Source organism: Salmo salar, chromosome 26, assembly GCF_965601325.2.
Source record: "Salmo salar chromosome 26, fSalSal1, whole genome shotgun sequence".
Taxonomy (NCBI): Eukaryota; Metazoa; Chordata; class Actinopteri; order Salmoniformes; family Salmonidae; genus Salmo; species Salmo salar.
The window spans coordinates 19,090,865-19,329,449 of NC_138316.1; the positions used below are offsets into that span (position 1 = coordinate 19,090,865).

The 238,585-nt window shown below is 41.8% G+C and overlaps 11 protein-coding genes and 2 non-coding genes across 26 annotated transcripts in view; 8 read left to right on the forward strand and 5 right to left on the reverse strand.

Moving 5' to 3' along the window:
• LOC106587190 (putative NADPH-dependent quinone oxidoreductase VAT1L) overlaps positions 1 to 2,649 on the reverse strand; it is a 33,502-nt gene extending 30,853 nt beyond the window's left edge. Inside the window, exons 1-2 of the mRNA XM_014175287.3 lie at positions 2,218 to 2,649; positions 1,102 to 1,231 (exon numbers count right to left, since the gene is read on the reverse strand). Of these exons, the coding sequence (XP_014030762.1) occupies positions 1,102 to 1,231; positions 2,218 to 2,447 (360 nt within the window). The 5' untranslated portion in view covers positions 2,448 to 2,649. The remainder of the gene's footprint in view (positions 1 to 1,101; positions 1,232 to 2,217) is intronic.
• Positions 2,650 to 5,886: 3,237 nt separating this feature from the next.
• LOC106587189 (bolA-like protein 3) lies at positions 5,887 to 10,082 on the reverse strand. The gene is made up of 4 exons (XM_014175285.3): positions 9,957 to 10,082; positions 9,613 to 9,739; positions 6,969 to 7,057; positions 5,887 to 6,701 (listed from the first exon to the last, which is right to left on the reverse strand). Exons 1-4 carry the CDS (start codon positions 9,990 to 9,992, stop codon positions 6,636 to 6,638), a joined length of 318 nt encoding a protein of 105 aa, XP_014030760.3. The 5' UTR covers positions 9,993 to 10,082; the 3' UTR covers positions 5,887 to 6,635.
• A 133-nt stretch (positions 10,083 to 10,215) lies between these two features.
• bco1 (beta-carotene oxygenase 1) lies at positions 10,216 to 17,685 on the reverse strand. 5 transcript variants are annotated; one of them, XM_014175230.3, is made up of 12 exons: positions 17,266 to 17,685; positions 17,049 to 17,113; positions 15,145 to 15,273; positions 14,795 to 14,924; positions 14,463 to 14,610; positions 14,205 to 14,373; positions 11,938 to 12,158; positions 11,587 to 11,838; positions 11,382 to 11,487; positions 11,147 to 11,241; positions 10,936 to 11,047; positions 10,216 to 10,782 (listed from the first exon to the last, which is right to left on the reverse strand). In XM_014175230.3, coding segments are annotated over exons 1-12 (1,584 nt in total). In that variant the 5' UTR covers positions 17,268 to 17,685; the 3' UTR covers positions 10,216 to 10,627. The 5 variants fall into 5 exon arrangements, with proteins under 5 accessions (XP_014030705.3, XP_014030709.3, XP_014030708.3 ...); XM_014175234.3 differs by having other exon boundaries at positions 11,938 to 12,137; positions 14,223 to 14,373; positions 17,266 to 17,683; XM_014175233.3 differs by having other exon boundaries at positions 14,223 to 14,373; positions 17,266 to 17,679.
• Positions 17,686 to 40,455: 22,770 nt separating this feature from the next.
• On the reverse strand, positions 40,456 to 44,895 carry bco1l (beta-carotene oxygenase 1, like). The gene is made up of 11 exons (NM_001279074.1): positions 44,794 to 44,895; positions 43,223 to 43,351; positions 43,003 to 43,132; positions 42,715 to 42,862; positions 42,465 to 42,612; positions 42,130 to 42,350; positions 41,743 to 42,012; positions 41,294 to 41,399; positions 41,002 to 41,096; positions 40,790 to 40,901; positions 40,456 to 40,694 (listed from the first exon to the last, which is right to left on the reverse strand). Exons 1-11 carry the CDS (start codon positions 44,858 to 44,860, stop codon positions 40,534 to 40,536), a joined length of 1,587 nt encoding a protein of 528 aa, NP_001266003.1. The 5' UTR covers positions 44,861 to 44,895; the 3' UTR covers positions 40,456 to 40,533.
• LOC106587188 (polycystin-1-like protein 2) lies at positions 43,530 to 57,393 on the forward strand. 3 transcript variants are annotated; one of them, XR_014382823.1, is made up of 7 exons: positions 43,530 to 44,661; positions 44,815 to 44,894; positions 53,038 to 53,196; positions 54,435 to 54,575; positions 54,672 to 55,080; positions 55,219 to 55,457; positions 55,693 to 57,393. XR_014382823.1 is itself a non-coding variant. In XM_014175284.3 (3 exons), exons 1-2 carry the CDS (start codon positions 54,485 to 54,487, stop codon positions 55,034 to 55,036), a joined length of 456 nt encoding a protein of 151 aa, XP_014030759.1. In that variant the 5' UTR covers positions 54,445 to 54,484; the 3' UTR covers positions 55,037 to 55,080; positions 55,219 to 57,393. The 3 variants fall into 3 exon arrangements, 1 of the variants encoding a protein (XP_014030759.1); XR_014382824.1 differs by having other exon boundaries at positions 55,219 to 55,399; XM_014175284.3 differs by lacking the exons at positions 43,530 to 44,661; positions 44,815 to 44,894; positions 53,038 to 53,196 and having other exon boundaries at positions 54,445 to 54,575; positions 55,219 to 57,393.
• Positions 57,394 to 72,312: 14,919 nt separating this feature from the next.
• pkd1l2a (polycystic kidney disease 1 like 2a) lies at positions 72,313 to 100,342 on the forward strand. Its single transcript, XM_014175282.3, has 40 exons — positions 72,313 to 72,717; positions 77,283 to 77,441; positions 77,570 to 77,758; positions 78,970 to 79,080; positions 79,200 to 79,347; positions 79,436 to 79,665; positions 79,762 to 80,169; positions 80,261 to 80,518; positions 80,843 to 81,035; positions 81,222 to 81,339; positions 81,686 to 81,827; positions 82,094 to 82,468; positions 82,631 to 82,773; positions 82,907 to 83,086; positions 83,749 to 83,886; positions 83,999 to 84,151; positions 85,816 to 85,940; positions 86,116 to 86,236; positions 86,446 to 86,577; positions 86,762 to 86,987; positions 87,117 to 87,304; positions 87,411 to 87,641; positions 87,835 to 87,936; positions 88,031 to 88,209; positions 88,327 to 88,473; positions 88,573 to 88,772; positions 88,856 to 89,088; positions 95,477 to 95,699; positions 96,422 to 96,891; positions 96,987 to 97,083; positions 97,242 to 97,382; positions 97,471 to 97,656; positions 97,783 to 98,113; positions 98,231 to 98,364; positions 98,458 to 98,585; positions 98,699 to 98,859; positions 98,977 to 99,187; positions 99,347 to 99,448; positions 99,547 to 99,678; positions 99,847 to 100,342. The coding sequence occupies exons 1-40, from the start codon at positions 72,390 to 72,392 to the stop codon at positions 99,997 to 99,999; spliced, it is 7,626 nt and encodes a 2,541-aa protein (XP_014030757.2). The 5' UTR covers positions 72,313 to 72,389; the 3' UTR covers positions 100,000 to 100,342.
• A 74-nt stretch (positions 100,343 to 100,416) lies between these two features.
• Positions 100,417 to 105,817, reverse strand: LOC106587187 (26S proteasome non-ATPase regulatory subunit 7). The gene is made up of 7 exons (XM_014175283.3): positions 105,658 to 105,817; positions 105,107 to 105,198; positions 104,919 to 105,011; positions 104,720 to 104,817; positions 104,505 to 104,585; positions 104,145 to 104,236; positions 100,417 to 100,989 (listed from the first exon to the last, which is right to left on the reverse strand). Exons 1-7 carry the CDS (start codon positions 105,729 to 105,731, stop codon positions 100,548 to 100,550), a joined length of 972 nt encoding a protein of 323 aa, XP_014030758.1. The 5' UTR covers positions 105,732 to 105,817; the 3' UTR covers positions 100,417 to 100,547.
• Positions 105,818 to 107,878: 2,061 nt separating this feature from the next.
• LOC106587185 (nuclear factor of activated T-cells 5) lies at positions 107,879 to 160,714 on the forward strand. 6 transcript variants are annotated; one of them, XM_045708948.2, is made up of 15 exons: positions 107,879 to 108,206; positions 134,335 to 136,195; positions 145,978 to 146,040; positions 146,630 to 147,305; positions 148,475 to 148,664; positions 149,568 to 149,758; positions 149,934 to 150,106; positions 151,282 to 151,416; positions 151,540 to 151,592; positions 152,230 to 152,362; positions 152,993 to 153,061; positions 153,209 to 153,312; positions 153,460 to 155,377; positions 155,525 to 155,781; positions 155,990 to 160,714. In XM_045708948.2, the coding sequence occupies exons 4-14, from the start codon at positions 146,653 to 146,655 to the stop codon at positions 155,761 to 155,763; spliced, it is 3,858 nt and encodes a 1,285-aa protein (XP_045564904.1). In that variant the 5' UTR covers positions 107,879 to 108,206; positions 134,335 to 136,195; positions 145,978 to 146,040; positions 146,630 to 146,652; the 3' UTR covers positions 155,764 to 155,781; positions 155,990 to 160,714. The 6 variants fall into 6 exon arrangements, with proteins under 6 accessions (XP_045564904.1, XP_082825607.1, XP_082825609.1 ...); XM_082969481.1 differs by having other exon boundaries at positions 134,335 to 146,040; XM_082969483.1 differs by having other exon boundaries at positions 134,335 to 134,796; positions 136,074 to 147,305.
• Positions 160,715 to 167,849: 7,135 nt separating this feature from the next.
• LOC106587184 (lysine--tRNA ligase) lies at positions 167,850 to 223,631 on the forward strand. 3 transcript variants are annotated; one of them, XM_014175273.3, is made up of 15 exons: positions 167,931 to 167,962; positions 205,688 to 205,876; positions 206,044 to 206,164; positions 207,952 to 208,117; positions 208,204 to 208,297; positions 208,396 to 208,582; positions 208,739 to 208,864; positions 209,075 to 209,194; positions 209,283 to 209,445; positions 209,585 to 209,758; positions 209,864 to 209,949; positions 210,043 to 210,128; positions 210,302 to 210,428; positions 222,089 to 222,232; positions 223,135 to 223,631. In XM_014175273.3, the coding sequence occupies exons 2-15, from the start codon at positions 205,734 to 205,736 to the stop codon at positions 223,207 to 223,209; spliced, it is 1,812 nt and encodes a 603-aa protein (XP_014030748.1). In that variant the 5' UTR covers positions 167,931 to 167,962; positions 205,688 to 205,733; the 3' UTR covers positions 223,210 to 223,631. The 3 variants fall into 3 exon arrangements, with proteins under 3 accessions (XP_014030749.1, XP_014030748.1, XP_045564989.1); XM_014175274.3 differs by lacking the exon at positions 205,688 to 205,876 and having other exon boundaries at positions 167,850 to 167,962; XM_045709033.2 differs by lacking the exons at positions 167,931 to 167,962; positions 205,688 to 205,876 and adding an exon at positions 202,609 to 202,746.
• Positions 223,632 to 224,757: 1,126 nt separating this feature from the next.
• LOC106587183 (glycine cleavage system H protein, mitochondrial) lies at positions 224,758 to 228,177 on the forward strand. Its single transcript, XM_014175272.3, has 5 exons — positions 224,758 to 225,006; positions 226,712 to 226,791; positions 227,185 to 227,248; positions 227,358 to 227,489; positions 227,842 to 228,177. Exons 1-5 carry the CDS (start codon positions 224,856 to 224,858, stop codon positions 227,937 to 227,939), a joined length of 525 nt encoding a protein of 174 aa, XP_014030747.1. The 5' UTR covers positions 224,758 to 224,855; the 3' UTR covers positions 227,940 to 228,177.
• A 1,909-nt stretch (positions 228,178 to 230,086) lies between these two features.
• On the forward strand, positions 230,087 to 235,038 carry LOC106587182 (large ribosomal subunit protein eL13). Its single transcript, XM_014175271.3, has 6 exons — positions 230,087 to 230,170; positions 230,679 to 230,796; positions 232,761 to 232,902; positions 233,372 to 233,545; positions 234,309 to 234,365; positions 234,831 to 235,038. Exons 2-6 carry the CDS (start codon positions 230,693 to 230,695, stop codon positions 234,987 to 234,989), a joined length of 636 nt encoding a protein of 211 aa, XP_014030746.1. The 5' UTR covers positions 230,087 to 230,170; positions 230,679 to 230,692; the 3' UTR covers positions 234,990 to 235,038.
• On the forward strand, positions 233,787 to 233,870 carry LOC123730860 (small nucleolar RNA MBII-202). Its single transcript, XR_006762312.1, has one exon. It is a non-coding gene; the product is annotated as a small nucleolar RNA MBII-202 (small nucleolar RNA).
• Positions 234,553 to 234,637, forward strand: LOC123730862 (small nucleolar RNA MBII-202). The gene has a single exon (XR_006762313.1). It is a non-coding gene; the product is annotated as a small nucleolar RNA MBII-202 (small nucleolar RNA).
• Positions 235,039 to 238,585: the final 3,547 nt, after the last annotated feature.

The window sequence follows — 238,585 nt, forward strand, 5'->3', positions numbered from 1 at the left end:
TGCAGGAAATCTTGCACAGAACGAGCAGTATGGCTGGTGGTATTGTCATGCTGGAGGGTCATGTCAGGATTAGCCTGCAGGAAGGGTACCACATGAGGGAGGAGGATGTCTTCCCTGTAACGCACAGCGTTGAGATTGCCTGCAATAACAACAAGTTCAGTCCGATGATGCTGTGACACACCACCCCAGACCATGACGGACCCTCCACCTCCAAATCGAGTCCACTCCAGAGTACAGGCCTCGGTGTAACGCTCATTCCTTCGACTATAAATGTGAATCCGACCATCACCCCTGGTGAGACAAAACCGCAACTCGTCAGTGAATAGCACTTTTTGCCAGTCCTGTCTGGTCCAGCGACGGTGGGTTTGTGCCATAGGCGACGTTGTTGCCGGTGATGTCTGGTGAGGACCTGCCTTACAACAGGCCTACAAGCCCTCAGTCCAGCCTCTCTCAGCCTATTGCGGACAGTCTGAGCACTGATGGAGGAATTGTGCATTCCTGGTGTAACTCGGGCAGCTGTTGTTGCCATCCTGTACCTGTCCCGCAGGTGTGATGTTCGGATGTACCGATCCTGTGCAGATGTTGTTGCACGTGGTCTGCCACTGCGAGGAAAATCAGCTGTCCGTCCTGTCTCCCTGTAGCACTGTCTTAGGCTTCTCACAGTACGTGCATTGCAATTTATTGCCGTGGCCACATCTGCAGTCCTCATGCCTCCTTGCAGCATGCCTAAGGCACGTTCACACAGATGAGCAGGGACCCTGGGCATCTTTCTTTTGGTGTTTATCAGAGTCAGTAGAAAGGCCTCTTTAGTGTCCTAAGTTGTCATAACTGTGACCTTAATTGCCTACCGTCTGTAAGCTGTTATTGTCTTAATGGCCGTTCCATTGGTGCATGTTCATTAACTGTTTATGGTTCATTGAAGTATGGGAAACAGTGTTTAAACCCTTTACAATGAAGATCTGTGAAGTTATTTGGATTTTTACTAATTATCTTTGAAAGACAGGGTCCTGAAAAAGGGACATTTCTTTTTTTGCTGAGTTTAGTTGTGCTACTAATCCACGACATAATATCTGTAACATACTGTGATCTAGATTCACTGACCTCAAATCCCTTTGTGTTTTCTCCCATCGCCTCCACTATTCCAGAACATTCAAATCCAGGGACAAGTGGAGTTTTCGGAGGACTGTCAATATTACCTTGACGCACCATAAGATCCAGGAAGTTCAAGCCACTGCAACAGTAAATGTCTCATTGATATTAACCTCACAATCAAGCAAAGTTATTTATTTTTAACTTAAGGGATTGGAGAAGACACAATATTGCATGATGGACATTTTCACTATTTGATAAATGTTACTTAGACTTAAAATATGTTAATAAATAAATGCCTGAGCAGTCATAAGCACAACACAAGCTGTTTGATATCTACAAACCCATGCTTGAATTCCAGACTATTAAAAAGGGCTACAGTTCCAAGGCCATGGTGATTCACATGTACTGAACAATAAATAGCCAATCTGTGATAGAGCATATCTGTAACAGGCTCTTCCTTTTATGGAAAAATTGCTTCTCACTTGTTGAAGGTATAGTTTGTGTATTTCAATATTATCAACAAAACAATATTGTTGGACTAAAGATAATTATCCAATCCCTCATCAGAATCTACTTACTAAATGCCAAGTAGGCGATCATAAAAGAATAGAGCACAAATACCACAAGTGTAGGACTTTGCATGAGCCAGTTGTAATGAGAAAATCCATTTCAACTGGCTTGAGGTATTTACAGTAACTATTCCCCCTTCTGCCATAGCCAATAAAAGCTCATTAAGATGATCAGTCAAAAACAAGCCAAGCAAACACCTTTATCAAGCCAAATTTTTATTAATTCCAACATTACAGGTGTTTTTGCTTTTCATTTGCATGACTGCTCCACAGACAGTCCTTATTCATCATCTACTACAGACAGTGAAACATCAAAGGACATGCGGCTTCATGAATGCAATGAGTCCTTTTCTCGTGTCACTTTTACAAACTACACAGGTCGAGTTTAACCTACTTTAATTCAAGGTCTATTCATGGCTCGCCCATACTGAATCAGAATCTGCAACATGTTGCAATACACTTATGAATGTGGTAACTTCGCATCATTTATATTTTAAGATTATATAGGCAGGCATCAATGTAACAATTAATCAACAGTTTAATATGCAACGTTTACCATGCTTTGACGCGAATTTTCACTTCTCCCTCCTGTGGCTCAGGCATCGCCTTCTTGGTTACCCGGAGTTTGTTGAGACCCCCGAAACCGGACAGTATTACGGCTCGCATTTCTTTGGCATCTCCTGCAGATACTACAGTTTCTGTTTCTTTTGCTCCATTTGTCTCTATCATGTGCTCAGTTTCCTCAGTCGTCTCCGTTCCTTCTTTAGCCATGTCGGTGGGCTTCATGGGGCTGGAAGGGGATGCTAGAGATTGTAACTGGTCCTTCCTTCCTCCTTCCAAGTTCAGAATGCGCAGTATGAGCCGAATCAGTTCTCTTTTGGAAGAGGGAGAGGCTATTCCGACAAAAGATGTTTATAAATCTTGGATTGCTGATGTTGTGTATTGGCAATAAGAGAATTTGAAGCCACCACTCGGCCATATTGCCACTCCTCAATTACATGTTTCAAGGACAACATTACATACATTTAAGTATTGTTGTGTTGTAGTGGAGACAGTAACATTATTAATCTCTAAAAAATAAACTTTAAGTATTTAAAAATATATATTTTATTCGTTTTTTTACGTTTAGCGCACATAGTATAATTTAAAGTTTGCATTAAGTTGTCTGTAATATAATAAATGTGGCAAAAACGAATGTAGCCATTAATACATGTATTTCTGTAGCTTCCAAAATACTTGTTTTACACCGGTGGGGAAGTGCCAAGATGGAGGTACAGAAACTTAAACTTAGCGCCCCCTTAATGTCATCTAGTGTATATATATAAATCATTAACATGGACACGCCTGGTGCCCAAATTGATCACGTATGTCGTGCAGTTGAGAGTCGAGTGGAGACGAAAGGCTTCGGTTCAGTCAGTCGTCCTGATGAGCCTAGTTTATGCTGACTCGGTGGCAAAACAGCAGCATTCAATTGGCACTAATTAAAACTTGTAAAATAAAGTGATGTTTATTTCAATGGACGAGTGGGAAAAAACTTATAGTATTGGTCACCATCTGGAAGTCAGCTAGCGTAACAAGGCCGTGTGAATGACCAGTACAACGGTTTTGTATCGAGGTGCTCCCCCACTGGGCAGTAGTTGCTTCACGGGCCAGTTGTATCACACGTCGCTAACGCGGTGAATTTGTTCCATCCCACGTGATTATATTTAGAGTAGGATAGCAGCCTACACGATAAAAAAACGTCAAATATTGGTAGTAACCATTTAGATGTCACCGTGCTACAGTCTACTGCCCAATGGGGAACTTTCTGCTGCAAAGCTGGCAACGCAACAACACGTCATTCAGTAAGGAGAGAAGTAGGTAGCTAGATAGTGTCGCAATATCAGGCCAGGCTGGCAGCTAAGGTACATTCATTGTAGTGATTTTCACCGAAAATGTGGCCTACAGCTACGGCATTAACGTCAACATTTTTGTAAACATTTATAAATAATACATTTGTAAAAATAACAATTATTCCTGTACACATATGATTCTGATAATGAAATGGTGTTCTGTGGGTGTCACTGAGTAGGCTGATACCCCGTTTCATGGGTGCACAATCCATAGGTAAGGCTGTACAATGAATATACAGTACCAGTCAAAAGTTTGGACATATCTACTCATTCAAGGGTTTTCTTTATTTTTACTATTTTCTACATTGTAGAATAATAGTGAAGACATCAAAACTATGAAATAACACATATGAAATCATGTAGTAACCAACCAAGTGTTAAACAAATCAAAATATATTTTATATTTGAGATTCTTCAAAGTTGTCACCCTTTGCCTTGATGACAGCTTTGCACACTCCTGGCACTTGTTGGCTACTTTTCTTTCACTCTTACGGTCCAACTCATTCCAAACCTTCTCAATTGGGTTGAGGTCAGGTGAATGTGGAGGCCAGGTCATCTGATGCAGCACCATCACTCTCCTTCTTGGTCAAATAATCCTTACACAGCCTGGAGGTGTGTTTTGGGTCATTGTCCTGTTGAAAAACAAATGATAGTCCCACTAATCGCAAACCAGATAGGATGGCGTATCACTGCAGAATGCTGTGGCAGCCATGTTGGTTAAGTGTGCCTTGAATGCTAAATAAATCACTGACAGTGTCACAAGCAAAGCACCACCACACCTCCTCCTCCATGCTTCACGGTGGGAACCACACATGCCGAGATTATCCGTTCACCTACTCTGCGTCTCACCAAGACATGGCAGTTGGAACCAAAAATCTCAAATTTGGACTCATCAGACCAAAGGACAGATTTCCACTGGTCTAATGTCCATTGCTCGTGTTTCTTGGCCCAAGCAAGTCACTTCTTATTATTGGTGTCCTTTGGTAGTGGTTTCTTTGCAGCAATTCAACCATGAATACCTGATTCACACATTCTCCTCTGAACAGTTAATGTTGAGATGTGTCTGGAACTCTGTGAAGCATTTATATGGGCTGCAATCTGAGGTGCAGTTAACTCTAATGAACTTAACCTCTGCAGCAGAAGTAACTCTGGGTCTTCCTTTCCTGTGGTGGTCCTCATGAGAGCCAGTTTCATCATAGCGCTTGATTGCTTTTGTAACGGCACTTGAATAACTTTCAAAGTTCTTGACATTTTCCGGATTGACAGACCATCATGTCTTAAAGTTATGATGGACTGTCGTTTCTCTTTGCTTATTTGAGCTGTTCTTAACATAATATGGACTTGGTACCACCCATACCTTGTCACAACACAACTGATTGGCTCAAAAACATTAAGGAAGGAAATACCACAAATTAACTTACAACAAGGCACACCTGTTAATTTAAATGCATTCCAGGTGACTACCCCATGAAGCTGCTTGAGAGAATGCCAAGAGTGTGCAAAGCTGTCATCAAGGCAAAGGGTGGCTAATTTGAAGAATCTCAAATGCATAATATATTTTCATTTGTTTAACACTTTTTTTTGCTTACTACAACAATGTAGAAAATAGTAAAAATAAAGAAAAACCCTTGAATGAGTAGGTGTGTCCAGTCTTTTGACTGGTACTGTATGTATTTCCCCCAGTGCAATTATGTAGTCTAATACATCCACAGTGGGATCATGGTCTTACGTCAGATGGCATCACTCCTATGCAAAGGTCGTCTCTCAACCGATCAGTGCAGGCAGAATTTACGCATTATCTAACGTAAGACAATGCAGTTGGATTTCAACAGATTTTTCTGTTTATTGTCAAAATTAATTAATTATTGTATTTCATTTTAAATTATGTAACAATATTCCAACATTGTTTAGGATTATTCTGTCCAGATATGGCAGGATTCCCCATTATTTTGAAGATGAACCGCAAATTCCACTATTGTGCCTACAAATCAGACAGGGTTATTCACAAACTTCTTCTTCCAGGCACGTAAATTCTAATATTTGTGAGTATCAAAACATGGACCTAACACTGATTGACTACTACAACAACATAGGCTACATGACACTGTATGTCAGTATTTGGGGAATATCAAAATTATTCATGTCCATTTCCTGGCAATAGTTTTCATGTCTATAATCCAATCATAACCTGTTTATGAATAAGCGAGCAACAAATGTACATCTCAAGTAGGCTACCATGTAGTAAAATGTATTCTCACTTGAAGTACTAACCCACAAAAATATTGGGGAAATAGCTAGGGGGTCCCACCTAATGGTGAATTTCACAGTAGAAGTTTTTGTCCTTTTAATCACATACTATTTATTGAAGTGCATCTACTTTGACAGCAACTGTTATTTCTACATTTATGGTTAACAAGGAGGAATAACAGAACATAAATACTGGAAACGGAATGAAAACCTGTCTCATGACTGTGTCTCATGACTTAAACAAACAACTACTACACTAAACAAAAACACAAAATATAGGAAGGATTTTCAATTACAGATTAAATGTACAAGAATAGTTGCATAGCTAGTCGTCTTATTATGAGGTTTTCTGACTGTTCACTACAATGTATTTGCATTCTATCTTTACAATGGTTAAAAACACTATAGGCCAACTCAATTGGTTAGGGGGGTAATTGACTTGGCAATATACAAATGAATCCTGACAGTGTTATTTTGTGCGTATCATAGCTTTTTAGGTCAATGTCTTCTGTAAAGGCAGCATTCGAATAATCTCATTATCAATCTCATCAATAATTTAACTGTGTTAAATAAAAATATGATGGTTTTAGAGTTACATTTATTACACAATTGACATTGTAAAATGTGTCCCTACCATAAATTCTACAGATTATTTCTGACAATACTGTCAGGAAATAACAGGACAAACTGTTTCCTTTGTTACTGTCATAGACACATCAGCAATTAATCTGAGATGTTGGGGTGTTCATCCTCAAATCAAAATGTAATCAGCATATGAGCATTCCGTTTGAGGGGTGTATGTTCAAAGACCTACAATTTGTGAAAGGGCTTGGTCCTACTCTCGAGGAACATCTGTGAATATTCGTAGTCCATGCATTCCTTGGATCTCCTCCTTGAGTGCCTGTGGATGACAACTTAGCAGTTTTCAGCTGTGCTGTTTTTGCAACAGTTTTGCATATGGAATAAAATGTAATACAGGTTAATAATTTCACCTGAAAGGTTTGATATAAGACTTGACTATTTGTTGTTGCTTTATCTCTCCCCCCACACATCCGATCGGTACAAAACAATATCAACCAAAGCAGCTATATACAGCTATATAGCCTATACGCTTCAATACAATGGTGCAAACTAATTGATCTCTCCAGAATGTATCTCAATAGGTTACCTGGTTGACTAGTTGGTGTTGTTGAACAGTTCTTTTCCCTTTAAATTCATTGGATTCTATGTGGACTTCATACATGGCACCACAGCCACCTGAGAACAGAAAACATAATGACACACAATTGTCATGAGCGCACCAAGGAATCAGAGGCGTCATGCCCATAGGGGGAACAAGGTCACGTGCCCCCTCAGATTTGTCCTATTTTTTATTTGATTTTAGCTGCTGGAGATGGGCAGGACTCGCAAGAGGTAAGTTTATAAATGCATTTGATTAAGCTATGCAGCCTATTGATTTATTTTTGATGAATAAATACAACTAAAATGTTTTGTTTCTTCTCTGTAATTCTAGCCACTTTATGAAGTTTGCTTTAGCTAGCCTGCTAGATAGGTTCCCAATCTCCCAACCTCATAACTAGCGTAACTTGTCTAACTATCTTAGCTGGCATGTCTGCTGGCAATTTGGTAAATTTTAGAAAAGCAAGTAATTACTAAATTACTAAATGTACTGAATAAGACTTGCATTCCTTTCAAGATTTTACCCAGATTTTACCAGAGATGCAGAGAAGCATAACAAAAATAACCACCAGGCAGGAGGATACAGACAGCTCAAGAGGTATGCTTCGATATGCAGAAAAATACTTGGTTTAAATGTAATCTGGCACCTTATGATATCATTATAGTTGTGAATTAATTATGATGCCATGATATGTGCCTGTACTGATGTGTGTTATGATCCCATGTACTGTGTTGTAATTTGTATGTCATATCCTAGGCATATTAGTGCAGTATATTGATATGTGATATACAATAGTCAGAATGACACCCTCATTAAAAGTGAACAGGTAAAAAGGTATGCTTAGATAACCTATCCAGAAAAATAAACGTTTTTTTAAAACATAGAATTAGGCATGATGTTTATGCCTCTAGATTTCAGAAAAAAAGCTGTTTCGGGTATTTGAAAAATTCTCCCACTTCCCCCTCCATCCTCTCGTACTTCATAACCCCTCTAAAATAATGGGTGCATGACACCCTGCCTAGGCCGAGCACTAGCCGAGCGTAGACTTACTAGCCCTCGCACAAATAAATGAAGAGATGAAGCTGAAAACCTTTTTTTCTCCGGTAATAGTGATCATGGAGGGAGAGATATGGAGTGAGGGAAGTGAAGAGAGTTAAGATGAGATAGATAAAAATGGAAGAGAGGAGTCAGAGAAGAAAGATCAGGTGACTGCTGTGCCTTTGAAGAATGGAAAGGAAGCAGATCTGGGGAATGGAAATAAGCGGATTGTCTATGAGGATTCTATGGTGATAGGAATTTGGTTCTTAGAAAAAGTCAATCATGGGGTTTTGGCAGACCCGTTTGAGGTCTCAAGGTGGGTGGAGAGTAGGATAGGGAAATATGTATGCAGTATGCTAAGATAGAGATTAGTTTATTCATTAGGATAGGATTCATATCCACCTCGCAGAGGGACTGAGCATTGTGCATGGCCCAACTGGGAGAACGATAAATAATATGCTTTAGTTTACGGAGCAGGGCTCCACTCAAAGGCGTAATAGCAGTGCCTCTAAGTGTAGAGGTTGAGCAGCTAAAGAGGAAGGTTCATGGTGTGTGAGGCCATGTGGCTTAGCTGTAATCAAGATGGATTGGAGGAGGAGCCTGTCAGTTTTGCTATGCATTGATTTGGAGGTACGTTTGATCTGGTTGAGATATATTGAGCTATCCGGTTAGAGCATTCATGCCAGCTGTTCTGCAGTGTTTCCACTGCCAGAAATGTGGTCATGTAGCATCAGTGTGTAGGATGGGGCAACCTAAATGTACAAGGTGTGGAGGTTTCCACGTAGTGGAGAAATGTTTGAAGGATGAGCCCGGAAAGTGTAGTAATTGTGGAGGCAGTCATGAGGCCAGGGCTACAGAGTGCCTGGTAAAGGTGAAACAGATACAGGTGGGACAGGGTGTTACATAAGCAGAAGCAGTGAGAAGGATGAATCAGGAGGTAGGGCTCAGGGCCATGTTGCCTGCTCAGAGGGAGGACAAATAGTAAATGTTCCCAGTGAAATGTGTGGATCAAAGTCCAGGTTTCTGACCTTCGTCGCTGTGGTTGTCAATTGTGCTGCACAAGTAGAAAGCTGGTCAGATAAAATTGGAATTGTTGTGTAGAGCAGCTGAACATTTTCTGGATATTCTAGATATTTCTGCAAAGGATCTACAGAAGATGTTGGAAGAGGTGGTGTTGCTGCCCAGATAGTGCTGGGTATGGTAGTACATGCAGTTTGGGCTGGGTTTTTGGTTGTTTTTCCATTTAGTATTTTCTTGAACTTATGAGTGCATCTATGCATCTGGAACTCCAACATGTGAGAGAGTAAATAAAGTACAGGTCGTTGCGGTAATGCACTATTATTACTGGATGCCAACCGCCAATAATCCACACAAGAAGAATGCACTATCCTAGGAACCCCAAACTTCTCGCATTTCGTTCCAATAGTCGAGTAAACGAGACCTAATATGGAAGGATGACCACGCGAGTGTGAGTCCACTGAATACCAGTAAGACACCAACAAATTCAGCGTCGTAGTAACATACATTTCATTATGCATAATGATGTAGCTAGATCAGGACCCCTTTCCACACCCATGTTTCGAGGTCTATTTACCTGATATGTCCACAACTTTTAGAGACGTGGCCGATGGAAACTTCTCTTTGAGAATATGTGCAATTCGGGTCTCTCCATCGGTCTGAGAAGACAGAGTCCTCTGCAACTGTCTAGAAACTAAAACAGCCTAAAACAAATGTTTTCAAAGACAGTTAGCGAACGTTTGCTAACTCACAATACATATGAAATGCCATGTGACGTTAGCTAGCTCACTTAACTAGCTCACGTCAAATCGTCAGTCACTTGCTGTCTGATTTGATTGAGCACAAAATATTCGCACTCAACCTTCAAATGTAGCTAGTCTAGTCTAACGTTATGCATTCAAATGGATGAAATTGATTTACTTGATTTTTTAGAAGATATTTTAAAATAGAGAGCATTGTGAACAAGTACTTTAATGGAGATAAAACAATAATGAACAGTAATCCACCACACGTTTATAAAAAGTCATGACCCTAGCAAAGAGGTTATAATAAGAACCGCCCCTCGATGTCAACAATGTTGATAGTCGTCTCCACAATATGACGTGTGGGGTAACTGGCGCCCTCTCATGGACCGGAGACAACCATCACTCTTTATTAGGCCTAATTAAATAACAACAAATGGTACAATCATTTTTATTATAAGGATTTTCCTTGACAATGCTATACAGGACAAAAATACATAAAAACATGAATAAAATACCTAATTATGTGATTGGTGTGTTTTAAATAGGTAGCAAAACGCTAAAATATTTTCTTAAAAATATTTAACGGTAGATGATTTTGAGGACATCCATAATGGGTTCCTTTGCGATGCAGACAAATTCAAGACTACACTGGAATTAGTCCATATATAACTGCTCACATGTGTTGTGCAAAATGTAGCAATATTAGCACTGGGACATTGTTTAGACAACATTTACAAGGCACTTTGGTATTTAAAGTATCTAATACTATCCCTATTGTTTCCCATAGTGTCTATTTCTTTGTGAAGGGTAGTAGGCTACTCTTGGAAAAATAATTGCTTTGTCAGACTAATTTTCCATTGGGATGAAGTATCCATGCATGTCCATGTGAAGCTCTGCATTCACATGTGCTCGAGCTACCTCCTTGAAAGACTTTGCATCCAGCACCAAGATGAAGCCAGATTCCCCTGGATTGGAGTTGATGACTGTTGTCAAGACCACACCTGGACATAGTAGACATTTTGTTTGAATATGATGGACAGACTTTCATTGAAATTATAACTTTATTCAGCATACATTGTGAATGTCTGGCCATTCTAATCAAAACATAAGCTTTCATATATTTAAGATTTGAGGACCATGTAAAGCAATCTCACCATCATCCTCTCCTTCTCCATTGGGTCTTGGAATGAACACGGGCTCTGATGGCCAGCAGTTCTCCTCTCTCCATTCAGTCCTCTCCTTTGTCTCAGTGTCCAACTTCATGATCTATTTATTAAAGCTTGGTATATAGTTAACAACATATTACATAAGCAACACATGCAGTTATGTTCACAAAGGCCTAAATTAAATCACAGGGACTTTTACCTTAGTTGCCACTGCTGACATTGCAACACAGGTCATGTAGACAAATCTGTACTTCTTGCCGTTGAAGTCATAATTGATCCTGGGTAGTTCCACACCTGTAGATACATTTTGGGATTGAACAACAAAATCAACACGAGTATATTGTGAAAGAAAATGTTGGGATGATATGTATTTTGAGTGTCTATAAGGCACAAGAATTGAACAGAACATTGAGCAATACAAGTTTTGGTCTTACCGTCACAAAGCACCTCTGGCTGGCAGAGTAGTTTACCCTCTTTCTCTTTCACAGCGCTGGCTGTTGTGTATTGGAGTTTCACCATATCATCTCCAACATCAATCCCCTTCAGAAACAGTTCACAACATTATAGAAAACAGTTGACTACTCATTAGTTGAGGGCAACGTTTAAAGGTTAAGATGGTAATCAGTTGCAAACCATTACCTTGTCATTCTGTACAGGAAGGGCAAATCTTTTGCACTTTGGTACAGACATTGCTGAGGCCTTTGATTGTTCTTTTAACACGTTTAGGTAGAACATGTTGTATAAGCTGGGATCTTCATAGGCGATAACATCAAAGATGACATGACCATCCTCTTCAAAGGCGTTCACGTGATGGTACACTATCATTGCCTCTGTGTAGTACTTTATGCCCACTTCTTTGCCTGTCTTTCTATCGATCAGGTGAATCAGGGTCTGTCAAAGTTGAAAACACAAAGTGTTAAACAATGTACTTGCACTTACATTGGACTCATTAAATTCATTGCCAAAGAAAATTAGTCTTATAACACTTACATTTTCCTCAGGGCAAAACTTCAGACAACTAGCCCAGTTGACCCCTCTCATGTATGCTGTGGCCATCTTGAGGATGTCCAGTTTGAATGGCTGCTCAATGAAGATTAAGTAGTTGTCAGTCATGCCGAAGCTGTGGTAGTAGCTGGGACTCAGGAGGGAGCGACAGGGCACTGTGCAGATCACCTCAAGGTTCTTCAAGGCTGGAGAAGCATTGGCCTTATCTGATTAAACATAAACTGAGAATTAACAACCATTTACAGCTATTTGTAATGTTTTGTGAAAACTATCTACTTCAGGGTCAGGATACTTCTCTCCATGGTGTAAAGTAATAAGACAAAACCCAGAAATGTGATGGGTAAATGGTTCTGCTAAATGTTTGAGATTATTGTAAAATACAAGGTTATTGCTCAAATGTGTTAAAACATGACTTCAACAATTTAAAAAAGGTCTTGACCACTGCTATGTAAGACGATGCATTTTCATCAGATACCAGTGAAGGTCAGAGTTTACAAGGTCAAAGGTCAGTGGTCTAAAGTTTAACTCCTGGGGGGCTGAAGTCTCTGCTGGCTTTCTCCATTTCCTTTTAATTGGTGTCTGTTTGAGACCTGACAACAGAGGTGTAGACAGTGATCAAGTCCAAGGCAGAAACAACCTCACAGGGACTGGCCCTGTAACTAGGAATTAACTAACTCGAACATGAAGACAGACAAGGTGATATTTTTGAAGATATACAGTACCAGTCAAAAGTTTGGACACACCTACTCATTCAAGGGTTTTTCTTTATTTTGACCATTTTCTACATTGTAGAATAATAGTGAAGACATCAAAACTATGAAATAACATATGGAATCATGTACTAACCAAAAAAAGAAGTGTTACACAAATCAAAATCTATTTTATATTTGAGATTCTTCAAAGTAGTCACCCTTTGCCTTGATGACAGCTTTGCACACTCTTGGCATTCTCTCATCCAGTTTCATGAGGTAGTCACCTGGAATGCATTTCAATAACAGGTGTGCCTTGTAAGTTAATTTGTGGGATTTCTTTCCTTCTTAATGTTTTTTGGGGTGGTATACAGAAGATAGCCCTATTTGGTAAAAGACCAAGTCCATATTATGGCAAGAAAAGATCAAATAAGCAAAGAAACGACAGTCCATCACTACTTGAAGACATGAAGGTCTGTCAATTAGGAACATTAAGAATTTTGTACGTTTCTTCAAGTGCAGTCGCAAAAACCATCAAGCGCTGTGATGAAACTGGCTCTCATGAGGACCGCCACAGGAAAGGAAGACCCAGAGTTACCTTGGTTGCAGAGGATAAGTTCATTAGAGAGTTACCAGCCTCAGAAATTGCAGCCCAAATAAATGCTTCACAGTGTTCAAGTAACGTAACAGACATCTCAACATCAACTGTTCAGGAAAGACTGCGTGAATCAGGCCTTCATGGTTGAATTGCTGCAAAGAAACCACTACTAAAGAACACCAATAAAACGAAGAGACTTGCTTGGGCCAAGAAACACGAGTAATGGACATTAGACCGGTGGAAATCTGTCCTTTGGTCTGATGAGTCTAAATTTGAGATTTTTGGTTCCAACCGCCATGTCTTTGCGAGACGCAGAGTAGGTGAACGGATGATCTCTGCATGTGTGGTTCCCACCGTGAAGCATGGAGGAGGAGGTGTGATGTTGTGCCGGTGCTTTGCTGATGACACGGTCAGTGATTTATTTAGAGTTCAAGGCACACTTAACCGGCATGGCTACCACAGCATTCTGCAGGGATACGCCATCCCATCTGGTTTGCGATTAGTGGGACTATCATTTGTTTTTCAACAGGACAATGACCCAAAACACACCTTCAGGCTGTGTAAGGACTATTTGACCAAGGAGAGTGATGGTGCTGCATCAGATGACCTGGCCTCTACAATCACCCACCCTCAACCCAATTGAAAAGGTTTGGAATGAGTTGGACCGCAGAGTGAAGGAAAAGCAGCCAACAAGTGCTCAGCATTTGTGGGAACTCCTTCAATATTATTGAAAAGCATTCCTCATGAAGCTGCTTGAGAGAATGCCAAAATTGCCTTGATGACATCTTTGCACAAAGGGTGGCTACTTTGAAGAATCTTAAATATGTTTTGATGTGTTCTACACTTTTTTGCTTACTACATGATTCCATATGTGTTATTTCAAAGTTTGATGTCTTCACTATTATTTTACAATGTAGAAAATAGTAAAAATAAAGAAAAACCCTTGAATGAGTAGGTGTCCAAACTTTTGACTGGAGGTGTACCTCCGGCAGTAGTGTCTGGAACCTTGAATAAGGTGTATTTGGTCTTTCCCTTCTCTGCTATTGAAGTCCCAATGTTGTAGGCTGTTCCGTCTTTATCGTAATGTGGATGGGATGTCACCAGGTTCACAGCAAGGTATTTCATGTAGTCAACCTAGTGAGAAAACAAGATAGGCTTATGAAACAGGTGTGTTCATGTGTATGGTCATCAAGATAGCAACGCCAGTATTAACTTTAAGTTACCTTGTCCTGAGTCTCCAGAGTCACAGGATCTACTTTGCGGATGTAGTTGGTTTCAGAGGTTGCATAATAATCCTTCCCATATCGAATGAAATTGTTGCCACAGTTGTCAGTGAAGTCTGGGACCGTGTGGTTAAGAAAGGTGATCACCCTGGAGACAAAGATAATTTGATCAGCAACAGGCAAATTCATAGGGATAAATAAAATAAAATCATCAACAGTCAGATCAGAGGCACTATCATGCCTGATCTTTTGCTACAGCATGCCAGAACATAATTGGTTTCCACATCTTGCCTTTTTAATTGTGCCAAAATGAACCATCTGTAATGTACTACCTAGATATGACGTTTTTGCCAGGGTCCGGGTAGGCCATTGTCCCCATTTCAGACACAACAATTCTTTTGGCTGCCATGTTGTCTTTGTATGTGTCGCCACGTAAATATCTGCTTCTGTAGATTACCTCACCTGAGGAAAATAATAAATATATACACATATATATACACACACCTGATGATTTACTTCTATTGTGAGTTTAATTGCTAAATGTGGGAATTGTTTTTACTTGCACAACCCATGGAGCCCATAGCACCAAAAAGCCCAAAAGCTTGCCAATTGGACTTATCATTAGATCATCTTGTTTGAGTTTCTATATCACTAAAAAGAGAAACACTTCCAGTCATTTTACCATCTTTGAATGTAAAGCTGTGCATCAGGGCCATCCCATCGAACCAGTGGTTGTATGTGGTATCCCCCACTGAGAATATGCCTGGCCCATTGCGCAACAATGTGCCTTGCAGCCAGCTTGGAAGGTTGCCTACATAAAACAATAGTTTAGTTTTACAAAACAGCATGGGAGGGGTCTATGACAGCGTGTCCATTCTGCCAGCAAGAATATGTAAGATACAGCAAGAATAAGGCCGTATCCTCTGCAATTTTCCTTCAAAATAAAAGTCGTGCAATTAAGATGGTGAAAAATAATACAAATGGTCAAAATTCATAACAGTATATGGGGAAATGTTAGCAGACTTACAATTTTGTTTAACAATATGAAGAAATGTATAAAGTTAATCACCTTTACAGCACAAGTAATATTATAGCATTGACATTATTGCATTCAAATAATTACTAGGTAGTTATGTAACAGTAATACAAATAACATTCATAATGATACTATTAATAATAACAATATTATTATAATAAACTTTAGAAAACACTTAAATCCCATAGTTAATTAGCCTATTCGTATTGCACGATGTTCAGTAAATTTTCATATTGGACATGCAGTACTGCACAACTTCCTGTACATTCTGTCGTAGTAAAAGGGGGGGGGGGCTTCTACTCAGGAGCACCACTAGTTTCGAAATCCACAGAGTTTACAACCAAGGAGCGTCACTGCTCATTCTGCACCCCTTAAAACCTTTTGCTGCAGTGGGCTAGGTCAAGGTCACACAGAGGTAGTCTTAAACAAATCTACTTTGAAACAGAAGTATACGCCTCACACACATGGTTATGGGCTTAATTCTTATTTATTTTTTGAAAAGACACCTGTACCATGCCAGATAGAGTTGAAATGTCAAAAAAAATGTGTTTGCATCCCAATATTACACTTTCACAGAAGACTGAAATATAACAAAATCATTTGACATGGAAAAACCGGATTTTCGGCGGCTTTTTTGAAATCATGTTTATTAATGATGAAAAATATTATTAACATTCAACCCATGAGGCCACTAGGTCATTTGACTGCAGGAATGTGCTACAGAGTGGCCTATCAGCTTAAATCCAATCAGATTTCATATTGGACATACTGCACCGTACATAATTCTCTGTACATTATGTCGCAGTAAAAGGGAGGCCCTTCTACTCAGGAGTGCCACTAGTTTCCAAATCCACAGAGCTTACACCCAGAGAGGAGTGTCGCTGCTCATTTTGCAGCCCTTACATTGTTTTTGGAATCTTTTAGTTGTCACTGTATTAGACTAAGCACAGGCGAGTTGATGATGTTGCCATTTTGAAGTTGAAATGGTGTTGGAATAGTGGAAGCAGCTCCTGTTTTCTTTGGGACTTGAGGTAACTCTCAGGTGTTCTAAATCAATAGTTGTTCAGTTGTCTGAAAATCTCAGAAACATTGGTTTAATTGACCATGCTGTAGGTCATGTAACTGTTTGTTACATGCAATATGCTTTGTGGACTCCACCACACAGATGTTTTCTCTGGTTTTGTGATGAAACAAAGTTATGGTTGAATTTATTCTGCCACTGCGTCTTCTTATTGTCTCGAGCTTAGGCATATATATATATATATATATATATATATATATATATATATATATATATATATATATATATATATATATATATATATATATATATATCACGGTGGCAAGGCATATGAACAGGATAAGAGAAAACAATGCAATTATCACAACCCCAAAATTGTAATATGCATTTTTTTCCCCCTGGCTTCCCTTGTGATTTTACCTACACACACTGCTACTGCCCTAGTTATACCTGTGAATATTGCTGCGCATGTTATGTTGATAATGAAAATTATCCAAAGTTTCCATAACCATCTCATCAGGTTACATACCTTTGAGGTCTGCCTTCACTGGATCAGGTCTTTCTTCTCTGTTTTTAGCGTAGTCGTAGGCCATCCTTATTGAGATGAAAGACAAATATTCATGCGTTACCTTCCTTAGAAGTTATGAGAGACGAAAAAGGTGGTCGTTTATATATTAGACAAAATAAACCACTCCCATTTCTGAGTGTCCAAGTAGTAGCCTAACATAAGCGCAAGACACACTTACATGTGACATTTGAGTCATTTAGCAGACGCTCTTATCCGGAGCGACTTAAAGTAGTGAGTGCATACATTTTCATACTTTTTTTTCGTACTGCCCCGCCGTGGTAATCGAACTCACAATGCTCTGCCAACTGAGATACACTAAACTATAGCATATCATCTTTCTCTTATCTTGTCTACTGACTGACTATATTGTGTATGTTCCTGATCGGTCATTAGGAGTTCACATATGGAGCGAGATACCCGCTAAAAAGGTTTAACGTACATACCATTAGGATCACAAGAAAAGTAAACGTGAACAAACACCATGTTACGATTACCAACTAACATTTTAATCTTAAACAAATCTTTGGTTGCAATTCTGACCTACAACAATAACTTTTAGAGTTTTGGCAGTTTCATCTCACGAACGCAAAAAAAAAAATGACACCAAAAGGCCACCCTAACAAGCATAACACCACACTAACAAGCATAACGCACTATAAAAAACTGAAGTCAGGGAAACCGGAAAGAGGTATGCTGCACGTTTTCAAGTTAAAAGTCTCCATTCTCTATTACTCCTCAGTTGAGTTAACTTCACATATAGGTAGTTAATGTAATAGATTTGTTTGCCAGGGCAAATCTAGATAGCACTAGCTCTATTATGCCAACAACAGTGAAGTTTCAGTCCGCTAGGTGTATCTCTACAGCATGGGGATATCTCTGGGTGACGTGGACATCCCCATGCTTGCACCTTATCAATGTATGACTAATTCAATATTGCACCATCCCATTCTCTGAGCTCTATTTGCAATCATAACCAGTTGTATCTACCAAGAATAAAGAAACATATAATAATAAATGTTTGGTGAGTCTATTAATTATGTATGACCACTGGAGTCAATGCTACTCAAAATATTTTTTTATTGAATATTTTGATATTTATTTCATCACTCAAAATCTTGCCAAAGCATATTCTGTAGGAGGGGTTAATATGAATTTAAAATAATTGTAGAACTCTATTTGTGTTTTATAACTGTTTTTATTATAGGGCTCCCCTTAACAGGAGACTCTAGCTCACAGGCCTTTAAATATAGCCTCTAAATACATTTTAACCAAAATAGTTGAAGAAGCATGTGCAGTGGCTGATAGGAAAAACCGATTTGGCAATAAGAATAGGCAATAGATAGTTATGACCATTCCGCTCAGGACAGGTTATAGCCCAGACTTAATCAATATTTTGTTTTGTCTCTTTTATTAATATGGATAAAACCTCTCTGTGATGGAGTTGTGAAATGTAAATTGCTATAACAAGCCTACATACAGAGTGGAATTCCTGCAAAAATAATTTCGGATGAGCCTAGCTATGACCACAGGGCTGGAGAAGGAGAGGTAAAATGTTTAAACGTAGGCTTATTTATGCAAAACACGCACGAATAGCCGTTGTTTGGTAAGCCAAGCTGACCACACACAGTGGCAGCTATGTGGAGTTGGTAAGCTAGCTGATGACACACAGTGGCAGCTAGGTTGAGTTAGTAAACTGGCTAGCTAGCTAGCTTATAGCATGGTAGTAATACCAGGGGAGAGGGATGCCTAAGGGAGGCAATCCGAATCTCACATCATATACCGTTAGCTGGGTAGGCTGACAATCTTCTGAGATGCTGTTATCTAGGGAAGTGACCCATTCGAGTTTAAATAGTCAAAGGAAGACTAGTGCCCGGTGGCCTCGATAACGAGCACAGCAGTGGAGGATATCTTGACAAGGTTAGCAACACACACACTAGCTGAAGAACGGTGGCCAACACCCACACTGGCTGGTGAGCTAAATCAGCACAAAACAAGAAACCCCAATATCCTCCGATAAAAGGGATAGGTAGGGGAGAGCTGTCACTCAGCCTTGGAGGGCGAATTTCACGCTCTGACCCACAGGTCACAGGCTGTTGGTGATAGACTGACAGTACAGTATATTATTTTATTTAACCTTTATTTAAGAGTCCACACAACTCATACAGAGTTTAGCTTACCCTACCACGACCTGGGAAGATGCAATCTGAAAAACGGGAGTAGTGGAGCAGTCAACTTGCGCGATGAAAAGTGGATCGATGATGGCTAGAAGACCGCCGAGCGCCAACCGAACAAGGAGAGGGACCAACTTCAGTTGAAGTCGTGACGGGCTCCTATTGGTAGATTGGTAAAAATAGAAAAGCAGATATTGAATATCTCTTTGAGCATGGGGAAGTTATTAATTACTCTTTGGATGGTGTAGCAATGCACTCAGTCACTACAGAGATACAGGAGTCCTTCCTAACTCAGTTGCAGGAGAGGAAGGATAACGCTCAGGGATTTCACCATGAGGCCAATTAAAACATTTACAGAGTTTAATGGCTGTGATAGGAGAAAACTGAGTATGGACCAACAACCTTGTAGTTACTCCACAATATTAACCTAAATCACAGAGTGAAAAGAAGGAAGCCTGTACATAATACAAATATTCCACAACTCGCATCCTGTTTGCAATAAGGCACTAAAGTAAAACTGCAAAAAACAGTGGGAAAGAAATTACGTTTTTGTCCTGAATACAAAGTGTTATGTTTGGGGGAAATTCAACACAACACTGAGTAGCACTCATATTTTCAAGCATGGTGGTGGCTGCATCATGTTATGGGTATGCTTGTCACCGGCAAGGACTAGGGACTTTTTTAGGATAAAAAGAATAGAGCTAAGCACAAGCAAAATTCTAGAGGAAAACCTGGTTCAGATTGCTTTCCATCAGACACTGGGAGACAAATTCACCTTTCAGCAGGACAATAACCTAAAACGCAAGGCAAAATATACACTGAAGTTGCTTACCTAGACGACATTGAATGTTCCTGAGTAGCCTAGTTATAGTTTTGACTTAAATCGGCTTGAAAATCTATGGCAAGTCATTAAAATGGCTGTCTCTCTGTCACGTCTACTCCCGCTCCTCCCCTCTGGCGTTCGATGTCGCCGGTATACTAACCATCCTGGGATCTATCATTACCTGAACCTGCACGTCATCATGAAGCACACCTGGACTCCATTACCTCACTTATTACCTCCCCTATATCTGGCACTCCCTTAGGTTTTTTTCTCCGGTCAGTATTGTTCCTGTATTTATGCGTAGACACTACTGTTATGTTGTCTCGTTCCATGTTTGTTGTTTTATTAAATGTTTCCCCTGCAGCTGCTTCTCAACTTTCAGCGTCTCCGTTATAGAATACTGACTCCAACAACGGAAGCAGCAGGAAAACAGAATATCTCCCAGACGGTCGACGAGCAGGGATACCTTCTACGTCAACACCATGACCAGCTGGCACAACTGGAGACGGCTATGGAAGAGGTTCTTCACAGTGTGCAACGTCTCAAACATACCCGGGAGGCGTTGCCATCAACTAGCGGGGGATACTCTACAACCAGTCGACCCAGCACAACAGCCCATTCAGCAATCCGCTCAGGTCAGCGATGCCCATTTGTCCCTCCCGGATAAATATGACGGCATCCTATCTAAATGCCGTGGCTTACAACTTCATAGCTCCCTCTACTTTACGCAATAGATGGGAGCCCCCACCACCGAGAGGTCCAAGGTTGCCACGGTTATTTCTCTGCTGACTGGGCGTGCGTTGGAATGGGCCACAGCAGTCTGGGAGAGATGAGAAGAGCAGCTAGATTCATATGAGGGGTTCATGGCTCTGTTCAAATGCATTTTCGATCATCCCCTAGAGGGCAGAGAGGAGGTGAGCGCTTACTCCAATTACGGCAGAGGGACCAGACTGCAGCTGAGTATGCGCTCACCTTCCGGACAGTAGCAGCATCCAGCGGATGGAATGAGCTGGCGCTTCGTACGCTATTCAGAAGAGGTCTGCAGGAGAAGGTCCAGACAGAACTAGCCTGTCAAGATGACAACCTCTCCTTGGATGCACTCATTGTGATGGCCACCCGTCTGGATAACCTACTTCGGGAGCGTCGGTACTCTCATCACTTCTCTCACTCCCTCAGTGAACACCTGGATCAGAGCCTGAACCCATGGAGGTAGGGGTCACACGCCTCCCCGCAGCAAAGCGTCGCAGACGGAGACAGCTGGGGCTCTGCCTGTATTGTGATCAAGGAGGGCACCAGTTCCAGGAGTGTCCGGCACTTGCTAATTCGGGATCCACAAGAGCACAGGGACAGTCACGTGATCTTCCACCTCCTGGGGCAGGAGTGAGTGTTCCATCTTCATCACTTTCAGCTCAACTCTTTTTGGTGTCCATCACACTAGTTGACTGTCCCTCATGTACTGTCTACAGCATTAGTGGATTCCGGTGCCGCGTGGAACTTTATTGACCAGACCCTTGCCTTCTCTCTTAACATCATCTCATACCCGCTCTCCTCTCCTTTCCCGGTTCAAGCCCTCGATAATTGGCCACTAGGATCCGAAACCATTACACACATCACCCAACCCCTCATCCTCGCCGTGGAGTCCATTCATCAGGAGAACATCCCCTTCTTCATCACCAGTGCACCAGTTCACAAGATCAGCCTCGGCCTCCCTTGGCTTCAACGCCATAACCCCACCATCTCATGGTCGAGGATGAGAATCACAGACTGAACACACGAATGCCGGAGGACCTGCTTCCCCATCCCCTGTGGTACCACATCGGTTGAGAGTCCTGTGGTTGTCCTTCAGCCCAACATCCCAAGGTATACCAGGACCTGCGGGAGGTATTCTCCAAGACCAGCGCCACCTGTCTTCCTCCTCATCATCCCTGGGACTGTGCCATTAACCTGCTGGCAATGTCTGTGCCTCCACGCAGACACATTTACACTCTGTCGGTGGCTGAGACACAGGCCATGGAGGATTACATCCAAGAGGTGCTCCAACAAGGTTTCACCCGCACGTTCACTTCTCCTGCGTCAGCTGGTTTCTTCTTCATGGCCAAGAATGATGGAGGGTAAGGTCCATTTATTGATTACAGAGGACTCAATGAAATCACCACGAAGTACCGTTACCGTTTCCCGTTGGTGTCGGCAGCCATCGATCAGCTCCGCGGAGCCTGGTTCTTTACAAAACTGTAGCTGCGGAGTGCATACAATCTCATCCGCATCTTGGAGGGAGATGAATGGAAGACTACGTTTAGCACGATGTCTGGCCACTACGAGTACTTGCTGTTGCCAGGCATTCGTTAACAAGGTGTTCAGGGACATGCTTGGATGCCAGATGGTCGTGGATATCGATGACATCCTGGTCTTACTTACGTTCGAGCAGTCCTGGAATGCCTCCTGGCTAACCACCTGTTCGTCAAGGCTGAGAAGTGCCAATTTCACCACAAGGCTGTCTCCCTCTTAGGCTACCAAATCAGCCCGCAGAGAGTGATGATGGTTGACAAGAAGGTAGATGCGGTCAGGTTATGGCCAGTCCCAACCACCCTAAAGGGGTTACAATGGTTTTTGGGGTTTGCCAACTTCTACCGCCGTTTCATCAGGAACTTCAGCTCCATCGCCGCCCCTCTCACCTCTCTCCTCAAGGATGGTCTCCGTAGGTTGGTGTGGAGCCCAGCAGCCGATGAGGTCTTCCGTCTACTCAAGGGATGTTTCACCTCCGCCGCATTGCTCAAACACCCAGATCCCACGATATCATCTGTTGTGGAGGTGGTCGCTTCAGAGGTGGGCGTGGGGGAAGTTCTGTCTCGACGACAGGGTAATCCACAGAAATTGTATCCGTGTGCATATTACTCTAAGAAACTGTCCCCTGCAGAGAGGAATTACGACGTCGGTGATCGAGAGCTCCTGGCGGTGTAGTTGGCATTAGAGGAGTGTAGACACTGTCTGGAGGGCGCCAAGGAACCATTCGTTATCCTCACCGACCATCGGAACCTGGAGTACATACGGACAGCGAGGAGGCTGAATGCGGGCCAAGCAAGGTGGGCCCTTTTCTTCACAAGGTTCGACTTCACGCTGACCTATCGCCCAGGTTAAAAATAAACTAAGGCCGATACCCTGTCCCATCTCTACGATTCGGGAGAGGGTCCTGTCCAGAATGCACCTATAATCCCATCCTCCCGAGTCGTAGCTCCTGTGGTCTGGGACGTAGATGTGGACATTCACCAGCCTCTGGAGAGGGAGCCCGCACCCACTAACTGTACTCCCGAGCGCATCTATGTTCCCACGGGGATAAGGGATCAGCTGCTGACCTGGACACACACATCTGTTGTCACTGGAAATTCCAGGTATTTCTCGCACTACCCAATCCATCTCTGAGAAGTACTGGTCACTCGCTACGTCAACTCCTGTTCCGTATGTGCCCAAACCAAATCCCCCCGGAACACTCCAGCAGAGGAACTCCTTCACCTTCCCGTGCCTCAGCGTCCCTGGTCCCATCTATCCATTGACTTTGTTAATGATCTCCCCTCCTTTGACGGTTTCATCACCATTTTGGTGGTTGTGGATAGATTTTTTAAATCCTGTCGTTTAATCCCTCTTTCTGGCTACGCGCACCTGCACGTCATCCTGAGGCACACCTGGACTCTATTACCTCACTTAATACCTCTCCTATATCTGGCACTCCCTTAGGTTCTTTCCCCAGTTAGTATTGTTCCTGTGTTTATGTGTAGACGCTTATGTTATGTTGTCTCATTCCAGGATTGTTGTTTTATTAAACGTTTCACCTGCACCTGCTTCTCGACTCTCAGTATCTCCGTTATGTTATCAATGATCTACAACCAACTTGACAGAGCTTGAAGGCTCCGCGGGATGGCCATTAACTTGTTATATGGATAGGGGGCAGTATTTTCACGGCCGGATAAAAAACGTACCCGATTTAATCTGGTTATTACTCCTGCCCAGAAACTAGAATATGCATATAATTATTAGCTTTGGATAGAAAACACTCCAAAGTTTCTAAAACTGTTTGAATGGTGTCTGTGAGTATAACAGAACTCAAATGGCAGGCCAAAACCTGAGAAGATTCTGTACAGGAAGTACCCTGTGTGACCATTTCTTGGCCTTCTTTGCCATCTCTATCCAAAACAAAGGATCTCTGCTGTAACGTGACACTTTCTACTGCTCCCATAGGCTCTCAGAAGGCGGCAGAACGTTGAATGATGACTTTGCAGTCTCTGGCTGAAAAACAGTAGCGCATTTGGTAAGTGGTCGATCTGAGAACAATGAGACGGGGGTGCGCGTGCACGAGACGACTCCATGTTTACATTTTCAGTCTTTGAACGAAAACAACGACTCCCGGTCGGAATATTATTGCTATTTTACGAGAAAAATCGCATAAAAATTGATTTTAAACAGCGTTTGACATGCTTCGAAGTACGGTAATGGAATATTTAGAATTTTTTTTTCACGATACGCACCGGGCGCGTCACCCTTCGTTACCCTTCGGATAGTGTCTTGAACGCACAACAAAACGCCGCTATTTGGATATAACTATGGATTATTTGGAACCAAAACAACATTGTGTGATGAAGTAGAAGTCCTGGGAGTGCATTCTGACGAAGAACAGCAAAGGTAATCCAATTTTTCTTATAGTACATCTGAGTTTGGTGAGTACCAAACTTGGTGGGTGTCAAAATAGCTAGCCATGATCTACTCAGAATATTGCAAAATGTGCTTTCACCGAAAAGCTATTTTAAAATCGGACACCGCGATTGCATAAAGGAGTTCTGTATCTATAATTCTTAAAATAATTGTTATGTTTTTTGTGAACGTTTATCGTGAGTAATTTAGTAAATTCACCGGAAGTGTTCGGTGGGAATGCTAGTTCTGAACGTCACATGCTAATGTAAAAAGCTGGTTTTTGATATAAATATGAACTTGATTGAACAAAACATGCATGTATTGTATAACATAATGTCCTAGGAGTGTCATCTGATGAAGATCATCAAAGGTTAGTGCTGCATTTAGCTCTGGTTTTGTTTTTTGTGACATTATATGCTAGCTTGAAAAATGGGTGTCTGATTATTTCTGGCTGAGTACTCTGCTGACATAATCTAATGTTTTGCTTTCGCTGTAAAGCCTTTTTGAAATCGGACAGTGTGGTTAGATAAAGGAGAGTATTGTCTTTAAAATGGTGTAAAATAGTCATATGTTTGAAAAATGGAAGTTTTCGGATTTTCGAGGAGTTTGTATTTCGCGCCACGCCCATCATTGGATATTGGAGCAGGTGTTCCGCTAGCGGAACGTCTAGATGTAAGAGGTGTTTAAGGCCAGATCGTTCTTCAAGATGTTCAAATGTTTTTAGATGACCATCTGGGTCAAATAATAATCATAATTATTATAGAGGATGCAACAGGTCAGCATCTCAGGAGTAAATGTCAGTTGGATTTTCATAGCCGAACATTCAGAGGTTGGGACTGCAGGTGCGGTAGATAAAGAGAGGGTCGAAACAGCAGATCCGGGACAAGGTAGCACATCTATGTGAACAGGTCAGGGCTCCATAGCCACAGGCAGAACAGCAGAAACTGGATCAGCACAAGACCAGGTGGACTGGGGACAGGGACAGTCAGGAATAGTCAGGCCAGGTAGCCCTGAGGCATGGTCCTAGGTCTCAGGTCCTCGAGAGGAGACAGAGAAAAAAAGAAAGAAAGAAAGAAAGAAAGAAAGAAAGAAAGAAAGAAAGAAAGAAAGAAAGAAAGAAAGAAAGAAAGAAAGAAAGAAAGAAGAGAGGAAAATTAGAGCGACCATGCCTAAGATTACACAGAAGATCAGATAAGACAGGAGAATTACACCAGATAGGACAAACTGACCCTAGCCCTCCAGCACATAGACTATTGCAACATAGATACTGAGGACTGAGATGGGGCGGCGGGAGACACTGTGGCGCCATGCAAAGTTACCCACAGACAGGGTCAACCAGTCAGGTAATGACCCCACCCACTTTACCAAAGCACAGCCCCAACAGTACCAAAGGGATATAAATAGACTACTAACTTACTACCCTGAGACCAGGCTGAGTATAGCCCACGCAGATCTCCCCCGCCGCACAAGCCCGAGGGAGCGCAAAACTGAACAGGAAATTCAGGTCTGTGACTTAACCCAATCAAGTCAAGTATAGCGAAAAAAGCCTGGCATGACATGATGCACCCTCCTAGGGACAGTATGGGAGACTGCAAGCAAGGCCATGACTCAGCCCCCTTAATAGTAAAAAAAATATTTGGGGGGGCTTGCTTGTTTTGCATGCTATTTTGGCGTTAATACGTGTCACGTCAGTTTGCAAACAACGTAAAAAATATATATACATGTAATTGAGTTAATAAAGCTGCATACAAACATGGTCTCATTTTTGTTTTCTTGAGTAAGGCAGCTCCAAAATGCAGGTGTTTCAGCCTAGCTCAGTGCTTTCTGTGGTGGGGCAAGAAAATGTGGAGTGTTGCGCCGTGATTGGCTCAGTGTTCTGTCCCACATGGGGACACTACTTCACCGCCAAGTTTACGGGTAGAGCTCTAAAATTCTAGTCCCTTGGGTGCTGCCATAGAGTTACATTAGAGTGCCCATCCAAGAAGGCTCAAGGTCATTGGCCACAGATAAAATGACATCAAATCACATTATATCTACAGTAGCTTTGATTGGTGTTACGTGTGCTCCCTCTAGGTCACCAAGCTGCTCATTATGGCGCACACCTGTCACCATCAGTACGCACACCTGCACGTCATCAGACTCACCTGGACTCCATCACTTCCCTGATTAACTTCCCTATATATGTCACTCCCTTGGGTTCCTTCCCCAAGCGTCATTGTTTCTGTTTCATGTCTGTGTTCTGTTAGTGTTTCTTGGGTTTTTATTGTGTTCCGTTTATTTTGTTAAAACACTCACTCCCCGAACTTGCTTCCCGACTCTCAGCGCACATCGTTACAATTGGACTGATCATGTCAACATCATACTCTCAATCTTAGCTAGCAGTCAACATCATGAAACAAGTCGACAATCTACTGGCTAATCCTTTTTAATCCTTGTCATATGAACAGAAATAATGCAGAGAAATTATAAATGTATCGGTGCTCATCAGCCATTGGACATAAATATTACACAACAAGTTGGAAATTGCAAATTCAACAATTAGTGGTTTGGAAGGAATCAGTGGCTAACTGCAAGCATTGCAAAGGAATCATTAGCCTGCTATTCAGTGGAGTGGCTGTGTGGTCCCAACTCTAAGATTAAGGATTTATTTTCCTAGTTTAAAATGATAAACATTCCACATTTGCCATTTTGTCAATGAAGCATGAATTGTGATGCATTCAAAACAACTTAACTCGGATGTCACGACTTCTGCCGAAGTCGATGCCCCTCCTTGTTCGGGTGGTGCTCGGCGGTCGACGTCATCATTGATCCATTTTCCATTGGTTTTGTCTTGTCTTCTTACACACCTGGTTCCAATCCCATTCATTACATGTTGTGTATTTAACCCTTTGTTTCCCCTCATGTCCTTGTCAGAGATTGTTTGTTGTTATGTGCTCGTGTTGTCGGATTGGTGCGCGATGGGTTATTGTACCCATGTTTATTTTATTATGTACTTTGGTTTTGGAGTTTGTTTTTAACTTTATTAATCTACTCCAGTTATACCAAGTTTGTTTCTCCTGCGCCTGACTTCCCTGCCACCTACACACACGACAATGACATCGGAAGTGCAAAATCTAACTTTAGTGAGTACTAGACAACTGGGACCTCGGGACAAATGAGCTTTGACTGGAAAAATACGTTTTGAATGTTCATCCAACTCGGAATTGTAAATCGGGATCTCGGGCCTCTTTCTAGAGCTATGACCTGAAGATCACTGACGACATCATGATTCAACCTTTTTTTTCTTCGAGTTCCCAGTTGTCTAGCACCGTAAATCCAGAGAATGCCAGACTTTGATGACAAAGTTTGATGACAAAATTTGCCCACGAAGGACCAACAGAGTCCAAACGTGTCTTGTATGCTTCTGCATAAATTATGTATTTTAGTTTATTAATTCGACCATTTAAAAAAACAAGCACACATAAAACTTGAAAAAGCCATACATGCACCTGAGTTAAATCATCGAGGATAACACACAATAAAGTCTAGAACTTACTTCCATTGTGGTCCTCTTGAGACAAGATCGAACACAGTTGAACACAGTATGGCATTGAGATAATAAACATAAAAACAAAGAAGAAGAACATCTATCTCATCATTGCAGTTACATCATAGTGGTTATTCATATGGGCACAGAAGACATCAAACATATTTTTACTTTATTTTTAAAGCTGCCCAGAGAGGATGTCGTTTTTATGGGCAGAGGTAACTCATTCCATTCTGAGGCTCCAGTATAAAAGTACCTTTCCCAGCTTTACTCCAGAGCCTGTATAAGCACACATCAGCAATGCCTGATCTGGTGCTGTGATTGTGTGCATCCCTAACACGGGTAAGGTAATCAGTTAGATATCTGTGTGCAGAACCATAAATATTCCTGTAAACCAAACCTAGTCTAATCTGGGACACCATAGCCTCAACAGGCAGCCAGTTTAGTTCCTGAAAGCAGCTCCTGCCTATATGAGTACGTGGACTCACCTTCAATACTACCCTGATCAGCTTATTCTAGGCTATCTGGAGCTTCCCTTACATAAACTTAGATAAGCCCCAAAGCAGGGTGTAGTCAAAATGGCATTGAATGAGGGCAGTGGCTAGCACTTTCATGGAGTCCTTAACAAGCAGCTTGAACTTTCTAGCCAAAAACCTAGTCCTGGCATTAATCTTCCCTAGCACTTTATTGGCTATGCTCACACCTCCCAAGCTTCCATCAAGGATACATCCTAGGTAGCTAACAGAGGTTTTAGTAGTCAGCACCTCACCCCCTAACTCTACTCTGATTTCAGAGGATCTACTCAATTTAGGTCTGGATCCAAAAATAATTGCCTTATTTTCCCTAAGTGCAGAGAGAGCTTATTATCTCCAAGCCATTTGCTAATGTTAGTAAGCTCTGTGCTAAGTATGCTCTCCAACATAGTTTTATTTTTGTGAGACACCAGAAGTGTAGAGTCATCCACATAAAAGAAAAGACTGCAAGAACAAGCATCTTTCATATCGTTAATATACAGTAAAAACAGTACAGGCCCAAGCACGCTCCCCTGCAGAACGCCATAACTCATTGGTTTTGCCTGAGACGGTGAACCATTAACCTCTACTACTTGCTTGTAATATGCCAGGAAGGTATGTATACTGTAGCTAAGAAAGTAATACTAAGTGTATGTTGTGTAGTAAGCTGTTAGTAGCCCATGTGCCTCACACTAATAAATTGGTCTATTTTCACCTCTTAATTTCGCCTACTGTTCTGACTTGGTGGTGCACATGTAGCCTATAACCTGTTTGTGAGAAATGTAATCATAGAATATTGTAAGAGCTTTCATTGTCTGCTTATACGCCCCCTTTATCTATCCTACACATTTCAAAAGTGCTGAACAAATAGTTATATTGACTACGTCTGGCCTAGCTCGCTCACTAATGTCTTAATCGAAATTACGGATTGCCTCTTATCCGCATGCCATAGTTTGTATATCTCAATTGTCAGTAGAAGCCACTTTTGTTTAAGCAAGTCAGCCATTTCAGCTATGTTTTTTTTAAAGCAGTAAATGAGGCTGAATGAATTGTTCCACTGCCAGACAAGGCTAAGCTGATAGCCAGGTGTAGCAGTGGTATAGTGCAGTTATTGTATTGTTTAGCGTTGTGTTTGCTGGCATGCATCCCACTTTCTTTTTTTTTTTTTGCCCCACCAAGATTTACATGCTGAAACCGCCACTGAACAGGTTAAAGAAGGATTTTAAGCCTTGAGACAATTAAGACATGCATTGTATATGTGTGCCATTCAGAGGGTGAATGGGCAAGACAAAACATTTAAGTGCCTTTGAATGGGGTCTGGTAGTAGGTGCCAGGTGCACCAGTTTGTGTCAAGAACTGCAACACTGCTAGGTTTTTCACACTCAACAGTTTCCCGTGTGTATCAAGAATGGTCCACCACCCATAGGACATCCAGCCAACTTGACACAACTGTGAGAAGCATTGGAGTTAACATGGACCAGCATCCCTGTGGAACGCTTTTGACACCTTGTACAGTCCATGCCCGATGTTTGGTATACTCAGTGCATAGTGAAAACAGTAGTGGTCCTCGAACTAAACCTTAAGGAACACCGAAACTTACCTTGATTTGTCGGAGGACAAACCCTCCACAGAGACAAACATATCTTTCAGACAAATTAGATCTATACCAGGCAAGAAATATTCTGCGTAGACCAATTAGGGTTTCCAATCCCTCCAAAATAATGTGGTGATCAATGGTGTGGAAAGCAGCACTAAGGTCTAGGAACACAAGAACAGATGCAGAGCCTTGATCTGACACTATTAAAATGTAATTTACTACCTTCACGATAGCAGTCTCAGTACTATGGTGGGGTCTGAAACCAGACGGGAGAGTTTCTTATACATTATTTGTCTTCAGGAAGGCAGTGAGTAGTTGAGCAACAGCTTTATCTGAAAATTATTTAGAGGAATGGGAGATTCGATAGGCCGATATTTTTTTACATTTTTTATTATTTCCGGGTCAAGGTTTGTCTCTTTCAGTATAGGCTGTATTACTGCCACTTTTAGTGAGTTTGGTACACATCTGGATGATAAGGAGCCATTTATTATGTTCAACATAGGAGGGCCAAGCACAGGAAGTTGCTCTTTCAGTAGTTTAGTCGGAATAGAGTCCAGTAGACAGCTGGAAGGTTTAGAGACAATGACTATTTTAGTGAATGTGTCGAGAGATACAGGATTGCAAATGTTTAGTGTCTCCATTGATCTAAGGTCCTGGCAGTTCTGTGCAGACTCGGGACAACTGAGTTTTGGAAAAATATGCATATTCAAAGAGGAGTCCGTAATTTGTTTTCTAATAATCATGATCTTTTTGTCAAAGAAGTACTTGAATTCATCACTGCTGAAGTGAAGGTCATCTTTACTTGGGGAATGCAGCTTTTTACTTAGATTTTGCACAGTACTGTCTTTCCAAGCTGGGTGGAAGACTTCCCATTTGGTGGAGCACCATTACCCACATGAATTCCAAAGTATAAAATTGGTGTGAGTACCAAAGATAAAGTCAAAACCGGAACAATTTAGATCCAGACCCAGACCAAAACTTTATAAGACCTAGACCAAGGATCAGTGGCTCGAGACCATGACCAGACCAAGACCAGTTTAAATGGATAAAAATAAGATCCCCGGGGCCTCAAAATATGGCCCAAAACATACATGCATCAGTTGTCACGCTAAAGTTGGCATTTAAAAAAACTGAACTTGACATGAGAATGTGCTTATCCTCACACAAACTTTAGAAAGTTTCTAGTGGTTAAGGTATTGCATTGCAATTAAGGCAAAAGTAGCCTAGTTACCTAGTAGTAGCCTATTGGGCACAGATGTCAGTTCAACGTCTAGTTTTGATTTAGATGTCAACTAATGGGAATTCAACTTGAAATACATTTAAAAAAAATACCATGCCATTGGATTTAGGTTAAAAGTTTGGTGAAAAAAATACGAAATTGCCTTACATTAATGACTTTTTGCAAATCCAATCAGTTTTCTACGTTGATTCAACATCATCACATTGGATTTTTTTGTTGAAATGATGGGAATACAATGTTGATTCAACCAGTTTTTGCGAAGTGGGAGCCTTGTGAAGGGATATATGATGACACTTATTCATAACAACAAAAACAGGTAGCTAAATATAATAGCAATGCAATCATTTGCCTTTAGTGAGAATATTTATTTTATCTTTGCATTCTAAACATTCTAAAATAATTAGAAATAGGCATCTACTTCCTATTCTTTATTTCATTTCCATGATCATTGCATAATACATTCCTCACCTTTTCTGACTGTGATGGTTTCATACTGGCGAAATAGCCAGCCTATAGGCCTACAACAAGTTAGGATAGGCTACATATGCCCCATCTCTCATTTAATTGGACCCACTTCACATTAGTAAATAGATAAGCTACAGTATTTCAACTATTTTGCTCTATGCGATCTGATCCGAAGCACAGTTTAAAGGTAGAACTCACAGTTAACGTCCATTGACGTTTTTAGGCTATGTCTGAATACTGTAATGTCAAATTTCTTGATTAGACAATATTTAATTTACAACATAATACATAACCATTGCAGAATAAATTCCTCACCTTTTCTGGCCATGATGAGTTCCTATTCCGATGTAGACATAGGTCTACAACAAATTACCTTGCGCATCTTCATTTAATTGGGCCTATTAGACAGGCTATTATAATAAAAACATTTTGCTCTGAGAGTATTGTTATTTCTGACCATTCACCATTAGTGCTTGAGCTAGAGTTTCCCCAGCAACCTCCTATGTGTTATCAATGGCGTTTTAACTCCATTTTACTCTCAGATAAGAAGTTAGTCAATTTAATTGCTTTGGAAATCACCTTATTCTTAGAAATGTATTCATCCCCAAGTATGTCCTGCTCTTCCATATGGGAGTCCCTCAAAGCATATCTACGTGGCCAAATTATTTCTTATACAGCCAACAAAAACAAAGTTTGCTCTCAGTGGCTTCGAGACCTGGCGAGCCGCACAGCCATAGCTACAGCCATAGCTACCAGATTGCATAGCGGAGAAGGTACGGTGGGATTCGAAATGGTCAGTAATCTGTTTGTTAACTTGGCTTTCGAAGACCTTAGAAAGACAGGGTAGGATAGATATAGATCTGTAGCAGTTTGGGTCTAGAGTGTCACCCCCTTTGAAGAGGGGGATGACCGCGGCAGCTTTCCAATCTTTGGGAATCTCAGACGATACGAAAGAGAGGTTGAACAGGCTAGGATAGGGGTTGCAACAATTTCAGCAGGTCATTTTAGAAAGAGAGGTTCCAGATTGTCTAGCCCGGCTGATTTGTAGGGATCCAGATTTTGCAGCTCTTTCAGAACATCAGTTATCTGGATTTGGGTGAAGGAGAAATGGTGGGGGCTTTGGCGGGTTGCTGTGGAGGGTGCCGGGCAGTTGACCGGGGTAGGGGTAGCCAGGTGGAAAGCATGGCCAGCCGTAGAGAAATGCTTATTGAAATTCTCAATTATAATGGATTAATCGGTGGTAACAGTGTTTCCTAGCCTCAGAGCAGTGGGCAGCTGGAAGGAGGTGCTCTTATTCTCCATGGACTTTACAGTGTACCAGAACTTTTGAGTTAGTACTACAGGATGCAAATTTCTGTTTGAAAAAGCTAGCCTTAGCTTTCCTAACTGCCTGTGTATATTTGTTCCTAACTTCCCTGAAAAGTTGCATATCACGGGGGCTATTCGATGCTAATGCAGAACACCACAGGATGTTTTTGTGCTGGTCAAGGGCAGACAGGTCTGGAGTGAACCAATGACTATATCTATTCCTAGTTCTACATTTTTTGAATGGGGCATGCTTATTTAAGATGGTGAGGAAGGCACTTTTAAAGAATAGCCAGGCATCATCTACTGACGGGATGAGGTCAATGTCATTCCAGGATACCCCGGCCAGGTCGATTAGAAAGGCCTGCTCACAGAAGTGTTTTAGGGAGCGTTTGACAGTGATGAGGGGTGGTCGTTTGGTCGCAGACCCATTAAGGATGCAGGCAATGAGGCAGTGATCGCTGAGATCTTCATTGAAAACAGCAGAGGTGTATTTGGAGGGCGAGTTAGTTAGGATGATATCTATGAGGGTGCCCGTGTTTACGGATTTGAGGTTGTACCTGGTAGGTTCATTGATAATTTGTGTGAGATTGAGGGCATCAAGCTTAGATTGTAGGACGGCCGGGGTGTTAAGCATGTCCCAGTTTAGGTCACCTAGTAGCACGAGCTCAGAAGATAGATGGGGGGCAATCAATTCACATATGGTATCGAGGGCACAGCTGGGGCAGAGGGAGGTCTATAGCAAGTGGCAACAGTGAGAGACTTGTTTCTGGAAAGGTGAATTTTTAGAAGTAGAAGCTCGAATTGTTTGGGTACAGACTTGGATAGTAATACAGAACTCTGCAGGCTATCTTTGCAGTATATTGCAACACCACCCCCTTTGGCAGTTCTATCTTGGCGGAAAGTGTTGTAGTTAGCGATGGAGATTTCAGGGTTTTTGGTGGTTTTCTTAAGCCAGGATTCAGACACGGCTAAGACATCCGGGTTGGCAGAGTGTGCTAAAGCAGTGAGTAAAACAAACTTAGTGAGTAGGCTTCTAATGTTAACATGCATGAAACCAAGGCTTTTACGGTTACAGAAGTCAACAAATGAGAGCACCTGGGGAGTGGGAGTGGAGCTAGGCACTGCAGGACCTGGATTAACCTCTACATTACCAGAGGAACAGAGGAGAAGTAGGATAAGGGAATGGCCAAAGGTTATACGAACTGGCTGTCTAGCACGTTCGGAACAGAGAGTAAAAGGAGCAGGTTTCTGGGCACGATAGCATAGATTTAAGGCATAGTGTACAGACAAAGGTAGGATGTGAGTATATAGGAGGTAAACCTAGGCATTGAGTAATGATGAGAGAGATATAGTCTCTATAGACGTTTAAACCAGGTGACGTCATCGCATATATAGGAGGTGGAACAACATGGTTGGTTAAGGCATATTGAGCAGGGCTAGAGGCTCTACAGTGAAATAAGACAGTAATCACTAACCAGGACAGTAATGGACGAGGCATATTGATATTAGAGAGAGGCATGCGTAGCCAAGTGAACATATGGGTCCAGTGAGTGGTTGGGCTGACTGGGTACATGGCGATTCAGACAGTTAGCAGGGTGAGTTAGCTCTACCAAATTTTTAGACATACTATTGGACTGCAAATTTCAGAGCCCTTTTATACTGGCTACAGGCTGATTCTACTGGCCCAAGTCCACTCTGGGTCCAGATGGAGTCTGAATCATGTAAACCTGCTGCACTTTCCTCTGTGTTGTGCTCCTCTCTCCCAATGTCCCTAGGAAAAAGGTGTGTCAACCCAATTGTAAAGCAGTCTTTTAAAATGTGGATTCAGTTCCGTTTAGCCTTTAGCTTTCGAGGCTTTTCTCTATCAGGCCCAATCAGAACATTTTATTTCCTCCATCTTTAAATGATGGGACTTTGGCATCTGGCACTCACTGGGCCTCTCCTCACTAGCCCAATTATTATTTGATGATACATTTGCCTCTTTTGCTCAGCTACGTGAAAAGTTCAACCTCCCCAATCCCACTTCTTCCACTATCTCCAGACTAGGAACTTTGTTAGAGCTACCACACCTGAATTCCCCAATATGCATCTTTGAGCTAAACAAGCTTCCTAAGTGTGCAATTTCCGATGTATATGCAATCATTAATGACTTACAGAACCCTTCTTTGGTGCCTTTAAAGACTCGATGGGAAAAGGATTTAGGGGAGGAACTTGGGGAAGACACCTGGGAATCTGTGCTGCACAGGGTGCATTTGTCCTCTTTTAGCACTAGACACAGCCTCATTACATTCAAGGTGGTTCACCATATCCACTGGTCCGTGGCCAAACTCTGAAGAATATTCTCTGATTTTGATCCTACTTGTGTTTGATGTAAAACAGAACCAGCCACACTGTTTCATATGTTTTGAGACTGTCATAAACTGTCATAAACTGTTTGGTTTCTGGGAATTAATATTTAAATGTTTTTCTGATATATATATATATATGACACTGTCATAGATCCGTCGCCCCTTACAGCCCTTTTTGTAGTACTGCCCATACGTACCCCCCTGTCAATAATTCAGTCGGACACTATTGCTCATAAAACTGTTTTAGCTAGACGACTAATACTCCAGAACTGGAAGATGGCGCTTCCCCATTATATAAATATTGGGTGGGAGATGTGTGGTGCTCTCTGAAATTAGAAAAATGTAATTCAATACACGTGGGAACTCCAAACTGTTTTATGAAGCTTGGGCTCCAAGCATTACTTTGAACAGTCCACCCTCTGATGGCATTCTTATCAAAACAAAAATAAGTCTGGTTGGAGGAGCATTTCTTTGTGGGTTTTTTGGGAGGTCATTGAGGTTGGTGATGTGCCTATTGATTCTTATTGAATGTGACTTGTGGATGCCTTATTCCTCTTGCTCTGTCAGAGCCTAATGTGAGCTTGTTTTGCCCTGTTTTTTTATTTGGTTTACACTTACATTGTAAAAAAATATAGAATAATAATAATGGGTGTCCATACTTTTGTATATATAGTGTAGCTTTGACCCTCTCAGCTATGTACCATATGATAAGGTAACTAGAACTGGAGATAAGCATATCAGTATTTGGTGCAATCATAAGCTCAGTCTTCCTAGAACGTTTCAAGACAGAATAAGGACTCTGCAACCTAAGATTAAGGTTTGTATACTCAGCTAAAGCATATATAGCCTTAGTATTGTTGACTGCAAAATGATGGAAGTTGTATGACCCCTGTTATCATACCCTAAATGATAATCCATTCTTTGATTGCATGTCCAATTTGTTTTGCAAGTGTGCTAATGCTAAGCAAACTCAGACCACTTTCCCACCATCCATAACATTAGCTACATTTGGTGATTTATTTAAGGTGAATTATTACTTTAAATTAAGTCATTACAAAACTTTTTGTAACAAATGTATTTATTTGAATGCAATGACCTCATGCACACTTGGATTAGATCTATTTTAATTAAATTAAACTCTGCTGTTATACAGTAGAAGCTAGATTGACAGTTTTGTTGAGTGATCATGCTGTCATACTTTGGCTTAGTGAAACTTATGCCAGCAATGATAGCAATATGTTTTGTAGAACAGAAAGACCAGGATTTTTTTCACAATACATAATATCTAAAACGTCCATTTCATAGAATTTGTATTTTAATAAATATTATTTTTCTCAAAACTATGACAAACTAAACTACTGAACCAGATTTTCTATGACACTTTAACCTACATGTTTCTATGCTAATGCATACATGTTATGCAACTAGACAAAGTATACTTAGAAATACAATAGAAGGGAATAAAATATACTACTGTATAATAAATATGTATCAGGGGCAATATAAAATGCATTATCAGAAGCAAATAAGCACAATACACCTCCACATCAGGAGGTAGCCACATATTCAACAGTATAGTTGACCATTTAAATACAACCACAAACCATGATTGTAGTATCAACTGAGATAATCAACCAGTGTCATAAGTATGTCTTTCATGAAATATTGTCATGATGCATACATACAAACAAGATCATATGTTGGGTTTTGATGGGGTATGACAGTTAAACTAGGCTCATGAGGAATTTGTAAGTCATATTCTTCAAGATCAATGAGAACATATTATTTTAAAAGTCCAGAAATGGACGTACCAATTGCAGATTGACCCTTTAAGTTAACTCACCATGTTGCCCATTTATGTAACTGTCATCTGATGTACTTGGCTATAAACTCTGTACCAGATAGTAGGCCTAATCTTTAGTCTCTCTTTGTTAAGTCTGTTGAACGTTCTTGGAATTACAGTTATGGTTGCATATTTGTGTTACACAGTTGGTTAAGACAGACCTGTGAAATTGATTTCAGTGAACTCTGTGACACTGCATGTAAGATTGAAAAGCCTCTCTTCTCCATTCATTCTGCTGTCTGAAAGGTAAGGACAAGACTAAGGTAAGAATTCTACTTACTGTAATTGCCATGTTGTGACAAGTTTTTTTGTGTAGAAAATAGTGTAATTATAGTAGTCTAGTAGTCACAAGACTTATTACTGTAAGTACTCCTCAGTTACAAGAAATAACTTGTTTGTCTTGGGTGATTTCATTTTTGCTGTGTGAAGCTGTCAAAATGGCTTCTCATGCACAGTAAATGTAAATAGCAAAATGTGATATAAAACTTGAACATTTTGCAGTGATCATCTGAAAAGTCAAATTATTTTAAAAGATAACTATGTCTAAATAAAAGCATCTCTGTATTGTGTCTATGCTGTGAGGTAAAGTCGGGGGTAAGAAATCATAATGGCAATTATTCGCACCGAGTTACCCAATATATTATACTTGTATTCCATGATTAGTCTTATCCCATCCTAGAGATTGCACCAGGTTACCTGTAACGCGGGTCGTCTAATGGGGACCAAGACGCGGTGTGTGACGTGCTCATATTTACTTTATTTTAACTCAAAATACAACAAAACGACCGTAAACAGTCCAGTCAGGTGCAACATAGACAAAACATGAAACAACCACCCACAAAACACAGGAAAAAAAACACCCCTACTAAATAGGACCTTCAATTAGAGGCAACGAGGAACAGCTGCCTTCAATTGAAGGTCAACTCAAGAAACTTAAACATAGAAATAGACACACTAGAACAAACATAGAAATAACTAACATAGAACATAAACCATAAAACCCCGAAACACATAAAACAAACCCCCCCTGCCACGCCCTGACCAAACTACAATAACAAATAACCCCCTTTACTGGTCAGGGCATGACATTACCTAATATATTATATTTGTAAGCCATTGGTACCATGCTAGCCTATGCCAATTTCTTGTTCATTGTGCATGCCTGGCGCTGAGGGATATCTAGTGTCTGTCTCTTATTAGTGCAGGTGAAGTCCCAGTGTCAAACCTCATTTCCCATGGGAGAAGGGGGAGCAACACTAACAATCATACCAACTGATCTTAACGTTTTTCTAGTTTTTCAGTAATATTCTTTAAACATTTTGGAATTTTTTTTTTTTTTGCTGGGAAAGATTGGTTCCTCTACAAACATCAAGAGTTGTGGATAAAGCAACAAAAAGGTTTGAATATGTTTTTTCCCTCTAGTTTTTATTTGTTAGCAAGCAAAAATGTACTTTACTGGCACAGCCATGTTGTTGGACTATATTACACATAAAGAAATAGCAATTTGTATTACTGTAGTTGTAAGCAATATGCTCATTTTAGAAGTTATTAATTAAAAGGTGATGACATAGTCAGACTTCAAGACAAATAGTTCAATTGCACATTTACACAGACATCAGGGGATCCATTTTAAGCGAAGTCACAGAATGATTTCAGAATCAAACACACTATTAAAACAAAACATTAACAAACAATACCTGCCATTTAATGCACAGCAAATTGTCAAATTTCATTCTAACTTTAGAGCATTAATGTCTTGTTTCAGTCTTCCTCTAGAATGTACTAAATAAAAGTAGACATGTTTTTCATGAGTGAATTAAATAAAAGTATCACATATTTAATAAACACAGTATTCTAATGGATATTCAAATATATATTTACAAACCTAATGCAAGTACATTGTAGTGACTCATGGTAATAATCATCATAATGTTGAATGAGGTAATTATGTGCGCAGAAAGTGCTGTAAGTTCTCACTTTTGAGAGAAGTAATGGTGATAGCAATGCCACAGCAATAATAATGCCATAACTGATTTGCAGCACACTATTGTTTTCCTTAATTACCTGTTGTACAGAAAAACAATATCATTTACAATAGGGTGACCAGGATAGATGGAATGAATACATTATTATTAATAATTCATTATTATAAACCCGTTTTACATACAAAACTATATTGTATACATCCTGATTTACAAAAATAGAGGTTACGTCGTTCTGTCTAAAAATAGGATTTAAAAGACACTTTGTGGTAGATGTTCTGTAAACATAAATTCTGCAACATTTGAGCAAATATGATTGGAGAGGTAATCGAAGGGCCCGGGGCTGGTTTTCTACTAAGCTATATGGAATTGTTTCAAGATGGTCATACCAAGGATCATTTAGCTATTTGATTTAGAATTTTAGGACCCCTGTAGGTATACAATTTTTTTTATAAAACAAATATTTGATAAAACATTGAATTGGTCTTACTGCTATTAGCCGTTAGAAACACATTGAATAACAGATTCATACATGGAAAAACAGATTTACTTTTCGTATCAGGTTTAGAGTAGGTTAGGATAATTAAAGTAGCAGGTTAGGAGAATTAGGTTAAGGTTAGGAGAGGGGTTAGTGTTAGCTAAAATGCAAAAATAATCACCTTAGATGTCAATTTGACAAAATCTGTATCCCATCTAGACATGATCTTGTAGCTCTGCCACCTACCGCAGATGCGGAAGGCCATCATCGGCTTATGTGGTGGATTGAGACGCAGCCCACGTAAAACACATATCTCTACTTTAAACAGAAGGATTTTGATGGGAATGTTTTTTTATTATGCTAATTATGCTCATTGAATTTCCATGGGGGCACGAACATCGACTTTACATGGTTGGGTACAATACTTTGCCCTCTACAATGTTAAGGTACAATCCTGCCCTATGCTGGTTATGTCAGTTGGTGCTCTGTGTGGGAATGAAGTGTCCATGCAGATCCAAGTGAATGCTGGCGTCGATTGAGGCACGAGCAATTTCCTCAAAGGTTTTGGCATTGAGGACAAGCATGAAGGGGGATTTCTTTGGATTGAGTGAGACGACTGAGGTCAAAATGACTCCTGAAAACAGAAAATAAATAAATGTACCGTTTTTATAGTGACATAGAGCTGATGAAATGCTTTTGTAGTGCAGGAGTAGGCCTACTGCCTCTCACCATCATCCTCCTCCACAGCTCCTGGTGAAGCAACAAACACAGGCTCAGAGGGGTAGCAGTCCTTCTCTGTCCACTCAATGTACTTTCTGGTCACGATGTCCACCTTCCCAATCTGTGTAAGTATTAATAACACAAACAGCAGCATGTTGTCAGTGAGAAATGAGGAGGACCCACTTCTCTACGTTAAGGAGAATACATTGGTAAGAGACTACCTTATTTGGATGTGGAGTCCACTCCACTCTTGAGCCATAGAAATAACGGTACTTCTTGCCATTGAATTTGTAGTTCATCCCTGGCAACTCCAAACCTGTTTGTGTACAAATGGAGATAAATACAATTGTATTGTAAAATGAATTTACAAAATTATGTTCCATAAAAAACGAACAACTATTTGACTAACAACTGCTTGACTCCACTTTTACTAATGTAGCATTTGACCTCTTGATGCAGTGGTATATAATTCAGAGCGATCACTGTGACGTTCAGTTGATATCAAAGTCTCACCTTGAAATATTGTTTCAGGCAGGCAATACAGCGAGCCATCGCTCTGCATCACTGCTTTGGCTGTTGTGTCTTTGAGCCTCACAAGATTTGTTCCATTTGAAGTATCCTATAACGTACACGTATCCAATCTTTATTTGTTGTATAAACATGTAATGGTAACATTTAATTTGAAGCGGCTTCGTATGAAGCTTATTTCGCCTTGAAAACATGAATTCATAGCTAGTAATTAAGCAAAATATCACAGCCCCTGATCAGTTCTAGATGTGATATATTCACAATATATCACGACCTCTCATGCTTTAATGCCTATTATGCTCCGTGTCTCCCTCTTTAAGGTGCCCGGAATGTTTTAACTGTTCATAAGGAGCTGCTTCATGTAAAGTGTAACAGAGTTTAATACCAGCGTATTCATGTATTTACAGGATAGTTGGAGTCTTATCTATATATACCTTGTCAACAGTGAGAGGCAAGACGAATCTCTGGCAGATTGGTGGGGAGATGTTGACCTTGTTGCTCTCAATGAATTCCTGGGTTTCCTTTCTCAGGTTCGCAAAGTAGAACATTTCATACAGATTGCCGTCTTTGTAGGTGATCATGTCAAACACTACATGGCCGTCGTCCTCGTAGGCGTTGATGTGGTGGAAAACCACCAGGGCATCGGTGTAGAACTTGGTGGACACAGCCTTCCCAGTCTTCTTGTCGATCAGGTGGATCAGCGTCTAAAGAATGGCCAAGGGGATCACCAGAGAGAATGTAAGAAGTTTGATTGTTGCCAAAGTTAGTTGAAGATAAAAATGAACTTTCCATGAGGTTGTGATCAGACAAGTGTAGCTTACAATGTCCTCTTTGTCGTATTTGAGGCAGCTGGCCCAGGTGACCCTTCTAAATATAGCTGTGGCCAGTCTGAGGATGTCCAGTTTGAATGGCTGCTCGACAAAGATTATGTAATTCTCTGTCATGCCGAAGCTGTGGAAGTAGCTGGGGAAGAGGGTAGAGCGAATCGGTATATTGCAGACCTGCTTCACCTTCCGCAGGGCAGGCTTCTTATGCTCCTTATCTGGAGAGGGAAAGAACATTGTCCTGTGAACACTTAAATGTGTAATCATTCATGGAGGTTTTTCCCCTAACATGTATGTGGCCAGAAACCCCCCAAATTAAAATGTTCTGATACCTGATGCATTTACTGGAACCTTGAAGATGACATAGTTGGGCATGCCAAACCTCATGAGGGCAGTTCCCATGTTATAGGTGTTTCCCTCATCGTCGTAGTGAGGGTGTGCAGTCGCCATGTTCAGAGCAATGTGATTCCTGTAGTTCATCTGAGGTTGAGTTTACAGGACAGGCAAAGGGAGAATATATTAAAGCAAGTGATAAGAAATAACAATGGACAGCAGTGATCATTTCAACAGATTTTAATTTACCTTTCCAATTACGTCCAGGGTCATTGGGTCAATTTGATTCATGTAGTTGACTTCTGATGAGGCGTAGTAGTCCTCCCCATATCTAATGATGTTTATCAGGTTGTTATCTGTGAAGTCAGGGATGGCAGCGAGAAGGTAGGAGAAGGCTCTGAAAAAGAGACAAGATACATCATGTATTATGCGTTTTTGGTTATGTTTGTCGAGATATATTTTGTGTGGACTTCCATGTAAGCGAAATGTAAAATCAGAAACAAATAAACTATAAATCATGTTTAAAAATCGATTTACTTTGAAAATATGTTTTTGCAGGGATCGGGATAGATCATGGTCCCAAATTCTGACACAACAATCTTGTTTGCCTGAGTGTTTTTCTTGAAGGTGTCACTCCTCAGGAATTTACTCCTGTAGTACACCTCACCTGTAAAACACAAAGATTCGCAGCCCTATTCAGCCAGTTGGAAAGTATTTACCATTTGTGGAAATGTATAATGTCTTGTTCCTGTCTCACCATCTTTGAAGGTGAAACTATGAATTAAGGCCATGCCGTCAAACCAGTGGTTGTATTCAGTGGCTCCCACATTAAAAAGACCAGGCCCATTGCGCAGCAATGTCCCTTGTAGCCACTCAGGGACACATCCTGCAAGCACAGAAGATGCATATAATAAATGTTTTCATTTTTACCATATTCTCATGTGATAAACCAGACAATGTAGAAATGGAGCTGATCCCTGATAAAGTTTGACCTTCAGCCTATATATTTTTTTGAATGGCAAATTTGATAATTGTTGAAAGTTTACAATAGAGGTTCATTATATCTCATATACTGTATATAGGTGTGGAGGGGAGGACCATCCGCCTCATTGATTTTGAGAAAAATGTAAATTGTAAAACATTTAAAAAGTTATCCTTTCTAGATATAACTAGTAAATATAATCACGTCACCAAATAATTGATTAAACCACTATTTGCAATGAAGGTTTACAGTAAAAATAGGCCTTCAACTTGTAAGCATTTCAATTTAGGCTATCATTGTGGGTACTGATGTCTTGCTGAATTATTTTTTTAAAACTCTATTTGTGTTTTATAACTTTGCATTATAGGGCTACACTTAAAAAGAGACCCTAGCTCACAGGCCTCTAAATAGAGCCTTTACATTATTCTTTTTTACAAAATAGTTGAAGCAGCACGTGCAGTGGCTGATAGGGAAAACAGATCTGGCAATAAGAATAGGCTATAGATGGTCAAGACTATTTGGGACCCCTTGGCCATACCACAGCAGCCCCACACAGATATAAAAAATGAAGATCTGTAACCAAGTAAAGGGAGACAAAGTAAGAATTGAAAGTGTAAATGTTCATTCATATTCGTAACTTAGGGTTTTTACATTTACAGATCTAATTTAACGTTTACGTTTCATGCATGGCTTTTTTTACGATCCTAACAATTTCTGTATGATTTTCTTAAGATCCTAACAATACGTATTGTAATGAAACAGCAGGCAGGGAGCAGGTCTCGAACCCTCGACCTTCAAGCCCGAAGTCCGGCGCGCTATCGACTGTGCCGCAAAAGCATGTTCGTCCGACAGAGTCGATTTCCGCGCTTATAAACCCAGGGTCGTTACACTATATTCAACTTTTTGGCAACAATCTCGCTCCATGTTTTCCCAATCAATTCTGCAGCACACGAGAGTGGGAGAAGCTGTCTGTAACTGAAGTCACAGCAACTGCGAACACACAGGCAGAAAAGCACAAAGAGAGGGAGGTGCGGCGAGAGAGCGGTCGAAAACGCAACTTCGGGGACTGCAGCAAGACAAATTGATGCTGTGACGTCGTCGCGGCAACGGCAAAACGTCATCTAGCGACTTCTAGCGGAGCCAATAGCGGATCTCACTGAAAATGTTTTGGAAACACTGCACGAGAGATTAATCAGAATGTGCCAACGTAAAAGGTAAAGCTGCTCAGAAGGTCATATTTTTTATTATGCAAATCATTAGAAAATAACTTACTGAAATAGCAATAACACTGAGCCACCTTGAAAGATCGGTTAGCTAGTACATAAAGGGATACGCTTACAGCCTACCTGTTACTTCTGCTTTGACAGGTTCGGGTGATTCAGTCCCGTTCTTGCCGATGAGGGACTGAGACATGGCATCAGCTATTAAGGCTATCGGCTGTTATGTGGTACAGTTGTCCCTTATCAACTATAATAGGTTATATCAGACTAGACTGACGGGTCCGTCTATATCATTGAGGACAATGGTCTAGGGGTAAAATTCCAAATGTATTACATAACTGTATCACGTAGGCTACTAGACGCCGTCTATTGGCTGGTTTATGTATAACCAAACTAACAATGGTGGTTATCTAACATCACGAAGAAACAGAGAAGTCGACTCATTTAATGCATTTATTACAACTTTGAATTGACACTAGACTTCTCCTTTACCCTCCATCTGTTAACAAATGTACTTCTTGAACTCGGGGCGGCACGTAGCCTAGTGGTTAGAGCGATGAACCAGTAACTGAAATGTAGCGAAATCGAATCCCCGAGGTGACAAGGTAAAAATCTGTCGTTCTGCCCCTAATCAAGGCAGTTAACCCACTGTTCCTAGGCCGTCCTTGTAAAATAAGAATTAGGTCAACTGACTTGCCTAGTTAAATAAAAGGTGATATAAAGAAATGGATAGATTAGAAATTAAATGTGCTTTTGTGCAGTCGTCATGATAATGGGCGGCTGCCCTATTGAGTTTAAGTGTAATGGGCGGGCAGGAAGTGTTATTACTGAAAACCAAAAGTCCTCGGTGTATACATCTCATCCCTCACCTGGTAAACAGCAGAGGGATGGGGCTGGAGAATGGTAAGCACTCATTCATAGACATGGATGCAAGGACTGCTCATCCATGAGATAACATTTTTAGTTAACCATGTTGTTTTGGAGCTATACAGTGTTTATTTACAGTTAAATTGTTTACAAACAATGGAGTAAACAAGTTTATATTTAGGGTTCTGATGGCATTAGACAAGTTGGTAAGGCATTACAAATGACAAATTACATTATTCAAGAATCAATGGCTATATACAGTGTCATTTTACAAGTAAAAACATGTACAGTGCATTTGGAAAGTATTCAGAACCATTTACTTTTTCCACCTTTTGTTACAGCCTTATTCTAAAATGTATTAAATTCCTCCCCCCATCAAACTACACACAATACCCCATAATGACAAAGCAAAAACAGGTTTAGAAATGTTTGCCAATTTATTTTAAATTCAACAGAAATAGCACGTCTCTCCAGAGACGTTAGATCAGGTTCAACTCAGGGCTCTCGCTGGGCCAATGAAAAACATCCCCACAGCATGATGCTCCCACCACCATGCCTCACCGTAGGGATGGTGCCAGGTATCCTCCAGACGTGACGCTTGGCATTCAGACCAAAGAGTTCCATCTTAGTTTCATCAGACCAGAGATGCTTGTTTCTCATGGTCTGAGAGTCTTTAGGTGCCTTTTGGCAAACTCCAAGCGGGCTGTTATGTGCCTCTTACTGAAGAGTGGCTTCCGTCTGGCCACTCTCCCAGATCTGTGCCTCGACACAATCCTGTCTCGGCACTCCACGGATGATTCCTTCGACCTCATTGCTTGGTTTTCGCTCTGACATGCACTGTCAACTGTGGGACCTTATATAGACAGGTATGTAGCTTTCCAAATCATGACCAATCAAGTGAATTTACCACAGGTGGACTCCAATCAAGTTGTAGAAACAGCTCAAGGATGATCAATGGAAACAACAGGATGCACCTGAGCTCAATTTCAAGCCTCATAGCAAAGGTATCTCTTTTTTATACATTTGCAAAAAACAAAACAATTTTCGCTTTGTCATTATGAGGTATTGTGTATAGATTGATGAGGAACGTTTTTTATTTAATCCATTTTAGAATAAGGCCGTAACATAACAAAATGTGGAAAAAGTGAAGGTGTCTGAGTACTTTCCGAATGCACTGTATGTGCCAATCCCAGATTGCCCCTTTAAGACCTTTTTACCTTTCATGATAAATTGGTCCCCTCTCAAACTTCCTCTCCGCCTCCCCAACAGAGATTTTGTCTCTGGCTGCCATGGCCTGGATAGTGGCCTGGGACGGTATTAAAAAACAATAATTAACCATTTTAACGTAATGAATGGATAAAGGGAAGTTAAAGGATTAGACAGGCATACAGATGTTAAAATCCATGAAAGTGTCAGTAGATGGTTAGACTTCATAGGAACCTCACCTCTGGCAACAAGACATCCAAGATGAAAATAGGGAAACACGAGCGGTATGACCCATGTACTATCAACCAGTCTGGCAGGCTGCTACATACACTGAAGTCTGAGGCACTACTGATCAGTCTGCCAGGCTCCTATCTACAGTGACCAGCCTGGGAAGCCCAAACACTATCTATTCTAGGCAGATAGCATATAAATTCTATGAACTAGTAAGCATATGTTCACCAAAAAGATTCACGTCGTGGGATTTGTAGCTGAACTGTATTTGCATGTTACACAGCTAAGAACCATACTAGCTAACTATAGATTGATATATTTATTTTACCCTTATTTACTACATGTCTGCACAAAAGTCATTCAAAAAAAAGAATTAGCATGTCAATTATTTGCAATCAGTGTATCAATAAATCAAACAATTAATTTTCTTGCACTGGTAATTGTGTCCTGAGCCGAGGAGTAGGCGTGAGGAGTAGGAGTAGGCGTGTCAGTAGGAGTGGCCAAGTTTAACTGAGGCCAATTTAGCCAGAGGCTCTTTTAGCGAGAGGCCAGACTCCCAGTCTCCAGCAGGATGCTACTACGGTGGCTACATTATGATATTAGTCTATGAGCTACACCCCCAAATTTGCTCCGTCAGGCTCACATGAGGTGACGATGTCTATGAGTGATTTTTTTGAAGGTCTACGTCCCTAGAGTTGGAAAATGTGTGATAGCAGTGCAGCAATCGGAGCTTTCTCCATTAATAACACTCATCCCTCAATCCCATACAATTTTCCCGTAGGGGTTTTACCCTATGACAGAATGCTATTGCTCACGTATAAGCTTTAATTATATATAATTGGAAAGATTGACAGCTATCCATTAGACACATTTTTGGAATTTTCAGGTCAACAGAAGTTTTGACCTATAGGGTATTTAACAGAATGACCTGTATACATTGCTTTAAGGAAACCCTGACACATTTTAAACTTTGTTTGACAAGTGGTTCTGAAAGGTCATGAAATTACCTTTCAAATTATATATAATATAACTTTGAAAGCACTAGCTACAACTATTGTTTAATAATCATCCATATTATGCCAGTGCAACTATTGTTTAATAATCACCCATATTATGCCATCGTGTGTGAAATTTGGTGCCTCTATCACCAAAGATACAATTCAAAAAACATAGTTGCCCCACTACATGGAATTCTATGGCTAAGCTTCCAACATTATAATGAATGTTGGAAGCTTAGCCATAGAATTCCATGTAGTGGAACTATGTTTTGAATTGTATCTTTGGTGAGAGAGGCACCAAACTTTACATACACAGCTAGAACAGGGTTTTAACCAGATTTGTAGATACAGGACCATCACAGGATTCAGGTGTGCGGGTGTGCGTAATGAGACAAGACAGTCCGGGGTTGATGGTAATGAATCCAGTTCAGTGACACCTAGAAAGCCGGTGACGTAGACCTCCGGAGCTGGTGAATGGAATGAGTGGCAGTACCGGTGGGATTCGTGACAGCTTCCAACATTCTTTTAATTTTTTTACCCCTTTTTGTCCCTAATTTCATGGTACCGAGAAGCCAGCTGCACCAATGTGTCGGAGGAAACACCGTACACCTGGCAACCATGTCAGCGTGCACTGCGCTCGGCCCGCCACAGGAGTCGCTAGTGCGCAATGGGACAAGGACATCTCTGCCGGCCAAATCCTCCCCTAACCCAGACGACACTGGGCCAATTGTGCGCCGCCCCATGGGTTTCCCGGTTGCAGCCGGCGACAGAGCCTGGACTTGAATCCAGAATCTCTAGTGGCATAGCTAGCACTGCAATGCAGTGCCTTAGATAACACTGCGCCACTCGGGATGCCAGCTTCCAACATTCTAATGTCAATGGCACAATATGGTCGAAGCTCTGTTGACCTGAACATACCGAAAATGTGTCTGATGGATAACTGTAAATCAGAGCTTTCCAATGATATATGATTAAAGGTTATACGTCACCAATAACTTGTTGTATACTGGCATGGTTTGTCATAGGGTAAAATCCCTATGGGAAAATTAATGGGGATGGAGGGATGAAAGAAAGAGTGATAACCGGAGAAAGCTCCAATTGCTGCAATGCTATCACACATTTTCCAAATCTAGGGACATAGACCTTTAAAGAAATCACTATGAGACATCGTCACCCCAAGTGAGCCCGACCGATCCCCCGCCCTGACTCATGGACTAGTATGCACACTCCACACAAGTGCACGCACGCACACACATGCCTTTTCAACTATGCTTGCATAAGATAAGTTTGTTTCACAACAATTTCTCATGTTATCTAAATGCCAATTCTGTGCAAAATGATCACGTAATTCTTTCAAACACAGATCATGTCTGTTATCTTTAAACACGATAAGGCCACACACATTCAGACGTCTGGGAATAACACATTTGATATGTTCTGTTATTATCTCAGTGCAATTATTGTAGCCTATTAAGATTCATGTTGACATGATGTAAGGCAACTTGAGTTTAATCCCACAAACTCCTTGGAGTTTATAAAATGTATCCAAATGGAAAATGCATTAATCCACCATGGCCTGGATTCTCTTTAGTCAATTGGAAAATGTAGAGCAGGCCTATACTTTGGACCTAAGTTTATTTACCTTTATCTGTGCACATAATTAGCTATATGTGGTTATGGTTTTATAGAGGTCAATTCTACTGTCACTGATTACCACATAGTACAGCTGGTCTAGAGCAGGGTTTCCAAAACTCGGTCCTGGGGCCCCTCATGGGTGCACGTTTTGTTTTTTGCTCTACCACTACACAGCTGAATCAAAGAACCAACTCATCATCAAGCTTTGATTATTTGAGTCAGCTGAGTATTGCTAGGGCAAAAACCAAAACGTGCACCCAGGGGGGCCCCAGGACCGAGTTTGGGAAACGCTGGTCTAGAGTCCCATATACGCCAACATTCTTTCATTAGATTACATTTTCATACACATGGGACCTAAAACTGAATAAACTCCAAATGACAAGATACAGTGGCTTGCGAAAATATTCACCCCCTTGACATTTTTCCTATTTTGTTGCCTTACAACCTGGAATTAAATCGATTTTTGGGGGGAGGGTTGTATCATTTGATTTACACAACATGCCTACCACTTTGAAGATGCAAAATATGTTTTATTGTGAAACAAACAAGAAATAAAACAAAAAACAGAACCTGAGCTTGCATAACTATTCACCCCCCATAAGTCAATACTTTGTAGAGCCACCTTTTGCAGCAATTTCAACTGCAAGTCTCTTGGGGTATGTCTCTATAAGCTTGGCACATCTCGCCACTGGGATTTTTTCCCATTCTTCAAGGCAAAACTACTCCAGCTCCATCATGTTGGATGGGTTCTGCTGGTGTACAGCAATCTTTAAGTCATACCACAGATTCTCAATTGGATTGAGGTCTGGGCTTTGACTAGGCCATTCCTATTTATAGTTGCTTTAAGGTGAACCTCCGTCCCAGTCTCAAATCTCTGGAAGATTGAAACAGATTTCCCTCAAGAATTTCCCTGTATTTAGCACCATCCATCATTCCTTCAATTCTGACCAGTTACCCAGTCCCTGCCAATGAAAAACATCTCTGCAGCATGATGTTGTCACCACGCTTCACTGTGAGGATGGTGTTCTTAGGGTGATGAGAGGTGTTGGGTTTGCACCAAACAAATCGTTTACCTTGATGGCCAAAAAGTGAAATTCTATCTGACCAGAGTGCCTTCTTCCATATGTTTGGAGAGTCTCCCACATGCCTTTTGGCGAATACCAAATGTGCTTGCTTAATTTTTCTTTAAGCAACAGCTTTTTTCTGTCCGCTCTTCCGTAAAGCCCAGCTCTGTGGAGTGTACGGCTTAAAGTGGTCCTATGGACAGATACTCCAATCTCCACTCTGGAGCTTTGCAGCTCCTTCAGGGTTATCTTTGGTCTCTTTGTTGCCTCTCTGATTAATGCCCTCCTTACCTGGTCCGTGAGTTTTGGTGGGCGGCCCTCTTTTGGCAGGTTTGTTGTAGTGCCATATTCTTTCAATTTTTTAATAATGGATTTAATGGTGCTTCGTGGGATGTTCAAAGTCTTGGATATTTTTTTATAACCCAACCCTGATCTGTACTTCTCCACAACTTTGTCCCTGACCTGTTTGGAGAGCTCCTTGGTCTTCATGATGCCACTTGGTGGTGCCCCTTGCTTAGTAGTGTTGCAGACTCTGGGGCCTTTCAGAACAGGTGTATATATACTGAGATCATGTGACAGATCATGTGACACTTAGATTGCACACAGGTGGACTTTATTTAACTAATTATGTGACTTCTGAAGGTAATTGGTTGCACCAGATCTTATTTAGGGGATTCAAAGAAAAGGGGGTGAATACATATGCAATCACCACTTTTCCGTTTTATTTTTTAGAATTTTTTAGAACAAGTTATTTATTTCATTTCACTTCACCAATTTGGACTATTTTGTGTATGTCCATTACATGCAATCCAAATAAAAAATCTATTTAAATTACAAAATAGGAATAACACCAAGTGGGATGAATACTTTTAAAAAGCACAGTACTGACTCACACACAGCTCCTAAAAGGAGACATGTTCTTATTAGTCATAACAGACAGAAGGCTTGTCGAATTCACCACACGAACACATGCATTTTCCTTTACAACTGAGGATGTCTAAAGTCCAGAAGAGTTGGGCATGACCGTCGGAAGACAAGGCCACTGTCTGGGTCAGTGGTTGATTGAAAAGTAATCTTACAGTTCACAACAGTGCCAATGTTGATCATGAAATTCTTGGCCCTATAAAGTTTAATATGTGGTATAAATATAAAGAGTCTCTGTATTTTGGACTGATAACTCTGATGGTCTTTATCTGGGTCATTGATTTGTTGCTGCCAAACCTGTATAAAGTTGATCTACACCTGCAAGCTGCAGTGTGTTACATCAATGGCAGCCTTCAGAGGCACCCATTATTACTGTTGACACAGGGTCCTTCCCTGAAGACCTTATTGTAGACCATTCACTATCTGCCTGTGGTCTGTTGGTTTGTGCACAAGGATTATGTCCATTTGAACATCACAAAGAAAGTGCAGTCAGACATAACAGGTCATTCTGTAATGTCAGTCCCCTTTAAAGACACCATGTCAGCAGGCTGCCTGTAACAGTGAAGATGGACAGCACTAATCTCTCTGTGTTGCTCTTGATGGCTCTCCTCTTAAGCCTGTTTTGTGCTGAGGTTGAGATAGCACCTCTATCCTGCCCAGAGTACCAAGAGGGCTTTAACGGCTCTGTTATGAGTTTGTGGGTGTAGCACATTCTATCCTCAGTGCACAGGTTTGGTGTGTGCGGGGTGGTGGCACCTGGCCTTCATTCTAAATATCGATACACAGCAGTTCCTACAGAAGCACCTGCAGCCGGAGCAGGACTGGTGGCTGGGTTTAGCACCTGCCTCCCCGAACCTAACACTGTTGCTGAAGGTAAGAGAGCAGCCCATTCAACTAAAGTGGGCATTATTTGATGACACTAATGCATTAGATCCTTTGATCATGCAAAGGATCTCCAAAGGGTGGGAGTAGAGTGCATTGTATTCAGTTGAGCAGAAATTGTACAGAAAACCGTTACATTTCCACTGCTGTCTTCCAACCTAAGACTAAGATGCTGGGTTTGTTGACTCCCACGTCAGCTGGCCTCTTGCTGGGAGATGTATAATGTATTAATCTCGAACCATTGCTAGGAGACCATGCCACATTTAGATATCTCCTTTTAGCAGCTAATGAGGAACACTTGTCATTCAATAGTGTCTTCAATAGGGTATGCTGTCCAGTCCTTTGATTTTGTTCTCATCCCTCATGAGAACACAAGCTATCATAGTATTTATCAAATTAACTAGATAGTACACAGTAAGCATGTCAGGTTAAACATCTAATATTGTGGGAAAATAATACTTTATTTCCTGTACTTTGAAGAGCAGGTGTTCCTAATGTTTGGTAACCTCAGTGTATATATAGAATGTAATATTTTCATTGGTGTTTGTGCTGTAAATCCTCAGGTCATCTCTCCTGGCTTGATGGCTCTGATGTCAGCTACTCTAACTGGGTGAACGACCCTGATCCAGGGGCTGGCTGTGGTCACATACTGAGGAGCTCAGGGTTTCAATGGGAGGCAACAAGCAACTGTAGCCAGGAGCTGCACTTCATCTGCCAATTTGGTTTGTATTTGATGTGTGTGTGTGTGTGTGTGTGTGTGTGTGTGTGGTGTGTGTGTGTGTGTGTGTGTGTGTGTGTGTGTGTGTGTGTGTGTGTGTGTGTGTGTGTGTGTGTGTGTGTGTGTGTGTGTGTGTGTGTGTGTGTGTGTGTGTGTTTGTGAGGCAGAGAGCGAGGAGTGCAGCTGGATAGAACTTTTAATATTGTAAAACAGACACCGCTGTAGCGAAGGAGGGAAATGCACTAAAACAAAATTCCACTTGAGGAAAGAGCTATTGTATAATCAACATAAAATATGTCTTTATCACACAGGAAACCACAGTACCTGAATAAAAGCAAAGCACACTAAGTATAGCCTTTCAATGTAAATGATGTGCTTTGGTTGTAAAAACAATACAAAGAAATAGAAATACAAGGTAGTAAATATTGACCTTCGCATTTAAAGTATTACACTGTTTGTGCTCCTGAGCTTGTGTTTCATGCATGAATGGCAGACATTTAGAATAGGCATTGTAATAATGATCCTCTATCTAAACCATGTGAACTGATACCCCTCCCATAAATGTAATGGCTTTTGTACAACTCAATTCTAAAAAGGAAGACGATCATGATAATCACATATAATTGACATTATTAGTAGCACTTTCTGTAGTGACAAAAACAGTCCTACAGTATATGCCCTTTATTATCTACACATTTTATACCGCTCTGTTACAGTATGTACTATGTAAAGTGATTTTCCTCTCCCTCAGTATATAGGAAGCAGTGGTTGCTGTATGGCTTTCAGACAGTACCTGTACTACGTGCTTCTCTGCTTGATTGTAATCTCTCTACCTCTTATCAGTTGGATTACACAACAACTAATCTTTATCAGCCTTATCAGTTGGATTACACAACAACTAATCTTTATCCGCCTTATCAGTTGGATTACACAACAACTAGTCTTTAGTCGACCACAATGTGAAAGAATGGCACAGCATCATCAGCCAATGAACTGTAGTTGTCCCTCAGACACATTCAAATAATACAGCAACACACATGAAAATACATTACATTCAAATACAGAATGCAATGTGATGCATTTCAAATTAAACTAAACAAAAATACCCAAGTAGGCCATTAACTTTGTTCTAGTTTGGTGAATTTCAGTTCTTGAATTTGAACACATTGGCAAGCTTGAGCGGAGACTAGCACCTAGCACACACAGTCATATTCATCACCCAGCTGTGTCTCTGGTCCACAGTCCAGAAAAACGTTATCCTTCAGGAGCCCATCGGGGAGTTTGGTGTCATCATGTGCTATAGCATGAACCAATCAATAGATGGTGCAAACTGCAAGACCCTGTACGGAAGCCCCCTTCAAATCCAAGTTGAAGTAGAAGCTGGTAAGTAAAACCAACATGAGCAGAAATAAAAGCATCTGGTCTTACATTTCCGAGAGTACAAATCTTGGTAGAATGAGACAACTTTTCTATCTATAGGTACGAATTTGACCTACAAAATCCACCGTGGTGAGATGTTGGTGGTCAATTCATTAGCAGTCAGAGGAATCGTCCCCCACAACATCACAGTGGGACCAGAGGTGGAGCAACAGCTGGGCTCTGGCTGCCACCAGCTGACCCTGCATGCCTCTAACGGGGTCTCGGTCTTGGGCGTGTCCACTGAGCTGCAGGTGTGTCTGCTGGAGCCTGTGGAGGGCCTGCTGGGATCAGTGATGGCTGAGGAGGGGGAGTGTCCAGACTCAGACCTCTACGTTAGAGTGTCCCTGGACCGGGGAGCCCCGGTGCAGCTTCTCTTCCAGGTGTCTGGAGCCAACGGCAGCATCTCTGAGACCAGAGACATTTGAAAACAGAAGCACACAGGTTTACAATATCTCAACCACTATCCAAGGTACCTAACCTATCTACTCAAACTGTCATCCAACAAACCTTACTCAGAGATTAAAACACTGACTGATGAAGATACTTTTTTTTTAGATTCTTTATAATATTATTGTTTATATTATTCATATCAACTGTGTTGTTACAGGATATTTGCAAGTGAAAGTCAGGGCCTGGATTGTCTTCTCACACATGGATGTGGATGTGGGAAACACAGCAGTTGTTTGTCACAACAGTTGTTTGTCACAAGAGTTCGCCGAGCTTATAACTTGAGAATTACTGCCAGTCCAGAAACTGCCCGTCAAGACACTGAAAGCGTCAAACTTGAGGTAACTGGCTTAGGAGGACTATCTAACGAAAAGCAGAGCAAATTTGAATGGGAATGCAGTAAGTACCAGCTAAGGCCTTTAAGCCACAGGGCTGTTGAAGAGAACCCTCTCACCTCACCCTATTACAGTATAAAATGAAAACAATGACTGTAAACTTTGTTTTATAACTTCCATTTTCTGTAACAATCTCTATTGTTTTTTTCTCTGTTTACTCAGTGTCGTGTCTGTCATCTTTTTACAGAATGGCCTTATTGTGGTGTTTTCTAACCATTTCCCCTTTCCAATTCCAATAGAAGAAGACTGTAAGGGTAAGGGAAAATGCAACGATAAAACAACGGACAAGACTCGTTTGATTGAAAAAGACTGTCTTCCAAACCCATTTGAGTTCTTTAAATACACTTTTTCTGTGAAGAGACAGATTGGCAATGGGAAATGGGTTGACTGGATTTAAACATTGCGATGCATCACGGTTACTTAAAATAGTGAAGTGAATATATATGTCATGCTATTTATTTCATGACATGATAACTCCTACCAGTATCATTTATAAAACAGGCAATGACAATATTATACAAATTGCTATTTAAATATCACTATAATTCTAGTATCATCATCATAATCATCCTCAGAGAAGTACAAATAACTTCCCAAATAAAGGAAACACCAACATAAAGTGTCTTAATATGGTGTTGAGCCACCAGAACTGTTTCAATGCACCTTGCATAGATTCTACAAGTGCCTGGATCTCTATTGGAGGGAGGTGACACCAATCTTCCTCTAGAAATTCCATCATTTTGTGTTTTGTTGATGCTGGTGGAAAACGCTGTCTCAGGCGCCACTCCAGAATCTCCAATAAGTGTTCAATTGGGTTGAGATCTGGTGACTGAGACAAACACACACACCTTAAGCCCCGTATGCTCCTTTGAGACCCCTCTTTCAAAGTCACTGACATCTCTTCATCCAGCCATGGTAGCCAAAATAATGGGCAACTGGGCATTTTTACACATGACCCTAAGTATGAAGGGATAATAATAATTGCATAATTAACTCAGGAACAACACCTGTGTGGAAGGACCTGCTTTCAATATACTTTGTATCCCTCATTTAATCAAGTGTTTCCTTTATTTTGGCAGTTACATGTGTTGGACATCATAATGCTTTTGGACTGGTCTAAGTGGCCATACAGAATGTTGCTAAATATCTGGGATGAATTGGGTTAGAAATTATTTAGCTAAAACTATTGACAGATTTGTAATCCTTAAGTGTACAACAGGGTAATGACATGAGCATGTTAATTGACTGATTTAATTAGAATTCAGAAGTAAATTGGTCACATTTAACATGAGTTGCTCTCATGCCTATGGAGCATGCTGTAATTACACTAATAATAATATGGCATTAAATGCCAAATAATTACATAATAATGTATGATTTGCTTTGTTATTAACAAAGGCAAACTGTTTCTGGTACAACTGTTACTATTTCCATTTGTATGATAAGAATAACTGCTGAATTCCATTGCTATGTATTTACGAAGCAATAATCAAGTTACTATGTTACAAAATGTGAATTCAATGTTTTTAAGATTATCTATTTTATGCAACAACAAAAAAGTACTTATATTCTTTCAGTTGCCAGGATAATTGTAATACAGTGGATGTAAAAAAATATGTACAATTATAATTGGACTGTAACTCCAGTTGCCCAAAGGTAATTTGGCATATTGAAGACCCAAAACCTTCAACAGTAAGTCTGAGATTCCTTTATTGTTGCATGCTGAATGCAATCGTATTTTTTATTGGGATCAAATCAAATTTTATTCGTCGCATACACTTGTTGAGCAGATGTTATTGCGGGTGTAGCGAAATGCTTATTTTCATGTGTGAATGAGTTTCGTTAGAGTGCATGAATCAATTTATTGACTAACCCATGTTGTCTAATTTGGAGTTGACATATTCTAGATAAATAAAACAAATTGATGCATAAACACATTATTTTTGGACTGCAGGTGATTGACTATACAATAGCCAGAGTTCAGTGTACATGAGGACAACATTTTGAATTCTGTGGTCTTCTAGGGTGCCCTGCAAAACTGTTACAACAACGCAGTAAAAAAGCTACTTAAGGAGAGAAAAGATCAAGATGGTCAGAAAGAGTACAAAGTGAGCAAAAACTATCTGAAATAAGCTTCAGATAGGTTTCAGAATCTCCATGTGATAGTTTATGGTGAGTATCTATTCCTTGTATTCATTGCCAAAAACACTTACTGCAAGTACAGGCTAAATGTTTGTGTAACAGTGTAGATTCCGTCCCTCTCTTCGCCCCAAACCTGGGCTCGAACCAGGGACCCTTGCACACATCAACAACTGACACCCCACGAAGCATCGTTACCCATCGCGCCACGAAAGCCGCGGCGCTTGCAACGCAAGGGGAACAACCACTTCAGGTCTCAGAGCTAGTGACGTCACCGATTGAAACGCTATTAGCGCGCACCAGGCGCTAACTAACTAGCCATTTCACATCGGTTACATTTGGTTAACACAGTCGATAACAGGATGTCCTTCAGATATGTTGAAATTTAGTGTATCGACAGAAAAAATATGTCAACAAATTGTCATATTTAGACATTTTCCGACTGATCAATTAGACATCCCTTTTTCTGTTTGAGATATTTATACAGGGGCGAAAATCTGATATCCACTTTGGAGGGGACAATTACATGAAATTTTCTCAAGAGCAATTCCTGAGGGGGACACCAAAAGTAGTGCTGTAACACATAGCCTACATTGTAATATGGTAAATGTATATTGAGGAACCAAAGAAATAAGGTGTTTGCCGTACTCCTAACTACCGGTACCCCAAACTACACAACTAATCACAACAGCAATACCATTGCCTTTTACAAATCTTAGTTCAGTCACCAGTTTAAGTTGAGAGTGGGGGTATCCATGGCATTTTCCAATTATGTTCCTATTTTACAAGTCCAAAAAATGGAGAACCTTTCATAATGTTGCCAAACAAAGACTCAACAAACTTACCTGAGACTCCCTGTCTCTGCCAGTCTGTCCCTGCATATCAGTCCCCAACTCTGCTGTCTGTGTGCCATCTGTTGCCTGCTCTGCCTAATGACATCATTGTGAAACATTTCCATTAGAATTTCATTTCTTTCTTATGAACATTTTATCAACTGTCACGTCCTGACCAGCAGATGGAGCTATTGTATTAGTTTTGGGGTCAGGACGTGGCAGTTTTTGTATGTGAATGATTGTGTTGTTGATTTGGACTTCCAATTGAAGGCAGGTGTGTTGAGTTGCCTTTGATTGGAAGTCCTATATAGGTGTGTGTGTTTTTCTTTGGGGTTGTGGGTGGTTGTTTTTGCACTGCGTTTAATAGCCTGCAGAACTGTTGCTGTTGTCACCTTTATTGTTTTGTCAAGTGGATGCTTTACTCCTTTTTTAAAAATTAAATATGAGTATTCACATACCTGCTGCGCCTTGGTCTTCTCTCCATGACAACTTCTGTTACAGAACCACCCACCACCAAAGGACCAAGCAGCAGAAGAGGAGGAAGCCACAGGAGAAAAAAAGGGAGGAATGGACATGGGAGGACGTCCTGGACGGCAAGGGAGCCTACACCTGGGAAGAGATCCTGGCCGGAAGGGATCGCCTCCCATGGGAACAGGTGGAGGCACTCAGGAGAGTGGAGGCAGCTGGACAGAGGAACCAACGGGAACGTTATTCTGGAACACGGTTGGGTAGGAAACCCGAGAGGCACCCCCAATAAAAAAAAAATTGGGGGGCACACGGGTAGCTTGGCCAGGCCAGGGAAGAGCCGTAAGCCAGCTACCCGTGACTACAGGGAGGTGCGTATGAGGTGGAGGGCGCCATGTTACGCTGAGGTACGCACCATCTCGCCTATACGGACGCACAGCCCAGTCCGCCCGGTACCAGCGCCCCGCAGGTGCCAGGGCAAGGTGAGCATCGAGCCGGAGGGATGAAGCCAACCCTGCACTCAAGACCGCCAGTGCGCCCTTTCGGTCCGGTGTTTCCCGCTAGACGCACTAGCATGGAGGTGTGTGTCTCCAGGCTGGCACCTCCAGTACCAGCCCCACGCATCAGGAGTCTAGTGCGTCAGCCCAGCCTCGCCAGTCAAGAGTCACCAGAGCTGCCCGCCAGTCGTAAGTCACCAGAGCTGCCCGCCAGTCGTAAGTCACCAGAGCTGCCCGCCAGTCGTAAGTCGCCAGAGCTGCCCGCCAGTCAACAGTCACCAGAGCTGCCCGCCAGTCAACAGTCACCAGAGCTGCCGCCAGTCGTAAGTCACCAGAGCTGCCCGCCAGTCGTAAGTCACCAGAGCTGCCCGCCAGTCGTAAGTCACCAGAGCTGCCCACCAGTCAACAGTCACCAGAGCTGCCCGCCAGTCGTAAGTCGCCAGAGCCGCCCGCCAGTCGTAAGTCACCAGAGCCGCCCGCCAGTCGTAAGTCGCCAGAGCCGCCCGCCAGTCGTAAGTCACCAGAGCCGCCCGCCAGTCGTAAGTCGCCAGAGCCGCCCGCCAGTCGTAAGTCGCCAGAGCCGCCCGCCAGTCGTAAGTCGCCAGAGCCGCCCGCCAGTCGTAAGTCGCCAGAGCCGCCCGCTAGTCAGGAGCCGCCAGAGCCGCCCGCTAGTCAGGAGCCGCCAGAGGGGCCCGGCTGCCCGGAGCTGCCAGAGTGGCCCGGCTGCCCGGAGCTGCCAGAGTGGCCCGGCTGCCCGGAGCTGCCAGAGTGGCCCGGCTGCCCGGAGCTGCCAGAGTGGCCCGGCTGCCCGGAGCTGCAAGAGTGGCCCGGCTGCCCGGAGCTGCCAGAGTGGCCAGAGCTGCCCGCCAGTCGTAAGTCGCCAGAGCCGCCCGCCAGTCGTAAGTCGCCAGAGCCGCCCGCCAGTCGTAAGTCGCCAGAGCCGCCCGCCAGTCGTAAGTCGCCAGAGCCGCCCGCTAGTCAGGAGCCGCCAGAGGGGCCCGGCTGCCCGGAGCCGCCAGAGTGGCCCGGCTGCCCGGAGCTGCCAGAGTGGCCCGACTGCCCGGAGCTGCCAGAGTGGCCCGACTGCCCGGAGCTGCCAGAGTGGCCCGACTGCCCGGAGCTGCCAGAGTGGCCAGACTGCCCGGAGCTGCCAGAGTGGCCAGACTGCCCGGAGCTGCCAGAGTGGCCAGACTGCCCGGAGCTGCCAGACTGCCCGGAGCTGCCAGAGTGGCCAGACTGCCCGGAGCTGCCAGAGTGGCCAGACTGCCCGGAACTGCCAGAGTGGCCAGACTGCCCACCGGCCCAGCCCGAGTGGCCAGACTGCCCTCCGGCCCAGCCCGAGTGGCCCTCCTGCCCTCCGGCCCAGCCCGAGTGGCCCCCCTGCCCTCCGGCCCAGCCCGAGTGGCCCCCCTGCCCTCCGGCCCAGCCCGAGTGGCCCTCCGGTCCTCCGGCCCAGCCCGAGTGGCCCTCCGGTCCTCCAGCCCAGCCCGAGTGGCCCGCCTGTCCTCCGGCCCAGCCCGAGTGGTCCGTCTGCCAGGGTCAGCCCGAGTGGCCCGTCTGCCCGGTGCAGCTATTGGCGCCACCAAAGTGGGCGACGCCGAGGTCCACGTCCTGCACCTGAGCCACCTCCAGGATAGGTGGGTTGGGGAGGGAGGGTGTAGCACAGTGCCGTCGGTGACGGCAGCCACCCTCCCTTCCCTCCCTTATTGTCTAGGGGTTAGTGTTTATGTTTTTTTTTGTGTTTTCTGTTGGTAGGTGCATTCCGGGGTCTGCACCTTGAGGGGGGGTACTGTCACGTCCTGACCAGCAGATGGAGCTATTGTATTAGTTTTGGGGTCAGGACATGGCAGTTTTTGTATGTGAATGATTGTGTTGTTGATTGGGACTTCCAATTGAAGGCAGGTGTGTTGAGTTGCCTTTGATTGGAAGTCCTATATAGGTGTGTGTGTTTTTCTTTGGGGTTGTGGGTGGTTGTTTTTGCACTGCGCTTAATAGCCTGCAGAACTGTTGCTGTTGTCACCTTTATTGTTTTGTCAAGTGGATGCTTTACTCCTTTTTAAAAATTAAATATGAGTATTCACATACCTGCTGCGCCTTGGTCTTCTCTCCATGACAACTTCTGTTACATCAACTAGTCTTTGAGATATTAGGCTACTAGGGTTCTTATTATGCGTTTGGTGTATTGAAAAATACTCTGATGTCCGTCTTTTATTTTTCTGCCATTTTTCTACCTGGCTGGCTACACACACACACAGTGTGTAGGTTATTTACAGTAGGAGATGGGCTTCTATCATCTTCAATCATTCTATATGGGCTTCGATCTAAAAGGTAGCTAGCAAATGTGAAACGGATTAAAATGACAAGAGTTGACAGCTGTATGAGTTCACCATTTACACAACATATGCTGCAACCTTTTGTAATTTTAATAGTTTGTTTCATATTGGCTGGCTTCCAACAATAGCTGAATTTGCAAAGCTAGCGAGCACCAATTCAGTTTCAGTGGTGTTTGCTATAATCTTTGCTACCCGGGTTAAATAAAAGGTGAAATTAAATAAATAAAAGTTCCCTTGCGACAATTTTGCTTTTGCAACGAGACCATTAAATATATTTAAGACAATGGTAGATGAGAGTGTAGTTCTGTTCAGTTTGGACTTCAGTTTATCGCTAACCTTATCACAGGGACTTTGAAGCACTAACTTACATCATCTGCATGCTGATTCCATCTTTGACGACGCCACATAAATGGAATAGGTACTAGCTAGCTTAATAGTTAATATTTGCGCGCTAGCTCTGCATATTCAGCTAGTGTGTGTGCGCGATTGACTGGATGAACCTCACGGCAGTTACGTAGCAAGCTAAGGAACTGGCAGTGGATCAAACCATTGTGAGGCAAAGGGCGGGGGGGTCGCAATCTTTTGAAACTTAAAAACGCGCTATTAAGTGTCTATAATCAGCACAATTGCTTTCATTGCGTATTATTAATATTATTTAAATTACATAGTTATGTTTCAGTGATATATTGGGGGGGACAAATCATATTTTTCCCAGGATGGGGGGGTCGTGTCCCCCGGGATTTCCGCCCCTGTATTTATAGGAGCTTATTTTGGACTGATTCATCCTCAGAAAGTAAAGACCTAATGTAACATGTTCACGAGTGGAAATAAGATATCAATATCCCTTTATATCACCGTTCTTTAGATAAGGAAACCTTTGAATATGCCAGGCACACCATACCGAGGTAAGGACAGTTTCAAGTTGGAGATTCGATGGATATTCGCGCTTTCAAATCTCAACAGCTTTCAAACCACTTGAGCCACAGACTCCAAATAGGTGTCATGCTGTTGGAAACATTGCGCACAACAATTTCTTATTTTCACGATTTGAACATTAAGTCGCTTTCCAAAGCTAATAAACATGTGGAAATGTGAGCAGCATTTTGTATTCCAAGTTGAATTAGTTAGGGAGCGTAAACAAAGTACAAACTTTTTTTACATTCAAATTTCAATAGCTCCTTGGACATGTGACCTACTGACTTCAAACAAGGTTCAGAATGTCCACTCACTACCCTTCTATATTGCACACACTTTATTTTGTTCATTTTCATCTCACACGTTTTTACATTAATTTTTCAAAATGTAAAATTTCAATAGCTCCTTGGTCATGTGACCTAATGACTTCAAACAAGGTTCAGTATGTCCACTGACTACCCTTCTATATAGCACACCCTTTAGTTTTTCCATTTTCATCTCACATGTTTTTACATGAATTTTTAAATATGTAGAATTTCAATAAGTCTTTGGTCATGTGACCTAGTGACTTCAAACAAGGTTCAGAATGTCCACTCAGTGGGCCTACACATTACACACCCTTTAGTTTGTCCATTTTTATCTCACATGGTTTTACATGAATTTTTCAAAATGTAGAATTTCAATAGCTCCTTGGTCATGTGACCTACTGACCTCAAACAAGGTTCAGAATGTCCACTTCATATCGCACACTCTGATGTTTGTCTACTTTCATCTCATGCTATTAGACTTAAATCTGTAAGCTTTGCAGGCCTTCATTTTACATGTGTGTTAACATTTTTCTTTTTAGGTCAACAAATGTTCCATCCTCGCAATAACTATCTTTCACATGGACACTGAAAAGATCCGCAAATGTCTGTATGTGGTATGGATCAAGGACAGGAGAGGTGTTCAAACAGAGGTGCTTAAAGGAACACTGGTGCTGAAGATAAAGCCATCGAAGGACGTAACCTTTCAACTGTTCTTGGGGTATAAAGACCACCCAAATAATGAGCAATACATAGCCAAGACTCAGATGCCTCACCAGAGCAACACACAAGGTGATGTACCTCCTGAACGTACATATGAATCACGTAGACATAACAATTGTGAAGTATGATGAACGGATAACATTTAATGTTTAGAAATTGTGTGTGTGTGCATTTTGAGTCCAGAGGAGAAATACAGTCAAATCAGTCATGATTTTCTGGAATTTCAATTGAAAAACAAATCATGTCCTTGTACAATGATAAAAACCAAGTGCTTCAACTATTACATTTTGAGTAAGATTTACTGTAATTTTGCCAAACCTAGAGAAAAAGGAATTAATTTACTTGTGTCTTATGATGATGTTACCTGTCACATGCATAACAATTATTTTCACATTTTGTCCAAGACAACACCTTTTTGCCTTTCATTTATCAGTGTCACCCCGTAGTACATTCTGTCACACCGTTGGACAATACACAACAGGCAGTCAAATTTTACTATTAAAACATATTAATGACATTTTCAGAAGTTTCTAACCACTGTACAATTCAACTTCTAAATATTAGCAAGGAATCCTCGTTAAATAATTTCAAGTGTGCTCACTCCAAATGCAGGGCCTCAGGAGAGTCCTATTTCCCCAAGTCGGCAGTGGGTAATTTGCGCGACCAGCTGCCTTAATCCTTGGGTATGATAGCCGTTTCTCAGGCTCACTCGCCGGAATCAAACCCTGATTCCTCATTACCCGTGGTCACCATAGTGTGCACAGAAGAACCGATGGAAAGTTGATAGATCAGATATTATAATGAAACGTCACTGCAACGAAGGTCACGCTATCAGCTCAAGGTTATCTAGCGTCACAAAAAGTGTTTGGGGTGCCCGAGAGGACCCCACATGGGTTTTGGGTTTGATAAATGCACGAATCCTCGAAAGTCAACGTTCGTTGGCATGTACAGATGTAGGATCTTAATTTGATCACCCTACTGCAGGATAACTTTCCTGCAATGCAGGACATTCAAAACATGTAGTGTAGATTTGATAAGGCTTCTGAAATTTGTAATTGCCACTTGATTTTCATTTACAAAAAATTTATCAAACCCTACAAGAATGTCTATTAATTAGAATCCACAAAATAATTCAAATTTCCTGTTTCAGTAGGATTATTTTCCTGCTGTAGCAAACTGGCTCAAATTAAGATCCTGCATCTGTATTAGCTCTAGATTTGCCACAGTTATCCAAGTAATGTTGGAGTGATCAAAGGATCCATAACTGATGAGCTATTAGCAGTTTCATTGTACCGGCCTTATGTACTTAGACTTTCATGGCTTAATCTTTGAGCCAAGCATATGCTACTGGCAGGATCAACCAGGTAGCCCCTAGCAATATTAAGGTTAACCTTGGTGCACAGCTACGAGGAGACCCGCTCGCACCCAGCAGAAGGCCTCGACCTACCCAGAGCAGCCAGCAGCAGCAGGACATGTAACACAGTCCCCCTCAAAAACAAACCATATTTGGTTAGTAGAGAACCTACTGAGTATTTTCTACCCCACTTTAGCTGAGACAGGTAGAAAAGTTCTCTCTCTAATATGTATCCCATGTACAGTGTATTTCAGCTGGCAACCAAAGAGTTGCTGGTATCAAATTCTAGATGCCATTGCCTGCCGCTGGGCCCTTGAGGTGTCACTTAACACCTCACAAAACAGCTCCCCAGGTGCCCAGTGTGGCATCCCCCCGCACCTTTCCAAAACCTGTATATGTACAGTACTGTACATACAGTGCCTTTGGAAAGTATTCAGACCCCTTGACTTTTTCCACATTTTGTTACGTCACAGCCTTTTCCTAAAATTGATAAAACGAATACAAATTCTCAGCAATCTACACACAATACCCAATAATGACAAAGCAAAAACAGTTTTTTTTTTTTTTACATTTTTGCAAAACAGAAATACCTTAATTACATAAGTATTCAGACCCTTTGCTATGAGACTTGAAATTGAGCTCAGGCGCATCCTGTTTCCATCATCCTTGAGATGTTTCTACAACTTCATTGGAGTCCTCCTGTGGTAAATTAAATTGATTGGACATGATTTGGAAAGGCACACACCTGTCTATATGAGTTCCCACAGTTGACAGTGCATGTCAGAGCAAAAACAAAGCCATGAGGTTGAAGGGATTGTCCGTAGAACTCAGAGACAGTATTGTGTCGAGGCACAGATCTGGGGAAGGGTACCAAAAAATGTCTGCAGCATTGAAGGTCCCCAAAAACACAGAGGACTCCATCATTCTGAAATTGAAGAAGTTTGGGACCACCAAGACTTTTCCTAGAGCTTGCCACCCGGCCAAACTGAGCAATCGGGGGAGAAGGACGTTGGTCAGGAAGGTGACCAAGAACCCGATGGTCACTCTGACAGAGCTCTAGAGTTCCTCTGAGGAGAACCTTCCAGAAGGACAGCCATCTATGCAGCACTCCACCAATAAGGCCTGTATGGTAGAGTGGCCAGACGGAAGCCACTCAGTAAAAAGCATACGACAGAACGCTTAGAGTTTGCCAAAAGGCACCTAAAGGACTGAATGCCAAGTGTCACGTCTGGAGGAAACCTGGCACCATCCCTACGGGGAAGCATAGTGGTGGTATCATCATGTTGTTTTGTTTTTTTCAGCGGCAAGGACTGGGAGACTAGTCAGGATCGAGGCAAAAATGAATGGAGCAAAGTACAGAGAGATCCTTGATGAACTGGATGCAGTCTATCACAGTGCCATCCATTTTGTCACCAAAGCCACATATACCACCCACCACTGAGACCTGTATGCTCTCGTCGGCTGGCCCTCGCTACATATTCGTCGCCAGACCCACTGGCTCCAAGTCATCTATAAGTCTTTGCTAGGTAAAGCTCCGCCTTATCTCAGCTCACTGGTCACCATAGCAACACCCACCCGTAGCACGCGCTCCAGCAGGTATATCTCACTGGTCATCCCCAAAGCCAACACTTCCTTTGGCCACCTTTCCTTCCAGTTTTCTGCTGCCAATGACTGGAACGAATTGCAAAAATTGCTGAAGTTGGAGACTTATATCTCCCTCACTAACTTTAAGCATCAGCTTTCTGAGCAGCTTACCGATCACTGCAGCTGTACACAGCCCATCTGTAAATAGCCCATCCAACTACCTACCTCATCCCCATATTGTTTTTATTTACTTTTTTTGGTCTTTTGCACACCAGTTTTTCTACTTGCACATCATCATCTGCACATCTATCACTCGTGTTAATTTGCTCAATTGTAATTACTTCGCTACTATGGCCTATTTATTGCCTTACCTCATTACTCCATTTGCACACATTGTGTATAGATTTTTATATTGTGTTATTGACTGTACTTTTGTTTATCCCACGTGTAACTCTGTGTTGTTGTTTATTGTCGCACTGCTTTGCTTTATCTTGGCCTGGTCGCAGTTGTAAATGAGAACTTATTCTCAACTGGCCTACCTGGTTAAATAAAGGTGAAAAGAAATGAAAACCTGCTCCAGAGCGCTCAGGAGCCCAGACTGGGGTGAAGGTTTACCTTCCAACAGGACAACAACCCTAAGCACACAGCCAAGACAACGCAGGAGTGGCTTCGGGAGATGTCTCTGAATATCCTTGACTGGCCCAGCCAGAGTCCGGACTTGAACCTGATCGAACATGTGCAGCAACGCTCCCCATCCAACCTGACAGAGCTTGAAAGGATCTGCAGAGAAGAATGGGAGAAGCTCCCCAAATACAGGTGTGCCAAGCTTGTAGAGTCATACCCAATTGCTGACTGTAATTGCTGCCAAATGTGCTTTAACAAAGTACTGAGTAAAGGGTCTGAATGCTTATGTAAAAGTGAAATAAGTTTTTTATTTGAAATAAATGAGCACAATTTGTTGTTTTTTTTACATGTTTTTGCTAAGTCATTATGGGGTATTGTGTCTAGATTGATGAGGGGAAAAAACAATTTTGTCAATTTTAGAATAAGGCTGTAACCCAACAAAATGAGGAAAAAGTCAAAGGGTCTAAATACTTTCCCAAAGGTACTGGTTTTGGAGGGGTGCGGGGGGCTGCCACACTGTATATGTACAGTTGAAGTCGGAAGTTTACATACACTTAGGTTGGAGTCATTAAAACCTGTTGAGGACAGACGTTCCCGGGAACCCTAGCCAACAGCCAATGGGATAGCAGGGCGCGAAATACAAAACATCAAAAATCGAATAATTCAAATTTCTCAAACATAGAACTATACTGCTCCAAAAAATAAAGGGAACACTAAAATAACACATCCTAGATCTGAATGAATGAAACAATCTTATTAAATACTTTTTTCTTTACATAGTTGAATGTGCTGACAACAAAATCACACAAAAATAATCAATGGAAATCCAATTTATCAACCCATGGAGGTCTGGATTTGGAGTCACACTCAAAATTAAAGTGGAAAACCACACTACAGGCTGATCCAACTTTGATGTAATGTCCTTAAAACAAGTAAAAATGAGGCTCAGTAGTATGTGTGGCCTCCACGTGCCTGTATGACCTCCCTACAACGCCTGGGCATGCTCCTGATGAGGTGGAGGATGGTCTCCTGAGGGATCTCCTCCCAAACCTGGACTATAGCATCCGCCAACTCCTGGACAGTCTGTGGTGCAACGTGGCGTTGGTGGATGGAGCGAGACATGATGTCCCAGATGTGCTCAATTGGATTCAGGTCTGGGGAACGGGCGGGCCAGTCCATAGCATCAATGCCTTCCTCTTGCAGGAACTGCTGACACACTCCAGCCACATGAGGTCTAGCATTGTCTTGCATTAGGAGGAACCCAGGGCCAACCGCATCAGCATATGGTCTCACAAGGGGTCTGAGGATCTCATCTCGGTACCTAATGGCAGTCAGGCTACCTCTGGCGAGCACATGGAGGGTTGTGCGGCCCCCCAAAGAAATGCCACCCCACACCTTGACTGACCCACCACCAAACCGGTCATGCTGGAGGATGTTGCAGGCAACAGAACGTTCTCCACGGCGTCTCCAGACTCTGTCACGTCTGTCACATGTGCTCAGTGTGAACCTGCTTTCATCTGTGAAGAGCACAGGGCGCCAGTGGCGAATTTGCCAATCTTGGTGTTCTCTGGCAAATGCCAAACGTCCTGCACGGTGTTGGGCTGTAAGCACAACCCCCACCTGTGGACGTCGGGCCCTCATACCACCCTCATGGAGTCTGTTTCTGACCGTTTGAGCAGACACATGCACATTTGTGGCCTGCTGGAGGTCATTTTGCAGGGCTCTGGCAGTGCTCCTCCTGCTCCTCCTTGCACAAAGGCAGAGGTAGCGGTCATGCTGCTGGGTTGTTGCCCTCCTACGACCTCCTCCACGTCTCCTGATGTACTGGCCTGTCTCCTGGTAGCGCCTCCATGCTCTGGACACTACGCTGACAGACACAGCATACCTTCTTGCCACAGCTCGCATTGATGTGCCATCCTGGATGAGCTGCACTACCTGAGCCACTTGTGTGGGTTGTAGACTCCGTCTCATGCTACCACTAGAGTGAAAGCACCGCCAGCATTCAAAAGTGACCAAAACATCTGCCAGGAAGCATAGGAACTGAGAAGTGGTCTGTGGTCACCACCTGCAGAACCACTCCTTTATTGGGGGTGTCTTGCTAATTGCCTATAATTTCCACCTGTTTGTCTATTCCATTTGCACAACAGCATGTGCAATTTATTGTCAATCAGTGTTGCTTCCTAAGTGGACAGTTTGATTTCACAGAAGTGTGATTGACTTGGAGTTACATTGTGTTGTTTAAGTGTTCCCTTTATTTTTTTGAGCAGTGTATTTTACACCATTTTAAAGATACACTTCTCCTTAATGCAACCACATTGTCCGATTTCAAAAAGGCTTTACAGCGAAAGCAAAACATTAGATTATGTTAGCACACCACCTCAACAAGAAAAGCCACACAGCCATTTTCCTAGCAAGGAGAGGCGTCACAAAAACCAGAAATACAGCTAAAATTAAGCACTAACCTTTGACGATCTTCATCAGATGACACTCATAAGACATCATGTTACACAATACATGTATGTTTTGTTCGATCAAGTTCAAATTTATATCCAAAAACAGCATTTTACATTGGCGTGTGATGTTCAGAAAATGTTTGCCTCCCAAAACCTCCGGTGAATGTGCACATTAATTTACAGAAATACTCATCATAAACGTTGACAAAATATATTACAATTATTTGAAGAATTATAGATATACTACTCCTTAAAACCGCTGTGTCAGATTTTAAAATAGCTTTTCGGCGAAAGCACATTGTTCAATATTCTGAGTACAGAACTCAGCCATCAATGCAAGTTATACAGCTACCCGCCAAGTCATGACATCAATAAAACTCTAAATTAGTGTTATAAATCTTTCCTTACCTTTGCTGATCTTCGGCAGAATGCACTCGCAGGACTCCCACTTCCACAAGAAATGTTCATTTGTTCGATAAAGTCCATCATTTATGTCCAAATACCTCCGTTTTGTTAGCGCGTCCAGAACACTATTCCAAAGGCACGATGCGGGAGTGCAAATCAATAGACGAAAAGCTCAAAAGTTCCATTACCGTTTGTAGAAACATGTCAAACGATGTTTACAATCAATCCTTAGGGTGTTTTTAACATAAATAATCGATAATATTCCAACCGGACAATAGCGTATTCATTACAGAAGAAAAAAAAATGCTAGCCATGCATGAACGTGCATGAAGTAACTACATGACCTCAGACAGTCCACTGCTTGAACCAGCTGTTATTCCCTCAAAATTCACCATAGAAGCCTCAAACAACTTTCTAAAGACTGTTGACATCTAGTGGAAGCCTTAGGAAGTGCAAAATGACCCCACAGACACTGTAGTTTCAATAGGCAATGGTTTTAAAGACTACAAGTATCAGATTTCCCACTTCCTGGTTGGATTTTTCTCAGGTTTTGGCCTGCCATATGAGTTCTGTTATACTCACAAACACCATTCAAACAGTTTTAGAAACTTTAGAGTGTTTTCTATCCAAATCTACTAATTATATGCATATTCTCCTTTCTGGGCAAGAGTAGTAACCAGTTTAAATCGGGTACATTTTTTATCCGGCCGTGCAAATACTGCCCCCTAGCCCCAACAGGTTTTAAGGACAACAAAGTCAAGGTATTAGAGTGGCCATCACAAATACCTGACCTCAATCCTATAGAACAATTGTGGGCAGAACTGAAAAAGCATGTGCAAGCAAGGAAGCCTACAAACCTGACTCAGTTACACCAACTCTGTCAGGAGGAATGGGCCAAAATTCACCCAACTTATTGTGGGAAGCTTGTGGAAGGCTACCCAAAATGTTTGACCCAAGTTAAACAATTTAAAGGCAATGCTTCCAAATACTAATTGAGTGTATGTAAACTTCTGACCCACTGGGAATGTGATGAAAGAAGTAAAAGCTGAAATAAATCATTCTCTCTACCGTTATTCTGACATTTCACATTCTTAAAATAAAGTGGTGATCCTAACTGACAGTGAATTTTTAGTAGTATTAAATGTCAGGAATTGTGAAAAACTGAGTTTAAATGTATTTGGCTAAGGTGTATGTAAACTTCAACTGTATGTATATGTATGTGTGTATTTTGGAGGGGTTGGGTTGAAAGGGGGAAGTAAAATTTCAGTTGGACCTTTTGTGCAATTGACCAATAAACTGATCTTAATAATAATCTATTGTATTGGGAGCTATGGAGGGGGTGGATAACAAAGTGTTGCTGGATATGTACTGCACAGTCCCCCTCCAAAACTACACATTCTTGGTTAGTAAAGACCCTACTGAGTATTTTCCACCCCACTTTAGCTAAGACAGTTAGTAAAGTTTTTTTCTCTACAGCCCAATATTCTCAACATACCAGTGTCAGCATTTTATTATTTCATTATTGAAAGAAAAAAGATTTAACCATATTTTTTATTTGATTTCATAAAATACTTATTGCCTTTTCTTATTGCCACAATAAAAGTGGCCGTTGATTACATTTCAATATCTTTTTAATCAGCTAATGATATTATTACAGTCTGTTGAAATGCAGGCTTTTATTTTAAGTTTTCCTCATTCCCCTACAAAAGTTGCATCAAAGTGACTGGCAGTATAGTACTGGGTTGAGAGCGGGAACATAGTTCATTGTGGCTCTAATACTTCTACTACTATTTTGATATGTCCTTGATATACTTTGAAAAGGAAATTCTGACAGTAAAAATATATTGATTTCTTATGATTTGAATAAGGCAGGTTAGAGCTTCTGCTAGGGTTTGAATAGTGGTTGGATATACAGTATAAAGGTCTCTCTCTAACCAGAGTAGCCTACTGGAGTGTATAGCACTGCGTACTGGACACAATCATCTTATACTGCATGCAGGCTGCAATGAGTGCTACATCATTGGCAGCCTTAAAGAAAGAGTAAAACTTGGAGGCTGTTGACAGACGGGCCAGAGGACCTTATTATAGCCCATTCACCGTAGGCCTTTGCTCTTGTTTGTGAACAAGGATAATGCAACCAATGGGAACTCACAAAGCCAGACTGTTAGGCGGACAGCCCTTTGTTGGAGCCAGAACAGATCATTCTGTGATGTTGAAGTGGTGACAGGGAATTGCTGACGTCAGTCCCCTTTAAAGATAGCATGTCACCAGACTGCCTGTAACAGTGTAGAGGTAAAGGGGTGAAGATGGACAGCACTAATCTCTCTGTGTTGCTCTTGAATGCTTTCCTCTTAAGCCTGTCTTGTGCCGAGGATGAGATAGCACCTCTATCCTGCCCAGAGTACCAAGAGGGCTTTGACGGCTCCTGTTATGAGTTTGTGGGTCTACCTCGTTCGCGTTCCTTCCTCAGTGCACAGGGTTGGTGTGAGCGGGGTGGTGGACACCTGGCCTTCATTTTAAATGACGAAACCCAGCAGTTCCTACAGAAGCACCTGCAGCCGGAGCAGGACTGGTGGCTGGGCCTGGCACCTGCCTCCCCAAACCTAACACTGGACTCTGCTGCTGCTGCTGAGGGTAAGAGGACAACTGAAGAAAACACTAATTGCCATCAACATACTGTATTATAATAATAGATATGATTATGTAAAGGAAATCAAAGGTTGAGAGCAGAATGTCTTGTGCAAGGATGTATTTGCAAGGAGTTATTTTATTATGTGTTAGAGTGTATGATTTAAAGTCTTATGAAATTGCCATGATATGAGGGAATTTCTATGTAAAAGGACCCATAAGCACTAACAAGAGAAGTTCATAGGATCATATCAAATCTAGCGTCAAATGAAAGCTATATTTTGTATCCTAAATATTAGGAATAACAAGCAAAGGCTTTGACTGCTGGTCAAACAGATGGAAAAGGGGTCTTAGAAACATCTACCAGACGTTGGTTCAGATTTGATCCGATCCAAACCAATAAAATGTCTTGTTTTGGGAGGAGCTCGATATAAAAAAAAATAGCCAGTGTGTAGAATAATACCCAAATATGCAAATGTGGATATACAGTTGAAGTCGGAAGATTACATACACTAGGTTGGAGTCATTAAATCTCATTTATCAACCACTCCACGAATTTCTTGTTAACAAACTATAGTTTTGGCAAGTCGGTTAGGACATCTACTTTGTGCATGACACAAGTCATTTTTCCAACAATTGTTTACAGACAGATTATTTCACTTATAATTCACTGTATCACAATTCCAGTGGGTCAGAAGTTTACATACACTAAATTGACTGTGCCTTTAAACAGCTTGGAAAATTCCAGAAAATGATGTCATGGCATTAGAAGCTTCTGATAGGCTAATTTACATCATTTGAGTCAATTGGAGGTGTATGATCATGATGTTATCCATGCATTGGCGAAAATCTGATATCAACTTTGGAGGGGACAATTACATGAAATTTTCTCAAGAGCAATTCCTGAGGGGGACACCAAAAGTAGTGCTGTAAAACATAGCCTACATTGTAATATGGTAAATGTATATTGAGGAACCAAAGAAATAAGGTGTTTGCCGTACTCCTAACTACCAGTACCCAAAACTACACAACTAATCACAACAGCAATACCATTGCCTTTAACAAATCTTAGTTCAGTCACCAGTTTAAGTTGAGAGTGGGGGTATCCGTGGCATTTTCCAATTATGTTCCTATTTTACAAGTCAAAAAAATGGAGAACCTTTCATAATGTTGCCAAACAAAGACTCAACAAACTTACCTGAGACTCCCTGTCTCTGCCAGTCTGTCCCTGCATATCTGTCCCCAACTCTGCTGTCTGTGTGCCATCTGTTGCCTGCTCTGCCTAATGACATCATTGTGAAACATTTCCATTAGAATTTAATTTCTTTCTTATGAACATTTTATCAACTAGTCTTTGAGATATTAAGCTTATTAGGGTTCTTTCTATATGTTTTGGTCTATTGAAAAATACTCTGATGTTCGTCTTTTATTTTTCTACCATTTTTCAACCTGGCTGGCTGGCTGGCTACACACACAGTGTGTTGGTTATTTACAGTAGGAGATGGGCTTCTATCATCTTCAATCATTCTATATGGGCTTCGATCTAAAAGGTAGCTAGCAAATGTGAAACGGATTAAAATGACAAGAGTTGACAGCTGTATGAGTTCACCATTTACACAACATATGCTGCAACCTTTTGTAATTTTAATAGTTTGTTTCATATTGGCTGGCTTCCAACAATAGCTGAATTTGCAAAGCTAGCGAGCACCAATTCAGTTTCAGTGGTGTTTGCTATAATCTTTGCTACCCGGGTTAAATAAAAGGTGAAATTAAATAAATAAAAGTTCCCTTGCGACAATTTTGCTTTTGCAACGAGACCATTAAATATATTTAAGACAATGGTAGATGAGAGTGTAGTTCTGTTCAGTTTGGACTTCAGTTTATCGCTAACCTTATCACAGGGACTTTGAAGCACTAACTTACATCATCTGCATGCTGATTCCATCTTTGACGACGCCACATAAATGGAATAGGTACTAGCTAGCTTAATAGTTAATATTTGCGCGCTAGCTCTGCATATTCAGCTAGTGTGTGTGCGCGATTGACTGGATTAACCTCACGTCAGTTACGTGCATTGAGTGCCTTTCAGACAGTAGATACGGCCTCTCTGTTACGGAGCAAGCTAAGGAACTGGCAGTGGATCAAACCATTGTGAGGCAAAGGGTGGGGGGGTTGCAATCTTTTGAAACTTAAAAACGAGCTATTAAGTGTCTATAATCAGCACAATTGCTTTCATTGCGTATTATTAATATTATTTAAATTACATAGTTATGTTTCAGTGACATATTGGGGGGGACAAATCATATTTTTCCCAGGATGGGGGGGTCGTGTCCCCCCCGTCCCCCCCGTGATTTCGGCCCCTGTATCCATGATGATGTTATCGGGTGTGTAAATCCACTTCATTACTGTAGTTCAATAACCAAAAGAGGTTCAAGGTTAAGGTTTCATGTCATAGCTGACACCCCATTGTTTCTGCAGACATCTTTTGAATCTTCCTTCGGAGCAGATATTTATTAACTGAGTTTTTGGAAAACGTGGTCCCATAAAAACCTGAGGGAGATTTTACCGAAATTCTGTTACCAAATATGCATCTGCACAGTTCTTCCAGTAAATGTGTTTTTGTAAAATGTTCAGTGTAAATTGTTAAAAGTAGTCTTACGTAAAACATCTGAGTCTCAGCGCAATAACAGTGCTTTCGGATGCCATTCAGACCCCTTGACTTTTTCCACATTTGGTTACGTTACAGCCTTATTCTAAAATGGATTAAATACATTTGTTCCTCATCAATCTACACACAATAAACCATAAGGACAAAGCAAAAACAGGTTTTAAAAATATTTGGCAAATTTATAAAAAATAGAAATACCTTATTTACATAAGTATTCAGACCCTTTGCTATGAGACTCGAAATTTAGTTCAGGTGCATCCTGTTTCCATTGATCATCCTTGAGATGTTTCTACAACTTGATTGGAGTCCACCTGTGGTAAATTCAATTGATTGGAAATTATTTGGAAAGGAACAAACCTGTCCATATAATGCCAAGTGTCACGTCTGGAGGAAACCTGGCACCATCCCTACGGTGAAGCATGGTGGTGGCAGCATCATGCTGTGGGGATGTTTTTCAGCGGTAGGGACTGGGAGACTAGTCAAGATCAAGGGAAAGATGAATGGAGCAAAGTACAGAGAGATCCTTGATGAAAACCTGCTCCAGAGAGCTCAGGACCTCAGACTAGGGGCGAAGGTTCACCTTCCAACAGGACAACGACACTAAGCACACAGCAAAAGACAATGCAGGAGTGGCTTGGAAACAAGTCTCTGAATGTCCTTGAGTGGCCCAGCCAGAGCCCAGACTTGAACCCATTTGAACATCTCTGGAGAGACCTGAAAATAGTTGTGCAACGACACTCCCCATCCAACCTGACAGAGCTTGAGAGGATCTGCAGAGAAGAATTGGAGAAACTCCCCAAATACAGGTGTGCTAAGCTTGTAGCGTCATACCCAAGAAGACTCGAGGCTGTAATCGCTGCCAAAGGTCCTTGAACAAAGTACTGAATAAAGGGTCTGAATACTTATGTAATTGTGATATTTCATGATTTATTTTCTTATCCATTTTCTAAAATTTCCACAAACCTGTTTTTGCTTTGTCATTATGGGGTATTGTGTGTAGATTGATGAGGGGGAAAAAATAATTTAATACATTTTAGAATAAGGCTGTAACGTAAAAGAATGTGGAAAAGGTGAAAGGGTCTGAATACTTTCCGAATGCACTGTACGTTACCATGGAATTGCCCTTGATGACTTTGTGTGAGAGTAGGCCTAAATATGTAATTGATATTTGAAAGAGGTAATAGTGTTTTGGGGTTGTTGTTTTTGTCATAGAATAATCCTCCTTTGCTGAGCTGTGGTGGAAGTATTCCTCACAACCTGTTTTTTTTCATGATTATTTGCATCAGAAATCAGTTCAATTCCCAGTCTCCTAAACGAACATGATCCGCCCACCTGCCTACCACTTCTCTTGAGACAAAGATGGTTACTCTTGGTCTTGTTTTATCAGTAGACCTTTGTTGATCTGGCAGTAAAACTGGAAGTAGACACAGGCTGGGTTTGGTGGCTATCTCTCAAGTCAGCTGGCCTTTCTGTGTCTCGCTGGGAGATTTATAATGTATTTATCTCGCACCATTGCTAGGAGACCATGCCACATTAAGATATCTCCTTTTAGCAGCACCTGGCTGATGAAGAACACTTGTCATTCAATAGGGTCTGCTGTCCAGTCCCTTGATTTAGACAGGCTTTTTTTATTCCCGCACAAAGGACCAACTTTATCACCTATTCACAGCCGGCTTTTCAAGTGTTTTATTACGTGAATTAGAGTACTAACAGAGTGATGTATCAGGATGAACAGCTGGGATATCATTTTGTAGGAATATATGTCACAAATAGAATAGAATAGAATAGAATACTTACATACTTTATTTCCTCTACTTTGAAGAGCAGGTGTTCCTAATGTTTTGTATCCTCAGTTTATATAGAATAGAATACTTTCATTGGTGTTTGTGCTGTAAATCCTCAGGTCCTCTCTCCTGGCTTGATGGCTCTGATGTCAGCTACTCTAACTGGGTGAACGACCCTGATCCAGGGGCTGGCTGTGGTCACATACTGAGGAGCTCAGGGTTTCAATGGGAGGCAACAAACAACTGTAGCCAGGAGTTGCACTTCATCTGCCAATTTGGTTTGTATTTGATTTGTGTGTGTGTGTGCATGTATGCAGAATAACAAGGTAGCGAGGAATATACTGTATGCGCTTGCTATTCCCTTTCACTCTATAATTATTAAACCTTATTTACTTCTTTGTCTCAGAGTCTGGGCGCTCCATTGCTTGTGCTGACCACAATGCAACACTACAGTGTGGTTCTGGTCAGGTGATAGAGATTGATGACAGCTTCTATGGTCGTAAGACGGTTCACTACTGCCGGACGAGTCCAGCTTCTTCAGCCACCTCCACACAGGAGGAGTGTAGCTGGATAGATGTCGTAGATTCAGTGACAGGTATGGTGTGAAGTCTAATGTTTTTGAAACTGTTGAAATATTGTGCAAGGTGTATTTTGTCCATTAATGTTGCTCCATCCATCACTTAGGATATTGATATAAATGTATGTTTATGTTTGACTATTGATTCAAGAATAGTCTTCTTCTTACATTGTATGAGTAAGAACATTAAAGGTCCAATGCAGCCGTTTTTATCTCAATATCCAATCATTTCTGGATTTAAGTATATTTCTTATTGGTCTATTAACTAATTTATCGCCTGGTGATGTCGCGAGGCAGGCCAACACTCCATCCCACCAAAACAGGCTGACATTTCACGCAGTCTTTTCAAACAGCTCTTACACTAAAAGGGCATTATCATAATTTGCACAATATCACAGTATTATTCCAGCCTAATAGAGTAGAAATATATAAAACACAGGAAATCACGTTTTTGACTGCACTGGGCCTTTAATCAAAGTGCTTTTAATGGGTCAAAGTAATTGCCTGCTGTGCACTATTTGATCATTGCACTTTTAGGACATTCTGCTTAAAGTAAAAAGCAGAAATGTAAATATTGTAAAGCAAACACAGATTCAATAAAGGGCCCACCAATTCAATAGAGGCAGCAATTCAACTTAGTTCCACTTTAGCAGGATGCTATTACCAAACAACAACATGATGAACAATATTTAAACATTGAGCTCTTAGGACATGTTTACATTTGCAAAGCATAGAGCAGAACTGTAAATATTGTAAAACACACACAGCTTCAACAACGGCACCAGATGCACTGAGGCAGCAATACAACTTAATTGCACAAAGCACAAAATAAAATACGTATTTGTGTCTTAACAAAAACCATAATAGAGGTACAGATGCTGGTACAATGTCAAGACTGAAAGTAAAGCCACAAAATGTACCAGTTTTAAATGGTTGTAATACTGTCAATGAAATCTAAATGTACTGCACTAAATACGGACAGTAGGTTTAAGCCATTGCTTAAGCTAGTGCTTCATGTATGAATGACAAATAGAATAGGCATTGTGATAATAATCCTTCCTCTGAACAGTGTGCACACAATTTATATTTTCAGAGCACTTGGATAAGTATATTATAATGATAATGTGGATGATGATCTTAATGATGATTTTGATGACAATTATGGTGGAAAACTCTCCTCTTCTATTTCTTCACCTCTCATATGTCTATTTAATGTACATTATTTCCAGGAGACTGCCATGGGCTGCAGGCATGCCAGGCCACGGCAGATGTGGCCTCCTTTGGTGAACCATGCCCAGGGCTTGGAAGCTACCTGTCTGTGGAATACAACTGCAAAGAGGGTCAGAACATTCTACCCCTGTCACTGTCACTCCTTCCCTCCCTTCTACATTCCATTTAAATACATTATGAGTGGTGGCTAGCACACACAATCTAACCTAGCCATGTCTGTGGTCCACAGGTCTCCACTTATTAATGAGCAAGTTGGCTGCCGTCTTTGACAATGTCTCCATAACAGTGAAGTGGCTTCTCCATCCCTTCCAGGGCAACCTGACCTGCACTCTAAGTGCTGGAGATGGGCACAACATTGATCCTTATAGTCCAGAAGAGTGAGTAACTGAGTAATGTATACCACCCAACATCAAAGCCAAAAAGTCCCTAATTCATTCACAATGAATGGAATTTGCACTCTCACAGGTTGGAGAGCAGTGTGGTTCATAAATACACCCGTCCGGGTGTCTTCATGGTTGGGGTGGAGTGTACCACCAGTGAGTGGCATGTGACAGCTCAGAAAGCCATCACCATTCAGGAGCCCATCGGGGAGTTTGGTGTCATCATGTGCTATAGCATGAACCAATCAATAGATGGTGCAAACTGCAAGGCCCTGTACGGAAGCCCCCTTCAAATCCAAGTTGAAGTAGAAGCTGGTAAGTAAAACCAACATGAGCAGAAATAAAAGCATCTGGCCTTACATTTCCGAGAGTACAAATCTTGGTAGAATGAGACAACTTTTCTATCTACAGGTACGAATGTGACCTACAAAATCCACCGTGGTGAGATGTTGGTGGCCAATTCATTAGCAGTCAGAGGAATCGTCCCCCACAACATCACAGTGGGACCAGAGGTGGAGCAACAGCTGGGCTCTGGCTGCCACCAGCTAACCCTGCATGCCTCTAACGGGGTCTCGGTCTTGGGCGTGTCCACTGAGCTGCAGGTGTGTCTGCTGGAGCCTGTGGAGGGCCTGCTGGGATCAGTGATGGCTGAGGAGGGGGAGTGTCCAGACTCAGACCTCTACGTTAGAGTGTCCCTGGACCGGGGAGCCCCGGTGCAGCTTCTCTTCCAGGTGTCTGGAGCCAACGGCAGCATCTCTGAGACCAGAGACATGCAAAACAGAAGCACGCAGGTTTACAATATCTCAACCACTATCCAAGGTACCTACCCAAATACAATCAGAAACAATGACAGAAGATAGGAAAAGATTAAACCTTTCCTTGTTTATTTATATCAGCTGTTTTGTTACAGGAGCTTTGCAAGTGAAAGTCAGGGCCTGGAATGTCTTCTCACACATGGACGTGGATGTAGGGAACACAGCAGCAGTTTGTCACAATAAATCAGACTTTCAGACAGAGGAGCATAAAAGGCTTCCCCGGGCTAATGTGGAAATCACTTCCGATCCAGAAAGTCCATCTGACTTCACTCAAAGTGTCACACTTGGGTTAACTGGCTTGAGTGGAGTACCCGGAATCAGTGAACCTGGGATACAACTTCAATGGGAATGCAGTAAGTACCAGAGCTGAGAACACTCACCTCTCAGTTCAACTCATTAGTAAGCTAAGGTAACAAAGTCTGTCAAGACTTTTACGTGGCCCACTTGTTCAAGTCTTATCTTCAAGGCCTGTGCTAGTTATAAATCTGAAATCCGCAGATTTTAGTTTTCAGTTCAGGCACAATCTTTCTATGAATAGAGTTGTTCTTCTAAACTCACTAAGTAACAATGGCGGTATTTCTCTGGTTTCCGGGTGACCGTATCGATTGTATAGTACCTTTAATGTCCTTTCAGCACAGATGTTCTACTCAAACCATGTTCCCCATTTATTCCAACAGATGAACAATGTAAATGCAGAGACAAAACCAACCAGGAGACTCATGTGATTACAGCAGCCTGTCTTCCAGACCCATTTATTTTTTATATATACAGTTTTACAGTGCAGAAGAAAAATGGGCCCGGGGCTCAAGTGGCTAAAGCAGAGAAATGCATCACTGTTACTCTGCCAGAATTCACCGATGTTACCATAAGGTAAAACGAGGGAGGGAATGGCTCATTAGACAGATGTATAATCCTGAGTGACATTTTGTTTGTTAGGAGAGGTTTGCATTATCAAACGAAGAAGCTAAATGACTGATTTAAATCAAATTCTAAGTTACAGTAATCCATGTCCCAGAAGATCTATTGTATGATAAAAGTTAACCTTTATTCTTTTAGTTGTTCTAATTGTAACCCAGTGAACATAAACAACGATGTAACCCTCAAATTGGAGTGTACCACCGCAATGAGTTGCCCAAAAGTAGTTTGGCATGTTGAGGACACAAGACCTTTGACAGTAAGTCTGAGACTCCTCTATTGTGCATGTTGCACACAGGCATATTTATGAATAGTGGTTTCAGTGCATGAATAGATAGAACTTCTGTTGTCTAATTTAAGATTAGATATACTTTATCAGTCCAGACAGAAATATGTCTGCTATTAACCAACCCTTCCGACATGCACACAAACACACAGCTGTTTGAACACACAAACACACATTCATTTGTAATTTGTCACATGAGCAAAATAAGTAACCTGAAATGAATGCATGTGCAGTTGGATTGTGTAAAAGCTGTAGTCATTCTGTACAACGACAGTGTCTATGAAGGAAACAGATTTCATTTTGAGCTCATTTCTTCTAGGGAGACCTCAAACACTGCTACAAAACAGCAAAGCAAAGACCACTGCTACACAGAATAGATGGTGGCAATGAATACATGGTGACAAGTGACAATCTGAAAAATGCACAGTCCAGATCTCTGAATCTCAATGTGATAGCGTATGGTAGGTATTCACTGATTTTAGAGTATGTGTTGTTACACGTGCTTTAGTTACAGATAAGCATCACTTATGTTGAACCTGACATCAGAATGTCAAATTAGCCATTGTAATGTGGGCCATAAAATGAATCAAGTGTTCCAATGTGTTATATTTCAGGTAGTGTATCATTTGATCATGGATATTTAGAGTAAATACTGTACATTTACAGACCAACATTTACAGAATGCATTTATTTACATTAATGTAACCTATTCAACTTTTTGTTGTAGGTAAGACGACATCTGGCGTTGCCAAGTACACCATTCAGATACCAGGTGTTGCAACACCTGCACCTGTTGCCACTAACATACCGCCTGCTACTACCTTACCGGCTGCTACCACCATCCTACCGGCTGTTACTACTCGTCCAGCTGCTACTACCATCCCACTGGTAGCTACTACCCTACTGGCTGCTACCACCATAGCGGCAACTACTACAGTATCTGTAACTGTACCTGAAAAAACAGCCCCGACTACCATCGCCAACCTCCATTCCTGTATAATTTCCCCTCAGTCAGGCACAGTTCTAGATGCTTTCAATATCACCTGTGCAACAACCTCGTGCTCCACAGGCAAATGCCAATATTGTTTCAAAACTGACAAAGGTGAGTTGTCTGAAATCTGTCCACAATGTAGTTTATTTCAAGAGACTTTCCCCTATCAAAGAAGTTGAATAGTAGGACCGTAAATCAAAAATTCAGTTCCCTGTATTCAGATGAAGCTTCATCCACTGTATGAAAATACTTTATATAATATTTACATTTCAGATAAACATTTGCGCTGCAGTTATGGAAATGAAGTAAAGTCAATCTTCCTACCTCTCGGGAACAAAAGTTACAACTACAGTCTGTCTGTGGTGGTTACTCTAACAAATGGGGATAGAAAAACCAATGCCACAATCACCACTGAGGTTTGTCATCAACTAAAAATCCTATCATTTACTTAATGATTTAATGCATGGAAACTGTCCTGTCTTTCTGCTCCATAGAGCTCACATTTCTAATGTAGTATCTGGAGCTCACATTTGATTGTTGTCCCCCAAGGTGTGGCCAGCCAACTCCAGTTCCTCAGTGGAGAATCTGCAGTCTGTGGTTGAGAACACCGTCGCTCAGCTACAGCAGCAGAGGTTGCTCACTGGGGAGACCCTGGGACAGATGTTCAAGTCTGTGTCCGACATTCTGAACAAGGACTCCAGTGAGGATCAGAAAGGTGCCAGGGAGGAGGTGAGAATGGGGTAATATTCTAAGGTCATAGGGAGCATGGGTTTTGATGCCAGGAATATCTACGCCAGGGATGGGCAACCCGCGACCCGCTTTTATAGTCCCGTGGATCAATTTCCAAAAACGAAGCACCAATTATTATAATTGTTTATAGCCTTTATAGACTAATAATGAGCAGTTTATAAACTACTTATCAGGGTTGGCTCCAGGCATAAGCGACATAAGCGGTCACTTAGGGCCCCTGGCTGCTAAGACGGGGACCAGTCAAAACAATTGGCCCACGAGGTTCAAGGCCAAGTCTCGCTTAGGGCCCCCAAAAGACTAGGGCCGGCCCACTCTACTGGTGTAATGCATTTAGTTAAGAGCGTTAAGTGGTTTAACTGCAGAAATTGATTGATTGCAAAATTCAGTTGACTGCATGTCTGGCTATGGATGAGGGTATGCAGACCCGCGAGCCACTGCAGCTCCTCATGATGAGTTCACATTTTTTGTTTCCCCTCACCCCCATCATAGTTGCCCATCCCTGGTCTAGGGACTCTGTGTATTGTTGAAAGTAAGACATTACACTAAACTAAAAGAGTTACGATAAATTAGTATGAAGTTCAAGACAAAAGGAAGTGTCTCTTTAGATGAATGTTTGTGAGGTATTCTGATTGATGTTCCAGCTGCGAGAACAGATGCTGAGCACCATGACTGCAGTGCTGAAGAATGTCCCCAACAACACTCCTCAGGAAGTGCAGCTGACGGCCAGAGCAGTGGCAGGGATCACCAAGAGGAGGGAAGAGGTCAATTCCGCTGCTCAGGTACACTTGGATATTAGAGCAAGGCAACATAATCTTTTCCAAACATTTATTGCTGAAAGAGAGCAGAGATTTAGTTCCCAATGGTCTATGTTGTGCTGTGGATCTTTTCCAGCTAGAAGCTAGCTCCCTGGTGGCAGACCTCAGCTCTTCTCTCCTCTATATGAATGTCAGTGAGCATGGTGGAGAAGAGATGGCGCAGGCGGCTACACCAATTGTAGATGCAGCCAGCAATATCCTGGGAGTCTCTTCAAATGCAAGCACACAGGTGATATACAGTTGAAGTCGGAAGTTTACATACACTTAGGTTGGAGTCATTAAAACTTGTTTTTCAACCACTCCACAAATTTCTTGTTAACAAACTACAGTTTAGGCAAGTCGGTAAGGACATCTACTTTGTGCATGACACAAGTAATGTTTCTAACAATTGTTTACAGACAGATTATTTCACTTATAATTCACTGTATCACAATTCCAGTGGGTCAGAAGTTTACATACACTAAGTTGACTGTGCCTTTAAACAGCTTGGAAAATTCCAGAAAATTATGTCACGGCTTTAGAAGCTCCTGATAGGTTAGTTGACATCATTTGAGTCAATTGGAGGTGTACCTGTGGATGTATTTCAAAGCCTTACCTTCAAACTCAGTGCCTCTTTGCTTGACATTATGGGAAAATCAAAAGAAATCAGCCAAGACCTCAGAAAAAGAAATGTAGACCTCCACAAGTCTGGTTCATCCTTGGGAGCAATTTCCAAACGCCTGAAGGTACCACGTTCATCTGTACAAACAATAGTACGCAAGTATAAACACCATGGGACCACGCAGCCGTCATACCGCTCAGGAAGGAGACGCGTTCTGTCTCCTAGAGATGAACGTACTTTGGTGCGAAAAGTGCAAATCAATCCCAGAACAACAGTAAAGGACCTTGTGAAGATGCTGGAGGAAACAGGCACAAAAGTATCTATATCCACAGTAAAACTAGTCCTTATACTACGGTTTGCAACTGCACATGGGGACAAAGATCATACTTTTTGGAAAAATGTCCTCTGGTCTGATGAAACAAAAATATAAATTTTTGGTCATAATGACTATCGTTGTTTGGAGGAAAAAGGAGGAGGCTTGCAAGCCAAAGAACACCATCCCAACCGTGAAGCACGGGGATGGGAGCATCATGTTGTGGGGGTGCTTTGCTGCAGGAGGGACTGGTGCACTTCACAAAATAGATGGCATGACGAGGGAGGACAATTATGTGGATATATTGAAGCAACATCTCAAGACATCAGTCAGGAAGTTAAAGCTTGGTCGCAAATGGGTCTTCCAAATGTACAATGACCCCAAGCATCCTTCCAAAGTTGTGGCAAAATGACTTGACAACAAAGTCAAGGTATTGGAATGGCCATAACAAAGCCCTGACCTCAATCCTATAGAACATTTGTGGGCAGAACTGAAAAAGTGTGTGCACGCAAGGAGGCCTACAAACCTGATTCAGTTACACCAACTCTATCAGGAGGAATGGGCCAAAATTCACCCAACTTATTGTGGGAAGCTTGTGGAAGGCTACCCAAAACGACCCAAGTTAAACAATTTAAAGGCAATGCTACCAAATACTAATTGAGTGTATGTAAACTTCTGACCCACTGGGAATGTGATGAAAGAAATAAAAGCTGAACTAAATAATTGTCTCTACTATTATTCTGACATTTCACATTCTTAAAATAAAGTGGTGATCCTGACTGAACTAAAACAGGGAATTTGTACTAGGATTAAATGTCAGGAATTGTGAAAAACTGAGTTTAAATATATTTGGCTAAGGTGTATGTAAACTTCCGACTTCAACTGTATATAGCTTCACTGAGTTCCCTGATGACAGTAATGAATTATGGTTACTTTTCAGCCCTTTCCAGGACTACTGCATTTTGTTTGTCTTTCACAGAGAAAGGTCTCAAAGATTCTCCTGAACAGTATGGACAATGTGCAGAGTGCACTGTTAAATGGCAAAAAGGTTGGTCAGGAGCCTGCCATTATCAAGAGCCCTGAGATCAGTGTGTATGCTAACAGGTAAGAGACAGAGCATTGGAGTGGAAACATTACTATAAAAAAGGCAAGGCCTGTCACATAAATGTAACTTGAAATATGTCATTTGTATTTACAATACAATATCTCAAATACAAAATGCTCCTGTTAAGTTGACTCAATTTTGAGTTACAGTATATTATACACTCTCTTCTCTTAGAATGTCTCCAAATAGTATTCAGATGCAGTCTATAAACATCCCAGATAGCTCCTCTGCAAGCTTTTCCTTCCCTCCCCTGGGTGCTGATGTCCTTTCTCCAGAGGAACCAGTGGATGTGCGAGTAAGTGTGAATGTCTGCGAGTGAATGTGTGGAGGTTAGTGAGGGATTTATCACAGAAGTGAATACGGCAGTGAAAGTGTTTTTTTTTTTGTGTCAAGCATTAGGGAGGTTTTCATTTGGTTAATTGTTCATATATTAATTGTCTATTAGTATATTGTGGACAGTTTTAACCCTCATTCTCTTGTCTCATAATTTCCTTATTTTCACAGATGCTGAGTTTTGAGAAGAACCCTTATTCTTGGAGTGAGGGGGGTAACATCAGTGGTGCCATGGGGTCTGTGTCTCTCACCAGACAGGATGGATCAGCCATCCCTGTGGAGAACCTGTCTGAGGAAATTGAGGTCAGAACGCTGCAAACGTGTACCAATTTTAGTGGGGCTTTTCTCTTGAGAGCCCTTGATGTCCAAGACTTACAGTAGATCTTCTAAGATAATGTCCAAGACTTATACTTTAAAGACTATATGATCAAGTAGACAGAATTATGATTACAGTTGTATATATTACAACATCTTCTATTGTTCTCAGATCCTCTTGCCGAGACTTGAAGGCGGGCAGGTAAACAGCACAATCCTTGACCTGGGAAACTACAGCACACTGATGATTGACGTCCCTTCACCAGACATAACACTGGTGCTAAAGATGGAGCCCTCAGAGGACATACCATTTGTACTGTTGCTGGGGTATAAAGACTACCCAAAGGACAAGCAATATATAGCCAAGACGCAGATGCCTCATCAAGGCAATTCACAAGGTGATCAACCTCCTGAACTGACTTCTTGTAAATGGCAGAGACATAGAACTATTGTGAAGCATAATGAACAAACAACACTGAGTGTTTAGAAAGATAAATGTGCTTGTGTTGTGTTTATTTTGGGCACAGAGAGATACACCTGGGTCCTGGGTCCCAATGATTTGGCAGGAAAAGTTGGGGTGCATTACCTTGTGGTGAGGCCCATTGTAGTAGCAGGGGTTAAATCCGTCAATGCCACTGTGACTGTCACCTCCATTGCTGCCCAGTGCAAGTATTGGAATGAAACCTTATCCACCTGGAGTGAAGATGGCTGCAGGGTGAGTTCAACAAGTACTACACAACACCTTATAATAAAATATTGGCACATCACTGCAACCAGGCACTGCCAAAATCAAATGCATAAACTGACTGTGGTCTCCTTAGGTTGGTCATTTAACCACGCCATTGGTCACTCAGTGCTTATGTAACCATTTGACCTTCTTCGGGAGCTCTTTCTTCATCATGCCCAACCTTGTGGATGTGTCCCGTACCGCTGAGCTCTTTGCCACCTTCTCAGACAACCCTGTGGTGGTGTGCTTTGTTGGTGCCATCTTCGTTGCTTATCTCTTGGTGGTCATGTGGGCACGCAGGAAGGACATCCAGGACATAGCCAAGGTCTGCCTTGAACAATCGCTGCCGCCATTTTCTAGACAATTTCTGTCCAGACTATACAAACACCTTGAGAACATGCTACTCTGGTGATCCAATCAGCAGATTTCCAGTGCTTAGATTTACCCGTTTGAGAATGTATCATCCTGTTGGTTTGCTGTTGATGCAGAGTTTCATCTTCAAGTGTTACTTCTTGTAGGTGAAGGTGACATTGTTGGAAGATAATGACCCCTTGGCTGAATACCGTTACATGCTGAATATCAGCACTGGGCATCGGCGTGGTGCTTCCACCTCCTCTCAGGTCAGTACCAACAGTTTCCACTGCTGCAAGACATCATATTCTGTTCTCTGATAAAACCACACTCAGTCACCCTGACCCTGTGTTGCTGCTGCAGGTTACTGTGACTCTGCTGGGCACAGAGGGAGAGAGTGAGCCACACCACCTCACTGACCCTGACAAGCCTGTGTTTGAGAGGGGTGCAGTGGATACGTTCGTGTTGACCACACCCTTCTCTCTGGGGGAGCTGCAGAGCATCAGGCTGTGGCACGACAACTCAGGGGGGCACCCTGCCTGGTAGGAGAGTGGACGGGGAGGATGTCTCACAGTAGTAGAGGGACAGATGGATTTGAAGTTAATTAAAGCTGACGTTTGAAATTGTGGATGTAGTTGACAATAACGGTTTTCATGCAGGTATGTAAACAAAGTGACGGTGCAGGATCTAGAAATTGGACAGAAGTGGCACTTCCTGTGTAACTCATGGCTGGCCATAGATATGGGCGAGTGCATCCTTGATAAAGTCTTCCCTGTTGCCTCTGACATAGATTTGAAGAAATTCAGGTGAGGTAAAGCATGGACGCACCTTGGTATGGCAATATATATATCCCAGGACAATTGTCCATCATGTAACTAAATCTTCTTACACTGTATATTCTGCAGTAATCTGTTCTTCATGAAAACGGCAAAGGATTTCCGTGATGGCCACATCTGGTTTTCTGTGATCAGCCGGCCTCCAACGAGCACCTTCACATGTGTCCAGCGAGTCTCCTGCTGTTTCTCTCTGCTGCTCTGCACCATGCTGACCAGCATTATGTTCTGGGGCATCCCTACCGACCCCTCTGAGCAGACCATGGACCTGGGTATGGACGCCTGCACAGTATTGGTGCTGTATGGAAATAATAACATGTTTTCAGAACATTAATATTTTCTCTCTCTCCTGTAGGTCATATCGAGTTCACCTGGCAGCAGGTGATGATTGGAGTTCAGAGTTCAATCATAATGTTTCCAATTAATCTCCTCATTGTGAGTATCTTCAGAAACACCCGCCCCCGAGAGACGAAGCCTGGAAAGCCCAAGGCAGAGGTGTCCAAGCAGGGGAAGACTGGCAGAGTGACTCCCTCACAGCCCCCCTCCCCACAGAGGGAGAGAGAACTCACGCCAGACACTGTCATCAAGGTAAAAGAAGTAAACAATTTTAACCATTTGTGATCAAGAGTCACCCTGTTTGCATCACCACAGTAGCAAAGCTGTTAACACAGTGCATTCGGAAAGTATTCAGACCCTTTCCCCTTTTCCATATTTTGTTACATTACAGCCTTATTTTAAAATGGACCAAATAAATACAAATCCTCATCAATCTACACATGATACCCCATAATGACAAAGCGAAATCCTTTTTTTTTAAATTATTTTCAAATGTATTAAAAATAAAAAACAGAAATACCTTATTTACATAAGTATTCAGACCCTTTGCAATGAGACTCAAAATTGAGCTCAGGTGAATCCTGTTTCCATTGATCATCCTTGAGATGTTTCTACAACTTGATTGGAGTCCACCTGTGGTAAATTCAATTGATTTTACATGATTTGGAAAGGCACACCTGTCTATATAAGGTCCCACAGTTGACAGTGCATGTCAGAGCAAAAACCAAGCCGTGAGGTCAAAGGAATTGTCTTAAAGCCCCGAGACAGGATTGTGTCGAGGCACAGATCTGGGGAAGGGTTCCAAAACATTTCTGCAGCATTGAAGGTCCCCAAGAACACAGTGTCTTCCATCATTCTTAAATGGAAGAAGTTTGGAACCACCAAGACTCTTCTTAGAGCTGTCCGCACGGCCAAACTGAGCAATCGGGGGAGAAGGCCCTTGGTCAGGGTGGGGACCAAGAGCCCTATGGTCACTCTGACAGAGCTCCATAATTCCTCTGTGGAGATGGGAGAACCTTCCAGAAGGACAACCATCTCTGTAGCACTCCACCCATCAGGCCTTTATGGTACATTGGCGGCAGCGTAGCCTAGTGGTTAGAGCGTTGGACTAGTAACCGAAAGGCTGCAAGATCGAATCCCTGAGCTGACAAGGTACATATCTGTCGTTCTGCCCCTGAACAAGGCAGTTAACCCACTGTTCCTAAGCCGTCATTGAAAATAAGAATTTAAACTGAACTGACTTGCCTAGTTAAATAAAGCCACTCCTCAGTAAAAGGCACATGACAGTCCGCTTGGAGTTTGCCAAAAGGCATCTAAAGGACTCTCACACCATGAGAAACAAGATTTTCTGGTCTGATTGAACTCTTTGGCCTGAACGCCAAGCACCTGGCACCATCCCGACGGTGAAGCATGGTGGTGGCTGCATCATGCTGTGGGGATGTTTTCAGAGGCAGGGACTGAGAGACTAGTCAGGATTGAGGGAAAGATTAATGGAGCAAAGAACAGAGAGTGATGAAAACCTGCTCCAGAGCTCACAGGGCCTCAGACTGGGGTGAAGGTTCACCTTCCAACAGGACAACTACCCTAAGCACACAGCCAAGACAACAGGAGTGGCTTTGGGACAAGTCTCTGAATGTCCTTGAGTGGCCCAGTCAGAGACCAGACTTGAACCCGATCGAACATCTCTGGAGAGACCTGAAAATAGCTGTGAGGTGACGCTCCCCATCCAACCTGACAGAACATGTGAGGATCTGCAGAGAAGAATGGGAGAAACTCCACGAATACAGGGGTACCAAGCTTATAGTGCCATACCCAAGAAGACTCTAGGCTGTAATCGCTTCCAAAGGTGCTTCAACAAAGTACTAAGTAAAGGATCTGAATACTTTTATGAAAGTAATATTTACATTTTTTATTTTAAATAAATTAGCAAATAAACAGTTTTTGCTTTGTCATTATGGGGTAGTGTGTGTAGTAGATTCATGAGGGGGGAAAAAAAATGACTTAATCAAGTTTAGAATAAATCCAATCAAATCAAATGTTATTAGTCACATGCGCCCAATACAACGGGTGTAGACCTTACAGTGAAATGCTTACTTACGAGCCCCTAACCAACAATGCAGTTAAAAAAAATATGGATAAGAATAAGAAATAAAAGTAACAAGTAATTAAAGAGCAGCAGCAAAATAACAATAGCTAGACTATATACAGGCAGGTACCGGTACAGAGTCAATGTGCGGGGGCACTGGTTAGTTGAGGTAATATGTACATGTACAGTGCCTTGCAAAAGTATTCATCCCCCTTGGCGTTTTTCCTATTTTGTTGCATTCGACCTGTAATTTAAATAGATTTTTATTTGGATTTCATGTAATGGACATACACAAAATAGTGCAAATTCGTGAAGTGAAAAAAATTACTTGTTTCACAAAAATAAATAAAGTAAAACGGAAAAGTGGTGCGTGCAAATGTATTCACCCCCTTCGCTATGAAGCCCCTAAATAAGATCTGGTACAACCAATTACCTTCAGAAGTCATAACATAATTAGTTATATAAAGTCCACCTGTGTGCAATCTAAGTGTCACATGATCTGTCACACAATCTCAGTATATATACACCTGTTCTGAAAGGCCCCAGAGTCTGCAACACCACAAAGCAAGTGGCACCATCAAGCGGCATCATGAAGACCAAGGAGCTCTCCAAACAGGTCAGGGACAAAGTTGTGGAGAAGTACAGATCAGGGTTGGGTTATAAAAAAATATCCGAAACTTTGAACATCCCACAAAGCACCATTAAATCCATTATAAAAAAATTGAAAGAATATGGCACCACAACAAACCTGCCAAAAGAGGGCCGTCCACCAAAACTCACGGACCAGGTAAGGAGGGCATTAATCAGAGAGGCAAGAAAGAGACCAAGGATAACCCTGAAGGAGCTGCAAAACTCCACAGCGGAGATTGGAGTATTTGTCCATAGGATCACTTTAAGCCATACACTCCTCAGCGCTGGGTTTTACGGAAGAGTGGCCAGAAAAAAGCCATTGCTTAAAGAAAAAAAATAAGCAAACACGTTTGGTGTTCCCCAAAACATATGGAAGAAGGTACTCTGGTCAGATGAGACAAAAATGTGAGCTTTTTGGCCACCGAGGAGAACGCTATGTCTGGCGCAAACCCAACACCTCTCATCACCCCGAGTGAAGCAGCATCATGCTGTGGGGATGTTTTTTTATCGGCAGGGACTGGGAAACTGGTCAGAATTGAAAGAATGATGGATGGTGCTAAATACAGGGAAATTCGTGAGGGAAACCTGTTTCAGTCTTCCAGAGATTTGAGACTGGGACAGAGGGAGGTTCACCTTCCAGCAGGACAATGACCCTAAGCATACTGCTAAAACAACACTCGAGTGGTTTAAGGGGAGACATTGAAATGTCTTGGAATGGCCTAGTCAAAGCCCAGACCTCAATCCAATTGAGAATCTGTGGTATGACTTAAAGATTGCTGTACACCAGCGGAACCAATCCAACTTGAAGGAGCTGGAGCAGTTTTGCCTTGAAGAATGGGCAAAAATCCCAGTGGCTAGATGTGCCAAGCTTATAGAAACATACCCCAAGAGACTTGCAGCTGTAATTGCTGCAAAAGGTGTCTCTACAAAGGACTGACTTTTGGGGGGGGTGAAGAGTTATGCACGCTCAAGTTTTCAGTTTTTTTGTCTTATTTCTTGTTTGTTTCACAATAAAACATATTTTGCATCTTCAAAGTGGTAGGCATGTTGTGTAAATCAAAACCAAACAATCTATTTTAATGCCAGTTTTTAAGGCAACAATATAGGAAAAATGCCAAGGGGGTGAATACTTCCGCAAGCCAACGTAGGTAGAGTTATTAAAGTGACTATGCATAGATGATAACAACAGAGAGTAGCAGCAGTGTAAAGGAGGGGGAGGCAATGCAAATAGTCTGGGTAGCCATTTGATTTGGTGTTCAGGAGTCTTATGGCTTGGGAATAGAAGCTGTTTAGAAGCCTCTGGGACCTAGACTTGGCGCTCCGGTACCACTTGCCGTGCGGTAGCAGAGAGAACAGTATATGACTAGGGTGGCGGGAGTCGTTGACCATTTCTAGGGCCTACCTCTGACACCGCCTGGTATAGAGGTCCTGGATGGCAGGAAGCTTGGCAGTGATGTACTGGGCTGTTCGCACTACCCTCTGTAGTGCCTTGCTGTCGGAGGCAGAGCAGTTGCCATACCAGGCAGTGATGCAACCAGTCAGGATGCTCTCGATGGTGCAGCTGTAGAACCTTTTGAGGATCTGAGGACCCATGCCAAAACTTTTCAGTCTCCTGAGGGGGAATAGGTTTTGTTGTGCTCTCTTCACGACTGTCTTGGTGTGCTTGGACCACGTTAGTTTGTTGATGTGGACACCAAGGAACTTGAATCTCTCAACCTGCTCCACTGCAACCCCGTCAATGAGAATGGGGGCGTGCTCGGTCCTCTTTTTCCTGTGGTCCACAATCATCTCCTTTGTCTTGATTACGTTGAGGGAGAGGTTGTTGTAACAAAATGTGGAAAAATTCAAGGAGTCTTTCTGAATGCACTATACAGTTGAAGTCGGAAGTTTACATACACCTTTCGCGAAATACATTTAAACTCAGTTTTTCACAATTCCTGACATTTAATCCTGTAATCCTGTAATCTTGTATTGTAAATACAAATTACATATTTCAAGTTACATTTATGTGACAGGCCTTGCCTTTTTTATAGTAATGTATCCACTCCAATGCTCTGTCTCTTACCTGTTAGCATACACACTGATCTCAGGGCTCTTGATAATGGCAGGCTCCTGACCAACCTTTTTGCCATTTAACAGTGCACTCTGCACATTGTCCATACTGTTCAGGAGAATCTTTGAGACCTTTCTCTGTGAAAGACAAACAAAATGCAGTAGTCCTGGAAAGGGCTGAAAAGTAACCATAATTTATTACTGTCATCAGGGAACTCAGTGAAGCTATATACAGTTGAAGTCGGAAGTTTACATACACCTTAGCCAAATATATTTAAACTCAGTTTTTCACAATTCCTGACATTTAATCCTAGTAAAACTTCCCTCTTAGGTCAGTTAGGATCACCACTTTATTTTAAGAATGTGAAATGTCAGAATAATAGTAGAGTGATTTATTTCAGCTTTTATTTATTTCATCACATTCCCAGTGTGTCAGACATTTACATACACTCAATTAGTATTTGGTAGCGTTGCCTTTAAATTGTTTAACTTGGGTCAAACGTTTTGGGTAGCCTTCCACAAGCTTCCCACAATAAGTTGGGTGAATTTCGGCCATTCCTCCTGACAGAACTGGTGTAACTGAGTCAGGTTTGTAGGCTTCCTTGCTCGCACACGCTTTTTCAGTTCTGCCCACAAATGTTCTATAGGATTGAGGTCAGGTATTTGTGATGGCCACTCTAATACCTTGACTTTGTTGTCCTTAAGCCATTTTGCCACAACTTTGGAAGTATGCTTGGGGTCATTGTCCATTTGGAAGACCCATTTGCGACCAAGCTTTAACTTCCTGACATGTCTTGAGATGTTGCTTCAATATATTTACATAATTGTCCTCCCTCATGAAGCCATCTATTTTGTGAAGTGCACCAGTCCCTCCTGCAGCAAAGCACCCGCACAACATGATGCTGCCACCCCGTGCTTCACAGTTGGGATGGTGTTCTTCGGCTTGCAAGCCTTCCCCCTTTTCCTCCAAAGATTATGATGGTCATTATGGTCAAACAGTTCTATTTTTGTTTCATCAGACCAGGGGTCATTTCTCCAAAAAGTATGATCTTTGTCCCCATGTGCAGTTGCGAACTGTAGTCTGGCTTTTTTATGGCGGTTTTGGAGCAGTGACTTCTTCCTTGCCGAGTGGCCTTTCAGGTTATGTTGATTTAGGACTAATTTTACTGTGGATATAGATACTTTTGTGCCTGTTTTCTCCAGCATCTTCACAAGGTCCTTTGCTGTTGTTCTGGGACTGATTTGCACTTTTCGCACCAAAGTACGTTCATCTCTAGGAGACAGAACGCATCTCCTTCCTGAGCGGTATGACGGCTGCGTGGTCCCATGTTGTTTATACTTGCGTACTATTGTTTGTACAGATGAACGTGATACCTTCAGGCATTTGGAAATTGCTCCCAAGGGTGAACCAGACTTGTGGAGGTCTACAATTTCTTTCTGAGGTCTTGGCTGATTTCTTTATTTTTCTCATGATGTCAAGTAAAGAGGCACTGAGTTTGAAGTTGGCCTTGAAATACATCCACAGGTACACCCCCAATTGATTTAAATTATGTCAATTAGTCTATCAGAAGCTTCTAAAGCCATGACATCATCTTCTGGAATTTTCCAAGCTGTTTAAAGGAATAGTCAACTTAGTGTATGTAAACTTCTGACCCACTGGAATTGTGATACAGTGAATTTTAAGTGAAATAATCTGTCTGTAAACAATTCTTGGAAAAAATTACTTGTGTCATGCACAATGTAGATGTCCTAACCGACTTGCAAAAACTATAGTTTGTTAACAAGAAATTTGTGGAGTGGTTGAAAAACGAGTTTTAATGACTAAGTGTATGAAATCAGCCGACTTCAACTGTATATACGTTACTCTCTCAGGACATAAAGAAGATTGCTCAGTCACTCTCCAAGGCTATGAAGAGCCCCATTCCATGCCTGGAGTTAGAGATGAAGCCTGGACCACAGACTGATATCAACACTCTGCTCTCTCTGGTGGAGGACATCATCCGGCAGCAGAACCGAGCCGGTGGAGAGTTCTATACTGATGCCTCCAAGAAAGAGGGATCGCTCATTCTCTCACTAGGGGTAGCCAATCTGCAAGGTACAGCCCAGTTGGGGGGGGGGGGGGGGGGGGGGGCTGCATTGCACTGCTGGCTGATCTGATAACATGTTCTGGTAGCTTGTCCAGAGATGCAATATTTACAGTATTTAGTGGCCAAAGTTTAATCATTGCTGACTTTCAAGCTAATTTAAGTCAGGACCACTCAGCAACACTCAACACCTATTGGAAAGCCATTCCGGTGTGTCTTTGGCAATACCCATAACATGATGCTGCCACCACAACACTTGAAAATACAGAGGATCAACAACATTGCATTCACTTCACATTACTGGCCTGTATGAAGAAGTGAAAAGAAGGAACCCTGCGTAAAAATCCACTCCAAATCATCAATTCTGTTTGCAACAAGGCTGTTAAGTAATACTGCAAGACAATACGGCAAAGAAATGTACTTTTAAAAATGACAGGTTTGGGTCAAATACAACACAGAGTGAAGCCCTTTCTAATTTCAAGTATTGTGGTGGCAGCATCATGTTATGGGTATGCTTGTCACCAGCAGGGACTGGGGAGTTTGTCAGGATCAAAATAAATATGAAAGGAGCGGTTTCATTTTAACTTGGGAGTTTGTATGCGTGCATATATATAATTATTTTCTTTACTACTGCAGATACAGTGCTCCTACAAGCCCATGTAGTCTTGCATTTTGAAAATGCAAGACACTTTAATAATGAAATCAATCAAATCAAGAATTGCTGTGTTTTCAGAGACCAGCCTGTGTGGGAGCCCTGACAAGACTGGGGATGGGAGACAGAAAAGGAGCAACAACAGCCAATATCTGTACAGGCAGCTACGCCATGTAGAGAAGGAGTTGAGCCTACTGGGACCTTCTCGCTTCCCCAACCCAGACAGCTACTGCCGGGCAGTGCAGCAGGTCCAAGGCATGAGGGGGCTGCTAGAGTCCCACCTCTCCTCTTCCAGCCTGGGGGGGGACCAGCTGTCTCAAAGCCCCAGCCCAGCAGAGAGCAGTGAGGGAGACAGCAGCAGTAAGAAGCAGGGCGGGCTGCCCTGGTGGTTTGTGTTTATTGGCTGGATTCTGGTGTTAGCCACCAGCGGAGTATCAGGATACTTCACCATGATGTATGGGTTGACCTATGGGAAGGACCGCTCTATAAGCTGGCTCATCTCCATGGTCGTGTCTTTCTTTGAGAGCCTCTTTATCACTCAGCCGCTGAAGGTGAGGCCTACAGTACAATACATACTGTACAATGTCAAATGCCCTGCAGCATGTATCTGAAATCTGGGTATTACTTTGTGGATTTCCTATCACAGGTGCTAGGTTTTGCAGCCTTCTTTGCTCTCGTTCTGAAGAAAGTCGATCAGGAGGAGTATGGGGATGCAAAGTTTGAGGGGGAGCTCCGAAACCCAGGTACTTTATCTTCAAGCTAATTTTCCATATCTCAGGCATAACAACATATAAATTCTGCTTTCCTAAATCATTGTTACGAATATTGTGTTTACTTGTATATGAGATAGCTAAGACTAGATACAGCTTGTTTTCAACTTTTACAACCATCTTGTCCACAGATGACCCTGATGTGGTGAGGGCTGTCAGGAGGGATAGCACATGCAGCTTCTACCAGCCCCCTCCTCCCACAGACATCGAGAGGATGAGGAGCAACATGATCAAGGAGCAGAAGGTCTTTGCCCTCATCAAAGAGATTCTCAGTAAGAGGAACCGCTTTTTCATTCACTGCAGTCATTCACCGCACTTATTGGTTAACATACATGTTTAAGGCCTATGATTCTGTTGCAGCCTACATGGGGTTCATGTGGATGTTACTCCTGGTGGCGTATGGCCAGCGGGACCCTAATGCTTACCTCCTGACTCAGCACATTCGGCAGAGTTTCAGCCAAGGGATTTCAGACAGCATGAGCCACAAAGATGTGTTCACCTGGGCAAATACCTCTCTTCTCAGCAACCTCTTTGGAGAGTACCCAGGTAGGATTCTCTAAAGATGTTTATTTCATAGACAACATTAATTTCTAGAAAGTTAAAGAGAAATTGTATAGGTGAAAGCATGCTAGCGTTTTATCTTTTGGTATTTTTTTGCATGCTGTGTTATAGGTTTCATCACAGATGGGAACTCCAAACTGGTTGGTAATGCCCGTCTTCGCCAGGTGAGGGTGCAGAAGAACTCCTGCCGCATCGCCCGCTCCATGCGCCAGGCTGTACCTGACTGCCATGCTCCATACTCATGGGAGGTGGAGGACATGGGCTCCTATGGGCCAGGCTGGAACCGCTCTGCAAGCGAAAACACCTCAAAGACCCTCCGCAGTCCCTGGCAGTACCAAACCCAGGCCAGACTCAGAGCCCAACCCATCTGGGGCAGTGTGGTCCTCTACAGGGGAGGGGGGTTTGTGGTGGACCTGGGCCCGGAGTCACAGAATGCTAGCAGGTAAATTAACATTTACAGTACTTAATGTTTAAAAATTATCAGAATGATCAAACCATCTTTGTGGTAGAGAAAGATTATTATTGTTATTTTATTCATCAATGTCTTCTGTCCTTGCAGTACCCTTCAGTATCTGTTTGACAACACCTGGCTTGATATGTTCACCCGAGCAGTTTTTGTAGAGTTCACAGTGTACAATGCCAATGTCAACCTCTTCTGCACTGTCACACTCATGCTGGAGACCACAGCTGTAGGTGAGACAGTTTTTATACCACTCCATGAATACAGCACAAACTATTTAAAGGCGTCCAAAGCTCAGATTGTCAGCACCTGTCATATTCTCTCAGGAGCGTTCCAGTTTCGCAGTGAGCTGCAGAGCGTCCGACTATACCAGTCCACCGGTGGACTCCATATCTTTGTCATGGCCTCTGAGGTCATCTATTTCCTCTTTATCCTCTACTATATGTATGTTCAGGTAAGCCTTAATTTAAATACCTTTCTTATGTGTTTAGAGTATAACATCTGTGAAACAATGGTCTAGTGCAATTTTTCTGGAATTCCTCCTCCGTCTAACTCTTCTCCTCACAGGGAAAACTGATGAAGCAGCAGAAGTGGGCTTACTTTAAGACAAAGTGGAACCTGCTGGAGCTCGCCATCATCCTCCTGAGCTGGAGCGCACTGTCTGTCTTCATTAAGAGGACCCTGTTAGGGAACCGGGACATGGAGTACTACCACAACCATAAAGACCAGTGCGTTCACACTGGGTTGGGGTATCATGGGTTTCTGCTTTAGTTTCGCCAGTCTGCTATCCCTATTGTTGGTCAGTTGCTCCTGTGTGATGTTCAACTTCTCCGCTCTCTATCCAGGTTTGCCAGTTTCCATGAGACAGCCACAGCAGATGCAGTGCTGGGGTATCTGATCGCATTTCTGGTGCTACTGGCAACAGTCAAACTGTGGCATCTGCTGAGGCTCAACCCCAAGCTACACATGATCACAGCCACACTGCAACGGGCCTGGACTGACATATCAGGCTTCCTCGTGGTCATCACCATTATGTTCCTAGCCTATTCTATCGCTGTAAGGGTCTTTCTGAAACACCTAACCTAGAAGTTGTCCATGGTGCAGTCATCCTTTAACTTCATCCTCATTATCTTCTTATGTGATGATGTGCTTGTGTATGATGGGTGTTCCCTCGAATTTCTGCGTGTCTAAACTGTGATCATTCTCTGTCTGCAGTCTTATCTAATGTATGGCTGGAAGCTGTACTCATATAGGACTCTCCTGGATGCTGCTCTGACCATGGTCAGCTTGCAACTGGGCATCTTCAACTATGACGAGGTTAGTAAAGTAGGACAGTTCTACTAGACTCCCGATTACTGCTGTAGTCATGATGGTAGCTTTGTGATTAAATTCTGTAACTTCTCCTTCTAATCCAGGTTCTTGATTACAACCCGGTGCTTGGTGCGTTCCTCATCGGCTCCTGCATTATATTCATGACCTTTGTGGTGCTGAACCTGTTCATCTCCGTCATCCTGGTGGCGTTCACTCAAGAGCAAATACATCACAAGGTACTGCGCATCAATCTTACACTATGTAAAATTAACCTTGTTCTGGTCATATTAGGTCGTATTTGAATATCAAAATATCAGAATCAACAGGGACCAATACCTGAATACATTTTGACTGAGGCGGTCAATTGGCTATCCATTCTGAGGTGTCTGCTCACTGTTCCACAGCCCTCAGAGGAGGAGGAGGTAGTGGATCTGATGCTGATGAAGCTCTGCAGCTTGTTTGGAATCAAAATGAAGGAGGAGAAAGAAGACAGTCCCAAGGAGAATGGCATGACTGCCTCAGCAACTAACAGAGGATTCTCCACTATATCCTCATAGATGTTACTTCTAAGTACTGGTGTATCACTCTGTATGTATTCATAGTGAGCTGTCATTTTCATTTCTGTTGCCTTCTAGGAGACGTGTTGCCTCTAGCTGTTTAATTATCTAACATATCACGCATAATTGAGGCTATTTGTGCCGTTTTGTGATCTAATGCAAAGCTTTAAAAAGATGTTAGAGGAAATAACAGCTCCTTCTGTTACCTCACACTCTGTCAGAAATACACATATGTATGGTTACATGTTAGGAGACAACAATGAGGAGGAGAGCAGGATACAAAGATAATTCCAATGTTGTTGTATTAGTAATATGTTTGTTGTGAAATTAATAAAAATGTTTGAACCATAGCAAACTAGTATTTTGTCAACATGAACTAAATGAGCTGCATAAGAATGAAAAACGATTAGACGTATGTGGAGTAGATAACCAAATAGCCAATTCCCTTCACTCTTTTAATCCATAAAAAAAACCATTGTGTCTGACAGGTGGGGGGAATGAAGAAGAAAAAAACAGCCAGTCCGTAGTCAGAAATGAGCATTGCTTCCTCATTTCTTGTCCTTCTTATCTTTCTTAGTGTCTCCCTTCTCTTTCTCCTTCTCTTTTTCCTTGTCCTCTTTCTTCTCTTTCTTGCTGTCATCTTTTTCCTGGCCTTCCTTCTTCTCTGCATCTCGGTTGGCGACCTTGTTGTTGATGAGGTTGTGAAGAGCAACCACGGAGCGGATGAGTGAAGCCAGGTAAACCACCAGCATCTGGTCATTGGTCTTGAGGTAAAATGCCTTGATGAACTCTTGAAGGTTGACGTCAGGCAGCAGGTTGAAGACGTCCTGCAGCTGGTAGATGATCTGGTGGTTGATGGGCAGCTTACCTGCGGCAACTTTGTCCAAATACCCTTTGATATCCACTAACTTGCAGTTGAGGCCCTTTAGGCCATGCACCTGGTTGGTGATGCGTTGAGACAGGGTGCCAACCGTTGTGTCCTTGATGTCTCTGGATAGAGATACAAAACATTTTATTTTAGAAACTTGCATGTTTTAAGTCACCCCGTTTCCCTTTTTGGTGGCAAAACTGGCCTTAAATTTTTATGGTAAGAATCAGACTTGGGTTCAAATACTACCGTAATTTCCGGACTATTGAGCGCACCTGAATATAAGCCGCACCCACTGAATTTTTAAATAATTATTATTTTGAACATAAATAAGCCGCACGTCTATAAGCCGCAACACATGGGCCGTGTGTTGACCCAGTCTTCGAGCTCGTTTTCTAGTTCGGGCCATCTGCTTTTCTTCCCTCTGAAAGCTTTTGTTGTCTTTTTGCACTGAGTCAATTCCTCACGCTGCTGTTTCCAACGTCTTATCATCGACTCATTAAGACCAAGCTCCCGTGCAGCAGCTCTATTTCCTTTTCCAATAGCCAGATCAATCGCCTTCAACTTGAAAGCTGCATCATATGCATTTCTCCGTGTCTTTGCCATGATGAGGGTGACAAAATGACTACCGTAATCAGAATGATGGGAAGTTTGAGAGCGCTCAATTTAATTTAAACAGTAAACAAAAAAGTTGTTTGACGTTAACCCGTTTGGCAATTTCATTGGTCTAATGAAAGCTTCATGCCGCCAAAAAACTGAGCACGTCACAGAATGTGGTTTTAAAAAAAAAATGAAAAAAAGTTGAAAGCGGGAAAAATCCATATATTAGCCGCGTCATTGTTTAAGCCGCGAGGTTCAAAGCGTGGGAAAAAAGTTGCGGCTTATAGTCCGGAAATTATGGTAGTTCAAATTTTTCTGTTACTTTCACATATATTTAAAGTACTATCCAGTCAAAAGTTTGGACACACCTACTCATTCAAGGGTTTTTCTTTATTTATACTATTTTCTACATTGTAGAATAATTGTGAAGACATCTAAACGATGAAATAACACATGAAATGAAGTAGTAACTTATATTTTGGATTCTTCAAAGTAGCCACCCTCTGCCTTGATGACAACGTTGCACACTCATCGCATTCTCTCAACCAGCTTCACCTGGAATGCTTTTCCAACAGTCTTGAAGGAGTTCCCACATATGCTGAGCACTTGTCGGCTGTTATTCCTTCACTCTGCGGTCCAACTCAGGTCGGATGATTGTGGAGGCCAGGTCATCTGACACCGGACTCCATTACTCTCCTTCTTGGTCAAATAGCCCTTACACAGCCTGGAGGTGCGTTTGGGGTCTTTGTCCTATTGAAAAACAAATGATAGTCCCACTAAGCGCAAACCAGATGGGATGGTGTATTGCTGCAGAATGCAGCAAGTGTGCCTTGAATTCTAAATAAAATCACTGACCGTGTCACCAGCAAAGCACCCCCACACCATCACACCGACTTCTCCATGCTTCACGTGGGAATCACACATGCGGAGATCATCCGTTCACCTACTCTGCATCTCACAAAGACACGGCGGTTGGAACCAAAAATCTTACATTTCGACTCATCAGACCAAAGGACATATTTCCACCAGTCTAAATGTCCATTGCTCGTGTTTCTTGGCCCAAGCAAGTCTCATCTTATTGGTGTCTTTTAGTGGTTTCTTTGCCGAAATTGGACCATGAAGGCCTAATTCACGCAGTCTCCTCTTAACAGTTGATGTTGAAATGTGTTGTTACTTGAACTCTGTGAAGCATTTATATGGGCTGCAAAGGCTGGTAACTAATGAACTTATCCTCTGCAGTAGAATTAACTCTGGGTCTTACTTTCCTGTGGCGGTCCTCATGAGAGCCCGTTTCATCATTGCGCTTGATGTTTTTTTTTGACTGCACTTGAAGAAACGTTCTTGAAACTGTTCGCATTGACTGACCTTCATGTCTTAAAGTAATAATGCAGTTGTTTCTCTTTGCTTATTTGAGCTGTTCTTGACATGATATGGACTTGGTCTTTTACCAAATAGGGCTATCTTCTGTATACCACCCCTACCTTGTCACAACACAACTGAGCCTCAAAACCCATTAAGAAAATAAATTCCACAAATTAGGTGACTGGTACTGTATGTATTCAGAAATATTTTACTTCAAAAGTAGTTGAATATTTTAGTGTACACTGAACAAAAATATAACCGCAACATGTAAAGTGTTGCTCCCATGTTTCATGAGCTAATGTCAACATTGTGAACAGAGTACCCTACGGTGGAGGTGGGGTTATGGTATGGGCAGGCATAAGCTACAGACAATGAACACAATTGCATTTTATCGATGGCAATTTCAATGCAGAGATGTCGTGCCATTCATCCACCGCCATCCCGTTTCAGCATGATAATGCACGGCCCCATGTCTCAAGGATCTGTACACAATCCTGGAAGCAGAAACTGTCCCAGTTCTTCCATGGCCTGCATACTCACCAGAAATGTCACCCATTGAGCATGTTTGGGATGCTCTGGATCAACATGTACAACAGCGTGTTCCAGTTCCCGCCAATATCCAGCAACTTCGCTGGAGGAATGGGAAAACATTCTACAGGCCACAATCAACAGCCTGATAAACACTATGCAAAGGAGATGTGTAGCTCTGCATGAGGCAAATGGTGGTCACACCAGATACTGACTGGTGTTCTGATCCATGCCCCTATTTTTAAATGTTTTATTTTAAGGTATCTGTGACCAACAAATGCATATCTGTATTCCCAGTCATGTGAAATCCATAGATTAGGCCCTAATGAATTTATTTAAATTGACTGATTTCCTTATATGAACTGTAACTCAGTAAAGTCTTTGAAATTGTTGCATGTTGCATTTATATTTTTGTCCAGTATATTTAGAAATACACTTGGAAAGCATTTGAAAATACTCAAATACACACCCATGCACTTACCCCAGATATTTGAAAATAGTATTTGAAAATGGTTTCAAATACAATTTGGTAGACTATTTGTTTTTTGTTTTTACAAATAAACATTCAAATACTCAAATAAAAGTACTTGTTTTGGGCTATGTATTTGAAAATACTCAAAGAGAATAAAAGTATTTTAAATACCAGATAATCAAATATACATGTATTTGAACCCAGGTCTGGTATGATTTTTTTTTGCAATAATACAAGGACAGTAATTTACATATTGAACTTCAAGACCAATGACAAGAACAAACACATTGACCACATGCATGGGCCCAGTCTTACCGGAGTAAATGCTCCACGCCCACTTCCTCTGCTTCTTCAGCACCAATCTCACTGGTGACATGTTCAAAAGTCTTGGATGTGGGAGTGCCATCCTAAAAACAAAAGGAATGTTACAACCATTAGACCTTCTCAAGCAAATGTGCAGGTTTTCCCCAACATTAAAGCTCAAAAGGCATCCATTGCTCTACAACCCTTAACTTAGATTTGTACAGTGACATTCTTTCTAATCCTAAAATGTTTTGATTTCACTAAGTGGTAGATGTAAGACTGACATGCAGCATAAACCTTTGTTGCAGAGGTAATAGAGAATTGTAGTTCCACTATTACATTCATTCAAAAGTTCCACTGATAAAAACGTACATCATGCACTTCCTCCACAGATATGTAGGCCTCCGTTGGCAGACCGAGGTCTTTCGGTTTCACATCAATGATGACTAAAACCTATAAACGACAAAAAAAATGTTATGAAAATCTTTGTACCATAGTATGTTTACTCATATCAGTGACATCAGTAGTAAACGGTAATTGCTAAGTAAATCATTTTACATAAATGAATATGTTGTACTTATACTTACAGAATTGGTACAATATTGCTTCACGAGTTCGTTGATGGCAATGTCATTCTTGTGTAGTTTGGGGCCTGTGTGATACCAACCAACTATTCTTTCTCTTGCTGAAACACAATGGGAATACATGTTTAATCACCAAATCACATGAACAAGTAAATTCTAGTGTTGTTAAAATGCATACTAATTTACAAAGAACTCATCTTACCATTGACTTTCTTGAACATGTTGTACATGTTCTCCAAATAGTCATGGTCCAGGAACCACACAGAATCATCCTTGTCATCCTCGTCAAATGGCACTGGAAGAAGGGGGATCAGACAGATCAACAAGAAACCAGAGTGTAATCAAAGAATGGACCGTGGTTGTAGAAATAGGTAACATTAGGAAACTCACCTGCAAAGCTGTTGGACACATCAAGAACCTTCTTATGCCATGAGCCGAGCAGTACACCCACAACCCTCTTCTGACTTCCAACTTTACCGATTCTGATCAAATACAGAATGAGAGTAGGCTGTTAGCTAGACACAGAGTTTCTGAACTGTCTTTGCTACAGACATGTGGCAGTGACATCCCTGACTAGAGAGCGCGGATGGAGCTAACGCGTTATAAACTGGTTAACGTTAGCTAGCTACAATAGCTAGTAAAGTGCATAAAACGATGCACTAACCGTTGAGGAAATCTGCCATTTGTGTAATATGCGAACTTGTGTATCTACCTAGCAACTAGCTATACTGGATAGCATTAGATGAACCATAACCTTCTGAGCTGAATCAGCTAGTTATCTACACAGTAGCTAGTTAGCTTGCTTGCTCTACGTTAATTTACTGTCGCTAGCTAGTCGTTAACGTTAGTTAGCTAGCTAAACTGTACCGTTATTTGGGAAACAACGAGTCCACATTTTTGAACAATCATCAACAACTGTCTAGCTCATTCGAATCATTTACCTGTTAAAATGATCCACCACACTCAGGAGCACCAAGGGATGGACAATCACTTTCTCAACAGCCAAATCCGGCATGTTTATGTGTGAATTGAATTCAATAGAAAATATTTCCGCGATAGAGAACCAAAACCACCGTCAGTGCTCCACAATCCCACAATCCTTCGCGTAGGGTCATGTGACCAAAGAGTCAAAGGGGATCGATTTGTGAAAACTGCGCAAAAAAATGCTCCGTTGGGTTTTAACGTGCATTTTGCATTCATTTGAATACCCTTTCAAAAACATTTTTAGTTGGGCGAAATATCTTAATTTGACATGCAATTATTTTACCCAAATGAGTCGAGAATATACTTTGTGTAGATTCATTGCGAAGTTCATGTTCAATCTTTTTTAGTATGGATTCCTCCATGGGTTGGGCTGTCCCTAGTTTTAACACTAGATGGCTGTAAACCCATAAATAATCACTATTACCCCCGTCCCCTCCTGTCATAGTTTGATTCTAGCATGAAAGTGCTTTTGAATTTAGACATTTTACCTATTTTCAATGTTGCTCATGATGGCCATACAGACAGGGATCTTGGTGGACAAATCAATCAATAAATTGTATCCTAATTTATTTCCCATTGTTTATAGCTGTAGCTCTTAGAGTTGGTGCTTCACTTTATACTGAACTCTTCTCGCGTTTCTTCAGAGTAAATAATAATCCGCCTTTGGTAACTTCATTACCCTCATGCTCATCCAAGGTTAGTAGTAGTTGCCACATGTGTGCATGACATGCTTCACCCTGGGTGTGTTATCTAACGGTACATAATATTTCGAATTTTGGTTGTATGGTATTTTCTACAAAGGTTGATGAGGCTTCTTGTGATGGAGGAGTTAGAGTAGTGTCTTTATACACTAATAATGAGCAGTTTATAAACTACTTATAACCCTCGTTATAAATCCTTAGGTTGTTGGGTTGCTACAAGCTGGGCAGGGAGCTATTTTATCGCAGTCCTACTGTCTATTTTACTTCAAATGTAGCCTACTGGTACTATCTTTTGATTATCCGTTTTCTTGTGTCCACCATAGGAGGCAAATTAAGATGTTACAACTGAACAGAAAGTATTTGGAAGGGAGGTCAGAGAGGCCTGATGATCAAAATCAGGGGGCCAATAAAGGCATTAAATTCCAAGGACAGGGTCATAAACACTAAGGTCATTTGAAGTTTATTTTTCAGTGTTCCTTTCTTTTTATAGAAAGAGTAATGAACTTGTGAATTTGAAACAACTGACGAAACATTATTAACTCAATGCACTGAGAAAGTAATGATCAAATACAGATTTAGACCATGGCATGTGAATGGCTATTTTAGGAGGCATGTGGTGAGATTAGGTCTATGATTAGGTCTCTGCATTGTTCGGAATGGGCTCGTAAGTAAGCATTTAACTGTAAAATCTACACCTATTGTACTCGGCCCATGCAACCAATACAATTTGATTTGATGTCCAATGATGTTGGGATTTGATCAGGCAGAAGTCAGGATAGAGTGTGCCATCCTCCAATCTTTACTTTAATGTCTATCTTCAAACCTGCAAACTTTCTAAAGGGTACATATGACATGAATAACGAAAGAAGTCTCACATACCTCACAGTATGGTGCAGTACACCCATTGTTACAGTCATGCCCCAATCAACAAATTGGTTTCTACAATTACCTTGCTGCTGCGTTAACTTTGCTCTTGGCCATTGTTAGGATTTATAAGCATATCATTATTCATTCCACTCAAGAAGCCCATTGAGTTTTATAATTGCTATTTCTTTTTAAGTCAGTATATCTATTTAAACTTTTGAAAGTTATAGGAGTTGCAGTGCCACAGTCTTTCTTTACTAATTTAATATCACATATAACATAACACGTCAGAAATGGCCAATGTGATGAGTGGATGCACCTGCATGATTTATAGCCACTATGCCCGAAAGAAAAAAAAGCTGTGACCAATCTCATCATGACCATTTGCTTGTGCATTATCCTAGAACTACATTACAATTAGGGGGAGATCACCAAATGCAAGAATTAAAATTATCCGATGTACTTTTCCCTTATTAGAGTAGGCTTAGTGCTTTTACACTTTCAATTATGCAAATTTCACACTAGTTGTAGGCCTACAATCATGTGACAGATTATTGTCCAGTGGCTACAGTTTTATCTTGGCTGACGGGTTTGCGTCATGGGGGGGCGGGGCTGTACAGAAAATAGACGAACTGAACACATTTGACAAACTCGAATGTAAAGGAGGCAGAAAGAAGAGTGTTACACAGGCTAATAACGACTGGTTCAAGATATACATAGCCTATATGTCAAATAGCGTTTTGTTTGGTATCAGTATATTTATTTCCCATTAATTCAGTGTCAGAGAAATATTTATTTCTAGTTTGCTAGCTCAGCGACGTTCATATCTGAGGGGGTCCGATTTCCCCACCTCATCAGAGGCATTACGATGCCCTCTGATTTTATATCCCTACTCAGCGCGGATCTCGACCTGAATTCCCCCAAATCCCTATATTCCAAAGGTAATACATCTATTTTATGTTAAGCAGAGACTGTCCTATTTTCTTGTTTGTGTTGTTTTAGTTCTGTTCGTTGATATACGCTGTTGTTATTCTCGTACATGTGTGTTGAGAGCGCTGCCCTGTTTTTTTTTACCGCCCCCGTCGGCGTGAACGCCAGCGCACCGCGTCGCTCGGGGGAAAAAAGAGCTCCGACTGGGAAAAATCGGTTTGAACGGTCATCCAATATGGAATTCCAAATCGGAAATCGGAAACGCATCTTCCTCGCGCGCCGACTTTCCGACCTGAAGATCACTGACGTCATGATTTGACCTCATTTTTCTCCAAGTTCCCAGTTCTCTTGAAAGTACCATCAAGTGATCTGTTTTGTATTAGAGCCATGTGTAGATTATATAAGAAAATAGAAAGTTGCCTCTTAATTATAGGCTAGTCTTATGAATGTCAGACATTTTAAGATTTTGATACCATTCAATGTAGCTTTATATGATATACAGACTGGTATCTGATAATGGACCAAAATCTGCTTACCTTGATGCAATGTCAACATGTTACTGATGTTCGTCATAAGTCAACTAGGCTATTCATTCAGCTGGTAAATGACTACACTAACTATTTAATTTGTATTTTACATGTAATGATGGTAATTAAACTATTTGAATTTATGGTCCCATACCCTACACATATTTTTTGTGCTATCATGAGTGTGAGAGGATAAAGGCTGCCTCTTTGATATCACAACACAAAAAGGGTTAATTCCTGATACCCTATGTTGAAAGCCATTCATGCATTCAGTGGAAGTGTTTACCAACACTATGCCAGCAGTAATTGCAATATTCAATGTTTAAACAAACACACTCATCACTCAGATGGTGATTTTAAAAAAAGAGGCAGATACTAGAGTACAATATAGGCCTAGGCCCTATTATATGGTGTAGTTGTGGGTCTAAATAGATTATATTCACCATGGCCTAGTCCCACTGAAGAACAACCAAGGGGGAGTGCACTGGTTGGCTTAACAGTTAATGGGTGTCTCTGCAGCAGCATGTCTGTCCTCTTGACTGATGCAACAGCAGAGCTGAACTGGGGTTGCTCGAGATCTGCAGCAAAGAGCAGAGTCACTGAGAGGAGTGGGTCGCTGCACAGTCAAATGTGAAAGTGTAGAATTTGAGATGTCTGAAGTATCTCACACTGTACTTGCTTAAAGGTCATGTGCTATTTGTGTGGCAAATTGACAACTGTTTCAGAGCAGCTTTTGTTTTTCTAACGGTACGATGTTATGTTGGCAATACTCAGGGCCAGGTACACTGATTCATCCTCCAAATCTCTTTTCATATATTTTGGCAATATGTCTCAATACAGCACTTCAACAACATATCTATAAGCCCTTTGACGAACAATGGTATTAATGTCCAATGTCACAGTAAAAGTTCATTGTGAAGCAAACAGCCCGTGGACTTAGGCTTGCCTATGTCTCTTTTGTTACTCCCTCAAATCCCCTACAAAGTGGAAAATGCAGTCTTTATTAAAATCAGAACTTTTTTGTAACCCATTCCTGAAAACATGTTTTTAATTTCCTGAGTATACTGCAGAGATATATATTCTGTTTGTAAATATACACGCGTCTTTGGTTCCTAGTACAGGACCCCAGTAATCTCTGTGCAATTTAGTCTGAGAGAAATTCAACTTTTATCCTGGTATCTTTATCAAACCCCTAATTACTATACATTTACCAGCATTTTCATGCAGCCAGTCCCGAGGGTGCATGTGAGTATTCAACTTCAATCACAATGTTAGGCAAGTAGGGACTCTGCGGGTATAGTGTTGCACCTGAGTCTTGAGTTCCTTAGCATTTTAGAGGACTCTTCAGTCTTCATTGCCTACTTTCAAAGACAGATACTGTATAACTTAAGCTGCATGTTCCCTCAACTGAGAAAAGAGAAAAACAGTGGGTATGTTTTTCTGATGTCTTTGGTATGTTTGTGGTTTGCTGAAGGTAGCCAGCTGTAAGACTGTGTTTTTCAACTGAATTCACAATAATCTGGGTAACCTAAAGTATAAAGGGCTGTATTGACTTTCTGTTAGGTGCTGAAGTAGAGAAGTGGGTGAGTCTGACCGTGCTGTGCATTGCTGTTAATCCTCTACCTGGCTGGCTGCTGGCAGTGACCACACAGAGGCTGCATGCCCAGAGTAATCTCTGCACAAACGATCAGATTGTTTTTGTGGCTCAGATTTGCTGAGAGTAGCCTAAATGTCATAGACCCAGCAGTGTTGGAGAGGTGGCAGACTGAAGCCCAGAGGGGGTCAAAGAGCCACCCTTAATTTGTGTGGTTTAAAAGCCAGCGGAGTGAAGAAATGACTCAATCATCCTCTTGACTGATGTCTGGGAGTTGCTCATAAATGGGTTAACTTGAGTTGGCCTGATTTGAGGCTGTATTGGACTGCCCCATGTCAGAATATGCAAATGATTTGGCTAGGCCTAGTTTCTTCACTGAAAGTCTGCTTCTTAAGGAGCTAAAGATGGATATCATTACAGTGGGCTCACAGGGCTATCTATTTTTTCTGTCACTACTTCTTTAAGGGTGGAATGAGTGACCGGGCATGTATGATTCTCTAGACTGGCAGGCTCCTTACATAATCGTAATCCTACAGATTTTGTGCGGGCTTAGAGGACGTTTATCCACTTTTGTAATAAGAAGGGAAAGTACAGAATTTGAGGAAGAGAGAGCATCCTCAAAACATTTTTATTTAACTCGGCAAGTCAGTTAAGAACAAATTCTTATTTACAATGACTGCCTACCAGGGAACAGTGGGTTAACTGCCTTGTTCAGGGGCAGAACAACAGATTTTTACCTCGTCAGCTCGGGGATTCGATCTAGCAACCTTTCGGTTACTGGCCCAACGCTCGGTTACTGGCCCACTAGGCTACCTGCCGATACCTTCCCATCGACTTCCAGTCATTGAGCCAACGACTATCCTTTTAAAGCACGTCTTGGCAGAAGTATATATATCTTTTTCAGTTAAATTAATATAGGGGAAACACTGGGATAATAGAGCAGATGTTGCTGTCAGCCGAGGCATGGTGATAAGCATTACATAGACAGGACAGAGTGCAATGAACGTCCAATATTCTGTTGACTCTCTTAACCTCATTTTTAGGCTATAAGTGGTAGTTTATTAAATCAATTGTCGAACACCTAAATACATGTAGGTAGGTTACATCTATTACAATGTTATGTGGCTGGTATAAAACTGTACAATGACTTTTATGATGGACAAGCAACAAGCATTTCGCTACACTCGCATTAACACTGCCAACCATGTGTATGTGACCAATAAAATTTGATTTGATTTGGATAAGGATTTTCATCCTTGTGTATTTTAGAGTATTCTTTTCATGTTAAAGGATAGAAATATATGTGAATTGAAACATGCAAAGTGTGAATACAAAGTTTGCCTGCTGCTGAAGTTGAATCCAAAACATGAAACATTCACAGCTTACATGGAATTTGGAGCACACAGCTGCTTACCTCATGGCTGCGTGAGGTCGTGTCATCATACTGTACTTTTCTTTTCTGTCCTTGGTGGACAGATTATGATCATATTGTGGTGTTCCCCCTCTGGCTCAGAGAGAGTTCCGGGGCCTCTGGGAGCATGCTCTCTAATGAGGCAGTGAATCACACTACACTGCTGTGGAGATGGAGCCAAGCATATGGCCGTGTCTCTGCTGTCCTGAACCATGGCAGAATGCCCTAGAGGTGAAACACTTCTTTTTCTAGTACATCTCTCCTATTACATCTGTGTTTAGTCATAATTCACATAGTCTATATGTGGATGTAGGGGTAGTGAGGGGTTAGGTTGCGTTTAATACATCTCAGTTGGGTTTTGGAATGTGATCCAGGTACAGTACCATAAACATAAGAATATTTGAAACTATAGGACAAGGGCATACTTTGCTTGTCTTAGGGCTGGCAATTGCCACAAACCTTACAATATGATATTACAATACTTAGTTCTGATACGATATGTATTGAGATGATCAAGATTCTGTGTTGTGTTTTGATATTCCAAACATATTGCTCACTATATGTCTGCTGCAGAGAGAAGAGAGCATGAGAACATTTTGTTTTGTTCAGTCATGATAATACAAGCTGAAAACATGTTGGCTCAATATTTTTCGAAAGAAGATTGAGAACAAGTTATAGGATGAAAAATACTGGAGGTTTGACGCAGGTACAGCCACTAGTGCTAGCAAATGCTACCTAGCAAAATCGATACTTGGAGTCAAAGTATCAATATAATATTGTCCAAAATAGTCTTGCAATTTTCTTTACCCCCATCACTAGCGTGCCTTGTCAAGTTGTAGAATTGTGACCATTTTGCAATGTGACAGGTATTTTAGGAGAAGGTGTAACTACCATTAGAAGTCAACTGGAATTGGTAGATTATAAGGTAAGATATTTGAAATGGCCAGCCACACAATGAAACCTTTACTCCTGAACACTTACTTCACTGTTAACTTAACTGGTTGGCCCAATTTACAAGCCCTGTGGTTTTGGTAAGCTTAAGAGCTCAGGCCTAGGGAGACAGGGCCCTGTGTTAATGACTGTATTTCACAGTGATGCTTTCCATCAGTATGGGTGTCTTTGTCCTACCTTGGACCACAGATCTCCCTTTGGAAGAGGCCCTCTTTATCTCTACTAAACTGGCCCACCAGAGCCCATAGGGTCAATCATTAACCATCACAAGGGAGCGGCTGCTTTGTGTGTAAACCTGTGCTTGCTCTCAATTAATATTGACTCTGCTATGTTAAACAAACTTGGCGGCGTGTGCTTAAAAATATTTGATTGCCTTGAATGCTAATATATTTATGATGATGAAAGACCAGGACCTCAGAGGGACAACAAATGAAGCCAGTTTTTGATTAGATTCTTGATGATAATTTTACTTGTTTGACTTTCTCATCGGAACAATGAGACTACCAATCTCCTCTATCTTTTAAAACCGATGCACAAACATTCAGTCCCACACTCCTGTGCTTGCACTTCTACCTCAAATCTGCAGGCATGGCATACACAGAGAAAGGACGGATTAGTGATCTCTCTTTTTACCCTTTGGGATTATCATCGGTTTAGAGAGAGGCCGGAATCAGCTATCCCACTCTTTTTCTGCTCCACACAATTTAATTTAGCCTAATCACAGCAGTTGATGGTGTCAGTTTCACACTACTACCCAGGCACACTTTTGAAACATGCCCTAAAGCCTTCCGATGAGGGTGTGCAGAGTTACAGCCTAGGTTCTATTTTCTCAGACATGTCTTTATGAAATAATCGCCTTGTTCACTGGATGGTTGCTTGTGTTTTTATTCATGGTTTTGGAGGCTCAAAAGTTCATTTTGTTTCTCTCGTTTTGTTTCAAGAGGTACAAAAAGTTTTCCCCTCAAACATAATTTTGCAAGAGACCAAGTTATAATACGCCATGCTGGGTATTATATGTCATGCAGGGTATAGTAAGAGTATGCCAGCTGGGGTGCTACAGGTACAAGGGCTGCAGAGGGCTGTTACAACACCATCTGTGTCAGTGAGTCAGGCTGAGATAGGATCCACAGTGGGTTAGTTAGGGGCAAGTGTAAGGTAACAGTATATTTCTGTCAAAGTGGATGCTTGTCTCAATGCCTAGTTACACGCAGATCAATCCATTGGATTTGGTTTCTAAGAACCAGCATATGATTTAGTCTCTTTAGGCATAGGCTACTGCTTTAGGAACATTGTCATAAACTAGGCTAAATGGTTTAAAACTTTATATCAACTATTCCTATGTGAGTGATACTATCAATGAATGGATTGTTTTGTATCCAAAGACTTTTGGTATTTTTTTCATTTGCCATTTACAGAGATAGACCTACTTTAGGACTCTGACTGTAGGAGAGTCAAATTACAGTGTGGTCTGGACATTTTGAAATATGGCTGGTATTTTTCAGTCCATTTCCGTCTCTAGGATTAGCTTAATCCACAACTATTTTTAAGAGTCATGGTCATGTAAATTGCTGTGTACTTTGGCATTGAACATTCCTTCTACCTAATCTATAGCTTAGGCCCTAGTCTTTGTTATCTGTGGGTCTGGGTCACTCTTTGTTGTGAATCCATCCAGTGGCTATAAAAATGCTTGGTTATTTCTGAGTAGCTCATTGCTGGTGTGCTTGTCTGGATATTGAAAGCTGTATGTCACCACCAACATGGAAGGAAATGGGTCGGCATTGCGTCCGCTGTTTTGACATGGCTGAGAGTGGTAATTCTTTCACTTGGTTCAAAGAGCCAATACAGATGACAGTTACAGGTGTAGGATCCTAATTTGACCTGTATTGTCGCAGCAAAATAGTCCTGCAGCAACAGGATTTGAACGTTTAGGCCATAATGTTGCTTGATCGGTGGTTAGGTTATTAACTGGTCAAAATGAGGCGACATGAAATGTGGAATACTGTTAATATAACTGTGTGTTAGTGCAGTAACTGACATGATGAGGAATTTCTGTAAATCACAATCTGCATTTCCTGTAAGACAGGAAAATTCTCAGCAACAAGAGTGATCAAATTAAAATCCTTAAGCTGTATGTGAAAACAACATGATTTCTGGAAGATGATAGGTTGAACAATAGCCTACTTTTTTCACCCAATGTTATTGTTCAAACTATGTCTTGGGCCAACATGTTTAACAGGTTCATAAATGCTTCTTATGCTCTCAGCGTACAATGTTGTCAATGAACAAGAGCTGTCAGCACTAGCTGAGTTATTACAGCGGTGTATACAAAAAAGTGAAGACTTGTTTTGAGAAATGAAATTTGAACGCACAGCCCACTCCCACTCAACACACTAGCCTACTTCAAACCAGGTTGTACACTAAGGCTTCACTGATGGATCTTAAATCCACATTTTGCCATGACTTATTCCATGTTCATATGACATCTGAGTGAGAGTGAATATCAAAATCAATGAGGGGCCCCTAGAGGTCAGGACCCCTGGGAACATGCCTTGAGTGCCCAGTCACTAATTCATGACTAAAACAAGGTTTAGATTAGCTGGCTAGACTAACTTACCTAGCAAACTAAACTATTAGCTGACATGGGCTTATTGACTGGCTGCCAGTAACTGACATGACGAGTAATACTTCCTTTTGGTTGGGGGTCCCATAGCGGCCGTGGGCCCCTCCACCATAACTTCCTTGTCCCCCATAACTTCCTTTTAGAAACTCTTAGGGGTTAATGGTTAACACTAACCAAACGTCAGTAAAGAGGAGCAATTCGCCGCAGGTCAAAACATTACCTCTTCCAGTGTTTACTGTGACCTTGTTTAGGCTCTAACCCTTCTATGCATGAGCGGTTTAACCTCCTAGCACCCCTAGCAACAGTCACTGATAGTAACATCAACACTTGTCATTTCACCTTGCAGTGGTTATCATCCTTCTTGTTCTCATATCAAATTGACAGATTTCTGACGGTATTATGCTACAAGGCTTTCATTAATCTATGTTCTTTTTTCATATGTACTTTTTTGGTTTAAAATGACTGCAGAACAATGTAGCCAGTGGCATAGACACCCTGATCATAATTTGGCAAGGGGATACTAGGTCAGATGAGTGTGAGAAAATATGTAGAGCAAAAGCCACAATAGTTGTAGGGCTACAATCTCTATAAAGCATGTCAAGAGGTTGGCAATACAACAAGCCAGTTGGTTAATGCCTACCTTTCTCAAAACATCAGTATCCCATAATGATCGACACACCAGTCCCTGTTGCATGGTTTGTATTGATACAATAAGTCACGGCTGTGAATGAAGTGCCTTGCCTCATTGAGTTTAAAAGTGTGGCTTTTATCAGTACTGTTAAATTCCATTTGTGATTTTAGTGAACATCAAGACTGTGGTCTCATGTGACTCTAATTGATTACATAGGGCTTGTATTTCAGAAACCCTGTTTTAGGAGCTATTGAAAGGATTCCCAGATCAGTTCTCTGTTGGGGCAATTCAAGAAAGACACAATTGTGCAGGAGGAATGACACATCGGGCAGCAGGTAGCCTAGCAGTTAGAGAGGCGAGCCAGCTACCGGAGGGTTGCTAGTTTGAATCACGGGTCTTAAGGGGGAAAAATCTGGCTGAAAGTGAGCCAGGCAATTGGAGGGTTGCTGGTATCCTAGATGCCATTGCCTGCCGCTGTGCCCTTGAGCAAGGCAGTAAACCCCCCATAACAACTGCTCCACGGGCGCCCAGTGTGGCAACCCCTGCTCCAACCTCTCCAACCTGTATGTGTCTTTTGGTGGGGTTGGGATAAAGCAGAAGTCACATTTCGGTTAGACCTTTTGTGCAATCGACAAAGTGATCATAATCTTGTGCCACATGATCTGCACGTACCCAAGCTTATCTTTGGAAATCATAACTTGGCACTATTTGATTTCTGCTACTGCCAGTAACAATAAGGAAATACATGTCGGCCTTAGGTAGGCCTATGCACTTAACAGCATAGTCTCTGAACAAATAGGGCCTTAAATTGGGCGATACAAATGCCGAGTCTCAACACTGTCCCTTGGCTTTTGTCTCAGAGACAGATCCTGTGCCCACATTTGAACTCTGGTGGTAGACTAATTCTCACGTTAGTATTTCATAAATCTCTTGTTGACAGATGCACGTAACATAAATGGTAGTAGCATCTGTCGACAGAGTGTGATGCAACGACTAAAGCCTGTTGCATGCTTCCCAATCAAAACATTTTGTGGATATAGTATGACAAAATTTGGTGAAGTTTTGGTGTTTGGCAGGGTTTTTTTCATCTGTTCACACGCACAAATCTTTTTCTTGAGGCAAGTCGAAGTTTGGTAGCTGAAGTCTGCTCCCCTTCGTCAGTGATTGGTCAACAGTACTACTCCTAGTAGGAGTGGGAACTATGGACAGGATTTTTCAATAGTGTTTGTTGTCATTGAACGAGAGACAACTAGTTTTCATGCTAATTCTTTTACTTAAATACTTCAGTTAGATGTGAAATTGCAAAACTAAGACCTTTGCAAAATCGTCCAAATGAATTACAGATTTCTTGATTTATCTTAGTAATTATTTTGAGGAAGTGTTACTGGGTATGTTGTTGCTACAGCATGTCAAGATGGACAAATAATAATTTTGCCGCTTTTTTTCTCGTTTTTCAAGCGAAGGTCTTTTTTAAAGGATCACGCGAGGCACAGACGTTCACTTTGCCTAGCCGGGTTCTGCTAGGAGCAAACCAAACCTAGTATGCAGACGCCTTTATGTGGAGCTTTCAGGTACACAGATTTTTTGTCACTGGTCTTTTGGACAAATCACGATTTAGCAGGTCCTCATATCTTTCAAATTTCCGAAGGGGAAGAGATATCTGGTCTGTAGACTTGCCTCAAAACTGTCTGAGAGTTTATGTTTAGAGGGGTGGAGACTGCTTGTCTCATTAGTAATGTTTCGAACACGTCTCCCCCCTATAACCTAATCGAGCATCTGACACAATTACGCAAGGTTTTAGTTCTGGATGTCCGAGGTTAGTGGTTTATTAAATCCTCTCTGGCCACAGGTGCTGTACCAGTGAGAGACGGAATAGGCTGGAGGTTGGCTGTGGCGCTTTCTGCTCTCGCTGTGCCTCTCCCTCGTAGGAGACTGATTTGTGACTCCTTTCTGTGAAAACCCAAAAGCGTCTCCAAGCTCTGATCCCTCTGATGTTTCTACCTAGAGTGAAATGCAGACTTTTTTTTATGTCAACAAAGATGTTAAATATTTAGAGGGCTAAATCATAGCTGTCAGGAGCTTTTCCGTTGGCAGATGAGGAGACGAGGTCAGGTTTCAGTGTAGGCTTACAGCTCTTCTAGTCCCTCCTCAAAGAGCATGGCTCCTTATGTGGACTTCGCGACATGTCTGCCCCACTTGGATCCACCACTAATGAGCATTGTTCATCAATCTTAACCAAAGACCATAAGCCTTTTCCTCTTGTGGTAGTTTTCAGATAACCCCTTGCTCTTTAGTGCTATTTAAAGTCCTATTCCTGATTTGTGATTCTTGTTAAAGCTGTCTCTCTCCCTCCCTCTCTCCTCCCTCTTTTCCCTCTCTCTGCTCCTGCCATTGCCACACCAACACGTGCTCTGTGTCAGAGAGCTTGCCCAACGATAGATTATTATACACAAGAGATATGTCAAGGGCTTTGGCAACACTGTGACTTCAAGGGGGGTATAAAGAAACAAACATTCCAGCGCACCATAACGGTTGTGCAATCTCAATTTCCTGTGTTTTCATTCCTTTTTCCTGAGTCACCTGTTAGTTCCCAGGGAGGTGGGGGCAGAAAGAATGGCACCTTTGGAGTGACAGTGTCCTATTCCCTCCCCCCCCCCCCCCCCCCCTAACATCCTGTCGTAAAAAATATATATATATATTTTAAGTTTTATGGAAGTAGCTTAGCTACCCGTCTTAAGTCTTAATAACTTGTAATTGGGAGCATAATAAGGTTCACTTTCACTGAAGTACAGTTAGTTATCATTTTACCTCAGCTGAACTGCCTCTTAGTCACAGCCTGATAAATTCTGAAATGTTAGAAGGTTTTTGGTGAGTGGGAAAACCAGACGTCGTCATCAGGTATGACCGTGCCCCACTGCCAAACTCTGAACCAGATGCAACCTGTTTCTGGTTAGCGATGGGACTGATTACATTTGATCTCAGGGCCTCTTCCTTGAAAGCATTGTATCCTGTTTAATCAATCTGTGTTGCAAAAAATTGGGCAACTACCTTTCTCGGAATGTATCTGGAACAGCATTCATTGTTCCTCATAGTTTTGAATCCCATCCAATACAGCCTTGGCAACAGAACAATTCTGCTGAACTAAATTACGTAGCTTAATTCATTTTGTTCTTCTCAGGATAACACCCTCGCCTCCAAACATTGCAAACTGAGTTGCCATCAATTATTTATTTGTGGTGGTGTTGGCTTGTACCATTGCTCTGATAATAGCCTCATTCTCCCATGGTTATTTCTAATTAATCAGCAGACATTCTAAAGCCTTAATAAGATGTTGTGCCAAATCCTCTTAGGTGATTAATATACTGTAGGTGTGGTCTTAGTATGGCTGGGAGAGGTGAGACTGAAGGACAAATTAGCAGCACTGGCCAAGGCAAAGACCGCTACAACCCCACACAGCCCTCCATGCGGCACCATCATGGTCCAACTGAAGAATTCAATCAGGATTGTGGTCAATGTGTACAGCAAGCCTATCTCATCACGGGTTAAATTATACAAATAGGTAAATACACAGTTGGTTTTATTTTTGTTGTTCTGACTGCTGTCGCTGCAGTCCTTCATGGTGCTCTGCTCAGTAATAACCTATGTTATTTTCATGTTTGTCGATTATTCTGAATGCATCCACGACCTCTCTCCCCGACCCCCATAAAGGGGGAGCCTCAAGGCCAAAACAACCCTTCCTAACATAAATTGTTAATGCCAAATATTCTATCAGCTTATTCCAACACTCTTATCAGCAGAGTCAACATGCGCTCGTAGTAAAATCAAGAGCAAATCCACAAAAGTTCCAAATTTGGAGCCTTGTGACGCCGCAGGCTATTTTTAAGCATGTTACTAATAACTCTCCTGGGCTTTATAGATGGATGGTAGGAGAGGAGTCTCTGTTTCCCCATGCTCTACAGAGCTGACGTTTGACTGTGGATTTCATGGGCTGCTGGGTAAATGGTTTGGACTCTTTCATAGTTCTCCTATGTCAACATGGCTGGTACTGATAGAGCCTCAACCACTAACCATTGTTCATCAATCATTCACTTGGGAAGAAATGCATTTTTCTCCTTCATATGATCCTGGGTAAATCATAGGGCCGGGACTATACCAGTATTGCGATTTATTTTTTCCATGACAAAAATTAAACCATGAAGCAGACTCTTTGGTCCTTTAAAAACCTGCTGTGTGTAAAATATTATATGCTATAGCTTGGAAAAAAAATAAATGTGACTCTGGATGACAACATAATGATGTTTGTTTCCAACATTAGGGCTGCTTTCCTAAAGAAGTTAAATCCACTTTGTTTCGTTTCCTTGCCACGATACTGGTATCGTCCGGGCCTGGTAAATAGTATTTCCCTTTTTGTCTTTTAACAAAATCTAAATCTAGTCAATTTGTATTTGTCACATACAGAGTTTACAGCAGGTATAAAGGGGGAAGCAAAATGCTTATGTGCTAGATCCACTGAGGTATAAGAAGAACTAGAAACTGCCTACAAGATGGCCGACCGTTGTTTTCAACTTAATCTTCTCACGTTCACATATACCGTTCCGTGGTTGCTGCCAACTTTCTTACTGGGACTACGCCGCCTGCGCAGTAGCACTCTGTGCTCACTGGACAGACAGCAGTATCGCGCGAACCTGCTCCGGGAACTCAGTCAAAGCAGGTGGGTAGCTAAACAAGCCAACCCGGCACTTCCCCTGGCTAGCTGGGGTCATGACCTCAGAGCAAGAATATAAAATGTTAACTTCTGCTGTGAGTGATGATTTTTTTTTTTTTTTTAAGCACCCTCAGCGACAATTATTTGAATAATTCAATGGTTGTTTTGTGCATAAAGGTGATGACTAAAGTGTCTTATTGCAAATTTTATAATTCGACTTCTCAATGGGAATTGTCTTTCTTGGCCAGGATTCAGTTAAACTGCAATACTGAAGCAATACTGTAGGTGCAGTCAAAAGCATGCTTCCAGACTGGAACCCTGGCCCTTTGATTAGCTCCCTCAACAATGCATTACTTCAGCCAATAACAATAATACTGAAAAAAGAGTCAAGTCAAAAATAACAAGTAATAAGAGAGGTAGTATGCATAGTAATAATGGACTGTATTACACTATTTTTATACATATAGAGTGGGTAGTGACTTGGTCACGCAGTGAAATAAATACTATATAGTAGAACTGCAGTGTTGACTCTGTGTGTGAGAGTTATTAGTACATGTGGTTTGTTTGTGTGGGTAGTCAGTAGGGCTGGGAATTGCCATGGACTTCACAGGACAACATTATCACGATATTTAGGTGCCGATACGATATGTTTTGCAGTTCTCATTATTCTTATATATACATACACACACACACACACACACACAGTGGGCTCCAAAACTACTGGCACCCCTGACTGGCAATACACAAACAATACTTAAAAAAAATAAACAATATAATTATAGAGAAACTCAAAATACCAACATGTGAGAAATACTGTACTTTATTAATGTTTCAATGGAACCCACCAAAATCATTTATAGGTCCTCCAAATCAAGTTCTCACAATTAATGGCACCCTTAAAGATTATTGTAAATAACATCTACCAAAATTAAACCAGGAATTAAATTCCACTTAAGTTTATCTGTCATAAGGAACTATATTGAGCCGTTACATCACTTCCTGTTTCACTAGGGTATAAAAATGAGGTAACGCATGCAATATCCCTTTGTCATCCAACACCATGAAGAAAACAAAAGAACTGGCAGTTCAAAAGAGACAGATGGTCGTAGACCTTCATAAATCTGGTAATGACAACAAGAAGATCCACAAACGAATGAATATACCACTGAGCACTGTCAGGGCAATTATTAAACAATTCAAAAGATATGGAACAGTTGAAAACCTCACAGGTAGAGGACGCAAATGCATTTTGCCCCCCAGGATAGGGAGGAGGATGGTGAGAGAAGCAACAAAATCCCCAAGAATCGCTGTGAAAGAATTGCAGGCCTTGGTGGCGTCTTGGGGTCACCGGGTTTCAAAAAGCACCATCAGACTCCACCTCCACAACCACAGGCTCTTTGGAAGGGTTTCTAGAAGAAAGCTTATTCTGATGCCAAGACAAAGATGCAAGTGCTTGGAGCCAAACGTCATTTAAATTATGACTGGACGAAGGTGCTCTGGTCAGATAAGACCAAAATTGAACATTTTGGTCAGATACAGCATCGGCATGTTTGGGGTCGAAACAGAGATACATATAAGAAGAGGCACCTCATACCCACGGTGAAATATGGTGGTGGGTCAGTGATGTTCTGGGGCTGTTTTAATTCCAGAGGTCCAGGGGCACTGGTTAAGATTGATGGCATAATGAATTCCAGGCAATTTTTGGCTGAGAATCTGGTTGCCTCTGCCAGAAGCCTGGGACTTGGCCGTAGGTGGTCTTTCCAACAAGACAATGACCTAAAATATACCTCCAAATCCACACAGAAATGGTTCTGTGACAACAAAATCAATGTTCTGCCATGGCCATCTCAGTTGCCGGACCTCAATCCAATCGAAAACCCGTGGGTTGAGTTGAGGAGGGCAGTTGAGAAGCGCAAACCCAAGAATGTGAAGAATCTTGAAAGGATCTGCAAAATCCCTCCAAATGTGTTCCATAACCTTGTCAAACATTACAGGAAAAGACGCCAAGTACTAAATTAGGATAAATAAATAAAATAAAAGGAGTGCCAAAAATTATGACACTTTGATTTTGGTGAAATGTATTTTGTATTAAATAATTGTATGATTTTGGTTGGTTCCATTGAAACATTAATAAAGTACAGTATTTCTCACATGTTGGTATTTTTAGTTTTTCTCTATAAGTTATATTGTTTATATTTTTTTAAGTATTGTTTGTGCATTGCCAGTCAGGGGTGCCAGTAGTTTTGGATCCCACTGTGTATATACTTACATTTTATTGCTGTTCCATGTTACAAACATATTGCTCACCATATGTCTTCTGCTGAGGGACGAGAGAGCCATGAGATAATCAATTTGATCAGTTGTGGCAATAAAAGTGCTGAAAACAAATTGGCTCCCTATTTTAAAAACAAGATGGCGAACAAGCTATGAAGGAAAAATACTGGAACTTTTGTGAAACTAGCGCAAGAATAATTGTGATATTGTCAAAATGAAACGATATATCGTCCAAAATGATATCCCGATATGTAACTGTATGGATTTTTTTTTCATCACTAGTCCGCGCAATTAATCTCTGAGGTAAATGAACTCTAATTTCAGTGTTTGGCTGGTTCTTTTTCTGATTGTCCTGTTTGGGAGGCTGAGAAGCTAAAAGCTTGGCTTGGTGATGTCATGCAGTGAGTGTATTTGTGCGTGCTGAGTGACCACAGGCCTCCTTGTTGCCTAAGCATGGTTTTCCTGCTGGCTGGAGAAATGCCTATGTGGGCACACTAAGCTCATTGTGAAGCAGGGTTCTTGTGATAATGGGGGAGTGGGGGAATGGCAGTCCTGTGATGTGTCCTATGAATGAGACAGGCAGTAACAAGATAGATCATAGCAGATGGACCCTATTGTGACTGACAGCCCACACCTGATGGTATGCAAGGCCTGGTCTGCAATCGTACCCGTAAATTGACAGTTGATAGTCGGATTAGATGATTGTCATAATAGGGAAAGAAGGATGTTTTTAAAATGGTTAAATAAAGGTTGGCAATAGGTTTAGCTACTTAAGACTCTTACTGCATGTTTATGGACCAAGAAATCTGTAGATCAGTGTGTGTATGTGCGTTCTCACTTCTCAAACTATGGGCAGATTTCAGCTGTTAAGACACAATGTGCATCGTTGTTTCATCTTTTTTTCCTCCACTCACTCTCCCTGTTAGATATATTATCCACATATATGGCTTCGTAGCGAATGTAATCGCCATTAGCTAGTTCTCATAGTATCTGAAAACCTCAACAAGTGATTGAGTTATTTCGAATTTAGTCATGGCAGCTGAGTTATTTAGAGGTGCGTCCTGACGGCAAAAAAACCAAAATACAAATATATTCCGGATCACAGAAAACGACTAAAAATACTAGTTTCATAAGAATCCATGATCACAAATCATGACGTTACGTTGGACCTATTTGCATTGAATAGATATTGTCAAACTAACAGCAGTGCCTATATGATGTCCTTCCATACAGGCGTGACATGCTGGAGTGATGCTGCTATGCAAATGTTGTTGATCAGTAGGCTACTATACGTCCCAAATAGAAGGGAAACAGATTGTCATCTGTAGCACCATAGACTCCACTGATCAGCCAAAACAAGCTCAATAACTCAATGCATGCACACATTCTTATTGAATATGCATTCACATGTATTGTGAGTAGGCCTATGCCATCTTAATTTACCCAGTTTATCAAGAGATTTACCATTCAAATAAAATGTTATGTAGTTAGATTGGTAAAACAAAGGCAAATGTATAGTTAGATTTTTTTTAATTGATGAATTAATGCATACATGGCTGTCTCTGGGAAATGTTATGATATTGAATATCGGCCTAAAATATCGGCCTCTCAAAATTGGTATGGGCATTAGCCCTAAAAAAAATCCATATCGGTCGTTCTCTAAACAGAACATGCAACTCACAGATGCAACAGCATTCGTCCTTCTTACTGAATTCCGATGCGCAGTTTGAAGATGTTAGAATAACTATCCACATTTACTGTTCCTCAGCCAACAAGACGAGTAACGAACAGCAAAATCACTAGCCTATGTCAATCTACTATCCTCCATAGTAAAAAGTTGACCTACTCTGTTGGTCAGCTTGTTGTTGTTCGGTGCGAGAAAGAAATTCCAAACAGACTCTGGGACAGTTGTGCAACAATAGATCCCATATTCATACAACTAGTACATCAAAATAACTTGAAAAAGTATTGAGGCTCATGCGTCAGATCAGAACTTTTGGCTTATAATTATGATAAACAATTATTTCTTAACATTATAGCTGCGCGGCAATGCACACACGTCAGTAGGCTATGCGTGAATGTTCCTTCCATAATGTAATTAGAGAGAAAGCAACATCGTTATCAAAAGCACACTGCACATGCAAGCGGTTTCATGTGACAGAGATGAATGAAAATGTCCATTCGAAATTTTGAGAGATGGGAGATCTAAAGATGCAGCAACAAACATGGGTTGCTAATATGACTAGGATTGTGCCTTAGGCTATTGGACAATGAAAGAAAGTTGATTTGAAAACCAATAGAACGTGAGAGAAATAGGCTAATTGTTTCAGTGGCATATGGAGTTGTTTTTTTTTAGAATTGCCTCCGCGTTTATAGAAACGGATTTTGGCTCGGCTACTTGGAAGCAATGTAAGACATGCCTCATGATATGAAGTGAAACGTTAAGGTTTCACACAATACGTATACGTTTTCAAAATGCATACTGCCTCCAGCTCTTGTGGTGGGATTCGCTGAATCCTGCCCACCGTTGCCTAAGCACTTGAATGGCGAATGAGAAGCGCTCTTCAATTAACAGTTGAGAAGTAAAAATAGTAGCTCTCTTTAATCGTGACCATCAAATGTGTAGAATTGTTGCACAATGATTGGGCTAATAGAAGCATGTTTCATTCCAGCAGCAACAGGATTTGTAGCAGCAGCTCTCGAACAGATCTTCCACTCAAACTACGCTCTGTATCTGTAAACTGTGCATTCGTGATAATTAAGAATCACAACAACTAACAAAAATACACGCGCAATTGAATTCCACAGTAGGGCTCACTGTGACTGGCTAGTTCGTCCTGATGATGGTGGGTGGTGTTGCGTTGCGAGCCAGTCAGAGGTAGGCCTAATCTGATTCCAAGAAGTGGTCTCTGGTCACCATGAGATTAGCTGGACAGAAACAGGATGCAGGTCACGATTTCTGAGCCTTGTATGACACCAACGGCTGCCCTTAACCCAGGACCTGGCTGCCTTTCACTTCTACAACAAACACAGATGGAGAAAGAACAAAGAGTGAGAAGACCAAAGATGCATAGACTACACAGATCACATTCTGAGAGATATGGGACCTGATAAAGATAATGCACAGTATATAAAACCAAACCTCTCAACTTACCTTGTGATGCGTTTCACTCAATGGTTAACAAACCTCAGCTAGTTTGTTTCTTCCCCTGTCATACTGAATGGAATAAATGATACACACTAGGAACACACTGGTTGTGTGGAAAGAAGCCTGCTGTAAAAGTAGATCTGCTCTAACCTAACCTCTACACTCCTCGTGACTCCTCCCAAACATTGTACTGCAACTGGGCTATAACTCAAATATTGCCACTCATTAAGTAATTTATTTGAGCTATTTGCCCCAACATCATTGTTCCAAGTAGTACAGTGATTTGAAAATACAGATAAAATTCAGAATCCTCATCTTGTTATTTGTGATCAAATTCACCTAAGCTTTTCCTACGAAACAGGAAGTGGACTGGAGGCTGAGGGTATGGGCCCCTATGTTAGTCACACATTGTGTTTGTTTTTTCTTTCAGGTGGTTGATTCATCTCTGTCTCTGTGTGAAGAATAGATCTGCTCTGGGATTCAATTCCATGGAGAGCATTGTCATAAAACATTCATCAGTGGATGGCTTAGGTGACAGGACATGGCACTTGCCATGCATTAGGAAGTAGCTGAGAAGACCAGACCTGCTCTATTGGATTCATGAAGCCATTATGTTGTTATCTCAGGTAGTGAGAGATTGTGACTGGTCTGGGGCTGAGGACAGTCTCATTTGCATTTGGTTTCCAGTGTTCAGGTACCCTAGATAGAGATATGAATGTTCCTTTGGTTATGCACAGACAGAGACCCCAGTTCAGCTGTGTGGTGGGACAGTGTATTGGGAACCTGTAGGAGTTTATTCTGTGACTGGAACTGTGTGTGGGAGAGAACATAAAGTAATAGTTGTCTGTTGTGCTTTTAACCAAACTGTTTCCACAAGACTGTGACTGACACACATCACAGTGTCTTTGTTAGTCTTTTTTGCAATGTCGTTGTTGGAGGTGGGCTGGTGACCACATCTATAATGATGTCACTAGGCCGTGTGGTCCTTGTTTACACCTCTGTTTGGGCAACGGGCACAGCAGCAAGAGATGAGGGTTGATGACGGTACGGTAACACTGGTAATGCGCAAGCCAACTGTGCTCTGATTGAGCTTGCCCCCTAGATGTCAACACATGGAGGACGTGAACATTTACATGAATTTCCTGGAGAGAGTGAGAGGGGACAGATTTCCTGGAGAGAGTGAGAGGGGACAGACTTCCTGGAGAGAGTGAGAGGGGACAGATTTCCTGGAGAGAGTGAGAGGGGACAGATTTCCTGGAGAGAGTGAGAGGGGACAGATTTCCTGGAGAGAGTGAGAGGGGACAGATTTCCTGGAGAGAGTGAGAAGGGACAGATTTCCTGAAGAGAGTGAGAGGGGACAGATTTCCTGGAGAGAGTGAGAGGGGACAGATTTGCTGTTGGGTGATACCGTGGAAGCATTTTATCACTCCATCCCTTAGTTGTCAGGCGCATTTGAATCATGCCTCTGTTAGGTTGGCCAAATCGAGACCGAAGGGCATTGCAGTGGTTGAGATTGTCATAGTTGCCTTTGGGAAAACCTTTTTGTTGTGGCTTGAGTGGACTCTTGGTGATATAGGTTACTGTTGGGTGTGAGAATCACAGTGGACAGGTTAGGCTAGGCCTACTTGTCAAATAAGTTTTGGTTGACATTTGTGGTGAATACTTTTAGCACTTATTTTTGTCGCAACAATTTCACCATGTTTCAGTCATACATTTTATCAAGTCGCGTGGATGGCAACATCTTCCTTCCTGTTGAACAAATTTGAAACCACGCTTTTAATGTCATCATTCAACATTCCTCACTCAAAATCGTATTTTTCTGTGTCAATGTTTTACATTTTACATTTTTTACATTTTAGTCATTTAGCAGACGCTCTTATCCAGAGCGACTTACAAATTGGACAAAGTAGGTGGGCCATATGTGACTTGTGCTTCAATGGTTTGTGTTGGTTTGCCGTTAGGAGTGTATTTTGCGAAGATGTTGAGTTCTCCCTCTGGGCTCATACCAGAGTAGCACCTGATTTGAATATAGAGTTGATGGCTGCCCAGATCCTTTGACTGCTTTAGATGTCAGGGGAGGCCGTGGGTGGCGTTTAAACATTTGACCGATTTTATTTTTATTTAATTAATTTTTTAACACATGAGTTACCATTGCTTACTGAGATTATTCTGCAGTATTTACAGTAACTCTGGCAGTTGTTGAAATATCCACCTGTAATGGTAGGCTAACTTATTTAGGGATATATATATGTGTCTGTTTTTCTCCTCATTAGCTCAGGAGAAGAGACAACTCTCTTATGGAAAGTGCCCCCATGTTCCCTGTTGCTATGGCGTCAGTGGCAGCCCTCATGTAGGCTTGGTTGTAAACATATCAGGAGTGTTGTAAATGGCTCACTGCAGGTGCCAGCCCTCTGAATGTGTTTCTCCCTGCCTGGGTTGCACATCAGATGTGCTGCTGTGAAGGTAAGCCTATTCTTTATCCTTCCTAGTGTCTCTTCATTTACTGGTGTCCCACCATAGTGTAGCCTAGCCACCCTGCACCTTTATCCTACGTTGGCTGTTTTTGTTTTTCTCAATGGCCTCCATTTCTATTTGACAAGCTTCCAATGACAAGCTGATAGAAAAAGGTTGGTGAACGCCGTAACAAGACAAGTGGTGGGAGGGGAGGGGGACAGAAGGGGTGTTAACAGTCATTTGGCCAAAAACGCAGTGCCACGCCCCAGGTGCTAGGGCTAGTAAGAGCAAGCAGCAGGAATGTGAGGGAAATGAATGGGAGTGTAAGTCCTGCCTTTCCCATGGTGAGTGGTCTCTCTTTACGCTTTTACTTCGACAGAGTTGTGCAGTAAAAACTGAACACAAGGGTGTCACATGCTATGGACACGATTTTTAACTGTGTGGACGTTTTTGAGATCAACTTTGCCTGGATTTGCCTCTAAAGAAGATGAATCTTTGAACAGTAGGCTACATGTGGCAGATCATAGGCTTGGCACAGTTAGGCTAAATAAATTGTACCCATATCTTAATTATAATTTAAACCCTATCATCATTGCGTGAATAGTGACAGCATTATTTATTTGAGAAATGGGATGGTGGCATCTTTCCCTTCATTCATTTTAGTTTAGAAGCAGATCAAATCAAGTAATTGGCATCTTAAATCCAGTTTTGGAGCTGTGAACTGATTCACTTTCTGAAATGTGACATCTGTCAGAATAGGACAGGAAATGAAGTTATCCTCATTTTCAGTCTGACTTGATCAAATTCACAGAACAGCAAAACAGGGTGTAAGAATATAGAGCATATTAGAATGAAGGCAACACATGGTGTCAAGTCAATGTGTTTATTTAGCCAGTTAATGATATTGACCCTTGTTTTTCTTTTCCCCATGCGAAAGGAAAATCGTGTTTAGCGATGTGAAAAGAAAGCACTGTGCTCTGTTTGTGAGGGAGGAAACTATGCAGCAGAATAGGAATTTTCACTCTTTATAAAGTCCCGGGACTGTGGAAACACTAAAACAGGCCAGCCACTGATTCCAGAGCAGAGCTCTGAGAGCAGAGTACACACTTTCTGTCTGTGCGGTCTGCATTCTGTTTACTGGAAGGGCCCGTGCAGAGTGCACATGTTCCCGCATGTGCCATCAGTGTGGCCAGGGAGGACTGGTAGAGGGAATGGTAAACGGAGCGGCAGACTCAGAGAATTGGAGAGAAAGTGTGTTTGTTTATGCCTTTCTTTTCTGAAGAGGTTACCTAACGTAGAAGCATTTAAACCACACCAGGTCCCCTTGTGCCGCTGCAACGTGAAGCTGGGATGAGGAGGCGGTGGACTTTGTCGTTTTCAGGCCCCTCTGTGTGGGAAACTGTGTTTTCATCCAGAATGAGCAGTGCTGTGGGACTCTCAAGGCCTGTGGGCTTGTTTCACTGCTTGCTTCCCATGTTAGTCTGTAGTAGACAGCCAGCGGTAACAATGGGAGGGTTAAGTATCTGATACACACACCAAACCCCGGGACTCAGCTGCAAGTAATTAAAGCTGGCAGTTGGCAGAGAGTCAGGCGACTGTAATGGCCGCTGTAAGTTCATACCATAATATTTGGAAGATGAATAGGGTCTGGTAGTAAACGTGTTGTATTGTTGTTGACCTATGGCTTTCTAGCTCCCCTCCCTCTGTCCCGTTCGCCCTGAGGGGGGCTCTCTCTACTGTAATCAGTTCTGAAATGCTACTTATTGACATGCCAGGGCTTTTGCTGTGACCTGTGTAGTCTTGTTTTTTCCATAGTCGTTTTATCCCTGAGGTGTTACCATCTCAGGTTTGAAAGTAAAAGATGGTTTCTTTCTCAGAGAACCCTTAGCAGGCCATTCATTTGATTCTACTTTGACATGACTGCATGGATTCATTCAGATCTGATGTTGCAATCTCAATCATAAAGAGAAAAGTAGCTATTGAGCTTTTTGTCTTGTAAAATATATAAAGTATCAGCAGGGGCTTTACTAGGACACTAAAAGCAATTGATTTAAATGATAATTGGGATAGGGAATTTGATGCTCAGTAGGACTTGTTTGTTTGGGCTGACTATGACCCTATTCCCACTACGAGATATGAAGGAGAGTCTGAGGAGCGGGGTGGTGAAAGAAAATTCAACTTTTCAATTCACATTACATCCTTGCTTTACCTTTTGTAGTGGCTGGCAACACAGCATTCTTTGTCCGCTGCTCAAATTTAACATAAATATCACAGTAGCCACTAGCCAGTAAGCACAAACTATTCAACAATGACCAACTTTTCTTCTAAAACATATAACCTTATTGAATAATGCAACCAAACCATATTACACTCTTGAATAATACAACAATTCACAAGCATGTATGTGCAGACAATTAAAGGGTTTATTTTCTCGTCTGTAGCCTACACTCGTTACATTTTAGCTTCAAGATAAAGGCACAGAGTTGCTATAACGGCATGTTTTCATCAAGTAAAGTTAGCCTATCAAAGCTGTTTTATATGGAAGCCCATAACTGCCACAAAAAAAATAAAATGCCTCATGATTTGTCAACGTGCACAATTAGTCTGATCTTCAGTCTGATCAACTGTAGTCTACTGATAACAACTACAGCTGCAGGTAGCCTAGAGAAGCCTATGCGATTCGATCCCATCAGCGCCTGGCCAGGGGAAACGTAACCTCATGTTTTTATAGCCTACGCTATGTATTTATAGTAGGGATGAAACGATTCACCCGATTTTCAGTTGTTTAACATCGGTCCACGGACCTCAAAACGATCCAAATGCAGCATGCATAAGTCAGAAAATCTATTCAAACGTTGCGAATCGCCAATTCACTTTTTTTTGGTGACAACTGATGTGTCCTCTCATTCATGATCAAACTAGCAATGTAACTGTGTTGAGTCATTGATCTACAAGTCATTTTGCATGCCGAACAAGCCCAGGGAATATCAGTAGCCTAGTCAAACTGCACACTGTGCCCAGCTTTGCGTGCTGACCAACGCATGTTAGGCGGCCTGTCCCTGCAGGATCATGTACATCTGTTCGGCACCTTCAGCATTCAACTGCTAAAATGGCTTGCACGATATAAGGCTTTATTAGTTGATTGACAGCATATGTCATTTTCTAGATTTTTATCAATGTGCTGTTGAAAATTGTGTTTTACCAGAATAAAAGTAAGCTACCGGAGACTACTCTCAACTGGCTATACCTGTTGAACGGGGCTTACAATAGATTTTATTTCAGGGGCCTCCCAAGTGGCGCAGTGGTCTAAGGCACTGCATTGCAATGCTAGCTGTGCCACTAGACATCCTGGTTCTAGTCCAGGCTCTGTCGCAGCCGGCCGCGACCGGGAGACCCATGGGGAGGTGCACAATTGGCCTAGCGTCGTCTGGGTTTGGGGAGGGTTGGGCCGGTAGGGATGTTCTTGTCCCATTGCTCTCTAGCGACACCTGTGGTGGGCCGGGCACGATGCACGCTGACACGGTCACCAGGTGTTTGGTGTTTCCTCCGACACATTGGTGCGGCTGGCTTCCAGGTTAAGCAGGCATTGTGTCAAGAAGCATTGCGGCTCGGCTGGGTTGTGTTTCGGAGGACGCACGGCTCTTAACCTTAGCCACTCCCGAGTCCGTACGGGACTTTCAGCGATGGGACAAGACTGTAACTACCAATTGGGGAGAAAAAGGGGTTACAAAATAAATAATAATAAAAAATATATATATTATTTCAATTGTTTAGGTTCAACATCAGCAATAGTTTTGGTACTTTTGCTTTAAACATTAGGGACACTTGCTCTTTCCATGACATAGACTGACCAGGTGAAAGCTATGATCCCTTTTTGATTTCACCTGTTAAATCTACTTCAATCAGTGTAGCGAAGGGGAGGAGACAAGTTAAAAAATGATTTTGAAGCCTTGAGACAATTCAGACATGGATTGTGTATGTGTGCTATTCAGAGGGTGAATGGGTAAGACAAAAGATTTAAGTGCCTTTGAACAGGGTATGGTAGTAGATGCCAGACGCACCGGTTTGAGTGTGTCAAGAACTGCAAAGAACTGCAGCGCTTCTGGGTTTTTCACACTCAACAGATTCCTGTGTGTATCAATGGTCTACCAACCAAAGGACATCCAGCCAGCTTGACACAACTTTGGGAACCATTGGAGTTAACATGAGCCAGCATCCCTGTGGAATGCTTCCGACACCATGTAGAGTCCATGCCCCGACAAATTGAACCTGTTCTGAGGGCAAAAGGGGGTGCAACTCAATATTAGGAAGGTGTTCCTAATGTTTTGTACACTCCAGTGTATATGGTAATTAGATATACAGGGTAAAGTTGATCATTTCATGACAAGAAATCACTTTTAGGAGGTGCACTGCATTGCTAAAGCGGGAGGAGAAAAGAAGCTAGCTAAAAATGTCAAACGTTCAAAACCAATCGGTTTTGAGATGGGGTGAAACCCAAAGTTGTGCTATATTCATTGGCTATGTCATAGCTAATTTGGAAACAATAAATATTGATACATTACTAGCCCAAACACGTAATCTGCAAAAATGACAAGTTAATTAATGGGCAAAGGTGATTTCAGAACCAATGTGGGGAGACAAAAAACATAAACTACATTGCCCACCCCTAATCTGATAGTGGTGGTAGATTCCTAGTCTCCCTTATGGCTCAGATCAGGCTCAGTGCTGCCGGCACCTACTGCGAGAATTTCAGAATGTAACAGGCTGTTACTGCAATTTCAGGTAAAAACTCAATAAAATAAGTCTCAAATATGAGGAAAATGTCTATACAATTCAGCTGTTTCAAAAACATTGCTCTGGTATTGCCATTTATACTTTAGGAGTGTTGGCTCAATGAGACAATTCTGTTCGCACTGCCCTGCTTCAAGGTGGGCAACTGTCGGGAGAGTGTCATGCACTATCTCTGAAGTAATATGTGTAGCCAACGTTATATTAGTAAAAGTCTAGTAAGTGTGAAGAGGCTCTATCTGCAGAACCATAGATAGTCCTGTTGGATGTGTGAATGTTCTGATCGTCATCACAAGTAGTGTAGCGCTTGAAGTCACCTCCCTCCACACCCGCCTTCCTCCAGTCCTCCTCAGCCCCTATTGTTTTCAGTGTGGTGCTCATCAGCATACTTAACATGGCTCGGGGGGCATTGTGCTCTTGTTCCTCTAAATAGCTCCCTGCCATTTTTCAGGGAGGGGGCCGAGCAAGACGTCCCAGGCCCCTGGCACAGACACGTGAGGATGGGGGTTGGTAGGTGGTGGGGGCACCGGGCAGCAGCTGATAGGCCAGGCTGTGGAGACATGGTAGGAATCTGGACTGGGGCTGTATTTATCACTATGCTCTTGTTGTTATAGTACATTTTATAAACTGCTAGGCCATTTTCCAGAGTGCTGGCCAGGCATGACAATGCTCTGGGCCTGGTACAGGGTCAGTGTCAACTGACAAAGGCATGCTGTACCATGTTTACGAAGGTTATTGTTTTCGCTGTTTAACATTTTTCTTGATGTTTATAAGGAGAGCCTATAAGTATAGGTGAAAGGAAAAAAAGAACCATACTCACAGAATTGTATTTTACTCAAATTTTGAAAAGGAGGAGCTGTAACTTTGCTGTATTTAAACTTGTCTTTAGAATTCTGAAAGAGCTTCATGTACAGTAAATCTGCTGACTTCTTTGCAAGCGCTCTCATGCTGTGAGATTATGAACAGCATTTCAAGTCCTTACAAAGGGACTCGACTCACCTCCTGAACCCCCCTTCTCTCTTTTCTCTTCTCACAGAATCCGTGTATGACCTTCTCCCCAAAGAGCTGCAGCTGCCGTCCTCCACTCAGCAAAACCCAGTAGCAGCCATGAGCCAGAAGAGCGGTGGAGAGGCGGTTCCCCCTCCCTCAGCTGCCCTTGACTCAGGTAAGCCCCTCCTTCTCTTCTGCCTCCATGGTAACAGTGAGCAGTGCTGGTAATGGTTCCATCCTGTTTCCTGGAGTCAACCCTTCTTTAGGCTACCTGCAAGACCATTTCCAACTACATTAGGGGTAGGCAGCACACAGTCTGTACCTGTAGGCGTACACCTGCATGTAGAGTACAGCCAATAGGCAAGGAGCAGCTGCTGAAGACCGGAGTTATGAGGCCTTATTGCCGTCTCCCTTGGGCGTCCTGTGGCCCTCAGAAACGACATACTGCGATGCCATCCCTGGGCCCTGGGGGCTTGCTCACATCTCTGAAGACTGAACAGTTCTGACTGTGAGTGATGGGAACGACCTGTTCCTGTTTTTATTTGTTTTGGTGTGCATTATCCCCTGGGTTTTACACAGAGATAATTATTGCAGACATGCAGAACTGTGAGCACCTTTATATCATGATCTGTTGCTGGTTGCTATGAACCTCACAGTTCAGATGTAATCAGCTCCAGCTGCAGCCCCTTTTAGAATCCCAATCAGAGGGCAAGACTGAAAATGAGCAAACCAGCTCAAAAAGCATTCCCTGGTTTTGTGCTGACACAATGATTCTATACAGGGACTGTAGGATCCAAACATCTCTTTATGACACAGGCCTACAGGTTGCAAGCAGATCAGAAAGCCCTCTTTTAATGTGCTTTAGGGTGGACATTTTTAAAGGTTTTCCCATCAGGGCATTGGGGCTGTTACACACAATCAGAGAGGGCATTCTTGCTCTCCATAGAAATCCAACTTCATGATCCTAACTCAAAAATTGGCTAAATGGATTGCACTGTTTTGAGTGGTTGGGTTATGCCAAAACGAAGTCATGCCTTTCAGTCCTTGCTGGGAACACTGTGCCTTGCAGTTGGAGTCTAAGGTACCCCTCTTCATTCCATGCCATTAGAGGACACCCCTGTTTCTTTCAGGGCACACAAGACCTACAGAGTCCCCATCTTCTTGGGCTGTCTGAATGATCTTTAATACAGCAGTCTGTCTATTTGGGGTCCACTAAATCATGAAAGGCAAAATATACCCCATTAATTGACAATAGCAATTGGCTCCAAGTCTGTTATTGTACATTTGTGAAGATAGATGTTACAAAAATGCAAACCATCTCTCTTTGGGACAAGACACAAGTCAGAAGCCGGGTACAAAACCATTTCTGTACTGCTCACAAAATCATTGTTTGAGATCCAAAAATGTTAAGTAATTCAGTGATACCTCTTTGCAAAATTCCAGAAATATCACTAACTGTTTACTTATGTGTTTTGCAGCTATTTTGCTTAACCAGTTAGTGCCACACCATTATTTAAAGTAGTATCTTCTGACACGATGCATCAGTCTGTGTAAGGCTAAATAGTACATCTAGTACACTACAGTACTTGCACATAAGGAATCCAGAAAATCACTGAAACTAGTATGTTTGCAACTGTAGGCCTAAATGTTAATTAACCCAATATCATATTCAAAGCAAGAGGAAAAAATATAAAGCACAACACCTTTTTCTGGTTACATTTGTCACAACCTGAACGTTCAAAATGCAATTCACTTTAGCTCTTTTTACTCTGCCCCTTACCAAAGTGCCTCGGTTTAGAGTGAGTTTCAGTAGAACCAGAAGTCTGTTGCCTTCGGACATCAGTGCTTCAATGCAGCCAATGCAGCCCTCAGACAAGGCGGGACATACTGGCTGTAGCTGGAGGAAGGTGAAGTATTTTTCAGTTTACATGAAATTTAATTTGGGACTGTAGGTTTTACTGCAAATTAGCCTTCTTCTGGCTATCTCTTCTTCTTTTCACTTTTTTTGTGAACTTTATTTTGTACCCCAAATCTTTGAAAGCAAGTATTGAAAAAATACTTTGACATTAAAATGTAGGTTTCTATTGGTTCTCTGTCAAATGAGGACAACTTTTTAATTTTAGGCTGTCCAGCCGTTCAGGTTAGTTTGTTTTGGTCACACCAGCCAATTTTGCCTGTCGCTTTGGCTCTTTGTTCAAGTAGTTTCTCCCTCCCTGTATCCCTGCACAGCCTTCCTCCATTTGCCAGCCATATAGCTCTCTGCTGAAGCATCTCTGCGCTGGCCTTTTTACACTTTTACTGTTTTATGCTGTTACTGTACTTTGCAAGGCGGGTGCATGCTGGCTGTGATATTACCCTACTCCCATCACCCATCCTTTGCCTGCCCTGCTACTTTTTATAGCTTGGCCTGGCTGTCACCACATCCCTGATGCCAGTGTCCTTACTGTTTAGCTCTATACGGCTGCACACTTCCATTTTCCTGTTCCTATCCCTGTTCTTATCCTTGTCCTACCACCCCTGCCAGTAACCTTAAGGTTTTGTTACTTCTGTTTGTCCCCTCCCCTGATCCCTCCGTTTTGAGATATGGCTGAATGGAGATGTAGCATCACTCTAGGTTGGCTTCAGCTGTTATGTAGGAATGTCGGCTATTTTTAGTCAACTCTGGCCATACAAAATTCATATTGCTTTTACTTTGTTGATTAGCTCTCCACTTTTTATTTTTCTAATTGATGTAACATGTTATTGACTTCCATTTAGAAGTCTGAAATGAGCATGAATTATTTGTTGTCTGAGGTCAACTTTCTTCCTTGCCTTTTAGTCAGTCTACAGTCATGGCCAAAAGTTTTGAGAATGACACAAATATTAATTTCCACAAAGTTTGCTGCTTCAGTATCTTTAGATATTTTTGTCAGATGTTACTATGGAATACTGAAGTATAATTACAAGCATGTCATAAGTGTCAAAGGCTTTTATTGACAATTACATGAAGTTGATGGAAAAAGTCAATATCTGCAGTGTTGACCCTTCTTTTTCAAGACCTCTGCAATCCGCCCTGGCATGCTGTCAATTAACTTCTGGGCCACATCCTGACTGATGGCAGCCCATTCTTGCATAATCAATGCTTGGAGTTTGTCAGAATTTGTGGGTTTTTGTTTGTCCATCCGCCTCTTGAGGATTGACCACAAGTTCTAAATGGGATTAAGGTCTGGGGAGTTTCCTGGCCACGGACCCAAAATATCGATGTTTTGTTTCCCGAGCCATTCAGTTATCACTTTTGCCTTATGGCAAGGTGCCCCATCATGCTGGAAAAGGCATTGTTCGTCACCAAACTGTTCCTGGATGGTTGGGAGAAGTTGCTCTCAGAGGATGTGTTGGTACCATTCTTTATTCATGGCTGTGTTCTTAGGCAAAATTGTGAGTGAGCCCACTCCCTTGGCTGAGAAGCAACCCCACACATGAATGGGCTCAGGTAGAGGTCGACCGATTATGATTTTTCAACGCCGATACCGATTTTATTGGAGGGCCAAAAAAAAGCTGATGCCGATTAATCGGCCGATTAAAAAAAAATAAAAAATATTAAAAAAAATACAAATAAAAATTGTAATACTGACAATTACAACAATACTGAATTAACACTTAATTTAACTTAATATAATACATCAATAAAATCAATTTAGCCTCAAATAAATAATGAAACATGTTCAATTTGGTTTAAATAATGCAAAAACAAAGTGTTGGAGAAGAAAGTAAAAGTGCAATATGTTCCATGTAAAAAAGCTAACGTTTAAGTTCCTTGCTCAGAACATGAGAACATATGAACGCTGGTGGTTCCTTTTAACATGAGTCTTCAATATTCCCAGTTAAGAAGTTTTAGGTTGTAGTTATTATAGAACTATTTCTCTCTATACGATTTGTATTTCATATACCTTTGACTAATGGATGTTCTTATAGGCACTTTTGTATTGCCAGTGTTACAGTATAGCTTCCGTCCCTCTCCTCGCTCCTACCTGGGCTCGAACCAGGAACACATCGACAACAGCCACCCTCGAATCAGCGAGCAAGGGAAACAACTACTCCAAGTCTCAGAGCGAGTGACGTTTGAAACGCTATTAGCGCGCACCTGCTAACTAGCTAGCCATTTCATATCGCTTACACCAGCCTCATCTTGGGAGTTGATAGGCTTGAAGTCATAAACAGCGCAATGCATTGCGAAGAGCTGCTGGCAAAACGCACGAAAGTGCTGTTTTGAATGAATGCTTACGAGCCTGCTGGTGCCTACCATCGCTCAGTCAGACTGCTCTATCAAATCATAGACTTAATTATAACATAATAACACACAGAAACACGAGCCTTAGGTCATTAATATGGACGAATCCGGAAACTATCACGTTTATTCTTTCAGTGAAATACGGAACCATTCTGTATTTTATCTAAAGGGTGGCATCCATAAGTCTAAATATTCCTGTTACATTGCACAACCTTCAATGTTATGTCATAATTATGTAAAATTCTGGCAAATTAGTTCGCAACGAGCCAGGCGGCCCAAACTGTTGCATATACCCTGACTCTGCGTGCAATGAATGGAAGAGCAGTGACACAATTTCACCTGGTTAATATTGCCTGCTAACCTGGATTTCTTTTAGCTAAATATGCAGGTTTAAAAATATATACTTCTGTGTATTGATTTTAAGAAAGGCATTGATGTTTATGGTTAGGTACAGTCGTGCAACGATTGTGCTTTTCTCGCAAATGCGCTTTTGTTAAATCATCCCCCGTTTGGCGAAGTCGGCTGTCTTTGTTAGGAAGAAATATTATTCCCAGTTCGCAACGAGCCAGGCGGCCCAAATTGCTGCATATACCCTGACTCTGTTGCAGAGGTGACACATTTTCCCTAGTTAAAAGAAATTAATGTTAGCAGGCAATATTAACTAAATATGCAGGTTTAAAAATATATACTTGTGTATTGATTTTAAGAAAGACATTGATGTTTATGGTTAGGTACACGTTGGAGCAACGACAGTCCTTTTTCGTGAATGCGCACAGCATCGATTATATGCAACGCAGGACAGGCTAGATAAACTAGTAATATCATCAACCATGTGTAGTTAACTAGTGATTATGATTGATTGATTGTTTTTATAAGATAAGTTTAATGCTAGCTAGCAACTTACCTTGGCTTCTTACTGCATTCGCGTAACAGGCAGGCTCCTCGTGGAGTGCAATGTAAAGCAGGTGGTTAGAGCGTTGGACTAGTTAACCGTAAGGTTGCAAGATTGAATCCCCAAACTGACAAGGTAAAAATCTGTCGTTCTGCCCCTGAACAAGGCAGGTAACCCACCGTTCCTAGGCCGTCATTGAAAATAAGAATGTGTTCTTAACTGACTTGCCTAGTTAAAAAAAAAAATTACAAAAAAAAAAAATTCAATTCCACCAATAAATCGGTGGCCAAAAATACCGATTGTTATAAAAACGTGAAATCGGCCCCAATTAATCGGCCATTCCGAATAATCGGTCGACCTCTCGTCTCAGGATGCTTTACTGTTGGCATGACACAGGACTGATGGTAGCGCTCACCTTGTCTTCTCCGGACAAGCATTTTCCGGATGCCCCAAACAATCGGAAAGGGGATTCATCAGAGAAAATGACTTTACCCCAGTCCTCAGCAGTCCAATCCCTGTACCTTTTGCAGAATATCAGTCTGTCCCTGGTGTTTTTCCTGGAGAGAAGTGGCTTCTTTGCTGCCCTTCTTGACACCAGACCGTCCTCCAAAAGTCTTCCTCACTGTGCGTGCAGATGCACTCACACCTGCCTGCTGCCATTCCTGAGCAAGCTCTGTACTGGTGGTGCCCCGATCCCGCAGCTGAATCAACTTTAGGAGACGGTCCTGGCGCTTGCTGGACTTTCTTGGGCGCCCTGAAGCCTTCTTCACAACAATTGAACGTCTCTCTTTGAAGTTCTTGATGATCCGATAAATGGTTGATTTAGGTGCAATCTTACTGGCAGCAAAATCCTTGCCTGTGAAGCCCTTTTTGTGCAAAGCAATGATGACGGCACGTGTTTCCTTGCAGGTAACCATGGTTGACAGAGGAAGAACAATGATTCCAAGCACCACCCTCTTTTTGAAGCTTCCAGTCTGTTATTCGAACTCAATCAGCATGACAGAGTGATCTCCAGCCTTGTCCTCGTCAACACTCACACCTGTGTTAACGAGAGAATCACTAACATGATGTCAGCTGGTCCTTTTGTGACAGGGCTGAAATGCAGTGGAATTTTGGGGGGGGGGGGGGATTCAGTTCATTTGCATGGCGAAGAGGGACTTTGCAATTCATCTGATCACTCTTCATAACATTCTGGAGTATATGCAAATTGCCATCATACAAACTGAGGCAGCAGACTTTGTGAAAATTAATATTTGTGTCATTCTCAACTTTTGACCATGACTGTATATGGGGAAAACATTTTGTAAAATTAAATCCAAATTGGAACTAATGCCAAGCATTTTAAGGGAGCTCATTTCAAGTAGTGCAGTTCACAAGAGAGTCTGTTTTTCCGTTTTAAGTAGGTAATTGCAGTGGGAGTCTTTTTATAGGTGTACACCCATTAGAGAGGGCAAGGACCTTATGTTACTTTTTCACATAATTTCATTCAGTTCATCTTTAGGAATGTTTGTTCAGTTCAGACCTTACTATCCCAGCCACTCCTTCTCCTGCTTCCCACCCATGCTAAAGGGTCCGAGTTTGCTTGTGCCAACTTAGCTTCTGCATGAGTTTAAAGTGGAAATGCATTTTATTTTACAAGCTCCAAAATGACACTCAGTCAGTACATTGAACATCACCTGATCAATATCGGCATCCACACACCTCAGCAATATATTGACAAGTGAACATACTCCACAAAGTCTTTTGAAATGTTCTTCCTTTCTTTGTTTCAATAATATTCAGCAAATGCACAAAGTGAATAGCTTTTTTGTTGATTGGATGCAAGTTGTTTTGCTATTAATGAACTTAACTTGCATTTTAGCTGGGCCTCACAGGTGTTGTGGTGGGTTGTGTGACTGTGTCTGTCTATCAGTAGTGAAGACATTTAGTCCCAAGGGCTCTTAACCTATCAAAATTCACCCAGGGTGTTGAGTAGGTTCGTCTACACTTTTAGACTTCTTATTATTTTAATTTATTTAATTTTATTGCATTTACATGTTTTTTGTGTTGTATTGCAACTTAGTTTTTGATGTCAAAGTTTTGTTTATTTAATTCTGCATTTAAATGGTAGTGGAACATAGTGTAGAAGGGGGTGGGGTTAAAGGGACATAAAAAAAAAAAAATCTATTTCATTTTCATCATCTCCAGCACCACCTCAACATCAACATATGCGAAAATTGTGCATTTTTGTGTTTTGTAGTACAAAATATAAAGATATGTTTTTCCAATGACATCATCAACCAATTAGTTGGTAATATCTACTCAAAATGTGTCAAACACCGATGTCATTGGAAACACTTAACTTCCGCTATCTTTTTTTTACTATAAAACATAGAAACGCTCCATTTTCCCTTATGTTGATGTTGGGGGGGTGTTGGAGATGATGAATATGACGTTGAGAAAAAAAACGTTTTCCTACAAGGGTTTAAGCAGAACTTGGGCTAGGATGGAACATGCAATGGTCCCATAGGTGGAGGCATGGGTCTTCGGTAATGCGTTTACAATAAGAGCAAATGTTCTATGTTCATTTGAAAATGTATTAAGTCTACGCTGTAATACACCTTGAATATTATTGCCTCCATCTGCTGGGACTGGGCAATAATCACATTGGTTTTAAGAGCATGGTGATTTGCAGCCACTTTAAGCATTTTTGTTAAGTGGAAATTGGTAGGGTTTGTGGAAAGAACAGCCTACATATATTGAGTGATACTACCGGTACTACCATTTTATGGCCGAAACAAATAGTTCCAGTGCCTTCAGAAAGTATTCATACCCCTTGACTTATTACATATTTTGTTGTGTTAAGACCTGAATTTAAAATGTATGAAATTGTTTTTTTCTCTCCCCCATCTACACACAGTACCACATAATGACAAAATTAAAACATGTATTTAAACATTTTAGAAAATGTATTGAAAATGAAATACAGAAATGTTGAATTTACTAAGTATTCACACCGCTGAGTCAATACATTCTAGAAGCACCTTTGGCAGCGATTACAGCTGTAAGTCTGCTTTCCACACCTATTTTAAGCACTGTCAAATTGGTTGTTGATCATTGCAAGACAACCATTTTCAGGTCTTGCCATAGATTTTCAAGTAGATTTAAGTAAAAACTCAGCCACTTGGGAACATTCACTGTCTTGTTAAGCAACTCCAGTGTAGATTTGGCTTTGTTTTAGGTTATTGTCCTGCTGAAATGTGAATTAATCTCCCAGTGTCTGGTGGTAAGCAGACTGAACCAGGTTTTCCTCTAGGATTTTGCCTGTGCTTAGCTCAAAGGGATATTCAATGTCTGCTTTTGTTATTTCAATGTCTGCCCTTCTTTAGGAGGCATTTGAAATCCTCCCTGGTCTTTGTGGTTGAATCTGTGTTTGAAATTCACTGCTCGATTGAGGGACATTACAGATAATTGTATATGCGCGGTAACACGTTAAACGCTATTATTGCACACAGAGTGAGTCCATGCAACTTATTATGTGACTTGTTAAGCAAATTTGTACTTCTGATCTTATTTAGGCTTGCCATAACAGAGGTTGAATACTTATCGACTCAAGGCATTTAGAATTTTTTTTAAATTATATTTCAAAAACATAATTCCACTTTGACGTTATGGGGTATTGTCTGTAGGTTAGTGACAAATCTCGATTGAATCGATTTTAAATTCAGGCTGTAACACAACAAAATGTGGAAAAAATCTACTGTGTGAATACTTTCTGAAGGCACTGTATAAAATGTCTTCATAATATACACCATTTTATGTATGAAGTTCTCTAGCTTCAACCTATCTGTACTTTGTTCCTCTGGATGTCTCGGAACCAAACCTCCTCAGAGTAATTATACATGAAGCCTTCAACCTTTTGTCCTCCATCTCCCTTTGAATATTGAATTGCAATGCATTTCGTTAGCCAGGGTATTATGCACAAACGGAGCAGGTGATGACTCAAAATTCAAACAAGAAATGAATCCTGAATCTCTGCCCTTCAAGTCAGCCATTTTGGTGGTTATAGCTGTCCTATTGGCCAGCTGTCTTTTTTCTTTTAGAATGGAAGGGCTCCTATTGAACAGGATGTCTTCATTACCATCTGACGCTCAGCATTTCAAGGTTATCAGATGTACTGTGCGGTTTGCACGTATAATAGTTTGTCAAGATCAAAAGGTTTAAAACCAGGCAATGCTTTACGAGGGCCAGTTTCCTGGACCCAGATTAAGCCTACTCCTGAATTAAAAATAATCTCCAATGAAAGTGCTTTTTAGTCCAGAAATAGTCTTAACTTGACATGATGACCAAAGACACATTAGGCTTTAAAGAGGCTAAACAACAGGGGTTAAAAGGTGTCTGTGATAAATGCCTCTTTCTGTGGCCAAGTGCCTTTCTCCTGTGATAAATCAGACTTCCTGATTTAAATTATTTATACCCTGGATAAAGAGATGCAGCTGGGCTTTCCTCCATCCTCCCTGTAGGTGTCTCTGGGTTTTCTCTTCTTTAAGACCTGGCTACATTTTAAACATTTTAAACAATCAGCCTTGCGTGTTTAGACCAGAAGGCTAATGGGGGCGTGGTAGAGGGAGAGAGGGAGATTCTATCCAACGGTTCTACTGCTCCACAGCACAGGCCAAAAACAGCGGGATTTCATTCTCTCCCGCAGCGTTTGCTGTCCTGACGTTTATTACACGGTTGTCTTTAGTTTCATTACACTCAAAGCAGGGCAACTCGTTTTTAGATGAGGAAAAAAATTAATTACCTCCCTCCTCTGGAGAGACAGCAGGACATAAAAGGGCAGTTGTTTGAAATGTGTACACAACTCACGGATGGGACAATTTACTCAGGCATATTTGCCAATGTACAGTAGTCTACAGAAAGCTTTTAGGCCATATAAATACGTCAGGAGGAAGCAGAGTAAAAGCTGTGAACCTTTACAAAGCTGGAGGGGTTTACTGGACTGGGTTTCTTTGAGGCCTTTGTTTCTCCAGTTTCTGTGAGTGTTTTTAAGTGTGGTGAGAGGGCGCTCAAAGTGGCTACAAATCATTCCCTGTGGTTCCAATCTTAGCAGGGCCTGTATGTCCAAAAATCTGCATGAACAGCACATCATGAAATGTGTTTCAAAAGAATGCGTCATATTTAGATTTTGTACTTGACATCATTTTGTAATTAACTAATCCTTCAGCATTTCAAAACCACTGTTCTGTTATGTTTTTTCTTGTTTTAAAACTGATTTTCATTTGATATTACATGGTTGTGAAAATGGAACTAGTTCTTTTGGGTCTGAGGGAGGAAGTTTACAGCTGCCATGGAGAACACATTTCTGTCTTGCTGGATCCCAATCGAACTAAAATTATTCCTGTCTCTTGCATAAAACATTTAATTATAATCTATTGGGTAAAATAGCTGCTCCCTACCATCTGCAATCAGGTGGAAGTTTGTCTGGTTGCTAGATTGCGTCTGTTTGCAGAAATCCATACAATGTGCTGTATGTTCTGAAAGCATTCCTGTTCATCAGAGCATAAATAGATGTATGGCTTTATCCATTTCTTCTGCTTATCATGGCTACTCTTCAATAAATTCAAATAGTTTAGCCACTAAAATTAATTACAGAAAAATAAAAACCTATTAAAGCAAAATGATGTTCGATATTGTTGCAGTCAGGTGTGGTTCCTACATATGAGTGCATTTGGAATGGGAAAAGTGAGAGGGCTTGTGGGTGGAATGTAAAGTGACTGGAATTTCTTCATAGACAATGCACCACATTGGCTTGTAATGAGTCATAGATATCTGGCATTCTTCCGATTACCAACAAAAAGCTATCTTATTTTTCAGTCATAAGCACTGTAGCTACAGTTTTGAATGATGTGTAACCTAGTTTCACCTCTTATTTTTAATTGTTTTTATTGACATGTTGAATTCACAGTCTCGATAAAGGTTTTACAAATTAGGATAGCTTGTCTGCCTCTCCTCTCCCTTCTCCTGCAACAGTCTTCAGGATTTCACATCCATGCATCCTAGGGCTAGGCCCTTAGGCCACCAAGGCTTCCATTTCTTCCATCATATCATCTCGAGTAGACAGTCAGGTATTGCGTGTTTATTTCTGACCATGGGGTGTAATAAGCATTCTCCAACTCCATGTTTTTTGTCACCCTTATATGCCAGTAGCCAAACTATCCAGTTTGTTTTCACAGAAGTGGAAGATGACAATCTACCATGCAGCATCTGCCATTTCACCTTCTTGAAGCTGCACTCTACTGTACCCTGCATTGAGGACCTGATAACTAGGAATGCTTTTGAAATGTACTCAACATTTGCTGCCATTTTCCTCAGGTGTTTTAGGAGGACTTTCAGAAAAACATATTGAGCAGGAATAGAACGAGACCCTTGAATGACGGTTCCATTTTCACAAATACTTTTTGTTCAACAGTTTTTATTTTTTATTTTTTTTTAATTACATTTGAATGTTCAGCTCTTATTGCTCATTCGCTGTCTCGTTTTTATTCCAGGAAGTTCCCTCTGAAGCAGGGAGTGTCTGCATATAAAATGGTCTGCAGTTCTCTGCTTCATAGGTCAGAAGCTTGTTTATTTTGTCTCTGTGGCTACGTTCAGTCCCAACTAAATTGTTTGAACCTGTATGACAAAAAGCTCTATTTGGCACGCATCATCTACACACCAGATAATCTTCATTTCATTTGAACATCCCTCTATGTGTAGATTTCCCAGTTAATTTCTGTTCATGGCAAATGCTATTGAAAATCAAGTCCCAGTGTCACTGAAAGATGGCTAGAGAATTGGATTACTGCACGTTCTGGGGCACAATTTTTTTTTGTTGCAGATTGAATTAGAAACTCTCTGCGTATCAATTTCAGATAATTAGATATTCATGTCAGAAAATGCATGACTTTCCATGTATATTATGTCCTATAATGACTCTTTTCCCCCATTTTTGTGGTCAGAACACACTACATACACTCGCACACACATAGACACACTCACACATCATGATGCAATAAAAGAAAAGTGAAAATTATAATTGGATGACCAAAGAAAAGCTACAAAAAAATAAAAAATCATGCACAAATTTCGCTGCTTGAATGGGACTGCTAGCCAATGCTGGTTGAGATGCCTTTATTTACTGTCCAATTATATACACTGTAGATGCCACCACCGTCTCCTCTTCTATGACCATGGGAGGCCCTCGCAGTGCTTTTCCCACCTCTTCCAGCTCCATCGTGCACTCCACTACTTCAGCCACCGACCAGACCTCTGCTCACACCGGCATCGCTGCTCCAGACGAAGGTGTAAGTAGCAGAGCGGTGCCGGAGATGCTTGGCGCCGAGGGCGGGACTGGCAACAGTGGGAGTGCTGGTGGCGGCAGGGCTGGTGGCGGCAGGGCTGGCGGCGAGAAAGGAGGAGGGGCCGGATCCCTAGGTGGAGGAGGAAGAGGGGGGGCATCCCAGGAGGCCCAGCAGCACCACCAGATGACCCCCTCCAAGCGGCGGACGGTGCTGAATATCTCGCCTCCGCCCGAGGACCTGTTTGACGACAGCCGCATGTCCTGCCAGGAGGATCAGCTCCAGGACTCCGAGCAGAGCAACAGCATCTGGATGGATGACTCCGCCTCCAACTTCAGCATCGTCAGCTCCAGCTCCTACAACGACAACACAGAGGTGCCCCGGAAGTCCCGCAAGCGCACCCCCCGCCAGCGACCCGGCCCCAAGCCTGCCTCGGCCGAGGAGGCCAGCATGGACGTGTTTGATGCAGACAGTGCCAAAGGGCCTCACTTTGTGCTCTCACAGCTGGGCTCAGACAGCAAGGCCTGTACCAAAGGAAGGTGGGTGCCCCTGGATCTCTTTTACAGTGAAATTAGCCCATGTGGATACCTATCTAGCCTACTGTTTACTTCCTTTTGGTCTGCAGAGTTAACTTTCCTGTTCTTTTACATCTCTGAGCTGGCTCTATGGACTTTGGTTGAGTTTCAGTTCTCAGTTTGAATCTTGTCTGGAGCACAGAATGGAAATACATTTAGAAATACATTAAGACAAGTTAAATGTCATAAAGTGATGAATTCATCGAAAAACACTGATAGACTTATACCATTACAATTGAATGGACATCTCAACAGAACTGTAGGTATTCTATACCTTGCCTGATTTTGAAGAAGTTTATCTAAATTTGCTCCATACTTATTCCCATTGTTAAGATGTGTAAACCACTATACCACAAGCGGAAATCGTATTACACCACTGGCTGAACCTTTGTCTGTGCTTGAAGAAGAGCTGGCAGATCAGAGGCTAGGGAGTGGCAGGATACCACAGCACAAACAATGGTCAGCCATGGTGAATCACACTGAGCCTCTTTGAAAAGTGTTGAGAAAGCAGAGTAGATTAAATAAACCAATAAGTCCATCTCCTAAGAGGTTCTGATGGACTCTGCTTGGTAGTGAGCCTCCAAACTCTGCATTGCTCACTAGTGTCACTGGGAAACCATGGCAGCTATTTGGGGATCCCTCACTAGTCCCCTGCTGCTCTCCAGTTCCAAATACCCCCTATGCTCCACCATACACACAGACTGACACTCACTCACACACAAACACACAGAGATATTTGCTGGTGGGGTCACAGCTTGGCTGGAACTTTGATAGTAAGTGGATGGTCTCCAAGTCCTGTCAAGTTCTCTTCCACTGAGAGGAAGCTTGGTGCCAACAGTGGAGCTGATCTTCCCTCCCATTACATAAATGAACACAAGGTGGAGAGGAGAGGAGGAGTGGGGGTGAGGGTTGCTGACACTGCCACCCAACGCCAGGTTGTGCGGCCCTCAGTCCCCAATGATTACAAGGTCACAGGCAGGGTTAGGGATAGCAGACAGTGCTGTGATTGAGTGAAAGGAAACAGTCCCCTGCATTAAATATAAGCAAGTGTATAGTAGTCAATGTTAGTGTTTCAATGTAGGTTGTTTAGGAGCTGTTGGTCTGACACAGTAGCTAACCAGTCTGTCTTGCAGTTCGGCAGATGGCTCCCAAACAACCCATCAGAAAGGTGGGACCCTAGCGAGCCAGTTCCCTCAGAAGAGTGAGGGAAAGGAGCTGAAGATCCTGGTCCAGCCTGAGACCCAGCACAGAGCCCGCTACCTGACTGAGGGCAGCAGGGGGTCAGTGAAGGACCGCACTCAGCAGGGCTTCCCCACCCTAAAGGTACGCCTTAAACCAGCAACAGGACCAGGGGGGCTGGGGCCTCTAGGGCTTTTTGTGGACGGTCAGTGCCCCATACACGTGTCACTGTTTTGACTCTACCCCTTTGAAAGTATGCCTTTATCTGTCCTTCATCAAATGCCACCATCAACCTGCTCCATACTCATTGTTACATAACACCTCTACATTGGGTTAACCTGCTTAAGTCCGTGATTCAGTGATTGTCACAGGCTATGTAGAAACATGTATAAGAAGGATGCAACATATCAACCCCAGGTTATTTTCTATTTATGAAATAAGGTTTAGTAGCTAGCTGTTACAACACACCTTGGAAGGCAGCACTCGGGTGGTAGAGCATGGCTCTTCCAACACCAGGATAGTGGGTTACATTCCCATGAATGAATAAGTCGCTTTGGATAAATGTGCCTGCTAAATGCAATATATTATATAACCTACATAAAAACAACAGATTTTCTTGTCCACCGAGAAAAGAGGTAACTATTGTTATTCTCTTGAAGTGATTACAACAGCTAATCGTGACTTTGTTTGCATTTCTTTGTCATATATCTCAGTATCAGCAATGCTATTCACAATGTATTCCATATTTCAAATGTTTTACTCTCAAATTAGACAGCAAAACAGACAGTTGTGCAGTGACAGTTCTGTTATCATAGAATGCTATAAGATATATCATCTTACTAAGCGGAAAGCTGCCACTGTCTATCATGTATTCACTTTTGTATGTTATTTTAGCTGCATCCTTTTGGCTCTTGTGAAAACTATCACTTGCACAATATATTCCACACTCAAAATTCTCTAGTGACTTACAAAAATAGGTAGAGTTGACTTTGGAGCAGCTGTGCTATTTTCTGATTTGAGTGTTCTTTGTTTCCTTCTTGTCCACAGCTGGAGGGTGTGAATGAGGCAGTAGTGCTGCAGGTGTTTGTGGGTAATGACGCTGGGCGTGTGAAGCCACATGGGTTCTACCAGGCCTGCAGGGTGACGGGGCGCAACACTACGGCCTGCAAGGAGGTGGACATCGAGGGCACCACTGTCATTGAAGTGTCCCTGGACCCCAGCAATAATATGACCCTGGCGTATGTATCTGCTTATTGCCATAGCTGTTGCAATTCTGTAAAATCACACATACTGGAGACTGCTCCTCTTAGTAGACCTCCAATGGGAGTGTGTTGGGGGCTGTTGCAGCCGCTGGGGCCTTGTTCAGCAGGCCTGCCTGCCAGTCTAACAGCTGTGCTGTGTGTCTCTCTGCAGGGTGGACTGCGTGGGGATCCTGAAGCTGCGTAACGCTGATGTGGAAGCTCGTATCGGGGTGGCCGGCTCCAAAAAGAAGAGCACGCGTGCCAGGCTGATGTTTCGGGTCAACATCCCCAGGCCGGACGGCTCGGTGCTCACATTACAGACACCGTCGTCCCCCATCCTGTGCAGTGAGTGGCTTTAGGTTATTCATAGCATCTGCCCACCGGAGTTCTCTCAGGAACGCTGTTGGAGCTTAGAGCTGACGCACGTCACCAGGGGATTAGGGGCAGGGAGAGGTTCATTCAGGGGGTTGGGTGGACAGGAGGAAAATGAAAAGGAGCTTGGGTCAGGACAAGGATGTAAATAAGGAAGTCTCCATTGGGAGCCGTTACTGTCAAAATTTGACTGGATAGTCTTATGAGCATTTGTTATATAGGTTTGTTTTATCGTTTTTAAGTTCCAAGCTGAAGACTTGAACACTTTGAAGAGTTGATTCAGTCTAGAAGTTTCATTTCTAATGTGTTATGTATGCTTAACAGATCATTTTCTAATTTAAGTACATTTTCAGAGACCACGTTTATAGACTCTCTTCAGCATCATGTGTTCCTCCCGTTGTGGGCATAGGGTGTGGCTGTGAGTGGCAAAAACAGGAAAGACTGCTGTGGGGTATAAGAAGTTGTATTTGTCGGTGGTTTTAGAAGCAGAACTTCTCCAAAAAAACGAGGGAGAGAAAGAAAGGCCGAAGAAAGAGGTGTGGACTTTTTTGTTAACAATGCCAGAGTGCAGTCCGACCAAGCAAAACTCTGTCCAGAAAATCTAAAATCTAAATCTCCAATGGCGTCTCTGTGTGTGTGTGTTGTGCTGTGGAGCGGGGTGGTGGGAGTGAGGAAGGCCTGTGGAAACTGGGGAGGGAGGAGAAGTGGGAGGAGTCTGAGCTTGTTGTTTATAGAAACTTGGGGATTTCTATTTGCCTGTGAGAAAGGGGGACTGCGAAGATAGTGTCAACTTTACCTATAGTACAGTCATTTTACTGTCTGGTTAATGATCATATACTGTAAAATAACAGAAAACTTTACTTAAAATCTCAAGCACATGCACATACACACCATTTTTTAAACACCAGCTCAGCTCACATTTTTCATGGCAAAGCAATTAAAGCACAGTTACTATTTCCCCAAGATTACACATGTGCCTTCCAAGAAATCACAAGGTACTCTTGAGCAATTGGTTTAAGCTTTTCTGTTGGCATCCCCTGGTTCCTCTGAGAAGGCCAGCAGTTCTGTACTCGTGACATAATACTAGTTAAAGAAGCTAGGTCAAGCAGAACTCAGAGCCTGACGGTCTGTTTGTGTCCTGTCTACAGCCCAGCCTGCAGGGGTGCCTGAGATTCTGAAGAAGTCCCTCCACAGTTGCTCGGTGAGGGGGGGTGAGGAGGTCTTCATCATTGGGAAGAACTTCCTCAAGGACACCAAAGTCATATTCCAGGAAAATGTATCAGGTAGGTCTACACAACCAATTGTCTGAAATCCATGTACTTACAGTATATGAATAATGAATAACTTTTATATTTATTCCTTTACCTACCATACTAATGAAAATGTTCATTGTTTTCCCCTCTAAGATGAGAAGTCTTGGAAGGCAGAGGCTGAAATTGACATGGAGCTGTTTCACCAGGTAAATAAGCTTATTATCTGCTTATTGTGGTCCTAGAATGATTCATGCTAATGATATAACGGGGTGATTAGATAACAGCAGCCATTGGAGATTTGTAGGTTTAGATGTAATCATCTTAAATTGCTACTCACTCAGGGAGGTGAATGGCCTCATTGTTTTGTCACCTAATTACTGTGAGCCGCGGTGGTAAGTGTGTCTCAACAGCCCTGCATAAACCTTTGCCCTTGGGAGCCAGAGGGTCAGAGCTACGTTAGCTAAGCCTCAATCAGTTGTCTGAGCCCTGAGGGGTTTAGACATCTTTCACATGTTATTCACAATTTGTAACCATGTAAATCACCGCCACACCTTTAACTAGTCAGCAAAGTTAGAAAGGTGTTGCACATCTGAACTAGTTGATGACGTACGGCGTCTCCAGTTCATCGTCTGTGCCAGGATTATGTCCGTTGTGGCTGTCTCTCTCTTTCAACTCTACATTGTGCTGACATCGCTTGATTATTTAATCCAAGTAATTCTGCGCCAGTTTTATAAGGGATGTTGACACGTTTGTCACATGACTTGATGTATGTAATTATAAGACTGGGACTACTGTACATTTCTGTTGGCTAAGTGGATTTGTCTGTTATGCGTTTCCCCTCAGAATCACTTGATTGTGAAGGTTCCTCCTTACCAGAACCCAGCCATCGCGTCTGCAGTGTGTGTGGGAATCTACGTGGTAACCAATGCTGGCCGATCCCACGACGTGCAGCCTTTTACATACACTCCAGAACCAGGTCTCTGATAAGTCAATGAACAAATGTTCTTTTGTTTCACCTTCTGTGCCACATTAGGACCAAAGCGAAATTTCCTCAGAGCTTGTCTTCAGCCAGTGTAAATTACAACCATTACTCTACCACCACTACTGTATTAGGTGGATATATCCTCTAGCCTGCTCTAAATTTACCATTACAGTCCTTGGTACAGGAAGCCATGTCCTCTCGGGAACAGGGGGGTATTTGTCTCCTCCTTTTTTCTCATCACTTCCAGGCGTCAAAACGTCCTTTGGGCACTGTGGCACGAACTATCAATGAGCGAGCAGGAAGTGACAGAGAAAGGAACTAAAAACAATGAAACAAAACATGGAAGTGTAGATGATCCATCTAAATAAAATAAAAAGTACCCTTCTATATACAGTATGTACTAAACATGATACCGGATTAGGCAGCGCCCTATACAAAACAGTCAAGTCATACAGATTTATTCCTGATTGTTTTTCACTCTATACAGTAACATTTCATATTATATTATATTTTTGTATATGAAAACCTGACATGCAGGCGAGGGAGAATGAGACTGGGTATGAAGAATAAGGTCATCTGATTTGCATGTCCATAACTCAACCTGCTTATTTGTGTACGTCTCAGTGGACATATCTGTGAAGAAAGAAGTTCCATCTCCAGGCAAGCCCTGCTCTTTTGATCAACGGATGAAAGGTATAGTATATCTCTACCATGCTGTGTACATGCTGTATCGTGTGTTCTTGTTTGTAATGTATAGGTGTGTGTGGGGGTGTCAATGTACTCCTGTATCTGTGCTTTCAGTATGACAAAATTTTAACATCGTCATTCATGCCCCCACAGTAATTGATGGTGCCTTGATGCCCCCAATGTTGCCTCTTGTGAAGAGAGAAGAGGTCACTCCAATGGAGGTCTCCAGCAACCTCCCTTCTGCTGGCGTGTTCAAGGTAAAAGCTCTACAAATGCATTCATCAGCCTTGGCTGTGATAATGCCTCATTAGATAGTAGAATCAAATCCATATGAACCATATCGATCTTTCCCCCAATATATATGAAAAGCTAGCAGGTATCATCTGTTTTTTTTGTATTCTCAGCGGACCCCCGATGTCATGTGTTCGGCCCAGCAGACGCTGGACATGAGTTCCAACCTTCCCCCCAACAACAGCCCGTTCTCCAACTCCTTGCCGCGGCCTGCCAGTGACCCTGACGAATCCCAAACAGCAGTCTTCAACACTGCAGAGGCCCTGAGCACCATACAGAAGCAGGACATCGCTCCCACCAACTCCTTTCCCGTGCCTGCAGACTCTCTACTCCAACCTGGGCCTCAGCAGTTCCTCCTGGAGCCCAGAGAGGGGCTGGGGCAGGACAGGGCTGGCAACAATGCTGGGGCGGTAGGGAGGCTCAGTCAACAGGTGGAGGCCCCTCAACCTGCCCCCCAGCAGCACCAGCTGCCCATATTCCCCCCAGACGATGTGGCCCAACTGGAACAAGCAGTGAGACAACTGCAGGCCAAAGGGTACTGCAGCCAGCAGCAACAGCGACAACAGCAACAGATTCAACAACAACAAATTCAGCAACAACAGCAGCAACAAATACAGCAACAACAAATACAGCAACAGCAACTACAGCAACAGCAACTACAGCAACAGCAACTACAGCAACAGCAACTACAGCAACAACAACAGATTCAGCAGCAACAGATTCAACAGCAACAAATTCAACACCAGCAGCAACAACAGCAACAGCAAGTGTTGGAGAACCTGCGGCAGGAGCTGTTTAAATCACAGATGCCAATGCGGTGTGGCATATTCCAGGGCGGTTCTCGAGGTGAGAACGCTGAACAGCAGGGTTCCCAGCAGGGCATGGTACAGAACCATGGTTCCCTCTTTCAGCAGGCCCAACAGCAGCAGAGGCAACAACAGAAACAGCAGCAGCAGCAGCAAGCAGCACTCTTTCAGCAAGCCAATGAGCTCCTCTCCATTCAGACCAACTTCCTCCATCAGACCCCTTCTCATCCCTCTCCACCCCTCTTCCATAACCCCAGCCCCCTGGCTGAGGCACAGGACCCACAGGGGGCACTGTTCCACACTCAGAAGGCCTCTCCCACTCAGGAGCAGGTCCAGGCAACCCTCTTCCAGAACACCCTGACAGTGTTGAGTAGGACCAGCCTCTCCCCAGAGCAGCCCCCCTCTGCCGCCAACCTATTCCTCCCCCAGAGTACCCTGCCCGGGCAGCTCTCCGCTAGCGGCAGCCAGCAGCAGCAGCTGGCCTTCCTCAGTGCCCTGCAGACCTCTGCCCCTGAACCCCAGTCAGTGTTCCAGGCACAGACCCAGATTTCCCCCATCCAGCAGGGGACCCCCATGGAGCAGCAGCAGCCCTCCCAGCCCCAGCCTCAGCCACCTCAGCAGAACTCCATGTTTCAGAACATCTCCCCTCATCCACCTGCAAACACTCTCTCTCAGACGCAGCAGGCCGGCCTACTGTTCTGCAGCAACCCCCTCTCCACTCCAGAGCAGCCCCCCAGTCTGCTGTTCAGTGGCCAGATGCCCCCCATGAGCAGCAGCAGCCTGAACTCTCAGGAGCCCCAAAACCCCTCCATGCTGTTCTCTCAGGCCAGCATGGTGACGGTTAGCCAGCAGGAATCCTCTGAGCCCATGGCCTTCCAGGACCAGAGCCAGGTGGTGGGGAACCCCTCAGAGCCTCGCCAGCAGGGCCTGTTCCAAGAGCAGCAGCCCATGCAGCTGGTCACCAGCTCCAACAACGGCCCAGAGCAGCCCGTCTCTCTCTTCATGCCCCAATCCAACATGGCTGCCCTGCAGGGTTGCATGGCTGCCCAGGAGCTCCCGCAGACAAGCATCTTCAGCACTCAGAATGGGGTGGCAGGCCTGCAGACCACCACCTCCTCCCCCGTGCAGCAGCCAGGGTCTCTGTTCCAGACAGCAGTCAGTGGGAGCCTTAACCAGCCCAGCGAGGCCCAGCAGCCAGGCCTCTTCCTCTTTGGGATTCAGAACGGTAAGGATTCATGATTATGTGATCTGTCCTTTTATCAAATGTCATCTTTTTTTTAATATGCTCCAGAAAAGCATATGACATTGTTTGGTTTTTGTTAACATTTCATGTGGCATGTAGTCAGTGACTACCCCTTTCTTCCCCATACAGAGTGTGGCCAGCTGATAAACTCTCCTGGAACCACTCTGTCTGATCAGATCATTGCCATCAGTCAGTCTGGTCAGAACCAGAGAGAGAGCGAGGCCCAGATCCAGTCGCTGCTCAACCAGTCCATGTCTGAGTCAGGGAGCATGCAGAACAGCATGACCGCCTCCCAGAACATGGAGAAGATAGATGACCTGCTTGTCAGCCTGCAGGAGCAGGGCAACAACCTCACTCGCTCCTACTAGGCCTGCTATAGGTTTCAGGTGAATGCTCATCTCTATATAAACATTTTAAAAGTTTGGTTTACCAATGTGTTTAAAACGGTTGCACTTTTGTTGTTCAGTTTAAACATCTTTGAGGGTATCTCAGAAAGCAGGATTAACCATTTGGAATTCTAGTTCAAATTTGAATCACTGACTACTGTTTACATGCTTCTATGTCCTTTAAACATGTACTTGTCCCTCCCTTTAGGAGCCCAGAAGACCCCCAGTGTGGACCCCCATTACAGATGGCAGAAGACCCCCCACGGTGTGGACCCCCATTACAGACGGCAGAAGACCCCCCCCCGGTGTGGACCCCCATTACAGACGGCAGAAGACCCCCCCGGTGTGGACCCCCATTACAGACGGCAGAAGACCCCCTGGTGTGGACCCCCATTACAGACGGCAGAAGACCCCCCCGGTGTGGACCCCCATTACAGACGGCAGAAGACCCCCCGGTGTGGACCCCCATTACAGATGGCAGAAGAATGAAAACAAACTCAACGGTGGGCTCCTGTCCGAACTCCAAGTTACATGTAAGCCTCAGCGGCCTTTTTCTCCGAGGACAGTCTTCATGTGTAGATGCTCCACAGTGGCGCCGAGCGGGGCACCAGTTCTCCACTGCATCTAAACCTGGACCTCAAAATAGGACATAGGTTGTAGTTATCCCACAACTGTCAGTGTGTTCAGTGTATCTCGCAGCTAGTCGCCTCCAGCTCTTAATGAAACGTGACACTATGTAATGTTTGGCTAACTCATCAGTTCTCAGAGCAGCACTTTGCGGTGTGGTTTTATAAGGATGGTGGTGGAAGCTAGCACAGCATTCTGTCTTCTCCAGGACCAGAGTGTGGGCTCACAATTGTTTATAACGCATTGTTGTCCTTTTTATACGATATTAAAAGTATTTTAGGAAATAGCAAAAGAAAATGTACAATTAGTGAAAAATAACCTTTGTAAGATATTTTGACTTTAGTTCTTATAGCACTTTACGATGCTTTCCTTTTGTGGCCAGTTACTCATTAAGTTGGCCTATGCATTCGCTAGTCAGCTATTTAGTCAGTACATCTCGACAACTTTATTACTCATGCATGTGTTTTGAGTTATGGCTTTAGTTTTTTTTATTGTTCCTTTCATGAAATTCCAGTTTCTTATTGGCAGCCAACTTCCCATTACCCCTTCCTGAGAATAACTCAAGTATTTCAGTATTACACCATGGATATCTTTCCCTGATTAGACTCTGGAGTACGAGAGATGCTCTAGATTAGGGTCAATGTGGATCAAGAGAAAAAAAAAAATCCAGTCTTTAAATTATTCATTTCCAGTCTACATAAATAATAGGCCTACATTTTGAATAGATCATAACCATATATGTGTACTATATACCAGTGCGCACGGTTGTCTGATTGATGTAATTAAAGAGTATATTGTTATTTGTATCATTCTATCGCAAATGTAGATAATGTGTTGTTTTGTAATGATGTCTCCATGGAAGATGTTTGTATTCGCTCACGTCTGGCACGCACAAACTGGACTTTTATCCATAGATCAGAGAGGAGTTTTCCGTATGTTTGTCTTACTGTAAAACACCAACTCTCTTGCCTACAGTGGGCCACCCCAGGACCTGAGTCAAGGCCTCAAGTCACAGCCTCGTTTTTCGTCTTCATGAATGGCCAGTTTTATGGCTCATATTGATTGGTGTGTTCATATTTGTCGTTTGAGACTCGCCATGTTTTGACAGGAAGAAAGTGGTGAAAGTGACTGGAGCAGTTATCTGTTTTGCCTTGACCATGAATGGTTGTTTGTAGTTGGATTATTAGTGTCAGGCGTGATATACAGATGTATGATCTTAATTTGATCACTCTTTTGTTGCTGAGAATTTTCCTGCACTGCAAGATATACAAACGTTTTTATTATTATTATTTGTATTTTAGTATATATTTTTGTTGTACTTTTTACCCCCAATTTCGTGATATCCAATTGGTAGTTAGTCTTGTAACATCGCTGCAACTCTGCAACTGCAACACGACTCTGCCAAGCCGCACTGCTTCTAGACACACAGCTCGCTTGACCCGGAAGCCAGCCGCACAAATGTGTCGGAGGAAACGCCGTACAGCTGGCGACCAAAGTCAGCCATGCGTGCGCCCGGCCTGCCACAAGGAGTCTCTAGAGCGTGATGGGACAAGGACAAATCCTCCCCTAACCCCTTTTAAAAAGCCTTCTAAAGTTTGTAATTTCGACTTTGAAATTTCAGACTTGATTTACTCTAATGAAAAATGTATCAACCCCTACAAAAATTTCCATGAATTATAATCCACAGAATAATTCACATTTCCTTTTGCTGCAGGATTATTTTTCTGCTGTAGCAAACTGGCTCAAATTAAGACCCTACACCTGTACTGCTGCCAAACTGGTTTGTACTTTTATTCTTTATGTGAGTATTGGGCAGGAGTGGAGCCAACAGTAAGATTGTGTCTTGTTTTTAGTCTGAATCTGAGTATACACATGAACAAGGGGCTGGTCTCTGATGACAACAATAACAGCTTCGTTGAGTGCCTCCATCTTTCTCTCTTAGTGTTGTTGTCTTTTATTGTGTGTTAACATTATTACCTTTTATTCACTTTAAAAACAAGCAGATTTTTTAAATGGAGAGTATTTAAACTATTTTTAGTAATGTGATTGGTGGGGCCCCATATTCTCCATCCCAGAGCTTGAGCTGTGTTCTTTTAGATATTTAAAGGGACCCTACTCATGAAGAATGAACCGTTAAGTTGCTTTGGAGAAAAGAGCTGTCTGTGATTGGCTTTCTTCAACTCTTGTGAAATACTCGTAGTTTTGTTTCCAATAGTCATGAGTATTTGTAAATTTTTATAAGATTTACAAATATTTTATATATTTTTTACTGGTGTAGTTCTAATACATCTTTTCAGAAATCATATCTAATTTATTTGGTATTTTTTGTCTTAGATATTGTCTAAATTGTGTCCCACAAATGACTTGATGTACAAGTTTGGTTCTGATTTAACTCTGTAATTGTATTAATATTAGTTATGTGGATTTGGCCCTTCCCCACCTGTTGAAACTGTAGTTGGCTGTGGTCTTGTGTGACATATCTGTCAGTGAAGCTTATCTTCTCCTTGTAGATGTGAGGACAGGGATACAACTTTATGATTGAGGGAGTTAAAATATACCATGTACACTGAGTCACATGTACATTCCTGTGCATTGTTTTCTTCCCTTTGATAGATTTCCGTTCATATGCCAGGTTGAGATCAATTGTACAGTATGTTTGTCCAAATCTGATAGTTTAAAGTCAAACCCTTGTGATATCATTCGTGAAACATTGAACCTATACTGTCACATCTACATCTTATTTCACCTCTTGAATAAGGAAAGTGCAGGAAGTTATTGGACAACTATGCCAGTTATAAAGCCATACAGACAGTTAAAACAGCATCTATTAAATATTTGTTAACAGGGTTTACAAAAAAACTCCAAACGCAGAATGTGTTTGTTACCTCAACCCGAGCAGGTTGCTAATCAGGCCACCTTACTCAACATTGGACCAATTACAATGATAAAGTACATTCTTTATATATAGTATACATACAATATTTTGGCAGCAACATGTTAATGTTTTGTGTTATGAATACACAATAAGATTGTTATTTTCAAGCATAAGCAAATTGAGGGAAAAAATACCTATTTTCAAATGTAATCCATGAATATCCCATGTTGTATGAGCTTTGACAAAATAGGAGGGCTATTTGTCAAGTAGGCTACATGTTTTACAGTGATGATGACATGAGTCTTTGTAATTGAGTGGCGCTATACTTTATTGTGCCGGTAAAGGTTTAATTTATTGAAGACCTAAAAATGAATGACTTTTCCTACTCAACCAATGACTACAGAAATGCAGGGGTCACCTTGAAAGTTCAGCTATATTTTTACCATATTTGCATCCAGACTAACCAATGATTTATGACATCACAGTGTACAGCAAATATATTTTAGAAGTATTGCTCAGTACATTGGATGATATACTTGTGCCTTGACAAACTTTTATAGTAGATACCAGATTTATCTTGTACCAGTGCTGCCTGTTTTATTCACCACTGTGACACTATTGTCAGTGGTTATTAGCCCTTGATAACTAGTATCTTGTAAGCCATAAAACTTGTGTGCTTCAAATGCCGTACAGAAATGAGTGACCAGATAAATGTATAGTGTTGTGCAATTTGTTGTGCATCTGATTTATTTTCACGAAAATATGAATTGCATTTGTTTAACGTCGGTGCAATTGAAGTTTTGTCTCAAACTGCTATGCAGCTTGATTCAATATAAATGTATATCTGTTACTTTTTTAATATATATTGTATCTATCTAGCCTCTCTTGATCAGTGCAAAGGGGAAACTATAACGAAATATTGTAATTATGTTAATTATTTATGTAACTTTTTGAAATAGTATTGATACTGTGTGCCACCGGGATTTGTTTTTATTTTTATGATTGGGATTGTGTCAGTCAAGACAAACACATTTCACCTAATTCAAACAAACTTGTCATTCAGAATTTTCATCATGGGTGTTTTGTTTTTATTGTAAATGTCATCAGTTAGTCTGTTCACACACTGTTCTGTTTGTGTCCCCTTAACCTGTCTGGCTTTGGTTTGATGTGAAAGTCTGCTTTATTTCCATTCTGGTTTTTTTCTGGTGATCAGTAGTGAACCTGTTGATAGCACTGACAGGTTATAGGTATGGGGAGTGCATATCACCTGTGTGTTTTTAGCTACCATGTGAACAACTGTTAAATATTACCTTTACAAAAATGAATCTATATAAAATGTATTTTTGCTTTTGTTGGGGCATTTGTATACTCTTGCAATTATATTTATGTAAACCTGCTGGTATCTATATTAATAAAGATAGATGATACGTTTTCGTTTGTCTAATTTATTTACCCAGTCTGATTTTTGGTTCGGTTTTTGCATTGATCAACTTTTTGGTTTTGCTCAGGAGAGACACAAAGACAACATGAATTTCCCATACCGTGAACGATTGGAAGTGGCAAAATCACAAGCACATCAATCTAATTACGTTTGAAGAGTAACATAACTAATCATCAATTAAATGCATCGTGGTCATACCCTAGTTGTCCATCCAAAACATGTCCTAAAATTATGAAGGGAGGAGAGCGAGGGAAGTAGAAAGGGAAAAACATGCTTGCAAGCTCAGAAACCAGATGATCACATATTCAAATGTATTTTTAATATTGTGATTAGAGATTTATAATTAGTAAATGACCAATGTTCTTCAATGAAGAAGGTGAGGGTTTGGCTGTCATTGTAAATAAGAATTTGTTCTGAACTGACTTGCCTAGTTAAATAAATGTAAAAAATTATAAAAATGAAGACCGCCCGCAACAAAATGAACTAATCTGATCCCCCTGGTGGTCTGGGTGCAGTACTACTTTTGCGCAGCGTCTTCTGTGACTGATCCCCTCGAACACGCTGAGACGTCATTGCGTACAGTTCAACATCAAAATGTGTGTACCAGCGTTGATCTCGTTTGGAGCTGGAGAGGATGGAGGGCCAGGATAGATGTAAGGTAATGTGGTGTGGGGAAACGGATGGATGGAAATGGCCAAGTGATGGAAAAGCTGATAGAAATGAAAGATGTGGTGTGCCTGAATGATAGCCGAGGGACCAGGATTGATGTAGCCACAGGGAAAGAGTCTGCCTTGAACCTCACTCTGGTATCTAGTATAATGGCAGGAATCTTTTGAGTGGAATGTATGGGAGGAGTTGACATTAGGGAGTGATCATTACCCCATACTATGTACAGTAGGTTGGAGGAGGTGTCAGTGGAGTAGACAGGTGGGTGTTTGGAAGGGCAAAGTGGGATCAGTTTCAGGAGCTGAGTGAGCAGGTGATGGCTCGGGTGGATATAAGAGGGGATGTGGATAGTATGAATAACTGAGTTGGGGCAGCTACTGAGGCTATACCTAAGAGTTCAGGAAGGAGGAGGAGGAAAGCAGTCCCATGGTGGACGGAGGAGTGTGGGGCAATGGTGAGGAGTAGAAAGAGGGCATTTAGAATACTGAAAAGGACGCATGACTTCCAACATCTGATTCAGTATAAGCAGGCCCTGGTGAGGAGAACTATCCGTCAGGCAAAGAGGTCATGTTGGCGTCGGTTCTGTGACACCATTGGAAGGGCGACACCTGTGGGAGAAGTGGGGTTAGAAGGGAGTGAGATTATCCAGTGTTGACGAATGGGGAGGATATGGCAGTAACAGATGAGAAGGCAGAGATGATGGCCAAAATGTTTGTCCAAGTGCATAGCACAGCACATTTGTCAGAGGAGGGGCAGAGGGGGAGAGAGAGAACAAGAGAGGAGCACCCAGGAGTACTGGATAGGAGGGAGGATGTAAATTATGTGTTGAATGCACCATTTACCATGGCAGAGGTGAAAAGGGCAATAGGTAAGGCTGGGTTATCTTCACCTGGGAAAGATGAGGTGTGCTATGTTATGTCGACCCATCTTCTTGATGTGGCACGTTGTACATCAACGTGTGGGAGGAGGGGAAACTACCAGGCAGTTGGGAGGCAGTAGTGGTACCAATCCGGAAGCCAGGGAAGGACCCAGCGAGGCCAACAAGTTATCGACCAACACATTTAACATCACGTGTGAAAGATTATGGAACGTATGATTAAGGCGAGGCTAACTTCCTTCCTGGAGAGCAAGGGGCTAGTATCACCACATCAGAGTGGGTTCAGGAAGGGAAGGGGGGCTATGGACCCAGTGCTCTGCTTAGAATCAGAGGTCAAAGGCTCAGGTGAACAAGGAGAATGTTGTAGCTGTCTTTTTTGATGTGGAGAAGGCGTATGATATGTGGAAGGAGGGGTTGTTAATCAAGCTTGATATTATTGGGGTAGGAGGAAGAACGTACAACTGGATAAAGGATTTTCTGTTTGGAGGTACAGTTGAAGTCGGAAGTTTACATACACCTTAGCCAAATACATTTAAACTCAGTTTTTCATAATTCCTAACATTTAATTCTAGTAAAATTGTTTAAATTGTTTAACTTGGGTCAAACATTTTGGGTAGCCTTCTACAAGCTTCCCACAATAAGCTGGGTGAATTTTGACCCATTCCTCCTGACAGAGCTGGTGTAACTGAGTCAGGTTTGTAAGCCTCCTTGCTCGCACACGCTTTTTCAGTTCTGCCCACAAATTTTCTATGGGATTGAGGTCTGTTTGTTATGGCCACTCCAATACCTTGACTTTGTTGTCCTTAAGCCATTTTGCCACAACTTTGGAAGTATGCTTGGGGTTATTGTGCATTTGGAAGACCCATTTGTGACCAAGCTTTAACTTCCTGACTGATGTCTTGAGATGTTGCTTCAATATATCCACATCATTTTTTCTCCCTCATGATGCCATCTATTTTGTGCACCAGTCCCTCCTGCAGCAAAGCACCCCACAACATGATGCTGCCACCCCAGGCCTTCACGGTTGGGATGGTGTTCTTCGGCTTGCAAGCCTCCCACTTTTTCCTCCAAACATAACGATGGTCATTATGGCCAAACAGTTCTATTTTTGTTTCATCAGACCAGAGGACATTTCTCCAAAAAGTATGATCTTTGTCCCCATGTGCAGTTGCAAACCATAGTCTGGCTTTTTTATGGCGGTTTTGGAGCAGTGGCCTCTTCCTAGCTGAGCGGCCTTTCAGGTTATGTCATTATAGGACTCGTTTTATTGTGGATATAGATACTTTTGTACCTGTTTCCTCCAGCATCTTCACAAGGTCCTTTGCTGTTGTTCTGGGATTGATTTCCCCTTTTCGCACCAAAGTACATTCATCTCTAGGAGACAGAACGCGTCTCCTTCCTGAGCAGTATGACGGTTGCATGGTCCCATGGTGCTTATACTTGCGTACTATTGTTTGTACAGATGAACGTGGTACCTTCAGGTATTTGGAAATTGCTCCCAAGGATGAACCAGACTTGTGGAGGTCTACGATTTCTTTTGATTTTCTCATGATGTCAAGCAAAGAGGCACTGAGTTTGAAGGTAGGCCTTGAAATACATCCACAGGTACACCTCCAATTGACTCAAATGATGTCAATTAGCCTATCAGAAGCTTCTAAAGCCATGACATCATTTTCTGGAATTCTCCAAGCTGTTTAAAGGCACAGTCAACTTAGCGTATGTAAACTTCTGACCCACTGGAATTGTGATACAGTGAATGATAAGTGAAATAATCTGTCTGTAAACAATTGTTGGAAAAATTACTTGTGTCATGCACACAGTAGATGTCCTAACCAACTTGCCAAAACTATAGTTTGTTAACAAGAAATTTGTGGAGTGGTTGAAAAACGAGTTTTAATTAATCCAACCTAAGTGTATGTAAACTTCCGACTTCAACTGTACATAGGGCAGCAGCCTTTAAGGTGCAGGGTTGAGTAACTGGGTGGTAGCCAGCTAGTGATGGCTATTTAACAGTCTGATGGCCTTGAGATAGAAGCTGTTTTTCAATCGCTCGGTCCCAGTTTTGATCCACCTGTACTGACCTCGTCTTCTGGATATTATATATATTTAGATATTATATATATATATATTATATATATATTTGGGGTGTACTTTGACACTTGGCTGACCTGGGCAGAAGACATTGAGAGAGTGGTGGGAAAATGTAAGAAGGTGCTAAATGTAATTGACTGTCTGATGGGGAAGAAGTGGGCGGCTGGGCGTTCCTCATTGAGGATCATGCATGTTGCATTCATCTGATCTGTAATAGACTATGGCAGTATAGTGTATGGTTCGACAGCCCAGACCTCATTGGAAAGGCTAGATGTCATACAGGGGAAAGGACTCAGAATGTAGTGGGGAGTTTCGGACCTCCCCAGTGTCTGCAGTACAGGTGGAGATGGGGGATATGCCATTGCAGATTTGTAAATAGCAGCTGAATTATTGGGTCAACCTACAGGGACATGGGGTGTCTTATCCTGCGAAAGGGATTTTACAGGCATGCTGGGAACATGAGAGAGGACAGAGCACAAGCATTGGCTGGCTGGCTGGGTAATACTCAGGCGATGGAGATGTATGGAAGGGAGTTTAGTCCAACGGTAGCTATTCCTGTAAACCCAACATGGCTACTCCGCCTCCAGTAGTTAACCAATAAGTGTTGGAAAGACTACGGAACGATAGGGAGGGTGTTGATCCATCTGATTTGTTTAAGACACATCTGGATACTGTGTATCAGGATTTTTGTGGCCATTTACACAGATTGTTCAAAATATCCAAGGACAGACACACCGGGTCAGCATTTGTAGTGCAGGAATGTGGGGTGGCATTCAGGAAACGTATTACAGATCATCTGGCTCTATATATGGCAGAGCTGATGGCCATACTGTTGGCCTTGCAGTGGATGGAGGAAGTTAAGCCAGACAGAGTAGTTATTTGCTCTGATTCATGTGCAGTGTTGATGAGTCTTCAGTCCTTTAGATCACATAGCAGACAAGACCTGCTTTATGATGTACTACAAGCCCATTGCAGGATTAGATAGATGGGTATACAGATAAGATTTACTTGGGTTCCAGTCCATGTGGGGGTGGAGGGGAAGAGAAGGTTGATGTACTGGCTAAAGAAGCACTTTGTTCGGGGATGTTGTAGTTTCAATGAGCAAGGCAGAGGAAAAAACCCTGATATGGACAGTGATGATGCAGAGATGGCAGGAGCAGTGGAATAGAGATACTAAGGGCAGGCATTTATTGCAAGTATATAGGAAAGTCGGGGAGGGGAAGATGGTAGGAAGGGACAGAAGAGAGGAGGATATTTTTTGTTTAACCCTTGCTGTCTCTGCCTGGCCGGTTTCCCCTCTTTCCACTGGGATTCTCTGCCTCTACCCCTATTACGGGGGCTGAGTCACTGGCTTACTGGTGTTCTTCCATGCCGTCCCTTGGAGGGGTGCGTCACTTGAGTGGGTTGAGTCACTGACGTGGTCTTCCTGTCTGGGTTGGCGCCCCCCCTTGAGCTGTGCCGTGGCGGAGATCTTTGTGGGCTATACTCGGCCTTGTCCCGGGATGGTATGTTGGTGGTTGGAGATATCCCTCCAGTGGTGTGGGGGCCGTGCTTTGGCAAAGTGGGTGGGGTTATATCCTACCTGTTTGGCCTTGTCCGGGGGTTTCATCGGATGGGGCCACAGTGTCTCCTAACCCCTCCTGTCTCAGCCTCCAGTATTTATGCTGCAGTAGTTTATGTGTCGGGGGGCTAGGGTCAGTCTGTCACATCTGGAGTATTTCTCTTGTCTTTTCCGGTGTCCTGTGTGAATTTAAATATGCTCTCTCTAATTCTCTCTTTCTCTCTTTCTTTTTTTCTCTCTCTCGGAGGACCTGAGCCCTAGGACCATGCCTCGGGACTACCTGGCTTGATGACTCCTTGCTGTCCCCAGTTCACCTGGCCGTGCTGCTGCTCCAGTTCCAACTGTTCTGCCTGCAGCTATGGAACCCTGACCTGTTCACCGGACGTGCTACCTGTCCCAGACCTTCTGTCCCAGACCTGCTGGAACCCTGACCTATTCACCGGACGTGCTACCTGTCCCAGACCTGCTGTTTTCAACTCTCTAGAGACAGCAGGAGCGGTAGAGATACTCTCTTTTATGAACATTTGAACATCTAGGCCATGTGCTGTTATAATCTCCACCCGGCACAGCCAGAAGAGGACTGGCCACCCCTCATAGCCTGGTTCCTCTCTAGGTTTCTTCCTAGGTTTTGGCCTTTCTAGGGAGTTTTTCCTAGCCACCGTGCTTCTACACCTGCATTGCTTGCTGTTTGGGGTTTTAGGCTAGGTTTCTGTACAGCACTTTGAGATATCAGCTGATGTAAGAAGGGCTATATAAATACATTTGATTTGATTTGATTTGATTAAGGCTGGGAAACAGCCAGTTGAATAAGACTTTACATTTGATAGGAAAGCCTCCAACAGGAAAGTGTGATTATTGCCAGGAGATGATCGTGGACTACAGGAAAAGGAGGGCAGAGCACGCCCCCATTCTCATCGACAGGACTGTAGTGGAGCAGGTTGAGAGCTTCAAGTTCCTTGGTGTGCACATCATCAACAAATGATTATGGACCAAACACACCAAGACAGTCGTGAAGAGGGCACGACAACACCTATTCCCAGTCAGGAGACTGAAAAGATTTGGCATGGGTCCTCAGATCCTCAAAAAGTTCTACAGCTGCACCATCGAGAGTATCCTGACTGGTTGCATCACCGCTTGGTATGGCAACAGCTCGGCCTCCGACCGCAAGGCGCTACAGAGGGTAGTGAGTACGGCCCAGTACATCACTGGTGCCAAGCTTCCTGCCATCCAGGACCTCTATACCAGGCAAAGGAAGGCCCTAAAAATTGCCAAAGACTCCAGCCCCCCTAGTCATAGACTGTTCTCTATGCTACCTCACAGCAAGCAGAACCAGAGCGCCAAGTCTAGGCTTCTTAACAGCTTCTACCCCCAAACCATAAAACCGTACTATTTGCACTGACACCCCTTTTTTTTACTCTGCTGCTACTCACTGTTTATTATCTATGAATAATCACTTTACCCCTTACCTACATGTACATATTACCTCAATTACCGTGACTAACCTGTACCCCCGCACATATACCGGTACCCCCTGTATATAGCGTCATTCATTTATTTTACTTTAGTTTATTCAGTAAATATTTTTCTTACTGCATTATTTTAATTAAAACGGCATTGTTGGCTAAGGGCTTCTAAGTAAGCATTTTACCTGTTGTATTCAGCTCATGTGACAAATACATTTTTATTTTATTTGATTTTGAAATGGAGATAGTGGAGCATGTATTGATACAGTGTGGGCAATATGAGAGGGAAAGAGGGAGGCTGAGATCTACTATGAGGGAGAAGGGAATACAGGAAAGTAGTTTAAAGAGTATATTGAGTAGAACGTCATTAGATATAGTCTCAAATATATGTCAATCTTTTTTAAGAGAAACGTGGCTGGCAGGTAGAATTTAGTTTCTCCCTTGCTCTGGCCCACAGTCCAGTACAGTAGATGGCGGTAATGCACCATAACTTGCATGCCAACGCCCGATAAAGTCTAGCGAAGGAGAAAAATAAGATGGCAGACGTTACCGAGGTGGATACAGAGAAACTCAGCAAAAAGTAAGCCATTGTCGATTCACTCGTTTATTGGACAGCATTTATGAAGACGTGTGCAACACTTTGATGGTGTGTGTGTGGATCACTTCCATGTTATTATTCGATAAAAGCAGTAGGATATTGTTGCACACAGTTGCATCAGATCGGATAAAGCACGATGGAAAAATAAGTGTACCATAGCGAATGTACATACAAATTCTAATGGGCCATTAGGTTCAAGCCGCTTATCGCACGTGCTGCTTGCAGTCCCTTAATGTACACGTATGCATGCTCTTCATCCTATTCTGCGAGTGGATATAACTACAAAACCGTTATTGCATCTTACAAATTACCCAAGGTTATTTGCTGATTTGAAGTTTCTTGTTTTCATGTAGGTTGATTAACAACACTTCGTTAGCTAAAACGTGGTTTTTGCGTTTTTAGCTTTATCATAATGAGTTGTTGCCAAATTCACCAACCTTTAAGGTCATACTGATGTGCCATTTATGTGGAGAAACATTGAACTCGTCAGTTTTTTGCCTTATTCAATAATCTCACTTCTGTAATGGGATGGCTTGCTAGCTAGTGTATTTAGCTATATACTTCTAGGCTACGTGGTCTGACTGATCAGCTCAGAATGAAAGTGAAAATGTTCTTCCTACTCAGTGGAACAACCCAATTGTCATACTTGAGTAAAAGTAAAGTTACCCGAATAGAAAATGACTCAAGTGAAAGTCAGAGTAAAATATATTCCTTGAGTAAAAGTGTAAGTATTTGGTTTTATATATACTTACTTAATTCTCAGAAGTAAAAAATACAATACATTTTTTATTACTTATATTAGGCAAATCAGAGAGCATGATTTTTGTTTAAAAAAAAACCCTCAAACACTAAGTAGACAGGACACACCGGAAAGTGTTTATTTTTTATTTTTACATTGGATAAAAACACAGACTACAAAATGGTATATCTACATCAAACACTACACCTTGTAACCCCACTTCTGAGAAAATGGCCCTTGAATGTTTTGGTACACCTACTGGAGAGCTCTTCTTTCTCTATACCCATTCAGAAGAATTCACACCCTCTTAACCTGTTATTGCTAGGGGGCAGTATTTTCACGGCTGGATAAAAAACGTACCCCATTTAATCTGGTTACTACTCCTGCCCAGTAACTAGAATATGCATATAATTATTGGCTTTGGATAGAAAACACTCCAAAGTTTCTAAAACTGTTTGAATGGTGTCTGTGAGTATAACAGAACTCAAATGGCAGGTCAAAACCTGAGAGATTCCTTTACAGGAAGTGGCCTGTCTGACCATTTCTTGAACTTCTTTGCCATCTCTATCTTTTACAAAGGATCTCTGCTCTAACGTGACACTTCCTACGTCGTCCATGGGCGCTCAGAGCCTGGGAAAAACCTGAATGTTGTCATCCCAGCCCCAGGCTGAAACACATTATCGCCTTTCTCAAGTGGCCGATCAAGGGACTGTGGGCTTAGGCGCGTGCCCTGGCCGCCCCCGTCTTTGTGATTTTTCCTCTGTTTGCCGAAAAGGAGATTCCCGGTCGGAATATTATCGCTTTTTTACGAGATAAATTGCATAAAAATTGATTTTAAACAGCGGTTGACATGCTTCGAAGTACGGTAATGGAATATTTAGAATTTTTTTGTCACGAATTGCGCCATGCGCGCGACCTTGATTTACCATTTCGGATAGTGTCTGGGACGCACGAACAAAACGCCGCTATTCGGATATAACGATGGATTATTTTGGACCAAACCAACATTTGTTATTGAAGTAGCAGTCCTGGGAGTGCATTCTGACGAAGACAACAAAAGGTAATCAAACTTTTATAATAGTAAATCTGATATTGGTGAGTGCTAAACTTGCCGGGTGTCTAAATAGCTAGCCCATGATGGCTGGGCTATGTACTTAGAAAATTGCAAAATGTGCTTTCACCAAAAAGCTATTTTAAAATCGGACATATCGAGTGCATAGAGGAGTTCTGTATCTATAATTCTTAAAATAATTGTTATTCTTTTTGTGAACGTTTATCGTAAGTAATTTAGTAAATTGTTAGCAAATTCCCCGGAAGTTTGCGGGGGGTATGCTAGTTCTGAACGTCACATGCTAATGTAAAAAGCTGTTTTTTGATATAAATATGAACTTGATTGAACAAAACATGCATGTATTGTATAACATAATGTCCTAGGTGTGTCATCTGATGAAGATCATCAAAGGTTAGTGCTGCATTTAGCTGTCTTCTGGGTTTTTGTAACATTATATGCTAGCTTGAAAAATGGGTGTCTGATTATTTCTGGCTTGGTACTCTGCTGACATAATCTAATGTTTTGCTTTCGCTGTAAAGCCTTTTTGAAATCGGACAGTGTGGTTAGATAAAGGAGAGTCTTGTCTTTAAAATGCTGTGAAATAGTCATATGTTTGAAAAATTGACGTTTTTGTATTTTTGAGGAATTTGTAATTCGCGCCACGCCTATCATTGGATATTGGAGCAGGTGTTCCGCTAGCGGAACGTCTAGATGTAAGAGGTTAAGCCTTAGCCCCACCCATCTCTTTAAGGATTCACATGTGAGGCCATGTGCTAAACAAACAAGGGTTTTCAAGACTTAAAGTGGTGAAAGTAGAAGCAAAAAGTATTAGTACACTTTATCTAGTCTTTGGCCTAAATCCTAATCTGACTTTGGTGCAGGTCATGTTGTTCTTCACATTACCATCTCTGGTGAACACACACTATATATCAAATCAAAGTTTGTCACATGCACAGGATACAGAAGGTGTAAAAGCTACAGTGAAATGGTTACTTGCATGTCTGCTTTTGCAATATCAAAAATAGAACGTGTCCAGATGAAAATATTGTATAAATATTTTATTATTAGATGATGCTTACCCAGACACACTTGTCTAAATTGATGGTTCATGTGACAGAAATGCTGTAACCACCCCCCAGCCACATATAGCTAAGTGGATGAGTCACAATTGTCTAGACATGTACACATGTTCATGAAATACACACATTGGACAAAGGTATATGGACATCCCTTCAAATCAGTTGATTCAGCTATTTCAGCTACACCCGTTGCTGACAGGTGTATAAAATTGAGCACACCGCCATGCAATCGCCGTAGACAAACATTGGCAGTAGAATGGCCCGTATTGAAGAGCTCAGGGACTTTCAATGTGGCACTGTCATAGGATGCCACCTTTCCAACAGGTGTCGTGGAAATTCTAACCAAGTGAGAGAGACTCTGAAGTAATGACAAACAATCATCTGGTGATCGCTGACAACCCCGAAACAGAGTTGGGTTAAGATGGCAAAGATACAACCTCTTAGTCTACATGACAAACAACATGTGTGGAATGGGTCAAAGGGTGAGGTTTTGTATTTGAGGAAGGAGTATCCCCCAGCCAGATATCATTTGCTGTGAAAACTGTTCTAATTGTACAGAAGTCAAAGTTTGGCCCCTAAGACAAGGTTCCTCTTATCAGCTGTCCATACCAGAGCCATCTCCTCCCTGGTACCTCAGAGTACACAAATACCAAAATACCAGGCTCTGAGAGAGGACAAGACCATCCTAAATCAGTTGCTAGCTCAAACCCCAGAGGCCAACTTAGTTCCCACAGACACAGATGAGGGAGTACTGAAAAACCCTATTCGATGCATAAACAGTATTAAAACATAATCTCGTAACTTTCTACCATACAAGTCAGTTTGTCAAATCTATGCCCTGCTAGAGCTGCCCCAATCAACTGTAAGTGCTGTTACTGTTTAGTGGAAACGTCTAGGAGTAACGTCTCAGCTGCCAAGTGGTAGGCCACAAGCTCACAGAATGGGACCACCGAGTGCTGAAGCGCGTAGCGCGTAAATGTTGTCTGTCCTCGGTTGCAACACTCACTACTGAGTTTCAAACTGCCTCTGGAAGCAATGTCAGCACAATAACTATTAGTCGGGAACTTCATGAAACGGGTTTCCATGGCCGAGCAGCCGCACACAAACCTAAGATAGCCATTGGACTCTAGAGCAAGTGGAAACGCCTTCTCTGGAGTGATGAATCATGCTTCACCAACTAGCTAGCTAAACAATAAACCATAATCCCAACCCATACAGTACAAACAGATTGTCATAGCTAGCCACTGTTGGATTCTGGGTGAAACTTTGAACATGGTTATACTCAGAAGTATCGGAACATTAGTTACAAAAGAGACATGAGGGGTGCCATAATGAAGCTCGGGAGGGGCTGAGTGCAGGGAACACGATTGCATGTGGCAGTACTGATAGTCACTCCGGTTCACACTGACCGTGTGCAGAAAGTAGTCCATCACAACTTTTTCTCACTCATGCATGTAGCACAATGGCAACATTAGCCGATTGATTAAATAATAAATGGATGATGCCTTTCTATAACATGGCAGTATTCTCCTCTCAGATCTATAAATAAGTCTAGTTCGTGCATGCCAGACACAAGCCAATACAAACATCTGCCATGGAGACATCACTACAAAACACATTATGTACATTTGCCATAGAACGATACAAATAATATACTATTTAATTACATCAAACGGACAACCGTGCACACTGGTATACAGTGTATTCAGACCCCTTCACTTTTTTGTTATGTTACAGCCTTATTCTAAGATAGATTTTTCCTCGTCAATCTACACACATAATGACAAAGTGAAAACAGATTTTTTGAAATTATAGAGAATGTATTAAAAATAAAAAACCTTATTTACATAAGTATTCAGACCCTTTTTCTATGAGACTCAAAATTGAGCTCAGGTGAATCCTGTTTCCATTGATCATCCTTGAGATGTTTCTTGGACATTGACCAAGTTATTATTATTTTAGCTGTCTACCACAGCATATTGGAGTTGAAATTAAATAATGAGCTGAAAGTTTAGATGTTCATTTTGAGGGTATTTACATCCAAAACAGGTGACCGGTGTAGGAATTACAGCACTTTTTATATGTGCGCCCCCCCCCCCCCCCCCCCCCCCCTATTTTTTTAAGAGACAAAAGTAATTGGACAATTGGCTTCTCAGCTGTTCCATGTCTAGGTGTGTGTTATTCCGTAATTAGTTAATTTACAAATAAGCAGATAAAAGGTCTAGAGTTGATTTCAAGTGTGACATTTGCATTTGGAATCTGTTGCTGTTAATCCTCACTATGAAGTCCAAGAGCTGTCACTGCCAGTGAAGCAAGCCATCATTAGACTGAAAATCTAAACAAACACATCAGAGAGATAGCAAAAACATTATGTGTGACCAAATCAACTATTTGGTACATTCTTAAAAAGAAAGAACCACTGGTGAGCTCAGGAACACTAAAAGGCTTGGAAGACCACTGAAAACAACTGTGGTGGATGACAATAATTATTTCCCTAGTGAAGAAAAACCCCTTCACAACAGTTGGCCAGATCAAGAACAGCCTCTAGGAGGTAGGTGCATCTGTGTCAAAGTCAACAATCAAGAGAAGACTTCACCAGAGTAAATACAGAGGGTGTACCACAAGATGTAAACCATTGGTAAGCCTCCAAAAACAGGAAGACCAGATTAGTTTGCTAAAAAAGCCTGTACAGTTCTGGAACAACATCCTATGTGAAGATGAGACAAAGATAACTTTCAGAATGATAAGGGAAGAAACTGCTCATGATTCGAAGCATACCACCTGATCTGTGAAGCATGGTGGAGGTAGTGTTATGGCGTGGGCATGTATGGCTGCCAATGGAACTGGTTCCCTTGTATTTACTGCTGACAAAAGCAGCAGGATTAATTCTGAAGTGTTTAGGGCTATATTATCTGCTCAGATTCAGCCAAATGCTTCAGAACTCGTTGGACGGTGCTTCACAGTGCAGATGGACAATGACCCAAAGCATACTGTGGAAGCAACCCAATTTTTTTTTTTTAAGGTAAAGAAGTGGAATGTTCTGCAATGGCAAAGTCAATCACCTGACATGAATCCAATTGAGCATGCATTTCACTTGCTGAAGGCAAAACTGAAGGCAAATAGCCCCAAGAACAAGCAGGAACTGTGTCACTGTCCAAATACTTATGGACCTGACTGAATAAGGTCCCACAGTTGACATCGGGCCGATGCTGATGTTGGCATTTTTAGCTAATATCGGCCGATTCCGATATGCTTACCGATATATTGTGCATCCCTAGTAGTTATATTTATGTAAACCTGCTGGTATCTATATTAATAAAGATAGATGATACGTTTTCCTTTGTCTAAAGGACACATAAATTGAAATTAGTAATCAGTTACAAAATGGTGTATCATGCACTGCAGTTGAGGAACAATGAAAGTAATTCTGCTTTGAAAGAACCAACTTCTATCACCACTTTTGAGAAAATGGACATTGAATGTTTTGGTACACCTACTGGAGAGCTCGTTGTCTACATAGTTAACATAGTTCACATCCTTCTTAAGCCTGTCCCCACCCATGCCAGGTCGCAATTGTAAATGAGAACTTGTAGAACTTGTTCTCAACGTGCCTACCTGGTTAAATAATAAATAAAGGTGGGGGAAAAACTCCTTAATGTGCTAAACAAAGTAAGAGTAGTGTACTAAACAACCAAAGATTTCAAGACTAAACGTGGTGGAAGTAGTAGTAAAAATACACTTTACCAAGGCATATATCCTAATCTGACTTTGGTGCAGGTCATATTGTTCTTCACATAACCGCCTTTGGTAAACACACACTATATAGCAACATGTATTTGGCACAGGATACAGAAGGTGTAAACGGCACAGTGAAATTATTTGCATAGTAGCAATATTAAATGTCCACATAACTATTTGATAATGCTTACCCAGACACACTTGTTTAAATTGATGGGTCAAGTGGAAAAAAATTCTATAACCACCCCCCAGCCACATCTACCTAAGTGGATGTGTCACTATTGTCTAGACATGTACACATGTTCATGAAATACAATAGATGGTTGTAATCATCCCCAGACACATCTGGCTAACTTGATGGGTCGTGTAATCATCTGTTGAAGCGGAGTCTCTTGTTTAGGTAGCTAGCTAGCTAAACAGTGAACCATAATCCCAAACCATACAGTACAAACGGATTGACGTACTGAGTAGCTCATGTTATAAACGGAAGCATGCTACATTGCAGACCAATCCACACTCATCTCTCGGCATGTCCATCCCATCCATTATTTCAGCCAATCATGACCAGCGGGAAGGTTCCTGACTTTCTGTATACCAACTAGGCTTGTAATTTAACAATTTGATTCATATTTACAGATGGCATACAAGTTTGTTATTAAGGCACGTGAAAGTTAACATTCTATTTTTATCCCCAAAAATGTTTTACATTTAATTCTCCTGTGTATTAGCGACGTGCGACATTCACCTAGCTTCCTGAAACGGATCATGTTTTGATTTGGGGGTCGCCAAACCAAAGGGAAATGCAACACGTATTTGTCAATCACTCATATCGATATCACATTGTAATCAATAGAACAAGGTGTGTGGGGGGGGGGGGGTCAGGTTGCAAATCCTGTTCAAAGGAACCCTACTGAAAAGGCGCATGGAATCTGGGAATAATGTGCATATCACTGGTTAGAGGACAACTTGTAAAAAATAGCCAGCTACATTTTGGATTGTTGCATTTTGTTTAACCTGTTAGGGCTAGGGGGCAGTATTTTCACGGCTGGATAAAAAACGTACCCCATTTAACCTCTTGGGGCTAGGTGGGACGCTAGCGTGCCACCTGTGGTGCACTCCATCAACAGCAGGTGCATTTCAAGAGCGGCAAATTTGAATCCAAATAAATGTCAAAATTCAAATTTTTCAAAAATACAACTATGTTACACCATTTGAAAGATAAACATCTCCTTAATCTAACCACGTTTTACGATTTCAAAAAGGTTTTACGGCGAAAGCATAAATTTAGAGTATGTTAGGACAGTACATTTACAAGAGTTGTGTGTAATGTTTTGTCAAGTCAAAGACGGGGTCACCAAAACCATAAAACCAGCTAAAATGATACACTAACCTTTTACAATCTCCATCAGATGACACTCCTAGGACATTATGTTAGACAATGCATGCATTTTTAGTTCTATCAAGTTCATATTTATATACAAAAACAGCGTTTTACTATGGCATTGATGTTGAGGAAATCGTTTCCCTCCAATAACCGGCAGTCAAGTCAGCGTCACAAATTAAATAATTAAAATTAGAAAACATTGGTAAAATATTATATTGTCATTTAAAGAATTATAGATTTACATCTTTTGAACGCAATCAACTTGCCAGATTTAAAAATAACCTTACTGGGAAATCACACTTTGCAATAATCTGAGCACTGTGCCCAGAAAAATACGCGTTGCGATACAGACTAGACGTCATGTTGGGGAGATCTAAAATCGAAAATACTATGTAAATAATCCATTACCTTTGATTCTCTTCATCAGATGTCACTTCCAGGTATCACAGGTCCATAACGAATGTAGTTTTGTTCAAAAAAGCTCATCATTTATGTCCAAAAATCTCCGTCTCGTTAGCACATGATGTAAGCCAGCCGGACTTCTCGTCATGAACGAGGGGAAAAAATATATTTCCGTTCGTTCAAACATGTCAAACGTTGTATAGCATAAATCATTAGGGCCTTTTTTAACCAGAACATGAATAATATTCAAGGTGGACGAATGCATAGCCTTTTATAACGTATTGGAACGAGGGTACCCAACATGAAGTAGCGCGCCAGGTGTCTAATGGGACATCACCGTTCCATGGCTCTTGTTCGGTCAGATCTCCCTCCAGAAGACTCAAAACACTTTGTAAAGGCTGGTGACATCTAGTGGAAGCAATAGGAAGTGCCAAAATATTCCTAAACCCCTGTGTTTTTCAATGGGATAGGTTTAAAGTCAATACAACACATCAGGTATCCACTTCCTGTCAGAAAATGTCTCAGGGTTTTGCCTGCCAAATGAGTTCTGTTATACTCACAGACACCATTCAAACAGTTTTGGAAACTTTAGAGTGTTTTCTATCCATATATAATAAGTATATGCATATTCTAGTTACTGGGTAGGATTAGTAACCAGATTAAATCGGGTACATTTTTTTTATCCAGACGTGCAAATGCTGCCCCCTAGACCCAACAGGTTAATCTGGTTACTACTCCTGCCCAGTAACTAGAATATGCATATAATTATTGGCTTTGGATAGAAAACACCCTAAAGTTTCTAAAACTGTTTGAATGGTGTCTGTGAGTATAACAGAACTCATATGGCAGGCCAAAACCTGAGAAGATTCCATGCAGGAAGTGGCCTGTTTTGGCTCTTTTTATTGAAGACTGAGGATCTTTGCAATAACGTGACACTTCCTACGGCTCCCATAGGCTCTCAGAGCCCGGGAAAAAGCTGAACGATATCGAGGCAGCCTCTGGCTGAAACACATTACCGCTTTTGGCAAGTGGCCGATCAGAGTACTATGGGCTTAGGCCCGTGCCCGAGTCGACCGAATGCTTTATTTTCTTTCGTCTGTTTACCTAAACGCAGATTCCCGGTCGGAATATTATCGCTTTTTTATGAGAAAAATGGCATAAAAATTGATTTTAAACAGCGGTTGACATGCTTCGAAGTACGGCAATGGAATATTTAGAAATTTTTTTGTCACGAATTGCGCCATGCTCGTCACCCTTATTTACCCTTTCGGATAGTGTCTTTAACGCACGAACAAAACGCCGCTGTTTGGATATAACTATGGATTATTTTGAACCAAACCAACATTTGTTATTGAAGTAGAAGTCCTGGGAGTGCATTCTGACGAAGACAGCAAAGGTAATAACATTTTTCTTATAGTAAATGTGACTTTGCTGAGTGCTAAACTTGCTGGGTGTCTAAATAGCTAGCCCTGTGATGCCGGGCTATCTACTGAGAATATTGCAAAATGTGCTTTCACCGAAAAGCTATTTTAAAATCGGACATATCGAGTGCATAGAGGAGTTCTGTATCTATAATTCTTAAAATAATTGTTATGCTTTTTGTGAACGTTTATCGTGAGTAATTTAGTAAATTCACCGGTAGTGTTCGGTGGGAATGCTAGTCACATGCTAGTCACATGCTAATGTAAAAAGCTGGTTTTTGATATAAATATGAACTTGATTGAACAAAACATGCATGTATTGTATAACGTAATGTCCTAGGGTTGTCATCTGATGAAGATCATCAAAGGTTAGTGCTACATTTAGCTGTGGTTTGGGTTTATGTGACATTATATGCTATCTTGAAAAATGGGTGTCTGATTATTTCTGGCTGGGTACTCTGCTGACATAATCTAATGTTTTGCTTTCGTTGTAAAGCCTTTTTGAAATCGGACAGTGTGGTTAGATTAACAAGAGTCTTGTCTTTAAAATGGTGTAAAATAGTCATATCTTTGAAAAATTGAAGTTTTTGCATTTTTGAGGTTTTTGAATAACGCGCCACGGGATTACACTGGCTGTTACGTAGGTGGGACGATTTGGTGCCACCTACCCTAGAGAGGTTAAAGTGGGTTGCCAAAGTGGGAAGGTTAATGCAACACTATTTTGTTAATCACTCATATTGATATCACATTAACATCAATAGAACAGGGAAAAATAATTGGGTTGTATGCGCTGTTTTAAAGTTGAACTGACCGCTTTAACTACTCATATGATATGAAGAAATGTAACTAATCCTGGGGATTGCAATACAATAAACCTAGCAAGGGCAATGATCACAGGTCAGTCATAACGTGGCTAATAAGCTAGCATATCTATTTATGTAGCTATTTATTTAGCAAGTTAAAGCATGGTGCCTAACGTTAGCTAGCTAGCTAAGGAGGATGTCATTGGATAAGTGAGTGAGTGACTGACCTTTTTCCCTCTTTTTTTCAGTGGCTAGAGATACAGGTGTCATTTGGTTAACTAGCAATAAATGTGAATCGCTTTGCTATCTAGTTAACTATTCTGAATTTGAACGACTATTATCCAGTTAGCATATCTCTGGCTATCTACTTCGATTTCCGAGCACTCTCGTCTGAATGTGCCAGAGCGCAGAATAACTGATGAATTGTTGCCACTAGCACAGTTAGTCACTAACGCTCTAGATAACATGTAAACAGCCTAACCAGCTCTGCTAGGACGGGTAAAATGGTCAGAGTGAGGTGGCCAGTTAGCTTGGTGCTTGACTGCAATTGTGAGGAATGCTCAGATCAACCCCACTCCTCAGCCACAGCGTCCAGTGTAGTGTCTGACAATGCGCTGACTTTCCGAACGACCCAGCGCGCACTGACACGCTGAAGGTAATTTACCAACGCACCCTTTAGTTGTCAATCAAATGTATTTGGCATTGATCAAATGTGCATGCAGGAAAGTTCCCATTCAGTTGTCAAAACGTGGGTTGGGGACAAGCACGCATTGCCAGGCAAGCTTCAGAAGGATGAGCAGGCTACTATTCCCCATCGTTTATCAGTGCAATTTTTGATGGCTAACTAGCTGAAAAGGTTTAAGAGGGTTTATCTAATGTTATCTCATGGGGCTGACATCGCTGGTCCAAATGTCAGTTGTGAAGCTAATAGCAGTGACGCCCATAGCGAGTAGCTCATGGATGCGAGTTTCAACAATACTGTGTAACTCCGGTAGGGCGACATCTGAAAAATAGCGCCTACTTTTTTTAGTGTGTACCGGTGCTCGAACAGTCGGCCAAAGCCAACATCATCCACGACAGAGAATGGTTGATTTGTCAAGGGCAATGAATCCATTATCTTGACGTTAATGGATTTCGCCTTTGAGTTGTCTCACTGAAATGTTCTTACTCTTCCAAATGACTGCTCGACTTGTTGATCCACACAGCAGACGTTGTGGGCTAGGTTATGAATGCTGTGTTGCACGTGTAGCGCTATATTTTTCGTGGCGTCATGTACCTACGTTACATAGGTATGCACGTCAGCTTTGACATCGGTTTTGCACATCTGCGTTAAACTACACATCGGGCCGATGCTGATGTTGGCATTTTTAGCTAATATCGGCCGATTCTGATATGCTTACCGATATATTGTGCATCCCTAGTAGTTGTTATATTTATGTGAACCTGCTGGTATCTATATTAATAAAGATAGATGATACGTTTTCCTTTGTCTAATTTATTTACCCACTCTGATTTTTGGTTCAATTTTTGCATTGATCAACTTTTCTTTTGTTCAGGAGACACAGACATGAATTTCCCATACAGTGAAAGATTTGAAATGTCACAAGCACATCAATCTAATTACGTTTGAAGAGTAACATAACTAATCATCAATTAAATGCATCGTGGTCATACCCTAGTTGTCCATCCAAAACATGTCCTAAAATTATGAAGGGAGGAGAGTGAGGGAAGAAAGGATGCTCAGAAACCAGATGAATATGATCACATATTGACATGTATTTTAATATTCGCATTAGACATTTATAATTAGTAAAGGACCTGTGTTCTTCAACGAAGATAAAAATGAAGGCCACCCGTGGAGTTATTTGAAACCACAAAATAAACTCATATGATCCCCTGGTGGTCTGAGTGCGGTCCTACTTTTACGCAGCGTCTTGCGTCAGACTGATGCCCTCGAACGCGTTGATATGTCATTGCGTACAGTGTGTGTGTGTGTGTGTAGGCGCTGATCTCGCTTGCAGCACTCACTCACTTGCTGCAAGAGGAAGATGGCTGACGTTACAGAGGTGGACGCAAATGAACTCAGCAAAAAGTAAGCCAATGTCGATTCACTCTTCTATTGGAAATAATCTATGAAGATGTTGATGGTGTGTGTTTCACTTCCGTGTTATTATTCGATGATATTTTTGCACACAGTTGCATCAGATCGGATAAAGATCGATGGTAAAACGAGTGTTTCTTTGCGAATGTGCATACCAATTCCAATGGTGTTTTCTGTTTATTAAGCGACATATCGCACATGCATGCTCTTCATCCTATTCTGTGAATGGTGATGACTACAAAATCCATATTGCACCGTAGAAATTAAGCAGGTAATTTGCTGACCTGAAGTTCCTTATTTTCATGTAGGTTTATTGACAAAACCACGTTTTAGCTGAAGTGTTTGCCTTTTTGGCTTTACCATAATGAGTTGCTTGCCAACTTCACCAACCTTTCAGGTCATACAGATATGCTATATATTTGGGGAAACATTGAAGTAGTCCGCTTTATACATCCAAGCTAAATATCCTATTTCACTTCCGTAATGTGATGGCTTGAAAGATAGTGAATTTAGCTAGATACTTCTGGGCTACGTGGTATGATCAGCTCAGAATGAAAGTGAAAATGTTCTGCCTACTCAGTTGACAAAGTACCCCATTGTCATACTTCAGTAAAAGTAAAGTTACTGTAATAGAAAATGACTCAAGTGAAAGTCAGAGTAAAATATTACCCGAGTAAAAGCATTTGGTTTGAAATATACTTAATTATCAAAAGTCAAAGAAAATGCTTGATTTTTTTTCAGGTATATCAAAATAAAAAAGATTTTTTTGGGACACATTCAGCAGTTTTTACCTGATTTTAATTAGAATACAATTAGAAATTAATGTTAAATTCCATTGTTATTCCTAAAACATAAATTGAAATTAGTAATCAGCTACAAAATGGTGTATCATACACTGCAGTTGAGGAACAATGGAAGTAATTCTGCTTTGAAAGATAACAAACATCTATCACCACTTTTGAGAAAATGGACATTGAATGTTTTGGTACACCTACTGGAGAGCCCGTTGTCTACATAGTTAACATAGTTCACATCCTTCTTAAGCCTGTCCCCACCCATGCCAGGTCGCAATTGTAAATGAGAACTTGTAGAACTTGTTCTCAACGTGCCTACCTGGTTAAATAATAAATAAAGGTGGGGGAAAAACTCCTTAATGTGCTAAACAAAGTAAGAGTAGTGTACTAAACAACCAAAGATTTCAAGACTAAACGTGGTGGAAGTAGTAGTAAAAATACACTTTACCCAGGCATATATCCTAATCTGACTTTGGTGCAGGTCATGTTGTTCTTCACATAACCGCCTTTGGTAAACACACACTATATAGCAACATGTATTTGGCACAGGATACAGAAGGTGTAAACGGCACAGTGAAATTATTTGCATAGTAGCAATATTAAATGTCCACATAACTATTTGATAATGCTTACCCAGACACACTTGTTTAAATTGATGGGTCAAGTGGAAAAAAATTCTATAACCACCCCCCAGCCACATCTACCTAAGTGGATGTGTCACTATTGTCTAGACATGTACACATGTTCATGAAATACAATAGATGGTTGTAATCATCCCCAGACACATCTGGCTAACTTGATGGGTCGTGTAATCATCTGTTGAAGCGGAGTCTCTTGTTTAGGTAGCTAGCTAGCTAAACAGTGAACCATAATCCCAAACCATACAGTACAAACGGATTGACGTACTGAGTAGCTCATGTTATAAACGGAAGCATGCTACATTGCAGACCAATCCACACTCATCTCTCGGCATGTCCATCCCATCCATTATTTCAGCCAATCATGACCAGCGGGAAGGTTCCTGACTTTCTGTATACCAACTAGGCTTGTAATTTAACAATTTGATTCATATTTACAGATGGCATACAAGTTTGTTATTAAGGCACGTGAAAGTTAACATTCTATTTTTATCCCCAAAAATGTTTTACATTTAATTCTCCTGTGTATTAGCGACGTGCGACATTCACCTAGCTTCCTGAAACGGATCATGTTTTGATTTGGGGGTCGCCAAACCAAAGGGAAATGCAACACGTATTTGTCAATCACTCATATCGATATCACATTGTAATCAATAGAACAAGGTGTGTGGGGGGGGGGGGTCAGGTTGCAAATCCTGTTCAAAGGAACCCTACTGAAAAGGCGCATGGAATCTGGGAATAATGTGCATATCACTGGTTAGAGGACAACTTGTAAAAAATAGCCAGCTACATTTTGGATTGTTGCATTTTGTTTAACCTGTTAGGGCTAGGGGGCAGTATTTTCACGGCTGGATAAAAAACGTACCCCATTTAACCTCTTGGGGCTAGGTGGGACGCTAGCGTGCCACCTGTGGTGCACTCCATCAACAGCAGGTGCATTTCAAGAGCGGCAAATTTGAATCCAAATAAATGTCAAAATTCAAATTTTTCAAAAATACAACTATGTTACACCATTTGAAAGATAAACATCTCCTTAATCTAACCACGTTTTACGATTTCAAAAAGGTTTTACGGCGAAAGCATAAATTTAGAGTATGTTAGGACAGTACATTTACAAGAGTTGTGTGTAATGTTTTGTCAAGTCAAAGACGGGGTCACCAAAACCATAAAACCAGCTAAAATGATACACTAACCTTTTACAATCTCCATCAGATGACACTCCTAGGACATTATGTTAGACAATGCATGCATTTTTAGTTCTATCAAGTTCATATTTATATACAAAAACAGCGTTTTACTATGGCATTGATGTTGAGGAAATCGTTTCCCTCCAATAACCGGCAGTCAAGTCAGCGTCACAAATTAAATAATTAAAATTAGAAAACATTGGTAAAATATTATATTGTCATTTAAAGAATTATAGATTTACATCTTTTGAACGCAATCAACTTGCCAGATTTAAAAATAACCTTACTGGGAAATCACACTTTGCAATAATCTGAGCACTGTGCCCAGAAAAATACGCGTTGCGATACAGACTAGACGTCATGTTGGGGAGATCTAAAATCGAAAATACTATGTAAATAATCCATTACCTTTGATTCTCTTCATCAGATGTCACTTCCAGGTATCACAGGTCCATAACGAATGTAGTTTTGTTCAAAAAAGCTCATCATTTATGTCCAAAAATCTCCGTCTCGTTAGCACATGATGTAAGCCAGCCGGACTTCTCGTCATGAACGAGGGGAAAAAATATATTTCCGTTCGTTCAAACATGTCAAACGTTGTATAGCATAAATCATTAGGGCCTTTTTTAACCAGAACATGAATAATATTCAAGGTGGACGAATGCATAGCCTTTTATAACGTATTGGAACGAGGGTACCCAACATGAAGTAGCGCGCCAGGTGTCTAATGGGACATCACCGTTCCATGGCTCTTGTTCGGTCAGATCTCCCTCCAGAAGACTCAAAACACTTTGTAAAGGCTGGTGACATCTAGTGGAAGCAATAGGAAGTGCCAAAATATTCCTAAACCCCTGTGTTTTTCAATGGGATAGGTTTAAAGTCAATACAACACATCAGGTATCCACTTCCTGTCAGAAAATGTCTCAGGGTTTTGCCTGCCAAATGAGTTCTGTTATACTCACAGACACCATTCAAACAGTTTTGGAAACTTTAGAGTGTTTTCTATCCATATATAATAAGTATATGCATATTCTAGTTACTGGGTAGGATTAGTAACCAGATTAAATCGGGTACATTTTTTTTATCCAGACGTGCAAATGCTGCCCCCTAGACCCAACAGGTTAATCTGGTTACTACTCCTGCCCAGTAACTAGAATATGCATATAATTATTGGCTTTGGATAGAAAACACCCTAAAGTTTCTAAAACTGTTTGAATGGTGTCTGTGAGTATAACAGAACTCATATGGCAGGCCAAAACCTGAGAAGATTCCATGCAGGAAGTGGCCTGTTTTGGCTCTTTTTATTGAAGACTGAGGATCTTTGCAATAACGTGACACTTCCTACGGCTCCCATAGGCTCTCAGAGCCCGGGAAAAAGCTGAACGATATCGAGGCAGCCTCTGGCTGAAACACATTACCGCTTTTGGCAAGTGGCCGATCAGAGTACTATGGGCTTAGGCCCGTGCCCGAGTCGACCGAATGCTTTATTTTCTTTCGTCTGTTTACCTAAACGCAGATTCCCGGTCGGAATATTATCGCTTTTTTATGAGAAAAATGGCATAAAAATTGATTTTAAACAGCGGTTGACATGCTTCGAAGTACGGTAATGGAATATTTAGAAATTTTTTTGTCACGAATTGCGCCATGCTCGTCACCCTTATTTACCCTTTCGGATAGTGTCTTTAACGCACGAACAAAACGCCGCTGTTTGGATATAACTATGGATTATTTTGAACCAAACCAACATTTGTTATTGAAGTAGAAGTCCTGGGAGTGCATTCTGACGAAGACAGCAAAGGTAATAACATTTTTCTAATAGTAAATGTGACTTTGCTGAGTGCTAAACTTGCTGGGTGTCTAAATAGCTAGCCCTGTGATGCCGGGCTATCTACTGAGAATATTGCAAAATGTGCTTTCACCGAAAAGCTATTTTAAAATCGGACATATCGAGTGCATAGAGGAGTTCTGTATCTATAATTCTTAAAATAATTGTTATGCTTTTTGTGAACGTTTATCGTGAGTAATTTAGTAAATTCACCGGTAGTGTTCGGTGGGAATGCTAGTCACATGCTAGTCACATGCTAATGTAAAAAGCTGGTTTTTGATATAAATATGAACTTGATTGAACAAAACATGCATGTATTGTATAACGTAATGTCCTAGGGTTGTCATCTGATGAAGATCATCAAAGGTTAGTGCTACATTTAGCTGTGGTTTGGGTTTATGTGACATTATATGCTATCTTGAAAAATGGGTGTCTGATTATTTCTGGCTGGGTACTCTGCTGACATAATCTAATGTTTTGCTTTCGTTGTAAAGCCTTTTTGAAATCGGACAGTGTGGTTAGATTAACAAGAGTCTTGTCTTTAAAATGGTGTAAAATAGTCATATCTTTGAAAAATTGAAGTTTTTGCATTTTTGAGGTTTTTGAATAACGCGCCACGGGATTACACTGGCTGTTACGTAGGTGGGACGATTTGGTGCCACCTACCCTAGAGAGGTTAAAGTGGGTTGCCAAAGTGGGAAGGTTAATGCAACACTATTTTGTTAATCACTCATATTGATATCACATTAACATCAATAGAACAGGGAAAAATAATTGGGTTGTATGCGCTGTTTTAAAGTTGAACTGACCGCTTTAACTACTCATATGATATGAAGAAATGTAACTAATCCTGGGGATTGCAATACAATAAACCTAGCAAGGGCAATGATCACAGGTCAGTCATAACGTGGCTAATAAGCTAGCATATCTATTTATGTAGCTATTTATTTAGCAAGTTAAAGCATGGTGCCTAACGTTAGCTAGCTAGCTAAGGAGGATGTCATTGGATAAGTGAGTGAGTGACTGACCTTTTTCCCTCTTTTTTTCAGTGGCTAGAGATACAGGTGTCATTTGGTTAACTAGCAATAAATGTGAATCGCTTTGCTATCTAGTTAACTATTCTGAATTTGAACGACTATTATCCAGTTAGCATATCTCTGGCTATCTACTTCGATTTCCGAGCACTCTCGTCTGAATGTGCCAGAGCGCAGAATAACTGATGAATTGTTGCCACTAGCACAGTTAGTCACTAACGCTCTAGATAACATGTAAACAGCCTAACCAGCTCTGCTAGGACGGGTAAAATGGTCAGAGTGAGGTGGCCAGTTAGCTTGGTGCTTGACTGCAATTGTGAGGAATGCTCAGATCAACCCCACTCCTCAGCCACAGCGTCCAGTGTAGTGTCTGACAATGCGCTGACTTTCCGAACGACCCAGCGCGCACTGACACGCTGAAGGTAATTTACCAACGCACCCTTTAGTTGTCAATCAAATGTATTTGGCATTGATCAAATGTGCATGCAGGAAAGTTCCCATTCAGTTGTCAAAACGTGGGTTGGGGACAAGCACGCATTGCCAGGCAAGCTTCAGAAGGATGAGCAGGCTACTATTCCCCATCGTTTATCAGTGCAATTTTTGATGGCTAACTAGCTGAAAAGGTTTAAGAGGGTTTATCTAATGTTATCTCATGGGGCTGACATCGCTGGTCCAAATGTCAGTTGTGAAGCTAATAGCAGTGACGCCCATAGCGAGTAGCTCATGGATGCGAGTTTCAACAATACTGTGTAACTCCGGTAGGGCGACATCTGAAAAATAGCGCCTACTTTTTTTAGTGTGTACCGGTGCTCGAACAGTCGGCCAAAGCCAACATCATCCACGACAGAGAATGGTTGATTTGTCAAGGGCAATGAATCCATTATCTTGACGTTAATGGATTTCGCCTTTGAGTTGTCTCACTGAAATGTTCTTACTCTTCCAAATGACTGCTCGACTTGTTGATCCACACAGCAGACGTTGTGGGCTAGGTTATGAATGCTGTGTTGCACGTGTAGCGCTATATTTTTCGTGGCGTCATGTACCTACGTTACATAGGTATGCACGTCAGCTTTGACATCGGTTTTGCACATCTGCGTTAAACTACACATCGGGCCGATGCTGATGTTGGCATTTTTAGCTAATATCGGCCGATTCTGATATGCTTACCGATATATTGTGCATCCCTAGTAGTTGTTATATTTATGTGAACCTGCTGGTATCTATATTAATAAAGATAGATGATACGTTTTCCTTTGTCTAATTTATTTACCCACTCTGATTTTTGGTTCAATTTTTGCATTGATCAACTTTTCTTTTGTTCAGGAGACACAGACATGAATTTCCCATACAGTGAAAGATTTGAAATGTCACAAGCACATCAATCTAATTACGTTTGAAGAGTAACATAACTAATCATCAATTAAATGCATCGTGGTCATACCCTAGTTGTCCATCCAAAACATGTCCTAAAATTATGAAGGGAGGAGAGTGAGGGAAGAAAGGATGCTCAGAAACCAGATGAATATGATCACATATTGACATGTATTTTAATATTCGCATTAGACATTTATAATTAGTAAAGGACCTGTGTTCTTCAACGAAGATAAAAATGAAGGCCACCCGTGGAGTTATTTGAAACCACAAAATAAACTCATATGATCCCCTGGTGGTCTGAGTGCGGTCCTACTTTTACGCAGCGTCTTGCGTCAGACTGATGCCCTCGAACGCGTTGATATGTCATTGCGTACAGTTGTGTGTGTGTGTGTGTAGGCGCTGATCTCGCTTGCAGCACTCACTCACTTGCTGCAAGAGGAAGATGGCTGACGTTACAGAGGTGGACGCAAATGAACTCAGCAAAAAGTAAGCCAATGTCGATTCACTCTTCTATTGGAAATAATCTATGAAGATGTTGATGGTGTGTGTTTCACTTCCGTGTTATTATTCGATGATATTTTTGCACACAGTTGCATCAGATCGGATAAAGATCGATGGTAAAACGAGTGTTTCTTTGCGAATGTGCATACCAATTCCAATGGTGTTTTCTGTTTATTAAGCGACATATCGCACATGCATGCTCTTCATCCTATTCTGTGAATGGTGATGACTACAAAATCCATATTGCACCGTAGAAATTAAGCAGGTAATTTGCTGACCTGAAGTTCCTTATTTTCATGTAGGTTTATTGACAAAACCACGTTTTAGCTGAAGTGTTTGCCTTTTTGGCTTTACCATAATGAGTTGCTTGCCAACTTCACCAACCTTTCAGGTCATACAGATATGCTATATATTTGGGGAAACATTGAAGTAGTCCGCTTTATACATCCAAGCTAAATATCCTATTTCACTTCCGTAATGTGATGGCTTGAAAGATAGTGAATTTAGCTAGATACTTCTGGGCTACGTGGTATGATCAGCTCAGAATGAAAGTGAAAATGTTCTGCCTACTCAGTTGACAAAGTACCCCATTGTCATACTTCAGTAAAAGTAAAGTTACTGTAATAGAAAATGACTCAAGTGAAAGTCAGAGTAAAATATTACCCGAGTAAAAGCATTTGGTTTGAAATATACTTAATTATCAAAAGTCAAAGAAAATGCTTGATTTTTTTTCAGGTATATCAAAATAAAAAAGATTTTTTTGGGACACATTCAGCAGTTTTTACCTGATTTTAATTAGAATACAATTAGAAATTAATGTTAAATTCCATTGTTATTCCTAAAACATAAATTGAAATTAGTAATCAGCTACAAAATGGTGTATCATACACTGCAGTTGAGGAACAATGGAAGTAATTCTGCTTTGAAAGATAACAAACATCTATCACCACTTTTGAGAAAATGGACATTGAATGTTTTGGTACACCTACTGGAGAGCCCGTTGTCTACATAGTTAACATAGTTCACATCCTTCTTAAGCCTGTCCCCACCCATGCCAGGTCGCAATTGTAAATGAGAACTTGTAGAACTTGTTCTCAACGTGCCTACCTGGTTAAATAATAAATAAAGGTGGGGGAAAAACTCCTTAATGTGCTAAACAAAGTAAGAGTAGTGTACTAAACAACCAAAGATTTCAAGACTAAACGTGGTGGAAGTAGTAGTAAAAATACACTTTACCCAGGCATATATCCTAATCTGACTTTGGTGCAGGTCATGTTGTTCTTCACATAACCGCCTTTGGTAAACACACACTATATAGCAACATGTATTTGGCACAGGATACAGAAGGTGTAAACGGCACAGTGAAATTATTTGCATAGTAGCAATATTAAATGTCCACATAACTATTTGATAATGCTTACCCAGACACACTTGTTTAAATTGATGGGTCAAGTGGAAAAAAATTCTATAACCACCCCCCAGCCACATCTACCTAAGTGGATGTGTCACTATTGTCTAGACATGTACACATGTTCATGAAATACAATAGATGGTTGTAATCATCCCCAGACACATCTGGCTAACTTGATGGGTCGTGTAATCATCTGTTGAAGCGGAGTCTCTTGTTTAGGTAGCTAGCTAGCTAAACAGTGAACCATAATCCCAAACCATACAGTACAAACGGATTGACGTACTGAGTAGCTCATGTTATAAACGGAAGCATGCTACATTGCAGACCAATCCACACTCATCTCTCGGCATGTCCATCCCATCCATTATTTCAGCCAATCATGACCAGCGGGAAGGTTCCTGACTTTCTGTATACCAACTAGGCTTGTAATTTAACAATTTGATTCATATTTACAGATGGCATACAAGTTTGTTATTAAGGCACGTGAAAGTTAACATTCTATTTTTATCCCCAAAAATGTTTTACATTTAATTCTCCTGTGTATTAGCGACGTGCGACATTCACCTAGCTTCCTGAAACGGATCATGTTTTGATTTGGGGGTCGCCAAACCAAAGGGAAATGCAACACGTATTTGTCAATCACTCATATCGATATCACATTGTAATCAATAGAACAAGGTGTGTGGGGGGGGGGGGTCAGGTTGCAAATCCTGTTCAAAGGAACCCTACTGAAAAGGCGCATGGAATCTGGGAATAATGTGCATATCACTGGTTAGAGGACAACTTGTAAAAAATAGCCAGCTACATTTTGGATTGTTGCATTTTGTTTAACCTGTTAGGGCTAGGGGGCAGTATTTTCACGGCTGGATAAAAAACGTACCCCATTTAACCTCTTGGGGCTAGGTGGGACGCTAGCGTGCCACCTGTGGTGCACTCCATCAACAGCAGGTGCATTTCAAGAGCGGCAAATTTGAATCCAAATAAATGTCAAAATTCAAATTTTTCAAAAATACAACTATGTTACACCATTTGAAAGATAAACATCTCCTTAATCTAACCACGTTTTACGATTTCAAAAAGGTTTTACGGCGAAAGCATAAATTTAGAGTATGTTAGGACAGTACATTTACAAGAGTTGTGTGTAATGTTTTGTCAAGTCAAAGACGGGGTCACCAAAACCATAAAACCAGCTAAAATGATACACTAACCTTTTACAATCTCCATCAGATGACACTCCTAGGACATTATGTTAGACAATGCATGCATTTTTAGTTCTATCAAGTTCATATTTATATACAAAAACAGCGTTTTACTATGGCATTGATGTTGAGGAAATCGTTTCCCTCCAATAACCGGCAGTCAAGTCAGCGTCACAAATTAAATAATTAAAATTAGAAAACATTGGTAAAATATTATATTGTCATTTAAAGAATTATAGATTTACATCTTTTGAACGCAATCAACTTGCCAGATTTAAAAATAACCTTACTGGGAAATCACACTTTGCAATAATCTGAGCACTGTGCCCAGAAAAATACGCGTTGCGATACAGACTAGACGTCATGTTGGGGAGATCTAAAATCGAAAATACTATGTAAATAATCCATTACCTTTGATTCTCTTCATCAGATGTCACTTCCAGGTATCACAGGTCCATAACGAATGTAGTTTTGTTCAAAAAAGCTCATCATTTATGTCCAAAAATCTCCGTCTCGTTAGCACATGATGTAAGCCAGCCGGACTTCTCGTCATGAACGAGGGGAAAAAATATATTTCCGTTCGTTCAAACATGTCAAACGTTGTATAGCATAAATCATTAGGGCCTTTTTTAACCAGAACATGAATAATATTCAAGGTGGACGAATGCATAGCCTTTTATAACGTATTGGAACGAGGGTACCCAACATGAAGTAGCGCGCCAGGTGTCTAATGGGACATCACCGTTCCATGGCTCTTGTTCGGTCAGATCTCCCTCCAGAAGACTCAAAACACTTTGTAAAGGCTGGTGACATCTAGTGGAAGCAATAGGAAGTGCCAAAATATTCCTAAACCCCTGTGTTTTTCAATGGGATAGGTTTAAAGTCAATACAACACATCAGGTATCCACTTCCTGTCAGAAAATGTCTCAGGGTTTTGCCTGCCAAATGAGTTCTGTTATACTCACAGACACCATTCAAACAGTTTTGGAAACTTTAGAGTGTTTTCTATCCATATATAATAAGTATATGCATATTCTAGTTACTGGGTAGGATTAGTAACCAGATTAAATCGGGTACATTTTTTTTATCCAGACGTGCAAATGCTGCCCCCTAGACCCAACAGGTTAATCTGGTTACTACTCCTGCCCAGTAACTAGAATATGCATATAATTATTGGCTTTGGATAGAAAACACCCTAAAGTTTCTAAAACTGTTTGAATGGTGTCTGTGAGTATAACAGAACTCATATGGCAGGCCAAAACCTGAGAAGATTCCATGCAGGAAGTGGCCTGTTTTGGCTCTTTTTATTGAAGACTGAGGATCTTTGCAATAACGTGACACTTCCTACGGCTCCCATAGGCTCTCAGAGCCCGGGAAAAAGCTGAACGATATCGAGGCAGCCTCTGGCTGAAACACATTACCGCTTTTGGCAAGTGGCCGATCAGAGTACTATGGGCTTAGGCCCGTGCCCGAGTCGACCGAATGCTTTATTTTCTTTCGTCTGTTTACCTAAACGCAGATTCCCGGTCGGAATATTATCGCTTTTTTATGAGAAAAATGGCATAAAAATTGATTTTAAACAGCGGTTGACATGCTTCGAAGTACGGTAATGGAATATTTAGAAATTTTTTTGTCACGAATTGCGCCATGCTCGTCACCCTTATTTACCCTTTCGGATAGTGTCTTTAACGCACGAACAAAACGCCGCTGTTTGGATATAACTATGGATTATTTTGAACCAAACCAACATTTGTTATTGAAGTAGAAGTCCTGGGAGTGCATTCTGACGAAGACAGCAAAGGTAATAACATTTTTCTTATAGTAAATGTGACTTTGCTGAGTGCTAAACTTGCTGGGTGTCTAAATAGCTAGCCCTGTGATGCCGGGCTATCTACTGAGAATATTGCAAAATGTGCTTTCACCGAAAAGCTATTTTAAAATCGGACATATCGAGTGCATAGAGGAGTTCTGTATCTATAATTCTTAAAATAATTGTTATGCTTTTTGTGAACGTTTATCGTGAGTAATTTAGTAAATTCACCGGTAGTGTTCGGTGGGAATGCTAGTCACATGCTAGTCACATGCTAATGTAAAAAGCTGGTTTTTGATATAAATATGAACTTGATTGAACAAAACATGCATGTATTGTATAACGTAATGTCCTAGGGTTGTCATCTGATGAAGATCATCAAAGGTTAGTGCTACATTTAGCTGTGGTTTGGGTTTATGTGACATTATATGCTATCTTGAAAAATGGGTGTCTGATTATTTCTGGCTGGGTACTCTGCTGACATAATCTAATGTTTTGCTTTCGTTGTAAAGCCTTTTTGAAATCGGACAGTGTGGTTAGATTAACAAGAGTCTTGTCTTTAAAATGGTGTAAAATAGTCATATCTTTGAAAAATTGAAGTTTTTGCATTTTTGAGGTTTTTGAATAACGCGCCACGGGATTACACTGGCTGTTACGTAGGTGGGACGATTTGGTGCCACCTACCCTAGAGAGGTTAAAGTGGGTTGCCAAAGTGGGAAGGTTAATGCAACACTATTTTGTTAATCACTCATATTGATATCACATTAACATCAATAGAACAGGGAAAAATAATTGGGTTGTATGCGCTGTTTTAAAGTTGAACTGACCGCTTTAACTACTCATATGATATGAAGAAATGTAACTAATCCTGGGGATTGCAATACAATAAACCTAGCAAGGGCAATGATCACAGGTCAGTCATAACGTGGCTAATAAGCTAGCATATCTATTTATGTAGCTATTTATTTAGCAAGTTAAAGCATGGTGCCTAACGTTAGCTAGCTAGCTAAGGAGGATGTCATTGGATAAGTGAGTGAGTGACTGACCTTTTTCCCTCTTTTTTTCAGTGGCTAGAGATACAGGTGTCATTTGGTTAACTAGCAATAAATGTGAATCGCTTTGCTATCTAGTTAACTATTCTGAATTTGAACGACTATTATCCAGTTAGCATATCTCTGGCTATCTACTTCGATTTCCGAGCACTCTCGTCTGAATGTGCCAGAGCGCAGAATAACTGATGAATTGTTGCCACTAGCACAGTTAGTCACTAACGCTCTAGATAACATGTAAACAGCCTAACCAGCTCTGCTAGGACGGGTAAAATGGTCAGAGTGAGGTGGCCAGTTAGCTTGGTGCTTGACTGCAATTGTGAGGAATGCTCAGATCAACCCCACTCCTCAGCCACAGCGTCCAGTGTAGTGTCTGACAATGCGCTGACTTTCCGAACGACCCAGCGCGCACTGACACGCTGAAGGTAATTTACCAACGCACCCTTTAGTTGTCAATCAAATGTATTTGGCATTGATCAAATGTGCATGCAGGAAAGTTCCCATTCAGTTGTCAAAACGTGGGTTGGGGACAAGCACGCATTGCCAGGCAAGCTTCAGAAGGATGAGCAGGCTACTATTCCCCATCGTTTATCAGTGCAATTTTTGATGGCTAACTAGCTGAAAAGGTTTAAGAGGGTTTATCTAATGTTATCTCATGGGGCTGACATCGCTGGTCCAAATGTCAGTTGTGAAGCTAATAGCAGTGACGCCCATAGCGAGTAGCTCATGGATGCGAGTTTCAACAATACTGTGTAACTCCGGTAGGGCGACATCTGAAAAATAGCGCCTACTTTTTTTAGTGTGTACCGGTGCTCGAACAGTCGGCCAAAGCCAACATCATCCACGACAGAGAATGGTTGATTTGTCAAGGGCAATGAATCCATTATCTTGACGTTAATGGATTTCGCCTTTGAGTTGTCTCACTGAAATGTTCTTACTCTTCCAAATGACTGCTCGACTTGTTGATCCACACAGCAGACGTTGTGGGCTAGGTTATGAATGCTGTGTTGCACGTGTAGCGCTATATTTTTCGTGGCGTCATGTACCTACGTTACATAGGTATGCACGTCAGCTTTGACATCGGTTTTGCACATCTGCGTTAAACTACACATCGGGCCGATGCTGATGTTGGCATTTTTAGCTAATATCGGCCGATTCTGATATGCTTACCGATATATTGTGCATCCCTAGTAGTTGTTATATTTATGTGAACCTGCTGGTATCTATATTAATAAAGATAGATGATACGTTTTCCTTTGTCTAATTTATTTACCCACTCTGATTTTTGGTTCAATTTTTGCATTGATCAACTTTTCTTTTGTTCAGGAGACACAGACATGAATTTCCCATACAGTGAAAGATTTGAAATGTCACAAGCACATCAATCTAATTACGTTTGAAGAGTAACATAACTAATCATCAATTAAATGCATCGTGGTCATACCCTAGTTGTCCATCCAAAACATGTCCTAAAATTATGAAGGGAGGAGAGTGAGGGAAGAAAGGATGCTCAGAAACCAGATGAATATGATCACATATTGACATGTATTTTAATATTCGCATTAGACATTTATAATTAGTAAAGGACCTGTGTTCTTCAACGAAGATAAAAATGAAGGCCACCCGTGGAGTTATTTGAAACCACAAAATAAACTCATATGATCCCCTGGTGGTCTGAGTGCGGTCCTACTTTTACGCAGCGTCTTGCTGCCCTCGAACTGATGATGCCCTCGACTGATGCCCTCGAACGCGTTGATATGTCATTGCGTACAGTTGTGTGTGTGTGTGTAGGCGCTGATCTCGCTTGCAGCACTCACTCACTTGCTGCAAGAGGAAGATGGCTGACGTTACAGAGGTGGACGCAAATGAACTCAGCAAAAAGTAAGCCAATGTCGATTCACTCTTCTATTGGAAATAATCTATGAAGATGTTGATGGTGTGTGTTTCACTTCCGTGTTATTATTCGATGATATTTTTGCACACAGTTGCATCAGATCGGATAAAGATCGATGGTAAAACGAGTGTTTCTTTGCGAATGTGCATACCAATTCCAATGGTGTTTTCTGTTTATTAAGCGACATATCGCACATGCATGCTCTTCATCCTATTCTGTGAATGGTGATGACTACAAAATCCATATTGCACCGTAGAAATTAAGCAGGTAATTTGCTGACCTGAAGTTCCTTATTTTCATGTAGGTTTATTGACAAAACCACGTTTTAGCTGAAGTGTTTGCCTTTTTGGCTTTACCATAATGAGTTGCTTGCCAACTTCACCAACCTTTCAGGTCATACAGATATGCTATATATTTGGGGAAACATTGAAGTAGTCCGCTTTATACATCCAAGCTAAATATCCTATTTCACTTCCGTAATGTGATGGCTTGAAAGATAGTGAATTTAGCTAGATACTTCTGGGCTACGTGGTATGATCAGCTCAGAATGAAAGTGAAAATGTTCTGCCTACTCAGTTGACAAAGTACCCCATTGTCATACTTCAGTAAAAGTAAAGTTACTGTAATAGAAAATGACTCAAGTGAAAGTCAGAGTAAAATATTACCCGAGTAAAAGCATTTGGTTTGAAATATACTTAATTATCAAAAGTCAAAGAAAATGCTTGATTTTTTTTCAGGTATATCAAAATAAAAAAGATTTTTTTGGGACACATTCAGCAGTTTTTACCTGATTTTAATTAGAATACAATTAGAAATTAATGTTAAATTCCATTGTTATTCCTAAAACATAAATTGAAATTAGTAATCAGCTACAAAATGGTGTATCATACACTGCAGTTGAGGAACAATGGAAGTAATTCTGCTTTGAAAGATAACAAACATCTATCACCACTTTTGAGAAAATGGACATTGAATGTTTTGGTACACCTACTGGAGAGCCCGTTGTCTACATAGTTAACATAGTTCACATCCTTCTTAAGCCTGTCCCCACCCATGCCAGGTCGCAATTGTAAATGAGAACTTGTAGAACTTGTTCTCAACGTGCCTACCTGGTTAAATAATAAATAAAGGTGGGGGAAAAACTCCTTAATGTGCTAAACAAAGTAAGAGTAGTGTACTAAACAACCAAAGATTTCAAGACTAAACGTGGTGGAAGTAGTAGTAAAAATACACTTTACCCAGGCATATATCCTAATCTGACTTTGGTGCAGGTCATGTTGTTCTTCACATAACCGCCTTTGGTAAACACACACTATATAGCAACATGTATTTGGCACAGGATACAGAAGGTGTAAACGGCACAGTGAAATTATTTGCATAGTAGCAATATTAAATGTCCACATAACTATTTGATAATGCTTACCCAGACACACTTGTTTAAATTGATGGGTCAAGTGGAAAAAAATTCTATAACCACCCCCCAGCCACATCTACCTAAGTGGATGTGTCACTATTGTCTAGACATGTACACATGTTCATGAAATACAATAGATGGTTGTAATCATCCCCAGACACATCTGGCTAACTTGATGGGTCGTGTAATCATCTGTTGAAGCGGAGTCTCTTGTTTAGGTAGCTAGCTAGCTAAACAGTGAACCATAATCCCAAACCATACAGTACAAACGGATTGACGTACTGAGTAGCTCATGTTATAAACGGAAGCATGCTACATTGCAGACCAATCCACACTCATCTCTCGGCATGTCCATCCCATCCATTATTTCAGCCAATCATGACCAGCGGGAAGGTTCCTGACTTTCTGTATACCAACTAGGCTTGTAATTTAACAATTTGATTCATATTTACAGATGGCATACAAGTTTGTTATTAAGGCACGTGAAAGTTAACATTCTATTTTTATCCCCAAAAATGTTTTACATTTAATTCTCCTGTGTATTAGCGACGTGCGACATTCACCTAGCTTCCTGAAACGGATCATGTTTTGATTTGGGGGTCGCCAAACCAAAGGGAAATGCAACACGTATTTGTCAATCACTCATATCGATATCACATTGTAATCAATAGAACAAGGTGTGTGGGGGGGGGGGGTCAGGTTGCAAATCCTGTTCAAAGGAACCCTACTGAAAAGGCGCATGGAATCTGGGAATAATGTGCATATCACTGGTTAGAGGACAACTTGTAAAAAATAGCCAGCTACATTTTGGATTGTTGCATTTTGTTTAACCTGTTAGGGCTAGGGGGCAGTATTTTCACGGCTGGATAAAAAACGTACCCCATTTAACCTCTTGGGGCTAGGTGGGACGCTAGCGTGCCACCTGTGGTGCACTCCATCAACAGCAGGTGCATTTCAAGAGCGGCAAATTTGAATCCAAATAAATGTCAAAATTCAAATTTTTCAAAAATACAACTATGTTACACCATTTGAAAGATAAACATCTCCTTAATCTAACCACGTTTTACGATTTCAAAAAGGTTTTACGGCGAAAGCATAAATTTAGAGTATGTTAGGACAGTACATTTACAAGAGTTGTGTGTAATGTTTTGTCAAGTCAAAGACGGGGTCACCAAAACCATAAAACCAGCTAAAATGATACACTAACCTTTTACAATCTCCATCAGATGACACTCCTAGGACATTATGTTAGACAATGCATGCATTTTTAGTTCTATCAAGTTCATATTTATATACAAAAACAGCGTTTTACTATGGCATTGATGTTGAGGAAATCGTTTCCCTCCAATAACCGGCAGTCAAGTCAGCGTCACAAATTAAATAATTAAAATTAGAAAACATTGGTAAAATATTATATTGTCATTTAAAGAATTATAGATTTACATCTTTTGAACGCAATCAACTTGCCAGATTTAAAAATAACCTTACTGGGAAATCACACTTTGCAATAATCTGAGCACTGTGCCCAGAAAAATACGCGTTGCGATACAGACTAGACGTCATGTTGGGGAGATCTAAAATCGAAAATACTATGTAAATAATCCATTACCTTTGATTCTCTTCATCAGATGTCACTTCCAGGTATCACAGGTCCATAACGAATGTAGTTTTGTTCAAAAAAGCTCATCATTTATGTCCAAAAATCTCCGTCTCGTTAGCACATGATGTAAGCCAGCCGGACTTCTCGTCATGAACGAGGGGAAAAAATATATTTCCGTTCGTTCAAACATGTCAAACGTTGTATAGCATAAATCATTAGGGCCTTTTTTAACCAGAACATGAATAATATTCAAGGTGGACGAATGCATAGCCTTTTATAACGTATTGGAACGAGGGTACCCAACATGAAGTAGCGCGCCAGGTGTCTAATGGGACATCACCGTTCCATGGCTCTTGTTCGGTCAGATCTCCCTCCAGAAGACTCAAAACACTTTGTAAAGGCTGGTGACATCTAGTGGAAGCAATAGGAAGTGCCAAAATATTCCTAAACCCCTGTGTTTTTCAATGGGATAGGTTTAAAGTCAATACAACACATCAGGTATCCACTTCCTGTCAGAAAATGTCTCAGGGTTTTGCCTGCCAAATGAGTTCTGTTATACTCACAGACACCATTCAAACAGTTTTGGAAACTTTAGAGTGTTTTCTATCCATATATAATAAGTATATGCATATTCTAGTTACTGGGTAGGATTAGTAACCAGATTAAATCGGGTACATTTTTTTTATCCAGACGTGCAAATGCTGCCCCCTAGACCCAACAGGTTAATCTGGTTACTACTCCTGCCCAGTAACTAGAATATGCATATAATTATTGGCTTTGGATAGAAAACACCCTAAAGTTTCTAAAACTGTTTGAATGGTGTCTGTGAGTATAACAGAACTCATATGGCAGGCCAAAACCTGAGAAGATTCCATGCAGGAAGTGGCCTGTTTTGGCTCTTTTTATTGAAGACTGAGGATCTTTGCAATAACGTGACACTTCCTACGGCTCCCATAGGCTCTCAGAGCCCGGGAAAAAGCTGAACGATATCGAGGCAGCCTCTGGCTGAAACACATTACCGCTTTTGGCAAGTGGCCGATCAGAGTACTATGGGCTTAGGCCCGTGCCCGAGTCGACCGAATGCTTTATTTTCTTTCGTCTGTTTACCTAAACGCAGATTCCCGGTCGGAATATTATCGCTTTTTTATGAGAAAAATGGCATAAAAATTGATTTTAAACAGCGGTTGACATGCTTCGAAGTACGGTAATGGAATATTTAGAAATTTTTTTGTCACGAATTGCGCCATGCTCGTCACCCTTATTTACCCTTTCGGATAGTGTCTTTAACGCACGAACAAAACGCCGCTGTTTGGATATAACTATGGATTATTTTGAACCAAACCAACATTTGTTATTGAAGTAGAAGTCCTGGGAGTGCATTCTGACGAAGACAGCAAAGGTAATAACATTTTTCTTATAGTAAATGTGACTTTGCTGAGTGCTAAACTTGCTGGGTGTCTAAATAGCTAGCCCTGTGATGCCGGGCTATCTACTGAGAATATTGCAAAATGTGCTTTCACCGAAAAGCTATTTTAAAATCGGACATATCGAGTGCATAGAGGAGTTCTGTATCTATAATTCTTAAAATAATTGTTATGCTTTTTGTGAACGTTTATCGTGAGTAATTTAGTAAATTCACCGGTAGTGTTCGGTGGGAATGCTAGTCACATGCTAGTCACATGCTAATGTAAAAAGCTGGTTTTTGATATAAATATGAACTTGATTGAACAAAACATGCATGTATTGTATAACGTAATGTCCTAGGGTTGTCATCTGATGAAGATCATCAAAGGTTAGTGCTACATTTAGCTGTGGTTTGGGTTTATGTGACATTATATGCTATCTTGAAAAATGGGTGTCTGATTATTTCTGGCTGGGTACTCTGCTGACATAATCTAATGTTTTGCTTTCGTTGTAAAGCCTTTTTGAAATCGGACAGTGTGGTTAGATTAACAAGAGTCTTGTCTTTAAAATGGTGTAAAATAGTCATATCTTTGAAAAATTGAAGTTTTTGCATTTTTGAGGTTTTTGAATAACGCGCCACGGGATTACACTGGCTGTTACGTAGGTGGGACGATTTGGTGCCACCTACCCTAGAGAGGTTAAAGTGGGTTGCCAAAGTGGGAAGGTTAATGCAACACTATTTTGTTAATCACTCATATTGATATCACATTAACATCAATAGAACAGGGAAAAATAATTGGGTTGTATGCGCTGTTTTAAAGTTGAACTGACCGCTTTAACTACTCATATGATATGAAGAAATGTAACTAATCCTGGGGATTGCAATACAATAAACCTAGCAAGGGCAATGATCACAGGTCAGTCATAACGTGGCTAATAAGCTAGCATATCTATTTATGTAGCTATTTATTTAGCAAGTTAAAGCATGGTGCCTAACGTTAGCTAGCTAGCTAAGGAGGATGTCATTGGATAAGTGAGTGAGTGACTGACCTTTTTCCCTCTTTTTTTCAGTGGCTAGAGATACAGGTGTCATTTGGTTAACTAGCAATAAATGTGAATCGCTTTGCTATCTAGTTAACTATTCTGAATTTGAACGACTATTATCCAGTTAGCATATCTCTGGCTATCTACTTCGATTTCCGAGCACTCTCGTCTGAATGTGCCAGAGCGCAGAATAACTGATGAATTGTTGCCACTAGCACAGTTAGTCACTAACGCTCTAGATAACATGTAAACAGCCTAACCAGCTCTGCTAGGACGGGTAAAATGGTCAGAGTGAGGTGGCCAGTTAGCTTGGTGCTTGACTGCAATTGTGAGGAATGCTCAGATCAACCCCACTCCTCAGCCACAGCGTCCAGTGTAGTGTCTGACAATGCGCTGACTTTCCGAACGACCCAGCGCGCACTGACACGCTGAAGGTAATTTACCAACGCACCCTTTAGTTGTCAATCAAATGTATTTGGCATTGATCAAATGTGCATGCAGGAAAGTTCCCATTCAGTTGTCAAAACGTGGGTTGGGGACAAGCACGCATTGCCAGGCAAGCTTCAGAAGGATGAGCAGGCTACTATTCCCCATCGTTTATCAGTGCAATTTTTGATGGCTAACTAGCTGAAAAGGTTTAAGAGGGTTTATCTAATGTTATCTCATGGGGCTGACATCGCTGGTCCAAATGTCAGTTGTGAAGCTAATAGCAGTGACGCCCATAGCGAGTAGCTCATGGATGCGAGTTTCAACAATACTGTGTAACTCCGGTAGGGCGACATCTGAAAAATAGCGCCTACTTTTTTTAGTGTGTACCGGTGCTCGAACAGTCGGCCAAAGCCAACATCATCCACGACAGAGAATGGTTGATTTGTCAAGGGCAATGAATCCATTATCTTGACGTTAATGGATTTCGCCTTTGAGTTGTCTCACTGAAATGTTCTTACTCTTCCAAATGACTGCTCGACTTGTTGATCCACACAGCAGACGTTGTGGGCTAGGTTATGAATGCTGTGTTGCACGTGTAGCGCTATATTTTTCGTGGCGTCATGTACCTACGTTACATAGGTATGCACGTCAGCTTTGACATCGGTTTTGCACATCTGCGTTAAACTACACATCGGGCCGATGCTGATGTTGGCATTTTTAGCTAATATCGGCCGATTCTGATATGCTTACCGATATATTGTGCATCCCTAGTAGTTGTTATATTTATGTGAACCTGCTGGTATCTATATTAATAAAGATAGATGATACGTTTTCCTTTGTCTAATTTATTTACCCACTCTGATTTTTGGTTCAATTTTTGCATTGATCAACTTTTCTTTTGTTCAGGAGACACAGACATGAATTTCCCATACAGTGAAAGATTTGAAATGTCACAAGCACATCAATCTAATTACGTTTGAAGAGTAACATAACTAATCATCAATTAAATGCATCGTGGTCATACCCTAGTTGTCCATCCAAAACATGTCCTAAAATTATGAAGGGAGGAGAGTGAGGGAAGAAAGGATGCTCAGAAACCAGATGAATATGATCACATATTGACATGTATTTTAATATTCGCATTAGACATTTATAATTAGTAAAGGACCTGTGTTCTTCAACGAAGATAAAAATGAAGGCCACCCGTGGAGTTATTTGAAACCACAAAATAAACTCATATGATCCCCTGGTGGTCTGAGTGCGGTCCTACTTTTACGCAGCGTCTTGCGTCAGACTGATGCCCTCGAACGCGTTGATATGTCATTGCGTACAGTTGTGTGTGTGTGTGTAGGCGCTGATCTCGCTTGCAGCACTCACTCACTTGCTGCAAGAGGAAGATGGCTGACGTTACAGAGGTGGACGCAAATGAACTCAGCAAAAAGTAAGCCAATGTCGATTCACTCTTCTATTGGAAATAATCTATGAAGATGTTGATGGTGTGTGTTTCACTTCCGTGTTATTATTCGATGATATTTTTGCACACAGTTGCATCAGATCGGATAAAGATCGATGGTAAAACGAGTGTTTCTTTGCGAATGTGCATACCAATTCCAATGGTGTTTTCTGTTTATTAAGCGACATATCGCACATGCATGCTCTTCATCCTATTCTGTGAATGGTGATGACTACAAAATCCATATTGCACCGTAGAAATTAAGCAGGTAATTTGCTGACCTGAAGTTCCTTATTTTCATGTAGGTTTATTGACAAAACCACGTTTTAGCTGAAGTGTTTGCCTTTTTGGCTTTACCATAATGAGTTGCTTGCCAACTTCACCAACCTTTCAGGTCATACAGATATGCTATATATTTGGGGAAACATTGAAGTAGTCCGCTTTATACATCCAAGCTAAATATCCTATTTCACTTCCGTAATGTGATGGCTTGAAAGATAGTGAATTTAGCTAGATACTTCTGGGCTACGTGGTATGATCAGCTCAGAATGAAAGTGAAAATGTTCTGCCTACTCAGTTGACAAAGTACCCCATTGTCATACTTCAGTAAAAGTAAAGTTACTGTAATAGAAAATGACTCAAGTGAAAGTCAGAGTAAAATATTACCCGAGTAAAAGCATTTGGTTTGAAATATACTTAATTATCAAAAGTCAAAGAAAATGCTTGATTTTTTTTCAGGTATATCAAAATAAAAAAGATTTTTTTGGGACACATTCAGCAGTTTTTACCTGATTTTAATTAGAATACAATTAGAAATTAATGTTAAATTCCATTGTTATTCCTAAAACATAAATTGAAATTAGTAATCAGCTACAAAATGGTGTATCATACACTGCAGTTGAGGAACAATGGAAGTAATTCTGCTTTGAAAGATAACAAACATCTATCACCACTTTTGAGAAAATGGACATTGAATGTTTTGGTACACCTACTGGAGAGCCCGTTGTCTACATAGTTAACATAGTTCACATCCTTCTTAAGCCTGTCCCCACCCATGCCAGGTCGCAATTGTAAATGAGAACTTGTAGAACTTGTTCTCAACGTGCCTACCTGGTTAAATAATAAATAAAGGTGGGGGAAAAACTCCTTAATGTGCTAAACAAAGTAAGAGTAGTGTACTAAACAACCAAAGATTTCAAGACTAAACGTGGTGGAAGTAGTAGTAAAAATACACTTTACCCAGGCATATATCCTAATCTGACTTTGGTGCAGGTCATGTTGTTCTTCACATAACCGCCTTTGGTAAACACACACTATATAGCAACATGTATTTGGCACAGGATACAGAAGGTGTAAACGGCACAGTGAAATTGTTATTTGCACAGTAGCAATATTAAATGTCCACATAACTATTTGATAATGCTTACCCAGACACACTTGTTTAAATTGATGGGTCAAGTGGAAAACAATTCTATAACCATCTATTGAAATACAATAGATGGTTGTAATCATCCCCAGACACATCTGGCTAACTTGATGGGTCGTGTAATCATCTGTTGAAGCGGAGTCTCTTGTTTAGGTAGCTAGCTAGCTAAACAGTGAACCATAATCCCAAGCCATACAGTACAAACGGATTGACGTACTGAGTAGCTCATGTTATAAACGGAAGCATGCTACATTGCAGACCAATCCACACTCATCTCTCGGCATTGCCAGGCAAGCTTCAGAAGGATGAGCAGGCTACTATTCCCCATAGTTTATCAGTGCAATTTTTGATGGCTAACTATCTGAAAAAGTTTGAGGGTTTACCTAATGTTCCCTCGTTAGAGTTTAGCTCATCTCGCTCTGGCTAGCATTAGTTCTTGATCTTGTTGTTGATGTGCATAACTAGGGGGAGGGAGCCTACCTTTTTCATGGTTGTTTGATCAATAGGACTCCCATGGCATTTAAATATTTGTAGAAATCCATTCAGGTGTATTTTGTGGCTTTTGGCGAATGCTTTCTAATTATCTAAAATCGCGCCGTTGCTACTGCTTTTAAACACAGTCCAGTTCAAAGTGAATAATATGAGGTCTGTGTGGCATAAAGGCCTCCTGTAGCACTGAGTGGCTATTCTGCACCGGTCTGCGTAGACTCCGGTCCTGGGTGAGACAGATGTTTTTTTTGTTGCAATTTATTTACTGCAGTATCTATTCATTTTCCAAATGCATGGCCACTTTCCCACTCTACATTGCGATAGTTTTCAAACATCATTCCCAAACATTCAATGCATTTATTAAGACGTGGAAATGACCACATCTAAGTGCTCACATTGTCAGAAAATGTTAAAAATAAATACAAATAAAAGTAATGTTGCTAAAACGCTGTCAGTTCCAATTTAAACTAACCATATTCAAATGACACATGGAATCTGAGCATTTTTATATCACGGATTAGATGAGAATTTATTCAGTCTAGGAGGCTGCCGAAATGGAAAAGAAGCAAAATCAGTTGCTTTGTTATTTAACTTAACCAAATCACGACCCGACATAGGATATCAACACTGACAAGGGTTGGTTGTTCATTTTGAATGACAGTTTGACTCTTAAATCCGTGTATTGGTGTGAGGCCAGGGACTTTTATAGAGAGACATCCCTGATATATCTCAGGGCCATTTGAAAATGATGGCAGAGTTTTCGAACTGCAAAGTCCTGCGACTTTTACTCCAATGTAGTGGAGTAAAAATGGTCAAAATATAAATAGTAAAGTACAAGACACCCCCCCCAAAAACTGACTTAAGTAGTATTTCAAAATATTTCTACTTACTTTACACCACTGTTACTAAACCCGTTTACACTGAACAAAAATATAAACGCAACATGTAAAGTGTTGGTCCCATGTTTCAAATTCACAGAAATATGTCAGCTGTGCTCTATGTGTGTGTCTCCAGGTCTGGTCATTGACTGGTGTAGCACAGTAGGTCAGCCTGCATCACCATGCTGACTCTGGTGGTCAGAACTGCCAGGTACCAGGTGTGCCAAGCCTTTGGGGTCAGGGCTCAGGGGGTAAAGTTCGCTCTTCCCAGTGCAGCGTCAGTCCCAGCTCTAATTCAGGGGAATCGCTGGCGAGGTGACAAAAGGTTGGTGTTTTTTCCATTCAGTGAGAAAAACAACCAACCTTTTGTCATGAATGATTCCCTTTTTAGTCATTACTTGTATGGGTTTATAAAGTAGTCCCCTCAACCCCGATGCTGAGTCCACTAGATACCCTGATGTTACCCTCTGTGTCTGTTGTTGTTGTCGTCAGTGAGCTGAAGAGGCGAATGAAAGCTGAGAAGAAGGCATCTGAGAAGGAAGCCAAAGTCAAAGATCAGGTTGAGCAGCAGGAGACCAATGACCAGGCAGATGAGGAGACCCTGGACCCTAACGTGAGCTATATGGATGTTTATGATTGTCCTTCCCTCCCTCTTGTGATATGCTTGGGAACATTTGACTGCTGATCTTAATAGAAGATTAAAAATGTATATACACTACCGGTCAAAAGTTTTAGGACACCTACTCAGTCAAGGGTTTTACCTTATTTTTACTATTTTCAACATTGTAGAATAATCGTGAAGACATCAAAACTATGAAATAACACATAGGGAATCATATAGTAACCACAAATCTAAATATATTTGAGATTCTTCAAATAGCCACCCTTTGCCTTGACAGCTTTGCACACTCTTGGCATTCTCTCAACCAGCTTGATGAAGTAGTCACCTGGAATGAATTTCAATTAACAGGTGTGCCTTGATAATTTGTGGAATTTCTTTCCTTCTTAATGCATTTGATCCAATCAGTTTTGTTATGACAAGGTAGGGGGGTATACAGAAGATAGCCCTATTTGATAACATACCAAATCCATATAATGGCAAGAACAGCTCAAATAAGCAGAGAGTCCATCATTACTTTGACATGAAGGTCAGTCAATACAGAACATATCAAGAACTTTCAAAGTTTCTTCAAGTGCAGTCGCAAAAACCATCAAGCGCTAACTGGCTCTCATGAGGACCGCCACAGGAATGGAAGACCCAGAGTTACCAGAGGTAACTCTGAAGCATTTATTTGGGCTGCAATCTGCTGCAGAGGAAGTTCATTAGAGTTACCAGCCTCAGAAATTGCTTCCCAAATAAATGCTTCAGAGTTCAAGTAACAGACACATCTCAACATCAACTGTTCAGAGGAGACTGTGAATCAGGCCTTCATGGTCGAATTGCTGCAAAGAAACCACTACTAAAGGACACCAATAAGAAGAGACTTGCTTGGGCCAAGAAACACGAGCAATAGACATTAGATCGGTGGAATTTTGTCTGGAGCCCAAATTTTTTTGTTGTTGTTGTTCCAACCACCGTGTCTTTGTGAGATGCAGAGTAGGTGAACGCATGAGCTCCGCGTGTGTATTTCCCACCATAAAGCATGGAGGGGGTGGTGTGGGGGTGCTTTGCTGGTGACGCCGTCTGTGATTTATTTAGAATTCAAGGCACACTTAACCAGCATGGCTACCACCGCATTCTGCAGCGATACGCCTTCCCATCAGGTTTGGGCTTAGGGGGACAACCTTTTTTTTCAACAGGACAATGACCCAACACACCTCCACGGCTGTGTAAGGGCTATTTGACCAAGAAGGAGAGTGATGGAGTGCTGCATCAGATGACCTGGCCTTCACAGTCCCCTGACCTCAACCCAATTGAGATGGTTTGGGATGAGTTGGACCGCAGAGTGAAAGAAAAGCAGCCAACAAGTGCTCAGCATATATGGGAACTGTTGGAAAGCATTCCAGGTGAAGCTGGTTGAGAGAATGCCAGCAGTGTGCCAAGCTGTCATCAAGGCAAATGGTGGCAATTTGAAGAATATCAAATGTAAAATATATTTTGATTTGTATAACAACACTTTTTTTGCTTATTCCATATGTGTTATTTCATAGTAGATGTCTTCACTATTATTCTACAATGTAGAAAATAGTAATAAAAAATAAAAAACTTGAATGAGTAGGTGTACACAAACTTTTGACTGGTACTGTACATGCAAACTTGAAATTTTGTAACATGACTCACACTAAGATTACGGTGTTCTAAAACTTTTGACCGGTAGTGTATTTCTCAAAAATAGGGCTGCAGTAATTGAGCTCTTGTACATTTGCTGTAACATCACTTTATATTGTTTATCAAAATAGCAATACTTTAAGATCCGCACTCAAGCCATCCAGGCTCTGAAGGGCACAGCAGAGGACCCATACCCTCACAAGTACAATGTAGATCTGTCGCTCACAGATTTCATTGAGAAATACAACCACCTACAGCCTGGAGACCAGCTAACAGACATTGTCCTCAATGTGTCAGGTAGTTTTCAACTATTGTGTTTTGGAATAATGTCATTTGATGGTCAATCTATATTTTTGACATATGTCAAACTCTGTTGTTGGCAGGTCGTGTCCATGCCAAGAGAGAGTCTGGGGCAAAGTTAATCTTCTATGACTTGCGAGGGGAAGGCGTCAAGCTGCAAGTTATGGCAACCAACAGGTACAGAACATGGTCCTTCCCAGAACTCCACTACTCATGTGAGCTCATAACTCCCACATGTATCTTTTCTAACCCCGTCTGTCCATCTTCCCTGTCAGGAGCTACAAGTCTGAGGAGGAGTTTGTGCGCATCAACAACAAGCTGCGGCGTGGTGACATCATTGGTGTTCGTGGTAATCCAGGGAAGACCAAAAAGGGCGAGCTGAGCATCATTCCCATAGAGATGACCCTGCTTTCACCTTGCTTGCACATGCTGCCCCACCTGCACTTTGGTCTCAAGGACAAGGTGAGCACCTTCACAATCCTGTAGTGGACATACAGAAAACATGTCAGGCCTTCATATGAATGAGAGATGATACAGGACACCTTTAATTCATGTAACCTGCAGAAGAAATTACCATTTTTAGGGATCCTCACACTATCTCTAACCAATTGCCTCTAGGAAACACGATTCCGCCAGCGATACCTGGATCTGATTCTCAATGACTATGTGAGGCAGAAGTTTGTAACACGTGCCAAGATCATCACTTACCTCCGCAGCTTCCTGGACGGGCTGGGATTCCTGGAGGTGAGGGGAAATGGCCACTAGGGGGCACTTGTGTCTGGGAAATTCAATTTGAGTGTGGAGGAGTTCAGGTTAAGAGTTCAAGAGGGGTAAAGCTGTCTTCTCTTTGATGTGGAAAGTCATTTTAAAGGCTTCTTTTTCACAAACAGGGTTTTGGTGATAGATGGAGATGGGTAACTGAGACTTTTAAACCACAACACACGTTTCTTACAGATTGAGACGCCCATGATGAACCTGATTCCTGGTGGGGCCGTGGCCAAACCCTTTGTGACCTACCATAACGACCTAGACATGAACCTTTACATGAGGATCGCTCCTGAGCTCTACCACAAGGTAACATGTCCCCTGAGGAAGGACCAGTAACACATGAAAAAACACTTTCAACTACATGCTCATATTTCTCTGTATTTTTTCCCCCCAGATGCTTGTGGTTGGGGGGATTGACAGAGTGTATGAGATTGGACGGCAGTTCAGAAACGAAGGCATTGACCTCACCCACAATCCAGAGTTCACCACCTGCGAATTCTATATGGCCTATGCAGATTACTATGACTTGATGGATATCACAGAGAAGCTTCTCTCGGGTGAGTGAAGGGGGTGTTTCTACTTCATCATTCTAGAATGTGAATATATGTATGTATGTATGTGTTACTCACAGTGACATGTAGGTGTGTAGCTGGTAGGTTCCCTCACTAACTGGTCTGCTCTCTCTCTTCCCATCAGGGATGGTCAAGCACATCACTGGAGGGTACAAAGTGAAGTATCATCCAGAGGGTCCAGAGGGCCCGACCTATGAGATTGACTTCACTCCTCCCTTCAAGAGGGTCAGCATGACACACGACCTGGAGAAGGAGATGGGCGTCAAGTTCCCAGCTGCTGACACCTACGACAGTGACGGTAAGGGAATGAATGGCGGTCAATACTGTGCCACAGCTATACCTCTATATATTTATAGAATTTCCTAGGTTGTCTTACTGACCTGTCCCTCTCCACCCACCCCAGAGACACGTAAATTCTTTGATGAACTGTGTGCCCAGAAAGGAGTGGAGTGCCCTCCTCCTAGAACCACTGCCCGCCTCCTTGACAAGGTGCCTTTTCTAATCTACATCAGGAAACCCTCCTATACCCCTTCTGTGTTGTTGACATCACGACTAAACTGAAGTTGATGTTTATCCCTACAGTTGGTGGGAGATTTCCTGGAAGTCACGTGTATCAACCCCACGTTCATCTGTGACCACCCACAGATCATGAGCCCCCTGGCCAAATGGTGAGCTCTTCCTATCCATATTACACTCATTTAAAAACAAGCAACAGTGCTCTTATTCACATTCCAATGGACTGCAGGTTACCATTTGAAACAGAGTCATAGGTATTGCAGTGCCCCCTGCTCGTCAATGCTGATGTCTCTAGCTATGCTCTCCTTGATCTCTCCCCATACAGGCACCGGTCAGAGAAAGGCCTGACGGAGCGTTTTGAGCTGTTTGTATTGAAGAAGGAGATCTGTAATGCCTACACTGAGTTGAACGACCCTGTCAGACAGAGGGAGCTCTTTGAGCAACAGGCTAAGGTCAGTGTGCCTGGGCGAGTTGGCTGAGTAATGGTAGAAACTACAGTTGAAGTCGGAAGTTTACATACACTTAGGTTGGAGTCATTAAAACTAGTTTTTCAACCACTCCGCAAATTTCTTGTAAACAAACTATCGTTTTGGCAAGTCGGTTAGGACATCTACTTTGTGCATGACACAAGTAATCTTTCCAACAATTGTTTAGACAGATTATTTCACTTATAATTCACTGTATCACAATTCTAGTGGGTCAGAAGTTTACATACACTAAGTTGACTGTGCCTTTAAACAGCTTGGAAATTCCAGAAAATGATGTCTTGGCTTTAGTAGCTTCTGATAGGCTAATTTACATAATTTGAGTCAATTGGAGGTGTACCTGTAGATGTATTTCAAGGCCTACCTTCAAACTCAGTGCCTCTTTGCTTGACATCATGGGAAAATCTAAAGAAATCAGCCAAGACCTCGGGGAAAGTGTGCCTGGGCTAGTAATAGCAGGGGTTACTTTGGTGATATTGTTGGGATATCATTACTAACACTGAGTTGTAGACCTCCACAACCACTGGTTCATCCTTGGTAGCAATTTCCAAATGCCTGAAGGTACTGTTAGGTTCTTATTTTTCAGAGTAAATAACTCACGGACACTAGAGAAGCTTAACCAAGTTTAATTCTTCCCAAAGGGTCGACACAGCTGTATTCAGACAGCAAAACATTTCTCACCATCACAGTTATATACATCCCACTTTAGGACACTCCTCCTTCTCTCTCCAATCCTTACATCTTATGGTTCAATGGGAAGAAGGTAACCAGATACTAAACCCTGATTACTCCCTTAAGGGGAACTGACCTCACCTTCTGACCTCAACCCCTCCTTCCCTTAGTCCACAGATGTCCATCTGTCTCCCTTATCTCAACCGTTGCTCTACTCCCTTCCACCCAACACATTCCAAAGCTATCCGTCTTCCCACAGAGAACCATTCACTTCTGACACACAACCCAGTCTCTTTCACTCTTCCTATTCAAAGCTTCTTCTCTATCATTTATTTAATATCTCAATGTTCAAAGTTAGCCGATTTCCAACAGTCCTTCAAACTCAAACTCATTACTGAAAGTGGACAATGGTGTCTGAAATGACAACACTATCTCTGCTACTTTAACCATGATCTGGGTATGTGTAACGTTCAATTCCTCTTCATAATAGTCCTTGTATTGTACACAACTAGCCGTCCTCCCTTTCCTACGAGCTATTTCCTGTACCAATATACAGAGAGGAGTGGTTTCGTTCCCCAGAGACTCCAGTACCCACTTCCTTAACTTACTAGCCACATAAACCTCCGCCCCAGTCATACTAAATTCTGTTCTCCCAATTCCCTGTAACGTTAAGGCCTTGGTTTTTGGGACCCCATAAAATACACTGATATCGGTCCTACCAGAATCTGCAACTAACACTCCGTAGGACTGACCCTTGACCCCTCCATCATACCATCTACATTGATGTATGTCTGTCTCTGTCACTAGTTCAGGCCCTAAATGAGTCTAAGTATGCCTTCATCTGCAACTTCTCCCCCTGTCGCTTGACAGTAAGAATTGTTTGGTTCCCATATTCCCCCGTCAGGATGTTTTCCAGAGTATAATTACCCCAACAAGCTATCTTTCCCCAGGTTCGTGGTCTACTGGTGTCCAGTGGTCTACTGACCACTTCACTCCCCTAGTTGCTGTACTAAAGGGCATTACTGGTGAATAAAACCTCCTTTTACGAGATAGCACTTCCCCCACACTATCCTTTGCTGCTCCATCGTCAGCAATGGTTGTGTCCACGCTACCAACCTTCTGAAATGTTATAAGTTCGGGTAACATTAATCTGAAAGTTATCGACAGAGCTTCTGCTGATCTTGAACACTGGCACATGACGTCTATTTGTGGCAACAGAGAAAATCTAAATTCGTTCTGTAAACTCTTAGTATTATTACGTTCCTTCCACATTCCTGTCTGTAATAAACCCACACCTTGTTTAGAACAACCTACATCCAATGTGATAGTTCTGTTATCAATGGCTCCATCCATATCACCATACCATCGTGATTAGTGATCTGTGTAGTAGTCATAGCGTTAGTATCAACTTTACCCCAATGCATTCTCGTGTCTTCGTATTTGGCAACCCATTCTATGTTAATAGTCAATCTATCGTCTTTACATGTTTCATTAACCATCAGAGCAACCGACACAAATGGTGATGGTTAAAATCACTCCCAGACCCACCCCTACTGTTTGTCTACAGTGGACCCTACTCTTCCTCTCTCTTTAGCTCCGCTTCAGCCATCATGGCGACTTTTAGCTCACCCATTATGCTGCGGGATCTCGCTTCACGTGAGAAGTGTGAACCCACCGAGGAGAGGCTGTGGACTTTACCGTTGTGGTAAGTAGTACGGTGTGTGGTCCTGACCAACACCCCCGCCTGGTGAATCTTGATGTACACTCGATCTCCAGGAGTCAGCCCGTGCTCTCGGTTATCTCCTGGCGCCTGTTCCTCGTGTGCAGCTTTCACCTGGGAATATACACACTGCAACGCACGGGTCATTTTCTGACAATATGACAACATGGATTCTCCCATTATTGCCAAATCACTAATTTGTGAATAACAGCCCCTGGAACCCTCATCGGTCTGCCAGTCACCACTTCGTGTGGCGTGAGTCCAGTAGTGTCGTTTGTTGACGCCCTCATTGACATCAGTACCACGGGTAAATTTGTAACCCAGTCTTTCCCTTCGGTACCTAAACTCTTGGCCAATTTCTCCTTAATCGAACAATTCTGACGCTGCGTAATCCCTGCCGCTTGCGGCCTATACGGACAATGAAAAGCATGGGAGATTCCCAAAGCCTTACATACCGCTTGTAGCACTTTAGAAGTGAAATGCGTTCTTTGATCGGAATCTAATGTCCGAAATAAGCCCCATCTCGGTATCACTTCCCTCAACAAAGTGTGTGCTACAAAGTTCGCTGATGCTGTGGAAGTTGCAAATACTTCCGTCCATCTTGAAAATCTGTCCACCACCACCAATGCATGGGTCTTCCCCCTGCTTCGAGGGAGTGGCCCTATAAAATCAATCTACAATGATGTGAATGTTCCTTCCGGCAAGGGTTGCTGTCGGGCAGGAGTAGGCATGTTGGTGCAATATTATGTTGGGCACATATCATACATCTATTGCCTCAGTCACAAAATGTTCTTAACACGCCCTTTCCCCACAATGTTGTCTTGAACTGAGAGTACATGTTCACAGACGATTGAGTTGGTCCATGATACTTTTCAGAAAGAGTAACATGTATCCCACTTGGCGCCATGGGCCTTCCAGTGGTAGGGTTATACCACAGCCCTTCCATGTCTACTTGGCACCCCTGTTCTAACCACTCCCACATTTCTTTCTTGTTAGTTTGCTGCTATAAATCTTTTAGACTCACAATCCCAGCCTTCGTATTCACAATATTTACATGTGGTTCTCTAACACTTTCTCTCACCAAGGCAGCCACCTTAGGTAATCGTAGAGCAGACGAAATGGCTATGGCGATTTTATCTGTGCGACTAGTATGAGCTTCACATTTCACCACTGCTAATTTACTGAGTAACTGACATGCTTCTAATAATGCCTCTACCTCCTGTCCATTTTTTATTGGTGTTCCTGTCACTGTTAACATGCCCCTTTGTGACCACAATGTATAATGAAATCATGAACTACCCCAAATGCATACCAAGAATCCGTGTATATTGTTACATTCTCCCCTTCGATTACCTACAAGCCTCGGCCAATGCATGTAACTCCGCCCCCTGGGCTGACGTTGGGCCTGCCTTCACTATTCCTCTGTCATCACACACAGCGTACCCCGTTACTCTCTTCCCTTCGTGGTCATGTAACTAGAGCCATCTGTATACAATACTTTTCCCGATTCTAATGCTGTCTCTTGCAAGTCTGGCCTAGGTTTTGGAGTTATCTGATCTGGGTTACATGTATGCGCTTCACCCTCCCCAGGCAACGGCATTAACAACGCGGGATTCAAAGCACCAATCTTATGAAATTGTAGATTTTCCCCATTTTAACGTTAACTCCCATTTTGTCCATCAGGCACTAGTAACATGAAGTGCTGTTCACTATGGTTTCAACTGCGTGTGGAACATACAAATCTACTTTTTGACCCATTGTAATGGAAGCCGTGTTGTGCAACACCATTTCAGTCGCTTGTACCGCCCTAAGGCACGGTGGCATTCCTTTTGCCACCGAGTCTAGCGATTTACTCCAGTACATTACCGGTCTCTTTCTTCCCCCATGATTTTGCATAACCACCACGCTACAATGTCCTTGTTCATGAACAAAAAATGTAAAAGGTAATTTTAGGTTTGGCAATCCCAATGTTGGCGCTTGACACAATTGCTTCTTTAACTCGACAAACGCTTCTTAACACTCTTGATTCCAGTCTGTCCTCTCACCCCCCCCCCCCCCCCCCCCCCCCCCCCCCCCCCCCTTCGTCAACTCTGTAAGTGGCTCAGCAGTTTAGAGAATGACGGAATAAAATGTCTAACAAAATTGAAAACTCCACGTTTTCCTGAGCGTACGAGGAGTGTTTGGTCGTGCCAAAGAATGCATGGTTTCTACCCGATCCCGGGTAATGTGTTTCGTGCCCTTGGAAATCGAAACTCCCAAATATGTTACTTCTTGCTTTGCTACTTCTGCCTTCTCATAAGATGCTTTATGACCATGTTCTGCCCAAATAGTCAACCAATGTGGTGAGGTCTCGCATATGAGTTTCTTCGTCTTTTGACGCTAATAACAAATCATCCATGTATTGTACCAACACAGAACCTTCAAATATACACCCTTTTAACGATTGCTTCAATGCAGAATGATACCAAGTGGGACTATTTCTAAATCCCATCGGTACTCTAGCCCACGTAAATTGCGCCCCCTGTCAACAGAACCCGAACCAGTGTCGTGACTCCCTCAGACCAAAATCTGTCTGAGGGAATAAATGCCAATAGGTCTGCCAGATCTGCTACCACTGGTGTGATTTTCACTGCATATTTGTTTATGCCACACAAATCCACAGTAATACGCCATTTTAGTCCCTTTTTTATCGGGTATAAAGGTCTGTTGCATCGAGCTGGTCCGCGGATCACTATGCCACGTTCAAGGAATATTGGAAGGTCCTCCGCCACCGATTTCTCAGCCTCCGGTTTTATAGGGTATTGGTTCATTGGTGGCGGCGGTTGTCCCTCCACACAACAGGCTTACAACCTTTGATTAGACCACAATCTAATGCGTCTTTTGCCCATAATGGATGGTCCTGAAACAACAATTGCTCGGTCTTCGCCGTTCTTACTGCCAATTTTAATTTGTTACCCTTCAGAATCCATTCCCCCGGCATCTCGCAAAGATTATCCAACCCCAAAATCGGTTCTATTCCCGTAGCCATATAAAATGATCCTGGTATTGTCACTGATCCTAGGTTTAATGACATAGGTAATAGTTGTATCGCCTTAGATTGTGTCCCTGTTACCCCGCTGAATGTGATACTTTTCCCTGTCGCAAATTTAGCCAATTTTTCATCGTATGGAATTAGTGATATTTGATCACCTGTATCTATTAGAAATTCGTGTGAGACGTGACCTACAGTGCCTTGCGAAAGTATTCGGCCTCCTTGAACTTTTCGACCTTTTGCCACATTTCAGGCTTCAAACATAAAGATATAAAACTGTAATTTTTTGTGAAGAATCAACAACAAGTGGGACACAATTATGAAGTGGAACGAAATTTATTGGATATTTCAAACTTTTTTAACAAATAAAAAACTGAAAAATTGGCCGTGCAAAATTATTCAGCCCCCTTAAGTTAATACTTTGTAGCGCCACCTTTTGCTGCGATTACAGCTGTAAGTCGCTTGGGGTATGTCTCTATCAGTTTTGCACATCGAGAGACTGAAATTTTTGCCCATTCCTCCTTGCAAAACAGCTCGAGCTCAGTGAGGTTGGATGGAGAGCGTTTGTGAACAGCAGTTTTCAGTTCTTTCCACAGATTCTCGATTGGATTCAGGTCTGGACTTTGACTTGGCCATTCTAACACCTGGATATGTTTATTTGTGAACCATTCCATTGTAGATTTTGCTTTATGCTTTGGATCATTGTCTTGTTGGAAGACAAATCTCCGTCCCAGTCTCAGGTCTTTTGCAGACTCCATCAGGTTTTCTTCCAGAATGGTCCTGTATTTGGCTCCATCCATCTTCCCATCAATTTTAACCATCTTCCCTGCCCCTGCTGAAGAAAAGCAGGCCCAAACCATGATGCTGCCACCACCATGTTTGACAGTGGGGATAGGGTGTTCAGGGTGATGAGCTGTGTTGCTTTTACGCCAAACATAACGTTTTGCATTGTTGCCAAAAAGTTCGATTTTGGTTTCATCTGACCAGAGCACCTTCTTCCACATGTTTGGTGTGTCTCCCAGGTGGCTAGTGGCAAACTTTAAACGACACTTTTTATGGATATCTTTAAGAAATGGCTTTCTTCTTGCCACTCTTCCATAAAGGCCAGATTTGTGCAGTATACGACTGATTGTTGTCCTATGGACAGAGTCTCCCACCTCAGCTGTAGATCTCTGCAGTTCATCCAGAGTGATCATGGGCCTCTTGGCTGCATCTCTGATCAGTCTTCTCCTTGTATGAGCTGAAAGTTTAGAGGGACGGCCGGGTCTTCGTAGATTTGCAGTGGTCTGATACTCCTTCCATTTCAATATTATCGCTTGCACAGTGCTCCTTGGGATGTTTAAAGCTTGGGAAATCTTTTTGTATCCAAATCCGGCTTTAAACTTCTCCACAACAGTATCTCGGACCTGCCTGGTGTGTTTCTTGTTCTTCATGATGCTCTCTGCGCTTTAAACGGACCTCTGAGACTATCACAGAGCAGGTGCATTTATACGGAGACTTGATTACACACAGGTGGATTCTATTTATCATCATTAGTCATTTAGGTCAACATTGGATCATTCAGAGATCCTCACTGAACTTCTGGAGAGAGTTTGCTGCACTGAAAGTAAAGGGGCTGAATAATTTTGCACGCCCAATTTTTCAGTTTTTTATTTGTTAAAAAAGTTTGAAATATCCAATAAATTTCGTTCCACTTCATGATTGTGTCCCACTTGTTGTTGATTCTTCACAAAAAATTACAGTTTTATATCTTTATGTTTGAAGCCTGAAATGTGGCAAAAGGTCGAAAAGTTCAAGGGGGCCGAATACTTTCGCAAGGCACTGCATGTCTCCTTTCACATAAAACCCGTCATCTCTATGAACCACTATTGATCGAACGGAGGCCATGTACTGCTATGCAGAATGTTCCTGTCCTGCTGCTTTTAAGAGGGTTTGCTGCTGCTCTTTTGACAAAGAAGCAAATGCTTTTACAGCGGCATTTCCTCCCAAAGTAGCAGGTTCCAGTACCACCGTACACTCATTCTTCCAATGCCCGATAGCCCCACACCTAAAACAGGTCTCTGTTGATTTTCTTCCATTTCCCTCCCTGTCCCTTTGTCCTATTTGGGCCATTGTAACCACTGTTAGTGACATTCAATGTGGCAGCATTAACCACTCTTACTGCTGCGGAGTAAATAGAAATGGATACTACTCACCGCTGCTTCTACCATTTCATCCCAGTGAGAATGCTGATCCGCCACCCCTGCAATAGCTGTTTTGATAACAGGTTTCAAACCTGTCATCAAAGCAGACGTATAAATTCCTGCATTTTGATCATATCTATCCCCCATCGTCAAGTTAGTACACAACGCATCATCCATCCGATCCACATAATCGCGTACTCCCTCTTTCGCACCCTGAGTACAGTTACTAATTTTACTCACATCTGGTCGGAACAACATATTCCCAACCGTAGTTAAGAATCCTTCAATTTCATCATTGGCCGTCGTTGGGTCACACGCTTCTCGTCCCGAGGACCAAGCTGACGTTCTATACCCCTGTGCGAGTGTTGGCAACATGGCTCTTGGCAATAGCGAGTGTACAATATGATCGTAATCACCAGCATGGAACCCAAAAATTCTGCCTTGTCTCAAGAAACTGATCAATTCCTGTCCCTCTCTTACTGGATCTGGTGCTTCTTTCATAATACTACGCATTTCGCTCACACTCAATGGCTGATGGTGATGCTGTATTTGTATCCGTACTTGGGGCTGCGCGTCATCTGGAATAGGGTTGTTCTCCCCTGGTACTATTTGTCCCGGATAATATGTAACTGGGGTTGCTTGTGTTCGTACCGGTCTCACCTCTCTATGATTACCTTGATCCTGCCAATAACGCCAACTGGTAGGTTCTTATTTTTCAGAGTAAATAACTCACGGACACTAGAGAAGCTTAACCAAATTTAATTCTTCCCAAAGGGTCGACACGGCTGTATTCAGACAGCAAAAACATTTCTCACCATCACAGTTATATACATCCCACTTTAGGACACTCCTCCTTCTCTCTCCAATCCTTACATCTTATGGTTCAATAGGAAGAAGGTAACCAGATACTAAACCCTGATTACTCCCTTAAGGGGAACTGACCTCACCTTCTGACCTCAACCCCTCCTTCCCCTAGTCCACAGATGTCCATCTGTCTCCCTTATCTCAACCGTTGCTCTACTCCCTTCCACCCAACACATTCCAAAGCTATCCGTCTTCCCACAGAGAACCATTCACTTCTGACACACAACCCAGTCTCTTTCACTCTTCCTATTCAAAGCTTCTTCTCTATCATTTATTTAATATCTCAATGTTCAAAGTTTTGCCGATTCCAACAGTACCACGTTCATCTGTACAAACAATAGTAAGCAAGTATAAACACCATGGGACCACGCGGCCGTCATACTGCTCAGGAAGGAGACGCGTTCTGTCTCCTAGAGATGAACGTACTTTGGTGCATGAAGTGCAAATCAATCCCAGAACAACAAAGGACCTTGTGAGGATGCTGGAGGAAACGGGTACTAAAGTATCTACAGTCGTGGCCAAAAGTTTTGAGAATGACACATCAATTTCCACAAAGTTTACTGCTTCAGTGTCTTTAGATATTTTTGTCAGATGTTACTATGGAATACTGAAGTATAATTACAAGCATTTCATAAGTGTCAAAGGCTTTTATTGACAATTACATGAAGTTGATGCAAAGACTCAATATTTGCAGTGTTGAGCCTTCTTTTTCAGGACCTCTGCAATCCGCCCTGGCATGCTGTCAATTAACTTCTGGGCCACATCCTGACTGATGGCAGCCCATTCCTGCATAATCAATGCTTGGAGTTTGTCCGAATTTGCGGGGTTTTGTTTGTCCACCCGCCTCTTGAGGATTGACCACAAGTTCTCAATGGCATTAAGGTCTGGGGAGTTTCCTGGCCATGGACCCAAAATATCGATGTTTTGTTCCCCGAGCCACTTAATTATCACATTTGCCTCATGGCAACGTGCTGCATCATGCTGGAAAAGGCATTGTTCGTCACCAAACTGTTCCTGGATGGTTGGGAGAAGTTGCTCTCGGAGGATGTGTTGGTACCATTCTTTATTCATGGCTGTGTTCTTAGGCAAAACTCCCTTGGCGGTGAAGCAAACCCACACATGAATGGTCTCAGGATGCTTTACTGTTGGCATGACACAGGACTGATGGTAGCACTCACCTTGTCTTCTCCGGGCAAGCTTTTTTCCGGATGCCCCAAACAATCGGAAAGGGGATTCATCAGAGAAAATGACTTTACCCCAGTCCTCAGCAGTCTCAGCAGTCCTCACCCTGTACCTTTTGCAGAATATCAGTCTGTCCCTGATGTTTTTCCTGGAGAGAAGTGGCTTCTTTGCTGCCCTTCTTGACACCAGGCCATTCTCCAAAAGTATTTGCCTCACTGCGTGCAGATACACTCACACCTGCCTGCTGCCATTCCTGAGCAAGCTCTGTACTGGTTGTGCCCCGATTCCACAGCTGAGTCAATTTTAAGAGACGGCCCTGGCGCTTGCTGGACTTTCTTGGGCGCCCTGAACCCTTCTTCACAACAATTGAACCGCTCTCCTTGAAGTTCTGGTTGAAATGGTTGATTTAGGTGCAATGTACTGGCAGCAATATCCTTGCCTGTGAAGCCCTTTTTTATGCAAAGCAATGATGACGGAACGTGTTTCCTTGCAGGTAACCATGGTTGACAGAGGATGAACAATGATTCCAAGCACCACCCTCCTTTTGAAGCTTTCAGTCTGTTATTCGAACTCAATCAGCATGACAGAGTGATCTCCAGCCTTGTCCTCGTCAACACTCACACCTGTGTTAATGAGAGAATCACTGACATGTCAGCTGGTCCTTTTGTGGCAGGGCTGAAATGCAGTGGAAATGTTTTTTGGGGATTCAGTTCATTTGCATGGCAAAGAGGGACTTTTGCAATTCATCTGATCACTCTTCATAACATTCTGGAGTATATGCAAATTGCCATCATACAAACTGAGGCAGCAGACTTTGAAAATTAATATTTGTGTCATTCTCAACTTTTGGCTACGACTGTATATCCACAGTAAAATGAGTCCTATATAAACATAACCTGAAATGCCGCTCAGCAAGGAAAAAGCCACTGCTCCAAAACCGCCCTAAAAAAGCCAGACTATGGTTTGCAACTGCACATGGGGACAAAGATCATACTTTTTGGAGAAATGTCCTCTGGTCTGCTGAAACAAAAATAGAACTGTTTGGCCATGATGACCATTGTTATGTTTGGAGGAAAAATTGGGAGGCTTGCAAGCCAAAGAACACCATCCCAACCGTGACGCACGGGGGTGGCAGCATCATGTTGTGGGGGTGCTTTGCTGCAGGAGGGACTGGTGCACCTCACAAAATAGATGGCATCATGTGGAAGGAAAATGATGTGGATATATTGAAGCAACATCTCAAGACATCAGTCAGGAAGTTAAAGCTTGGTCGCAAATGGGTCTTCCAAATGGACAATGACCCCAAGCATACTTCCAAAGTTGTGGCAAAATGGCTTAATGACAACAAAGTCAAGGTTTTGGAGTGGCCATCACAAAGCCCTGACCTCAATCCTATAGAAAATGTGTGGGCAGAACTGAAAAAGCGTGTGCGAGCAAGGAAGCCTACAAACCTGACTGTTACACCAGCTCTGTCAGGAGGAATGGGCCAAAATTCACACAACTTATTGTGGGAAGCTTGTGGAAGGCTACCCAAAATAAACAATTTTAAAGGCAATGCTACCAATTACTAATTGAGTGTATGTAAACTTCTGACCCACTGATGAAATAAATAAAAGCTGAAATCACTCTACTATTATTCTGACATTTCACATTCTTAAAATAATGTGGTGATCCTAACTGACCTATGACAGGGAATTTTTACTAGGATTAAATGTCATGAATTTTGAAACTGAGTTTAAATGTATTTGGCTAAGGTGTATGTAAACTTCCAACTTCAACTGTTTGTAGTAAGTAGTAGGGGCCACTGAACTGAAGCATTTCCCGAAAATCCTTGCCTTACATCAACTTAGTTACCATTGGTGCTTCATTTTCTTTGTGATATTTTCCTGTTTGAGTCACCACCCTGTAAGTCTTGATGAGCTACTTAGTTTTAGTTTCTCATCTAGCTCCTGTGTGTATTTTTGTGTTTTATTAGGCCAAGGCAGAGGGTGATGACGAGAGCATGTCCGTTGATGAGACTTTCTGCACGGCACTAGAGTATGGCCTGCCACCAACTGCTGGCTGGGGCATGGGCATTGACCGCCTTACCATGTTCCTCACTGACTCCAACAACATTAAGGTACAGTCATAATACATACAGGCAGAGGCCAATATAGATCCTTTGCCATCTCTAAAGCCTTGTTCACACTGTAGGCCTTAATGCTCAAATTAATGTCGTTTTTAAGTTCATTTTGAAATACTGACTGTCCAAACAGTTATTTACAAGTGACCAAATCGGATTTGTGTGTGTTCAGAAGGCAGACATGGCTATGCTAGTTGTCATAGTAACAACTGGTGTGTGCGTAGTGGTTTAGGCTGATTCCTATCACTCAAGTTATATAGCAAGCTAAGGTGAGAACAATGTCTGCAATGGATGTTTCCCTGTTCCTTTAAATGTTAAAAGTCATAGTGTAAGAACACTTATAAAGCCTCAAGGGATAAACTGATCCACCTTTCAAAAGGAGTCATTTTTGGCTAGCCACAACAGTCCGCTAGCTAGGTAGCTGTTTGGCTTTCTAGCACATTCAGTAATTATTTTGTAAACCGTTAACAAGATGGTTAGCTACTACATGTTCTTATCAAACTGTCAACAGAGTAGCTAGCAAACAACAAGATATGCCAAATAAGTTAAAAAAACAGTTGCGGGCAAATAAATCAGATTTGACTGTTCAGACACAAGTTGCATGGCCAGGAATCAGATTTGTATCTGACTTCAAACCACCTACGAAGGTGGTTTGAAATATCCGATTCCATGTGCCTTTTGGATGTTAAGACTGCAGGAAAAATAGATTTTAATTGTATATGCAAAAAAATTGCTTCAAACTGCCAATGTGTACAAAGATTTAGGCATGCGTGTTTATTATTATGCTATAGGGGACATTGTGTTGATGCTTGTTTACACACACGCACTACTAACTTGAATGCACTTCAGCAGGACTCTGTGTCTGTGTGAAACCACCTGATGTTAAATCTGTTTCACAGGAGGTGCTGTTCTTCCCTGCCATGAAGCCTGATGACAACAAGACAGCCCCTCTCACAGAGGGCACCTCTGTGTAGTATTGTGACCTCGCCTGCTGGCAAATCTCTGCAGGGGTTGGCATGGTGATGAAGCCTGGGGAAATAATCTGATTGGTCTGTTGGTCTCACTGTGTGTTCCGGTGGCGTTGAATGTTATCCATTTTATCATATGGTTTGAATCTTGCAATCTGCATTATTAAGGGAAATAAGTTACTTTTTAAATTATTTTTCCACCTTTACATAGTTGAAACATTCAATTGTGTGCTGTTTTTCCTTGTATTACCTTGCGGTCTTCCCTCAGAATGGTGGACATCCAAGCCCAATGTAATGTCAGTGAATGAGGGTTTCTGGACATGCTTGTGTTCTGTTATTGTATGCCATATAGTCCAACTACTTTTAAAAAAAAATCTATGTTCACCCACACAACTGCCATTGTCACAAAAATAAAATGACTAAAGTGATTCTGTATTCCTATGATTGAGTTACATGTGAAAGTATGTGTCTGCAGCTGATTTACTGTTGTAGCAGGCTTAAGTTACTGGTCTGTGTTCTTCAGCCATGGTCTTCATTATGTGCCTTTTCATAAGCTTTTGGATAAACCAGGGGTGTAGTCATTCAGCCGAATCTGTTGCGAAACATTTAAAACGGAAGTGAACGAAACAGGGAGCGACATACCTATTCTGTTAAAACATGTTTTGTCTGTCTTTTCTTTTTTCCAAACGGGAAACATTTAGCAACAAACTAGAGTTTCTATTGGACAAATGCAGGTAGAGCAATCCATTTCGTTCTGCATCTGTGTTTCTTAAACGGTAAACTGTTTGTTGCAAGACATAATGAATACACCCCTGGTGACTGAACTCTTGACAACCAATGTGCACCCCAACTATATGGATCCCCTAAGAAAGGATTGTGGGATGAACTGTGTACAATACAGCTGGTTCGAGGAGGAAGAGCACAAGGTGAGTTCATTTCCAGTGAATGAAGTCCAGTTACTTTCTAGTCATGCTGCAAAGTACTGTAGGACCCTAGTGTTAAGTCTACCAAGATAACCATCATTTGTTTAATGAAATCAACACTAGGTTCTAGGAACTGTTGCCCAATCTCAGAAGTTGTGTACAACGGACACAATAGAAACATTGAGGGTTAGGGCTGTAATATTCATGAAAGAAAAACTAGTTAGTCATAACCCAGTTTCTACAACCTACCAAGCATAATGAGAATGGTCGCCTTCACCTGTTCAGACGTTGCATGAATCAACCAATGGTTGCGTGCTACGGCATCGACTGTCGTCGATTGACTGATCTAACATTGTGATGAGATGATAGTTAAAATACATTTCCAGGCGGTGTAAAATATGGCATGCTTCAGCAACGCCTGGGCAGAGGAACGCGCCCAAAACCTTATGGTTAGTTCCACAATGCCATAAAGATGCAGTGTACACTGAAGAAGATCTAACACTACCAACTATGCGAAAAAGCCATTAGTATCCTAAATATTCTGTTGTGCATCTGTTACGCCTTGAGAGTATCCATATAAGGAAAAACCTTATTGGTAAATACTGTGCAACTTCCACAAAGTTCTGCTGAAAAGCCGCTTCTATTTCATGTCGAGAGCGCGCAAAGGGTGATGGTGCGCGTTCCACTCAGTCAATTGCATGTGTAATCATTTCGGCCGACACTGTGAAGATGGCGATGAGAGCAGCGTTCCGGTGCCTTACTGCAAACTTTTCCCCAGTACTGATTCAGCGTTCTCGACCTGTACAGATATCCGCAAGTCGGCTCTTATGGAAGGCCAACACCACGCAGACACTGAGCACCGCCTCACCACTGTCCACAGGTAACAATTTGTTACAATGTTGCCCAAATTGGCGCACTCGGTGTTGCACGCTAGATTTATCAACATCACAATTTATGTAATTTACGGGTCTGTGGCTACACATTCCAGTCACAGAGGGGGAATAATCGCACACTGTTTTGGTCACTTTCCCACTGTACATTTTTACACGTCAGTGAGAGAGCGAGCGTGAACTGCGATTTTTATATTATTTTGTGGTCAGCATGTCCAGTTTTGTAAACAGTTTAGGGCGCATGCCCTGCTACGATAAAGTTTGGTCGATGGGTCAAATAAAAAGTAGCCAAATGTTGGCAGTTACGTGGTCTAAAAGTAAACTATTCTCTCGTTATTCCCAGACAGAAATCAAAGGATTTTGTTTTTATGGAATTTTGAGATTCCCTGACCAGCCTGTCGAACAAGTCCCCGCGTTAGGTTGGTTTTTAACCGTGACCTTTTTTATTATATGGTCGCTTTCCATAAACTGCAATCTGGGATGTCCCCAAAAGAAGCCAGGTCGATTAAAGTTTTCATTTTCTTAGACTACACTGTAAAACATTGTTTATCAGAGGTTTAACTTGACCTTGCAATTATTTGCTGGGTCTGCTTTCCGCGGTCTTAAAAAACACATTAGGGCTTGTTTGGCACTCAAGACACCCATAGTCTCTTGCCCCAATGTAATGGATAATTACATAGAGCAAATCACGCACGAGTTTGGACGTAGGCAAGTCAAATGCTGGTCAGGAGTAACACATTTGAGCATACATCTGCATACATCTATATTTAGCATATTTACAAAATTTGTAGTCAGCAAATGCATGCATGGTGTAATTTGTGGGTGGTGGTTTAGTCTAGAAATTATATTGAAAATCTCCATTAAGGTAAGGCTCTCTTGTCTTTCAGACAAACCAGCCATGCCTCAGCATTTTGCACAATTCACAATCTGGTTCAAACCTGTATTTTTCTGCATGATCTGATGCTAGCATTGGAAACTGTTGAGGCATTTAATTCCTCCCCAGCGTATCGGGGAAAATTGACAGCGTTTGACATAAACCATGTTTTAATGTTTCTTGCTTGAACTGTGGATTACATATTTGTCCCAAAAAATATAAAATATTACTATTTAATAGAATTAACAGCCCACATAGCAGATTAGAGGAAGGATGTTTAAATGTGTGTGTGCTCCCTCCCACCACTCACACTGTACAACCATACTACAATGTACAGTAATAGCTAGAGAATGCTGGTACATTGTATGAGCAATTGACATCACAATGGTGATAGTAATACAATTCACATCTTGTTTGACATTACAGGGCTGAATGTGGGGCAGTGCATGAATGGTATCTTTTGCCACCTTTCAGTATATTAAATGAGGTTTGTTGTTTTGCACAGAACTTTTTGGCTCTGGTCCATAGTACATTAGTGTCTTTTGGACAGTTAATAACAAGGGCAATGTGTGGTTTAGGATGGGTACTTAGTTAGGTTGCCCCCCACCCCCCACCCACCCACTAGAGTTTGGAAACCCTAAATTGATGGTGGTGTACTCATAGAACACAGAAAACTTAGACATTTTAGTTTTTTTTTTTTAGATTATGGCCATGTCAACTAGTCAGTGTAGTGTACTAATACATTATTAGTTTGAACATTAGTCTGCTGTTTTTCTATGCATATGCATCCCATTATCTGATGCGAATGTCTATTTTTACAGCCCTCAAATTCACAGACAAGCATGAGTGGGTACGAGTAGAGGGAGGAGTTGGCACAGTTGGCATCAGCAAATTTGCACAGGTATGCAGTTTGGTTGGTATTTTTATCAATGATTTAGTGTGCTGTTGTGTTTCTAAATTACTGATAATCTGACATTTATTGGGCTACATAATGCCTGTATTGTCTTGAGAGATTTATTTTGGAACTTTGTACTTTGTCCTGCAATACAAAGACATATACCAGAATGAAAATGTTACATATGCATGACTATTGTTTAGGGTAATTGATTACTTGTATTATGCCTGGCTTAAAATTTGAGGGCCAATCTGATATTTGTGCAAGAACTTGAACTTACATTGGCCTTATTTTATGCTTTCCCAGAATTTCCTCAATGTGTAATTCAAATATTAATATTTTGTGTTGCAAATTCTGTGTAGCTGCTAAAATGTTAGAATTTGTGTCCCTCCATTGTAGGAAGCATTAGGTGATGTGGTGTATTGTGGACTCCCTGAGGTGGGGCAAAAACTTGAACAAATGGGTGAGATTCTTTTCAGATTTAAGTTTCCTCCCACAAGTAAATGACTCTTGTGACTTCGAGCTTTGTTGCCAATAAAGAGGGTCATGCATGTCCTTTGCTTGTGTTTCAGAGGAGTTTGGTGCTTTGGAAAGTGTGAAGGCTGCTAGTGAGCTGTACTCTCCACTGACTGGAGAGGTAACTGAAATCAACACAGAGCTGGCAGACAACCCTGGACTAGTGAATAAATCCTGCTACGAAGGGGGTGAGTATCTTCGACAAGACAAATCAGTTGATACGCTTGTTTGACATTTTAGTAATTTAGCAGACGCTCTTATCCAGAGCGAATTACAGGAGCAAATTAGGGTTGTTTTGCTCAAGGCCATATCAACAGATTTTTCACCTATTCAGCTTTGGGTTTCGAACCAGCGACCATTTGATTACTGGGCCAATGCTCTTAACCGCTATGGTACTTGCCACCTTATGCGAATTATTATTATTATTATTATTATTATTATTATTTTTTTTTTTTTTGTGGGGGTGAATACTCATTTAACACACTTATTAATCCCCCCTCCTGACAATTTTACTGATGGTTGTTCTCCTTTGACTTCCAGGCTGGCTAATTAAGATGACTATTGACAACCCTGCAGAACTTGATGGCCTCATGGACGATGGCTCCTATGAGAAATTGATCAAATCACTTGATGAGTAGACTGCTCGACTCTCCATGTTCTTTTTTTTTTTTTCTTTTTTCTTATTCTTTTTAATGATGATTACAGGTCTTTCACACTAATCCTATCTGGACTGGCTGTAAAATCTCAGATAAAATGAGATTCTATAAAGTTGCCATATTTATTTTGACTGTAATTGTTTAATCACCAAGATAACCAAAGTGTTAATTAACAATGCTCACCTAGGTGCTTTTGCTGATCAAACCACAAGACAACCTGAAGGGTTTGTTCCCATGTCCTGTTGGCACAACGATAAATCCTGTTGGCACAACAATAAGGGTTGATTTCTTCAGGTGCTTAGTTTGAACTGAAAAAAATGCAGAGAAGTGGCAACAGGTTGGAAAGTGATCGGAAATGAGAAGTCAGATACAATAAATACAACCTACAATCCATTGTTTTTTTTCATTATGGCTTTTTTATTCCATCTGGTGGGAAGGATGGAATACAGTACTATTCACTTGCTTTACATAAACCACCTTAAGTCATTATCTAATAGTCAAAACTTAATTTGATGTCTGGCAATGCAAGACTAGTCAAAACCAAAACTTGGCTGGCAGCCTGACACTTCCAAAGACTCCCACACTTGTAGATTCACATTTTTCAGCAAGATAACCTTCTTTAGAACAAAAGACTAAAGCACAAATTAAGCAAGAATCAATTCTATTTGGGATATTTTCCTATTTTGAGGTAACATCTGACATCAGGAATATGTCAGATGCAATATATTGCATTTTTGTTGTGCTGTTTGTACACACTGCCTGTGATTGTAGACATAGCTCACTAATATCTACTGCTATACATATCATTCTTAGTATATATTTTTGGTGTAGGCCTATATATGCATAGATTGCATTTGGATTACTCAGTGTTATTTGGGTTACCTGGATTTGTCCTGACATTCATATATATTTTTTAATTATTTGTGTACTTGTTTGACATTTTTATGGCATTGTTAAGAGATGGGAACCCAAGCATTTTGCTGCACCTGCTATAACCTCTGCTAGACTGTATGTGGCCAATAAAATTTAATTTGATATGCTGCTGCTGTATTTTTCAACCCAAGTCATTCAAGCTAATGGTAACTAAACGTTACACTCAAGTGATATTAACACATTTAATATATCTGCACAGTATCATCAATGATTTATTAACACATAATCAACCCAGTCAGTTAATTGAACAGTAGTTTACATTAAAGGAAAGTTTCCCATACTCTGAAGGGTATGTGTGGACCTATTCCTAGAAATTACCCTGCTTTAAACTAGACCTTTTTGTTCTGATGCCTAATTGGTGAAAAGCCAGAGAGCTAGAGAAGCACTTCTCGTTGCTACATTGAAGCTAGGCACATCTTGACCTTTGCCCTTCGATTATTAAGATCGATTTGAGGTGCAAGGGGTGATTGATCAATGATTAATGGCAAAAGTGGCCACAGGATCGGTGCAGCAGAGAAACTGAGCATATCTTTGACTTTGTTTTATTTTTATTTAACCTGTAACTGAATGGGGCTTTACTACTTTTACAGGAGAATACAATTTGGCTGTCGGATAGAAAATATCCTTTCGGGATGGTCCTCTCTTGACACAATGAGCAAAGTGATGCTGTTGCTGTTGTTTGTGTGCACTTTAAAAAAAAGTGTTTCGCATATGATTTCAAGAACGTATTAGGGTTAAATATTTTGATGCACAACACTCCTATAATGAAAACATGTCATTCATAATGATTATTACAACAATGAGAATGGAAAATTGGGAGATACTCAGAGAAATTGGCTGTCTGAAACAGGTCCCGTAAGTGAAATGTGTGTAACTTTATTGTGCGACTGCAGTGACCCCTTGTGGTGTACCTACATATAAATCTTGATTTGGGTGGACGACCATTAGTTATAGAACAAATAATCTGTCATGCATGCATACTGGTTGTTTCAATATGTGTTGTATTGGGGTTTGAATAGGGTATACAAAGCACGTTATTACTCAGCATTATGCCAGAACCAATAAGATTTGGTTTACTAACAAAAAAACGTACAAAAAGCTAATTCGATCTGAATGCATCCTGAACAAGATAATATTTTTTTAATCAAACTCTTCACACGTGAATTTTAGTACATCCGGTTGACACTCCATTGCGTCTACCATTGGCTGCCATCTATATATCCCACAATGCACAATTTTAGAACTTCCTTTTTCCTTTCGGCCATTTTCCGCCCCAGACGGTATGTAGAAATAAGCTCACTATTTTTCAAATGAAATCGGTCTTCATCCTCAAATATATCGACGATGATGTGACTTTTATGCATTTATTGCGAAAGTTGATGATGTTGTCGTTCAGAATATATGACTATTGACCAGTTTGTTGAGCTAAAGGCTAAATAAAGGCGACCCAGATAGGTTTAGTAGTCAACCTATCTGGGTTGTAGACGCATGTATGTCTGTGTTGTCAGTGACATTACAAGTGTTTCATTATCACCAACCTATCGATAATGGTCTATATTATCGACAATGAACTCCAGTAATTACGGAGTCATTATCACAGTAAAATATACATCTGTTTGTGTTGGAATTCATTGTTGCACCCCAGCTAGCCTTGACGTGATGGCTAACATTTAGCCTATTAAGCACTTCGTCAGCCATTTTTCTTTTCCTCTGTTGGATGGGCTGATCTTATTGCTAAATGTGATTACCTTCTACCCCTACATGTGTTAACATTAACTTCTGTTTCAGGGAAGTAGGCAACCATGGCACCCAGCCGGAATGGCATGCTTTTGAACCCACACTTCCACAAAGACTGGCAGACGAGGGTGCGCACCTGGTTCAACCAGCCCGCAAGGAAGACTCGCAGGTAGGCCTTGATTAGTTACTTTGGTTACGTAAAGTATAATGGTTGGATAAATTGTATCTTTCGGTTGATCTGGCTTAAGTTTCAAATGTCTAATGTATGCAAACCTACCAGGTATTAACTAGCATGGTTATGTGACTAACCTAGTTGGTTAGGTAGCAGTGTGGATTGAATGATGGCTATGGTGTAATTTTGTTGTGTAGCTGTGCATGACATGCCTGCGGCTGTATGTAGGTGATGGAGGTCATTCAAATATAACTTGCTATATAAACTCAGCAAAAAAGAGACGTCCCTTTTTCAGGACCATGTCTTTCAAAGATAATTTGTAAAAATCCAAATTACTACACATTTTCATTGTAAAGGGTTTAAACACTGTTTCGCATGCTTGTTCAATTAACTATAATTAATGAACATGCACCTGTGGAACGGTCGTTAAGACACTAACAGCTTACAGATGGTAGGCAATTAAGTTCACTTATGAAAACTTAGGACACTAGAGGCCTTTCTACTGACTGATAAACACCAAAACAAAGATGCCCAGGGTCCCTGCTCATCTGTGTGAACGTGCCTTAGGCATGCTGCAAGGAGGCATGAGGACTGCAGATGTGGCCAGGGCAATAAATTGCAATGTCCGGACTGTGAGACGCCTAAGACAGCGCTACAGGGAGACAGGACGGACAGCTGATCGTCCTCGCAGTGGCAGACCACGTGTAACAACACCTGCACAGGATTGGTACATCCGGACATTACACCTGCGACACAGGTACAGGATGGCGGCAACAACTGCCCGAGTTACACCAGGAATGCACAATTCCTCCATCAGTGCTCAGACTGTCAGCAATAGGCTGAGAGAGTCTGGACTGAGGGCTTGTAGGCCTGTTGTAAGGCAGGTCCTCACCAGACATCACCGGCAACAACGTCGCCTATGGGCACAAACCCACCGTCGCTGGACCAGACAGGACTCGCAAAAGGTGCTCTTCACTGACGAGTCGCGGTTTTGTCGGATTTATGATCGGATTCGTGTTTATCGTCGAATGAATGAGTGTAACCGATGTGAAATGGCTAGTTAGTTAGCGGTGGTGCTCGCTAATAGGGTTTCAATCAGTGACGTCACTCAGACTTGTAGTAGGGTTTCCCCTTGCGTTGCAAGGGCCGCAGCTTTTGTGGCGCGATGGGTAACGATGCTTCGTGGGGTGTCAGTTGTTGATGTGTGCGAGGGTCCCTGGTTCGAGCCCGGGTTGGGGCGAAGAGAGGGACGGAACCTACACTGTTACATGAGCGTTACACCGAGGCCTGTACTCTGGAGCGGGATCGAGGTGGAGGGTCCGTCATGGTCTGGGGCAGTGTCACAGCATCATCGGACTGAGCTTGTCATTGCAGGCAAAATCAATACTGTGTGTTACAGGGAAGACATCCTCCTCCCTCATGTAGTGCCCTTCCTGCAGACTCACCCAGACATGACCCTCCAGCATGACAATTCCATACTGCTCATTCTGAGTGATTTCCTGCAAGACAGGAATGTCAGTGTTCTGCCATGGCCAGCGACGAGCCTGGATCTCCATCCCGTTGAGCACGCCTGGGACCTGTTAAATCGGAGGGTGAGTGCTAGGGCCATTCCCCCCAGAAATGTCTGGTAACTTGCAGGTGGAAGACTGGGGTAGCATCTCACAGCAAGAACTGGCAAATCTGGTGCAGTCCATGAGGAGATGCACTGCAGGACTTAGTATCTGGTGTGGCCACCAGCTGCAGTGACCGACTTTTGATTTTGACCCCCCCCCCCCCCCTGTTCAGGGACACATTCAATTTCTGTTAGTCACATGTCTGTGGAACTTGTTCAGTTCGTCTCAGTTGTTGAATCTTATGTTCATACAAATATTTACACATGTTAAGTTTGCTGAAAATAAGCACACTTGACAGTGAAGATGTTTCTTTTTTTTGCTGAGTTTAAGAACATCCTAATTTTTCAGGCGGAAGGCCCGTCAAATCAAGGCTCGTCGTATTGCTCCACGTCCTGTGGCTGGTCCCCTCAGGCCTCAAGTCAGGTGTCCCACCATCAGGTATCACACCAAGGTGCGTGCCGGACGTGGCTTCACCCTGGAGGAGCTCAAGGTAAGAGGAAACTTAACAGTACATTTACCTTTTGAATAATAACCTACAGGCTTAGGCAGTGTTAGTATGTTGTAAGACTGAACAGCCTGAAAGACGGGTGTGAGTTTATTGAATATATTTTGGCTTGCAGACTACTAGAACCTTTTACAGCAGTCAAGTGACGACAAATCTCCGGAATCTCTACCTCCTTGATGATTCAAATTTAATCATTTTGCTGATGTCTGCTTTTTTTAATGTGTGCTGTGCATATACATTTTTTTTCCCCAAAGCTAGTCAATTGATTAACTTTGGACTCAAGCCAGTTATTAACCCATTTGTTTGATAGGCTTTTTTTGTCTGAATGTAGCAATCTTGTATTGAATTATGTGCAAGCCTTCACACTCCTAAAATTCCAGGCATGGCTAGCAACTAAATGTCCAACATTCCTTAAATATTTGGTTCACTGTCTTGCATGTGCTTTGTATTCTAGGCCGCCGGAATCCACAAGAAGACAGCCCGCACCATTGGCATCTCGGTTGACACCCGCCGTCGCAACAGGTCATCGGAGTCCCTGCAGGCCAATGTACAGCGCCTGAAAGAGTACCGCTCCAAACTCATCCTCTTCCCCAGGAAGGCCTCCGCACCCAAGAAGGGAGACAGCACTGTAAGTGTCAGTCAAAGAACATTGGGTTGTGTTTATAGACATATGGGCACGCATAACCATATTGTCAAAGTGATTGCTTAATTTGAAGGTCAGATGTTAAATAATTTCAGTGTGAAGACTTCAGCAGTCATGTATAACATTCCCTGTTAAAAGTGATTTTACAAAATTAGCTCAGAACTGGGGCAATGATTGAAATTGTGATGAAACCTGGATCGTGAGCAGCACTGTGCCAGCAGTCAAGTGATGACAAATTCTCCGGAATCTCTGTACTACCTTGATGATTACATTTGAACCTATTATCTGATGACTGCCGGGTTCGTGTGTCCAGTGCCCATTCTGTAGTTTCTGAAACGACATGTTAGAAACTTTTGGAGTTAAGGTGTGGAAATTGGGCTTCAAGCAGGTCTGAAGGTTTTGAAGTGTTTTTACTGCTTTTTGTGCGGAGTAACAATGATCTGCAGGGGCAGGATATTAACCAGACGTTTGTGCTATAGATAATACTGTCTTAGACATATTGGTGGACAGTGTTGGAATGTCATTTAAAATATTGTTTACACACAACAGATCTGCATGGTTATCTGGACTACAACTTATGTGACTACTTTGTTTGTGCACTGTTGTAGATTTAGATTCAGTTGGTGTGAAATTAAATGTTTGAAATCTCTTCACCCCAATAGCATTTTAGATTGACTGTACCGTCTTGAATGTGCACATGGTAGATGTTACTTTTCCTGCGCATATTAAAACCTTTCCCTTTCTCCAGGAGGAGGAAATCAAGATGGCCACGCAGCTCTCTGGTGCTGTCATGCCCATCAAGAATGTACGTATCACACATTCATATCACTTGATTCACCCCCCAAAAAATAAGTTCATTTTCTTTAAAATACACTGAACACTGATTAGGGTTATTGTCTGTAAATGGGAAGACCAGGTCATAATTGAGATATTAGGATGTTTCTTGAGTATATGTATTGAACACGTATGTTAGAGCTCTATCAGCAGTCAAGTGATGACAAATTCTCCGGAATCTCTGTATTACCTTGATGATTCTCTTTGAACCTATTATCTGATGACTGACAGATTGTGCTGGGCCTTAACTTACAGAAGTGGACACATACATAATTAAGGCATTGAGTAATGACATGGGACTCTGTTAATCCATTCATTCATTGTATTTGACTTTCTCTCTTTGACTGAAATGCCATTCTACTAGCCCTTCTACTCTTGATGAGTATATCTTTACATCAACATTGTTGTAATTGGGTGTCTTCTCCCTCTGCTGCAGGTGCACAAGAAGGAGAAGGCCAGGGTGATTTCTGAGGATGAGAAGAACTTCAAGGCTTTCGCCAGCCTGCGTATGGCCCGTGCCAATGCTCGTCTCTTCGGCATCCGTGCCAAGAGGGCAAAGGAGGCAGAAGCGGAGAGTATTGACAAGAAGAAATAAACCGTTAGTTTCTATGGAACTTTCCAAAATAAAAACGTGTATAATTCCAGTGGTCATTTTTCAGTATGAAGGGTCATGTTTGTTACCATCTCATCTTGTACTCTTAATTTTTATTGCACTTGTGGAGACATTTCTGATCAATGACGTTAAACACTCAACTTTTGTACATTTGAAAAATTGGTTTTCATGCTTTAGTATTTCAATTATCACATTTGATGGATTATAGAAATACAGGCATCAATGTGAACATTAAATCGAGTGTTGACTGTTGCCAAAGAGACCAATGGATGGAATTTATCTTGCCCAGTCACTACCAGCAGGTGGTGGTTGTGCTACATTGTAAATCCCTCACCCTGGCATTTAAGTTGTATGTGGAAACCAGTCTCCTGAATATGAGCTATACTCTATGGAAGTGGCCTTTTTGAATCGTCTCCAAGTCAAATGAACAATAGTCCTTAAGCCAAAAAATTCATTAGGCGCATGGCAAAAGTAAATTCATCCACAAACTATCATTTATCTTAAATTACTGCGATATTCATTAATTTCATAAGAACCCATTAAGATTAGGTGACGTAAAGTCAGTGGTGGTTACCTTCAAAGGGTTTTTTTCCCCGTACTTTGAATTCCTAAATATGAAATGGCTTTTTTCCACAAAGCAGTCGATCTACAAAATCTCAATAGAATGTGGCATCCTTGGCACGTCTACCGGCTCCGAATAGTTTACTGTGCAAGTTAGTTTCCTTGCTAGCTCAACCAGAACCTTGTGATTGACATATGAGCAATTCTCCAGCCTTCTAAAAGTGAATGGGAATGTGGTTGAGGTTTTTTTTGGTGGTTGATTGTGGAATTCCTAGATTCTTAATCTAGGCCTAAAGGTCAGGGGCATGGATCAGAAAACCAGTCAGATCTGGTGTGACCACCTTTTGCCTCATGCAGCACAACACATCTCCTTTGCATGGAGCTGATTGTGGTATGTTGTACCACTCTTCAAAGGCTCTGCGAAGTTGCTGGATATTGGCGGGAAAAGGGAACACGCTGTCATACACGTCGATCCAGAGCATCCCAAACATGCTCAATGGGTGACATCTGGTGAGTATGCAGGCCATGGAAGAACTGGGACATGTTCAGTTTCCAGGAATTGTGTACAGATCCTTGTGCATTGGGGCTGTGCATTATGCTGAAACGTGGTTGATGGCAGCGGTTCAATGGCTCGGCAATGGGCCTCGGGATCTCATGGTACCTCTGTGCATTCAAATTGCCATTGATACAATGTAATTATGTTCGTTTATAGCTTATGCTTGCCCATACCATAACCCCACCACCATCATGGGACACTGTTCATAACGTTGAGAGCAGCAAACCGCTCACCCACATGACACCATATATTCTGTCTGCCATTGCCCAGTACAGTTGAAACCCGGGATTTATCCATGAAGAGCACACTTCTCCAGCATGCCAGTGGCCATTGAAGTGGCTATGACGTTGACCTGCAGTCAGGTCAAGACCCTGGTGGGGACAAAGAGCATGCAGATGAACTTCCCTGAGACGGGTTCTGACAAGTGCAGAAGTTCTTCGGTTGTGCAAACCCACAGTTTCATCAGCTGTCCGGGTGGCTGGTCTCAGACGATCCCGCAGGTGAAGAAGCCAGCTGTGGAGGTCCTGGGCTGGTGTGGTTACAAGTGGTCTGCGGTTGTGAGGCCAGTTAGACGTACTGCCAAATTCTCTGAAATGACGGAGTTGGCGAATGGCAGAGAAAATAACATTCTACTCTCTGGCAACAGCTCTGGTGGACATTCCTGCAGTCAGCATGCCAGTTGTATCTGTGACATTGTGTTGTGTAACAAAATGCACATTTTAGAGTGGCCTTTTATTGTCTCCAGCACAAGGTGCACCTGTGTAATGATGCTGTTTAATCAGCTTGTTGATATGCCACACCGGTCAGGTGGAAGGTTTATCTTGGAAAATGATAAATGCTCACTAATAGGGATGTAAACCAATTCTGTGCACAAAATTTGAGAGAAATAAACTTTTTGTGCATATGGAACATTTCTGGAACCTTATATTTCAGCTCATGAAACATGGTACCAACACTTTAAAGGGGAATGGGGAAACCTAGTCAGTTTTACAACTGAGTGAATTCAACTAAAATGTGTCTTCCGCATTTAACCCACACCCTCTGAATCAGAGGTGCGGGGGGCTGCCTTAATTGACATCCACATGTTTTATATTTATGTTCAATATACAAGTCCCTTCGGAAAGTATTCAGACCCATTGACTTTTTCCACATTTTTTTCCACTTACAGCAGTATTCTAAAATGGATTAAATACAAATAATTAATCAGCAATCTACACACAACACCCCATAATGACAAAGCAAAAACAGGTTTTTAGAAATGGTTGCAACAAACCCCATAAAAACCTTATGTAAATAACTATTCAGACTCTTTGCTATGAGACTCAAAATTGAGCTTAGGTGCATCCAGTTTCCATTCATCATCCTTGAGATGTTTCTACAACTTGTAAATTAAATTGATTGGACATGATTTGGAAAGACACACACCTGTCTATATAAGGTCCCACAGTTGACATTGGATGTCAGAGCAAAAACCAAGCCATGAGGTTGAAGGAATTGTCTGTAGAGCTCCAAGACACAGATCTGGTGAAAGATACCAAAAAATGTCTGCAGCATTGAATGTCCCTAAGAGCACAGTGGCCTCCATAATTCTTAAATGGAAGAAGTTTGGAACCACCTAGAACCACCAAGCTGAGCAATCGGGGGAGAAGGGCCTTGGTCAGGTGAGGTGACCAAGAACCCGATGGTCACACTGACAGAGCTCTAGAGTTCCTCTGTGGAGATGGAAGAACCTTCCAGAAAGACAACAATCTCTGCAGCACTCCACCAATTAGGCCTTTATGGTAGAATGGCCAGACGGAAGCCACTCCTCAGTAAAAGGCACATGACAGCCCACTTGGAGTTTGCCAAAAGGCACCTAAAGACTCTCAGACCATGAGAAACAAGATTCTCTGGTCTGATGAAACCAAGATTGAACAATTTGGTCTGAATGCCACGTGTCACGTCTGGAGGAAACCTGGCATCATCCCTACGTTGAAGCATGGTGGTGGCAACATCATGCTGTGGGGATGTTTTTCAGCAGTAGGAACTGGGAGACTAGTCAGGAATGAGGGAATCCTTGATGAAAACCTGCTCCAGAGCGGTCAGGACCTCAGACTGGGGCGACGGTTCACCTTTCCTAAGCACACAGTCAAGACAATGCAGGAGTGGCTTCGGGGGCAAGTCTGAATGTCCTTGAGTGGCCCAGCCAGAACCCAGACTTGAACCCCATCGAACATCTCTGGAGAGACCTTAAAATTGCTGTGCAGCGACACTCACCATCCAACCTGACAGAGCTTGAGAGGATCTGTAGAGAAGAATGGGAGAAACTCCCCAAATACAGGTGTGCCAAGCTTGTAGCTTCATACCCAAGAAGACTCAAGGCTGTAATCACTGCCAAGGTACTACAACAAAGTACTGAGTAAAGGGTCTGAATACTTATGTAAATGTTTTTTTTTTTTTTTTTTCATAAATTGGCAAAAAT

Excerpts from the sequence above, each read along its gene's own strand:
- LOC106587189 (XM_014175285.3), bottom strand. The coding sequence starts at position 9,992 with ATGCTCTCTATTTTAAAATATCTTCTAAAAAATCAA. Across the intron at positions 7,058-9,612 it reads AAAAGTTGTGGACATATCAG|GTGGCTGTGGTGCCATGTAT; the intron begins GTAAATAGACCT and ends TTCTGTTCTCAG. Across the intron at positions 6,702-6,968 it reads AACACCAACTAGTCAACCAG|GCACTCAAGGAGGAGATCCA; the intron begins GTAACCTATTGA and ends TGTCATCCACAG.
- bco1 (XM_014175230.3), bottom strand. Across the intron at positions 14,611-14,794 it reads GGCAAAAACGTCATATCTAG|GGTGATCACCTTTCTTAACC; the intron begins GTAGTACATTAC and ends CTTTGTCTCCAG. Across the intron at positions 12,159-14,204 it reads AGGTACACCTCCAGTCAAAA|ATAAGGCCAATGCTTCTCCA; the intron begins GTTTGGACACCT and ends ATGTTTAATCAG.
- bco1l (NM_001279074.1), bottom strand. The coding sequence starts at position 44,860 with ATGTCTCAGTCCCTCATCGGCAAGAACGGGACTGAATCACCCGAACCT. Across the intron at positions 40,902-41,001 it reads GGACTCCACATCCAAATAAG|ATTGGGAAGGTGGACATCGT; the intron begins GTAGTCTCTTAC and ends ATACTTACACAG. Across the intron at positions 40,695-40,789 it reads AGCTGTGGAGGAGGATGATG|GAGTCATTTTGACCTCAGTC; the intron begins GTGAGAGGCAGT and ends TTCTGTTTTCAG.
- LOC106587188 (XM_014175284.3), top strand. The coding sequence starts at position 54,485 with ATGTGCTATAGCATGAACCAATCAATAGATGGTGCAAACTGCAAGACC. Across the intron at positions 54,576-54,671 it reads CCAAGTTGAAGTAGAAGCTG|GTACGAATTTGACCTACAAA; the intron begins GTAAGTAAAACC and ends TTCTATCTATAG.
- pkd1l2a (XM_014175282.3), top strand. The coding sequence starts at position 72,390 with ATGGACAGCACTAATCTCTCTGTGTTGCTCTTGAATGCTTTCCTCTTA. Across the intron at positions 81,036-81,221 it reads TTCACCGATGTTACCATAAG|TTGTTCTAATTGTAACCCAG; the intron begins GTAAAACGAGGG and ends TTATTCTTTTAG. Across the intron at positions 98,365-98,457 it reads GCTGGAGACCACAGCTGTAG|GAGCGTTCCAGTTTCGCAGT; the intron begins GTGAGACAGTTT and ends ATATTCTCTCAG.
- LOC106587187 (XM_014175283.3), bottom strand. The coding sequence starts at position 105,731 with ATGCCGGATTTGGCTGTTGAGAAAGTGATTGTCCATCCCTTGGTGCTC. Across the intron at positions 104,237-104,504 it reads CTGTGGAGGAAGTGCATGAT|GATGGCACTCCCACATCCAA; the intron begins GTACGTTTTTAT and ends TTTTGTTTTTAG. Across the intron at positions 100,990-104,144 it reads GGCGTGGAGCATTTACTCCG|AGACATCAAGGACACAACGG; the intron begins GTAAGACTGGGC and ends ATCTCTATCCAG.
- LOC106587185 (XM_014175275.3), top strand. The coding sequence starts at position 108,134 with ATGCCCTCTGATTTTATATCCCTACTCAGCGCGGATCTCGACCTGAAT. Across the intron at positions 153,313-153,459 it reads CTTCTGCTGGCGTGTTCAAG|CGGACCCCCGATGTCATGTG; the intron begins GTAAAAGCTCTA and ends TTGTATTCTCAG. Across the intron at positions 155,378-155,524 it reads CCTCTTTGGGATTCAGAACG|AGTGTGGCCAGCTGATAAAC; the intron begins GTAAGGATTCAT and ends TTCCCCATACAG.
- LOC106587184 (XM_014175273.3), top strand. The coding sequence starts at position 205,734 with ATGCTGACTCTGGTGGTCAGAACTGCCAGGTACCAGGTGTGCCAAGCC. Across the intron at positions 209,446-209,584 it reads CACAGAGAAGCTTCTCTCGG|GGATGGTCAAGCACATCACT; the intron begins GTGAGTGAAGGG and ends TCTTCCCATCAG. Across the intron at positions 210,429-222,088 it reads TCTTTGAGCAACAGGCTAAG|GCCAAGGCAGAGGGTGATGA; the intron begins GTCAGTGTGCCT and ends GTGTTTTATTAG.
- LOC106587183 (XM_014175272.3), top strand. The coding sequence starts at position 224,856 with ATGGCGATGAGAGCAGCGTTCCGGTGCCTTACTGCAAACTTTTCCCCA. Across the intron at positions 227,249-227,357 it reads GCAAAAACTTGAACAAATGG|AGGAGTTTGGTGCTTTGGAA; the intron begins GTGAGATTCTTT and ends CTTGTGTTTCAG. Across the intron at positions 227,490-227,841 it reads TAAATCCTGCTACGAAGGGG|GCTGGCTAATTAAGATGACT; the intron begins GTGAGTATCTTC and ends TTTGACTTCCAG.
- LOC106587182 (XM_014175271.3), top strand. The coding sequence starts at position 230,693 with ATGGCACCCAGCCGGAATGGCATGCTTTTGAACCCACACTTCCACAAA. Across the intron at positions 230,797-232,760 it reads CCCGCAAGGAAGACTCGCAG|GCGGAAGGCCCGTCAAATCA; the intron begins GTAGGCCTTGAT and ends CTAATTTTTCAG. Across the intron at positions 233,546-234,308 it reads CCAAGAAGGGAGACAGCACT|GAGGAGGAAATCAAGATGGC; the intron begins GTAAGTGTCAGT and ends CCCTTTCTCCAG.